Source organism: Podarcis filfolensis, assembly GCF_964270895.1.
Source record: "Podarcis filfolensis genome assembly, chromosome: 8".
Lineage (NCBI taxonomy): Eukaryota > Metazoa > Chordata > Lepidosauria > Squamata > Lacertidae > Podarcis > Podarcis filfolensis.
The window spans coordinates 52,405,651-52,686,260 of NC_139611.1; the positions used below are offsets into that span (position 1 = coordinate 52,405,651).

At 46.3% G+C, this 280,610-nt stretch overlaps 5 protein-coding genes and 2 long non-coding RNA genes across 14 annotated transcripts in view; 3 read left to right on the forward strand and 4 right to left on the reverse strand.

The window, feature by feature from the left end:
* Nucleotides 1-12,175, reverse strand: part of MTSS2 (MTSS I-BAR domain containing 2) — a 58,674-nt gene extending 46,499 nt beyond the window's left edge. For all 6 annotated transcript variants that reach the window (XM_083624888.1, XM_083624886.1, XM_083624884.1 and 3 more), the window contains exon 1: nt 11,698-12,175. In XM_083624888.1, coding sequence (XP_083481014.1) covers nt 11,698-11,766 — 69 coding nt within the window. In that variant the 5' untranslated portion in view covers nt 11,767-12,175. The remainder of the gene's footprint in view (nt 1-11,697) is intronic.
* Nucleotides 12,176-13,858: 1,683 nt separating this feature from the next.
* Nucleotides 13,859-84,787, reverse strand: VAC14 (VAC14 component of PIKFYVE complex). The gene is made up of 19 exons (XM_083624877.1): nt 84,278-84,787; nt 83,426-83,576; nt 82,261-82,428; nt 81,673-81,735; nt 79,448-79,555; nt 77,753-77,862; nt 77,157-77,263; nt 76,764-76,898; nt 75,605-75,763; nt 74,823-74,883; nt 71,164-71,308; nt 69,446-69,511; nt 59,420-59,576; nt 47,742-47,874; nt 28,805-28,979; nt 28,106-28,224; nt 26,252-26,331; nt 23,237-23,387; nt 13,859-14,754 (listed from the first exon to the last, which is right to left on the reverse strand). Exons 1-19 carry the CDS (start codon nt 84,379-84,381, stop codon nt 14,586-14,588), a joined length of 2,361 nt encoding a protein of 786 aa, XP_083481003.1. The 5' UTR covers nt 84,382-84,787; the 3' UTR covers nt 13,859-14,585.
* A 1,539-nt stretch (nt 84,788-86,326) lies between these two features.
* HYDIN (HYDIN axonemal central pair apparatus protein) lies at nt 86,327-227,072 on the reverse strand. Of its 3 annotated transcripts, XM_083624817.1 has the most exons (87): nt 226,953-227,072; nt 225,120-225,239; nt 216,720-216,862; nt 214,747-214,872; nt 213,480-213,599; nt 208,066-208,200; nt 206,694-206,893; nt 205,350-205,474; nt 203,182-203,383; nt 197,975-198,158; nt 193,124-193,223; nt 189,879-189,997; nt 189,030-189,253; nt 188,494-188,561; nt 185,058-185,293; nt 182,517-182,617; nt 180,481-180,616; nt 179,952-180,116; nt 178,098-178,250; nt 174,501-174,739; nt 172,197-172,437; nt 170,531-170,674; nt 168,331-168,474; nt 167,799-168,112; nt 158,166-158,276; nt 157,254-157,362; nt 156,731-156,850; nt 155,694-155,903; nt 153,881-154,018; nt 152,619-152,796; nt 152,401-152,528; nt 151,740-151,873; nt 150,677-150,813; nt 149,719-149,846; nt 148,209-148,400; nt 147,349-147,498; nt 145,719-145,958; nt 145,329-145,479; nt 144,266-144,460; nt 142,957-143,127; nt 142,076-142,249; nt 140,966-141,189; nt 139,229-139,366; nt 137,969-138,152; nt 135,407-135,548; nt 134,245-134,419; nt 132,871-133,512; nt 132,107-132,322; nt 130,500-130,693; nt 130,082-130,264; nt 128,981-129,100; nt 128,381-128,540; nt 128,119-128,291; nt 127,466-127,664; nt 125,737-125,836; nt 124,440-124,539; nt 123,227-123,395; nt 121,952-122,190; nt 121,264-121,384; nt 120,072-120,276; nt 119,591-119,826; nt 118,283-118,434; nt 117,995-118,184; nt 116,824-116,935; nt 116,309-116,560; nt 113,497-113,639; nt 112,871-113,089; nt 111,900-112,060; nt 111,494-111,618; nt 110,291-110,516; nt 109,305-109,517; nt 107,474-107,609; nt 106,277-106,442; nt 105,494-105,641; nt 104,892-105,099; nt 101,337-101,558; nt 100,949-101,118; nt 99,197-99,395; nt 98,030-98,188; nt 95,910-96,190; nt 94,995-95,214; nt 93,618-93,830; nt 92,684-92,847; nt 91,763-91,913; nt 90,704-90,934; nt 88,956-89,180; nt 86,327-87,318 (listed from the first exon to the last, which is right to left on the reverse strand). In XM_083624817.1, the coding sequence occupies exons 3-87, from the start codon at nt 216,837-216,839 to the stop codon at nt 86,830-86,832; spliced, it is 15,357 nt and encodes a 5,118-aa protein (XP_083480943.1). In that variant the 5' UTR covers nt 216,840-216,862; nt 225,120-225,239; nt 226,953-227,072; the 3' UTR covers nt 86,327-86,829. The 3 variants fall into 3 exon arrangements, with proteins under 3 accessions (XP_083480943.1, XP_083480944.1, XP_083480942.1); XM_083624818.1 differs by lacking the exon at nt 225,120-225,239 and having other exon boundaries at nt 216,720-216,850; XM_083624816.1 differs by lacking the exon at nt 225,120-225,239.
* LOC310767730 lies at nt 203,544-207,600 on the forward strand. Its single transcript, XR_014551036.1, has 4 exons — nt 203,544-203,642; nt 204,897-205,009; nt 205,719-205,876; nt 206,866-207,600. It is a non-coding gene; the product is annotated as an uncharacterized lncRNA (long non-coding RNA).
* An 8,017-nt stretch (nt 227,073-235,089) lies between the features above and the next one.
* Nucleotides 235,090-261,991, forward strand: CALB2 (calbindin 2). The gene is made up of 11 exons (XM_083624996.1): nt 235,090-235,285; nt 250,965-251,041; nt 251,885-251,974; nt 253,113-253,193; nt 254,267-254,323; nt 256,019-256,096; nt 257,736-257,791; nt 259,112-259,151; nt 259,567-259,620; nt 260,077-260,148; nt 261,449-261,991. The coding sequence occupies exons 1-11, from the start codon at nt 235,195-235,197 to the stop codon at nt 261,563-261,565; spliced, it is 813 nt and encodes a 270-aa protein (XP_083481122.1). The 5' UTR covers nt 235,090-235,194; the 3' UTR covers nt 261,566-261,991.
* Nucleotides 261,992-266,475: 4,484 nt separating this feature from the next.
* On the reverse strand, nt 266,476-272,537 carry LOC310767734. Its single transcript, XR_014551040.1, has 2 exons — nt 270,361-272,537; nt 266,476-270,133 (listed from the first exon to the last, which is right to left on the reverse strand). It is a non-coding gene; the product is annotated as an uncharacterized lncRNA (long non-coding RNA).
* Nucleotides 266,872-279,610, forward strand: GOT2 (glutamic-oxaloacetic transaminase 2). The gene is made up of 10 exons (XM_083624958.1): nt 266,872-267,131; nt 270,753-270,909; nt 271,709-271,837; nt 272,993-273,052; nt 273,189-273,350; nt 274,194-274,298; nt 274,619-274,769; nt 275,676-275,841; nt 276,316-276,466; nt 277,089-279,610. The coding sequence occupies exons 1-10, from the start codon at nt 267,046-267,048 to the stop codon at nt 277,209-277,211; spliced, it is 1,290 nt and encodes a 429-aa protein (XP_083481084.1). The 5' UTR covers nt 266,872-267,045; the 3' UTR covers nt 277,212-279,610.
* Nucleotides 279,611-280,610: the final 1,000 nt, after the last annotated feature.

The window sequence follows — 280,610 nt, forward strand, 5'->3', positions numbered from 1 at the left end:
TATATTGCCAAGGCACTCTAGGGAAGTACCATTTAAATGAAAAAGCACAGCCAGAAAAGCATTAGTACTAAATAAAATACAAAAGGGTGTTAAAAATGGTGCCCATCACAAAAGTTATAGTGAACATGTGCTGAGATTCAAGCCCACTGGGGTGCATGGAACATAGTTGAATGACCACATAGAAAAAATGCAGCAGTTATCAGGAGTCAATCCATGGCAATTCTGCTTGCAGATTACAGTTGAAGTATAGTGACTATGAACACTAGAAGCCCCCCGACTCCATCAGAAAACAGCCCAAGGCAATGCACAACATTTTGCTGAAAATCATCAACCTATTGCCGAAAAACGTGCCACGAAAACCATAAGCAGTACTGTCCTTTGACAATTTTGGAATGCAACTGCTGACTGGAGTCTGGCATCCTATGGCAACAGCAGAGCCAATGCAGACCCAAGCAGGTCAGCCAATGAATGTGGAAGAGAAGAGAAGAGAAGCAGGGCAGGTGTCAAGTGTATGTTAACTCTCAGGGTTGGATTGATAGCAAGGCATGTTGCCTAGCAGCCAGAGGAGAAGGAAGACACTCAGTGCAGCCATGTGGGTTTTCAAAAAAAAATTAAAGTGGAAAAATTTCAGATGCAAATTAAGGTAATTTGCATTGAAAAAAATTCAGTTTGCATCGGAAAATTATCTTCTACCCAGGAGTGATCTCATTTCGGATGTTTACTGTATTACTCAGCAGATATTCTCCCAGCTGCTTGCAGTGCGGTTTGCAGGGCATCATCTCTCCCTCCCTGGCAAAACTGACTCGCAGTGGAAACCCCTGGAGTGCCTGTGGTTATACAAAGCCCTAGTCACCGGGCTGGGTCAGTGGCCTGCGTGGCGTCCAGAGGAACCTGGGCCTTCAGAGGCACAGTTGTCCTAGCCACAGAGGCCTCTGTCTCTCTGCCAGGGAAAAGCTCAAGCAGTCAACTGCAGCGCTTTTCATTTCTCACCCAGCTCATCTTCCTCTGCCTGCCCTGTGCCAGACGGATGGGTTGCCATGTCTGCAGCTAAGCCTCTCGGGGAAGTCTTTTTTTGTAAAAAAAATAAAATTGTGTGTTGCCTACCCAAGGGAGAGAAAATGAAGATGTCGGCTCAGTGTGCAGCAGCTGTGAAAGAGGCAAATTCCATGCTAGGGATCATTAGGAAAGGAATTTAAAATAAAACTGCCAATACCATAATGCTGTTAAACAAATCTATGCTGCAACTGCTCTTGGGATATTGTGTACAGTCCAGGTCCCCTCACCCCAAAAAGGATATTGTAGACCTGGAAAAGGTTTAGAAAAAGGCAGCCAAAAGGATCAAGGTGAAGAAAGGTTGCAGCATTTGAGGCTTTTTAGTTTAGAGAAAAAGGATGTACGAAGCAACAAGACAGAAGTTTATAATAGCTATGCTCTACCTTCACTATCAGAGGCAGTATGCGTCTGAATACCAGTTGCTGGAGGGGAGAGTGCTGCTGAGCTCAGGTCCAGCTTGAAGGCTCCCCATAAGGTCATTTGACTGGCCACTACTGGATGCTGAACTAGATGTGCCGTTGGCAAGTGGCACAGTCACAGCATGTGCCAAGTGGCACAGTCACAGCATGCCAAAATGATGGCAACAGCATGAAGCCACCATGTGCAATGGGAAGCTTCTCTCTTTTGCAGTATTTCTTGTTGCACTTCCTCATTCAACACTGATATTCCTGTCAGGCCCAATGCCTAAAGGGATCCTGGCACTCAAGCCCAGCAAGCCCAAAGGCTGACACTTAACCCTTGAATGACAAGACATTCTCAGGAAGGCTCAGTGTCATGCCACCAGGCAGTTCCTGGGTTGAAATGGACCTGAACCATCTTGTTTGGCCACATGGAACCTCCAGCTGCAGAAGCAGCGTGCACCCCTCAAACTCCAGTGGCTATGGGGCCTCCAACTCCACTTGTAGGCCTCTCAGAGGCATCTCTGACTGACCACTGCAGGGAGTAGAGGGGCCTGTGGGTGGTGTGACAAGGTAAGGTGCTTAACAACAGTGGGGCCCTTGTTCTGTTTAACTCAAATGCCTCTTTCCTCTATGCTGCAGGGTCAAGCTGTGAAAATGCTAGGTCTCTGCAAGTCCACAGCAGAAGGGCTGCTTGTGAACGGTGCTGACTGATGGCATCAACTGTGATGCTAAGAAACTGCTTCCCTTCCCAGCTCCAGAAGAGTATTTTAAAAAAGCAACAGAGGAATGTTTCAAATATATATATATCTAAAAGCAGGTAGCCCAACGTAGCGATTAAGGCAGGGCAAGTCCAATGGCAACCCAGCCAGATGGGCAGGGTATAAATAATAAAATTATTATGAATATTATGTGTGACAATTCCTCCCCCACCCCCATTTCCTCTCCACTTCTTCTGTTGTTTCCTGTGTACCATATTCCACACTGCAAGCTCCAGAGCCAAGGCATCCTCTCACTCTTCCTAAAGCACCATTTTCATGGATAGTCCTAGATCAGTAATAAAGGGGTAGTTGTCATTCAAGCTGAGAAGTCAGGAGGGAAGTAGGATTTCCGTTTGTCATTGAGGGGCCCACCAAGAGTTATTTTCTGTATTATATCCACCTTCACCCCATATTCCACCTCCTCTCTGACACTTTAGGCAGGAGAGCTACAGGACGAGGCCCAAGCATCTCCTCTCAGGGGTTGCCACCACCTGGCCCTCGCAGCCAAACAATCCGCTGCTCCTCTGAAGCCAGACAAAACTCTGCAGCTGCTCATCTTCTGCTCAAAGCGCAAAGCCAACTGTCACTTTGCTGCTTCTGGCACACCTGTCACGGATGGTCCCCACTGCAGGCAGGCAGCCACTGCAGACCCCAGAGCTATTTTCAGAATGCTTTGGAGAGATGGTTTTGGAAGTGTTGCCAGTCTCCACACCACATATACTCCCTATCACACACACGCTATTTTAATCCTTAAGTTGTACTTTTGCAGGGTAGCCTAAATATCAATCATCATTGCAGACAACAGATTCAGAGATGGATGTTTACAGAGAAAGGGTTAATATTAAGATGGCAGTGAGCTGGACAGAAGAAAAATAAAGTTTTGTACGAATGTTGTGCACATGAAGGGGGAGGATTAAGCACTGCCTACCACAGAGAACTAATGAATCAGCAGCATGTCATCGGCAATAAAACACCACCCGCATATTATCCACCATATTGCCTATACTTCTCCACCAAGTAGCATGGGATGCCAATATGAAATTAATGTAAAATTAAGCTGTTGTGCATATGGTGCCCATTACATGGAATGACCAAGTCCACATCTGCTAATCTGGGAGAGAGACAATGAGTTCCCCACAGCACCTGCTCAGATATGCCATCAAGAGAGGAAGGGAGGGTTGCCTCCTGTACCTGTATTTGGGACTCACTTCCTCACTTGGCCCAGCCAACATGGTCCAGAGAGAGGCTTGTGGGCCAATATCATTATCCTCCTTTAAGTCTGACTCCTCCAGGACAATCACACCTGCTGGCTGGGATAAATTGGCTGTAATATACAAGTAATATACAAGAGGACCAAAATATGAAAAGAACTTTGATCTGCAGTCACCCTTCATCACATTGTACAAAAGAAAAGACTAAGAATTCTGCTGCAATGGAGTCCTCCAAGAAGTTCATGGCAACAAACAGAATTGACCAGGGAGCTGCAGAGAAGAGAGATAATAACAGCCCTATGGTTTCATTGTGAGTAATGCTAACAATGTGTGATCCCTATCCCACCTTTTCGTATATAAGCTAAAACCTGAAGTGAAGAATAGAGAAGCCCAACAGCAGGACTGAAAAATAACAAGGGGTTCTAGGGGTTTCTGTAAATCATAAGCTAAACGCAGGTCAACTCTGATGTGGTGGCGAAATAGACAAATGCAATTCTAGGCTACATTAGCAGAAAAAAGGCATCTAGAAGATGTTATTGTAACAGCATCACCCATCTCTGCTTAGGTTGCACTACAGCTGGACTGCCATGCCCACTTCTGCGTGCCACAGTTTAAGAAGGATATTGGTAGACTGGAAAACATCCAGAAAGGGCAGGAGGCCAAGTCCTAAGAGGAGGAGAGGCCTACAGTGCTTTGAATGTGTAGCCTGGGTAAGAGGATTAAGAGGTGAGACGATAGCCATCTTCAAAGAACTGAAAGGCTGTCACAAAGATGATGGACCAAACTTCCTTTGTCTAATTAGCTCAGAAAGGACTACTCTGGCAGAAGCAGCCCCTCTGAGGGTCTCTGTCAGAGAGAAAAGTCTTTCTCAGCCTGCTCCTGAGGAGTCTTTAACCAAAGTAGCTGGAGATTGAACCTGGAACCTTCTGCATGCAAAGCATCCGTTCTGCTAGGAAGAACATCGGAAGAGCCCTTCAGCAGCTGGATCAGACCAAAGGGGGCTCATCTAGTCATGCATCCTGTTCGCACAGCAGCCAACTAGATGCCCAGTGGGAAACCCACAAGCTGGACCTGAGCACAAGAGGGTCCTCCCCTCCTATGGTTTCCAGCAACTGGGATTCAGAATGGATAGTCAGACCTGCTAGGAAAGACTGATGCAGCTGTACAGGTCCAGGATGGAGAGGGAACAGTTTTAGAGGTGAAATGATAGCCGTCTGCAAATACCTGGTGTAGATGACAAGGCAAATTTATTTTGTGTTCTTCCAGGATGCAGGATCAATAAGTTCAAATTACAAGAAGTGAGAATTTTGAGCAAACATTAGGAAAAATGTCCAGCGTACGTGCTGCTTTGACAGTGGGACAAACTGCCTCATAAGGTGGCCACCTCTCCTTTGTTAGAGGCACCTCAGCAAGGGCTGGATGGAAGCTGTGACAGGTTTCCTGCAAGGGGGGGGGGACGCGTTTCAACTAGATGTCCTTTGAGATCCCTTTCCCACATGTCAAACTCCAATGTTACAGGTCAGACTCCAGTCAGCTCCTCACCTGATCTTGTTTGAGAGTTGGGCAGCAGCTGGAGCTATGCATTCTGTGTGACCTTATCCTGCCCCTTCCTTGGCCTGCACACCAAGCAGTGGACCCCGCTCAGTCCACATAGACAAAAAATAAAAATCACTCATTAACAGAGAAGTGAAACCCTTACTGCTTCTGCCCAAGGACAGGAGGCCCAACTGTTCTCATAACCACAAGCCCTTGAAGAACGAACTGAAACACCTTGCAGGTCAAGGGTCTGTGGAGCAGGCACAGCCCCCTGGATCCAATGCTGAGGATCCGCTTGAGAGGCCCTGTGGGTTGATCCCTGGTGAAGAACCCCTACAAGTGTCAGATGAGGCTCCTCACTTGACATTCCCTGTACAGTCCTCAAGAATGCCGGCACCCAAAGCTTGGGATCCAGACCAAAAACGACCTAGTATGTGCCTATGGATACAGTCACAGGTCTACCCATGCGTATGCAATCTCTGATACTACTCCATTTTCACTGCCAGCAGCTGTGGTTTCAGAGACCAGAGGGTATAAGGCCTCCCAGTTAAGCCCCCCAGTAGCTGTAAATAAAAATGGGTTTCTGTCTCCTTGTTGAACTCCCTATGAGCCAAACTATGTTTCCAGATTACATTTTGGATCTAGAGTGGTTGTCTCTGCTTGACTTCAACTTGTTGAGACTATGCTACACCTTGAACCCTGTGTTTTGGTAAAAGGGTTTGTCCTTATTGGGATGAGAGCCTAGCCTGGTCCCTAAGGGCACCCACTGAAGCACAGCATAGCCCAGGCTACAGACTAGAGCTACAAACAGCTGCACACAGGGTGTTCCTGGTGGTCCCTGCACTTTAGGGTTCTCATTTGGGGATGCAATGTGTCTTCAGCCACCAGCAATGTGGATGCTGGCTGCTTTGTGAATTCAGCAGGAAAGAAATGAATGACTCAAACAAGCAAGAAGGAAATGAATGAAGCAAACAGCTGGAAAATCCAGGGCAGGCAAGTTGCCTCTTCTTCCCCCTAAAATGGCGATAAATGCTTTCACCAACTTGGTGTCCTCCAGATTATTTAAACAGAAGGTGATAAATCATGCTGACTGTGGTTGATAGATGGTTGTGGTCCAAAACATATGAAAAGCACCAAGCTGGTGAAGGCTGGCATTGGCCAGGGCCTCCTGGCTCTCCCCTAGGTCCAGCTGCATTGGCACTATCTGTCCAGGCCCTCCATGGGGCACCCCTTGTTCTGAGAGTGGGAGGCTTCCTTCTCCCTGCCCCCACAAGGATCCAAGCCTCAAGAACTCACTGCAACCTTTTTTGTCCTCTCCCTGGCTCTGAAGGGCTCTAGAGCAGAAAATGGCTTCCCCACCCGCCTCTTGCCCCTGGGGCAAAGCTCCTGGAAACAGGGCGGCATCAAAGCTGGAGGTTAGCCCATACCTGGGCTTCCTGAGAGTTGCAGCTTCAATGTGAGAAAATTTTGTAAATGGTATACAAGCAGGTCTAGGATGAGGCATCCAGTTTTTTGAGTTCCACTGAACCACCCAGGGCATCTCTCCCTTTTCATTCCTCAGAAGAAGATATGGGAAGGGAATCAACAGACTTGAGAAAGTCTTAAACCCCTCACTTGCATGCTTCCTTTTGTCTGAAAAATCAGAAGCCCCTGCTAACTTTATCCACATGTAAACATAAAGGCCTCCAGCCCCTGCATCTAGTTTTGGCTTTACTAACTTTTCATTGCTAACCTGGCCTGCACCTGTGTACAATTAACATCTGGAAGGGGAGATGGAAGCCTGCAGTATCCACACACTTAAAGTGTTTTGTGCAATGAGCCTGAGTGTCATCAGTGGCAGAAAATGATGCTCAATCCACACCAGGGGAATTTAAAATTATGGAACATGGTGGTCTGTCAGTGCTTTGGAGATGGTCAAAGTTTATCCCAATATTTAAGAGCACCTAGAAAGGCCCATCCCCCATGAAAGGCTTGTTCAATAAAACGAGACCGAGTGCCTGGCTACATTCTCCTTGCATTCCTGAAGCTCAACCTGCGACCTCATCATCCTCCCATTCATTCAAGGCTTAACCTTTGAGCTGTGCTTTCCCCTACTTCCACTTCATTTGTAAATTCTAAATGAAATGGTAACAATTATTTTAGCTCTGTTAGATTAATTAACAGCCACATCCTATCCTCCAGTGATGTCGACTGGGCAGTCCAGGACTACCTCTCAGTCACTTAGTGCTGGCATCACATGATGAGACCTCGTGACTCATCCTATGTATGTCCACCATCCACTCTGTGGAGAAAGGGGCACAGCGGAAGAAGTGGAGACATGGCCCCTTGCAACACACACACACACACACACACACACACTCACACAGGCATCTTAACTCCTCTAAGAACCATCTGCTGTTCTACAGATGCTAAACCATGCTTCTCTGGATGGCAGGAGGCTGATAAACTCAGCAGCCAACTGGAAGATTAGTAGCCATGGCAAGGAAATCAACTCACCTGCAGCAGTGCAACTCTGCCTGAAGCCATGGTAGAAGAAGCATGGAGGCGGTGTGTGACTGAGAACTTGGTCCAGCTCACAAGCCTCCAGCAGCCAAGGGCAACAGAAATGCGGAAGCCGGTGCAAGCTGTCTTAATGCTTGCAGCCTCAGAAACTGGGCATTAAGACCAACCACAAAGCCACAGGGGAAACAGCCAGCCAGGCCAAAGCAGTCCTCACCGACACACAGAACAGCGGGCTAGGAAGAATAGAAAGGCCACTGGCCAGGCACCCACACCTCATGAAACACTCTCAGAACAGAGGGAGGAGTGCAGGTCAGAGTCTCCTGCAAAACCGACACTTCAGCATGACTTGTATGTAAGTGGAGACTCACGTGGGCAACAAACCCCACCAAGGCCAGGAAAGCTCCAACAATACACTGAGGAAGGAAATGGGGAGTCCAGGCAGTCAGGGAACACTGGCAGAACTGCAAGCCAAACACTTGGTTCTGTGGAGCCTTTCTTGCAGGAATCCAAACAGATAACAGGGGCCATGGAAGCAAGCCCTACTGAGGAGGCCTACGTGATGCCTAACATCACCATCACCTCTCTCGGCAGGTGAGCCTGTTGGCAAAGGCATTAAGAGGACCAGGTGAGCGCACCTTAGTGACATAGTGGTAGGTGTGTTTGAACTGTGTCTTCCATCTGCCCCAGCTAGCATGGCCAATGGGACTTGTAGTCCTACAACATCTGGAGGAAACCATGCTGGCTACCCCTGTGTACATGAAGGGCGGCAGAGAGAATGCCCCCCATGGGCCTCAAGAGATGGCAGCAGTGCACCCAGCACGAAGCCCAGGAGCACCTGACTGGATACAGAAGGCTCTATTGCCAGGCATCTCCTTGGGATGAGGGTCTACTTGGCTGAGAGAAGATCCAGCTGCAAACAATGACTCAGCAGATGATAAGGAAGAAGAGGAGCAGCAGGCAGGAAGGGCTTAAGGGCCTTCCTCTCAGGCCCTTGCTGGCTTAACAGTTTTCTAGCTCTCACACCAGGTGCTCATCATGAACAAAACTGCCCTTGCTGCTGTCCCAGGGCGTGTTTCTGGCTGTTAAGAAACCAAAGCATACAAAAAAGCAGGGACAGAAAAGTAGAACTGAGGGAGGGGAGAAATGAGGAAAAAATTTAAACTGCAGGTTATAGTGGTATAAAACTAGTTTGAGGTCTGAAGGGGTTAAATGGTTGTTTTTAATGATGCAACCTGCCCTGGGACCTTTGGGTGAAGGACAGGTAATTAATCAAACAATGACACGGTTTTCCTAAAATGTTGGGAGGGGTTTCTGAATGAATGGGAATGACTCCCCCACTGCTTGGAAGAGAATGCTTCTGAAGAACTCTGCTGCCTTATCTCAGAGCAAAGCTGCTGGCTTTAGCCCAGGCTGGGGGTGACTCCATCATCCTTCATCATTGGCCATGATGGCTGGGGCTGATGGGACATGATGAAGGGCACAGGCTCCCCAGTCCACAGAATTATTTGGGAAACTTCAATGAAAAACCACCATGCAGGTGCTTGGGGCGGCTTCTGATGCAGCTGGTCAGAGTAAAGGAAAGGGAAAGTAGAGGCCCTGGAGAAGGCAGGTGGGGGGAACCCTTCTCACTTGCAATTGGAGGGCCATCCTGGGCCCAGGAATAGACTCAGGGGGCTCTTCAAACATCCATGGGCTTCTAAGGATTGTATGCCAGTTTTAAGAGGAAGCTTGGTGCTTTAGGAACACCCTTGGGTGTTCAGTGGTCATAAGAGGACAGGGGAAGAGAAAGGGAGGCAACTCATCAAACTGGGCATTGAATGCAGGATCCCAGCAGCCACAGGAGCTTCCATCACCTTCATGAATTATTTACTATTATTTAAAAGATGCAAGATCCGAGCCAGTTCATTTGAAGGGAGTTTACGCTCCCAGGTTTTTTCTGGTGCTTTATTCTGGTAATTACTATGATTATAATTTTAAGTCTGTCTTAGATTATTTGTTGCATTCTATTCTGCATTACGATTTTAATTGTTCCAATGATTACTTTTCAAATGGTCGTCTACTGCCGTGGGAAGTGGCTCCTCCAGGATCTAGCTACCCACAGTTCCTGAAGCACTAACAGTATCTAACAACACGCCCCCCCCTCAACAATCTCTGCGAGGAAAACCCACACATGTGTGAGCACACGCCGCTCCCTCCTCACTTGGTATAGCCAGAAATGGAGGGGGGGTTTAAGTGCATATTAAGCAAGTGAGTGACATCTGCAGCACGCTGCATTTTAATGCAAAACTAATTTTGCTGAAGCAGGGCCAGCCTTTGGATGGGTTGCCTTCCTCCCTTCTACTTTGTTGCACCAGTTACAACTCAGGTTAAGTGGGACACACAGCTCTCAGAATTGAGGCCATCTTGAGTCCCCCTTGAGAGAAGAGAAACTGGAAATCAAACTTAGCAGTAGGGGGGAAACTGGCGAGTGGGTGGGATCTGTCCAGCTCCATGATTTGATGCAGCAAGGAGAAACATGGCACTTTGTGCCTGTGCCCAACTTTGACAATGAAATGTGGCTCGGAACAAGGTATCCAGGAAACTGCTTCATGCCTCAGGAGCCAGTGCCAGAACTGGAACCAGAAATAGAACCAGGGGTCTGGCTGGAACAGCTGGTGGGAGTTGTAGTCCAAAACACCTGGAGGGAGCCAGGCTGAGGAAGACTGATCTAGGAGAACCAACCCAAAGCTTCACTCTACGGTGTCTAGCAATCTCCTCCCCAAGGCTTCACCCGCTGGATTTTAACAGCCTCCCCATTCGTGGCCAATTTCTGCAGTGGGAATTCAGGTGCATGAGGTTGTCCACAAGGTAATCTGATGCTCAATAAACTCAGCCGCCATCAATTTCAGCTGGCCAGATTTTCCACCTTGTCTGGGATGTGGCTCAAGATGAAGTTCAAGACAAGAGAGACTCTTTCTGTCTTGATAATTCCCCAGATCCTTAGCATGGGGCAGATGCCAGAGCCGCCAGGGCTCACTGGTGAAAAACTGGTTGTTTGAATCCTCAAAGGTTGTTGAGCCTGCTAATTTGATCCTTCCAGGTTAAATTGCCATTCTAATGTTCATTCTCCAAGAGGGTTGGCCACTTTCTCTTGTAAAGCCAGTTAGGTTGCTGATCCTCACAACTCCTGGTTGCAGTCACCCTCCTAGGGCACACATTTTTCTAGGGTGTGTGGATTTCTTCCATGTGGCATTTTCACTTTCCTTACAAGCCATGTAAGAGAAGTAATCTTGACAGGATTGCATAAGGGGTGGTGGTGGAGGTGGCAGAAGAGGCTCCTGCAGGCCAGGCCAAGGGGCAACTACCGCCATGCTGAATCTGGCAAGGCAGTGAGCGTCACTCGCCTCTGCTTTTTGCTCTCCAGGCCCGGCACCAACAACTTCCCCGCCCCCTTCCTCCATCTGCCACTGATCCACTCATTTCTCTCTAAGTCCCCCTCCCGCCCCTTCCTTGGTATTTAGATAAATTATCACTATGCAGAGCTTTACGGCGCTTCTACTACGTAGGAACTAGACTAGACTAGATATAGATAGTAAATGGCGGCGAAAGGGCCCTCTGCCCATGCTCGGAGGTATCGTCTCCGCGACCGTCCAGGCTAGAACTGCTACTACGCTCAGCTCTTTCCGAAACAGCGCCTGGCCATTTTGAAGAAGGAAAACTGTCTGATGGAGGAAGCCGAGCAGCCGGGATGGAGGAAAGCACAAGGCAGACGCCGCCGAGCTTGAGGGAGCCTCGGCTACCCGATTTACAGCTTCGGCGCCGAATGAGTTAAGGCGGCAGCAGCTCCGCTCCCCCCCCCCGCCATCCCAATGGTTTTGTTCCCCCTCCCCCGAAATCGCTCCTCCTGCAATGACAGCATTGTCTGGGCTGGGGGGCGGCGGCAGGCCAGCCTCGAGACACCCCCCCCTCTGCCCGCCGTCGCGCGTGCCCATCCTCCGCGCGCTGCCTCGGGAGTCCGGCGGGCCAGGGAGCCAAGGGCGCGACGGGCTCCCCGGGAAGGGAGGCAGAGGCAAGCCCCCTTGCCTTGCGCGCCCCTCCCCGCCAGGCTTGTTTACGGGTTTCGGCCTCCCGCAGTAGTAGCAGCAGCAACTCCAGCCTCCGCCCCCCCCCCCGTCCTCGCATCCTCCCCATTCTGTGCAGACGGGGCGCGGCGGCGGCGGCGCCGGCCGGTGCCTTCCTTCTTCCGAAGCGGCTCACCTTCATGTCGTTGACGATGGCTTGGAAGAGGCCGCCCAGCGCCCCGCACTCCTTCTCCGCCGTCTCCATGGCCGAGCGGCGGCAGCCCGTCGAGGGGGGCCAGTCCCGACACAGCCCCGCGAAGGCGAAGGCGGCGTCTCCTCCTCCTCCTCCCTCTGCCTCGCCGCAGCCTCTCTCTCTCTGTCTCTCGCGCTCGCTCGCTCGGCTCCTCGGCGCGCCTCCCTCGGTCACTTCCCGCCACGGGCGGCCCTCCGCGCTGCCGCAGCCGGGAGCGAAGGCGATGAAGAGGCGCTCCGAGCAGTGGCCATCCTCTGGCCCGGAGCAGCAGCAGCAGCGACGACGAGAAGGGCGGCGAGCGCCCCGCCGGCCGGGGAGGGGGAGGAAAAGAGCGTCGCCGCGCGCAAAAGGGGAGCCGGGCGGACGCCTCAGAGGGACGGGGCGCAGGAGAAGGCAGCCGGAATCCGAGGGGAAGGAGCGGGGCGGGGGGGGGGGGGAGAGAGAGAGAGGGATCCAGTCACGTGGGCGATGCGGGGAGGGGGCGGGCCGGGAGGAGGGGGAGGGGCCGCCCAAGCTAGGGGCTTTGCAGGGAGAGCGGTGGAGCTGACGCCGACGCCACTCGTGGAGAGCCCGCGGGTGACCCGCAACTCCGCGCTCCGCCTGGGCAGCTTCGATGCAGCGGCTTCTTGCTCTCGCCCACCGAAGCCTGGAGCTGCCGAGGGGGCCATCGAAGACCCTCCCCTCGCCGCTAACAGGAGGCGGCTGGCCCCTTGGGGACAGGAGACACCCCTCCTGTCGGACCCGAGGGGAGTGGGCGGGAGGGAGACTTGGTGGGTCTCGGCTACACATGGGGGGCGGGGTGCAGAGCAGTTGCGTTTTCTGGCTTTTGCCTCGAAGCTCCACGCTGCGTGGACGGGCTGGACTTTCCCCAGCCCCCGTCTGCAAAATGGGAGCAACCCTGCCCAACCTCTCCAGGGGAAGCAGGGTGGCACCATCACCCAAGCTTGCCTCCGCTGCTTGGCAGCCGCTCTCCAGAACCTCAGACCTGGCTCGACTGCTGCCGGGGATCGAACCTGCCCCATTCTGCAGGCCAAACAGCAGCCCTCCCGCTGAGCTACGGCCTTCTTAACTGTAGGGCGCCCTGCTCAAGAAGCAGGGGCCTCTTGGGCCTAAAGCTAGAAACCAGGTCAAGGTCAAAGGCAACCCGGAGCTCAAAGTTCACCTGCAGCGTCTCCACGGAGTTACTGCTTAGGCCTTGCTTCTACCTAGGTAGTAAGAGATTGTGGGTGGGGAGGTGCTGGTATCATTGCATTGCTGCTGCAGCTGCTGCATGATTATCTGCTCTAGAAGAGGCTGCTTGTTGCATCACTCCTTGAGGCCCTGCTGTCCTAAGTAGGAGGCACAGCCAGATATGCAAGAGAATCAGCTTCTCAAAAGGCAGGCAGATTTTCCTGTCACAATTAGTAAACCTTTTCAACCAGAAGGCCACAAAGTGAGGTTCCAGATTTAATGCAGGTACACAGAAGGAACTGCAGAAGCCCCTGCAAGTGAGAGTTTGCAAAGAAAAGTGTGGCTAAAAAGGGAGCTTTGCCTGTGGAAATGATACTCATTGATCCAGGAGAAGCCTTTATTTTTTAAAAAAACTTTATTCATACAGGACACCAAAGGTTAAATAAAATGTCAGGGTTCAAATTACTAGGGTAAAGGACTTCCCCACTCTGTAATAGAAGAAAATGCCATGTCTGTTCACAGAAATGAAAGCAACCAGACCTACTTCTGAGTATAACGTGCAGGATGAGGGAGCACTTTATGCAGAGTGGATAGCAGCAGAAAGAAGGTCCAGCACCTGCTGTGGTACCTTCAGACTGGCACACAGGATAGATTCACCTTCCAACCTGCTTTCCTCCAGCTGTCTTCAACTAGAATTCCCATCAGACCCAAAATCATACCGTCTTGTTGGCTGGGGCTGATAGAGGATCCTTTCCAGCTCTACAGTTCTATGAACTGTAGTCCAAAACAGCTGGAGGAAAAGGCTGGGTAAGTCTTGGGCAGCAAACTGAGGTTTCAGCAGGCCCCCTTGGCCCAAACAGCAGTGCAAACTGGGCAACCCCTTTGATCTCTCTCATGGCAGGGAGGATGTAGCCAAAGGAAGTGAAGTCCATTCTGCCATCAATCATTTTATTTGCCATACCTTTTATTGCAAGGAGTGTTTTACAATAGTACAAAGAAATCCAAGCTAGAAATACAGTTGGTCTATAGAGATCTATATATACACATACACACAGGTTAGCTGTAAGCTAAGACTGTGCAGTCCAAACACATGGTTTTTTTGGGGCTGGGTGGGAAGCTGGCAAGGGAGGTGATCCTGCTGGGAGTTCATAGCAGTTGACCAATCCACACATGGGGACCAGTGTGCAAGCCCACAGGGCTGCTGAGAGGGGTCAAGGCGCTGTGGATTTGGCAACTGCATCCCCAAATCAGTGGGGAGGAAGGGCTGCACCAGGGTTTCCCACACACCCTCCCCCCTCTCAGGCTGGAAGTAGGAAGTCCTCCCATTTCTTTTCCCCCCTCTGGCAGTCACAAAAGCACGGCTATGACCATCAGATGACCATCACAAGGGAAGGGGAGGGCTCTTGCACCACTGCCAGAGAGGAAAAGCACATCCCAAACTAGACAGCAGCTTCTTGTTCCACCTCACAAGCAAATCTTGCCTGGGAAGATCAGAAAAGGCCCCCCAGAACATGCTGGCTCGTCTCCACAGCAAGGTGACATCTCTTCAATGTGTAGCTAGCAGCAATATCCAGCCAAGGTCTCTTCCCAACTCCAAGCCATGGAGTTTAGCTACTCCGGCTGCTTGGCTGCTTCCTCTTGTGTCCCTTGGGTTCCGGCCTTCAGAAGACAGTTCTCCGATCCAGGTTCTCGCCCCGGTTGGCTCGCTGGTGCCGGACCTGGAGGTGTTTGCTCTGGACCTTCTCAAAGTGTTGCAGCAACTCTGCGTAGTCTATGGCAGGGGTGGTGACAGAGGTCTTCTTGGAGGTGAGGCTGGCCTTTGGGCCATCCCTGGGGAGAGGGAAGAGAGAGCATCAGGGGCTGGGGACTGTTGCCAACAGACATGTGGCCAGAAAGAGGGGCTGGGGACTGGAAGACACATGCACTCTTGAGATAGTCACCACTCAGGTGCCCATGGATGCAACAGTAAAAAAGAAGGGCAATGCTGTAACCACCTCTACTCCGTCTCCCTGCAATCATATGCATGTACAGCAGGACCCTTTTGTGCTCAACCAATCCCTTTGAGGAAGGGGAAATGTTCTTGAAGTTGCACAAGACCTCCTGGTATTCTTGCTCACTACAGACTATCTCTGAATAGAATCATAGTATCACAGAATTGGAAGGGACCTCAAGTATCATCTAGCCCAATCCTCTGCAATGCAGGGATCTCAGCTAAAGCATCCATAACATATGGCAATCCATACGTTTACAAATAACAGAATTGTTGCTTCAGAGAAAATACATCTGATACTGTTTTAATATTCAGGATTTCTCTTCCCAATCTCATAGAAGGGTAAGCTAAAACGCAAATATTAAAACCACAGAAATCCAGCCCAGGTGTAACGAATCTGAGTCAGCCACAAGAGCTTTGCTCCACCTGAAGTTCAACACAGCTGGCCTTCAGAATTGGCAGGCAAGTGGCTGCCCAAGGCGATGCCCCCCACCTCTGACCCCCATTTCCTGAATATGCAGCCTGAGACTGATCTTGATTCTCATGCAGAGACCTCAAGGGCAGTGAGGAATAATGCCTGCCAAGCTCTTCAGTGTTCTTGAGCCATCCCCATTTATCTCAAAGTGGTGTCTGCCTGCAACTTCCTTCATTCAAAGCCAATCACGTTCTTGAAAAAGATTGGTTTTCTGAATCAGAAATGTACAAGGGCTGTTTTCAACATGGAGGTCTCCAAGATCCTCCCAACTGACTTGTATTTTGCTTTGTTTTCGTTCACGACATTTGTGGACTGCCCTTCATAATATTTATCTTCATAATATTTATCCCAGGGCAGCATGCTGAGGAACCTCTCCTTGTGCTCTGTAGATTGTTCTGGGGCATGCAATCAGTTCACGTGGCATGAACTAGTTTATTGCAAACCATATACACCCAAAAACTCCCCTGTGGTTGCAGATTGCAGGGGAAGATGGAAGCAGACATGTGAGCAGTGTCCTGTCCGCCTTCACTTATCTTCTCACTGAGGAAGCCCTTAAAAGCTACCATTACAACCTAGATAGTTTGAAAAAAGGACCTTGGCTGGATCACCCATCACAGCCTCAAGCAGAGAAATTTGCAGCCAACCAACCCTCCCTCCCTATCAAGAGGGAGGGGAGCAAAGAGGTTTCCCTCCATGGCTCCCCACAAATGCCAGGAATGACATGTACGTGCAAGGATGCTGTGTTTCCTCATAGGACAATTGTGTAGGTCTCACAGCCAAGACAAAATGCCAACCCTGTATCTGACCTGGGCAGTTTGAATCTCGTCCTCTCTGCTTCCTACAAGCTCCCAACATTCATAATGGGGCAAGAAGGGCTCTTTATCCTAGCCTGCCCTTTTGGTGTGACTAATCCAGGGTGTATTTGGAGACAAAGCCCAGTGCCTGAGCTCTGCTCAAACTGCAAAGAATTTCCTGTTTGCACCCCTCTCCCTTTGGTAAGCGGACAGCCCAGTGGTTGGTGCTCTGTGGCTCAGCACCCTGGAACTGCAAGTGGGATGGGAAGGCAGGCAAGACGGGGGGTGGGTGGGGGGTAGATGCAGGAACAACAGCTGGAATAAGAGGCAGCAGCAACAGGGCTGCTTGAGCTGCCAACCAGATTCCAGGAATTACAGGCCTTCATCAGGGAGCAGTATCACAAGAAGATCTCCCTCCATTTGCCAGCTCAAAGGCAGCTGTCTCTAGGAAGGCTTACAGCAGATACAAGCTAGCACACTCATGTCCACAGCTCTGCTCCCATAGTAGGTTGGCTTAATAGTGGTGAATCGTTCTAAGTAAGCATGCTTAGGATTGCACTGTAAAGCAAATGGCTGAATCTGTGTTTGGTGACAAACACCGAACCGAGCGCAGAATTGAGCGCACTCTGAGCGCACACCCTCCTGCTTTCTCCAAAATTGAGGGGAATATGAAACACAGGAGTGATGTAAACCAAAACTGGCGTAGATGCGAACAGGTTTATAGGCTAAAAACCGGCTGTTAGTAGACACTTGTCTACAATCACTGGCTGATTAGCTGTAATGTCACAGAATGTTCATAAACATTACCAGTTGCTAAGAGGAAAGTAGGAGGACAGTTTGACAAAAGCAAACCTCATTTAGGGCCTAAAGGCAAATGGGATGGGATGGAGGAAGGGGGTCCATCTGCGCAGGGGGTTGCATAATACCTTAAAATAGGCAGATACACCTTGCAATGATAGCTCATGTACTTAATTATGCAAAGGACACTGGACTAAATAAGAGTCCTTGCAATGTTATAATACTTTGCAACTCCTTGCATATAATATTGTTACAAAATCTTACAAGTTTGTCTTTTTTGTAAACCACTCTGAGGTGTTTTGTGGTTTACAATCAAGCAGCACATAAATTTCATGGAATAAATAAATATTTGTGATTAGGCAACTGAACTAAATTATTGGAAATATTAGTGTTTCTATCTAATATTTGGTAAATGATATAACTGGAAACCTGGTGTGCTCTGGTCCATGGGGTCACGAAGAGTCGGACACGACTAAACGACTAAACAACAACATAACTGGAAAGGGGTAGTCTCATTTTATGCATGTTTGGAAGTGCAGCTGAATTCTATGGCCTGGATGTGCCCAGGACCACAGCCTTAGTTTCAGAGAGAGTTAAAGAGAGATTTCTATAGCAAAATGCAATTGGGAAACGAATTGGGGTTTTTCATCAGCTCTCGCCCCCTTCACCGGAGGCAGCCAGCACCTTCCTTGTTCTGGAGCACTGACCCTGGTCAGTAGGACCACAATGGGCTCCAGATGGGGCCTACTTGTCCCTAGAATTGCTGGGCAAGAGCAGAACCTGGCAAAAATGTGGCATCTCTTGTCTCCAGTCCTTGCTCTACAAGCCTGTTGGGGATACTGTGCTGTAATCTCAAAAGTTGCAAGAGAGTTTAAGAGAAGTGTTGTTGGTCAGTGGCTACCTTCCTGCTCCTCCTGCACAACAGTTCAAAGCACTTTGCCCTCTTCCCCGGCTAATCTGTCACTGATCAGCCCTTCCTTTACATGAGCCCTTGCCCACTGCCCCCAAAGAAAGCACATGCTTTGAAACACTGGAAGCAGAGCAAGCAAACTGGTCAGATTTGCCTAACCTGCTATGATTGCAGGGTGAGGATGCTTTTGATTCAGATCTGGCTTTCTCTCTCTCTCTCTCTCTCTCTCTGTGTGTGTGTGTGTGTGCTGTGCACACCCATAGCGTATACAGGGCCAGCTCCAAACAAAACAAAACCTGCTGTTAACAGTTATCAACTTCGCAAATCCCCACCAGACACTCTCTTTCAGCAAGTCAAAAGAGACCTCCAAACTGCTGCTGACCTAAGCTGGTCCAAGAAAGAGAGCACTTCTCCAGTTCTATCCGCCTTTTCCCCTGGATTCAATGCAGCAGCAGCAGCAACAACTGCCTTGGAAATTCATTTTCCACAAGGAAAGAAGTGAAATGTCATGATGGAAGAGTTTAGTCCTTGGCAACCAGCAGAAGGATGTTGCAAGAAGTGGGAGGTAGAGAGGATGGGGTTCCAAAGGGATGGAAAGACTTGGAGGATGCCAGGCATTGCAACCCCTATGGTTGTCGCCAATTGAAACAATTACAATTAAAAGAATAAACATGGATAGGTGGTGGGTGACCTATAGAGATTTGTTGGACTTTTCGAGGAACAAACCCGGACTGAAACCACTGGAAGAAGTAAGGAGCCAAGTTACTGATTGGCTTCTGTATCACCAATTACATGATATGTTTAAATTAGATAAGAAAAATTGTGGGTTTTTTAAAAAGCTCTCTGTTCGAAAAAAGAGTTATTGACGAACAAGGAAAAATTATTGTCCAAAATGTATACACTATTATTGGAATGGGAAACAAAAGATGAGCTGATTAAAGAATCAATGACTCACTGGGCAATGGATATAGGATATAATATAGACGTAAACCTCTGGGAGAAACTTTGGGAAAAGCTATCTGAAATTTACTGCATGCTACACACTGAAAAGAGAATTATATGAAAATGATCCATAGATGGTATTTAACTCCGAGTAGATTGGCTAAGATGTATAAGGTGGAATCGGACTTGTGTTGGAAATGCAAAGAAGTAGAAGAAACTCTTTTCCATATGTGGTGGATATGCAAAAAAGTTAAAGTATACTGGGAAATGATATATAATGAGATGAAAAAGATGTTTAAAACAACTTTCAAAAAAAAAAAAAGGTAGCGTCATTTCTGTTAGAAATTATTCAGAAAGAGGTTTCCAGGAGTCAGAAGAACTTATTCATGTACGCAACAACAGCGGCTCGGATCTTGTTAGCCCAAAAATGGAAAGTGAGAGAAGTCCCTAGTAAGGAAGACTGGCAACTTAAGATGATAGAATATGCAGAATTAGCAGGCCTAATAAGTAGAATATGAGAACAAGAAGAACAGGTATTTAAAGAGGAGTGGAATTTTTTTGTCAAGTATATTGAAAATAATTGTGCACAGTTAAAAATGCTGGCAGTATTAAAGTAATTCAACAATATAACATATTTTGAACTGATATAAGATAGGAAAATTAAATTAGTTGGATATATTAAAATATGCAGGAATGGTGGATAAGTTAAATGAACCTTGGAAAGGGAGGGAGGGAAGTAAATGAATGTATGGTATAATAAAACAAGTTTAATTTGAAATGTAAAATTTGAAAATTTAATAAAAAATATTAATAATTAAAAAGAGAGTCCCCAACCTCCCAAGGGAGTCTGTTCCACCATTGAACAGTGCTTACTGTCAGAAAATTCTTCCTTATGTTTAGCTGGAATCTCCTTTCTTGTAACTCGAATCCATTGGTTTGAGTCCTAGCCTCTGGAGCAGGAGAAAACAAGCTTGCTCCATCTTCCATGTGACGGCCCTTTAGATATTTGATGATGGCTATCATATCTCCCCTCTTTTCCAGGCCAAACAAAATAATTCAAATACTGCTTTAGAAGGGAGAGGGGGGTGAAATCACAAAATAGCTGCATTCTGTACTAGCTACAGCAGCTGACCCATCTTCAAGGGCAGCCCCACATGTAGGGCACAGCACTAGTCTAAACAGAAGATTACAGGAGCATAAATATCTCTGGCTAGACTCTTTGTCAGGAGAGGCTGGCACACAAAGCTGGCGAAAGACAAGATGTGCCACTGAGGTCCCTTGTGCTTCTATAGTGGCAGCAGCTAGATCAATAAGCTCCAACAATCTGCACACACGATTCCTCAAGAGGCGTGTGAACCCACCTAGAAGATCTGGAACACCATCTCCTCAAACAGCCTCTGTCTTGGTGATTCAATTAGGGCTTCTAATGACATCAAGCGATTGACTGGTGGGTGGTCACCTTTGCCAACTGGCAAAGTTGGGCCCTGGGGGTGTGGGGAGATAATGAACTTGCCCTCTGGGTCAAAAAGGTCCCCCTTCCCTCCCCTCTCCCGGTCAGTGCAGAACTCTTCTTTCTGCAAAAGGAGCAATTTGGGAAGAGATTTGCTACCTGATCCCTGCAATGAAATGGAAAAAGCACCAGGGAAGGGTTGGGGGGCAGTAGGAAGGCAAGTTAATGCTGCCCATCTCCAGCTAATTCGGGGAGGGGATGCTTTTCAGCTGCATTTGTTATGAAAGTCACTGCCAATGTTTAATGGAATGTAGGTCACAGTTAATCAGATGTTCAGTCTGTCTGACAGCTCCGAATATTCAGCAGTCATGGGAGAAAAACGGCATAGAAAATACACAGAAGAGAACAGCTCACACGCAAAGTGACCCTCCAGGACCCCCAAGCCTGGGGGTGGAATGGGGCTGTGTCACAGTGACACCAATCTGGGGCAGGAACTGACATTAAAGAAATGGGGGAGAGGCAGACATCTCCCCACCCCCACCCCCTACCCTGGTAAAATCCACACAGCCACTCTCACTTTTCCTGTTACTTAAATGGCTTGCTATTTTCCTACAGGTCTCCCCTACACACAACTGACAAGGAAGGCCCTCGTGGTCATTTACAGGCTAAAGAAGACTGACCACCCCTCACTCTCATCTTTGCCCCAGGGCCAGAGCGCCTTCCTTCCACCCCACCCTTTCTTGGCCAGCTCAGGAGACTCTGACACAAGGGCCTTCCAGGAAGCAAGAGCCCTTCCTGCTGCAGCCTTCATAGAGCCAGGGTGGGGGGTGGGGGAAGGGCCCCAGCAGTTGTCACTACTCTTGGCCCAAAGCCCACACGAAGAGGGTCAGCGACCTGCATTCACAGCAGCCGCACAGCAGCAACTTGCCCATGAAACAGAGCAGATTTTGAAGATATGAAGAGGGGAGTAGACGTGCAGCCTCTCCTGGAGCCATTTCCAGAATGAACCATTTCTAGGTGGTATTGCTGGACTCCCAACTCCCATCATTCCTGGCTATGTGATGCCATACTGGCTGTTGGGGCTGATGGGATTTGGAGTCCAACACCAACACCTGGCTCCCTGGTTTAGGCATTTTTTTTTTTAATGGATCTTTGGACATGGACTCGATGCACTGGGCTTCTTTGAAAAACAGCAGCACAAAAAGCTGCTGCCCTTCTATGCAAGAATCCTAAGAGTCCGGCAAAGAGAAAGCTCTCCTGAAAGGGAAGGAGCCTTCCAAATGCAGCTGCTGTACCCGAAGGGAAGAGGAGAAAAGGGGAGGGGACAGCTGGTGGCTCACCCTGCCTTGCCCTGCCAGACAACAGCCTCAAGAGCAGGCACTCTGCGCCTGGAGAAGGAGGAGGAAAGAGCTGGCTTCTTGCTGCCTGCGGTTCATGCAGGATCCCCAAGGAGACCTAAACAAGCTCCCCTGGCACGCTGATGGGAACGGGCTCCTTCCCATCTCCTCCATGGCTCTGCTTGTTTCCATGGCAATACCACAAGGGAAAGTTTCCATCCCAGATGCCAAATGCCTGTGGATGAGGCACAGCCCTCCGAGGCTGACCAAATATAGACAAAACTCAAAAAGTGCTTCACTGTGCAGGGTAAGGAGGATGGACCTGAAGTCCTCTCACAAAACAGCTCCAGGAACGGCTCTTGGCACACCCTTGGGGATTTTGCCTGCTGAGAGTTGCAGCCCCCCACCCAACTCAAAGACTACAGCCCCTGGAGCAGAAGAGCCACAGAAGAAAACTGGACGGTTCAGATCGCTGCTCCCTTATAGCCTCTCTGCCAAGGGGGAAAGAGAGGCAAGAGGCCAGTCACCACCACCACCACCACACAGAGGGACTCTGCAAGAAGTCTGAATGGCAATAGACGTGGGCCTCAGCTGGGCCTGAAGGTGACAAGCTCAAGGGGCAGGAAAGGCCAGCAGGGAAGCTTCAACTTAAGGCAGAGCCCAGGCTAGAAATCCCATGCAAATTATGTTTGCCTGGGGGTGGGGGGAGGCATGGCTGGCTGGCAGGAGGTGGGCCATGCACAGGGATCCTTCTACTTCCCGCAGCACCATGTGCTGAAGTCAGAGCTGGGCACTGTCGGCACACACAGGAATACCCAGTAGTGGTGCCAGGCCAGGCGGACGCTCCATCATTGCTGTTGAAAATGAACTACTGTTCCTTCTCTTACTCCAGCCAGCCTACATGAGTCACGGGGCCAACAGACACTCCTTCTCCTAACAAACAGAAACTGTCATGGGAAGTGCTGTCCATTAAAAACACAGGCCCTGACGGAGTGCATCCATACAAGTCCACAAGCAGATCTGCACCTAAGGATCAGCTGACCCCACCATCAACGAGCACCATCAACCAACCAGAACTCCAGTCTTCCACAACCAGCACTTGCCAGATGCAGAGAGCTCTGAAGGTCCTGCCAAAGCCACCATAAGGTGTGCTAGAAGGAAAGGAAGGCCAATGTGATGGCGGAGAACCAGCAAGTGGGGCCAGCTCCTGACCCAACATAAAGCTCTGGGCTTAATGCAGCAGCTGCACAGGAGAGAGGGTGAGGGGCATAGACAGACATGGCTTCTCTCCTCATGGTACCACAACAAGGCAGCCTGCTGGATAAGTCCACACCTTCCTGCCTCATGTACTGGACAGAAAAATCATAGCATTATTATTATTGTTGCCTTAGTGTTATTATCTTGAAAATGTGCACCCTGCCCTGCTAACAACAAATAGCATTTTATACGTGCTCTCCTGTGCCCAGGGAGTCCTCCCCACCCCTTTGTTGCTGGACAGTCCTGCAGCAAGACAGCCTCTGCAGAAGCCCTGCCTCTTTGTAAGGCAGGCGGCAAAGGAAGTAGGGCAAGTCACAGGTTGCTCTGAAGGATGCCCCAGAGAGGCGTTGGCAACTTACGCTGTTTGCAGGAGTTCTGGGTTGGGCACGCACTGTAGGCGGTGGGAGAGGAGCTGGAAGGCATTGCTCTGGGGCAGGAGCATCAGAAGCCCGTACAGAGCCTTGATGAGGTAAGGGTTGTTCTTCACGTCCAGCAGCTGCAAGCGGAGATCTGCAAGCAAAGAAGGGAAGGGTAAGCAGGGCTGTGAAAGCTGCTGACCTTTGTCCAAAGAGGGGGAAGGAGGGAGGGAGGGAGGGAGAGGCAGGGTGCACAGAACCTCTGAGTCCTTCTCTTCCATCCATCTTCTTGCCTTTTGCATGCATGCTTGCAGCCACATGCCATCACACCATTTGTGTCTCCCTGGTGGAAAATGGGGAGTTTTCTGCCATGGAAAGCACAGAGATGCTGCCATCCCATCCACTCAGACCCAGAAATAGGAGAGGGACACTGGACAGTGAAATGGTAATGAATCTTGGAGGGTCGGGGTGGGGGGTGGGGAGAGTCACAGTGGGACTGCCTTTGTGCAAGAAGGAGTGTTGTGTGCATGCATGTCTCTTTGGTAGCATAGGCAAAGGGATTTGACGAGTTTAACACCTGCTCTATGGGGTATCATAGGAACAGGAAAGCCAGCTGATGGAGAAAGGTTTGCCATTGAAGCAAAAGGTTCAGGAGACAGTGTGAGGTCCAGGCAGGATGTGAGCCCAAGGGCTGACTCAGAAGGTCACACGACAGCCTGATCAATGGCTCAATAGTCTGCATGGGAACAAGCTTCTTGGCTTCCTTTTCCCACATCAACTGGCACTGTTACCTTGGGACTACCAAGCTGAGTTCTGGTCAACAGGAAAAACAACCAAATGCTATCTTGCCAGAAAGGGGGAAAGGGGACATTAAAGTTCTGAGTAGTAGAGCTCATGAAGGAGGTTGACAAGGGAAGAGGAGATCAGAGGAGAGGCTTGAAAGCTGGAGAAGGCAACACAGTCAAGGACAGGCTGGACATAAGTTTAGGTTGAGCCACCTGAAAGGCTCACCTCACAGTAGCCAAGTGTATCCATAGCAAAAAAGTCACAGGGTGTGAAGGGTTTAAAGGACATGGAGTGGTTGTTCTAGCAGGACAATGCAAGGGCGTTTTGAGCTGCCAAGGGAAGCTGTGGTGTCACCTTCCTTGAAGGCAGCTGGAGGGTGGAAGCGGACAGGGAGATCTTTTTCTTCCTCTCCCATAATACTAGAACTGATCCAATGAGGCTGATCCAATGAGGGAGATTCAGGAGAGGCAAAGAAAAGTTCTTCTTCACCAAGTGTACAGTTAAACTATGGAATCTGCTCCACATGATGTTGTGAAGGCCACCAACTTGGATGGCTTTAAAAGATTAGACAAATTCACAGAGGAGGATAGGGCTATCAATGGCCCCGAGCCACAATGGCTGCTTACTAGCTCCAGAATCAGAAGCAGCCTGCTTCTGAATACCAGTTGCTGGGAATCACATGGAAAGAGTGCAGCTGTGGACTTTCCACTGAAGCAACTTGATGGCTGCTGTGAGAACAGAATGCTGGACTAGATGGGCCTCCTTTGGCCTGATCCAGCTGCAGAGCTCTTCTTATGAGGGGCAGCAGGCAGGAGAGGCTTTATTTGGAAAAGGGGACCTTGGTGTAGGCCAGGGTGGTGCTCCAGATTGCCTTGCAGGTCCCCTCCAGAGTGAGATAGTTGCCTTGCAACAGCCCAGTTGGGCAGGCATGGGTGGGAGACAGCAGTGCCCCACCCCCAGTGAAGATCCCAGCAATTCAAAAGAACGAGGTGGGGCTTCTGCATGGAACAGAAGCTCCTTGCAACCATCACTGCAAGTGGCTCCTGTGTTGACATCCACTACACTGGTGGCTACTGCAGCTGCATGGAAAGGAAAACTCTGGAGGGCATGGTACAAGGTCACACGGTTCAGCAGGAGTGGGAGAAATTGTTGTTTCTGCTGCTGAAGCTCTCTTTTCTGTAGCAACAGATAGCTCAGAAGCACATTCCTAAGTGGAACTTGTCACCTGGGTTTCCACACCCACCCTCCAACGCAAAGGTTGGACTCAAAAAGGGTCTTTTTTTGTGGGGGACTATAGGCTACCTAGTAGTCCAACCCCTTGCCTGCTCAATGCAGGAGACTGAGAGCTGGAGCCTCCATCCCCAGCAGATCAAAGAGGGATTTGTCCAGCCTCTGAGAACATAAGAAGAGCCTGTTGGATCAGGGAAACAATCTGTCTAGTTCAGCATCCTGTTCTCACCATGGCCACCCAGATGCCTATAGGAAAACTGCAAGCAGGACCTGAGCACAAGAGCACTCTCATCTCTTGTGGTTCCCAGCAAACCAATATTCAGAAGCATGACTGCCTCCAGCTGTGGAAGGCAGAGCGTGGCCACTGTGGCTAGTAGCCTTTGCTTGAAGGAAGACAGCTAAGGAGGGCCTCCACCCCACCCTGCAATCGCCTTGTCCAACAGCTCTTCCCAGCAAGCCTCTTAATGTTCAGCTAATAGCTACCCACCTATTACTTAAGCCCATGTGAACAAGTCTCTGTCCTCTCTGGGGCAGCAGCAGCAGCAGCAGCAGCGAAGAAGGCTCTCCACTTCTCTTATGCAGGGGGCCTTCAGGGACTTGAAGTATGTTATCCTTTTCTTCTCCAGAGCAGACCCACTCAGTTCCTCCCACCTTCCCCCCTGGGGCTGGTTTTTCATCCCCCGTTTCCCTTGGTCTCCCCTGAGCAAATGCAGTTTGTGTCCCTAACCTACATTCTGCTCCCTATCCACTGCAATGCTGCTGCTGCTTTTGGATGGCCCTAATGGGCACATGAGCCAGAAGGTCTCACAGCAAAGAGGCTCATAACTTCTGCTCTATTTATTTGGGCCACATCGCCAGTTGCAATGAGGGAGTGGGGGAGGAGAGGGGCCTCGGGTACGTGTGTCAATGCTAATGCACCACAAAGTGCAAAGCCCCCCAAACCCTCCTGCGAATGCGAGCGCACACACATACACACTTCAGCGAGAGTGAAAGGGAGCTTACATGTAAAAATCGGACACTCGATCAACTGGACCAGCTTGTCAACCTCAATCAGGAAATCCACTGTGACCTCCAGGTCACCACTGAGCACGGCTGTTAAGGAGCCTAATCTGCCCATGCTGGCAGGGGCTGATGGGATTTGTAGTCTAAAACATCTGGAAGGCACTAGGCAGGGGGGTGGGCAGAAGCCACACAGCCTAACACCACGCTGCCCTACAAAGCCAAAGACCAGAGAGAGGATGAACAAGCTTCTTCTCTTAAGCTCCTGGCTTTGAAGATGGCATGATGAAGGCGCTTGCAAAACACCACTGCCTTTTGATGGGGCTCGTACAGAGACACAGAGAGGCCTTCCTGGAAGAAACTCCCTCCACCCTTGCCTACCCGCAGGCCACTTTTCCAATGCTAAGCACAAAATGTGGATTATTCTGCCAGATCTGACTGTTCCCGCCTTCTCAACATGGAAACATGAGCTAAAAACAGAGAAGCTGTTTAATCCTCATTGTTGGGAAAAAAATCCTGGGAACGGACAGTTTCTGCTAAGGCAGGCCCATGTTCAAAATTTTTGTGGCAGAAGCAGGTCAGTGGTAACAGCAAAAATCTAAATGTACACAGTCTAGTGTAGCCTTCGCCAACCTGGTGCTGTCTGGGGAGCTGATGGGAGTTGCAGTCCAAAATGTCTGGAGTGTCCTAGGTAGGCGAAGGCTGCTCTAGCGGATTAAAAGTTAATGGTGGTGATAAACTTAGTAAGATTAAAATTATTGCAATTTTAATAGACTCCAAGTGCTCTTAAAAGAGAATCTGAACTTGTGTGTACCTAAGAGATTGGTCATGCACATACAGCCTGTAGTACTCTGTTTATGCCCAATAATATAATTTTTAGAAGTCTGAAGATGAGTTTGCCATGAATTTTAAAACATGGTTCAAAGCACATAGGAGAGACTTCAGACAAAAAGCAGCCCCATGTAACGGGGCCTGGCGGTTTGCACCCCCAGCACCCCCCAGCAGCATTAGGTGTGAAACTGGCCTTAGCTGAGAACTGTGCGAATGCTACAAATAGGCTCTTCTCAAACCTCCCCTTTTCCTGGAAGTCCTAACCAGCAAGTTGTGCCACGTGCTCAGTGGTCAATGCTCTGCATGGCTGGGAGCTTTAGGTTTCTCTCTGTGTTACTGCAATCTATTGTAAGCTGCTTTGAGGATCAATCCAAGGCAGGATATAAATCTCCAAAATAATATCCTACTGCAGCTAAGCCAAAGGATGTGTAATTGAAACGATGCTCTGCTGTCTCTTCTGCCCCCATTCGCCCTCTGCTTTCCTCTGTTTCTGCACTATGCCAATTTTAAGATGACCAAACCCGCAGTGTTTCTCAGACTTGGGTCCCCAGCTGTTGTTGGACTACAACTCCCATCACCCCCAGCTAGCAGGACCAGTGGTCAGGGATGATGGGAGTTGCAGTCCAACAACAGCTGAGGACCCCAGTTTGAGAAACATTGCACTGAATTATGTGAGATCCGTCTGGTGAGGGAGAGAGGCAGGGAGCACATCCAGTCCTGTACATCATCCATCATCTCCCAACATCCTTACGACTTTTGAGCTCTTTTATCTGAGACACTTTTCCAGCCATAGGAGCTGTTCTGGTCTCTGCTGCTATCATGATGTGCAATGGTGAATCTCAGAAAATGAAGATCCCTTCCGCAATGTAAAGGACCTTGGGGCTGACCACTTCTAATTGGCAGCCCGAGTTCACTGCCGTATTTTATGGGCCAAGAGGCAGCAGCTTCCGAGGCCTGCTTAGACGCCACAGTGCAGACAGCCGCCGTCTCATGTACCTTCCCTCCCTCCCCATGCTAGAAGGATACAACTTCTGGATGAGGTCATAGGCATGCTTGTAGTTCTGAGTGAGGAAGCAGAGGGAGACGGTGGTCACAGGGTTGTGGCACCAGGAACGGTACAGGCAGCAGAACAGGTTGCGGCTCTCCTGGGGAGACAAAAAAGTAAGAGGAGTTGACTGGCACCTCCACACACCACTCCCAAGTCCGCTCTTGGGAACCAAAGGCAACTCCAGCAAAACAGAGGCCCCAAAACTAGGTAGCAGGGTGGGAAAAGGGGTCACCTCCTGCAACAATGCAGAGCCAGATGTCCTGGTGGCAGGGGTTCAGCACTGCCAAGCACAGCAGGACCACCATGTGTGCCACTTATGGTAGAGTGGCACATGATCCGGCATTCACAGCCTGCCCCCGCCCCGGGGGGCTTTGTTAAATTTATGTTTTCTGTCCTGCTGGTAGCAGAAAACAGCTGAAAATTGCATATGGCCAGCTGATGCCAGGAAGGCAAGGAAGGGGAAAAGTGGATGTTCTTCTCATGTTCTGATTTCACTCCTGTGAGAGGCAGTGGCGACAACCAACCTGGACAGCTTTAAAAAACAGGGTGGGTGGGTGGGTGTGTTGATGCCCGCCTGAGCTCCAGCATGCAGTGCCCAAGTCACTTCAAGGGTGGGTGGAGAAAGAGGCTGCACAGCCCAGCAAAGTCACAGACACATCTTCTCAGGTGCAACATACCGCCGTCTTCAGATCCTTAAGTTGGTTCCTCAGCTGGAAGAGCTCAGAAGAAGTCAGGAGGATGGTGTTGAGGGTGTGGACCATTGTCGAGGCAAACTTGAGGTCTTCCTCCCGCAGCAGGATGTCAGCCATTGAGTGAAAGATGTTCTCAGCATTCAGGAGAAGACAGAGTTGCCTGCATGGGACCAAAAAATGGAGATTAGGAGTTGACCAACAAAGAGGGTTGCTGTGAATTTGGAGGGTGGGTGGGTGGGCGGGTGGGATACCACCACCACAATCCCCAAATATCAAAGACAATCATCTTGGGTGAGAATCTAGGATGCAACAAGTGCCTGGCCCCATCCTCTGCAGCAAGCCTTTACAAAGGTGTTCTCCTTCCTATCAGCATTGTCACCCAGTAGGCCAAGACTGAACTTGCCCCTTAGGGAAGAAGCCCCATCGCTCCTTCTAACAGCGAACTCAGCTGGTGAGTGCCAATGGGGTTTTAGCAAACAGGGTCACTGAGGAACAAAGGAGAAATTAAAATGCTCTGGGGAATACCCCTAGGTCTTGCAAAGGTATAACACATATTATGAAGGAAAAAACACTTAGGGGAGAAGAGAAAGAATGACCCCCAACAGCCCAATGATGTAAGCTCACTCAGAGGCCATGGAATACTAGGTTGCCTGTTGGAAAGGGGAAACCAGAATGGAAGACAGAGAAAAATGAGTATCCTAAGAGAGCAGTGCTCCATATTGCAGCTTTTTTATTACAGGCCCCATTCACACACACATAGCAGCAGCAGCAACAGCTGCCTCACCTAGTTTCTCTTCCTTCCAACTCGCTCTCTGGGACACATCAGGCAGCGCCCCCACCCTCACCCCAGACCAATCTGTTCTGGATTAACACAAGCAATTTCAAGCTTTCCAGACAGAGTGGAGGGCTGAGGTCAAACCCTTGTTCTTTCACAAATGACCTTGAGTTCAAAGCAAGTGTAAGGTAGGAAAATGCAAACAAACAAACAAACAAACCTTGCATGTGGCATTATCTTCATCCTTCGTTTCCCTTCTATCAGTTTTTTTTTAAAATTTGAATAAATATTTATTCCCCACGATTCCAGTAAAGGCTCCCTGTGGTGGCAGTAATGATATATCTGGAAGGTGTGCTAGGTGATTGCAAAGTTATTTGTGCAGGGAGGGAAATGCCCCGCTTTCAAAGCAGAAAGCCAGCAGAGGTTCACCTGTGTTGCACCCTGTCTCCAATTCCCAAGGATGTGCTGCAAATCTGGTGGTTCTGATTTACCAATATATCTGCTCAGAGCCCACCCAGCCCCAGCCTTGCTGACCTTTTCTGGAGCTTTTTCACAGGGACTCAGCAAGTCACAGCAGGAATGCTCTGCTTAACCTCTCCAGGAACCCCCAAGGTCTTCTGCACTGGAAACCGAGCGCCAGATTTCCCTCCGTGTTTGTTTTGATTCTATGGGCTCCCTCTTTCTCCCTGCCAAGCCTGCGGTGGTGGCACTGTAGGGTTTGCCTGAGGACGCCTGACACAAAGCCCAGTGCTAATGCCGCTACCGCTGCTGCCTCCTTTAACAAGCTTGGCTTCACAGCTCTGTGCATTCAAAGGACATGGGAAACGGCAACCCGAGTTACCCCAGGCGAGGGAGACTTGATCAATTTTCTCTTTCAGCCCTTCTAAAGGCTCTAAAGCTCTGGTTTTGATCTATTTCCAGCACAGAATAATAATTCATTTCAAGGCCTCTGCTCAAGTCCAAGAATAGTCATTCAATCAGTCCCAAACAGAAACTCTGGAGAAATCACCCCCACCCCGCTCCCCTAGTGCATTGACACTCATTAAGATTTTCTTGTCAAAGACCATTTAAATTGCAGAGACATGCTTTGAAAAAGTAGGCCTCCAACTTTGGGATACAGCTCCAGAGAGTTGGGAAGGGAGCCAACTCAAGGGGGCTTTGCCTCTCCAAGCTCATCGCTAAGCAAGGCTTCGCCCCCTCCCAGGCCCCCAACGCCATCAGAGGGTTCCACTCCACTAGCAGCAGCTTGCAAGAGTCTTGTTGTCAGCTGCTTCCTTGGGAGGCAGGGGCGGGATTCTCAGAATCAGCACCCAATGGGCTCTTACTGCAGGAACAGCTTCAAGTCTGAAAGAGGGTGATTCAGCAAGAGATTGTAGAGCACAAGCACCAAGGTTTGCATATGCAGCTCCCTTTAATCTCTCTCAGAGAGACTTGGGAGAGAAATGGTGTTAATGGGGCTCCGAGTCCTATCGAGACCAACACCCCACAAACATGATTAGGGCATGCTCTTGAGATTGGGGAAACTATTCCCTAGGAAACGAAGATACAGTATTTGCTCAGATGTTTAAGTCACCCGAAGCTGCAGCATTCTGCTTGTGCCGCAGTGGCAAGTGTGCACAGGCCACAGTTCAGTGGAACAATCCAAAACAAGATACATGGCTCAATTATGTGTCTCCTCCCTCCCATCAAAGGGATGGGATGCATAGGCTGGCCCCAGTCAGAGCTGGACTCTAAGCATGAAGCACAAAAACTTTACCCAGTATTATAAGGGATGACCTTGAGTTCTGGAATGGAAAGGCAATTCTTACCTGAACTCCATTTTATTATATATTTCTCAGCTCATTTTTCAGATAAAGATGGGTCTCTGAAAACACAGACCCTGCTCTCAGGCTCACAGACTAAAAACACAGGGCACCTGAGTGTGGGTGGAGGGAAAAGCATGAGAAAGATCAGACTGATACTGGCCAGAACTAAGTGGTGAGTTGTAAGCCAGGCCAGGCTGACCTTCCTTGCTGGTGGTGCCCTCCTCATCCTGTGCCCACCCGCTCATGGCTGCTATTCCTCTGGCCAGTTCAGAGGCCAGCCTCCTTTCTTCTCATGTTCGCTAGGCAATTCCATTAGCGACTGTGAGGTCAAAAACAGCATTGCTGCAAATCAGTCCAGAATTTGCTGACGTTGTGTTGAGAAGGTACACCGTTCTGTTTCTCCTTTTCATTGGCTTCCCTGAGAAGTTGTCATGGGCCGAAACAGGGCAAACCAACTCCACCCAGAAGAGAAGCTGTAGGAAGGGGGGCACTCTACTAAACATGGGGGTTAGGGGCAAAGAGGAGGGCTGCCTGGGGTCCAGATGAACAGTTGGGATAAATGCTCTTTGATTTAGCTGTGTCTCTAGGCAGCCTTGGTGGCTGGTTGTGGCTTTGCAAATGTGCTCTTTCCTATTTTTCTCAGTTTTATACATCCTCTGGCAACTTCTTCTTTGGACTCTAATGCGTTGTGTGCAGGGCTGTCTTTGTAGAATATTTGGAAACTTCAGCTCTCAACGGATGCCAATTGGAAGAAACCCATCACCCTGACACTGATGGACTTGCTCTAACTATTAAAGCCCTAAAGGTTCCAACTCCAGGTTTCTTCAGGGATCAGATCCTCCCATACGTTAACAGCTCACCAGACAAAAGTCCTGCTCTCTGAGCACCCACAAAGGCCTTCTGGATCAAGAAGCGCCCACTCAGCATGCTTCCCTATTCTGTGGAATTCACTACCTAGAACGTGCTTTTTGTATGGCAAGCTGATTTGCATTTTTGATCTGCGCTTCTGATATGCTACTGGCTGGAACTGGAGCACCTGTGGACTTTAACCTTGTTTTTATTTCATTTTTTGTGTGCATAACTTGAGGGCCCCATTAGGATTAGTCTGGCAACATATAAATCTGAACAATAAAGGTGCTCCTTGTGAACACCACTTTAGAACAGGAGTGCAAATTCCTGACACTTCTTTGCTCCCTACTCCACACAGAGACAGATGTGAGGATCTCCCCTTTCCTCTGCAGAGAGGACTGAAGGGCCTCTGCAGGCCCATCACAAGCTGTCCTTCGCTCCTGCACCGACAAAACACTTTGCCATCAAATAATCAGAAGTGGCATCTGTAAATACTGCCTGAGGGCATCCGACACTCTCCTGAAGGAAAATACAGCCGCCCCATCTTCCCCGCTAACAGGAAGGGGGCTCAAAATAGCAGTGCTGTCAACCTGCTGGTGAGACCAGGCACATGTTTAATGGCAATCAAATCAGGGAGCAGATCTATCTCCAACAGAGCAGAAGGAAGGGGGTAGCAGCTTTCTGATGGCCTTGCCTGCTTTGTCGGCATGCTGATTGTTAACAACCTATGCTGAAGATTCTTGATCTCAGCAGGAGATGCCACCTGATTAATTTTTAAGAGGCCCAGCGGAGGACAGGGGCACAAACTTCATCCACAGTCTCCACCTGGGCAATCCTAACATGTTGCATCTATTGACCAAACTGGGCAAGGGGTGGCAATAAAGCCAGAAATTCTGTGAGCAAGATGTGCCACTCCAAAATGCAGCCCCAACTTGCCATCTGCAAAGTGCAAGACTCGCCCACTTTGAAAATGACAGCCAGACCCAGTAATTTTAAGGAGATTCTACACATTTTTCCTATCACAAGACAATCCATTAGGAAGATCTTCACAGACCTTTCCCGTACTTCTGAGGAGACATTCCAAGTCTCTGCAAGAAGGCTAAGGGGTCAGGAGGTAGATATGTCCATGGCTTAAAACCATCATGCCAGTGACTGGAGTCTCTGAACAAAATAAACAGTATGTGGATTCTGGTGCTGGACTTGGATTCAAGAAAATCTTGTTGGTGTGGAGGAATATTTACTTTATAGTAAATCCTGCTGCTCTAGGAGCCTGGAGGACAGTCTTTGTATCTGATACAGCATCACGTTCTGGTTGGGTGTGGTCTTCCAACCTGACCAAGAGAAGGCAAGCTCCCTCCTCTCCCAGAATGAAAGGGAGGGAAACTCTGACCTGGCTTGTGTGACTTTTATCAACAGGGTTCCTTAAAAAACTGCTCTGTGTTTAGCAGATCAGGAGTGAAGATCAATACTATAAAAAGCAGACGCAGTCTGGAAAGTTTTCTAGGAAAAGAAGCAGCAGCAGCCAGGAAGAAAGAGATGTATCAAGGAAGAGAGTGAGGGAAGAGCCCACCAGTGACTGCCTGCCCCCAAACACACACACTTTACAGCAGCAAGCAGGAAGGGGGGAGAGAGAGAGAGAGAGAGAGAGAGAGAGAGAGAGAGAGAGAGAGAGAGAGAAAGACACACGTCTGGCTCCCTTGACCAAAAAGGAGGAAGGAGGAGCCATTTTCCAGAAATAGAAGCCCTGACATCTCACTGGCTCATGCCTGACTCCTCTCATGCAGGAGTCCAAAAGGAAACGGCTGGCTACTAGCAGGCCTGCTTTCGATTAGCCTGGCAAGGTAGCTTGGGTTTTCTTTTCATTTTGTTTCTTTGTGGCCTGGGGAAATCTGAAAAAGAGCTTGCATGAAAGGAATGTCACACAGACGGCACACCAGCGGCTGCTGCAGCCATATCGATGCTGCCCTTTTCGGCTACTTCCTGGGCTGCATTTCAGATTCTGGTTCTCAATTAGGTGGGTGAAGACAACAAGAACAAAGCCAGGCCCACCCAGATGCCCCTTCTCGCCAAGGCCACTGCTCAAAGCACAACACTACGGAAGGGCGACAACTCAAGGCCCCCTCATCCAGGTGAAAAGAAAGGAGGAAAAGGGAGAGGAAGAGGAGGAGGGAAAGGCCTCTTCCATTCCCCACCCCCTCCTCACCAAGTAGTTTTTTGACATGTCAGTTCTGGAGAAGAGGTTGAAAAGGCCCTGATGGAGACAGCAAACTGCGCTCCCTGGCGAGCGAACGATATAAGATTGAATGCAAAGATTCTACATACTGAGACACAACAGGCAATTCTTTCCATGCCGCACACCCACACCTGTCACATATGCTTCACGGTGACGACACTCAGCGTTTTGAGGCTCTTTAGTTACTACCTTGAAGCAACAGCCATGCTGCTTCTGGGGTTGGGGCAGTGAGAGGGGGGAAGGCTACTAAGAAGACTTATTCTGTGTTCTTGTTTCAAACCAAGAACTTCTTTTCTGCCCTGCTGCACCTCTGGGAAGTTTATAGAGGCTCTCCACAGAAGGTGGAGGGCAGAGGGGTGGTGAGAGAGAATAGGAGCAGCAGGAACCAACAGGGGCGATGCTGCAGCTGGCGTCCTCTGTGATCCCAACCGACAGCTGAAGCATTCCACATGGAAACTCCCTTATGTCATCTCAGTAACGTGGGAAATGTGGAGCACATACATTTCTGACGGGTGAATTCCATCTCATTAAAAGCCAGCCTCTATCCCCTCCTCCCTCCCTTCCGGCATCCTTGGCACAAGCGGCTTGAGGGGGATTATGGCACATGGGCAATGGGAAGGCTGCAGAGAGGCACCCTAGCAAACCGCAGCAGGTGGCACTATCTGCTGCGCAAGCCCCAAGCGTGCAAGGTTAGTGGCGGCATCATCACCATCATGCAGGACATGCCAACAAGGGTTCACAGCAGGCAGGGCTAGGCGATATCAGGCTTTCAACATTGTGACATATCACCAGGTGTACATTGCAATTTAGTGATATATCATGATGTTGAAAAGGAAGGAGCACCGGCCCTGCAAGGCACTGGGGTGAAGCCGTCCCTGCCCCTGCCAGTGCCCAGCACAGGGAGGAAGGAGGCAGCCTGCCCATTTGGCCAGAGAAGGGAGTTAAGGTGCCAGCCCCACCCACAATATACAGCCCGGTCAAAACGCCATCACAATCTGGACCTCAAACCGGTTCGAGATGATGTACCAATACATCATTCAGGCCTAATGGCAGGAATACCCCCAAGGACACATTACATACTACAACTGATCTAGGCATAGCAAAAGTCAGCTGGGTGCCCCTCTCTGCCTAAGTGGGTCAAAAAAGCCAAAAAGGCCTTGCAGTTTCTGGCCCTGATGAGGAGATCATTTTCCAAGGTGCTGTCTCAAGGATTCTGGCTCCATGTTCAGGCTCCAACCTGCTTCAAGAGAGGCCACCGGGGGGTGGGGGTGGGCAGGTGGGTACAGTAATCTAAAAGAGAGAGCCTCTCTGCTGCTGCCTCTCACACTACGCAACCTCTCTATCAGCAGGAGCGGGCAAAACACAGACATTTGCACAGATTTCCATTCAGCTATTTATTATTTGCATTCCCTGGCTACAGGCCAGCCCCCTCATTCAGCCTGCCATGGATTTGCTTGCTTTGAAATGGGAAACTGTGTTGCGATGACGAGCGCAGGCATTTGTCTCACACCTCTGCAGTCTCTGTGCCCACAGTCTGAAATGTGCCTTTGCAGGCTGCAATAGTGCTTTGCCAGCTCAAACAGCTTGTTCTAAGGGGCTGAGAGCACACAAGACTTTTCCCTGCAGGTCACACAGGAAACTGCCCAACACCAAGTCGGGCTGCTGGTCCATTGAGCTCAGCATGGTCTATACCCAGGGGATCAGGACCTGTGGCCCTCCAGATGTTGTTGAACTACTACTACCATCATTGCTGGCCATGTTGGCTGAGGCTGATGGGAAATGGAGTCCAACAACATCTGAAGAGCCGCAAGTTCCCTTCCCCTGGTTGACACTGACTGACAGCGACTCTTCAGACTGCCAGTATTTTGAAGGAGGGATTCAATAACACACTGGAAATTTGGGTTTGTGCAATTAAAGTGGATTGAAGTGATCTGACACAACAAATTCATTTTTTTAAATAAAAAAAATACTTTTTAAACTAAAAAATTGTGGGGCAAATGGTTGATGGGAAGATGTATAACCTCCACACAAGCAGATCAAGAGGGATGCTCATACTCGTATAATCTCCACCAAAAGAAATCAGAGTGAACGGTCAATTTAGAGGAGACACTGTGTAACCTCTTCATACAGGAGCATTTCCAAGCCCTAGTTGTAGGTGCCAGAGGCTGAACCTGATACCTTCTGCGTGCAAAGTGTGTGCTCTACTCACTGACCTAGTAACCGGCAAGGCCGCAACCCACACTCAGATCTAGATGGAGCCCCTTTTGCACCATCTGTGATTTCCAGGGAAGCAGGAATAGGGTGACAAATATCCCTTGGAGTCCAGACACACCCGGAGGTACCTTTGGCTTTCATAAGCAACATTTGCTAGATAGGACTGAAAATGCTCTAACAGAAAGAGGAAGGTTGCCCAAACCTCATAGGGTAGTTTCAAGGTCTGAATCTGGTTTTCCACATCTGCGGGTAGCTGTTCTACCTCTGAGTTTGGCATTTGCACATTTCTCCTTGTGTCCATGCAGCCAGGGCAAAACTTGCTACGTAGAGGTGCAAGGGGAAGTTGCTGCTTCCAGGTTACTAAACTCCAAAGCTTGCTGTGAAGCATCTGGAGACTCCAGGGAAGAGATTGCCACGGCTGAAAGACGGGCTTGATGGCCAAGCAGAATCACACCCCTGGCACCCCTCAGCCATTCAGGCGCAGCGAGGCACACAGAGCCCTCTATGAGGAGCAGGAGCAGGAGCAAGGCAAAGGCCATTAACCATTCACACTTGAAAGTCAATAACACTCCAAGGACCACAGGCAGGAAAGAGCAGAGGAAGGTTTGGCCTGCTGTGGAATTATACAAGCCGGAGAAGAACATAGAGAGGGCACACTGTTCGAAGTGTTAATAAAATCCGGAAGATTTAACCAAGCGTGGAGGATCCATTAAATCCAGCCAGACCTGTTGAAAAATGGCAGTTTACTTAAAATGCCCCTCTTTTATCAATTTTGTGTTGATTGTAGCCATTTTTTGCACAGGTACAGCATACAGCAGGAGGCTTTCATACCCTTTTAATTGCAGCCAGGCGTTCAAAGGAACAGCAGAGGGTCTGCCCTTCCTATTCTGAAAAAAACCTGTTGTGTTATACATTTTCAAGTCTCTTTGTAAATCAATGGAATATCATTAATGGAAGAGCACAAATGACTTGTCTGGGCAGAGATTCTTCCCTAAACCAAGATGGCTGCTACAGGAATGAGATGGTTGGAGGAGCTGGTGTTTGTGAGTGACTGGAGGACAGAAGGAAAAACAAGCTAGGAGTGTGTGTCTATGCAGGTTATCCATGTGTTGTGGCTGAAAGAGAGGAAAGCCTAACATGACCAGACACAGGACGTAAAGCCTGAGCTTCTGCAACAGGCATGTAAAGAGCCAAACTGTGAAAAGATGGGGGGGGGGAGAAACTGCAGTCCTGACTCCATCATGGACAGGACACAGCCTTTTCCTGAAATCTGGTTGCTGTGCAATTCCCAAGATCCTGTAGAGATCACAGCCATTATTTTTGGCTTGTTGAAATATGGCCTGTGGTACTGCCCCTTGCTCAAGCAGAGCCTATGGGAGCAGAAACAATTCGACATGGACAACCATGTTGCATTTTTAGAATGCCCTGATACCAACAAAGCAGAAGGAAGGAGAGATACCCCAAGTTCTTGCTTTCCTCTAGTAAACCTTCTCACTCTGGAGGGGCCAAAGCAATGGCAGAAGTTGAACCTAACACTGCCTTTCCCCCTGCTGAAACCACAGGATGGAGCTATCACTCCTGCCAGCCCTGCCTTTATTAAAGCTCCAGAGCAGGGAACTAAGGAAAGGAATCATGGAGGATGAGAAAAGATAGTGGAGCCAGAGGGAAAGGGAGCGTGAGTGAGCAAGCATCTCCCAAGCCATTGTGTTCAAGGCTACCATAAGCCACACAGGAAAATATGAACAGGAAGGAAACACTCTGGAGGGAGGCTCTGTCCTGCAATTGCCCAGATTTCACCCACCCTGCTGGGCTCTCTGCAGAGTTACAGCATCACACCCCAAAGAACTACTCTGACTCCTGACTCCAGGCCTCTACAGAAAAGCATGTTGGCCGAGCCTATAACAAGAGGAGAATTGCTGAAAAACTGAGCAGCTGCCACATGGCCGCTCCAGCTCCACTGCCCCCATCCGCTACACATGAAGATCTGTGTCCAGGCCGCAGCAATGCAGCAGCAGCAGCAGCTGGTGCTGAGCGGCGAGGGAACCCTTTTGGAAAGTGCAAACACAAGAGGATCAAAGCAGCACCCTCATGGCGGAGTTTGGTGACGTGAGGCTCTGCCGAGCCTGGTAAGAAGCCCCAACTTCTCCTGGCTAAAAGGGACACCCCCTGGCACAACACTTCTGACTGCCCAGAATTAAGACAGCCAACTTCCCAACAGACCATGCAGAATGACAAAAAATAAAAGGTGGAAAATTCCGCAACCCATATTTTGAAGCAGCCTTCCTCTGCCAGTATGACAGAGCAAGCATCAAAGAGGCACTTGCAGCAAACGCCATCCCAAAACTCCTGCTTATCTCTGCTCTCAGAGAGATCAAGAGACACCATGGAGCATGACTGAGCTCTTATGGCCAAGGACTCCCACAGAGCCCAACGGTGAGCACTGGGGGTGTGTGCGTGTGTGTGAAATGGGCTTGCACACCATTCCCCAAAGGCTCTGGATTGACAGATATAGCAGAGAATCAGCAGGCAAGGACTGTATCGCAAGAACGCCACTACTTAAACAGCTTCCAAGGGGTCTACAGGGAACACCTTTAATGTACTATGTAGATGGCATCTGACCCTGTGCAAACAAATATAAACATGAGCTTGAGGCATTGACTATTTGAAAATTAAATTCACATGGAAGAACGAGTTCGAACTTGTTTTCTGTTGCTTCAGGGAGCAGCTTCGGAATCAACGGGTTCAAAGAACAAGAAAAAGGACCTCCAGTAAACTTAAGCCGACGGCACAAGCTTTTTCTGCAGTGGAACAGACCTACCTTGGAAGGTGGTTGCAGCCTCTCCTTCACTACAGACCTCTTGGCAAAAGGCTGGACGGGCACCTATTAGGGAAGCTATGGCGACAGATTTTCTGTACCAGCAAGGGGGTCAGATTCGCTGACCTTTGAGTGGAACAACACAAAGACAGTGACACTTAAGTCACTTTGTAATAAACACACTTTGCCCCAAGTGTTTATTAAACACTACAGAGGTTTTAGACTGCAATTCCCATCAGCCCCAGCCAGCAAGGCCATGCTAAGGGAAGACTACACAGCAGGGCTGTCTGGGGCTGATGGGAGTTGTAGCCCAAAGCCTCTGGAGGAGGGCACCAGGTTAGGGAAGGCTGAGCTGGACCAGAGCTCCGAAGACCCACAGCAAAAGAAAGATCTCTGCCCTCACTCTGTGAAGGAGGTGTCATGCTCCATTCCCTGCCTCTCTCTGGCTGCTTTCCCCAGCTTGCTTCAAGGCACCAGGAGTTTTGTTTTTGTTTTTTCAACTCGGTTTAAAAGGGGGTTAATCAGCAGCGTATTCTGCCAGCATCTTCCTCAGAGATGCATGTTTTGCTTTCAGGCTGACAGCTGTGGCCTAATTTCCGAGGCAGCTCAAGCTCCTTATTTCTAACCATTCAATTTCTTCATTAGAAACGCAATAGATGAAGACGCTTCAGGAGGGCTAACAAGAGCAAATGCTCACAGGCTTATCCAATTTTGAGGAATATGCAGTGATAAGGCTGCACCTTCCTTTTACACAGCATGAGAAAGGTGAATAAATGTTATTAAGGATTTCCACAGAGGGAGGAGGAGTGTTGAAGGCAGATGGCACCTTCAGATACCTTCACTGCATTCAGAAATGCATAGGGAATCGGGTGAATAGTTTACACACAAATGATTGCTGACTTAATGGCAGCCAATTAGCATCTTCTGCTACAGAGAACCATGGCTTACTTCAGATGTAACAGGAGACCATGGTTTCCTGATACTACATTAGCTAGACATTGCAAGTCTTAGGCTTCTGTATTCCTACTTCTCAATTGTGCCTGCAAGGAGGCCGGAAGCTTTTGCTTTCAATTTTAGAACAGCTACACTTCTCGAGGACATTGAAACTCAAGGAAGTGTGGTTTGTTTAAATGTATAGTTACTGAGAATACTCTTCTATTAATCCCCTTGCTGAAATGGTGGGTGTCCTTTGTCTAGTTGGACCTGGACATCATGGGGGCAAAACAAACTGATAACTAAGCTACCCAAGTGAATAACCTAAGCAGGGTTTTCAAAAACAGAGTGTCCAACCCCTTCTTCCCAGGTGTGGGACTAACAGACTAGATGAAAGAGCGAGGAGTGCTAAGATCACAGCCGGCTGTAATGAACTGAATGCATCCTCCAGTCACAAGACTCCACTTGGCAGGAAGAAGGCAAACCCACAAGAAGCCCAGGGGAAGGCAAACACAGTGGTTCCCAAATGCCACCCTCTTCCCAGAGAGGCACCTGCACTCTGAAGTGGCTCCCTTCTGCACACCACTGACTGTGCAGCCTCCCACGCCAAGGGCATTCATTCCCCTACTGGCCAAATGCCCACTGGGCGCAGAAGCTCTGTCTTCATATTTAAGGCTGCTGATGGCACCGGAACAGCAAGGACAAAGAGGAGAAGCGTTTTGCTTTGCTTTGGGTCTTCTTTCTCAGGGACACGTGGGCTACCCTGAAAGCAGGACGTGTCCCTCTTCCTAGGGTTCTCCAGCAGGGTCTGGTTTAAACTAATCAGCTGCTGCTATGAGGGAAGGGAAGGGGCCGTGGCTCTGCGGGGAAAGGAAGGAGGTTGGGAAATTATTCTCCTTTCCTCCATTTTTCTGCCCTGGAAAAATTCTGAACATTTTCAATCCAGGCCAAGGAGAGCCTGCCTATCTCTAGCAGGAAGCTACCAAATCGAAAAACAGACTGGCTTCGGTTTTACAAGTTGCTCCAATGCCCAAGAAACCCCTCGGAAAAGCTACTCACCCCCCCCCCCCATGCAAAGGTTTTTAAAACAGCAAAAATCACTCCCTGTCATTCTGGTTCTTCTGAAAGCAGAGTTGCCACCTAGTGTAGATGTAGGGGGGGGGCTTCCACATCACAAGCACTGGCATGCTCAATTTGACCACCTACCTAACTAGGCAGCCCACCTCCCACTCTCAGAATCTGAAGCCATTAGGCTGCAGATGTGAAGCTTAATGTCAATCAATTACTAAAAATGAGCACTGAGACCAAGCACGGATGATCCCTGCGTATTTCAAAAGCATCCTCTTATTTATCGGGGATGCTAATAGCGCCAAAGGAGCCATTACCATCTCTGAAATGAATGGTCTTTGGCCAATATGCCTTCTCCCCACAGAATGGACCAGCTGTTTCCCAAGTAGTTATGCTTAGCCACATGTCAGCAATGAGGGGACCTATCCAGCGCAGACAGACCAATTAAGATTTAATTGCAGCAATGGCTACTTAGAGATTGCTTAACTAGTCAATTGTTACCTTGAGATAATCTCAACACCGCCAAGAATGCTTTCTACCTTACAAACATCATGCACGCTTTGGGGGAAGGAAAGAGGGAGAGGAAGTCGCTTTGTGCACAGGGCCACCTCCACCACTTTGCAAAGCTCTTGGAAAGTACATTGCCTTGCGATGAATGGAAAAGGAGATGCATGAATTAATACATAAATGAGTAAAATAAATTGGACATTTGCCCAACCAAAGGGTCTCCCACACAGACGCAAGATGCCTCAACATATTGATGGAGTGTGGTATCATACATTAGCTTAATTTTGTAAATAATCCTATTGCTGTATTGAATGAATCTATTGAACAAATCAATCTATTAACTTAAAAAAAAAGCCTGGGCTTGCAGTTTTAGGCAGTTTGCTCAGATGCATTGAGAGCTGGAGGGAGCCTTGTGGAGTTCCTGGAAGCCCAGTCCACACACACACACGCACACGCACACACACACACACACACACACACACGCCAATCCCCAGTACAGCTTGATGCAGGAAAGCCAGAGATCTGGAGCACCCCGGGTAGACAGATGGCTGTCCAGCCCCTGCTTGCTTAAAGGCATCCAGCACAGGAGAACCCACCACTCCCCTTCAGCTAAATCAGCTCCACTGTCAAACTGCTCTCGTCATCAAATATTTTGCTTCATGTTCAACAGAAACCTACCCTTCAAAACGAGAAGGGGAAAGATTAGGGCACCACAGGCATACAGATAAATGTGGCATCGTACACAGGAAGCTGCCTGATACTGAATCAGGCCCTCAGTCCATCTAGCTCAGTACTGTATGCTCTGACTGGCAGAACCTCTCCAGGGTTTCAGGCAAGGAGCCTTTCCTAGCCCTATTTGGAGATGCCGTTAGGGATTGAATCAGGGACCTTCTGCAGGCAAAGCAGATGCCCTCCCACTGAGCTACAACCCTGCCCCATTAGCAGCACTGAGAGGCACCCATGTTGTGCTCTGGCTCCCCTTGCCCTGTGGCCTTCTCTGATCATGCAAGAGGGACTTTAATACCGTGGCTTCCATTCCACTGGTTTATAACCCAACAAGCCACCTTCTCCTCTCCCATCCTCTGAGAAACCCACTGCCAAAGTGCATTGAGCAAAACAGAAAAATCCAGTCCTCCTATATCTAAAAACAATGCAAGACCCAAAGACTTCCAGCTTCTAAGAACAGGGGGAGCCCAGGATGAGCATTCCCTGGCCATGCGAACGGGGAAGAGAATGTCAACAGGCTGCTGCTGCTGCTGCTGGGATTCTGAAAGCCATGGATAGCGGCTGTTTGAGGCTGACACATACTGCTTTGCAAAATGTTAGTAGCTTTCTAAGACTCAGTGGTATTTAAAAAAAAATTGGAATCTCAAGAAATCTGAAAAAAACCTGACTGGGGTGAATTGTAAGGGCAGAGGTGGGTTGTCTTGAAAGCACCTGGCATAGGATTCGGTGCAAGTTATCAGCTTTATTGTTATTTTTAAGTCAAATAAAAGGTATCCAACTGCTGTGCAGGGGCCAAAATTCAGCTATATCTCAGAAGCCAATAGAGGGGAAAACATTTTTTTTTGGGGGGGGGGACATGTGGCCCTCCTGCAGTTCCCTGGTCCTCTGCACTGACTATGCTGAGTTGGTGCCTTCCTCTCCACCTGTCTATCATGCTCTCAACTCCTCCCTCTTTCTTAGTCTTTGTAGAAGCAGGCACATTTGTGGCACCTGTTCAACTCAATGAAAAACATTTGTTTGCAGAGAGAATCTTAACTCTGATTTCCAAAACTTCCAACAACCTTGACATACCCACAGAGCACAGCTACCGATAACACAAGAGGCCCATTTCCAACTGGGCAAGTGAAGCCAACTCCACCCTCTTCCACATTCAGCTGTGGACTGCAGTAAACTACTACTTCAAGTGCAGAATGAACACTGTGGCACCAGCTGGTCTTTTCCAAAAAGTGCAGCCTGTACCCCAGAATTCAGTGACAAGCTTAGAATGGCAAAGTAATCAAATGACAAAAGGGCTGGAGAACAACCTGCTTCTTGCTGCCCCCTCAGATTCTCACCAGGACTATGCCCACAAGAGCCTCACGCAAGACGCACTCAAGTCTCCTGAACAGCAAAACAGAATGATGCAACCAGAGGTGCTTCTTTCCTTATCCAGCAAAACAGCAAGAGGAAGCACAAGTGATTGTTACAAAGCTTCACACTGGCAGCTAGGTAGAACATGTTATGAAGAAGGCCCACTAAATACCCTTAGGATCTAAGCAGAGATCGCTGCCACTTCCACTGGATGGTTGGTGTCTTATCTTCTAGAGCAGTGGTTCCCAAATTTCTTGTTTCATTTATTTTTGTTTATTATATTCATATACTGCTCTTCACCCAAAGATCTCAGGGCATTTCACAGGATAAAAATACACTGACCCCTTGGTTCCATAAACTCATCCCCAGTGCCCCCTTCCCTATGCTATGAAAAGCACTATTCAGAACAGTGGGTTGCATGACCCACTAAGGAGAATAATAACATAATAAAATTCAAACAGGTAACAATTAATTTCATGTTTATTCAAAATCCAATTAAAACTGTTCAATTTAATTAATTCAACAAAGCTGGTGAACTTGATCCAGTGATACCAGCTTTTCAAAGTCTGATAATCATTTGCACCTCCAGCACTCTCCTATCACCACGCCTCCTTGCCTCTTAAAGGTTCCCTTAGTAAGCTCAGTACTGCCCACTTTGGGAACCACTGACGTAGAGCATTATTCCTGCATCGGGGTATCACTGTAGAGTGAGTTGTGGCGATTGATTTCATCATTTTGACACACCCGAGTCTTCCTCTCTGAAGAAACTCAAGGGAAGGGACGTCAAGGCAAGCCCCAGCGGCACAGCCAGAATAGCGAGAGGGAGGCATTGTGAAGCCAACAAAAATATTGGCCAATGGCTCCCAATCTTAACAATTTGGACGTGTCGAAGGCAACAACAGCAGCGAACAAGAACAGCCATTCATGTTCAGGACATGCCAACCAAAAAACAAGGGCAACCTTCACAAAAGGGCGGGTTCTTTGTGCCTCTCGCCACAGAGCAATTAAAAATGAATCGAAGTTCTAGCTACAGCAAAGTAACGCTCTGATTGCCACCAACCTTGCAAGCCAAATGGTCAACGGCCACAGAGTGGGCTGCCGTGCATCCTAATGACTCTTACGTAAGTGGAGTTATGAGAGTTTGTGTCCTACTCAAAACCAAAATGTGGAAGGAAGGAGGGAGGGGAGGACGGCTTGAAAGGTTTGCTGGCCTGACCTAGAAATGAACCTGGACTCGCTGATCAGATGCTTCATGGGCTACTGATGCATTTGGGGTATGCATTTGGCGGCCAAACACCAGAATTTGTCCTGAGGGCCTTTAGGAAAGAAGCCTGTCAGGAAGATCCTGTGGCTCTTAATATTTTGGAAAAGTTGCCCTTTCACCCACGTCCTTCACTCAGCCCTGCATCTGCCAAACCATTTGAGAGACAGAGGAAAACAGAAGCACTCCCTCCTTCTCTTCACCCATCTGCTTTTCTTCCCTCCCTCCCTCCCAATAGCCAAAATGTGGTTTATAAGCTCCCAAGAGCAATCGCTTCTCTTTTGGGCATGACTTGGAAAAGAGCTGCAGACATGGATAAAAACAGACATAAATAATAAAATATAATTTGTTCTCAAGGTGATCCACTCTTGCAGTATGAGAGTGTCACAGTTTAGGAATTATATTGACAAGCTTGAACACACGCAGAGGAGGGCGACCAAGATTATCAAGGGTCTGGGAAACCAAGTCTTATGAGGAACAGTTGAGGGAGCTGAGTATATTTAGCCTGGAGAAGAGAATACTGAGAGGTGACACAATAGCCATCTTCTAATATGTGAAGGGATGCCACATGGAAGATGGAGCAAGCTTGTTTTCTGCTGCTCCAGAGGGAGAGGACATGAACTGATGGATTCAAATTACAAGAAAGGAGATTCCAACTAAACATTGGGAAGAACTTTCTGACAGTAAAGAGCTGTTCGACAGTAGAATGGACTCTCCTTCATTGGAGGTTTTTAAACATGTGGCTGGGTGGCCATCTGTCAGGGATTCTTTAGCTCTGATTCCTGCATTGCAGGGGATTGGACTGGATGGGATCCCTTCCAACTCTACTATTCTGATTCTATGAGTGGGTTTGTGGACACACTGCTCCCCCTTTGCCATCATCTGGCTTCCCACAAGCCCACGGCAAGAGTGAGGCCTGCCGGCACAGCTGCCCTTGCATCCTCTGACCCACAATTGGAGAGATTTAAGAAGTGTTCTCTCTGCTTGACACACACAGAGGCACATCCTAATGGTGCCAAAGTCTGTAGGCTCTCGGTCTGAACAGAATCCTTTCGTTTCTCATTCAGGAATGCATCCTCAAAATCTAGGGTAGCCAAAAGCAGGCCTGGCTCTGTGACACACAGGAAACCCAAGGCTTGAAACCTGTGGCTGCTGCCTCCCCTCACATGGGCTGCTGCATGCAGTTCACTTGGACTAAAAGGCATTCATGAACAACAGTTGGCCTCTCATGAGCTGCTCCTTTCCATAAAGCAAATGAGCTGGCGGCAGCCGAGTGCGGGGGGGGGGCACTCTGATGAAAGAGGGCGACTGGCCAGCCTAGTTTTGCCCCAGCTGAGCAGAGCATTGTCCCAGGCAAGCCTGCAGCCCACCACAGAAGTACAGCTCACAGCTGCTTGGCCTCCATTGTATCTCCGTTTATCAAAGAGCCAGAGGCTCTGCTCTCCCCTCCCCTGACTTTGGTGAGGAAAAGCTGAGCAAACATGGAGAAAGTGGAGAGAGAAAAGTTTCTCTCCTGCTCTTCTAGACACTAGAACTCATGGACGTCCAATTTAGCTGAACGTTGAAGGATTCAGGACAGACAAAAGAAAGTGCTTCTTCATGCACAACATAATTAAACTATGGAACTCGTTCCCACAGGAGGAAGTGGTGGCCACCAACTTGAATGGCTTTAAAAGAGAATTAGACAAATTCTTGGAGGAGAGGGCTATCAATGGCTAGTAGCCATGATGGCTCTGCTCTGCTCTGCCTCTGCAGTTGCGAGGCAGCAATGCTTCTGAATACCAGTTGCTGGACTTTGAAGGGGAGCTTGATCCTGAGCTTGGATCCTTCTTGCAGGTTTCCCACAGGCATCTGGATGACCACTGTGAGATCAGGATGCTGGATTAGATGGGCCATTGGCTTGATCCAGTGGGCTATTTTTATGTTCACATGTTAAGTTCAAAGGAATAATAATAATATAATGATTTATTATTTATATGCCACCCATCTGACTGGGTTGCCCCAGTCACTTTGGGCAGTTTCCAACAAATTAAAACATCCAACACAGTAAAACAGCAAACATTAAAAGCTTCCCTATACAGGGCTGCCTTCAGATATCTTCTAAAAGTCAGGTAGTTGTTTATTTCCTTGACATTTGACGGGACGGCGTTCCACAGGGCAGGTGCCACTACCGACAGCCCATAGACAGCCTGTCTCCTGACCTCACACCAACAGAAGGGTCATGAGGGAGCTGAGAGGAAGGTACCACTGGCTGCAGGAAGAAAACTAAGTCCCCCCCCACCCCAGCACTTGAGGCAGGCTCCAGACCTGTACACAGGAACACACAGATACCAGAAAGGCATTTGGAAGCACAGAGAGGGCAACTCAAGGCAGGATGTGGCCTCACCTGATGATGAAAGCTCCCCGTAACTCCAGGAGCTTCCGCTCACTGCTGAATCTCTTGAGCAAGTTGATCATGAACTTATAGAAGTAGGAGTTCATGGTGGGTGTCGAGGGAGAGCACTCCATGCCTTTGGTACCTGGAAGAAGGAGGAGAGAGGAAGTTAACTCTGTTTAAGGAAGAAGCGCCTGTAGAAGTACAGGTGGGTTTCTAAGCTCTGCTTGTCACCCGTGATCACAGCAGGCTATCCTAGCTCTGATTTGAAGCGGCAGCTCCAGCTACATGAAGTTGCCTTATACCAAGCAGCTCCTGTTGTCCACAATGACTGGCAGCAGTTCTCCAGACTTTCAAGCAAGGATCTCCCAACCCTACATGGAGATGCCATGGGGGATTGAACCTGGGGCCTCCAGCATGCAAGGTAGATGCTCTGCCACTGAGCTACTATAGCCCTTCCCCTGCAATACATAGTGAAGGCACACTACCATTTGCTTTAGCCTGTCCTTTGTTTTACCGTCATAAAAGAGATCAGGAACTCTGGTCCTCCTCTGAGTCACAGGGAGAGGAAAGGTGTGGAGATGCCTCTGAACTGAAAAGGCATAAAAATGCATTTCCTATATGCAGACATTGGCACAAACCTGGCACAGCAATAGAAAACCAAAGCTAGAAGCTGACAGATAAAGGTGAAAACTTGATTATTAGGCAGTCATTTTCCAAAAAGCAGTTAAAGTAACCCAGCTAAGCACAGCTATAGAGCAGGCTAGGTTATGGGAAAATGGAAATCGAAACATCGAATGGAAATGAAGCATCTCAGGAGAGATGCTCTATGAACCCACAAGACTACCTTGCACAACAGGGCTCTCAATATGTCCAAGAAACAGCCTTTGCCAACTTGATGCCCTCCAGATGTTTCAGACTACAACTTCCTTCAGCCCCAGCCAGCATAGATAAACTGTGATTCAAGTCGGTCTCTAGGCCACGGAGAACAGAGGCAAAAGACAACCCCAAAGCTAAACTTCTTTTGAAGGGGAAAGGTGTGTCCTCTTGCTAGAAAGGGTGGTGGTCACAGTAGGCACTGGCAATAAAGATCAACCTTAATACTTGTTTAAACCTTCAATCAAACAGCATAATGTTAAAAAGGTGCAGAATGGGCAGGCAAATATCATTCTCAAAGCCTCTCCTCAAACTTAGGGTATAACTCTTTGGATGTAGGAAACAAAACATGCACTCCTTCCTTCCTTCCTTCCTTCCTTCCTTCCTTCCTTCCTTCCTTCCTTCCTTCCTTCCTCTCTCTCTCCACCTCCCCCCAGCCCTTCTTCACAAGCACCCACAGTTCCTTTGTTTTTGTAAGGTTTTGGAGAGTCTGGAGGCACTTAAGTGCCCAAGCCACTTGTTTCTTGACTCTTACAAAGGCTTACTATACTGTCCAAATATATGGAAAACAACAGAAAGACAAGGGGTGGGTGGGAACTGATACTCAAGGCTGAACAGGGCCTTCTTCAAAGGAAGTTCTCTGCAAGGGTCAGACCTGATGGAATTGGGCAGAATGTCCAGGTCAAAGGAAAAGCTTCAAGGATTGCGCCCTAACATAGGTCTCTTTTTCCCCTTATACAAATCAGATGCTGATCATGCCTTTTCAAGAGGAAAAAAAGTTGCAGGTCAGACAGTTCCACGGATCGACTGTCGATGGGGAAGTCAATGCATGGCTCTTCAGTCAGCACTCCTGGGCTCCACACTCATGAACGACAAGTAAAGATGTGCACCACTGCAGAACGGACCAGAAAAGCCACTCTGGCAGTCTCTCTCCCTGCCCGCCAGGCAGCTTGTAAAATCACAGACGTCTCATTTGGGGTCAGGAGTTGGCAAATATTGCTGCACAATGCACAACACAAGCGGGAAACAGGCTGCAGCTTCACTATTTCAATCTGCTGCTGCTTCAGCAGCAAAATTTGTTAAATTTGGATACACTGAAGAAGTGGCGGTCAGTGTGAGGCATGCAGAGAGGAGACCCACTTCCTGCTATGAAGGTACATCCATAGAAAGACCTCAGCTTTGTATTCCTGCGCCCACCACCTCACAGCTCCTAATCTCTGCCCAGCCAGTTTTCAATTAATCTGCACGGTTACAACATAGAAACAGTCAGGCAGCAGAGAGGCTTCCAAGAGTCCCACCCACGCCTCCCAGATCCCTTTAACTTCCCCTGTTCCAGCTTCTGCCACCGATGGGTGGCTCGCCCACGATGGCATAGCAAGTAGATACAATTAAACCCGCCTTACTATTTATAGGAGCAGAAATACTAGAAAGGCAGGAGGAGGTGTTAGGAAAACACAGTTGAACCGATTCATTCATGCTGATACTCACAAATCAGAGGCTTCACAGATACACAACACACCAGACTGGCTGTTAGTACACATACAGAGAAGCCTAAGCCCACAAGTGTTGTGTTGGGACACTTCAGCTGCCCACAGTGAGCACAAGGGTGAGTTGCAACTGAGTAGGGCTGTCTCAGGGGAATTGCTCAGGGAGAAGCTGCAGAGGTTTCCTGGAAAGCAACTATGATGGTGTTAACTCTCACTGCCAAGGTGAGCATCACATGCCTTCGCCATTCATCATCATGTTCCCATGGCCTGCCATAGCAGACTGCACTCTAGCAGGAAGCTCAGAAAGAAGACAGCTTGAATTTCTCCTCAACTCCACCACCTGGTCAGCCATACAGCTTGATCAAGCGGGAAAATGCTACATGTGCCTAAATTCAACTTCTCTATCACACACATCCTCACCTGGTATTAAACAAGTGCCTGAGCTCCCCCTTCCCCTTCAGGTTTCTCTTCTCTCCCTCTACTTCCTCAGAGGTGAAGATAATGGCAAGTTTTGCCCAGCAGCCCAGCAGTCTGCAGGCTCAGCCTGTGTTCATTACTTCTGCAGAAACTGTCCTGAAGCAAGTTTTACCTCTCTGGCATCTGCAAACGCTGGGTGTACGGGAGGATTCTGCAAAGATTCCCTAAAAGGATAAGCAGTTCAAGGAAACTGTGTGATACGCATGGGCCTACTCAGGTAGCTCACCATCAGTCAGAAACACCAGTTGTTTTGGACTAGGACTGGTAGGAGCAGTATTCCAAAACAAGCTGGTTGGGGAAGTCTCCTGCAGGCAATTTTCTTTCTTTAGACCAGCTCTACACCGTTTAACTATATGATATGCTTTCGCCCACGAAAATTCCCTACAAGCCCAGCTTTATTCCTTGCGTAAAGGCAACAGGAGGACTAGACATTCTTAACTTGCTCTCCTCTCCCGCAGTTCCATACAGATGGTCAACACCACAGAAGACTGCAATTTGGCACTGCCCTGCAGAGTCATCCCTCTTGTGGCAGGACAATTGTCTCTCAGCACTGCATTATGGTAGCTTTTTGTAAAACAGAAGCAGCCCTAGCTCAACACTGTGCCCTCCACTGTCAACAGAGAAAGGTTCTGAGGAGGCCAAAAGTTCTAAATGCTAATGAGGGGCCCAGGAGATTCAGCAAGACTCCTGCCTGCTACCTTTTTTCCTCTTCCGTCACCACAACAGGAGTCTGCCAGCCCAACCATGGCAGCTTCAGTCCCCAAACTAGGTGTCATAACTGTCTGTAAAGGCCAACAGAGCATTTTGGATGTACATCAGCCCCAAATTTGCTTGCTTGCCCTTTGCTATTCAAGCTCTTTTCCAAGTTCCCCCCGAAACGTTTCAGACTATTCCCCACCCCCCAACAGAAAACTGCTCTGAGAGCCTCTACAAACCCCTTCCTCTAGTCTAAAGCATTTTGCTCAGTATCTCTTGCTTGTGACTCTGGGGCAGAGCAAGATGGAAGAAATTCTGTGTCATTCACAGAGCAACTATTTTTCTGTCTCTTGGCTCTTCTGCAGGAACGGAGGGGGGTTGGAGGGGGGGCCACTGGAAAGTTCCTGGAGTGCCTTGAGACCAATGATCTTCCAGCCCTCATCCCCCTCCCCCATCTGTCCGCCAGGCAGATGGGGCTGTGAAAGGGCTTCAGAGAGCTGCAGCTCCACCAATCCTATGCTTCTAAAAGTAGGAACCACTCAGGAGGCAGAAGCTGCCTTTTGACCATCAAGCTCCTATGCGCGGGTGCAAGAGCAGATCCCCACACCCCCTTCTCCATCCCCAAATATGCACTAGGAGGATTGCTGCTGCTGCTGCTGCTGCTGCCGCCGCCGCCGCCACCAGGGAAGGCAAGCAGATTATCTTAAGTGAAACCTGATGTGCAGGAGAGACTTTCCAGCCGGTTAATACTACTACAGGATGTTTTGTATTTCAACTTGGTAAATATGATGTAAAGGAACATCACATGGGAAGATAAAAATAGAGCAGCTCAAAGAACAAAAACAGAACCGCCCCAAGACATTTGCCTCTCAATTCATCACTGAAACAGATGTTGTTAAGATGTAGGCTCCCCCTTCCCAAGGCTCACGGAGACACAAGCCAGTCTTCATTCCTTCCCTCCCCAACTACAAGGCACCTGGGTGTGTGCCTGTCCCTCCTCCCTGTCGCCACACACCCTTGACTGCCCTGCCCATTTCCAGAGGCACATGGCAGCAGAAAGACCCCTCTCCGGAGTAAGCTCTTGTTTGACTGAAACAAGGCAGAAGGGGAAAGTGTGGAGGTCACGGGGAGGGCAGTCGTGGTGGTGAAGAGGTGGAGAATTCCTGTAATCCAGAAAGCCAATTTGGACCCAAAGAGATGGCTGCCCTGCCTAAGGCAGTCAGTTCTGCATATTGGGCACAAGACCTGGGATCTTCACAGGGATGCTTCATACCTCTGCAGGGTTTTATAGCAAGAGAGGTGCACAGTGAAAAAGTGGGTGGGTGGAATGTACACACATTTCGAAACATCTCAGGTTTATTATGTGAATCCACTGACAGAGCTGCTCTCCCAAGCCAGAACACAAGGCAAAACAGTTGCCTACAAAATGTCAACACCTGATGGGGCAAACCAGCTTTTCCCCAGCCTGCTGCCCTCCAGATGTTTTGGACTATAGCGCCCATCAGCCCCAGACCAGGGAAGGCTGATGTACACATTTCTCTGCATAGGAAAAGTTGCCGCTTAAGAGGGTTTGAAGGTCAACACATGCGGTACGCGAGACTTCACCACAGCCGGACGCTAGGAACTTCCCTCCAGAAATGAAATCTGAATGCCAGGCTGGAAATGGGTGATGCCCAAGCAAGACTCCAGGAAGGCCATGTCTGGCTCTAAGCCCAGCATCCTCCTGTCCCTTTGCTCTGTGGGTCCCTGACTCAGGCCCTGCTCTGAGTGCCTAATCCCCAAAGCCTATTTCACAAGCCAGCTCAGATTAGCACAAGTGGCTGGCTTTGTGACATCTGCTGCCTCCCTGACCTCTCTTCCCAGAGAACACTGCTGACTTCTTTCATGGGCTGGGATACACTGGGAGGAGCATAAGTCAAGGCATTTGACACTGTAAAGATCAAAATCCTTTACTTCATCTGCCCCCCCCAAGCCCATCACAAGGGGAGAGGAAAGCAACTTGCTTCTCGATCAAGCAGTTTGAGGTGAAGAAACGCTGGCCGGGGTGGAGGTGGTTTTGATTCCAGCACACTACTAGGATCTCAGAGGTCCAGCCCACTTTAACATGTTCCATGAAGTGCTAGCCAAGCAATTCGAAGACAGAGGGGGCAACCCACCTCTGTGGGTGGTTTTGTGTCTGACAGAGCTACAGATTCAGAGCCAGCATTTTGGCAAGGGGATTAGCTAGCACACCAGAGCAAGTCATTTACTCACAGCAGAGCTTTCTGTTTCCCCTCTGGCTGGGCCCTCACATGACAAGGCAGCTGATCTGCTGGTTCTGAGAGCCTGCCCAAGTATTTCAAGATCACAAGCCAGGCCTTCTCCTCATTAAAACAGAAGTCACGAGTCCGGAGAAGCTAATAGTTATTATCCTGGCTCCCGGCCCCCTTTAAAATTGTTGTTTCTGTCTGGGGCAGTGGGGCACAATCCACTTACTCTTACAAATTTATCCCTCACTTGAGGTTTAGATGTTCAGCCTGTTTCTGACAAGGCTGAACTCCCCCAGAAGAACCCACTGGGCGGTGGAAAGGTGGGGTACAAGCAAATATTTGAGGATCCACATGTTCTTATTGGGCTATGAACAGGATACTTCCAGACCAAGAAAGCACTTATCATCTTTGCGAAGCCCTGTGAAAGCGAGGGCATGTACCAATGCAGTCACAGAAATATTGCCAAATAAAAGGAAGGGCAGCTTGAAAAAAGTACGAAGACTTTCCTCAAGCATGAAGACAACTCAGCACACCTCGCTGCAGCTTTCTCAAAGGAGAAATAAGGGGGAAGCAAAGCAGGGAGCAGATCTGCTCAGCAAGCAGAGCAAATACACCCCGCCAGGAAAAGCAAACAGCAGCATTTGCATAAGCAGATTCTGAGGAAAGTGTGAGGATGAAATGGCACTGGCCCTCTCTTCCACCCTGGGGAGCCAATCTGGTGGTTTGCCATTTGAGCAGGCAAACATATAATGGAAACCAGCAGGGAGGGCGAGATGGGGGCTTGCAAAGGTGCCATTTAGCACAGCATGCCTAGGAGTCTACTTGGAAGAACAGTCCAGCTTCTGATCCTCCTATCTTTGCCATCCTCCCCCAGCTCTGTCTTTGCCCAGAAAGAGTCCGGGCAGCTTGCCACATCATCTTCTTGGCCCTGAAGCCCACTGTGCAACTGGAGAAACGCCTTGTTGAATGTACAGAATTTGCTGGCGGCCTCAGACTGGAATAATCCTCCCCCCAAAGGGAAAAAACTCTGGCACAAGCATGTTTGTCAAAAGCTGCTGGACTTTCCCCCACATCACCAAATTCTTCTCTTCTCTCAGAAGAAAGAACTTAAGAAGTGCCGCGCAGGATCAGTCCCGCAAACCTGGCCATCTGCCTTAACGGTTATGATGGAGCTGCACCTACTTGTTTCTGGCCATGAGATGCTGGGGGGTTCGCATCTCATAAAATTCGGCAAAACCTCTTTGTGCTCCTAGTCTCTAGCCAGTAGACACTTGGCAATCAGCTGCAGATATTATGGTCCTGGGCACAAAAACCAGAGCCATGTCCTTAAAAGGGCTGCACAGATATGGATGTTTTAAGTAGTAAGAAAGCTGGGAGACACAGCTTCTTGGACATCTTCTTTCCAAATTATTATGTGACATAAAAGGCTTGGACTGGAATGGAGTTAAAGGGGCCACGGCAGCCTTTAGGATGGATGCCACAACTGCAAGGCTATTTTTAGATAATCTACAGGGGAGGGAAGAGAAAGCCATCCACTTGATCTAAAGCACAGCTCTGCAGCCGCCTAGCCAGCTCCTCCCCCCACCCGTCTCCCGCACAGACAGAGGATCAATAGCACACTCGAGGCCCTGCGCATTTGCTCCCAGCTGTGCTCAGCGCAAGCCAACAGTGGGACAAGCAGCATGAGCTCATCGTGCTTCCTAGCCAGGGCATTACAGGCTGGACCAAAAGCTTCCAAGAAGCGGGCCTCCGAGATAGCAGCACCAGGGCACTGTGCAAAGGTAGAATCAGCCACAACTTCAGGTAACCTGGAACCCTCTCATGAAGAAGTAGGGAGCCTCTGGTCAGATGGTGAACTATAAGCAAACAACCAGGCAGGCTACGGTTGGCGTTTACCCTATTATCCCTTTCCACTGCCTGTCATGATCTGTCCCTTTGCCCTTCCTGCTCATCATCCATGCACCAGATGGGAAATCAGTGCAGGGTGGTGGGCTGAGCATTAGACAGGGAAGAGAGACCAGGATAAGCCCCTGCTCAGGGATGAAGCTTGCTGTGTGACTCACTTCTCTTACACAGTTGCTTTGGGAGAAATGCACATGTGAGTGAGCTCCCGGGGGAGGGGGGAAATACATAGGCTATGTCCACTACATACATTTAAAGCACACTACCCCCCACCCGAAACCTGGGAATTGTAGTCTACCCCTCACAAAGCTGCAGTTCCCAGCACCCTTAACAAACTTGTCCCTGGCACTCTTAGGGGGAAGCAATGTGCTTTAAATATATGGCATGTACATAGGCACGACGTGATAAGCCTAAGAAAACCTTCCTTTCCCTCATGCCCTAACCTTGCCAAACACATTTTAAGCATTCTGGAACGTGAGTCAATCAAGGCAAGTAAAGGGCTGTCTGCATAGATGCTTCCTGCATGCAAAATTCACATTTCCATGGTGCTGATGAAATCTGTAATCTTCCCTGTGATTTTTTAATCTTCCCTTCTCAGTGGGGCCTTGATTAGTAGGTGAGAGGGTCTCTTCGGCAGCAGGCAAGGGTTGGTTCAGTGGCCCCCTCTGCCCAACAGAGGCTAAGAGGATTAGGGATGACTTGGGAGGGCATGCAATTCTCCCATAGATGTCATAAACCCAGTCCTGAGGACCTTGGCCATCTCCAAGATGTTGCACTCTGAGCATCCTTCAGCAACCTGCCATACCTGTGCGATCTGGGTGGGTGATGAACTTTTATGGACTCTTACCTGCTCTGAACCTAAAGGAAGCACCCTGTGGGTGCGTCTACTAGAGATCTGGACTGGACTGCTACCTGGGATCCTTTGGCAGACTGGAAGATTTGAAGTCACAAAAGAATGAGGTTGCTTGGACTTCCACTCTTTGTCTTTTGAACGGACAAGTTCTTAAGAGTTCGCAAAGAACTCAAATGTGAAAGTGCTGATCTTCTAACAAAAGTACGCAACTCACCCTGAAGATCAGCCTCCATATCTGAGGACTGGAAAGGGGCCAATATAATACCAGTTTTTAAAAGGGCATCTTGAAAGGATTTGAGACATTACAGGCTCATTAGCTTAACATCTGTTCCAGGAAAGCTGGTGGAAAGCATAGTTAAAGATAGAATTGCCAAACATATAGAAGAACAAGTTCTGCTGAAGCAGAACTAGCATGGCATTTGCTCCCACAAGAGCCAGTGATGGCCACAGACTTGGACAGCTTTAGAAAAATTCATGGAGGAGAGGGCTACTAGCCATTATGGCTATGTTGTCCCTCCACTATTGGAGGCAGTATGTCTGGGAATGGCAGTTGCTGGGAGTCACAGGTGGGGAGAGTGTTGCTGCTGCACTCTGGTCCCGCATGCCGGGTTTGTTAAGGAATGCAGTTAATGGGTTAATAATTCTTCATGAGTCAGCAGAGACAACTCATTCACCAGGTGCATCTTGTTACTCTCTTATCTGTGTTACTGGGCAGATTTGGCACCAGCAACAGGTTCCCATTATGAGAACTGTTTGGCCAGTGTAGAACAAGATGCAAGACTAGATGCAAGATGCAAGACCTTTGGCCTGATCCAGTTGCAACTTCAGGCTTCATCTGATGTTCTCACACTGCCTTTAGTCTCCACCAAGATGGTATTTGAAGAACTTGGAACCTTGGAAAGAAACACTGGCAAGGCAGGAGCGGGAACCACCCAAATGAACTCCCAATTGGGCAACCACTTCTTTCTGTGGGCCACATTTGTTGCTACAGAATTGGCCACAGATTGAAGAGAGATAAGAAGAGTCAACTAGGTATTCTACCAATAAGGAAATCCTAAGCGAGTTATCCTTTCTTCAAAGAAACCAGCCTCCACCGGTGCCATGTGACCTACCCACATACACATTTTGATACGTTCTTGTGTCTTTGATCTTTAAATTTATTTCCCACCTTTCCACCAAATGGTGCTCTAGGTTGCTAAATGCAACAACACAAGTACAACAAGATATAATGAAACAGCAATAAAATATAGAGTGAGGAAGAACAGAAAAATAAGGCAGATAAATCAATAAAATCAAAACCACCAGAAAAAAACAGTTTCAACATATTCTAAAGTCAGCTTATCTGTCTAAATAAAAATGTTTTTGCCAACTAGTGTGTGGTCAAAAATCGGGCAAGCTCGTCCCCCTTGGAAATGAGTCCCAGAGACTGGGAGCAGCCACCAAGAAGCCCCTGCTTGGGGTTTCTGCCAAATGTGCATCAGATGTGAGCGTATTGAAACTGCTCCTCTAAGGAGAACCATTGAAAAGGGGTGCAAAGCTCTCCAGAACGGCAGCCCATGGCCAATGATAATGGAAGCCCCTGAAAAATCAGCAGAACCAACAGGTACCCAATCCCCTGTCCAAGTTCCTTGTGTTCAAAGGCAACCAAACAAGTCACCAAGCCTTTGCTATGTCTCACATTACCATAAGAAACATTACAAATAAATTCAACATTATTACAATCCAAAAAAGACTAAAGTAATTACTGTAAGAAACAGCAGTTTAGCACGACAGTAAAAAGGTGTTTTTTTTTTGGGGTGGCGTGGGAAACAATGCAAAGGATAAGCAGATTAATACAGCACTCTCACACACATAGAGCCCAAATTAATTGACCTGGACGAAGAAAACTACTTGAAGATTGTTAACTATTCTTGTAAGGGGCACAGCAAAGAGGAAGACAGTGCAGTCTGGCACATGGAAAGAGGAGGCACTGACCCTTAAGCTCCATGGGGGGGAGGGGGTGGACCTGGAGGGCCTCCCCTGATGACTTGGAAGAGTGGGCAGCCAGTCCCTGATAATGAAAAAGCCCTTCCAGCCCTTTGAGCTGGGCCTGGAAACCCAGGGGGAGGTGGCGCTGTTTCAGTGCTTTTGACCTGTGTTCCAAATGCCACAGTTCCCCAGCACCAGTGGTTGGCTGTTCACTTGTGTGCGCTCTCTCTCTCTCAATCCTCATTCGTCTTTCCCCTCCCCTCTATTACCTTCACTCCTCTGTATAGCAGCTTTGTTGCTATGTATGTTGATTAATGCTAACATTCATCAAGTTTCACCCATCTGGGCTAAAAAGGGTGCCTGTGCTCTGAGATGTCCCCATTCATAAAACCTCATCAGAAGCAGTTCTGGGCAGAGGCAAGGACTCCCATTATTCACAAATGGCAGAAATTAGGCACACTGCACAACTATAATGTACATCCCTTAAAAGCTTTGGGATTGATTTGCGTGGAAATATAGATTCCCTGTTAAAACTTTAGCCATTGTTTCCTTTCCTGTTGACACAAACTCTATTGAAGACCAGCCTGATGAATTGCTATGGCTTGCTCCAGAGGGGCTGCCCTGCAGTCTGTCCCAACGACACAGCATTTCAGAAGCAGAGGAATGGGATGAGATGGGATGAAGGAGACTGGCCAGCAATAGGGAAGAGCAGGAAATGGAGTCTAGGTCTCACCCTCAAACTTCTTCTAAGCTCTCACCTGGCTCAGTTCTACTCTGCAGGCATGAGGACTCAAGGCAGCAAAACATTTTTGATTCCCAAACTGCCTCCTTGTTGGTGTCACAACTGTTGCTTCTCTTCTCACCTCCCACCCTCCTTCTGCATCAGTCTGGAGGTGTATAATTATCAACACAAATGCTTCCGTTCGCTCTCCCCACCCACCAGCCGTTACTACAAGCAGAAGCTGCACAGAAGTCTTCAGGCTCCAGCTGTAGCTGGAACCACACGCTGTGGCCCTCCTCTGTGGCAAACACATTTCCCTCAAATATTGGTACCGATTCTGCCAGGGAATCACTTGCCTTCGCCTGTCTAAAGCTGCCCCGTGCCACTTTGCACCAGGAGAAAAAAATATCCAGAGGCTGCTCAAAGTGTGTGAGATCTTTGCCAGAGACAGGGGCACTTACCAGAGGAGCCAACCTGGGAAGGTTTAGTTGGAGCAGGAATGTGCAGTTCCAGTTGCCCAGGTCGTAAACTGGGGCCATCAGGTGCCCCTTGTCCTTCTGTCTGACCTGCTGGAGAGGATGCAATCTCGGCCAAGACTTCAAGGTCCTTGAGGATAACCTGGAATCAAGGAATAAAAAGAGATCAAGGGGTGGCTGACAAGGCAGGCAGAGAAGACAGGGACTCCCTGTGGTCTTTTCCTGCACTTTCCCCAGCTCTACAATATCCATTTTTGAGATACGGTAACCAGAACTGAAACCAGTATTCCAAATGCAGAGGCTCTAAAGGTTTGTACAAGGTCACTTTAATATTGGCAGTTTTATTTTCAGTTCCTTTCTTAACAATCCTGAATATGGAATACTCCATTGCAAACAAATGTTTTAATGGTCATAGCCATAATGTGCGCTCTTGAAATGCATGGATTTAAAATAATGGGAAAGTGGTTAAATCATATGAATGGAGATTAAGCCAAATACAGGATTTGAGGTGGGAGTGTGGAAGCCAAGCGATACCCAGCTGTTATTAACCTGCAATGGGTACACCCCAAACACAATGACGGCTTCTAGTAAAACTAGCCCCTGGCAACCACAAAGGTTAAGCTGGCAAGCAGGCAGGCATAGTGTCTTTTGAACAGGTTCTGCCTTGCCCTTATGATCTGACATTCAATCCCTGATTGATCTTCTGATTTCTATGAGACTCTTATGAACTCACTTCCATCCCTGCACATGGACAAGCTTGATGGTGCAGCTCCCACATCTCCTGCCCTGCATCCCATAATTTCTAGCTATCCAAACTGTGCAGTATAATACCTCCAAGCTGCATGTCTATCCACACACACAAATGTCCCTTACCGGCCACCATTTATGATGGTGGGGAAACTTGTGAAGCAACGATGGAATGTCTCACTTTCCTCTTATGTGCCTTGGGCAAGGGAAGGTGGTGTAGGGATGTCAGAGCATAAGCAGGACATCCCAGCAAATCTAGTTTTGAACTAAGAGCAAATTCAAACATCCAAAGGGAAATTTCTTCACTGGCTTCATGATGAGGACTCAGTGCAGAGGGTCCTCTGCATAGGCATTTTAGAGGTTGTCGTGGGCATGGCAAGTCACTGTTGCCATTGTCAGCAGGAATTGAGGCTTTCGGGAGGATAAGGACCTGTTTTCATGCATCTCACCAGGGATGCTTTTCCAAGAAATGATTACCTGTCAAGCCAACACCCCCAGTCAATGGGATCAGGTAAGGTGAGCATGCAAAAATGAAGAAAGAAAAAGAAAAGATATTTAATATCCCACCAATTTCCCTCCAAAGAGCTCAAGGTAGCCTCCATAGTTCTCACCACTAATTTTATCTTTACAATCACCCTGAGCAGTAGGCTGGCCCGAGAGCTATAGTGACTGACCCCAAGGCCAGTTTCATGGCTGACTGAGAATTTGAATCTGGATCTTCTCAGTCCTAATCCCCCACTCTAACCCAGCCTCTGCCAACTTGGGTGTCCTCCAGGTGTTTTGGACTACAACTCCTATTAGCCCCATGGCTGTGCTGGCTGGGGCTGATGGGAGTTGTAGAAGAAACATCTGGAGGGCCCATGGCTGGGAAGACTGCCCTTGCCCCTACTATGATGCCACCTGATACATGAAGCATTAAGCCCACAGGGTTGTCTGCTCTCACTGGCAACAGGATTTTCACGGTCTTGGTCAAAGATGCCCCCAAGTGCCAGAGGCTGGGCCTGGGGTCTTTCACCAGCTTCAGCCCCTGCCCAAGGTCCACTAAAAGAAAAAAACAAAACACCAAACCAGGCATGTGTACAGCACCAAGCTTGGCATCTGTCCTGTATTGTGCCATGTTGCATGTTTAACGTGTCGCTCAACCACTTGTCAAGCTGCCACAAGTATCACAAACTTGATTCACGGCCGTGGCATCACCACCACTGCACAGGTGGCACAATCTGCCCACAGGAGCCCAGGAAGGCATTGTGCTCCACTGCCAAAACAGAGGCGGCACACAAGGTTTTAATCTGGTGACTCAGTATAGGCCTCTCACTTTTGCAATGTGTCCACTCTAACTCACCTTCCCTAATCACACCACGCATTTGAAGCACTTTAATACCACTCTGAACAGTCATTACTTCCCCCAAAGAACTCTGGGAGTTATAGTTTGTTAAAGGGGCTGAGAGCTGTTAGGGGAGCATCGTTAGAGCTATAAAATCCTCCAAGTGGTTTAAAAGTCAATCCCTCTTCAAGGGAACTTGGGACATGGTAGCTCTGTGAGAGGAACAACTCTCCGCACCCATAGCCAAGGGCAGTTCCCAGAATTACTTGGGGGAAGTCACTGACTATTTGCAGTGCTTTAAATGTATGGTGTGAAGGTGACCTCAGTGGGTGAGCTCTGCTTCTTGCCCAGGTTCTCCTCACCTGATCCTTCCCCTGGGTTGGGACAAGTGAGGCTCAGTTATTCCATCGCACAGCCTGGCCTTGGAAGGGGAAGAGCGTTTGGTATATAGTAGCCTCGATCATGAACTTTGAGCACTCTCTGCAAGCAAGGAAGGAAGGCTCCACAGGAGCAGCATGAAGTTATCTGCTCTGGCCAAGGCCCAGCACCTACATGAAGGCAAGAGGCCTCCCGCGGCTACCTCTCCTCAGCAATGGCCGGTGTCCCATTACACCCTACTGCTGAACCTATATAGACAATGTGGAACCACCTGGGAATGGCATTGAGCAGCAAGCAGCTGCGGCACCAGGAGGCTGTCAGGGGAAAGCACCACATCTTGGCCACCGCTGCCCTGGAAGAGGAACGAGCAAACGAGTTTGCACATATCCATTTTTGATGTGCACTGCCTTGCCTTGTCAAGTTAGCTGGACCCCCCTGGACCCTATTCAGCCTGGCGGTTTCCACATGCAAGGCTGCCTTTGAATGAACTGAAATGGTGCATCCTACCAAGCTCAACCAGGATGGCGAGGAGGGGAAGGGAGAGTGTTTTGCATGCGCGATGCATCTTTCCACTAAGCAAGCCTCCAGCAGGCAGCTTCTCTCTCTCTCTCTCTCTCTCTCTCTCTCTCTCTCTCTCTCTCTTTTGTGCGAGCGAAAGAATGAAACTGGAAGGGTGTAAGAAAAGCAATATCCTGCAGGAACACAAATGCCTAACGTTGCCACGGCAACAGGCCAGGTGCCAGAAAGGCGCATCAGCTGGGTCCCATCATCTGAGAGCAGCAGAAGCAGAAGCAGCCGAGGCAGCAGCTCTTTAAGCTCCCATTATTGGACATGAAAGGGCTGAGGCCACAGAGGCCCTTCCCCTCCCCCACGGACAAGGCAGAGCGTGCAGGGGGGGGGCTTCCTGGTGGGGGAAGGGGTGCAGCCCAGAAGCACAGCCACCACCACCCCTAGCATTAAGAGCCACCAGATCAGCTGGCAGAGATTATTTTTTAAAATGGGAAGGTGAGATTACTTTTTTAGGATTTAGGCTCAAAGAAAGAAAAGCCCTAGATAAAACCGGCAGCGAGAGATGCTCCTATTCTCCGAAGGTGGGGAAAAATAATAGCATGCAAATATTAATCTGGTTTGCACAGGTCGCTGCAGCTTTTGCCCAAGTTCTATGTAATCTGGAAATCTGTTTTTATTTCTTCTCAGATGCTGGATCTGGTCAGATGTGCCTTATGGAAAAGATGAGAGCAGAGACACACCAAAGGGGGAGGGTGGAAGGAGGAACAGCCTTATTGGGAATGACAGTGAATGCATGTGTATCACAGCATAAAGCTGAGCTTTTTTGACATGTTTTCATGTATCTGTCCATAACCACAACGATTAGGAAACAGCACTGCAAGGAGGTTTTGGGATTTTGCATCTAATATGTTTACTACCACTGCGGAATGGCTGAGAGTGACGGAAAGTGGAAAAAACACAGCTCAGCCTTCCACATGACACTAGCTTTGCTGAGTGGAGAGCAAAAGCATTTCAAGGAGGCGTTTTCTAGTAATGAAAATCCTGCTGCTGCTGCTGCTGCTGCTGCTGCTACTGCCTTCCCCCAATGCATGTCTATGAGACTTCCTCTGCTAACCAGATCTAGGTCAAGTTAATGTGCCTCATGTTCCAGTTGAACCAATCTGATGTTCGCTCCACTGGCTCATGTGCAAGCTGCCCCAGTCTTGCTGAAGAGGCAGTGCATGAAAGCACACAACACACACTCCTCCTCCTCCCCCCAAGACTCGAATACTCAAGAGTGCCAGGCCTCAGCACCTTGGGAGTGAATCCTGCTGCCTCTTTAAGGATGGGAACACAAAATGCCACCATGGCTGGAAAGTGGTCTGTGGGGAATGACATATCTGTCCCAGGATCACCAGTGCAGGAACTGGTGCTGCGTGTTGGATTCGACTCCCTGAAAACCTCTCATACCCACTGCTGCAAAAGGGGGCAATGTTGGGTCTGGGCTTTGAGGCAGAATTCCTGTAGCCTCCAGGGCTTCAGTACCCTGTGCCTGCCCTGATCCTTCCGCACCCCTAGCATCAGAGCTACACGATACAGGTGCATTACGAGCACTGCGTAAATGGGTCACCTCTTTCCATAAAACGAAGGCAGCTTTGCAGTACGTGCACATAGCTTATGCAGGGGCAGTGGGAATGCCATTATTCAGGAAATAACTTTGCCACAACATCAAAAAGAGAACCTCAGGGCTTGATATTGGTCTTCTGAGATCCCAGGAACACCATTTCACACAGAATCTACACACAGCAATTATTTAGCACTATTCATTGGTGCTCTTGCATCCTCTTGCAACCTACTTTTGTGCAAAGCTATCCTCTGCTGCTCACTAACAAAGGGCTCTTTCTCTCTCTCACACACACATACAAGTCCAAAAGTCAGCATCCTGAGCAGAAACATCTGCCTGACACTGCTGTCACATCCCATCCACTCGTCCCACCGCCACCACTGGTGGGCAGGTTTCTGGTTACCAAAGGAGTCACCCTGAGCTCTCTGCCTTGCTTCCCTTGCCTCTCTGCTCCCTTCTGAAGAGGAGCGCGGTCAAGGGAGCAGAGCTGGCAAAGATAACTGGAGCTAAAGGAAATGAAGCTGGCCTCTGGCAGACCTCCAGCGCTCAGGCAGACGTGACACATTCGACAGCAACTGAGAAGCATCTTCCCTTCACGAAAAAGGAGCTGCTGCTGCTGCTTCCCCCTCACTTCCTACCATCCACAGAGAGCAGTATCTCAAAGGATAGAGGCCTCCTTATACTTGGGATAGGCGGGGTGATGATGCAACTTGTGAGTTAGCCCCAACCACAGAAAAGCCGGGGGGGGGGGAGCTCCAAATCCTCCTTCAGAAAGAACAGGAATAGGTGCTGCTGTTGCCCCAGTCCGCTGCCACATGGCTCAGTTCCCCAACTATTAGCATGTCTATTTATTTAAGTATTTATAGGCACACAAAAACATGGCAATAAAATCAACAGAAGCATCAGCAGAATCAATAAATACTGGCTAGCAGAAAAAAAGAATTCAAGTTTCAAAAGCCTGTCTAAATAACAGTTTTCAGAAGATGACTACAAGAGGGCAGGGATTGTTTTTGCTGAGCCCTCTCTTGGCAGTGAGTTCCACAAGCCAGCCAAGCCAGCCAGTAACACTCCATTACAGGATCTCAGTGGTGGAGGTGGAGAGCAATAGACCAGGCAAGTCCTTGAGTTACTTTTGGTCCAGGTTGTTTGCAGCTAACACAAGAACCCTGAATCGGCAACCAGTGCAGCTCTCTCAGCGCCGAGTAACATGTTGCCAGTAAATCTGCTCCTGTGAGCAGCTTTGCCGCCTCATTCTGGGCTACCCAGCCGGATGGGCGAGTAGAAATAATAAAATTATTATTATTATTCTGCACTAGTTGCAGCTTCCAGACCAGCTACAAGGCAGCCCCACACAATGTGTGTTACAGTGATCAAGTCCCGAGGTTAGCAATGCATGGGCCATTGTGGCGAGGCCATCCTGGCCACAGAAGTCACCTGGGCATCTAGGTGACAAACACGGACTGAGGAATGTCCTCCAGCTTAATGTTCAGATCAACTGCCCCTGGGCTGATGGATGAATCAGTGGAACACAACCTGCCAAGTGCAAATAGGACCGTGCTGCTAGAAACTCTTCCGCACAGGTTTCTGAATAGCAGAGGACCAGGCAACAGAAAATGCAGAGGCTGCTGCAGACTCTGAGGCCCCCTAGTGGCCAGTGCCTGACAGAACACTTGATGCTCCCAGCTGTAGGGCAATCAAGGAGCCCAAGCTGCTCAGCCCCACTGGGAGGTGGGAGGGCTGAAGGGGCCCCATCCATCTCATAGGAAGGCGGCCTGGGCCCTGAACGCAACTCCCCTTCTGCAAGGGCAGGCAGCAAGCTCTCTCTCTCTGTTGCCTCAAAGGGCTCCTCTACTTAATTTTCTTTTTGTACAACCATAAGAGAAAGAAGATACCCGGTCAAGAACAAGATCTCCCCTATTTGGCAGACCCCCACCCAAAAAAAGAGTGCAATGTGAAGACTAAGCTTGATCCCTCTTCCCCATTTCCAAGAGAAACCAATCAATCTTCCAGTGACAACTTAACTAGCCCCCTTTTCAGTGGGGGAAAGGGATGGTGAACTTTGCCCCTTGGTCTCTGAACCAGAAAATTTCACAGTCCCCATCCTGCTTCTGTTCACTCTGGAGCTGACATTGCCAGAAAGCAGGAAAGCAGGAAAGTCCCCCCCCCTTCTCCCCACACTTTATTTAAGCTATTGTGGCTTAACACAAATGCCAGCAAGGCCCCAAAGCAGCAGCAGCAGCCACCATTAGCAGCCACAATCTACTGGGCAATTTATCCCACTGAAACAAAATGGGATACGCCCAGAAGCGCCAACACCATTCTCAATGAGCCATTCACCACAACCCCAAGATCTTCCCGATTAGTCCCCTCTAGTTCAGACCACATAGGAGAAGTTAGGAATTTTGATGACCCAACGTGCACCTTTTATTAATTCAATATTTTCTAAAGTCCAATTCATAACCTCTGACTACCCAAATGTTTTCCCTGAGTCTAGAGTGTACACAAACTTAAAGGAGGGGTGTCAGAGGAGCTTGCCTCTCCCATGGCACCAGCTCACACATCTGAATAAGTTGCCTGCCTCACCCCAGGGCTGCCCTGTCCCTAAAAGTGCTCTCCCACACCCACATTGTCCCTGGAGGCTGCCACATTTGCCTGCAAATCCGCTGGCCTGCAAATGAAACGGTGACTCCAGGACTACAGCGAGAACAAGGGGAAGGAAGCACATCCGAGGTCACATCAAGCTCACCCTCCTTGTTCTTTGTAACACACCAAAGTCCCAAATTTCAGCCTTGGCAAGCTGGGAGCTGGGAAACCGGGGGAACTGCGGGCCGAAATCCAACCAAGCACAAATAAAAGCATAAACGGATAAAGGCAGCCATTCACTTTGGCACAAGCTTTTGTTAAGCTTCATTGTACTTGGGATCTGCATCACATGGAGAAAAGCCCCATGGGACTCAGTGTGAAAAAGCCCATTCTGCAGGAAAGGCTGGGGCAAGAGGGCTTGCAGCTCTGGGCGATAACGGAGCGAGGAAGGGGAGTGCAGGAAAGCCCCTCCCTCAGGAAAGCCCTGCGGCAGAGGGGGACACAGGAAAGTGGGTGAGAGCGTGAAGGTCTTCAGAAGCATTTGCAATTTGTCTCCCCACCACCCGAAATAGTTTCAGGACAACCACATGGATGTCTCAGTACTCTGAGCAAATGCCAGACTCTTCCCTGCCAAATGTCTCAGTGAGCGCCCCCCCCCCCAAGCACCTCTCCTTCCTTCCTTCCTTCCTTCCTTCCTTCCTTCCTTCCTTCCTTCCACTCACCCAGTGGCACCAGGGCTATGGGCTGGCTGTTCCCATGGGATCCCACATTGTGGGGAAGGAGCTCAGCCGCACAGTGGTCTCAAGAATGCTCCCAGGCATCTTGACTCTGAAATCTCTGGCTTGCTGGGCAAGTAAGACACAGTGTGCCCTTGCATCAATCAATCAATCAATCAATCAATCAATCGACAGGTGGGACTCTTGCCAGTCAAGCATCGTAGTGCAGTCCCTGGGAAATGGTAAAGGCCTTTTTTTCTGCCCAACCTCTAATCTGATCAATCTACCCAAGGTACATCTTGATCTGGCTTACTCAGAGCCCTATTGGAGAACACCTCATGCCCAAGACACTGCAACCCCCTGACAAACACATCCTAGGTACCCGAACACCCATTAGCATCCATCAAAGTTAGGATCCTCCGTGCATGTACCTCCATACCTCCAGTATGCAGCTGGAACCCCTTCTTGCGCATCATGCATTTTGGCTCTCAATATGCCCAGTGGGAAAGCTCAGATCCAACTAGTACTCCAGCTCCCCTTTGTTGCAGGGGGAAACCCTTCCTGGAGTAGCCAGGGGGGGGAAAACACCTGCTTCTAAATATTAGTGGTCTATTCAAGCCCATTCAATTCAATTCAAGCCCATTTCATCTTTGTCTGATCAAGGCTGGCTTTTGGGCAACCTCAGTTGTTCCAATCCTTGTTAGCATGGTCCCCCTTTCTACTTGCCTTTCCTCCCTCCTGTCTTTTTAAATCTGCTTAGGGAGGGCTCTAGGAGAGGCACAAAACACACAGACACCTTTCACAGTGATACAGATGCAATACAGAGCTCAAGAAAACCTTCAGGGGCTCAGCCTACCACCACTCTCCCAAACTACCTTTTCTCTGGTTGTTTGCTGGCAGCAATACATATTATCAATGAAGAGGCAGAGGTTCAGGCAGCTTAAGTAACTCCAGGGGTCCAAGTGCCAAGACAAACTCCTGATTAACTGCAATCCACCCACCCAGCCGAAGAAGAATCACTCCCCATCTGGGAATAGGTTATATCTGAGCTTTTCTCTAACACAGGTACTGATGCTGCTTTGCAGAGATGTGTGTTTGCATCCTTCTTTCCCCTCCAATGCAATTCAACTCCACACCTGTCTACCTGGCTCCAGCAAATCTTTACTGTCTATATTTGCTATTAGATCCCTCACATCTGTACTGTGTCCTAGATTTAACTTCCAGGCTGCCAGTCCAAACCAAATACTATGTAAATAACCATGGCCTCTATTTGTAATAAACAGTGTATTTCCAAACTTTGATCTGCTATCTAGTTGCTCATTCCTTTCAGTGTAATTTGCATCATGGTATGTGACTCCAAGATGCATGTACTTCCCAAATTGTGGACAAGGACACATGGCACTAACTTCTAACAAAGGATGCCCTGGACCACAATGATCGCTTACTAAGGACCTGTGTGCAGGGCCTCTGCTGCGAAGTGTATCCAGCTTCATATATCTTCAGTATCCCAACAATATCTCAGCCTCTTTGCAACAAAGAAAGTAGCAGGTAGGTCAAAGCTAGATGATAGAAAGGGCCTCATCCTGGCGCAAGATCCACCAAGTGGGAATACTTCAGCAGGCAGCTCCCTTCTTGTGAAAGTGAAGCTGAACTTGCCATGGATTTTTATTCTAGGAGATCGCAGAAAACATTCCTAAGAACCATCCCCTCCGAGTCATGAGGCAGAATCAAATTAGAAGCTTCACCAGAGACAGCAGCCTCTCAGCTTCCAGGCAAATGCGACTAGTACAATTGCTTCCATTATTCAACAGCTCAAACTGCCATGGCCTTCAAGGGAAGCACCATCTGAAGTTCCACGCTGAGAATCTGTGGCTGAGGAAGGGAAACTCTGAAAGCCACTTCTTTCAATCCCCTCTTAACATGTGGGTGGTTTGACAGTGCTTCACTCTGTTTACAATCTAACCCACTAAATAGAGCTGCCCAAGAGCATCAGTGCTGAGGAGACAATGAATTTGATGAACTTTTCACCTGTGGTCTGAGTAGCCTACTAGCCACTTTTACTCTCTCAGTACACAGGTTGTTTTTATATATATAAAAACACAAATAAAAGAAATGGAGCTAAATGTTTCCAGTGCAGGATTTATGCTCACCTCATCAGACTCATCAGATAAGGTCTTTAACAAGATGGGAAACAGGCTGTCTGTATGCCGGAACATCTGAAAGGCAAAAGAAGTCCATAACAGTCACAGAAGTCACTGTGTCTGGTGCTCTGGCAGAGGCTGCCACCACAACAGCAAAGGCTGCCTCCAGGTTTAAGAGCATCCCAGTCCTTGTGCTGGAAAGATGCCCTCCTTTCCTGCAAGCTTACCAAACAAACTCTGCAGCTGAGGCCAGAGTCACCAACTAGAGGAAGGGCTTCTTCCTTTGAAAAGTCTTCTATTGCTTTTTGATATATTGAACTAGTTTGCACGTAACACTCAGCCAAACTGTGTTTTAACATGAACACGCAGAGAGGAGACAAACCATGCAGCCAAGGCTTTTCTTGATTTACAGCTCATGGTTTGTCTGCAGTGAGACAAACTACAGGCCCCAGGTTCAGAGCTCTTTCCATGCCAGACCACAGCTTAGGTCAGGGCAGCGCAGCAGCACTGGAGGGAGAGAAAATCAGCTGTGATCTCCTCTCCGGGAGCCTGTGTGTTCATACTGAAGCATGGCTTGGCTTCTCATAACCTTAGCACTTTCAGCAGACTCTATGTAAAGCAAGAAACAATTTGGGCTTCCATCCATTACAAGCAGCTTTATTACCAAGCCAATCAACCCCAAAGTGTGTGGGAGGGGGGAGCAGAAAAGCTGGAGGAGAAAAGGAAGAAAACTTCTGCCATTGAATGTTCCAAAAAGAGCTCCCAAATTTCTCTGACTCAACAACTGTGGCTCACTTAATAAAAAAAATTAGTTCCTTCTGGGCTGAAAAAGCACATGTATCAGGAGTGCAATGCTATACAGTGGTACCTCGGTTTTCAAACAGCTTAGTTCCCAAACAACTTGGAACTTGAACACTGCAAACGCAGAAGTCAGTGTTCTGGTTTGCAAACTTTGCTTCAGAAGCTGAACGTGGTCCTGAGCTTCCATTTTCACTGTTGCACTGCTAATTTGCAGGGGCCCCCCATTGTAATCAAAGCCTTTTCCCTCCCGTTTTCACTGTTGCGCTGCTAATTTGTGCCCCCCATTGTAATCAAAGCCTTCCATTTCTGACTGCAGTGTTCTGTGGTGATATTTGGAGCTTGCATTTGGTGCTTTTGTTTTTGCTATTTTTTGCATTTTTGTTTGTGTGGCTTTTTCATTTTTGTGACTGTGGCTTGTTCTTTGTTTTATGATTGACTGATTGATTGTGTGACTGCAGAAATGGATAAAAGCCCCCCATCTAAACAATGACTATCATCAGTGCAGGTAAGGGAAAAAATTAGTTTTAATTTTTATCATCTACAATACTGTCTTATTTATTTTATAGTACTGTACAGTACATTTATTGCTTTCATTTTATGGCTCAATGGTCTCATTGGATAATAAAATTCATGTTAAATTACTGTTTTAGGGGTTGTTTTTTAAAGTCTGGAACAGATTAATCTGTTTTTCATTACTTTCTATGGGAAAGCACGTCTTGGTTTTGGAACGCTTTGGTTTTAGAACAGACTTCTGGAACAGATTAAGTTTGAGAACCAAGGTACCAATGTATTCTTAAGAGGCAAGCTTCCTTTCCAAAGCTTTAAAAATAGCATCTGCTCTTCAAGGAAGAGTCAGGAGGAAAACAAACTCTAATGTGGGCCAATGGCCATGCTGCAGGGCTGATCTGATCAATGAGCAGACTTGCCTTGCGAGGCGTCTTGATATACAAGTGGTACAGCCACTTCAGGACTGCTATCCGTGTCATCATCCCAATGGTTGAATCGTGAAGGTGACAGTCCAATACTTGGACAATTCCATCGAGGTTCAGGGTCACCTGGATTCTCTCAGTGCTGAAGGTAAAAGGAGACAGAAGTAAGATCAGGCAGGAGCATGGTTTCATTCATTCACTCAATGAATTCCTATACCACCCTTCAACATAAATAACCTCAGGGCAACTTGTACCATTTGGTTTCCCTATTGTCAATGGCATTTGCTGAATGACTTCTTCTCAATACTGCCTACATTGAGTCCATATAAAAGCAGCACACAGAAAATCACAATGCAACAGGCTCCTTGGTCCATCATTTCACCTCAATAAACACTTCCCATATACACAGCTTTCACCTTGCAAAGAGGCAAAGTTTCTATCCCATAAATCACTAAATTATTGCTCCTTTGCTTGCTTTCCTTAGCTGCCAACTGAATGAAAGCAAAGTCATTCTCCATTCCAGCAATGCTGGCAGCTATTTGCCAGCAACTGCTCCCATCCTTTGTCTGTATATTGAATACTTTTTCCATTTTGCTTCCACCATTCCATTTTGTATGCTTAAGAACAAACCCTTAAAAATCTGCGGCAACTAAAGCAACTGCCGTTGACTGAATACCAGCTCATGGATCTGTGTGGCTGCATGTTGCTGAAAAAAATTATTCTCTTTGGCTTTCGGAAGAAGGGAAGCAACATATTGACATTCCATCCCATTATGAAAGATACACACATAACCAAGAGGATGTAATTTATTTCCTCCCTGCTCCTGGTGTTGCCCTGCATGCTGCAAACCCCCTTCTGTGATTTGTTTTGTTACTAATAATAGCTTGTGCTTATTGATTTGGTCCCGAGGGCACGTGATGTTGCAAAAGCCACACAGGTTTGCGTCTTGTCAGTGCACGGATGTGCAGACCACTTGGAAGCGCCATGTGCATAGTCTTGAGCTCCACAACGGAAGAACAGTGGGATGTCAATATATTACTCCAATTCCAAGGAAGTACAAAGGCTCCTGCTACTCCCAAGGGCAGATCACGTCTCCCTTCCAAGCAGATCTGGAAGGAAGGGAAGAAAATTGGTAGCCTCACAGTTAGCAACCAATTCAGTTCCATACAGAGAATGGCTGGAAGGAATGCATGCTGCCCCTTTTAGGAGGTATTAGGAGGCATGCGTGGAACAGAGAAAAAAGCAGGTTTATATTACATCTATAAAACATTTTTTTTATATTTTTAAAAAGTCACAGGGGAGATTATGCAATCTCATTTCAATATTCCAGAAGACACAGGGAGCAAGCCCACCAGGTACTGCTGACTCTGCATCTTAATTTTACTGGGGGTTGCATGGGACCCACTGCCCTGCAAAAGCACCGCAGAAAAGCAGCCCTTGAGCTTGCCTCCTTTCCTGGTCACAAAGCCTCCAGGATGAGAGGTGGAAGATGATTCCAAGTGCCAGTCACTGGGCAACAAAAGGGACAGGAGGGAGATGTGCCCTCCCATGTCCTGCTTGTGGGAAACACTTGCCTGCGAGTGTTCCAATTGGAGAACAGCCGTTACCAAAGGTGTCATGGGCTTTGAAGACACTCGAACTCAGGATGAAAGGGAGAAACGTGCTAAGAGGAAGGCACACTTGGCAAACCATCACCATGATCAACTCCTGCCCAGAAACCTATATCCCCACTGTGGAAGGATGTGTGGATCCAGAATCCGCCTCCACAGTCACTTACGGACTCACTGTTAAAACCGTGCTTATGGAAAACAATCTTACTTGGCTATGAGTGATCGCCAAGGAAGAAAAAGAAGAAGAAGAAGAAGAAGAAGAAGAAGAAGAAGAAGAAGAAGAAGAAGCTGCTGCTGCTGCTGCTGCTTGTGGGGTCCTCACTGAGGTGTCTGATGGGCCACTGTGGGAAAGAGGTGGCCTGGGTGGTTAGATCCAGCATCAGGCCTCCAGTGCTCTAAGGCACTTCTCTTTCTCCAGCTCTTATGCAGCCCCTTATCTGTGAGTCCACAGCTAACTATGTTGACTGCTTGCCTCCAAATCACCACATCCACTTTTGACTCCTCGTTTTCATTGCTCCTTCTCCAAGAATTTTTCCTTCCTCCTGACCATTCTCAGCATATTGATCAACTATCGTTTGTAACTATTGTAGTTAAAAGTTGTGATGCTGTTATTGTTAAAAGTCAAATCTATAATTACTTCATATAAACCTGTATGTGGAATACAATGCACGAACAGAACGTTATGTATGGATCACTTTCCCCACAAAAGCCTACTTGTGCCCCAAGGTTACCCTCAGGGAGGAACTTTGAGTGCCCCCATTTCCCCAAAGCAGCAAGTAACCACCAGGAGAAAGGTCCGTCACAGTGCCAATGCCTTGCCCTAGTGCCTATGCTCAATATCCTGTCAGCACTGAGCAAAGAAAAGTTTTAATCTCCAAGGCATTCCAGCCATGAGTTCCATTCCCAAGGCTTGGCCTTTGTGCTGCTCTGCCATCTCCTGGTCTAGACTGTTTTATTGTAACATAACATTTCTTAAAAAATGAATACATACAGTTCTGGTTGTTGCCTCATCTAAAAAAGGGCACCTGAGAGCTGGAAAAGGAGTATGTGGTGGGGGGAGGTTGGGTTGAGAACTTTCCCTGCAAGGCAAACTGCAAAACTGAGATGACTGGGGGGGGGGGAGAAGGGAGACTTGAGGAGCTGCAGAATTATGCATGCTGCAGCACAGCCTTTGCCAACCTGGTGCCCTCCATGTGTTTTGGACTACAACTCCCATCAGCCCCAGCAACCTTACAGATATGCTAGCTTCCAGGTATACAAGAAACCCAAGGCTGCTGAGAGGGCCACACTCAGGTTCCATGCTTCCTTTATATACACAAACAGACTGCCATGGCCTGTTCATTTTATGGGGTGAAGGCAAGCTAACTGTCTGGGGCAAATGCCACTCAATTATCACCTCCTCTGCTTCACCAAAGTTTTTATCCCACAGGATTCAGCTGCTTTGCTCTTTCTGCCCAGTGGACAATGCCCATCCCAAATGCCCAGAAGGGATCCTGCAAAACTGCTGAGTGCCCAAAGGCAGAACACCTGCCACTCACCAGCTTCTGCTGCCATTTGAAATCAGATGTTTTGCACAAACTCAAATGCTGCCCCTAGAGACAGCCAAAAGCAAGTTTCATAGCTATTCACAGAATTCAAGTCTAAACAGCATTTGGGTTTGTAAGCTACAGTTTGTGGGTTAGAAGAAGGAGGTTTACTATCCCAAGCACAGCTCTGCTTTGACCCACATCAGCTCACTGTGGGGGGAGTGCATGTAGAAACATGCTCGCTTCATCTGAATAAACCCCCTCAGTTTCTAGCAGGAAAGAACCTCACATCATTGAGAGGTGCTTCATAGTTCACCAGCTGCTCTGAATTCCTTCTAAGCAGCATCCTCTGCCACCAAAGCCCATGCAGTACTCTGCAAACCATGGTTTGCAGCAACTCAATGGCACTATCCAGTCCAGCGCAAGATCCAAGCATAGGAATGCACAGCAGAATCTCCCCCTCTGTAAAATGCTACAGAGGATCCCCCAGTTTCATTAACAAGAGGCAGTTGTTTTTTACCTGGCTGGTATAAAGACACTGGTGTTGCTGAAATTGGAATCGCCGGAGGCATCCAGGCAGCCTGCAGGGAGACAGGTGTCAGTTAGCTTGAACATGGAACAACACTGTCAGAGGAACACAAAGGGCTGGCACTTGCAAGGACTGCTCCCCAAACAAAATAGTGATGTGGCCCCAGGTAAGAATGTTCTGAAAACATCAAGACAGTGAGGTAGTCAGGTCTGTAGATAACATTCAGGATGATGAAAAACAAGCAGCCTCGTTGCTGAGGTCCATGGTGTAGCTGACACTCTGAGCAACTGCCTAAACGTCTCTGTGAAAGACCTGGCTTCATTTCCAACTGACCCTGCCCTCACCGGGAACCTGATCAACAGTTGGTGTTTGCTTCTCTCTCGAGGACAGCATCCTCCACCCTTTTTTTACACACAGAACTACTTGAGAACACCGCCTTTTAAAACTCAGCCAATATAAGGCAGGCTAAGTGACTGGAGATACAATTTTCCCACTATGGAGTGATTGGGTGGCCTTGGAACACAATGTCTTGATTGGCTCACGTTTTCCCAGTCATTCCGTGGTGAGAAACTTGTACTGTCCTATCTCCACTTGTTTAGCACATTATCCTGCCGCTCCCCATGCCTCGTATTTTTCTCAGGTAACCCCTTCTCTCCAGCCTGACAGAAAACACATTGCAATACTCCAAAGTCCAGCTCACGAGAGCAGGGATAAGTATCTGCACAAAAAGCCAGACAGAAAGACAGTTTGCTTTGGGGGGGGGGAGGACTTACCGCCCGAGGTCACCTCCTGCTTGGAGAGAGATTCATCCTGATCACCCTCCATTATCTGGGGGGCCGTTGTGGGCTGCTTGGTCTCATCAACCTCATCATCTTCTGGAATAACCAGCTTCATGAGGCTCTGGTTGCACACATTGGCCACCTCTTTGATGCCTGCACCCCATGGATGTAAGAAACATTCATTCCCAAGTCATGTTCCCAATCACCATTGTAATAGGCTCATACAGAACAGGCCCTATGGCAAGAGTCTAGCCTCAAGATCTTTCACAGGGGCCCATAGGCACTAGAACCACAGACAGGAGAGAGGGAGGGGGAGGGGGTGCTGGGCCAAGCCAGAAGGGGCCCATCAAGTCCAGCATCTTGTTCTGACCATGGCCAACAAGATGCCTCACTGGGAACCCCACAAGCAGGACCTGAGCACAAGAGCATCTTTCCCTACTTGAGATTCCTAGCAGCTTGTATTCAGAGGCACACTGCCCCTGACGGTGAAGGAAGAACATTGCCATCGTGGCTGGTAGGCACTGATAGCTTACTCCATGAATTTGTCTGGTCTTCTTTTAAAGCCATCCAAGTTGGTGGCTATCACTATTTCTTTTAGGAGTGAGTTCCATAGCCTTTTAAGTGCTAGAAAACTGGTTTCAGGCTGATATTTTTAGGCTGGCAAAGGTTGCATCAGATATCAGATTTGGCACATGTTTAGAGAACATTACAGCACAAACCCTCTATAAGAAAAAAATAGGGAAGATTCTCAGCTCATGGGCCAAAAGGAATACTGAAGTATGTTTGATTCCTTCTCATGGCCCAGCCTGAGCGATGCTACATCTTTCAGTAAAGATACCCACAAAAGGGGTGTCCACATGAAAATGGCTGTTCTACTGAAGCCAGTCCTTTGCTTAAGCATCCCAGGGAAAGCAATTGTGGGGCTGCTCTGATGTCAAGGAAAGCACAGAAAGCGGAGCTGCTTACGGGGCTGCCCCCCCCAGTCCTTTTCATGATCCACAGGCTCACAAGGAAGCTGCAGCAGCAAAATCCTCCAACGGCATAAACCAGGGCTGTTGACTAAGCCCGACCCTCCTCCCTCCTTTCTGCCAGATGCTGATGGACATTTCTGAAGGAAGGGATGGGAGGAGGAGAGCCTCTGCTGCAAGGATACTCTTCTTCCGGTCATCATAGGACAGGCACGGCAGGACAGCTGTCAGGATCCCCGAGGAATATGGCAGCATCACCCGGCCAGCCAGCTGGATGAATTCGCGCATCCAGCACATGGCAGTCAACTGGATTAGGTCATCTGCAGTCAAAGTGATCAGGAAACAAAAGGTGGTTTAGCAGGATGCTTGGAAAGGGGTGGGTGAGGTGCCTCTCTTTCCCCAGGAAGCCTTCCCTCCTCTTCCCTCCATCACTGCTGAACAGTGCTGCTTCTGTCCTGCTCCTGTGCTTTGTTTGTCTTGTGGTTTAATTTTAATAATATTTGTTTCAGTTGTGATGGTTCTGGAACACACACAAGGATCATACGGTGAAGGGTGGGCTGGAAATACAAATAACTTACCAGAAGCCTGGCAGTGAATCACCAAGATGTTGGCCATCTCAGCAAACTTGACACTGGAAGGGTTTTTCTTTATCTCTTTCAAAAATTCACCAAGGGCCACTTCACACCTGTTTGCAAGGGGGGAAAGGCAGGGGATTTAGAAATAGGTCTTCTGCTATAGGGGAAACAACATGAAAAGGTGTAAAGGGAAGCAGATGCCCCTTTCTGTTCACTCTTTCTCCTCACACAGACACAAGGACAGGAGTCTGCTTGCTGGGCATCCAGCACAGGTTCCAGCCTAGAAACTTTGCTTTCTACCAAGACACTTGAACATAGAGCCCTGAAGCTGGATCACACCGAGATGGGCCCATCTCACCCAGCATCCTATTCTTCAAGTGGCCGAGCAGACTTCCCTGTGGGAAGCCCTTGAGCAGGACACACAAGGCAACAGCCCCCTCCTCTCACCCAAAGCTGCTGCTTCCTGTTTAAGAGTGTCAACTGGGTTGAAGCCGAAGGAAATGGTGATGCAACTTATGGAGCACTGCCCTGGAAACAAGGAGGCAAAGCCTGCGTATCAACAGCCAAGCAGTTATCCCCAGATCCAGCTCTGCACTCACATTTTACGTATCTCCTTGCTGTTGTCACCCAGGATCTGGAAGAGGCCATCTAGAATCTCTGGCAGGTAATCCAGAAGGTTGATATCTGGAACTGACTCCAGAACCAAGATCTAACTCAAGGGGAGAAGACAAACAAAAGGAAGATGATACAGAAGCGCAGTGGCAAGTAGTAGCATATGTCTCTTTAGACCTAAACTGGATTTGCCAAAAGATGTCAAGTGGTGCTTTTCGGGTCCTAGAAGCAGCTTGCATAATGGGAGAGGAGGAAGGGGACAGAGAGTGGGGGTAACACCATTTCAGGGGCAACCTTCAGCCAGCCCAATCTGGCCTTTAGCAAGTGAGTTTCTAAAGGAGATGGGTTGTGTTCTGGAAAATTAGATTATGTGCCAGTGGCGGACCTACACTTTGGGGGCCCTGAAGATTGAACTGTCATGGGAGCAACCAGAAACAAGATCTAGGTAGCCACTGTTATCTTCTTCAATGGGGTTGTTCCCATGACAGATCCCCACACATTCACATCTGTGCTACTGACTCTCGGGATTGTTGAAATATATACAATAAAGCTCAACTCAAATTGGGTCTACTAGGAGCTAGGGATGTGGGTGGTGCTGTGGTCGGTGGTTTGAATCAGCGCAACAGGGTGAGCTCCTGTTGCTTTGTCCCAGCTTCTGCCAACCTAGCAGTTTGAAGCACATCAGTGCAAGTAGATAAATAGGTAGGACGGTAAATGGCATTTCTATGAGCTCTGGCTTTCATCACAGTATTCTGTTGTGCCAGAAGCGGTTTAGTCATGCTGGCCACATGACCCAGTAAGCTGTCTGTGGACAAATGCTGGCTCCCTTGGCCTGAAAAGTGAGATGAGTGCTGCATCCCATAGTCGCCTTTGACTGGACTGAACTGTCCAGTGGCCCTTTACCTTACCTTACTGCTAGAACTAAAAATTTTAAGCAGTGTGGACTAAATTCACTTTTGTGGCCCCTCCAGGATTAAGGGCACTGCAGCTTAAGCTTCATTTGTTTAATAGCAGATCTCCCCGTTATGTACATTCACTCAAAAGAAACAAGACCCAAAAAGTCTTTGAGATACATGGAAGATTTGCCTCACTAATCATTTAAATTTTTAGCCAGCTCAAGGTTAAAATATGCTCCCCAAAGTATTTGAGACTGACAAGGTGGAAATCAGCCTTTGCCACTCTGAAAGGTCATTTTAGGCCACTAAGAGGCACCTCACATAGAAGAGAGCTGGTGCCTTCAGCACCAGCAAGTCTTCACTGGTAAGGAATTCCACACCTGTAGAAAGTCTCTCAAAGGCCCTTTTCATGCAGCCAGGGCACACAGGTGGTCAGAGCAAGGGACTCCCTTCTGCTAAACCTGCAACAGGGCTTGGGAAGAAGGTATCAGGAAGTCAGCAGCTACTGGTGACAAACTGCAAACAATGCCAAGGAGAAACACAAGGAGTTCCACAAAGGAACTATGCATCACCTGTTACCAGCAGTTTCTAAAAGAACCATCAAGAGCAACAATATACACAGCAGCTCCAGCTGCTTCCCAAGCAGGTAATAAGCACCCCCATGCTGCTGTTTATACCACCATCCATTCCAAAGTATCAGAAAACACTGAGCTGACAGTTATAAAACACACTGCTCACTTGAAATGCCAGAGAAACAAATCCCAGCATCAGACCAAAAACACTTACCCAGGAAATGATAAACTGTCGAGCATACTGGTTGTTGGAATAGATTCTCTCACGCAGCAGTGGAATGAAGCTCACCAGATCAAAGTTGTTGCTCTCGGTCACAATGTCCTAGAAAGTCAGAGCCAATGAGCATGAGAATGAGCCTTGACTCCCTTCCCATCACTGCTTGAACCCTACATAAAGTCCAGGACCTCTACCACTCTAGAAAGGAAAGAGAGCCTTCCAGCCATGCATAAGCTCAGCCTTCACCAGCCAGGAGTCTTCCAGATGTTCCGGACAACTCCCATTGGTCACAGCCAGCACAGCTGTTGGGAGCTAGAGTCCAAAATATCTGGAAGATGTCAGGTGTGCCAAAGGCTGCGTTAGCTCCAGACCAACTGCCTGAATCCAAGACATTGTGGTGCTTGAAGGTCCAGCCTTTTCCTAACAGAGATGTGAGATCTGGCTGATGCTGTCCTACAATCTGCTTCATATGCTTGCTGAACACACCATGATTGCCAACACTTCCCTTTATATTCCAGTGTGAATGCATGACTTCTCAGCATTTGTAAGAGGATGATCCCTGAACATCCCCCATTTCCAAGCATTCTGCAGAGATTTAATGTCCTTAATTTTCCTTTTGAACTTATTCCTTATTGAAAAAAAATCCGATTTTGAAACCAAATGCAACTACAGTTAACTTAGTTGGCAAATCTCTAGTCACCTTCATATGTATACAAAAGTAAAACATCGCCAACTAAATTAAACATAGTCCTATCCGGTTTCAAAAGAGGAATCCATATGCACACAAACACACTTGGTAACGTTGTGTTCTCGATCAGTCAACAACATTTGTATCAGGGGCACAGGTCCTGGGGTTAATTATTAAAACCAGCATTAAGTTCCTGGTTGCTGCACTCTCGGAGGCTCCATGACCAGAACCCTTCTAAGGCACAGCGGCTTAGTAAACCTAGAACTTCAGGGAATTTACTGTGTTCCAAACATGTTTTTACTCTGTTGATGTGAACATGGTTGAAATCATGCTCATTACAACACTTTTCCCACACTTCTTCCTCCACTTCCAGTTGATCCTCAGAGTTCTGGCCATGAGGGCAATGCCCTCCGTGCTAAATTAGTTTTCATGTTTGGTATTATGACCAACAGGGATTCTGTGGAAGAGCTGGTTCCTCTTTCATTTTCTAGTTTTTTGGACTCCATGCCTTCTTTCTCATACAGAGAACAATCATGCCCTGTCTGTTTTCTATAGAGGTTGTGAAGAACCAAATCTTCTCAATCTTTTATTTTTTAAAACCCTGTTTGTTTCCCTTGTCCTATATAACCAAAGCCTCACACCATTTTAAATATCTGCTCTTTTTTCTCTGGGGTGCTTGAGAAGTCCTCTGGTGGCTCAGCCAGATGCCCAGGCAAAGGCCAAAGCTGCTTCAGAGGTTTTACTGTATAGCTTTTTCTTCCCCTTTCCTAGGGAACTCAGATACTCTGTTTCTTCTGGAAGAGGAAGCTCGCTTTCATGCAATTCTGCTTGCTCTTCAGGGAACAACCAATCTCAGAGGACAGTGGGAACAAGGAAGGTGACCTTTGATCTCTAAAGAAGAAGGCTGGTCAGCAACATCCGCCTTGCCTCTAGAACAAGATGGCTTGTTTCTTAGCAATCTAGGATGCAATGCCAGTAGCTAGAGCATCCAGCCAGAGGTGCATTATGCATGCTCAGTTTGCTTTATGAACCTGGTTTCAGTTTCCCATCTTTCAAACTCCCATAAATTTCTGATTCCCTTAGAAAAATTAACAGAAGTGTCTGTCTGTGGGAGTTGGGTCCACATTCCAGTGCTACTTAGCTCCAACACAGTCTCCAGCCTTCTCAGTTGCCTCATATAAAGCATGAATGGCAGAGCTGCTGAGAACATGGTCTCTCTCCTGGCCTGGGACCCTGGCAGACACCCAAACTCACCACTTTCTGCAAAATTACCTTTCATATTACTCATCACTTGTATCACACCCAGAAGAACATTCTCACTTTTTTAGCACCTTTCTATATTTAAAACCTGAAAACCAGGATAGTGGATTCTACATGAGATCACAAATACCACAATTTGATACCTGAAATCAAGCAAATTCCTAGGTTCTTTGCCTTATTCAACACCCCAAGACTAATGCAGGAAATATGCATCCCTCCATCTGTAACCTATCCCCAGCACATCATGAGCTGCTGTCAGTAGGAAGAACTGTACCTTCAGAAGCCGGTCCAGGAGTTCAGATCCACTTTTGACATTTGGGTCTGGATCTGCAGCAAGCTAGGAAAAACAGAGAGAGTATGTGGTGTGGCTGAGCCGTGTGCGTAAGACACTAGTAGTGACTTGACCAAGAGACAACGATTTTCTGTTGGCTATTGACTCCCAGCAAGGGAGCAGGGACACCACCTCCTGTCTGACAATAAACTGAGCTCCAGAAATGCCCAGAAAGTGTGCAAAGCCAGAGGCAAGCCCCAACCCACAGGTGCACACCACCATCCGAGCTATGGTTGCCGTGAGCGATCTGGAAAGCACATTCATGGACCCCTGGACCAGACTCTCCGCCAGGTTCCCAGAGCTCTTCTGTAGCCATGTTAGTATTAGGGGGATGAACTGGAGTGAAGGCATCAATGTAGGAGGAACATTTTCCTCTAGGGGATGCTTATGGAAATCTTCAGTGCCATATCTCAGCCCCAGTTGTCCAGAATCAGCACCCACCCCTCCAAAGAGCCCCAGAGCAGGAATATACAGGACATCAGAGACCTTACATGTGTGAGACATTCTTGGCCTGTCAAGAAAACCCATTACCTTGCTCAAGCCATCAAACAGCACTTTGAAGTGGGGGAGTACAGAGCCTCTGGCCACCTTCACAATGTTGTACAGGGCCTCACAGGCGTAGTACCGCAAGCGGCTGTCAGCATCATTGAAGCATGTCAGCACAGGCTCAATGAGCTCCTTCAAGTACAGCCCAGAGTCCTGCAAATCAAAACACAAGGATAAGGGGGGGGGGGGCGGGAGCCATGCACTTAAGCAGTGGCTACACCAGAGTGGAGCCCCTGCTTTCTTGCAAGTGCACCGGGGTGGGGGTGGGGGCTTGGAATAGGGCCAGCAAACCTGGCTAAGAACAGAATGCCCAGGCACTGACTTTAGCTGGAGTCACCAACATCATGCTTGTGGGCAACACAGATTCCTCAGGCACACAGGTGCTAAAGTCTCCATCAATTGTCCATTTTTTAAAAATGAGATGGGAGAGAGTTGTTGTGGAGAGTTGTGTTCTGTGAAATGAACATTTGTTGGTCCCACAACAGTTTCTTAAGTTTCCAAATGTGTCCTCAAATCCAGAAAATATGGGCACCCCAAACCTAGAGCAAAAGCTCCTTACTATGCAGCAAAGGCAAGAAAGTCCATTTTAAACAGTGAGAGGAGATGGGCCAGAATTCAGCCTCTTTTCAGGAATGTAGGAAGAGCCGTCACTCTGCTAACAAGAAGTCCCATCTCCCTTGCCTTTTCTGGCCACTGATGGGAGGGAAGGGAACCTGTTCCCTTCTGACAATGCCAAAACATCCAAAGGTGGCTCAAAACTTGGAGTTCCTTATTAGCCAAGTAATGTGTGAATAAGCCTAAATTTTGCCAGGGAAAATGGAAGGAAATTGGTCAAAGGCAGCTGGAAGCAGCACACAGCTTGACTAAATGCTTCCCTACATATGAACATGTTACTTGGAGATATTTCTTAACATTGCACCAAATCAGCATTAGAGCTTAATTATTCATAAAACTTTTTTTTGGAGATTGTGATAAATAATTTTGTAACTAATTTGGAATCCATTTTTTAGATTTCCAAAGTCATCCATCACAGAATGTCTTCCTCCTCTGGAACAAATGTGAGGTTAGAACAGACAGCCTCTCTCCCTTCTAACAGAGGACAAGGGCTCATGTCCTCCTATGGGGTCAAAGAAACAGCAACACCACCTACCTTCCCAAGAGCAATGGAGCAGGCTGCCAGGCCAATAAGCCCCCCTTTTCGACTATGTGGGTGCTGGGAAAGTGCAAACTCCTGAGAAAGAATCTGAATCACATGCTTGATCTGAGCTGTGCTGTTCTGAGCCACAAATTCACGCACCAGCCTAAAAACAGGAGAATAAGAAGGCTGTATCATGTCTCACCAGGTCCATGTCTGGCTCCAGTTTAACATGAGGAATATATTTCTTTTAATTTAGCTGGCCATTAGCAACCTTGTATGCCCACAAATGAATCATCTATGAACAAATGGAATGGAGCCAGAAAACTGGTCTACCCTGCCCAGTTTTGCCCACTCAAGCTGACAAGTAGTTTTGCAAGGTGCATGCAGGGAGAAAGGCTTGGTCTTCTCTGTGGCTGGATAAGGCCCTTCAACCATACGAACAGCAGCCTGTCTCTGTGTCAAGCCCTATTTCAGGGCTTGATCTTTATGCCTGGTATGTGGTGAGAGCGGAGAAATTCAGGATTGAGAGAAGAGGTGCAACTTCCTCAGAGCTGCTGTTTGTAGATCCCGCTCTAAACCAGCACTCCCGCCCCCGCTCAGGCCTGCTCCAAGAGAAAGAAGAGGCCCTTCGGTGACAGGATGAGCAGAAGCAGCCAACGGGCCAGCCCTTCAGCAAGGGGAGGCGGGCGCTGAGGAAAGGGCTTTGGCTCAGCGGCTGAAGCCCCGCCAATGGCACCTCAAAGCAGGGCGGGGAAAGACCCTGCCGGGCGCTATTAATGCGCTGCTGCTGCCAGTGCGGTGCGAGAAGGGGCCCCTCAGCGGCCCAAGAGCGTGAATGGAAGGCAGCCCGCCCCCCTCGCTCACTTCTCGATTTCCAGCGCCGCCACCTTCCGCTTCTCGTAGAGTTTGTCGTTCAGGGCCCGCACGATGCTCGGCGTCAGCGGAGAGAAGTCCTTCTCCGGGTTCATCGTGCCGGTCGTCCCGCCTTGCCCCGGCCTCAAGGAAGGAAGGAAGGAAGGAGTGGAGAAAGGGACGAGCGGCTCCCGAGCGCAGGAGCAGGTGGGCGGGAAGGAGGCACTGGCGCTGCTGTAGCGGAGGAGGCGCTTCCCCCCTCTCTCTCCCGCTACCAGGCGGCGGCCATCTTGGTTCAGTCACGTGAGATATCAGGTGCTTCCTGCTCCCCCCCCCCTTCCCGGCGGTCTCACGTGACAAATTCCCCCGAGCCGCTTTTCTTCGTTCACGCGGTCCTCGAACCGGCTCCCGCGCGTCGCCCGCGATCAAGGCGCAGTCAGGGCGGCGCAGTCCACCTTGAAGCTCGGGGAGGCTTGGTGAGGCTTCTCGCCCAGCGCCTTCGAGCGACGCCTCATCCGGATCAGCAGACGCCCCTCTGGGGCGGTGGAGCGGGATCGCCCAGCTCCAAGGGCCAGCAGCTCTCGCTTTTCCTGCCTTTCTGGGCTGCCTCCAACTCAATGCTGCTCATAGACCCACTGATACGGATGCCTTAAGTTAGTCGCCTTCCTTCATGTCAGCGGGTCTCGTAGACCCAGCATTGGCTACAGCACCGTTTCCCTCACTCTACTGTATAAAGTGATTGCCTTCAACAGTTTGACACTCGAATCCCACCTTTCGTCCAAACAGACATTTGGGGAACCCTTTAATTTTATTTTTTTACCATCTGGCAAATAATGCCATTGCCCCAACCCTCTGTTGCTGAGCATTGCTGTAAAGGAGGGGTGGCGAACCTGCAGCCATCCAGCTGAGGAGACTTGAGTCCCAACAACTTCTGGAAAGTGCCCACATTAGCCACCCCTGCTTAAAGCATTTCAGTCTGAAGGAACTTAAATGATGGCATGTTGAATGAGAAACAGTCAAAATCATACTTATCCCACATGTCCCTAAGTTTCACTTGAAAGACTGGCAGCACAACCCCCTCTACCTGTTTATTTAAAAGAAAGCCTGACACTAGCACAATTGTGAGCAGTGGCAGAGATTGCGCTGCTTAATTAGGAATCAGCCACTTGTGGAAATGGCTCACTTTTCTCTATTTGGCCCTAGTATGTTGTCAGAGCAGTCCTGCTCTGTCGGGGAGGGCAGTCCTGAAGAGAGGCATGCTGGCAAATAGCACCTTGTTGGAAAGCATCTGGGTCATAAGCAAGGAGGCCCTGGTCTCCATCACTATCACCAAGAGAAGTCCTGTTATCCCCTCTGGAGTCAAATATTTCACTGGATATTTTGCCCATGCCCTTATATGTTTCTCTGCAGCCAGAAGTTCCAGAAACAGATTCTCAGGATGCCAGCTGTTCCTCTCAGCCTAACCTGCGCATTTGCACAGCTGAGTCTACAGACAGGTATGTGACATTATGCACAACCCTGATGTCACAGGTCATGGTTGTTCTGCCTCTCCTACTTTCTACCATGGAGGGAACTGACAGCTGATTATTGCCATCCACAGCATCTAACTGTTTCCAGGCAACCTGAGCAGACATAATAATAATAATGATAATAATTTATTATTTGTACCCCGCCCATCTGGCTGGGTTTCCCCAGCCACTCTGGGCGGCTTCCATAGAAACAAAAAATACGCTAAAATATCACACATTAAAAACAGGGCTGCCTTAAGATGTCTTCTGAATGTCAGGTAGTTGTTTATCGCTTTGACATCTGACGGGAGGGCGTTCCACAGGGCAGGGGCCACTACCGAGAAGGCCCTCTGCCTGGTTCCCTGTAGCTTTGCTTCTCGCAATGAGGGAACCGCCAGAAGGCCCTCGGCGCTGGACCTCAGCGTCCGGGCAGAACGATGGGGGTGGAGACGCTCCTTCAGGTATACAGGGCCGAGGCTGTTTAGGGCTTTAAACGTCAACACCAGCACTTTGAATTGTGCTCGGAAACGTGTCCTGACAAACTTTCAAGCACTTTCTTGTTTTGTTTAATAACCTTTATTCCAAAATAAAATCTTATGTAACAAGACATTCTTATCATGAATATAAGGCAGAATCTCATTTTGCACATTTCCAGGTGATGTTTTATGCTGCTGCATTAACTTATTCAGCAGATTGAACACTGGAGGAATGTTAAGGGCAGAAGGACATTCCTGGTATGGTGTGTGCTGCCCTCCTTACACAAGGAGACACTTGGTTTGTTCTGACAGAAATCTTGCATGTGGAAGCCCTGTATAACACACCCTGCTGTCCTCCGTGCCTGCCGCAAGGACAATCACAGAGGGCTTTCCTCCCCTCTCCTTCCAAAAGGTACAGAGGCATTGCCAACTTTTCCTTCTCCTAAGAAAAGCAAGGAAGATGCTTGACACAGGGGCTCAAATACCAAAAAGCAAGACAATGCGCTGACCGTCTAGCTCTCTCTCCCTCCTTATGGCAATGCTTAAATGAAGCAAGACAACACAGTGGCTCTCCACAGTTTCATTTCTCAGGTGTGATACCCTTTAGATAATAAACCCAGGAAACTCCTGAGCCCAGCCCAGCTGCACGAGGACAAGAAACAACCAGCTTGCTGGTGACAGCGGCTTTGGTGCCACTTGGGTTCCCTTCAAAGGAAACTAGGATGGTAGCTGATTTCTTAGCCTTAATAGTCTCAGTGGCCTTCACAGTGAAGGCAGAATTCTCCACAATGTAGGAGAAAGCCATGGGATGCAGGAAGACATTCTTAAAGGGAATGGATGTGCTGGTGCCAGCCCTGATCTGAATAGGCCCCTGTGGTTTAGGAGGGATTGATGTGCCACTGAGAGGGATGACGTAGTCGCCTCCTATGGCTGAGGAAAGGACAAGTGTTCCCTTGCATTCACCCAACTGGCATGGCTCAAAGATTACTTCCACGCTGACCTCAGTGCCTCCTAGAGATCCTGCAGGTGCATTGATGACTTTATCCACGTGGAAGTCAGGGCAGTCAAGCTGGAAAGAGAGAAATCACAGTCTGGTTGGTCTGGTGGCTGCAGTTGTACCACAGAGCAGACAAATGTAACATTTCTTATTGACTCAAGTCTTGTCCAGAGGGTCAGAACAAACTCCAGTAAAACAGAACAAACAAACTGGGTTGCATTATTGTTGTGCTCGCGCTCAGTTACTGCTTCCTCTCCCTGGCAAAACTCCTCCTGCAATGCCTTTGTCCTTTGGAGCAATGAAGCAATCAGCCACTAACCCCAGACAGAAGAGCACAACCCATTGTACTGGTGTGTTCTGAAAACAAGGAGTCTCCCTGGAGAGGGGAGGGAGGGATAGAGGCGGGGGTAGGTCCCATGCACCTAGAGGCATTTCACCCTGGCAGCCTCTGAAAACTAACACAGGCATCATAAGGCAGATCTCCTTTTACCCAGAATCCTTCCTTGTGAGAAGAATCCCAACTTGGGCACAGAAGGAAACAATCTGGAGCCTGGCAGCAGCTATTTTTATTTATAATATCCTGGAGGATGAGATATTTGTCAGAACCCAAAAGGTGAGTAGGTTCTCCACAGTAGTTTGGCCTAAATGACACAGCCTGAAGTGTAGGATGGACTCTCAAAAGTGATGAGGCTTCATGTGCAACAGCAGGAAAGGCAGTAATGTACCACAGCAGGTGGGCAGCCAGGCTTTCCGCCATTTTTTCTTTCAAGGCCAGAGGCCTCTTGCTTTCTCAGTTACAAATTTGCACTGCACTGCATTGTCACATCCACCCTTGCCTTCGTGCTGCCTCAAACTTTTTCCACTTCCTCTGCAATTTTCATTTGCCTGGCAGCAAGGGGGAGACTGATAGAACTCCTTGCATCTTCTGCAAAGAAAAGTCAAAGTTTCCTCGTGGAGAATTCCTCACCTCATCCCAGTCACACACATAAACAACCATTTGACTGCTCAAGTCAGCCTGGGTTAAACCTATTGAGCAGGGAGAGGGACCCACAACCAGCTAGCACAGATTTCAGCTGTGTCAGAGCCAAAGTCCAGATAAATTTAACAGCCCTTCCCCACCCTTGCCATTGTCTGCTGGGAGTGGGTGGCACACGCAACAGGAGGGTCACAGCTCAGGACAGCAGAGCAAATGCTTTGCAAAGAGTCAAAGAGACTTGGGAATCTCACTTCAAACCCCGACTCAGCTAGTGTCGCTACCTCTCACAAGTAGGATTGTTGGGATGGGATGGGAAAGAACTGTGTATGCTACCTTGAGGTGTTTGGAGAAAGGCAGGGTATAAACATCATAAAGTAAGATATGCACATGGTCCCTGCTTCCGTTGCAGGGAAATACCTTTCTCTGCCTGCAAAAGCAGATGTTAACAGGTCTGACTCAGCAGAAAGCAGCTCCAGAGGGATGTTCACATGCTTTCCAGCTAGTTGGGAAGAGAAGCTTGTTGGCACTGTGGCCAAGATGGGGTGGGAGGAAGCATTTTGCTTCTGCAGGGCCTGTAGCAAGAGCTACAATGCCACAAAGGTGTGGCAGTATCATAAGCTAGTGGAGCAGGATGATGGGAAAGTTGATTTGCCTACAAGCAAAGGCTACTGTGGGTGAAAGCTCTGTGTCTGTCAGCTTGGACCAGAAGTGGCATCACAGCAACTGGAATCACCTTGGTGGTGTACTCGGTCTTCTGACGGGTGTAGTTGACAAACTTGGCGAAGACGATCTGGCTGCTGCCCAGCATGGCACAGAAGGAGAGGGCTTTCTCTGGCCGGGCTGGGGTGGCTTTCAGGATCAAGTCGTACTGGAAGGAGCCCAGCTCATTGCTGTAGAGGGACAGGCGCCCAGTAACTTCTCCAGGCCTCATTGGTTGGAACTCAAACACAAGCACCCCCTGAGAAAAGAAGGGAGGGGGCAGAACAAGCAACCGGTCAAGAAGTGGAGGGGAACTTGACAGTCACTGACTGACTGGCTCCATCCAACTCCCTTTCTCTGCAAGAATGAATGTTCAAGCATCCATGGCCAACACTGGGCAGCAGCAGAAAAGGGAGAGCATGTGGAAGAGCAGAAGGGGCAAATTCTGGCAGGTTCAAGAGCAGGGTTGGGACAGAGGTGCCACAGCCAGTGGGTCAACCTAGAGACAGTTGAGCAGCAGGCAAGCTGATGAGGGTGGCAGGCTGGGAGGGCAGCATGGAAGACAGGCAAGGAACAGGCAAGAGAATAGGCAGGCACAGAGAGCTAGAGTCATGAGAGTCAGTATGGCGTAGTGGTTAAAAGCGTCAAACTAGGACCTGGGAGAGAGCAGGTCTCCCCACTTGGCCATGAAACTCACTGAGTGGCCTTGGGCCACTCACAGTCTCTCAGTCTAACCTACCTCAAAATAGTTATTGTGGGGATTAAATGAGGGGGAGAACCATGTATACCACCCTAGGCTCCTTGGAGGGTAAGGTGATAATGAGAAATCACATCTCAAGAGGCCAAAATATTGCCATTTTCAGTTGGGCTGGGTCACTTTCTGTTCTACAGAACAGTACGGACTGTTGAACAATGCTAGTCAATCTCTTTTGACAATCTAGCCAGTGACAGCCAGACCAATGCCAAGGGTCCTGGCTGCCTGATGACTCTGGGAGGGGCAGGGGACAGGAGGGCATTCCACACCTTGGAGGTGTTGGAAGCAGCAGCAGTGACATTTCCCTTCCTGTGAGGAGCTTGTTTTTGTCTGACAGTAATTGCCTCCCCTTCCTTATCATGCTGCTTTCAAAATGTGAAAAGAAAGTCAACCAGTCCTTCCTGCAGGCAGAATGCACACATGGGGAAGGAGGGAGCATCTCCACAGGAGAACGCCGGAGGGAAGGTGAAAGGGTTTTTTAGAGGCCTGCCATAAGGAGACAGTGGGAGGAAAAAGAGGGTGTGTGAGGGAGCAGAAGAGAAATGGAAAAAGAGAAAGAAATCCTGGATTCCTCAGTGAAGAAGGACGTATGAGGGTCAGAGATTTGTGCCAGCTTCCTTCAGCAACTTAAGGGTAGGACTAAAGTCAGACATGAGTCTGACCAAACTGCGGGAGGCAGTGGTAGACAGAAGTGCCTGGCGTGCTCTGGTCCATGGGGTCACGAAGAGTCGGACACGACTAAACGACTAAACAACAACAACAAAGTTATCCCAGGGATTGTGTCAGGTCTGAGCCAGGCTCCAGGCCAGACTGCAGCAGGTGGGAAATCCATATTTACTATTATAATTATAATATATTATTATATTTATATTTACATACAAAGTGGAACCAAAACATTTTAGGGAAAGGAAACAATCACCCAGATGTAGTTCTGCTGACTGTTGAATGACAGCAGAGCGGTCTTGGCCATTGCTGGCTGAGGCAGTTGCAAGACCAGGCTCTTGGCCACTTCAAAGGCAAATTCATACCTCCGACTGAGCCGGGACAATGAACTGGGGGGGAATGTTGATGTCTGGCACTTTGCAGTCAGTGTTGAAGGTCACTGGGACATGGAGAGGGTTTTCAACCTTCACAGAAGATGAGGTGCTTTGCCGCACAGGGGTCATCAGCTCAATGGTGCCAAGTGGGCCACATGGGATGACCTTAAAAGTCACCAAATAGAACAGGAACTCCTGAGTCGTTTCATTGCGGAAGGTCACCTGCAGAGATAAGAAAGTGTCAGGGTCAGGAGCTGCTATGGTGGTGACTCCATTGCAGGATGGAAATCTATTCAGGTCAGCTTTATCCCACCCACCTTTTGCCAAAACACTGCGCAAAACTGAGCACCCTTGCTTTTTCCAGAAGCACTGAGCATTCAGACTGCCTAGTGCAGGGCAACTGAACAAGTGTTGGAGCTCAGCATCACTGAAACTATGATGAATTGCAGTTCTTGCCAGCAGTGGCTGGGCTGCTCTCAGAAAAGGAGAAATGCAAAATGGTCAGGTGACTGGAAAGGATGGCAATGAATTCTCAGCCCACACAAGACAGCAGATGTAGAGCCTGAGGGGAAATGATTCCAAAGCATTTGATATCGGAAACTTTTTCCTTTTCAGCTGTGCACCAGGGATAACCAATGTGGTACCATCTAGATGTTTTGGACCACAACACTCATCAGCCCTAGACAGCAAAGCCAGCAGTCAGATATACTGGAAGCTACAGCTGTTTGGCACTCTTTGGAAGGAAGGGCAGGGTATAAATGTAATAAATAAAACAATAAATGGTCCACAACACCTGGGGGAACCATGGGAGCTGCCCTTCACGCATTTGATACAAAATGCCTAAAAAAAACCTGCAGAACAGCCTCTTGTATGGAAATCCCTGCAGCCCAGAAAGGGGCTGACGGTGGATTAGGTGCATTCCCAAATGCTCTGCTGAGCAGGCTGTCCTTAAACCTCCACTGATGTGGTCCCTATGAATGGGAGGGATCCTTCTACTTCAGGCACCCTCGGAAGGGCAAAGGGGATGGTGTGTTCAGGCTGGGTATTTACCTTGGCACTGTACATGCCTTCCCTGTAAGAGAAGAAGGTGAGCTTGTGGTCCTTCTTGGCAGCAGTAGGCACATCCACATAGTCCAGGGTCTTCAGTGTGGTGGTCAATTCCAGCCTTTCGGGCTTCAGCATATCCACTGTCACACGGAATCTGTCAGAGGAAGGAGAGTCACCACATTCACCCTCTAAATGCTCCACAGGGATTAGATGTAGAATGTTGGCTGTGGTTGTTCAGACAAAGGGAGGCAACTTTCTCCCCAAATTTATCTACTGAAGAAAAACATCCACAACCAAATGACTGTCTTCTGTATAATTCACAGCTTTACAACTTTTATTCAAGCAAGTTAAAAAATAAATAGCTTAGCCTCATCAACTGGGTATGCAGAAATTTATCAGGAAATCGTATTTATTCCAACGATGTGAAAAGTTTCACTTCCTTGTTTCTACAGATTAAGCTAGTGTTAAAGGCACAGGGCAGCCATTATTATTACTACTACTACTACTATTGAAATTTGTATTCCGCCCTATACCCAAGATTCTTGTAGATCCTTCCTTCCTTCCTTCCTTCCTTCCTTCCTTCCTTCCTTCCCACTTCCTGCTGTGGGAATAAGTCATAGCCTGCATGGAGCTCACCACTGGTCACTGCAGAAGTCTCAAGGCTTTCTTTGGACTGCAACCAAAGCTCACCCAACAGAGTGCAACTCTCAGCCACTGGAACTGCAGAGAGAGCCTGGGGAAAACTCAGCCTGGGAGGGCTGAGAAAGGCAAGAAGTCTGAAGAATTCAGGGACCATGACCTGTAACAGGTTACTGACAATGGATGCCAAGGCACACCTTGAACTGTAGAATCCTGCTTGGCACTGGATGGAACAGACGCTGCCAGTCCCAACCCTATGACACACACACACCCCGTCCCATTTACCTTTGTGGCTTGTTTAGCCAATTGGAGATGGGGAGAAGTTCTGTGTAGTATGTTTTGCATGGAACTTCTCTTATGATGTTCCCAGCAGACTTTGGAGGCTCTGCGGTGCCTTGCAGGAGGTACAGCAGCCCCGTCCCATCCGGGAGGGGGAAGAAGATGGACCCCTAACAGGCAAGAGGAGAAATGAGAACCTCAAGATACAGACATGACATGACCAGATTTCCCCTGTGAAATGTGGCTGCTTTGAAAGATACTAGGAAAAGAAGATGGTCCTCAGGTCACCTGGCACTTGCAACAGAAAAACAAAACAGCTGCCTTCTCCTGGAAATGCCACTCTCTGGGTAAGCCCACCATGCTCAATGCAACATAGCAGAGCATCATAGCTGCAGAGGTGCTTCTACAGCTAAAATACTTTTAGCTCACCTAAAGTAATGAACCGAAGTTAGTCAGATCCATTAACTTCAATGGGTTTATTGAGTATGACTAGCATTGGATCCAACTCTTAGTTTTTGTGTTCCTTTAGTTTAATGTTATTTTATCTTTATTTTTTTTTATTTTTTAATGTAATCCTTGGCCATGAAACTCACTGGGTGACCTTAGGCCAGTCACTGCCTCTCAGCCTGACCCACTTCAAACGACTGTTGCGCGGATTAAATGAGGAAGGAGAACCAAGTATGCTACCTTGAGCTCCTTGGAGAAGTAATGTGTGATATAAATGCAATAAATAAAATATTTCTTTTTAATAATTACTTTAAAATAATTATTTTAAAACAATTGGCTGATAAAGATACATGGAAACTTTGGGCTGCCAATAGCAAGTCTCCATAGAGAGAAGCCCGCAAATCTAGTCCAATTCCCTAGCAATTCTGATCTGAGACCCAAAATATCCTCTCTGCACCCCCCCCCGGCATCTTTGCCCTTTGTTGTGAAATACCTGGTCCTTCTTGTTGTCTGAATTCATGGCAAGGGGTTTATAAGTGACTTCATACGGCTTGTTTTGCTGGTGGGCTTCTACCCTAATGAACTCTGGACCCTTCCATTGCTCCCCTTCGATGATTGGCCGCAGGGTCCATGCCTGGTTGGTCTTGTTGGATAACATAATGGTCTGTGTGTGCTTTGCCCGCACCTGACATGTGAAATTCACCACCTGAAGAGTGAAAGGAGGGGACGGAGAGTGTCATAGTTTTTCCCTATATGGTCAACACACTTGAATTCTGAACATGTTCTAGGTGGTTTTCGCACATTCAAAACCAGGCTGTCCAAGCCTCCTTTTCTTCAGAGCTGTTTCAGTACTGGTTTTCTGAATTTCACCTTGCTAAATAATTTCCCTTCACAAAGAGGAAAAAGCTCTCCAGGGCAGTTGACTGAAGATGGGAATTACACTGGGGAAGCAAGAGTTCCAGTGCACCATCTCAAAGAAAAAATAAATGGGTGGGACTGGAGGTGGTGGGGTTGTTGCCAGTCCTTCATAGTCTGGAGTCACTTAACCTTGGGCCCTCAGATGTTCCTGGACTCTACCTCCAATCAGCTGTAGTCAGTAGAGCCAGAAGTCGAAAGATGATGTGAGTTGTAGTCCAACAGCATCTAGAGGGCACCCAGTTGGGGACGGCTGACTTAGAGCTCAAGAGCCCACAAAGCACATCTTCCCCCAAGCACAAAAACATTTGCAACTGGTATTTTATCACTGGGGGACATTTTGAAGACATTTGAGTTGCTACATCTGTATTACTCCTTATTTGGTAATTCAGGGATAGCAACAACATGGTGTCCTCCAAATACTGCTACAATTTCCATTACCCCTGGCCATCTGCTATGCCCTCCAGATGTTTTGGGACTACAACTCCCATCACCCCTAGCTAACAGGACCAGTGGTCAGATATGATGGGAATTGTATTCCCAAAACATCTGGAGGGCCGAGTTTGCCTATGCCTGAGCTGTACCTACTGAAAGGCCTTTGTAGGTTGTATACAAACAGTTTCCCCAAATAAAAAGTGTATGTTGCAGGTTATTGTGGCAGGGGTGGAGATACCCACATCTGACCTTTATTTTTTAATAAACAGAAAAGAACAACTAAAAGGAGAGTGCTGGGACATGGCCAAATGGGAGGAGGGGGATGGAAGGATAACTGTATTTCAGCTTTGCATGGTAGTTCAGGGAGTGCAAATCTCAGAGGTTTCACATCCAAGCCTGATCCAAACACATTAATCCTCTGCCCAAATATGCAAATACAGCTGCAGAGAGTGTTCCACAGGCTAGTCACATGTGAGACCTGCCATCCCACGAAAACAGTCCTGTTGAGGAGGTTTTGTACCTCTTTGACCTGGGGGACTCCCACACAGCATCCGGTGAGCATGAGCTTGAGTGGTTCTCTGCCTTGGATGTGACACTGGAGGTTCTCATAGCAGATGTCCTGGCTCTGCTCACAGGGGTGGAAAGTCACTTCAAAGAAGACGTCTGTTCCTGGGGAAATGTAGCCTTCCACTGGCCTAATGGAGAAGTCTGGCTTGAAGCGCTTGGCGTCCCATTTAAATCTTTTCACGAAAAGAAAAAGAAGCATTTCAGCAGGAGGGTGGAGGACAACCCAGAAAGCCCCTTTGCTCTCGTTTCCTCCATGCTTCCTTTCTTAAGCCATTTCAAGAGGCACATTTGGAAGAGAAAGACAGGAGGCTGACCTGGGAAACCTGGGAAGACCAAACCCACTGGCTGCAGATTGCTGATCTCTAGTGCTGAGAGTTGCTGCCATGCAGGGAATTGGAGGTATTGTAATAGACACAATCTATTAGAGATACCTCCATTGGGGTTGGAAAAACACACATTTTGGATTAGCCCTTCTGAAGATGGTTGGTGCTCCACGGAAGGGCTACAGAGAGGAATTACTGAAAAGGAGTTGATGCAGCCACAACCCCCTAGTGACAAAGACAGTGGGAGGTGATGGGGGAAGGATAACAGGATTGGAAGGAGACTCAGGTGAGTGGCATTGCCCTAACAGAATCCTGGGTTACTCAAAAACGTATAAGTTTTTACCACCTGAAGCTGGCCCAGTGGACATGGATTTACTGTCCTGTTTCTTCTCTGTTTTGTTTTGCCTTTGACACCTCTGGAACAAGTGAATGGGCACTTAAGCCAGGACTTGAAGGGAGGAAGACCAGCCTTGTGGAGCATAAAGGATGGTGGAGTGGGGTGGGGAGGGGAGGGAAACTCAGCCAGAAGGACTTTCTCTGTTTACCCCACACCGATGTCTCCTGTGTTCTGCATCATGATGCGGCGGGAAGCCTGGCTCCGTAGCACCACTGCTCCAAAAGGGACATGATCCTGGTCCAGACTGACTTCGATGCCCTGGCTGCAGCCTTGCACCACAAAGAGGGAGCGCAGGATCCCATGGCACTCAAGCAGGACCTCCTCTTTGAACGGCAGGATGCGGCTCTTCGGGGCAAAAGTCAACTCCACGTGGCATGTGCCTTCTTTGGGCTTCAGGGTTATTTCATTGCATGGAGTCATGGAAAGAACCTGTCAAAGAGAGATGGGACTGAACACTCCCTGGACCAGACATTGCCCCAGATAACTCCAAGGGGCTGCTTTTCTCCAGCAAGTCTGGTAGGTTTGGTGGCTAAGGTTGCCACTTTTTTCTCTGGCAGAACAGCTGCATAACAGGCAAATGAATACGTAACTATGCACTATGAATACGTAATTAGTGAAGGGCAAGCTCTTCCTGGATTGATTTAGAATAGACCTACCTCAAACAAATTAAACTTGAGTCCCATTCTGAGGTAACACCCTCTCATGTTCCTGATAAACAGGCCTGGAACCCCCACCTCAATGCTTCACTTTTTTTCAAACTCACTTGCAAAATGTTGCAATTAGGAGGACTTAACCTTATTCCCAGTGCAAAGATTCATGAGAGATGTAGTTCCATGGCTCTTGGTGCCCTAGTAGACCCATCAGGATCCATGGATACTACATACTTCACAGAACACTAGGATGTCTTTTCAACAACTGTTAATTGTCTGTGCTTTTCTGTAATTCATTTCCCTCTAACCTCCCTGCACTTCCTCCACATGTCAAACATATACTGTACCTGTAACTCAGGATAACACTTCACGCATGTGATGAAGTAGACTGTAGTTCACCTCAGCTTAAGCCATAATAAATGTGTCAGTCTTGAAGATTACACAATACTCTTTGTTCTTTTCACTGCAACAATCTAGCATGGCTACCCCTCTGGAACTGGGAAAAGTAGCTCCCATGGATCCTGATGATGCTAATAGGACATCTTTGGGAACTAAAGCTCCCAGGGGCCCTTATGTCTAGGATACTGCTATAGCTATATCCAAAGTCTAAAGGACCAATGAAATATTCCTGATGCAAACATAGCCATTTGGTGATCTTGGATTGGAGGCGGTTGTGTCAAGGAGGGTCAACACTGGGCTGAACTTCAGAGGGGAGATGGATTCTATCTAAAATGGGTATGAATTTTCAGAACTGTGAAATGTGATATCCAAACAAACATCTCAATCATAAACTTTGACACCCTTACTAGGTAGGACAGACAGTGCTTCGTATTTCTCCTTATGCAGTTGTTAAAGGTCCTGCCAGATAAATGGGAAGCAATTCAATTGCCCCAGTAGAGACCAGGCTACCTGGTCTGCTAGCCAACCATTTTTTAGAAATAACCAAACCACTCATATTTCTCATTTTCCTTGCATTCCACCAACATATGGTACTGCTTGAACATGGAGGTTCCATTTCGATCACAAGGCTAATAGAACCAGTGCAGCTGAAGAAAAAAATAAGTTATAACATTAGTCTGCATAAAATATACCTGAAGTTGTTCAAACCCAGTTCAAAGTGCCCAAACTGGAGCAGAATCCAAGTTTTGCCAGAGTTCTCCCCTCCTAAGGTGACCAACTACAAAAGCCCTCCAGGCTTCCCATGTGTTGTCAAAAGGAGAGGAAAGCCAGAAAATACATTATGTTTGGGAGGGCCCTCTTTGGTGAGAGTTTGCCTGGTTTAGCTTTGGCAGTGTTCCAGAAGCCAAATTTGACTGGTAAGACATTTTTGGTTAATGATTCTGCTATGCAATAGCATTTCTTTCTTCACTCAAAACAGAGTCAGGTGAACAATATCCAAGTCTTAACTTTTCTGAGCTAATAATGGATTGTAGCCTTACTTATTAATCTGAATTCTTTCTCAGCGATTTCGCATATGCAATCCTACAAGGGGGGGGGGGAGTTATGTTTAAGCCACTGAAATTAGAAATGCATCACAGTATTAAGAACACAATCCCTTATGTTAGAATGACCAGTGGTGCAAGGGGTCCCATGGCAGGAAAGGGGGGGCGACCCTTACCTTCTGTTCCTGCAACTCTGATGCAGAGTACATGAAATTTAGGTTGAAGGTGACAAAAGTGACACTGCGGTTCACTATCGTCACCATCTTCTTCACACTGTGCCCTGGAGGGACAGCTCCAAATTTCAGCACTTTGTTGTGAGGTTCTGTAACCTCTATCTGTGGGCAAAGAAAACACACAGTGGGGACAACTGAAATGGAGCAGGAAAAAGAGGTAAGAAAATGGCACAGGCTAGTGTGAAGAAGGGTCCATATAACAATGAGATGTGAGGACAAAATGACACCAGGAGAGTGCATGAAAGGCTCAAGGATGAGAAAACAACATTGTCTTTTAGGAAAAAACAGCAAGTGAGCGATTATGCTGAAAGCAGAAAAAACTCAAAATTTTTGTGCCTTCATGATGTCTGGATTGCCCTGAAGAAGCTGCTGGTGCTCCTTTCGGATGCCTCAGTCCCCCTGTCTCCTTCCAAGATCTCCAGATTTCCTTCAGTGGTGGAAAGTCAAACTCCTCACCATTTCCCTCTGGCCTAGCGTGTCACCAAGCAGAGGTGGAGAACGTACTGGGCAACAGCTCCCGCAGTCCTTGAGCACTGGTCCTGCTGGCTGCTGGGAGCTGGGGCACAGATGATCCCCATCCCTGTTGTGAACATCTATCCTCCTTCCATTGTGAGCTTTGGATATCCCTGACTGCGATGCAATGTTGTTTCAGAAATGCCTAATTCAACAATCTCATATTCAGCCGAGGGAGGAGACTTTCAAGAGTTCTAACTGTGTTGCTTTGCTCCTACCCTGTCTGCAACCACTTTCATGTCACTGTATATTTGCAAGAACTTAGTAGGTTCTGCCCCACTCTGCACACCTCAGTTAATGACCATGTCAGTGCTAACTCTTCTACCTCAATGTAAAAATTGAGAAGCAGCCTCTGCTCGTTTGGAGGATCTTTTCCTTGCCTTCAACTTAGATTTGACTGCAGAAACTCAACAAATGCAAGGCTGAAGGAAGCCAATTCAATAAAGATAAATAAGATACAGCTCCTAGAAAAACATCCCACTTGCCTAAAGAATAACATATTTGAGCTGCATCTTATAAGAGGCACAAAAGCTGAAGTCTTAATTTGGCCTCTCTGGCTGTGGAGCCCAGAGGTCCAGGACACTCACTCAGTCTCACCTTCATCTCAATGCCCTTCCCGAAGACCTCAATATTACGCTGCAAGACTCCATTGATTTCAAAGGTGATGACCTCATGGTAGGAAATGGCCTCTCGGGGATAGAAGGTGATTGGAATCTCTGCCTTTCCTCCAGCACCCAGCACTTCAGCATGGAAACCAACCTCGAGGTAAGCTGTGTTGGTGAACAAGCATTCCAGGCTATGAAGAGGCAGAAGAGACTATCATCAACCTTACAGAGTGGTCATTCTCTCCAGCCACAAAGCCTGCCTGAGCCCCTACTAGGTTCTAGACTTAGGTGGCACTGATACCACATTTTGAAACAGAAAGGTTCTTTCTCCAAAAAGGTGCCTCTGACTCTGAAAGATGAGCAGCTTTCCAACAGTTTGACTTGTGGACCTCAAATATGACTGAAAAGAAGGATTTTTTGGAATAAATATCAAGGAGTGCCAGGTTATAACTCTTTTCCTGTTTTGTAAGAGTTCTATATGTTGCTCAGAAGAAATTTATATTTAAGGTTTAGGTTAATCTTTATGTATACAATGTGACAATTTATACTTTTTACAGCACATTTTAATTGATTTACATGTGACTGATATGTTCTATGCTGATCTGCCTACCCAGATAACTTTTTACTTAATCGTTTACTTAATTATTTATTAACCTGCCTCATCATTTTATTTAATTATTTAACTTGGGGTTATAATGATTTGTATACTGTATTATTTGCTTTCTGGTTATAATATCTGTATCACTGACAACTAAAAGTAGCAGGGTTGCCAATATAGATGGTAAAACTAATTAATTCTGTATCAACTGCCCTGTGTCATGCTGCTTATTTAATCCATGCCACTTATTTGGGATTATTAAGCTACATTTTCAAAAAGCAAATGAGTGTGACAGGGGTTGAACTTCACTGCTCTCCTTTTTACCCTCTCACAGCCTCCACAATCTCCCTCTCCCCCCCCTCTCTCTCTCCATACAGTGATCAGCTCTAATGTCTGTTCCAACTCTCTGTGCTTTTGCTATGTGCATTTTTTCTTGGGCTAATAGCTGCTCTCAGTGGAGAGATGCACAGTGCTTTGGGCTTTGACAAACCAACGCTGTCGACTCTATTGACAATGAACACAAGGGGCCCCTCCCAGGGCAGAGTTGGAGCAGGCAAAGAGAGAGAAGACAAGATCCAAAGTGTTGTGTCACACATTCATCCCTTTCTGACTGCTAATGTGCCTGTGCAAACAAATGGGGCATCACACATTTGTCAACTATCACATCAGGGGTGAGGTTTATACTTTCCAAAATTGCCTTCTGCCTTCAACAAGTGAGGCAGAAAATGGAGGTTGGGACCACTAATGATACCAGCTAGCTTATCCGAAAAAGCCCATCTAAGCAGCTGGAGATCTTCTAATTGCAACCCCAACAGATGCTGCAGATTGAAAGGTTGACAGGGCTGTGATGCCTCTTAAGGATAGTCCGCTGATCTAGGTAGCGTATTGATTTGCCCTTTGCTGATGGGGCAATATAAATTCCCAAGGCAGGCATGGGAACCATTGCCTGAGCAATGGTTAATTTGACCTTCCCTGCCTGTGATTCTTGGTTCTGATTCTCTCACCTTTTGCCCCCCACCCTGCTAGCTCTTTGCCCTGCCTGTAGCCCAACATCACACCACTGCTGGTGCTGTGAACCTGAATTTACCTCCTGCACATCTGGCATGGTGCTCTGTGTCCGCGAGGCACATCATTGGTCCAGCTTACCTTGCATCCTTGGCATCCTTATTCGTGACAGTCAGGATTCGTTTGGAAACGGTCATTCCACCTTGGTAAATGAAGCAGCTTCCAAACTCCACTTTGGTGAGGGAGAAATGGATGCTGGGATTCACAGCTGAGCCTTCTAGCAAACAAGTAAATGTTGGTCCATGACTGATCTGTGAGCACAGAGAGAGGCTGCCTCAGAACTGGTCAGATTAGTTGTCAGACTAATATATACTTGGCTAATTTTATTTTTAAGACAATATCTGATTGTGCTGGGAGTTCTAAGCTTTATTTTTTTATATCCTTGGTGTAAATATTAAGTGGGTGATTTGAAACCTACTTGTCAGACAACAGAAGAAACCCACCACCACCGACCCTAGGTCTTCCTTACCTGCAGCTTCAGCTCCACATCTTTCAAGGTGCATGGCTTCAGCGGGTGGAAGGACAGCAGGACCTCTGTCCGATCCCCTGCTTCTACTACTTCGTTATTTGGAGAGATGGCAAAATATTGCTGCACTGCTTTGGCAAGGTCAAGTTCCCATGAGAAGTTGAAGTTAAATTTGCCAGTATTCAGAATATAGAAATGGCACTGAGCATAATCACTGACTTGCATCTGTCCAGAGCAAAGAAAAGATGCAGCATTAATACTGTTGCAGAGCCACTGCTTGTTATAGGCTTGTCTTACTTTGAGCTAGTGGTGCCACCCAGTGGCGTAGCGTGGGGGGTGCAGGGGGGGCCGGCCGCACCGGGCGCAACATCTGGGGGGGCGTGCTCGCCGCCTCCGGAGTTGCCGAAGAGCCTCGGGCGCAGGCTGTAGCAGAGCCCCATGTCTCGCGGAACCGATGAGCTGTGCGCGCGTCCGGGCTGAAGGCGTCTGGCAGGCAGCGGCTCTCAGCGCTTGCCGCGGTCCCTGCGCGTCAGGGCCGCGGAGGGCGCGCCAGGCAGCCCCTCCTCACAGCCCTGCCGCCGCTGCTGCTGCTGCAGCTGCAGCTGCTGGGCCATGTTGCATTTTCCTCGCCTCTCTGCCCTCCTCCTCCTCCTCCGGGCAAGTGGCGTCGTTTGGGCGGCAGCGCCAGCGGCAACTTGCCTCAGATCACCTGACATGGACCCGCCGCCGCCGCCGTGGCTACCTTACCGTAAATACCCCAGCCCAGGCAGCAGCAAGAAGAAGCTGGCAGCGGCGGCAGGTTAGGGGTTAGGGGGCGCAAATTACTTGCCTTGCCCCAGGTTAGGGGGCGCAAATTACTTGCCTTGCCCCGGGTTAGGGGGCGCAAATTACTTGCCTTGCCCCGGGTGCTGACAACCCACGCTACACCGCTGGTGCCACCCACAAAGTGGTGCCACCCACCCCTAGTTTGGATAGTCACTCCAGAAGGATACCATGGTCGATGGTATCAAAAGCTGCTGAGAGGTCAAGAATAATTAACAGGGACATGTTTCCCTTGTGTCTCTCTGGATAGAGGTCATCATACAGGGCATCCAAAGAAGTTTCTGTGCCAAAATCGGGCCTAAACCCCGATTGAAATGGATCCAGAAAATCAGTTTTTTTCCAAAAGTGCCTGAATCTGGTCTGCAACCACTCGCTCCAGAACCTTGTTCAGGAAAGGGAGATTAGCAACTGGCCGGTAGTTAGGTTTTCCGAATCCAGGGAAGGTTTCTTAAGGAATGGTTTTACCATTGCCTCCTTCAAACAGGCAGGGACCACCCCCTCTCATAAAGAGGCATTGATCACCTCCCTGGTCCAGCCAACAGTTCTCTCCCTGTTGGTTTTTATCAGCCAAGAGGAGCAAGGATCTAGAGTGCAAGTGGTTGCCCTGACCGATCCGAGCACCTTGTCCACATCCTCAAACCTTACCAACTGAAACTCATCCAACACAACAGGACTAGACAGTGTTCTGGAAATCCCATGAGATTCATCTGTTATAACAGCAGAGTCAAGGTCTTGGTAGATGCAAGTGATTTTATCCTCAAAATGCTTTGCAAACAAGTCACAGCGAGCTACCGTTGGTTCTCCAACCTCCTTTGGGCCAGCCTGTAAAAGGCCCTGTACAACCTGGAAAAGCTCTGCAGGAGGACATAATGAGGGTGCAATGGAGGCAGCAAAGTATGCTTTCTTTGCTGCCTTCACAACTACTAGGTAGGCTTGATAATGAGCCGTTACCAGTGTTCAGTTGCATTCATTCAGATCTTTCCTCCACTTGCGTTCAAGATGTCTCCCAGCCTGTTTCCTTGCCCTAAGCTCTGTAGTATACCAGGGGGCCAAACAGGCTCCATGAAGTGGGAGAGGGCAGTCACGGGTGATCGTGTCAGTAACCCAAGCCATTCAGGTGTTAAGAGTCCAATGGCACCCGTGCCCCACCTCTGCACTAGGGTCTAAGCTCCACTGAGCTCAGTTTGATTTTTTTCTCAAGTTGCATGCATAATACGAGCCTTCTGAAGTGGAAGAGAGAAGAGAATTTGTCACCACCTGGAGCATTGCCAAAGAGCATCAGAGTACATTTCTGCAAGGACCTCTCACAGTTTGTGACCCTACCTTTCCTACAAATGAATCCACAATGCTGATGCTTAGGGATCGGCCTAGCCGATTTGCTTGGGGATGTTTCCATCAACACAGCTTGCTGTTAAAGACACTGTTTCTCCCGAAATATTGGGAAATATTGGAACAAGAAGGAGAGAAATTGAAATTGCAGAGTTTTGAGAAATTAAAAGATAAAGTGTGAGACTGGCTTCATTATTATCAAATAAGAGAGGCCTATAATTTGGACAAAAAAATTGGCTTCCAGGTGGAAAAATCAAAATTGGAAACAGAACTGTTAGATCCCAAAACTAAGATACTTTCAAGAATGTATAACTTGCTGTTAAAATGGAATACGCAGGATGAAACGGTTAAATCTGCTATGATTAAATGGGCACAAGATATTGGTCATAACATTATGTTTGCTGACTGGGAACAGTTGTGGACCACCGGTATGAAATTTACGGCATGTAATGCCTTAAGAGAGAATATTATGAAAATGATATGTAGGTGGTACGTGACACCAGTCAAGCTTGCAAAAATATATCATTTGCCTGATAACAAATGTTGGAAATGTAAAGAAAATGAAGGTACATTCTTTCACCTTTGGTGGACGTGCCCAAAGATTAAGGCTTTCTGGGAGATGATCTATAATGAAATATACCTTCCTGAAGAAACCAGAGGCCTTTCTTCTGGGCATAGTCGGCCAATTGGTGCCAAAGAAGGACAGAACTTTCTTTATGTACGCAACAACAGCAGCAAGAATACTGATTGCAAAGTATGGGAAGACACAAGATTTACCCACCCTGGAAGAGTGGCAGATGAAGGTGATGGACTATATGGAACTGGCGGAAATGACTGGCAGAATCCGAGACCAGGGAGAAGAGTTGGTGGAAGAAGATTGGAAGAAATTTAAAGACTATCTACAGAAATATTGTAAAATTAATGAATGTTAAAATGATGATTGGATTGAATAGGGGGTATTAGCAACAAAGTTAATAAGAATATGCAAAAATGAATTGATAATGGATGAAAATATAGAGTTATAATATGTTAAGATATAGAGTTAAGATAAATGAAAGAGGGTAAGGATTTGCTGATTTGATTATCTAAATGGGAATACAAAAATGGGAGGTGTGAGGAGGTCAAGGAAACAAGTTAATGAGCATAAAGTTATAAAAATGGATTTGTTTTTAATTCTCTTTTATTTGTATTTCTTTTTTATGTATTTTTTTAGGTTTTCTTTTTTTTGTTCTTTTCATATGTTCTTTTTTGTAGTTTGTAAACTGATGTTTTTGTAAAATTCCAATAAATATTATATATATATATAAAAATAAAGACACTGTTTCTCAAGCCATCACTATGGAAAATTCTGCAAATTGTTGATGCTTGTTGGAGTCAAGTAGCGATAAGATAATCCTGGGCTCTCACCTCTTGAAAGCTGATCCGGTGTGGCTGGTCAGGGTCCAGCTCAGTAAGCAAACCGCTACTTTCCTGACACTTCACGGACACATTCATGGTGTGGCCAGTGGCTTTGATGTTCAAACAGAGGGGCTGGCTCTTTCTTTTGACATCACAGATCAAGTTGAAGTTTACCTCCCCCTCCAGGTTAGGCATGAATAAGATGCTAATAGGAAGCCTGGTGAGAAAACACCACACATTTGGTTGGGGTTGGTTGCACTGAGAAAACTAGTCACAAGGATAACTGCATCCTGTAGGATGCTGAGCCCTTTCAGCACTGAGGGCTTTTCAAGACCAGTTAACCCCCCATAAAACTGCGGAAATTTGCATGTATATCAATGCATGCTTTGTGCTAAGCCTGTAGCCAAAATCCTTCCCTGTAATGCAGAATGTGAAGTTGCAGGGGAGAAAGGGGCCAAAGAACAAGTGCTTTACAGATAATGCCATGGGACCAGAAACACAAGAATCTTATGAAGGGAATGTCTGGCTCGCTCCCAATCAACAGGGACACCCTGAGTACCAAGAATGTGCCATTCAAGGCACTTGTCATCTAGCTCCACATCCTCCTTTACCTGGAACGAGGTGGGATTGAGCCTTCCATGGGCTGCAGTTTTAGACAGCTGATTCGCCCCTCTGAAAAACGAGAGCCTTCTCTGAAGGAAAAATTGTAGGTCTCATTCTCATTGTTGATAATGTCGATGCTCTCACGAGCCTCGTGTCCTTAGGGAGAGAAGAATAGCAGTGGAATGCTAGGGTTTGAGTCAGTTTGCTAGAGAGAACTCACCTCCTTCCCAATTATATTTACTCAGAATCTTTACTGTCTAAGAGTAAAATGTATTTTTCCCCAATAAAAACGCAAAATGAAACACATTTATCCTTTAAAATTCACATGTCTCTGAATTTTGCAGTGCCAATGCAGTTTTTCAACTATATGTTTAGGGAAGCTTTTAATGTTTAATAGGTTATTGTATTTTAGTGTTTTGTTGGAAGCCACCCAGAGTGGCTGGGGAAACCCAGCCAGATGGGTGGGGTATAAATATATTATTATTATTATTATTATTATTATTATTATTATTATTAATATTAATATTAATATTTATAAACAAAAATGGATATATTAAAGGGAAAGACCATTTGGTTCTTACCTTGCAAATTTGATTTCTTTGTGCACCAAAATACTAAAGAATTTTTATGAATATTTGTTTTAAGATCAAATTGCAGAATGATTAGATTGCACCATACGTTTATACAAATTGTGTGAAATATGGCAAATAGATATTCAGACTGGGAAAATAAGAAACTGAAATGGACAGATCTCTCTCCCCACCCCCGCTGCCTCTCATGTCTGTCCTTACCAATAAGGAGTGAGCGGAAGTTCAGGTGGGATCTTTCCAGAGACACAGCAGGGTCCGTGGTGTGACCAACCAAGAGGAATGGGACAGAAAGGTTGTGTTCAGGGATTAAGAAAGTCCAAAAGGATTCTGTGGTGTCCAGATGTTGAGGGATGAATTCAAATATGACCTACAGGTAAAAAGGCAACTGGAAACATCTGGCACAATCCTGCTCTTGCTAGTGGCAGTTTTATACCTCCTTCCCCCCTGCCTTTACTACAGTGCTTTCAAAAGTATTTCAACACACACACACACACACACACACACACACACACAGCATCACTAAGGACTTCCCCAGTTTTGCAGCCTCTTCCTTCTCTACTAGGAGGCATTGACTAAAAATATTATTAAAACCCCAGGTTTTCCAATAGTCAATAGCTATCATAGCTCCATTGAGGAACTCTCTTTCTCAGCACTCTCAAGGAACAGCACAGGCCTGCTTCATTTTATAAGCAGTTGCTTTGCCCCCGTTTCCATAGTTATGTAGGTCAATAAAGGTTCTTGCTGTTATCGCTGTGTCTTGCCTCATGGAAACCCACCTACACCAGATATATTCTTCCCTTTCCATTTCTTGCTCTTAGTGTGGGTCATGCTGGCAAAATTGTCACACCCATGTTTCCATAGGCTTTCTAAAACAGGGACTCTTTCACTCTTTGGGTCAAGGGCAGTGTGCTCTGTAGTAGTTGCTGCCTGTTTAACTTGTAATTTTGCTGTCTGAAGCAACATTTATATATTCTGTCACTTGTATTTCCTACAATAAACCAAGCTTTCTTTATTCCTTGGGGTGAGAAATTATTGTGGGCATGAGGTTAAGGGTTAACACATAACAAGCACATGTCATAACTCCAGCAAAATATCCTAAACCTATCTTTAGTGTGTGTGTGAATACACACGAGTGCTAGACATGCATGTGGGTTCAAAACACATACTGTTACCAGAATAGATGTGCTTCTGTGTCGGCTTGCTGGAATAAGAACTACCAGAAGTGGCACATGGAACAGGTACATGTATATGACACATCCATATATGTCTCGCCCTTTGTTTGTCTGAATTCCACACTTGCAAGAGGAACAGGCTACCAGGAGCGGCCACACCCTTGCCAAGGAAGACTCAGAGGCAAGAGATGGTGGCCATAACTTGGCATTCCCTCTGCCAACTCACCTCCACTTTTTTCTCTGGCCGGAGCTGGCCTCGCTCCGTAAAGCAGATGAAGGCAGCATAATCTTTGTTCTCCTGCTGCTCACAGACCCACTGGAAAGAGTAGGTGGCATTGGTGGGGTTCATGATGGCAAAGCTCCTACCCAAGACATGGAAGAAGTGACATCAGAGACATGTTAGGCTGTCAGCTAATTGGGGGGGGGGAGTCTAGTTGATTGATCATCTGTCTTTTAAGAAACCAGTTCAGTAACAAATTGCATTTAAAACAAAACAAAAAAATTTCTTCCAGTAGCACCTTAAAGACCAACTAAGTTAGTTCTTGGTATGAGCTTTCGTGTGCATGCACACTTCTTCAGATACACTGAAACAGAAGTTGCCAGATCCTTCTATATAGTGAGAAGGTGGGGAGGGGTATTACTCAGAAGGGTGGTGGGAATGGGTGATTGGCAGATAGCTGTGATGAGCCTGTTGATGACTCTTAACGACTGCAATAGGTCTTACAGGAAAAAGCAAGGGGTGAGAAGGTGAAAAATGGCTTTGTCATGTATAATGAGATAAGAATCCAATGTCTTTGTTCAGACCAGGTCTCTCCATGGTTTTAAGTTTGGTAATGAGTTGCAATTCAGCAGCTTCTCTTTCCAGTCTATTTCTGAAATTCCTTTGTAGTAATACAGCTACTTTGAGATCTTGTATAGAATGTCCTGGGAGATTGAAGTGTTCTCCTACTGGTTTCTCTGTCTTGTGATTCTTGATGTCCGATTTATGTCCGTTTATGGCAGACCAACACGGCTACCTATCTGAAATTGCATTTATGTACTTTTGCATAGCACCAAAGGCCTAGTGCAAGGATATGTGCTTGGTTGTGTTTTTTTTTTGTGGTGAAGTACAACACAATTTATTTCTTAAAGCTATCACTCATTTTAGAGAGAAATACTATTTTTAACATTTGATTTTCTTTCCCTTTACAGTAACAAGCCTATCAGACAGCCACATAAAAAATAAGCAAGTGTGCCTTCATTTTCAGAATGCTACTGATTAAAAGTCTGCCCCCACAAGTGAATCAAATAAACTTGAATTGATTATTCTACTTATCACATCAATATAAGCTTGAAGTCTGGATGCAAATAAAAGTGTCTGATTCACTAATTCAGGATGGGGGTCACTGTCAGCCAGAACTCAAGATATTGGGTGAAGTTATGAAATTCACAAGCTTGAATCCCTGACTCCTGACTTTTATCAGATAAGTGACATGCTTTATATGAAGAAAAACAATGGTAAAGGTTCCCAGAAGCCAAAGCATAAACAATAACAAGACCAATTTATTACATCAATAAAGATACAGCAAAACAACCCAAATAATATTAATCAGAAGAGGGAACACCAGTTGAATAATCCATTTTGACAAATCTTTTTCAATAGTATCTATTTCCTCAACGGTCCTTGGAGGCAGTGATAACATCCAACTACTGAGGATATATCCTTATTTGTCTTGTGCTTTTATGCTGATAAACATTCTTTTTTCTCTGTAGGTGCTTTTCCACTGATGCAAAATTTTCAGATGTTAGCAAATGCTTCCAAGGTAGCCGCTTCAGACCCTCTCCAGAGTCACGACTGGCACTGGTGTGCCACGCAGGAAGGAGAAATAGCAAAAACACAACCATGGAATAAACTGCTGCACCAGCAGCCCCACCATCCTGGGCATGCAACACTGCCAAAGGGAAAGCAGCTCTCTCGGCTAAAAGCCCAAGCCCAAGGGATGTTCCCAGTCACTGCTTAGAACACCTATGACTGTTTGAATGAAGCAGTCAATGCAAAGAACTGACTGGATACTCACCGGGTGTTCCTGACGTACACTCCTATAGAGGTAAATTCAATCACTTTGGTGTTGGCATCCAGGCTCATCCCACCAGGCCCTCGCAAGTCTTGGTTGCGTCTGTGCGCAGTGATGTAATTGGAATCTTCCAGCTCAAAATGACAGTAGGGCAGGAGGCTCTTCGCCTTCACAGCCACAACTGGGCCTTCCTCATCAGGCTTCAGGTTAGAAATACTGAAAGGAAAAAAGACCCAGGTTGACAGGGAATATGAAAATTAATTTCTGGGACTCCCTACCCCACACATGGCATGTGATCCATCTTTTCCCCACAAGGAAACTCTCTTGCTATTTTTCTGCCTCTTTGGCAGTGATCACCACCCTTTCTGGACTAACAAATCCCCATTTTACTCAGTTTCTCACCAAGCATTATGCGGTGAATGCACATTTGCATCTGCTGGCATTCCAAGGCATGAGCAAAAGTTTCACCCGCATTTTGTCCCACTGAGCAGATATATACATACTATTCAGATAAGTTCAGCATTTGACTGGTGTAGGCCTCCACTGCATAAGGCTCAACTACTTGTGGCACTGTCGGGGAGAGTCAAAACTCTGTTGTTGGAGGCCTTCCCCCCCCCCTATTTATGGGAACACTTGAGCCGCCACCATCCCAAGTCCATCAAAAGAGGGCAATGAAGTAAGAGGAAACCTGTGTTGCTGCCTCTGCACTGCTCCTCCTCCCCTGGATTCAGAGAGACAGTGTTGATGCCAGAAAGATAGTGACTATAATTTCTGTGCAGTCATACAGAACAAAGTTCAGAGCCTTCTAAACCTAGGTAATAGCAATTTTGTTAGAAAGTCACAGACCATGCTGCCTGCCTCCCACCGAACACCACAGCAGCTGTGTAAGGAAGCACTCAAGGTGAGAGCAAGATGTAACAACATCTGCAGTGTCGGGAAGATTTGCTCTCTCAGGACTTGTGGATGGCATTTGTGGGAAGTCTCCTTACCTGCAGAGTAGGCGGCCCTCAAACTCTCCCACTTCCTGAGGACAGAATTTCACCTGGAGGGTCTGGGAGCTCTTAGGAAGGATGGTACCACAGTTGGGCTCCATGAAGAAGGGGGCTCCAGTGGCTGCTGGGGACACGTAGGAAGAAAGGCTGTCCACCATACTCTCAAAATGACTGAACCGTCGGCTGGACCCGGTCTTGATGGAAGCAACAGATGGAACTTCCGCTGAGTTGAAGGAAGAATTTGCTGAGACAACTGCTTCTCCTCAATGCATTATTCAAAGCAGCATTTTGTGACCTTCCATTTATTTTCCACATCTGGACGTTATGGCTTGTTATGAACTCATCTACCAGGGCAAACATCTCTGGGACTTGGTGTGCAAGTTTGCCCTGGCCAGTGTCCTTCATGCTCCAGAGAATGTTATGGGGAAGAGGTGATGGCAACAGCAAGCACTTGAGACATAGAGCAAAAATGCCACGTTTAGGGTTGGCCTGGAAGCTGCAGCTTGGACAGAAGCAGTGAAATGGCATAACTGAGTGGAGTTGTCGACTGTGAGCAAGAAGCACCACTTTTAAAAGAACTGTGCTGCCTGTGTGTTTGCTTCTGGGCCAAGTCCTTAGCAAGCTTGGCCTAGGTTATGTGGAGGAAAGCCTTCTTGCAGATAGACCTGTCTCTCTGCTTAGATAGTCAAATGAAGTTGTATTGCAGCTGCTGAGATCTATATTGTGATAACTGGGGAGGGGTGGTGTGCTGCTTTTCTGTTGTGATGCTGTTGTAAAAATTGTCCTGCTTAATGTGGATGCATTTATTGCATTTTAATGTTGTAGTGAAGTTAGGAAAGACTTTACTACAAATGTGCTGGGGTTTTTTAATAGAAAATGTATTTATATGCTTGTGAACTGCCAAAGAAATGTTTTAAATAAGCATACAGACAAGCTAAAAGTTCCCCATTAACTCTCTAGAAAGCATCCCCTGGCAAGTAACTCCCTTCTGGCTGATGCAGCTACTGTTGTACCTGTTGCAACCTGCCCTGAATGTCCCAGGCAAATATATGAACAGTCTTGAAAGATCCAAAAAGATGAGAGGAAAGGGCCAACAGGCAGGGGTGTGTGATGTTCCACAAGCTAGAAGGGAAGGATCTGAGGATGTTCTCAAGGCACCTGAGAAGTGGTGGAGAACCTGAGAAGCCCACTAAGGCTTACCTGTTGCACCTTCTGGGCTGGGGGCCAAAGCCTCAGTAGCAAAGTTGACTGCCCTCCCAGTCTCCTCCATGACCACATTCCAGGTGTATTCTAGCTTCACGTTCCCTGTATTAGACAGCTCCACACTGGTAGAACAAGAGGGCAGAGAGAAAGGGAGGAAATTGGGAAGTGTGGCTCAGAACAAAGGAAATAGAGGAGTCACTGTGCTCTGGTCACATATACTTAATCCTCTTCATCACTACGTAAGTTTGGTGAAAACAAGGTGGCCTGAAGCATGAATCAGCCATGGGAATGCAGGTATATGTGCCCAGCACACTGTAACGTAGGGGAAGCTGGACTCCACTAAAAGGGGGTCACAAAAATAGAAGGCAGCCTCTGAACAAGATTCTGCATATTTGTTACTCACTCGTACACCCTCGTCTGGAACAGCAAAGTGTCCTTGAAGTTCACTGTCTCCACTTCCATTTTGTATTGTGCGTAGTCCACAGTGGCACTCACCCAGAGCTCCAGTTCTCGGCCACTGTCTTCCACAGTCGTGTGAGCAGGTTCCGGATCTGTCTCAATCACCTACACCAATAGCAGAACAATAGGAAGCAGCCACAATAGGAAGCAACCACAAGGTGGCTTGTTTCCAACCTTAAGAACGTAAGAACAGCTCTTCAGGATCAGGTCAGTTGCTCATCTAACCCAGCATCCTGATCTCACAGTGGTCAATAGGAAGCCTGCAAGCAGGAACCAAGTGCCACAGCACTGTCTTCCTCCTGTGGTTTCCATTAACTGGTATTTAGGGGCATTACTACCACCGGCAAGTGGATGGAGGCACAAGGAGAGGCCACTTTGCCAGTGAGATTCAGCAAAGGAAACAACTCATGTCCCAGTTCAGCAAGCAGCTTCAAGATGTCAAGCTTTTGTCTAATCTTAGCTACAGCAGCTCAGTAAACAAATTAGGACAATGTCACAGGTCAGGTGATAAGGAAGTAACTCATTCCAAGCAATATGTAAATCCCAAAAGGACAGGCTTCATTTTCATCACCCATTAGATCTGGGAAGAAAATAGCATTTGTTTCCTTTGACATCTCCAGATGAGAGTGTAGCTCGTGAACCCAGAGCCCAACAAGTGCCAGGTGAGGTTCACATCTGGCAAGGCAGCAAGCAGAAGAATAAAACTGCAGAGAAACCTCCTGAACAGCAAAAGGCTACAACAGGTCATGTGACAAATCCTGAGCTGTACAACATGCGCAACATAAAGAAACTCCCCTGTTTCAATTTGTCTTTGACCTAGAATCCTCTTTCCCTTGATGCAGCCTTGTTCAATTCAGCTCCATCAGTGCCTGCATGAGACCTCTCTGAGCACCTCTTCGCTCCCTTTTTTCTTACCTTCTTCTTAGTTGGGCGTGTTGTCGTGATACTTTTTGAGATGTCCACCCATTTGACAGTGTGGAGGCGATCGTCCCAATCAGGCACTTGGTCAGCTTGCAACTGAAAGGCAATCTTGGTCACCTTGCACTTGATGGCCTGTTCTTTCAGTGTGACGGGGAGGCTAGATTTCAAGGTCACTGTGATGTTTTTGGTGCACCCGCTGTGGAGGTGGCCAACCTAGGGGAGCGGTGTGGAGCACCAGAGAATCAGATGTTGGCAAGATAACCAAGGAGAAATAGCAGGGTCATAAAAGACCTGCATTGATCACTGGACAGCCCTGAAAGTAAACTGAGTGCATGTTGATGGTGACCTGCACTTTTCTCCTAAGGGATTAATTCAGCACTGGTGAAAAGCACAATGGCAGCTTCAGGCTGCAACCTCCCCTGTATGATCTTCAACATGCTGAAACATATTTTCATTCCAGTTAGGATTACATGTGGCAATTCCACACTAAACAATTGTGGAAGCCTGCCCCCACCTTTGGTAACAATGGAGCCTGCAAGAGATAAGTGGGGTGCAAAGCCTTGGGCCTCTGGGAGCTTTGGCAGCAAAGGAGAATTGAGGACAGGGGTGCCTCCACCTACCTGTGGGGAGAAGTGAAGTGGACCCGAAGTCGGCCATTCAAATCTCATCACATCTGACTTGCTGTGGTTGGTTATGGTACATGATGCCTGATAGGACCTGCCAATGTGACAGTCCCCAAACTGGACGCAATCTATTCGGGGAGCTGTGGGGAAAGAGGCCAGGTGTTCTGAACAAGGGCAGCTTTTGTTGCCTCCCAGTGATAAAGACATTGTCACAAGGCGTAGCTTCTTACTTCCCACTTGCCTTCTTGATCCTTGAAGCCCCTTTGCCCATTAGCTCAATTCAAACGCCACACTCAACCATGGTATGCACTGAACGTTAAGAACCCACATCATGGTTTGAACATCCATATGCATAGCTGGCAAACTACGGTTTGGAGCTGCTTGCCTGCTTTTGTTTTCCATCTGCTTAGAACTCAGGTTTCTAAGTTCACAAGTTTAATAATAATAATAATAATAATAATAATAATAATAATAATAATAATTTATTATTTGTACCCCGCCCATCTGGCTGGGTTTCCCCAGCCACTCTGGGCGGCTTCCAACAAAGATGAAAAATACACTAAAATGTCACATGTTAAAAACTTCCCTGAACAGGGCTGCCTTCAGATGTCTTCTGAATGTTTTCGATGCAATGGCCTGTTGGCTATGCAAATAAAGTCTATTCTATTCTTCTGAATGTCAGGTAGTTGTTTATCGCTTTGACATCTGATGGGAGGGCGTTCCACAGGGCGGGCGCCACTACCGAGAAGGCCCTCTGCCTGGTTCCCTGTAACTTGGGCTCTTGTAGTGAGGGAACTGCCAGACGGCCCTCGGAGCTGGACCTCAGTGTCTGGGCTGAACGATGGGGGAGGAGACGCTCCTTCAGATATACTGGACTGAGGCCGTTTAGGGCTTTAAAGGTCAGCACCAACACTTTGAATTGTGCTCGGAAACGTACTGGGAGCCAATGTAGGTCTTTCAAGACCAGTGTTATATGGTCTCGGCGGCCGCTCCCAGTCACCAGTCTAGCTGCCGCATTCTGGATTAGTTGTAGTTTCCGGGTCACCTTCAAAGGTAGCCCCACGTAGAGCGCATTGCAGTAGTCCAAGCAGGAGATAACCAGAGCATGTACCACTCTGGCGAGACAGTCTGCAGGCAGATAGGGTCTCAGCCTACGTACCAGATAGAGCTGGTAAACAGCTGCCCTGGATACAGATTTGACCTGTGCCTCCATGGACAGCTGTGAGTCCAAAATGACTCCCAAGCTGCGCACCTGGTCCTTCAGGGGCACAGTTATCCCATTCAGGACCAGGGAATCCTCCACACCTGCCCGCCTCCTGTCCCCCAAAAACAGTACTTCTGTCTTGTCAGGATTCAACCTCAATCTGTTAGCCGCCATCCATCCTCCAACCGCCTCCAGACACTCACACAGGACCTTCACCGCCTTCACTGGTTCTGATTTAAAAGAGAGGTAGAGCTGGGTATCATCCGCATACTGATGAACACCCAGCCCAAACCTCCTGATGATCTCTCCCAGTGGCTGCATGTAAATGTTGAAAAGCATGGGGGAGAGGACAGAACCCTGAGGCACCCCACAAGTGAGAGTCCAGGGGTCTGAACACTCATCCCCCACCACCTCTTTCTGAACACGGCCCAGGAGGAAGGAGCGGAACCACTGTGTGACAGTGCTCCCAGCCCCTCAAGACTGGGCTTTAAAGGTCCAGAAGGATGTTATGGTCGATGGTATCAAACGCCGCTGAGAGATCCAGCAGAACTAGGAAACAGCTCTCACCTTTGTCCCTAGCCCGCCGGAGATCATCAACCAGTGCGACCAAGGCAGTTTCAGTCCCATGATGAGGCCTGAATCCCGACTGGAAGGGATCCAAATGGTCCGCTTCTTCCAGGCGTGCCTGGAGTTTGCTTCCACTACGGCTAAGAGACTGATATTGATCCACTGGAACCCAGTGGCAGAGCTTCATGCTCTGGCACCGGGGGGCGGAGAGCAGGCAGGGGCATGGCATGCTGCCTGTGGGGATGTGGCGCCCAGCATGGGCTGGGGGGCAGCCGCGATGGCAACCCATCAGGATCGTGCTGCCTGGGGTGGTGCGCTCCCCCCGCACTCCTCTTCCTCCACCACTGCTGGAACCATAAATCTATGGCCCCCTTTAATCAATGGGTAGAATATATGACAACTGTTGCAACATACAAACAAATAGCTCATAGACATAGGCTGTTTATGGATCACTATTATGACATTTGGAAGCCATTTATAAAAAATATAGTAGATTATAAAAAACTGTGTATGTATTAGAATATTAATTTCATTTATATGCCTTTGTATTAGATAAGTATGTATGTCATTAAAGTGGGTTCCCCCCCCCTTTTATGCACCATTTGTTTCATTTTTTTGTTTTCCACTTTATTTTGTTTAATTTAAATATTTTCAATAAAAAATGAATAATATGATAGCCTTCACATCACGAATGTTTACCACATTAGTTGGGTCTACTTATGCATCAGATGTGAATACAGTTACTAGTTTTTATTCTGTAATAGAATTATATTCTTGAGACATAAAAAAAATAAAGTTGGCCTCGAGAGCTGTCCATACAAGAAGAACTATTGTTTGTCTTATTATCCCAGCATAGAATCTTCAAGTTCTGGGTAAGATTTTGCTCTGAGGAAATCCATTGCCTCAATTAACTGTTAATCTGTGATCAGCTAGGTATGGCCAGCACATTTTGGGAGGATCTCTAAACAAGGCAACATTTGTCACCCATTGCTAGCGGTCCCACCCCCAGTTCACTGAAGCACCTCCCCTTTCTCTCACCCTCGGCTGTGTTCTCTTCCAGATGTCTTTCAGAATCAGTCTCCGTAATCAAGCTGTGGATGTTGTCCAGCACAACATCATCCTGGTAGCCCTCGCCCACCATTTGGATGCTGGTCTCCTCGTACTGATTATCCACAATAGAGAGGTGGATCAGTCCTTCAATGCGCTGGGCCAAGGTGGGTTGGAAAACCACATCAAACTCAGCGGACTCCCCATTGTGCAGGATAAGAGAGGCCGTGTGAGGTTTCCTGACTATGAAAGGACAAAGGAAATAGGAGACCAAAATATCAGAATTCCTCCTCCACAAGGCCCAGAGATCTCGGGGAGAAAGAAAAGGCCCTTCCTTTGCTTTTTGCTTACGAGACCTTCAGCTGTACCTCTGCAGATATTTTGTTCAGGCAGCCGTCTCAGTGTTCTGGACAAGGGGCTAAAAGGAAGCCAGTGCCACAGGGAGCCCCACCCACCTTTCCACAGCTACTGTGCCCTTGCCATGGTAGCAGGTATGTGTAATTTACCTCCCTCGCTGGGTTCATTCTCCTCATTCTGAGAAGTCATATAAATGCACTTGGTAGTGGGTCTGTGTTTCAAAGTGAAAGCACAATTTTCATCTGAGATGTTGAGAAACAGCTGGGGAAAGGGACAAAACAAGAAAAGCAACACAGCCATGAGTCCTGGGAGACCATTTAGATCCCGACAGCACCTTGGAATACTATCAAACAGGCAGAACTTTGCCTGACAGCCTTTTCTGTAAATTCTTAACATCCAGATGTTTAAGGTAACCAATTCAGCCTACGCTGCTATGAAACCCTTTAATTCATTAATCTAGGGATAGGAAACTGCTGACCTCCAGGCCAGATCTTGTTCCCAGGATATTTAAGTCAATCCTGCACCGCCCTCTCCCCCTTGGCTCTGGCATGGTCTGCTGTCCCGGCAGATACTCATGAAAGCTTCCTGGAGGCAGCTTTTGAGCCCTTTGAAGAATGAACCCTGGGTAGCTTGAAAAACACATGGAAGAAGAATGCAGCTGGGAAAAAATGGAGAGCTACTTGGACAACAGTGGAGGGGAGGCAGCCTGGGGAGTGACACCATCCACCATCCACCCATTTTCCTGGGCAGCCTCACTCAGCGGCACACCCCAGTGGCAGCAATGGTGGCCAAGAGTTGCTTCCTCAAGGGCTAGCCCTCAGATGGGATGTGTGGCAGAGTGGAAAAAAGAACAAGAAATAAGAACAGGAGGGTTGGGTGATGGCAGCGGAACTACTCTCTCTCTTTCTTTCTCTCGCTCTCTCTCACTCTCTCTCATATATCCCAAAGATCTCAGAAGCACCAAATCAGAGCAGGGCATTTAGAGTAGCTGTCCCTGTGACCGGGGTGGTGGGAAGAAAGTGAAAAGCTCTCCCCGCATGTATAAAAAAATGACTTCCCCTTCCATGCTGACTTTTAAATGCCTGTTGAAAACCTTCCTATTTCCCCAGGTGTATGCAGGCAATACATTCTTCCACAATGGTTAACTGATGCCTCTTTTTCACTTTTCATATGGTTTTTCATTTTTGTTTCGTTTTATTGCTGTAAACCACTTAAATATATTTTAACAAGATATGTATTACTTATTTATTTAGAAAAATATTTATAAGGGCACTTTATGGACCACATAAGAGCAACGTTGCCATGCCCAAAGCTGCCTACCTGGACTAGGATGCTGCCACAGTTCTTAAAGACCAGAGGAAGGATTTCTGTATGGCCCAACAGGAGCCTCCTGAAGAGTAGGAGTGGGTTCCCTTTCTTATTGCGGAGCACAGGGCGCATGATGGTGACCTGAGGGAGGTTGCCATCCCCAGTGACCTCAAAGGATAAATTCCTTGACTTTGCAACCACACTGAAAGTAAGAGACAAGGGAACACATTGCCCTTGGGTGCATGTCTAGAAGATGGCCCAAAGGAGCCACCACCTTTCCATCAGCCATGACTGGGATACCTGGGTGGTGCATCAACAGCAGCCTCAAAAATGCACTGGTAGTTTTGCATGCTCTGCGGTGAGAAGGTCAGGCTTGTGAAGGCATGTGAACGGCTGGCAATGCACATCCGCACTGGTTGGAGCTCAAAGATGTCACTGATCCGGAAACTGGACTGTAGAAACATCATACAGCTGGTAAAGCTTCAAAAACCACTCACAGAAAGCCCCCTCCCTGAATAAGAGGATGTGGAGACTGACAGGACACTTCCTGGACTAAAAATAATAATAATTTTATTATTTATACCCCGTCCATCTGGCTGGGTTTTCCCAGCCACTCTGAGCGGCTTACAGCACATACAAAATTGTAAAACATTAGACATTAAAAATTTCCCAAATGTCTTCTAAGAGTCAGATAGTTGTTTATTTCCTTGATATCTGATGGGAGGGCATTCTACAGGGCAGGCACCACTACCAAGAAGGCCCTCTGCCTGGTTCCTTGTAACCTCACTGCCAGATGTCCCTCGGAGCTGGACCTCAGTGTATGGGCTGAATGATGGAGGTGAAGACACTCTTTCAGGTACACTGGGCTAAGACCATTTACGGCTTTAAAGGTCAGCACAAACACTTTGAATTGTGCTCAGAAACATACCAGGAGTCAACGTAGGTCTTTCAGGACCAGTGTTAGCCTGATTCCTTCCAAGCTGCCGCCAGCTCAGCCAATGCAGCAAATGCTGCCATGACTGATTTATCAATGGACCCAGTTTGCTATGATAGGGGCAAACATATAAGCCTTCCCTGTATTTCTATAACAAGCTTCCACATGAAATTCCTAGACCATTAATTTTATTCTGTTTCAGCTATGTACATGGTGATTTCTTGGGTTAAATAGAGATGGGCAAACTTTTTGCTTACCCCTGAGGACTATATGCAGCCACATATGGTGGAGCGCATGATGGTGGGCATGGCCACTCATTCCTATGTACACTCTTGCAGGGAGAATATAGATGGGGAAAGCGAATCCTCCCCATGCTCCAGTCTTCCCATCGCAGTCATGTAACTTACATGCCCTAGCCAACCCTTGCAGGGAACTGGCTACAGGAAGCACAAGGAAGGGAATCTGTTTTGTGGTAGGCAGTCAGGCAGGGGGAAATAAAAACATCGTATCAAAGCTAGCAGTGGAGGAATATTAGGAAGATTGCAAGAGAGACCCATGATGGCCACCTGGAGCCATGTTAAATAAATACAATCTTAACTCCCAATCTAAGGGGTGGTGGCAGCAGCAGTAGCAGCTACCACACAAAACCACCACAGCACAGCAGATGCTCTCACCTTGGAAGAGATGGACTTTACGCTAAAAACCACATCACAGGGGATTCGGCCAGTGTTGCAGATCTTGAACCGGGCAACTGCCTGGTGCCCAACCAAAACGTTATTGAAGATGAACTTGTTTTCATCAGTCACAAACACACACTCGCATCCTATGGTCTTCAGAACCTGGCTGAGGTTGCTGCTGTTGCAGATTCGATGCTCCTCAAAAATGCTCCCCATGTCATCCATCACAAAACCTTGGGGAAATACAGTGAGGACAACTTAATTACAGATTGAAGTTGAGATAGGACAGAGCAACTCTTCCAAAAGTAATTATTTATCATTCCTTTCACAGGGCTTCAGGGGAAGGAGGGCTACTCCCTAGAATAATATCACAGGACAAATCCCTCCCTCCCTGCAGATGGCAGGCAAAATGAAAGAGACTCAAGAGATTAGTTCTCCTTCCAGCTGTGATGGTTCCAGAGCTGCTACCATCACCTACCTGGGACACATGATTCTGCAAGCAGACTGTACTGAATGCCACCAGGGTTGTCGTCGGGGTCTCGGTCAGTGATCTCTATGTTCATGTACTCCTCAAATTTCCCTACTGCATCTGCAATGCAGTCCACAGTGATGGTCTGATGGCCTCCCGGAGGAATGGTTCCAAATCCAGGGGAGACGGTGAATATGCCAAGGGAGAAGCGAGCCTATGGAGAGAGCCCAAGCAGGAGGCAGCCTTCACTACAGCTGCCACTGAACCAATGCAGGTAGTGCTGCACCAGCTATTTTGGGTCTGCTTCCTATAGAAGCAGGTGAAAGAGACAGTTGGCAACGTAAGGAAGCTGCACTTGGCAAACCTTACACAGGTGCAGCAGTGTGCCCAATGCTGAGGATGCTGAAAGCTGAGGACCAAATCAGAGCATCCAGCCCTACTTGCTCTTCCTACCTGGAGTCCATTAATGTGGAACACCTGGGGAGGGAGAGGTTGTTCCCAAGGAATGCTGTTCTCTGCCTCCTCTCCCTGGTTTCCTTCCCTGAGCACAGCACCTGCCAAGGTGGCGCATGTGTGCTTGTTTAGATACTACATTTAATTCATTCATTGGTCTCTAACAAAGCATCTCAAAGCAACTAACAACAGTAATGTCACAACATTGAAAACCAGCAAGGTATTGGAAGACTCTAGATAACTCTGGGACTTAATATTACTGGACAAACTGGCAACCCACATCCAAGAGAGTCGAACAGACAAAAAAAAATACTTTCAATCAACCCGGCATAGTTTTATTACATGGGCAACATCAACAGAACATGGATATAGGCCTCCAAGAACACACGGCAACTTATAGAATGATACCTTTTCCTAAAAACTGAAGTGACTTAAACGTTAAATGTAACTAAGTAGACATTTGGTGTTTGGGGGTGGGGTGGGCAATTGCTGAATATTGATTGCTGCTGCTTGTATAAATAAGTGAAAACAATAACATATTTGGCAATACCATTCCCACCCAACCTCCCAAAAGCAGAAAGATGTCTCACATTTGCTCAACAGGAAACACTATCCCTGCATGGCTAGAAGGTCTGAAGGACAAAGAATGAGGAAAGAATAGCTCTCAAGGAGCCTAGAAAGAGCACAAGAGACCCAGGCGCCAGACCCAGAGCTCATGGGGATGAAGGGGAAGCAGGCCCCTGCCTACCTGCATCACCATGGTCACATCCTTTTGCATGGATTCTGTGCGCTTGCTTTGCCTTCCCAGCTGAGCCGTCTGCCGGCCAAGGTAGACATCACTAGAGCGGGAGGTCTTCTCATGAGAGGGTCTGCAAGAGAAAGTGGAAACAAAATACTTCTGGATGTGGGTGTAGACTCCAGCCACCACTCCAGAGCCTGACTTTGTTACAGTTGGGAAGAACTGAAATATGCATCTTATTGGGGATAAACTCATGAACAAACACATGTCAGAGGCTCCCAAAGTCTGAGTCACCAGCAGACAGGCACCTCCAAAAGGGCCACAAGTCCGTGGCTGGCTGGCATGGGGCCAGTGATCTCAGGCTGATGAGGAAGTGGTGAAAGCAGAGGGGCAAATGACTTCATGTTGCAGCTAGACGGTGTGTGTCAGGTGATGAATGGAGGGTGAAAAGGAGAGCATGGAGTCTTCTAGGCTGGGAGGCGGGGGAACTGCAGCAAACCTTCAGGGTAGTTTCATTACATTGGAAACATGCTGCCTTATTGCAGTGGCTGGATTTTATGACACTTCTTTGGAACCTAATTAGGTTTTGAACGGAAAACACACTGGCCTTTCCTGAGAACACACTCCAAATTGCAGTCAAGTTGAGAGCCCAAATCCATCCTCTCTTTCAAGAAAACATCCCCCGTTGCCTGCTCACCCTTTTCTCAGTGGGATCACCACATCTCGGATTTGCCTGCAGATGCCATACTTGAAGTCGAGGATCCCTTTGTTCTCAATGGTGAAGCTGTTGGTCTTCCGGGAATTGAGTACCACAGGCCCAAAGTTTATGAGTGATGGAGGGGTGATGCTGTATTTGGTAAACATGCAATGCACTGACACCTTGATGGGAATGGTGGCAATGATCTCTCCTCCTTCGCAGAGGTTGGGCTCAACAACCTAGACAGAGGACAAGAGATTAGGCTGGCAGAAGGATGAGCTCCAGCTTGTGGCGATAAAGCACCACAATCCAAATCCTTGCCCTGGTGACCCTCTTGTTCTTCTCTTCCCACCTGGAAGCTGCAGAGGGAGAGGTGGGAAACGCCCCCCCCCCCCCGCCCAGCACAGACTCTGCTGAGAGATTGGTTTTCTTTGGCTCCTCCTATCACAGAACTGTTCCAATGCATGTAGGTCATCATAAGGAATGGCAGTCAGAGACCAGCGCTCCAAGAATAAGCCACCTGGGCACAAGAGCAGACTCCATGCCAGGAGGCACTCTTTATTCAAAGAAACTAAAACAGTGCAGGCCTAGTGATCACAGCAGTAGATCTTGCCCCAATGAGGCAATTGCAAGGACCAAAGGTCCCCACCTTCCCACCTCTCTCTCTTGCTCCTCTCCCAGTTCCTTCCCCAGCGGTCTACGCCTCCTCCATCTTGTCTCTCTTTGCTCTGCTCTGCTTTCTTCATTTATCTACGTGTTCTGGGAGACAAGTGGCAGGGAAGCTGGTCACAGCAGGAAGGGGAGATTCCCTAGTTTCTTCAGCAGCCTGCCTTCACTCTGCCTTTTGACACACACACACACACACACCCCACTTCTGCCTCTGAGTCTGGATTGCTCTCTGCCATAGCCTCTCTCTGCTCATTAAACCCTGTCACCTCTTCAGCTTCTAACACCACCTCCTCCCAGTCTGCTCCCTCTTCTCCCTTTGACCATTCATCATCCTACCACCACCAGTCCCCTGGCTCTGAGCCTTCTTTCCCTGTTTTGTCTCTTTGGTAGGTAGAAAGGCTGACTGCTAAGGCTTCTCCGCTCATATGGTGATTTCTGGAGTGACCACCTAAGCAAAGAAGGATCTTGTAACAGCAGCAGCTATGCATTGAAGGCACTGCTTAGCCACCAAGTCCATGTGCCATGTACAAACACACACATACTCAAGTATACACAGTGAAGGCATTTCAAGGCCTCTTTACTGCCAGCTCTTGCCAGCTCTCTTACGTGGCACTGCAGAATAGGCTTCTCCTCAATTTTCACTTCCCTCCCAGAGCGAAAAAGTATCAGGACTGAAGTGGGACGGTCATTGGGACCCAAATTCCCTTTCTGGGGTGTGATGGTGAAGAGTGGAGTCACATTGGGCATCCCATGATCTGTGGATTCCACAACAAAGCTAGAGAGCAAGGACAAAACAAAGACTCCTCAGCACTGGTCCAGAATCATGACAGACACTAAAGCTAGAGGCAGTAAGAAAATGAAGAGATACTGAAACAACTTCCCAAAAGGTTGTGGCCAGCTGTGTCCATTTTAAACTAATATAATGACCCCCAAAAACGTGAGGTGTGCACACAATGAGCCTGTGGGTTGAAGAGCCCATTTTTCCATGTATGCTTTTGTGCACTTTCATCTACACATGATCAATTTCAACAGAACTCTATCTCAATGTTTCCCATCCACATTAGTGGTTGGTGCTTGATGGGATGTTGTGTTGTCTACTCCCCTCAACTGGAGCTTCTCCATCCTCCCTGGGTACTGGAAACCTGAGATTCATTGTAGGCCATGCACTCAGGTATTGGTTTGCCTGTGCACAGCCATTTTTAAATTTATTTTTCAGTTACACATTTTCCAGTATATCAAACTTGCACAAAACAGCATAAAAGAGAGAGAGAGTGTCATGTCTGACTCCATCAGCAGCTCACCAGGGATCAGCTTGCCAATGGAAGTGGAGGGGTGGTAGACAACACTCAGCAAAATGTCACCACTCACTCACACACAAAAACCCTGCCCACACAACATACTTCAGTACATCCACAGTTGAGTAACAGAGGATTTTATGTAGGAGTTTTTCCTTGCTGCAGATCAGGAAAACCCAAATTAAAGTGTGGGTGGGAAGTGTGGGCTGCCACTTGGATGAAGGAAGAATGCCACTGACTCTGCTCCTGCTTCCAAAATACCTAGACCATAAGGAAAGTCCTTGGCCAAGATATTGGAAACACAAATAATTTACTTAAACCGAAGCCCTGAATGTAGAATGACCTGAATCTGGGTTACAATTAGGGTAAAGCTAAGCTCAATAACTAATCTCAGAAGGACTGAGGAGGAAGAGGGTGGTGTTTGATGGCAGTAGTGTTTGTGTGCCATCTTCAGTCCATGCTAATAAAGCCAACAGGAGACAAAGAGCATAACAGAAGGTGCCTTCAGAGTAAATGGAGCTCACCTGTACCCAATCTCATATTTTCCCTTGTTCTTCAAGGACAGCACTTGTTTAGCTTCATCCATTACTTTAATATTCCCAAGCTCCACACCACCATTTGAACCTGCAGCAGCCAAAAGTCATTGTCATGAGTGTTCTGGATTTCACTGCTATTTTCCCACCCTTAGGAGTAGAAGTCACAGGCAGGATCAGGTAGATTACAACCCTTATACTGGCGGCAGTGGGGGTGGCAGAGGGAAGCAGCAGCAATTGCTGTAGAGTACTAAGGAAGGAGTGATGCAGGATGCCAAGGCACATCTCACAGAGGGCAGTTTTTGCCATGAAGTTCTTTATATCTTTCTCCCAGAAGCTTTGTTATCCATGATGCAGCCAGAAAAGCAAGGCTCTTTTTTATCTGCCTTTTAAAACCAATTAAACTCCTCCTTTGAGAGCAAAGGGGAGGTGCATATGTCTGGATGAAGCAGCTTAAGCATAGAGAAAGGCAGAAAGAAAGATGGGGAAAAGGGATGTCCAAGCCTTCCCCCATCTGGTGCCCTCAGGTTGCTTTGGATTACAACTCCCATCATCCCTGATCACTGATGATGCTGGCTGGGGCTGTTGAAAGTTGGGGGTCCAACAACACTTGGAGTGCACTTGCAGGTAGTGGAAGGCTGCACTCCAGGCAATCATATGATAACAAGGTCCCAGGTGAGACAGGATGAATTTAGGAAAGGGTTCAAAAGCACCATTATTATGCGCACACGCGCACACACACACACCCAAAGTGACTTATCTACATTGTGTAGGAGCTCCTACACCTGTCAGGATCTGCTTCTCTGAAAGGGGAGGGCCACAAGAAGCAATAACATATGACCATGTTGAAAGAACTATCTACTGAGAAATGCCCCTGCAGTAGTGGCTGCTCTCATGGTGGCTATATGTTACTCCTCCAGCATGCCTCTGAACACCCCCAGCTGCTGGAAGAGCAGGGGCTAGTGTGCTTTGCTGTGTTCATGGGCTTCTCAGTGACCTTTCGTTGGCTGCTGTGGGAACAGAATGCTGAACCAGATGGGCTTTTGGTCTGATCCTGCTGCAAGGCTCTTCTTACGGGTTGCATAGTTTAATTAAAGGAAAGGGACATAGGGAAGTCCTGTCTTGGGAGGCCAGGAATTAAGTTTCTTGTCCTTTTTTTATTATTAGTTTTCCAGTATTGGTTCATTGTCCTTTTGGTCCTTTACTCTTGACTGCCCACCCTTACTTAGCATTCTTTCCAGTAAGCAATCAGTTCAGAATGGTTTTGGCTGGGAAGCGCTGAACCCACCTTTGGGAAAGCTGATGTCCAGGGCAACATCATAGGCCTCAGCAATAATTTGGATGTTTTCAATCTGGACAATCCCCAGAATATTTTCCACATCTGAAACCTGAAATGACAGCAAGCAACAGTCCCACTGAGCTCCCTTAGGATCACTCTTTGCTGGGTGAAATTTGTAGCCAATACAGCCATATTTTCTGGACCAGAATTCAGTGAGAATGATGCTAGACCTTGTGGTTGATATAAGAGCCTAGGAGATGTTTTAAAAAGCACAGTAAATAAATCCCTCAGCCATGTCATATTCTGTCATGTTTGGTAAGCCACTGCTACCCCCACGCCCAACAATGGGAACAATTCCCTGCCCCCTTTTCAGAGGGAACAAATAGTTTTGTGAAAATGGAGCAGGAGGGAAGCCACGCCTTATCCCAGCAGTAGAACATATGTGTGGTAAAGATGGGAGAGGCAGCAGTGCTCCCCACCCATAGCAGCTGGCTGTAATTAAGCTCAGGTGGCCTATAGGAGGAGAGGTGATGGGAAGCAGAGCTGCAGAACAAGCAGGAGTGGCCAGTTCTGCTTTATAAGCAGCAGAGAATCCCGAGGAAGAGAGAGAAGAGGAGGGCTAATGATAGGACAGAGGGAGATTTTGATGGAAGAAATCCTGCAGAAGCAAGACTAGAGAAGGCTCTAGTGATAGTTAAGATACCCCACAGATATCTCATAGAATCATAGATTTAGAAGGGAGTCTGAGGATCATCTAGTCCAGGCATGGCCAAACTTGGCCCGCCAGATGTTTTGGGACTACAACTCCCATCATCCCTAGCTAACAGGACCAGTGGTCAGGGATGATGGGAATTGTAGTCCCAAAACATCTGGAGGGCCGAGTTTGGCCATGCCTGACTAGTCCAACCATCTGCAATGCAGGAATATGCACTGTCGGCACCATGCTCTAACCCAATGAGCTATCCAAATTTAACTCGTCTGCACAGAAGAATATGAGAGGGGGCTGAGAACCCTCTTAGGGCTTGTGGCTTGGTGAAGAGTTCCACAACTGGCTTTGCCCAGAACAAACACACACATTCTTATCTGCACACACATTCTTGTTGCCATAACTTGCAATTATCTGGTCTCAAATAAAAGTATGACTGATACTTGCAGCGCTCAGAAGCAATCAGAAAAAAACCACCATTATTTCCATCAATGTTTTACTACAGTTTAGGATGAAAATTTATATTCTGCAAGTGAGTAGGGTGTAACTTTTAAACTGATTTTGGTCTTAGTTCAAGCCCTAGACACCAAATGATACAGAGAGCTAAAGAAGTGCCCAGAGTCTGGCCAATATTTTATGCTGCTTCAGGCAAAGGACAAAATGGGGTCCTCACCTTTCCACATGTAGAGGCTGACCAGAGTATCCCCTGGAATGAACCTCAACGTAGGTGACTGATGGGACAGTATGCCAAGTGAGGGGGTGCAGGGAAGACAATGTAGCACACACAGCTCTGTCCTCCAGCACCTCACTGCTGCCCCACAGGATTTGCCAACTGAGGCAGGTGCCCCATCCTGCCAAATGATAGGGTTGTTTCTGTAAGCACCACCCTGATATTTTTACAGCCCCAAGAACCAGAGACACTCCCAAGCTTTTGCAAAAAAAACAAAAAAAAAACCAAAACAACCCACACCAGGAAAAGTGGCAGCATGCAAGACCCAACCAACTGGACTGTAGCTGCCAAGGAATGCTCACCTCTAGGCGAATGGCCTTCTTAATGTTGAGTGTCTTTGTGGCCCTAAAGTTCACTAGCAGGCAGTACTCCGAGTAGGGTTCAATCACACCCATATCAACGGCAAGAGAGAAATCATCACCAATGTTCTCCATGCCGCTGACCCTCCATGCAACAGGCAGAGGAGTGAAGTTCTTGAGGTAGAGTGGCTTTGTCTCCTTTCTGCAGAAACAAGAGAAGCCAAAGCAGCATCGTTTTCTGGGGGCTACAAGAGTTTTGCCATGCCTCTTTATGCTGGGCAGGTGAGATCATGTTCACCGAACTGGGAAAGTGGCCATGACTCATATGGCAAAAGGAAGGGAACATCTCTTAGAGAATGACACCCAGTTGAGTTCCATGCTGTAGCTCACATAATGGCTGAGCAGAGGATTCATTTGCACACAGCCTCAACTGAATAAACAAGGCCAGCAACTTCAGTTTTACATGCTCACAGTTTACATGCCCTTCAAACCTCACTCAATGCAGAGAAATACACTGTATGCTACCCTGGAAAGCTCAGAGGTCAATGGTGAAAGTTCATGTCTCAAACTCCTGCTGCATCCAAAGCACCCAAAAACGTTCAAGGAACTTAAAGCAGAGGAAGCAACTGGAGATTGGTCAAAGCAGCAGGATCTACCTGTGCAATAGGAGCTTTTCAAAATGCACCAGCCGACGATCTAGCTCCAGCTCTGGGCGAACTCCTTGGCAGCTGACCCGGAAGATTACAGGCTCTGGATTCTCTTTAATGCAGCAGACAATGTTGTCCTCAAATATACCACTGGCTGTTGGATAAGCCCAAATTGTCAGCTCCTGGGGAGTCAGAATGACACACATTCAGCTGGAAAGCCTTGACTTGCGTGAAATGCACACTACAGACAATGGTCACCTCATGTCATTACCTGCTTCTCGTTGGGCTTGAGTGTCATGGTAGGGGGGTCAAAGAGGTATGTGACTGCCTTGGAGTCATACTGGAAGAAGAAATGAACTTCCGCATCCAAAGGAGATATGTTGAGGATGGTGAGCTTTTCATAATGATTGGGGTATCGCAGGGCCTTGTACCTGTAGGCATGAATAGCTTACATTGGGAGTTGCAGGAGAGAGCAGGGCTACACTTGCCTCTCATGACAAGGCACTGCCTAACACTGAAGCACTTCCCATGTTCCCTGGCTCAGATATGTTTGCCTGGAGCAGGCAACATCCTGTGCGGACTGAGCAATTTGCACTCAAGGGAGACCTGCATCATGGAATCACGCCTTCTTTTACAGCCAGGATAAAGAACACAAAAGTGGAGGATTGTTTTGCAGAATTTGAAGAATCATTTCATGACCCCAGAAAGCTTGTTTTTGCACTGAAAATGTTCTCCACTGATCATGGGGCTTGGACCCAGCATTCAGGTTTCTAGCTCATGTGGGGGCACTTCAACAATTCTGGTATATTGTCAACCAGTGAGTTCTGGGCTAACTGCTTGTCCTTTTATGCTGAACACAACTGGCACTTACTTCTCCCTTGACTTCCCACACAGCAAGGGGCCAAAGTGAAAGACCCCCAAATTCATGATGTACTTTTTGGATATTATGTCATCGGCTTTGACGCTCTTTACACGGTGCGGGAAGACAATCCTGGAGGAAAGAAGCAGAAATGCATCAGGAGGTGTGCAATGGGGGAAAGATCAACAAGACTGCAACAGTGGAACTTTAGGTGGTCCCTTGGGGAAGGGGCGAATATCCCTTTTGGAAGGAGATCCATACTATGGCCATACTGGAGGTTTCTCCACCTTGGACGAAAGCAAGAAATGGATTGGGTGAGGAGGACAGGAAGTAGTAATAGTCTCAAGTTTGAACATTTCCTGCCTTGGACACCAGGTGGCAACATCAACCCATCTGATGGCATAGCATCCATGGGGGGGGGGGCAATACAAACATGCCCCTCAAATAAATAGCCTGTGAACCACTGAGTCATTTCCCTTGGCCTCGGTGCCAAGATGAGACAAATCTTACACTGTCAACTAATGTTGATGATATTCAAGAGAAATCCAGTTCTAAATTTCTTTGACTATGAGGAAAATAGGTATAATCTTTACCCCCATGGTAGTGTAATCTCTATGTGTCTTTTAGTTGGAAAATTCACCTGCTCAGGACAAGCCTGGATGTAGAGGTGCTTCAGCAAAAAATCTGTCTGCACAGTGTCTTGGCAGGTATAATACAAGAGGGGCAAGGAATGAGGTTCACTCTCATTTTAACTGCTTTATACAGATGTTTGATTTCCATATCATCCTTTGGCAGCATTTTTCCTTACTGTCTTCAGAAAGAAAACAGAATTCACCGCAGAGGGAAGCAAGAGTCCCATAGATTAACGGGGCAGTCAAGGGCACAGCCCTCAGCCAGTGTCTGCAACCACATCAGCTGGAGACATGTTATCTGCTTGGAGCATCCTCTCTCTTCTGTGTTGTGCCAGGACCTCATATTTGCAGAATACCTTTCTGCTGGGTACTAGATGCAGCTTTATTTTATAGAAGTGAAGGTACACATCTCTCAGGCCAACTCTGGATCCTAGCCCAGAAGGCTTATATAACTAGGCAGTGCCCTTTTCCTAGCACTTACGTAGGATCTTGGCAAATGGATGGATATATGCAGACACCCCTGCAGAAAACTTGATACTGTCGCTGGGTCCCCAGGATCTCAAAGTTTAGGACCTGATCAAAGTACCCTGTCGTGGTGGAAGAGAAATGGAGGCGCATTGTAACCTCTCCATTAGCAGGGACCGTCCAACGAAAGCAGGTTAACCTGTGGAATGAAAACACAAAGAGTCTACCTCAAACAACTGGGGTGGGGTATGCAAGGATCATAGGAGCAGAGTTCTGCCCACCCTCACCCCCACCAGATCAGCATGCAAGGCTCACTTTCTGTTTCTGCTCAGCCAATGTTTCAAGGAGCACCCCAGCCCTGGCTAGTCAGAGGCACACAAGTGCTTTCTGTCTGCTGTGAGACATGCCCCAGGCCCTATTTCTTGCTCCCTTACCGGCTGAGCTTCTCAGTAGATGGTTCATCTGTGAGGCCACCCTGATCTAGCTCTGACAGAGTTGTTACTGCACCAGGGGCAGGATGAATACCCTTCCTGCCACGAGAGCTGCCTTTCTTATCCTTTGAAGAATCACGGGTTATGTCGGTTTTCTCCTTCTTGCCCTTGCCTCGGGTTGGGGTTGTCTGTTCCTCCTAAGACCCAGAAGAAACACAGGAGGAAAGAGAGAAGCAGGCAGCTTATTATAGATATACTGCTGCTGCTTCTTGCAGGTTTTCATGGCACACACACACACAGTTGTCCTCATCAAAATGCTGTCCCCCCATTTCTCCTTCCCACCCCCCATTTAATCCAGATTTACTCTTACTACTAGAAATCTTTAGGCTTTCTAACACCATGGACATAAATACCTATTTTACATATCTAATCTATATGTGTGATTCCTCCAGGAGTTCCATTTCCCCTTATGGATCTTGTGGATGGTTCTGGAGCCATAGAAAAAGGTAGCAAATGGTGACAAAGGGGCATCCCTGCCTAGTATTCTTCACAAGCAAATATTTTTTTCTGAAAGGGAGTCAATCCAGATCATTGCATGATATTTATTTTATTTATAAGTTAAACATCCCAAGCAGCTTTAACAAAAATGGCTACTCCATTATCAAAAAGAAAGAAAGAAAGGAAGAAAGAAAGAAAGAAATTTAGTAGAACCTTATTTAACATTAGGTTACTCAATCTTAACAATTATTGATCATGGATCATAAAAGATCAGTAATTATTAGACCACAAAACCTATTACGTAAACCAACTGCTACATTTTTACCAGTTATAAATCTTGTTTAGTCTGCAGAGATTCAGTTCCCACTACACTATTTACAGTACAATCCTGAATATATCTACTCTGAAGTAAGCCCACTGAGTTCCGTATTATTTACTTTCAGGTAAGCGAGTATGCGATTGCAACTTAAGTCTAGTAGTTAGAACTGTTGTCTAGTTTAAAATCTTAGTATTTTTTATGAGTGAAAAGATTTTTGCTTTCTTAAGTCTCATTCCGGATCAACATCATCTTTGTCTTCCCCAAATGCTGGCATCTCTCCCTTGGTCAACGACAGTTGGGGGTGCTCCTTTCCATTCAATGTGATGTGTTTCACACGCCTGGCAATTAAGGCAGCCTTACCTCTGATTTAGTCAGCATGCTGACCTGGTCAGTGTATGTAACAGAGGGCTCACGCATACTTCTGTTTGCCCCACCGCTTTCCCCCAGGAAAACCCATGATTTAGTGCTCAGTTGGAACAAACAGCAATCAGGTTTTCCGTGGATTGACATTTGCTCTGATTCAGCACTGAAGAGCAGGTTTTCTGGGGAAAAGCGGTGGGGTAAAGGCTAGAAAGCATGGGTCAAGTAGAAAACAAGCATACGTATAGATGAACCCAAAGACCTGACTGGATAGAGAAGGAGTTCATTTTTTTAGTTTTGCCTCTCAGGCAACAAACCCAGCTTCCCTGATCACGATGGCGTTTGTCAATCCTCCTTATTGTGCAACTTTATTGGCAGACTTTCCCCTTCTCAGGTTCTGTTTTTCCCATGAAGGAGCAAAGAGGCCCTCTACCTTTACTGTAGGAAGATTCACTGGAATCTCCAAGTTATTCTCAGTCTCCTTCTTGTCCTCCTCCAGACTCGGATCTTCGGGTAAGAGGAAGGTGAAATGCTTGAGAGCTTCTCCAGGAACTGGTGCTGCCCGCTTCTCCGGATATGGGATCACAGAGAAACAGGCAGTGGGAGGAATGGGTGGCCCAGAAGGACCCAGTCCCAAGCCATTCAAGATCTACAGCAAGAGAGAAGGCTATATTAAGGCCACATTGCAATGCTGCTATTGTAAAATGCAAATGAAATGACCTGCCTCTTTCTTTATACCAGTGGGCATATTGTTCTTCCTAGTAATGGCCACGGGGGACTAGAGGCATCTAGGTGGAACTGCATCCTTCCCACACATAGAATGGGGATTTAAAAGACCAGCTGCCCACAGCACCATAACTGTTGAAGGATGGCATGAAAGGATGTCTGGATCTGTTGGCCATTCATTTCTCGAGACTATGAGCCATTTGCCTGTCTCAAACTGCCATTGCCTGCCTGAAGACCTGCCTGTGCTGTGCATAAACAATTAAACCAATATTCCATGAGAGCTAGAATCATGCTTATTCTCTAAATGAAAACTGATGTCTTCAGGATTCCATCACATCTGTAAGGCTCCCTCAAGCTAAATTTCTACATTCTTGCTAATATTGGAGAGGTTCCTTTCCACTAGAATAATCCCCATTTCTCGGGTGTGTGGAGGCTAGCCCACATTCTGTGAAAATCACTGAGGGTCCCCACCTGGACGATATCTGGCAGCTTGCCACTCTCCAGGATCCTCTTGCCACTGGAGTCCTCAGAACTGAGCACCTGGAACTCCAAGCATGGGATTCCCACATCTGGTTCTCCCCCTTCTCCCTCCTGCCCTCCAGCCCTGTTATCCTCCATCGCTTTGAGCCTCTCTAGGCGCTCTCTCTCCACTCTCTCTTTCTCCAGGCGCTCCTTCTCTGCTCTCTCCTTCTCCAGTCTCTCCTGGCGCTCTCTCTCCCTGTCCTTCCTGCCCTTGCGGCCCGATGGTGCTTGCCGCTGGTCTTCTGCTTCCTCCTGCTTCTCTTCAGAGCCTGGTGGCAGCAGCTGCACCAACTGAACTCTGTCCCAGAAGGTCAGGATCTGGACTATGTCTTTCTGGTTGGCATCGTAGAGCTTGAACCTCAGAGCCAAGTTCTTCTCACTCTCGCTCATCATTTCCTTCTCGGCTTCCTCATCTTCCTGGGCTACAGGTGGGGCAGCTCCTGGCTGACCATTCTGTGGGCCCGCCTTACTTTTCCTCTTCTTCTCATCTTTGTCATTGACATTAAACTCTGGGCGCTCCTTGGCGGATGTTTTCCGCTCGATCCCTTCATTCAGCCTCCCATCAGATTTCAAAGCAGGCACTGGGGCGTTCTGGAAGAGCAGAACCAAGGAAAAAAGGAGAGCCTGTCAAGTACGTAGCTTCAGCCTTGCAGCAAGGAGCCCATATAGCCACCCTTTCAAGCATTCTAAAGGATCCAAGTGTCCCAACAGCACGATGATGATGATGTTGAGAGCCACCTGGGACTTGGCTTATTCCTAAAAAATGCAGGCCACTTCCCCACAACCTGGTCACTAGTACAAAAGCTTCAGGAAACAAAGCCACTCAAACTGCCCGATACTGCCAAGTGGAGATAAGTGCCCTGGCATGAGCTGATGCATCACTTAGCCATAGGAATCTTATCTCTTTTCTCCATCAGCCACATGCCCCTAGATTAGTGCTTCCCAAACTTTTTGGGGCTCCTACCTCCTTGGTTCCGTAAACTCATTCCCAGTGCCCCCTACCCTACCCTACCCTATAAAAAGCATTATTCAGAATAGCAGTTTGCATGACACACTAAGGAACGAAAAAACACAATACAATTCAGAATAGTAACAATATACTGCACATTTTTTCAAAATTAAATGACATTTGGTTTAACTACTTCAACAAAACTGATTAACTTGGTCCAGTGAGACCAGGTTTTCAAAATCTGATAGTCGTTTATACCTCCAGTACTGCCCTGCCACCCCCTTGCCTCTAGGTAATCCCACTGTCCCCTGGGGGGAGGGGCAAGCACCACGCATTGGGGGAACCACTGGGTTCAAGGGCTGCTTGGGACTTACTTGCTTGCCTCCTTGCTGGGCCTTCTTTGCTGCAGCCTCCTCTTTCTCCTTGGCCACTGCTGCCTCCCTCTTGTAGCGCTTGCTCTTCCTCTTCATCTCCTCCTCCTCCCGCAGGCGCTCCAGTTCCTGCTGGTGCTTCTTCTCCTCCAGCTCCCGAGCCAGCTTCTCCTGCTCCCTTCAATGCATGGCACACAGTAAAATCAGGAACTTAATTCATTTCCCAGGTGCCTGAAAAACTTCCCCAAATCAAGCTTTTCTCCCCCCCCCCGATCAAGTATGAATCAGCTCAGCCTCTTCAGCCACCGAACCCCATCTCAGAGTACTCAAAAGGGCCCAGAGGCTTTCTCACCCCTGCTTCTGGCTAAAAAGGCAGCAGGTGGCTGCAGTTGGGAGGCTCCGATGCCAGGCAAATGCAACCCAGGTAACTAGGCATGGGGAGAAGTATGGCTTCCAGGATGACCAGCAGTTTAGGATGCCCCAACCACGAGCAAGAATGTCCATGTGAAACCTCTTGCCCTCTTCTCCCACTCCCTCCTCAGCTATCAGTAAGAAGTACAAAGCGTGTGTGTGTGTGTGTGTGTGAGAGAGAGAGAGAGAGAGAGAGAGAGAGGTCCTTCTTCAGCTAGGAAGACTACTATATAGGGAGGCTGTATGAGCAGTTCATTATGTCATCAGGCGCACCATGGGCCAGCCAACCTTTGGCAGGTCAGAGTCATTTTGGCCCTTTGAAGCCTATTTTGGAGCCTGGAGTCAACAGGGCTCTGATATGGAGGATGAGGTGGAATCTGAACTCTTAGTTCCAGAAACTGGAACTACAGGGATTTGGTGCCATCACCACATTCTGGTTGCAGTGTGTTGGGCTGTCTGAATGTTGGCTCAGCATTTAGGGTCTCCTTCTTGAACCTTTCAAAGTATGCTTATTTGCCCTCATCTCCCCCAGTTTACATGCTTAAACACCCTTTGGGGCATGTGCTTCTCACAGTTCAGGGATCAAGCCTGGGGAAAGAAGCCACAATGAGAGGATGAATAGCAGCAAATATTATAATGGAAATCACCAGCGAACTACATCCATTCCTAAGGATAACTCTACAATCACTGCCCACAGTGACAATGTCCTCCCCGCTCTTTGAGGGACAGAGTATATTCCCAGGCCTGCTCTGACCTCTTTTTTCTCTCACGCAGGGCCAGCAACAGTTCATGATCAAACTGGACTTTTTGTTCTTCGGTGAGGGCATCATACTCCTCTTCATCCATCTCCTGAAGGCGAACCTTCTCTCTTGCAATGGCCTCCTGCTGCTCCCGTTCTTCCAAGCAGACAAAGGAGAAAGAAAGACACCAGAAACTTACCAGGAGAGCCACATCCAAGGCAAGTGGCAATACCTCATGCCACCCATGCCCCCAACCCATTAAATTTATTGCAGAGCAAATATCAGGGGGTGGGGACAGCAAAACAGGGGAGTTGCAAATCAAACTGAGTAGTAGCATTAAGCTAAAATCCTGGGAGAGAATGATTGGGTTCTATATACAGTAGGGAGGGGTGAATCTCTCCATTTCCATTTCTCATCTTTCCACTCTTCAGTTTGTTTTCCACATTTCCAAAAGACTTTGCATTTTTAAAAAATAAAAATTAAAAACAAATCCTCACGAAAATTCATCAACATTTGACTGTTAATTTTTCCTAATATACGTAAGTTTGTATGCAGTTTTGCCTAAAACACATTTCTGCAAAGCAACGTTCCCTTATATTTGCATTTTTATGCACACTTGAGGTTGCCATATTCCACAAAGTTAATTTCCTAGCATCCACATAGTTGTTGAGCAAGACCCCAAGATTTTTGAGTTTTTAAAGGAAACCACCTTTTTGTGGGAACAAACCCAAATTGTTGAAAACTGGGGCAAGTGAAGATTTTTCCTAATATATGGAAAGCCTGTAAACCAAATATACAAAAGTGAATTTCTCCCCCCATCCCTGATTCTCAGCAACTGGAAGCAAAGCAAAGAGGAACAGCTGAGCTAAGCAAAAGGCCACCACCTTCCCAACTCCTCCTCCTCCCTTTTTTTTTTTTATAAATTTTTTATTGGTTTTTCAACACATATTAAAAGACAAAACAACACAATACATAAACAAACAAACATATAAACACGTATAATTTCTTGATCTTTCTTTCCTTAAACCTTCTTTCAGCGACTTCCCCATACCTCCCCTTTTTGCATCCCTGTTTTAAATCACTCCAGCAACCCCTAATTTCAATTTCTTATAGCACTTTCTTTAAATCTTTTTTCTCATATCCAATTGTTTGTCACTGCAATTCTATTTTGCATTACCCAAGACATTTTAACATTCATTAATTTTACAACAATTCTTAAGATAAACTTTAAATTTCTTCCAATCTTCTTCCACCGTCTCTTTCCCTTGGTCACGGATTCTGCCAGTCATCTCCGCCAGTCCCATGTAGTCGATCACCTTGGTCTGCCATTCTTCCAGTGTGGGTAGTTCTTGTGTCTTCCAATACTTAGCTAAGAGTACTCTTGCTGCTGTTGTAGCATACATAAAAAACGTCCTATCTTTCCTTGACACCAATTGACCTACCATGCCCAGGAGGAAAGCTTCTGGTTTCTTCACGAAAGTGCATTTAAGCACCTTTTTCATTTCATTATAAATCATTTCCCAGAAGACCTTAATCCTAGGGCACGTCCACCAAAGGTGGTAAAAGGTACCTTCAGTTTCCTTACATTTCCAACATTTGTTATTGGGCGTATGGTAGATTTTTGCCAGCTTGACTGGGGTCATGTACCACCTATATATCATTTTCATAATGTTCTCTCTTAAGGCATTACATGCCGTGAACTTTATACCGGTGGTCCATAACTGTTCCCAGTCAGCAAACATAATGTTATGACCAATGTCTTGTGCCCATTTAATCATAGCTGATTTAACCGTCTCATCCTGTGTATTCCATTTCAACAGCAAGTTATACATTCTTGACAGATTCTTAGTATTGGGTTCCAATAGCTCTGTTTCTAATTTTGACCTCTCCACCTGGAAGCCAATTTTCCTGTCCAATTTGAAAACTTCATTTATCTGATAGTAATGAAGCCAATCTCTTACTTTTGACTTCAATTTCTCATAGCTCTGCAATTTCACTTTTCCCTCCTCATGTTCTATAATTTCCCAATATTTTGGCCATTTGGGTTCCATATTAAGTTTTTTCACTTCCTTAGCTTCCATTGGTGACAACCACCTGGGGGTTTTGTTTTCCAACAAATCTTTGTACCTAATCCAAACATTGTATAATGCTTTCCTAACAATATGGTTTTTGAAACCTTGATGAATTTTAACCTTGTCATACCATATATATGCGTGCCAGCCAAATCTGTTATTGAACCCTTCCAAATCCAAAATGTCTGTGTTTTCAAGGAGCAGCCAACTTTTCAGCCAGCAGAAAGCCGCTGATTCATAATACAACTTTAAGTCCGGCAGGGCAAACCCCCCTCTTTCTTTTGCATCAGTTAGTATCTTAAATTTTATTCTGGGCTTTTTGCCCTGCCAGACAAATCTAGATATATCTTTTTGCCACCTCTTGAAACAATCCATTTTGTCCAAAATCTGCAATGTTTGAAACAAAAACAACATTCTCGGCAAGACATTCATCTTAATAACAGCGATTTGGCCTAACAAGGAAAGTCTCAAATTTGACCATGCCCAACTCCTCCTCCTCCTTACCTTCCTGCTCTTGCTTGGCCTTCTCTCTGGCTTTCATAGCAACAAAGTCCTGGAACAGGTTCACAAAATAGATGTGGCGCCTGTTGTTGATAGCTTTGAGTAGACAGGTAAGTGCCGATGCCATGCTGCGGGCAAACAAGGTATCCAGCCCATCAAACACCATGCCACGATAGCAGTCGCTCAGCTGTTGGAAAATGAAAGCACATCCCCGTTAGGCTCAGGCAAGGCTTTGGCCACTGCCAGGCACAGATCCTGTTGCAGCAGGAGTCACCTGGCAGCAGTCACTCTGCTGATAGGCTGCCTGCATGAGAGAGATGGGAAGCAGGAGGCTCATCCCATCAGCTTTGCCAAAAAAACCCAGCTCCATAAGGCACCTCTGGCCCCTGAACTGTTCATATGACAGCTGGTCATGCTGAGAACTAATATTTAAGAAGTGATGCCTGAGTTTGCTTTTCCCCTCTTCTCACGCTATCCATTTTTCCTTGTGTGTTGTGTTTCTTAGATTGTAAGCCTGTGTGGGCAGGGTCTGTTTCACAACCATCTTTGCAAATGACATTTTAATGGGAATCCTCCTAGTCCACTGGATCTAGATTATAGCTACCGCTCCACATTTTTGGAGCTCATTCAAAGTAGAAGTGATCCATAGTCCTTAGCACTGTAGGAAACCCTAATTCTTGTTTGCCAGCTACAAGAGAGCCTAAGTGCAGGTAACTTTACCTGCTAACACTCATCTCTTCAATTCTTTGCTCTCCCCATTCTCTTGGCAGTCTTCACAACTGCCAACATCTGATCTATAAACTCCTTGTGACAAAAACCTGACTTTTTTAGTTTACAATATTTCATAAAGCACTACATAGAATGATGGAACAAGAATTGATAACACGATAGTAGTGATAAAATTGTCTGCAATAAATGTGTCATTAGTACTCTCATTTTAGAGACTGGGAAACTGAGATTGACAGGTGCTCATGGTCCCTCCGTTTCTTTATTGTGATTGGCCAGGAATTGTGATTTGGCAATGGGTATTTGATAGCCAAGTGCACAGGACTCTGGGCCACACTGGCTCTCCACTGGAATCACACCAGAAAAAGGGACCCTAGAAAGCCATCTGCAACTCTGCCATGGTCCTTTATGCAGGAAGGGACAGGATACTCCTGACCTGGCAGGCAGACATTTTGCAGACCCAGGCCCAGGATTCCAGATGGAACCACTGTGAGACCCCCAGGCTGCATGGCTAGTGTCTCCCTTTGCTGCTGTTACCTGCATCCTCTCTGAAAGAATCTCCACCAATAGCTCCTCTGGAAGCACACAGCTCAACAGGCCATAATCTCCTGCCACACTGCCACAGAGGCTAAGGCGCCGCTGGATCGGAGCACTGGGAATAGGGCTGGACGGAATCTGTAAATTGGGGATAAGGCAGAAAGTTCCTACGAGAAACTTGTTGAGCTAGAAGGCACCTGCTTCTCCCTTCAACTCAGCCACCCCTGGGTCACCACTTTCCCTCCCAGCTTAGGGAGATGAAATAAAGCATGGTCAATTGCCAAGAAGACAAGGGAGGGGAGTCTGAGGCAGGGGAGAGGCAGAAAGAGAAACACATATGCAAACTAACAAATACACAACGCTTTGAAAATTGACCTCTCCACAAAATATGGCTCTCTGGGCCAGTTTCTCAAAGCTGAGGTCTTTTTGTGCCTCCCATTAAGATGTGTCTCTTGCCCTTGGCTATCTGGGCTGCCCTCTGTGAGAGCAGGAACAGAGTGGGGTCAGATGCCAAATTCTGACTAAGGGAAGCTTTAAATGCAAATGGCACCTTTTAACTTTAAAACCAGCAGGATGTCTTTCCAAGGAAGGTGCTTCAGAGATCTGATGTGTGCATTGCTCTCTCCAAGCTTCAGCACCTGGTTATCAAAGGGCAGAGGGGCAGCTCCAACCAAGTGTCAAGACAAGTGGACCAGCCACAAGTGGCTCCTCTTCCCAAGGGCAGCTGCATCAGCACCCATTTTTTCCCAGTGGCTCCATGGCAAGGCCAGCAAGAGAGCCTGGTAAGAACTGCCCTCAAGGCATGAAAACAGGAATGTTTAACCAAAGGCCTCTCTAGACAGGTAGTGTATTGCTTTGGGTATATTCTGCAAGACATTCCTGACACAGTAATAGCGTATCAGCAGTGGGTTTATTCTGCTTTATTAGTTGTTCTGCAATGCTACCATGTAATTGCTGGCTGGAGGAGTTGCAGTGCAATAAAACCAGGACAAATATAAGCCAGAACATTAGTGCTAGAATTTTGGGGTGAATTTCAGCAGGAAGGTACGGGATGTGCACTGACTGGAAATGAAGCAGTGTAACTGCCCCAGAACTTTTGAAGGCACAAGCAGTATTGCAAGTGGGATCATGTGTGACCAACTCGACAGCATCACGAGCACAAATCATTGTGAATCTGCACTAAAAAGTATGTCTGCAGGGGCCCAAGCACCTCAACAGTATAAGAAAAGGAATCCACAGAATGGTTTGAGAGGACCTGATGTTGCTGAAGCATTCTTGAAGCAAAGCAAATACAAACTAATCAATTCCTGGATGGGTGACCATTGGGAAACCCACTTGAGAGAAAGGTGGGTGTATCAGAAGTATTTACAGAATGGCATTACAAGGGGCACTAGGCCTCAGCATTGGGACACCATACTATTTCCCTCAGGAAGGGGCAAGAGGGTGGCAGGAGTTTTTGGCAAATCTTAAGAAGCTGCCTTACAGTGAGTTGGACCATTGGTCTATCTTGTTCAGTATGGTTTACACCAACCTGGTGGGTTGATGGGAGTTGTAGTCCAACACCTGGAGGGCACCAGGTTGGTGGAGGCCTGTCTACACTGACTGACAGAGGCTCTCCAGGGTTTTAAACAAAGTTTCCCATTCCATCCTAGGAATGTCAAGGATTGAACCTTTGACCTTCTGCATGCCAAGCATATGCTCTACCACTGGGTCATTGCTCTTCCTCAGTTCTCTCACCTGGGATCCAGGTTGATCAGATTGTTGATGCTGCTGCTGCTTTTGTGATGTGTGACCTTCAGACTTGCCCTTTGCTGTCGCCGTGCTTCCCCTATAGCCCCTAGAGACAGCTGAGAGGGGTCCTGTTTTGGACTCTGAACTATGGCTGCCTTCTGAGGTGTGCTTACCCAAAGCCTCTGTACTGAGCCTGTTATTCAGAGGCAGGGTTAGCTGCCCTTCAGTTCCTTGGGAAGGGAAAGACAGACAGACAGAAATAGTTCCTTGATGTTTTACAAGTAAGAGAAGTGAACATTACTTCAGCATCCAAACTTGGCAAGGCATAGTGATGCGATCTCAGTGGGTGAATTGGGAAAGGTTGGCCCCAGCCAACTATGTCTGCCTCGCTACCCATTGCAGTGTCAGCATAAGCAAGGGGAGGGAGCGCTGTGCTCTCTTCCACTAGGCCTCTTTACCCAGGGCCAGGTTTTGAGGGCCTGTATCTAGTTTTGGGCCAAAAGGTCAGACTGGGCATGTAGTTAGTGCAGCTCACAACAGCCTCCCTGACTGAGCTGCTAGAGGGCCTCTCAGATGTGGGGCTGCAGAACATTCACACTGAGGTCACTGTTGGGTCAGCTCAGGCCTCCACAGCCTTCATGATAACATTAGGAAAACCTTAATGTTATTTGTCGCTAGGCAAGACATACCTTCAAGTAGTTTCCCTATGGGAGAGTATTTGCTATTTAATTGTTACATTTCTATCCCATCTTTTCCTCCAAAGAATTCAAGATGGCATACGTGGTTCTTCCCCATCTCATTTAATTACCACAACAACCCTGTGAGGTAGGTTAGGCTGAGAGACCATGACTGGCCCAAGGTCATCACTCAGTGAGCTGAGGCTAAGTGGGGATTTAAGTGGCCGAGTGTGGATTTGAACCCTTGTTTCCCAAGTCCTATTCCAATGCTCTAACTACTACCCCACCACTGGATATACCGTACTGGAGTGAGAGTTAAGCTGGTCCTGAGAAGAGAGTAAATGTTCACTGAGGATGGACTATGGGGAGGACAGGCAAAGGCCAAATGGGTACTTGCCATGATGTTGAAGACTCCCACAACCCCCCCATCCCCACTTACCCCCCTCTTCATTTTCCCGTTGTGCCAGTTCAATGGCGGCTCGGATGCAGAGTTCACGAGCACGAAGCCCTGCTGAAGTGTTCCCATCAGAGATGGCTTCCAAGACCACAGAATCAATGGATAAGCAAGCAGCACTGTAGTGTTTGGCAAGGGTGATGGCCGCACTAGACTTTCCTAGAGGAATCAGAGACAAAGGTATTGCTAAACACACACACACTTTCACCATCCATCATTTATTGACATCCCTTTATATCTGGGATGGAGGGGCTTTTTCAGTCTAAGGGCCACATGCTCTTCTGGACAACTTTCTGAGGGCCACATGGCAGTGGGGGGTAGGGCCGGAAGCAAAAGTGGGTGGAACAATGAATGTGAACAGTAAGCCAGTTTCTACATACTCTCTCACTTACCCCTCTCTTCCAGAGAAGCAATAATTCAAGGACATAGTCCAGTAAGACAAAAACATGGGGGGGGGGAGTGAATCAGAAGGGCCAGCAGTGATGGATGGGTGGGGTCTGGGGAGAGTTCTAAGGGGAATTCTCAACAGACTCTCGTAAAACAGGAACATGGTTGCCTTCCCAGGGCAAATCCCCTCTCCGTGGCACCTGCCATTCATCAAGGAAGAACAAGGCAGGTCACTCTGCCTGCTCTGCATTAAGCACACCTCTAGCTTAGCCCACAGTTAGCATCAGCCTTGACAAGAAAATGCCTTGAGTCCTTCAGCCCCCAAAAAAGTTGTTCACAAACTAAAAAATATTCAGAAGAGAGCTGCAAAAAACAGAGGATGTCAGTGAGATCTCAGAGCACACGGTGGTACTCAGATGCCATCTGAGAGTATACAGTCACCACAGATGTAGCCCTGCTCTCCGAGGTGGTCTCTGTACCTGTAAGGGGAGCACCATGGATGATGATGGCGATGCCCCTGCGGTTCCTGGCAGCCCGTCCTTCTGGAGATATATCAATGCCAAGGTGACGTGCAATGGCTTTTGAGACAGGGTTGTTGTCTAGCTCTCCAACAGCTTCCTTATTCTTGATCACACTTTGCTGACTCCCTCCTGAAAAGGAATCAGGGCTATAGACAGCTTGCTCAAAGGCCATATCCTTCAAAGGGCTTCAGAAAGGAAAGATGTCAGGTACAAATAGTACATCTTCAGAAATTGCACAGACCCTTTTATTTTCAAGGAGGAACAGAGGGTTGGCCAAATGGGAGAAGTCCTTAAGCCCAGTAAGGAATGCCACTCTCTCATCTTTGCTGCTGCAGATGGCAGGGGTGTCCGTGGCTTTTTTAATCCTTTACTGCAACAGACAGTATATATCTATACATTTGCTCTGGGATTAAAAATAAATAAATCTAACTCCAGAACCTGTAATCTGTTTGAATGAGCTTATTTTGAACAATTTATACTGATCCTGTCAGGCAGGGCAAGAAATGATTTTGTTTTAATTTATCACATTATTAATGTACTTGTACCTCTCTTCTTTCTATTGCTCGCTCTGTCCCTCCAGCCTCAACACCCGTTATGTGACTTCTTACCAATGCTGTCATGCGCATTGATCAAACACTGTGCATTGGAATTTCACCACAGACCCCTGAACATAATATGCAAAAAAGATCAGCAATATCAGGGGAGACAAGCCAAGAGTGAAGCCTCATTCCTCTGTCAACATAGTGAGGGCCTGTGCACAAGCAATGGGTGGACAGGGCTTAAGCCTTTGTCCAATGGGAAAAGTCAAGATAATGTATTTCCACTACAACTTCTGCAGTTGGTTCATGCTGGAGAACAAAGTTTGCAGGAGATGGCATGCAACACAATTATGGGTCAAAAGGATTTTGTCAAGCCAGGTATTTTTGAGATTTGGAAAACATGCACTGGTCCACAATTCCAACACATGTGGAACCTAAACTCTCCTGATCTAGATTCAGGTAGGTAGTCGTGTTGGTCTGACGCAGTCGAAATATATATAAAAAAAATTTAAATGTCCAGTAGCACCTTAGAGACCAACTAAGTTTGTTCTTGGTGTAAGCTTTCTCCTGATCTAGTTCCTTATAGATTTTCACCATGAGGTGGCAGCAAAATGTCACTATGTGGATGTCTAAATCTTTCCCCATTACATCACATACATTTTCTTTTTTCAGTGGTGATGATGACATGCTCTTTTCACTGTCCCAGCAGACCAGAAGCTCTCACTCACCTTGTCCTCTGTCTGTCCCCTCCTCTTCCTCTTCTTCCTCCTGATCAAATTTCGATTCCACCCTGAAAGTTCTGGTATCCTCATTAAGGGAAAGAGAAGGATGAGCAGAGGCCGCCGTGGATGTTGTTTGCCCAGCACTGGAAGGGAGGAGCTTCATCCCATGATCAGAAAGTAAAGCATTTTCTTCATCTTCCACTAAAGAGGAAAGGAGAGCAGATGTCACAGTGCATGCAAGAGACATCAAGTAATGTACTGGCGGCACTTTCAGAAGTTCCCCAAACTCGGTCTTAACCAAAGCAAACCAGTGAAGGACATGCCATTCTCTATAGACCAACCTTTGCCAACTTGGCACCTTCCAGATGTTTTTGCCACTAGCACCAATCAGCTCTTGGAAATAGGCTCAAAAACACAGAAGACTAGCTTCTAGCCTTCAGATTGTGTTGCCTGGACAAATAACTGCATTTATGTATGGCTCACCTTAACCAATTGTAAAATAAAATGGACAGAGGCTGCTTTTGAAAGACACCATGGCTTTGGAATGAAGGGATAATGATTTATACCACCCACCCAGTTCATGCTCTATGTAGTCCATCCTGTGAAGGTGTGGTGATGTAGGGATTAGCACTGGGTGGGGGTGTTGGTAAAAGGAGAGGGATAGTTTGAGTAATACTTGCAGAACTCTTTTGTCACATTAAATAATGAAAGTTGCAGGCACATGGTTGTATCCAACTAATTCCTACTCAGAGTACACATTGGCCAAAAGATTCCTGCGTTGCAGGAGGTTACACTAGGTGACTCTCATGGTCCCTTCCAACTCTACGATTCTTCACCCACTGAAATTAATGAACCTAAATTAGTCATGTCCATTAACCTCAATGGGTCTACCGTGAGAATGACTAGCAAGGCATTATCCCACCTTTTCATTCCAGGAGTAGAGACAAAATCTAGAAATGAGCACAGCAGGTAGCTGGAATTAGTCAGTCTCCTTACACCCTCTCTGATGTCCAAAAATAGCCACCCCATGCAGCTGGACTCTCCAAAAAGCCCAGTCTCCTCAGCTCACCATTTTCCTGATTAACTGTCTCCTGGTCACCTTGAAACTTCTTCTGCTCCTCATAATATTCCAGGACTTCAAAAGGCAGCTTCTCCCCAGGGATGCGAGGAGGCAACAGAAGCATGTTATGGGTGTCATAGCCCTTCAACATCCGCAGAATCTAAAACCAAGCAGATATATAAGGATACAAAGAACTGTCTCATGTGGAGTCTGGCCAGTATGAATGACCCTGAATTGCTGCAGTGTTCGACTTGTAGAAGTCAGTTTGCCCATAACCTGTTAGACTTGAGCCCACCATCTGTTGTTGACACTGTACCACACTTTGAACAGTGTGATTAGCAGAGTATGCACAGCTAGAGTTTGCAGCCTCAGATGGGAGGAAGTGTGCTTGGTTCTTACCCGCTCTTCCAACAGATACTGCTGGTCAAATTCCAAGGAGTAGAATTCAATGGGGAAGCTGCAAGGGTTCTTCACCACCACTTCAGCCTCATCCCCAACGGCGTAAGGCAAGAGGGGCCCAAGTTCCAGAATGGAAGGAGTGAACTCTAGACGCGGCTCCAGACCTTGCCCAGAGACATTCAGCTGCAGCTGCTGGGTGCTCTGGGAAATGCTCAGAATCAGGTAGTGGCGGTAGGATTTCTAAGATAACAAAAGTTGGAGAGATTATTTCACAGAACTGTAGAGATGGAAGGGACACCAAGATTCATCTCGTCCAGGGATAGGCAACCTAAGGCCTGTGGGCTGGATGCGGCCCAATCGCCTTCTCAATCCGGCCCACTGATGGTCCGGGAATCAGCGTGTTTTTACATGAGTAGAATGTGTCCTTTTATTTAAAATGCATCTCTGGGTTATTTGTGGGGCATAGGAATTCGTTTAGTTTTTTCCTTCAAAATATAGTCTGGCCCACCACATGGTCTGAGGGACGGTGGATCAGCCCATGGCTGAAAAAGGTTGCTGACCCCTGCTTGTCCAACTCTCTGCAATGCAGGATTCACAGCTAAAGAACCCTGACAGATGACCATCCAACCTCTTTTTATATAAGAAAGAAAGAAAGAATATAGAAAGGCCCAAGTTTATCTCTTGCCTAGCAGTCGTAAGAAAACTATGCCCATGGATTCATACTTGTTGCATTGTCTTGCTCTACATTTGTGCTCAGCATAGTAATGTCAACTACCCATCTATTATAATGCTGGGAGTTCTGGCCTCACTCTGTTATAACATTCTCTTCCACCACCCATGCTGATATAAATACACCTGCCAGCAGAAGGCAGCACTTGATGTTTGATAACGCAGGCTCTCTCTAGCCCATGAAACCTCCTGCCATGAAATATATATTAGCCTGGAAGGTGCCACAAGATTCTTGGTTGTTTTGCTGGGCCAGACCAAGATTCCTCTCATCCATCATGGCCTGTCATCAGCACTTTTCTTTCACCCTCTAAACTGGAAAAGCCCTCTTGGCTATGAAGGCTAAAGCTGTTGATACCTTATTTATTTGTTATTTGTCATTTGTAAAATTTCTTACCCATCTTTCACAACAATACAACATGTTGTTATTAAAAAAACAGATAAAACCATTCCTATTATAAAAACAAGTTAAAGCGCTCCAAATGGAACAGAATAGTCACTTTCTCCCCAACTTGTTCTGGACCTAGCCTATTCTCGACAGCTTTTATTAACCTCATGTGCTCTATGTTCAATGAGGCCAAGCTCCTTCCCATGTTCTGATCCTTAAGGACTCTGGGTGAACACACTGCTGACCTAGCCTTCCATTCCAAAACATCATCGCTTTCAATGTTATCAATAGCAGGGCTATCAATGCTGTGGTTCAACTCTAAGAGACTCGTTGACCTGTCTGCCAACATTTAAAAAGCTAAAATAATTCACACTAACTGTCACCAAATGAATCATTTAAATCATCACTCCCCCCCTCCAAATACTGACTAGAGGACTCTCATGTGCTACCATTGAACCCTCTTTGCAACGAGAGTTGCAACTGTTCAATAGCATGAACAGCATCCTGACCTCCTACCTCTTCTCTGGGTGCAAACTTGACTTGCACATTGAGCCTCTCCCCCGGAGCCAGAATCCCATAGGGAGGGATCATCTCAAAGACATTGGGCTTGTGTTTTAACTCACGGCGCATCTTCCGACGTAAGGCCATTGGCATGTGCTTGTCCACCTAAACATACAACAAACAATGACATCACTGGGCAATGGATCTCTGTGCTATTGTGAACAGACCTGTTCCCACCCTAACTGCATCTGAAATTCAGGTGCCTGCTGTCTTGTTACATGCAACAACCTGCTAGCCAGGTAGATGGACCAATGTTTCTTGGCAATTCAGTGCACCCTGGGTGGTGGTGCCCTCCATCCATAGGCACAAGAATAAAAGGTTTCCCCAGTTTAGGGTGACGGGGAAGGAAAAAGATGCTTTCCTCATTGCAGCAGCAATGCTCTCTGAGGAGAGTGTTTTACCTCACTGTTTTATTTTCTTTTGCATTCTTCAGTGGCTCAACTGAGTCTGAAGCTGAATTGCCTGTTGTGGGCTTAACCAGCTACAGGGCCTGCCTCTGAGTACTTGCCTTTCTGAACCTCTGGAGACCTTGCCTCAGTGCTTTATGGATCAAAAGGACTCAGCCTCAAGAGTAGAAAAAGGAGGGCAGATTCTGTCAGCTTTTCAGCTATCATCTGTAGCTACACCTTTAAGTACAACTTAATCTCTATCCAGTGCAAAGCTTCACTGGTCAGTTTCTGGAGATTGAGCTGCTGTTCAAGGCGCAGGAGAGGCTGACTCGTTTCTAACGAGGTGGCAACCCTCGTGGAAAGAGCAGGGTGGAACCTGATGGTCAGAAAAGGGGAAAGAGAAGCCTGCGGCCAGGTCTACTTTACCTTTTTTATTTGCTCGCTGCTGGTGGCAAACCACTCACAGGTGACCTGGAGCTGGTTGTGAAGCTGGATTGTCTCGACTTGGCACTGACCGCACTGAGTGGCAGCAAACTCCAAATTGTCATTGGACATGCAGAGAGATGGCATAATCACCATGGCACGTAGAGAGATGTTGAATGTGGGTCCGGTCAGGACCTGGAGAAGAACAACAAACAGGACCTAAGCACCATGTGCAGGAAATGGGAACCTCTAACACACATACAGTGGTACCTCAGTTTAAGAACAGTCCTGTTTACGAACTATTTGGTTTACGAACTCCGCAAAACCAGAAGTAGTATCCCGGTTTGCAAACTTTACCTCAGTCTAAAAACGGAATCCAAACGGTGAGGAGGCGTCATTAGGAAAAGCACACCTCAGTTTAAGAACAGTTTCGGTTTAAGAATAGACTTCTGGAATGGATTAAGTTTGTAAACCGAGGTACCACTGTATGCTTAATGGCACTTGGGGCACCATGCAGGTATCAAATGGTGGAGAAATCATATATATGTGCTGCAGATCGAGCCTGGAGCTACAGGATCGGTCTCTCCCCCACCACACACAGGCCAGGTTTGACAAGTGGGCAGAGCCACAGTGGCAGATATGGGGCTCTCAAATTTCAGCACTGCCCTGTGCAATGCTAAAATTTGGCATGGCCCCACCTCTCACACTCCATTCTACAGCATTGTTGTGTCCCAAAGGAGTGTTATACTCCAGGCCAGAGCACTTTTAAGGAGCCTGGTCTGACCAAAGAGAGCTGGGCTCAGTTCAGACAGAAGGAATTGCTCTAGTTATAAGGGCTCAGTTTGCCTATGGCACTTCTTGGAGCACACTGTCTGCCTTGGAGTCAGATGTGGCCTTCCTAAGCCGCTCTTAGGAACACAGAAAGCTGCCTTATACTGAGTCAGACTATGGGTCCATATAGGCCAGTACAGTCAACACTGACAGGGATCGACTCTCCAGGGTTTCAGATAGGAAATGTTATCCCAGCCTTATGTGGAGATGCTGCTGGAGATTGAGCTTGGGACAGTTTGCATGCCAGGCAAGTGCTCTACCACACAGCTATGTCCCTTCTCCTCTACTATGGCCTATCCAGCTGCCCTCCATAAATTCCCATGCAGTTGTCCAGTTGCTGGTCTCCCCTGCCCACCCATGTGGCTCCATAATTCATGGCAGGCTTTGTCTTAACTCCAAGGACTTCAAAGTGGATCATGGGAGGGCAGCTGTAGCTACAACTGAAGTGGGTGTTCATGGCTCTGCTGATGACTGCATTTCTTTCTGAAAGTCACATCCTAGCTGTGATGCATCATAAACTTTGCCTGCCTTGTAGGACATGTCAATGAGGAGGGCTGAACCCACTAGTTTCAGTTCCTTGCAGTGTCCCATTTTTCCAATTTCCCAAATTCCTTCCCCATCCCCAGCCTCAGCCAAGGGCCCCAAGGCAGTGCAGCATGGCGGGCTGTGAAATGAAAGGCACCTTGACTGGCAGGATCACTTCCACCTCTCCCAGGGGCTGGTTGGCACTCTGGGGATCAAAGCGCACTCCAAATGTCTCCGTCTCGCAGTAGGGCAGGTTCTTCACCCTGTCCAGCTCTGTGTCGAAACCTGGCTCAAAAGAGCAACAATGTCATTCCTTGCCAATTCAGGTGTGCAGGGAGGAGTCAGCCATTGGTTTGTTTGTTTTCAATTACACTGACATGACACCCTTCCACCAAGGAGCTTAGAATGGCTGCACAAGGTTCTCTCTCCACCCTTTTTATCCCCCATACCCAGGGAGTAGGTTAGGCTGAGGAAGCACCTGGGGTTGGAAAACTGGAGGCAGCCATGTCAGGCTTGCCTGCTTGGTACAATTCCCTCTGAGAGAAACTGAATGTGGGAAATTAGCAGCCCAACCTAACAAATGCATATTCTTGCTAATTAGCTTGAGAAGGGGCTACGTCCACATAGCTGTATTGCTGATAGGCAAACCTCAGACCATAGAAATACAATTGTAGGGAGGGTTCTGTGTAGTGTTATTTCAAGAATTTGGGGCTAAGGGAACCACTGACCACCTTCACAGCAGTCAGATGAGCAGCCATTCCAACATAATTATCTTCCCAGCACAGGGCAAACTGAGCAGGACCAGATGTGAATCCTGACAGGGCCATCAGTCTGCAGATGACACACATGTCCTTCTCTCTTTGGTCTTTGTGCTTACCCATACTCTGCCCATAGTGGGCAACTGGATGCGGAAGAAAACCTTATTTGGAAAAAAGTGTTCAGTGTCTGAGAGTAAAACAACTGGGGTGGGAGGGGAGGGACTTGTACTGGTGGCAAATTCATTGGGTTTTTAATATATTTACCGGTGTATATGCTTTTCCCATTCAATTACTGATCAATCAAGTTTTCAGGATAGGCTGAGCTAGAAATGAAAAGGAACCAGATCTCCTTATTACCTGAGTCCCGCAAGTTCCGCCTATCGGCATAGAAGGACACAGGAAACTGGCCAGTGTTGGTGATTTTGATAATGTGGGTCCGGACGGTGCCCAGGATGATATAGCCAAAGTCTAAGATGTACTCAGGGAGTTGTGCTCTGAAAAAGTAGCAACGGCTGGTTGTAAATAGATGTTTGATGCTCAGCTGGATAGTGAGGGCTGCATTTTCAACAGGACTTTGAGGATTTAAGCATTTCACTTAAGTGCCAGAGCATACTTATGGCAGAGGGAAGCAGAGCGGAAAGTAACATTGTGCCAATCACAGAAATGGCACTGCAGCCCTTTGGGAGGGGATTACTTTTATTATCCAATGAAGTTGAATGTTGGAAGATACAGGAAAGGTAAAAGAAAATGCTTCTTCACGTAGCACTATTAAAATATGGAACTTGCTCCCATAGGAGACAGTGATGGACATGAACCTGGATGGTTTTCAAAGAGGACTGGACAACTTCATGAAGAAGAAAGGTTATCAGTTGCTACTAACCATGAAGGCTATGCTCTGCCTCCACAGCTGGAGGCAGAAATACTCCTGAATGCCAGTTACTAGAGACCACAGGAAGGGAGAGTGATTTGGTGCTCAGATTCTGCTTCAAGGTTTCCCATAGGCATCTGCTGTGAAAATAGGATGATGGACTAGATGGGCTGTTGGCTGATCCAGTAGGCTCCCCTTATATTATTATTATTATAGTTCAAATGTAGGTAGATTCAAAACAGCATTCAGCTAAGAAGACCTGGACAAGCCATGGGTTGACTCCCCATGCATCTCTGACAGGATTCTATGCATCAGAGTCTGGTGGCTTGCTACAGATTGCAGACTGTCCAAATAGAGATTGCCAGCGAAGCCAAGAAACTTCACATGGTGGAAGCTTCCCCACTTCCCAGAGGCAGAGGAAACTGGGTGGATTGGGAGGACCAGGCAGTTTCCTGAGATTCTCCACTTATTTCCAAGTACTCAGGTGCTGGGAGTCCCCCTCATAACCCTGCAGTCTGGGGAAATGGCCATAGGGAGGAGATCTGCACCCACTTGACAAATCTGCGGCGAATTCGCTGGCTGATGGCAGGGTCCTCCTTTGGGTCACGGGAAAGCTGCATCTGCTGCTCCAAGGCATGTTCTCGAACAAGGAGCCTCTCCACCTCCAACTGCACTTGCATGGCAAGCTGTCAAGACCAAGGAGACAGTCAGCCAACCTGACCCCAATCCTGCACAGTCCTTCCTGCTTCCCCTACAGCATCAGCACCAGAAAGCTCCCTTTTCTATCAGTTGCTTTTGATCTACTGGCCTCCTACACCTCCATGGTTGCCAGTGCCCACTTTTGCCCTTCTGAAGAAGCCATCTGCCATTTTGTGCTCCTGCTCAGCCCTTCCTTCTGCATGTCAGACCTGTGTGGCTTGCATGGCTCTTCCAGTTTTGGGAAGCTTTTAATGTTTAATAGACTATTGTATTTTAATATTTGATTGGAAGCTGGCCAGAGTGGCTGGGGAAACCCAGCCAGATGGGCAGGGTAATAAATAAATAAATAAATAAATAAATAAATAAATAAATAACAACAACAACAACAACAACAACAATAATAATAATAATTCCAGTTCCCCCTGCCAATATGTCCCACGTCAACTCCAGCCCTCACACAGCCCAGCCCAGCCCAGCCTAGCTCACAAGCAAGCAAAGGAGCTTTTAATCTTACTACAGAGTTGGATTCCTCCATGGTTGGGTCTGTGCCCACTGCCTCCGAGTTACTGATGGAATCTTTGTGTGAATCCTGCTCCATGCGTTCCTTGACTTCTCTTAGGAGGATGCTGTACCGGTCATTTCCTACAGCAAGCACAAAGGGGTGAGAGTTTGGACCAGGGATGGAGCTGCACTTTCCAAGGAAGGTGGAAACTCAAGGATACTAACCCCTACCTTTAACATTTATGGGTAGATCCACGCAAATTCTGGGGAAGATTCCTTCTCCTTTCAGGGTGATGAGTTCTGGATCCATGTGGGCCACCTGGATCTGGAAGGTTCTTTGGAAGACCTCTGGAATGCCAGGCAAATAATATACCTTCAACACCTGCTCCTTCCCAGATTCAATATAACTCTAGGAGATACAAGTGGGAGAATCCTGAATAGGTAACGCTGCTCCTTGCCAAATAGAGGGTTGAGCAATCTTGCCTTCATAGAATGGTTTAAGTGAACAGTCTGGCATCTTCTTTGTCTTCGGCACAGACTGGATCAGTGAGAAATATTATGTTAGCCTGTTACACAGATGGTTGTGTAAACTCTTGCATTGTTTTTTAAATTTAGATTTCCCACCAAATAAAAGCCAGGTTTAGTTACCAGAGACATCATGCAAATTAAGCACATTTGCTTTTGTCATTTAAATATACAGAAGGATTTGAGCTTTCAAAGAAATTCCTAAGTAAGGATTAAAGGAATGGAAAGAGATGATGGCATGGATAGTGTGGCATCTTCACAGACCCAGTCCCAGATTGATGGACTGTGCCAGTGTCTCCAGTGTCTCTAGTCTAGGGGCAGGGTTGCCATCTCCCCACCTTTTTGAATTTTATTGTTGCTGGAAATTTTACTTCTTCCCACCCAAGATGAGCAGGGACAGGATTTGGTGGGCATCTCACAGGCCTGCGCTAAGAAAAGTACAGGCTTTCTTGGTGAGGCACCAAATAACTAAACACTTAAGGGGCATTTCCCTCCAGTTAGGAAAATGGTCAGTGCTCCCCTCTCTTGTTGTGAAAGAGCAACTGGCTCAATGCTGACCCACCTACAGGAAAGGAACCTAGAGCAAGTAGCAAAAGAGGAAGGCTCTCCACACCAAAAACCTCCCTTCTGACATCTATAGGATGGACTTCACCTCGCACAGAGGGGCGAGGGGGGGCCCCTGCTCAGCCTGAGTCTTTGTGAGATGAATGAGTTATCTTAAAGGAAAGCTCTTTCCAGAGAACAGACAGACAGAGAGGCCAAGGAAGGAAGGGAGGAAGGAAGGAAGGAAGGAAGCCTTAACTTAAAAAGGGTTCATGCTTGAAGGCAGATTCCACCTGAATTCTAATGACACATTTACAAGAGCCTGCCTTGCTTTGCACAATCTGCACAATAATTCAAAAGTCAAAATGCATAAAGAAGTGACCCTTAAACACAACAGCATCTATCTGGCTTCTGCTCTTACTCACAGAAACAGGCAGAGTCAGTGGCACACCAGGTGCAGGGCTGTTGGCTGAAGCTGCAATGGTGTTAGTCACAAAGTACTCAAATCCAACTTTTCCTGTATTTTTCAGCGTAATCTCAGTCACACATATCTGATCAAAAGGCTTAGGGAGAGAAAAGAGAGTGATGCCAATATGAACATGCAAACCTTTTGCTGCAATGCTGAAAGCATCTTGCCCTGAGTCCTTCTTTCCATCCCTCCTCTGACTCAACACCAACCAGCTGTTTGGGAGGAGATCATGTAATATTTCCAGCACCACATCATACATGATGCTCTGCACATTTGTAAAGTTGTCCAACCAGCACTAGTCTGCTGTATTTTGATGATCTTGTCAGCAACAAAATATCTCCAGATGTTTCATTTGAGCAGGACCCTCCTAAGTCACCAGAAATCTTATTTTAAGAAAGATTTGGTAGCGTCGCTGTGTATCCTCAGATCATGTGAATGCACTATCTATGTCGCCTTGCATCCCTGAACCTGAACCCCCATCCCCCTAATCCTAACACCCTAACCTTAACCCGGTGGGGAATCTTTTTGGTCTGGCAAGCCAGATCTTTTAATCCTACCATGGGGGCCAACTTTGGCAGGGGAGAAGAATCACCTGCCTCTCGGTCATTTGATGCCAGGTGATGAACAGATGAGTTGTTTCAGTCACCTGCCAAAGTTGGCTGTGGGGTGGGGATAATGACCGAGCAGGATTGAACTCCCTGCACATCAGCTGATGTGTGGAGAGTTCAATCCTGCTTTCCGCAGGGGTCAGCTGCACAAGGTGTAGGGCAGGTGGAGGGAGTGGCCTTGTGGATCAAAACATGCTGTAAAATTGGCTTTGCCCAACCCTGAGAGAAGGTCAGCGGCTGGGATGACTTCTTCTTGGAGGGGTGCATGTATTAGAGGTATAAGGACCTGACAGAGGCCACCTGAGAATGGTTGGTTAATCAGAGACCAGATATCTAGGGAAAGAATCTTCCCTACCGCCACCCCGGTTCTTGGGCTCAGCAAGCCTCTCAGGGGTATAAAGGCAGTGGAGGTGCACTGCAGGTTTTGCTGTGGTGAGGAGGAGGAAGTGGAGAGCCAAGGAGAACCCAAATTCTCTCCCTGAATATCACTTTAGGCAAGGTTAATGCAGGCTTAGTAGGTGTTGTTGAACTCTTTCAATAGGGCCCAATGAAGAGGGAAAAACAGTCCTTTTCAGCAGGGTCCTTGTGGGGAGGGGGACAGACAGCATGGTTCTTACATAGAATGTGCAATTCAAGAAAGAAGCATGTAGAGTGGAAGTTTGAAGGGTATAAGCAGAAGCAACACCTGGAGCCTGAGAGCCCATTTTCTGAGGTATAAGAAATCCAGTGGACTTGACAGACACTCTTCCAGCTGACGGGTATTGTGGGGTGGGATGTCATGTGGAGGGGAAGCATATATAAAGGCAAAGAAGTTGGGCTCCCTTTTGGGAAGTGGGTGTGAACTAGGTGTAAACAAGAAATGGGTGGGAGGTGAGGAAGAGGAAGCTTCCAGTGGGCTACTGTGATCAGAAGCATTTTTGTGTTCTCTTGCATATAATAAATACTTCAGAGGCAATTAGGAACCCCATTCTACAAGTTCAGGCTTGAAAAAGTCCCCATAAGACTCAACCCACCATAAACTTCGGCAAAACATTTTCATCATAGGATGGTGGGTTGGAGGAAAGCACAGGGGGAGATTTCAGCAAGGCATGTTTATTGGGAAAATAACTGAAGTGACCTGCCGGAGGCCTGCAGAGTCAAGTGTGTACAGCTTTCACTTACCTGGAGTCCATAGTCAATCTCCTTCCTGTCAAATGCATAACTCACAAGGGAGGCCTCACCCCTCAGTAGGATCTCATAGGTGGGGCCCCCTTCCACCTCACAGATGGCTTTGACACGAGCAACGATGTCAGCATGGCCATAGAATGTGAACGTAATCCGCTGGATCTCACTCGGCTCCAGCATCCCATACAGCGGCATGATGTCAAATACCTGATTGGGAAGAGAGAGGGGCAGAGGCTGCATGCCAGCAATTGCCAAGATCCAGTTGAGGATGAGGGCAGCCAATGCAGCTGTAGGGAAAGCATGGTGGCTGCAGGATTGGCACTGAAAAGATGGATCTCCATACATTCTGACCTTTACTCAGGCTCTTCCTGTGTAAACCCCCATGTACTGCACATTTCCATAGGATGATTACAGTCTTGATCCTCTTCCCAGTGTCTTAGCCAATCCAAGTGTGATAACCAAGGTCTGAAACTGTTGTGCCTCCCTGCATGGAAAGGGTCTGGCTGCTGCTGCTGATCCGGCTTGTCTCCTGCCTTAGGCTTAGGAGGAAGACCTAGCTTCTTTGGGAGCAGAGGTCATCATCAAACACAAACATCGAGGCACACACTGGAGAGAGGGACTTTGGTGGGCTTCAGCCAGCATGAAGTGGCATAGCCACACACGGCTCCAGCTCTTTAGTCCAGCTTGGCCCAGCCTTGAATGATCAGCAGACGGAGTCTGGGTAAAGGTTTGGAGAACTGGACCATCAGCAGGAGTAGCGCATTTAGTTATGATGATACTATGGCATCCCCTCCCCTTGTATATTAAGCAAGTGGCTATTTTATTTTACAGGCACTTGAATGCTCTTGTTTGCCCTGAAGTGTGACCACCTTTGGCTTATCAGATTGATCGCTGGACTGTTTTCAGTGTTGTGGTTTCTTAACATATTGTCTTATATTATTTTATTTTCACAGCTTAGAGAAAATTATTTCTGATATACACATATATTACATGAATAAATATAATAATAAAGATAAAAACAAATTCCTGCTCACTTCTTCCACGCCTGTCAGATGATGATCATCTGCTTCTGCACACCACAGGACTTCCTTGGTCTCCACCTCGCTCTTCTTAGGAATTTCCTCTTCCCCATGATCAGCAGCTGGCAATGGGGACTAGAAAAAAGAGCATCGGGAATGGGTGCAAGAGGCAGTGGAGGTAGGTTGGCTTGAAGGTTTTCAATATAGAAACCCAGACCTTGTCAATAAAAATATCAGTCAGGCCAAGGCACTGGAATGTTTTGCACAGCTCGGAGAAAATGTCAAGGATAAAACTAAGGGAAAACCTTCTAACATCCAGATGTTCTCCTCCTAGTAAGAACAGCCCCATGTCCTCTTGCCACATGAAACTTTTTGCAGATACTCACTGACTGCTCTAGCAGCCTCAAGACAGTCATAGAGAGCAACCCACTGAGCCCGTTCATATCAGTGGTACTTGTGCAAAATCACCCACAGGTGCTACGTGTGTCCTAACCAAGCCATGTCTCCAAGCCAAAGGTAAGGTGAGATGAACAATTACCCTGGAGGCTGCCTTGGCTTCTGGGCTACTTTCTGCAGTGTCTGGAAGTTCCTTAGGGACAGTCTCTTCTCCATTGACATAGTTGATGTTTTCTTCTGTAGCTGCTTCTCTGGAGTCATAATATCGGGACAGAAATTTTACTTAATGGTTCTCAGGAAATCTGGGTATGGGTAACATTAATAGGGACACAAACGTGGTTTTGTATAAATATGAGTGAGAGGGTAATCTTTGGGGGCAGGCAAATGTGAATAATTGTGGGGAACATTCTTACCTTTAAAGTTTTGTGGACTGAGGGGTTTTGTGTTGATTTTTAACACACGCACCCTCTCCCCACAAGAAAAGGCTCATTGCTGCTTCTGTGGCCCTTATTGAATATTTGTTTGGAACAATGCTGGGGGGGGGTAGGGGTGTGCTCCTGCATGTTCTGTTTCCTTGCCTTGAACACAAAGGTTGTGTGCACATACCATACATTCAAATCAAGAATCCTGGGAACTGCAGTTTGCACTGGGTGCTGGGAATAGTAGGTCTGTGAGAGGTAACCTTCTGTTCCCAGGATTCTGTGGGGAGAATACTTTGAATGTATGTAAGCAGTGTAAGAAGCCACAGTTGCACTGCAGAGAGGTATGGTTGCAGATGAAGCTGCTGCACTTGGGTCAGAAAAAACCAGAGCATGACTCTGGAGTGGAGTGGCAAGAGGAGCTTTGCTGTATTTCACTTACAGCCGCAGCCGATACATTAAGGAATTAACTGCTCAAGCTAAATCCCTGGGATGGCAGAGAGCAAGAGCCCCCTAATCTGTCGTCTGCTCTCATTCTCAAAGTGTGGCATAGCAGGCAGAGTGATGGGCATGGACCACCTAGTTGTGCAGGGCCAAGACACAGACTATGCATTTCTGAGGGCTAGTGTACAAACCTCTCAAAGTCTTTGGTGTCATTGTGACTCGTAGTTTCTTGTGGCTGTGGGACCTCCTGCTCAGTGGCTGCTTCCTGTTTAGGAAGGGCTGTAGCATCTCTGGGGCTGAATCTGAAAAACACAATGCCATTTTGATTTGATTTGCTTGTATTTACTAGTTGTATTCCACTTTCCCAACAACCACACTGAGCTCAAAGCAGTTCACAACAACAGCATGAAAACCTTAACATTATGATCACTATAATATATATTAAAAAACCAACAGCAGATAAAGTAAGGTAGAAAACAAAAAAAAATCATCAGATTACTAATATGATTCCCTACCAACTCACAGTGATTCAAAATAGTTTCTGAGTACCAACCCTGTGCCAGTTGATAGACTCTCTCTAGGAAGGGGCTTCTTCATTCTGTGCAGCAGCAACACTGTCCTGACCCCTACTTGATGCAGAACTCAAACTCAGGTTGCAGTTTGTACCCAAATCTTTAATGCTCAGCTTGGTGCAATACATAGGCAAAACACTGTTCAAAGGCACAGTAGTTGCTACACATGACTAAACAAGCAAAGATGTTGACTCAAAAACAACACCCCCTTACCCCGCAACCATGTTGTAAGAAAAAGGGGTGGAGACAACATATCATGGCAAGTAGATTTGGTCCTTAGTCTGGGCAAGCAACCTAGCACTTCCCCAAGAAAGCTGGACCAGCCTGTCTGCTTATGCCTGGGTTGGCATCTCCATGGCCTAGGCAAGATATTACTGCCTCCTCAGAGGTGGATGTGATAGCTGGGACTGGACATGATTTCTGGCAACTCCAGAGGCACAGCAGCCAGAGTGATAGGCAAGGTGAAGAAGCCAGAATCAGCTTCTGGCCAGGAGCCTCTTCCTCTGGCTCTCCCAATCCGGGTAGAGACCTTTCCAGCCCACTGGATCCCACCCTGGAGTCATGTCAGCCACTTCTCTTCTCTGTCCTGGCCCAGCCAGCCCCTTCCCACAGGGCTCATGGCAAGCACATTCCCAAAACAGCTAACAGCACAACCTCAAAAATCCACATCAACACTTCATTCCAATTAGCAGTATAATAGCAACCAATTTCAGATAACAATCTATTCTGACAGTACTATAGTAACATTGCAACATTTTTAATGCATTATATAATAGGCAACATCCATCAATAAAACACAGTATGAGCTGTTATTATTAATGGTAAAATATTAAACCAGAGTCCGATATGATTTATATGCCTCTAAATAACATGAGCAAGAGAGGACTGAGCTCCTCATGTCCTACTTGTGGGATCCCCACAAATATTTGGTTGGCTGGACTAGACAGATCTTTGGTCTAATTGAGCTGAGGTCTTATGTTATCAAGAAGCAGGGAAGCACCCGGTGAGAGTCAGGTTCCACAACACCTGGAACATTTTCCTAGGACAGCACACATCCTGCCTCTTCCTTGCCACCCTATCCTGCAGTTCAATCTCATCTGATGTCACTTGAACACCCCTGCTTTCTTTACCCCCCTAGCAACTCTTAAAGGGGCTAGAAGGAAGAAGAGGTTTCTGGCAGATTGGTCAAGAGGTCCTGCTCAGGGCTCTTCGGCTTAGCCTTAAACTAGCCTTCCAATTCTTTGGCTTGCTCTCCCTGTATCCTCAATTTAATGCAATGTGACCTCATGCAACATGACTGAGCCAAACATCAAAGCCTCACTGCAGGCATGAGGAGGCCCCAAATGCATCTACAAAACTGCTCATCCTATTTCCACTACAGGGCTGCAATGCACAGAGCAGAAGGATGGAGATGCGAGGGAGCTGGGACGGGTCCAGAAAAATACAGATAACTTCACTGTAACTGTTTCACAGGATGTCAAACAGAAATAAAGAAATGCTGAGTATAATCACAGAAATCCCATCAGACAGAAACAAGAGCAGACACAGAGTTGGCAATGATTTCTATATTGATGGGGCTGGCTTAGCCAGCCAGGGCACACATGCCTCAAACATCTGAAATCAAAGGCTCATCAACAGCCAATAACATCAGAATATGCCCTCCTATCCTGCTAGTTCCCAGGCCAATTATGTAAACAGCATGGAATCAGTTTTGTTTTGTGCATAAGGTCAGGAATATCAGAAAATTCTGCCTTAAGTCAAGTCAAGATCTCCATCCACCTAGCCAGCTCTGCACAATCTTGAGCAGGGAAGTGTGTTTCTCATTACTTGTTATGGGATTCTATTAACTGGAGATGTCAGGAGAGGATCCAGAGATCTTTTGCATGCAAAGCACATGTTCTGCCAGGGATCTGTGCCTTTTATGCCTGCAGACTGGATGGGACATCAAGCTGAGGAAAGAGTATAATTGTCAGAAGCTCAACATCAGGGGTAGAAAACCATTTTTGGCCCCATGCGCCTGTTGCTGAGATCCAGTTCCCAACCCATGGAGTAAGGCAAGGATGGGGAACTTGCAGCCCTCCAAATGCTGTTGGACTCCAAACCCTACCAGCCCCTGCCAGACAGCACGGCAAGTGGTTAGAGATTATGGAAGTTATACATGGAGCAATTTAGCTGTGTGGCCCTGGAGCCTGTTTCTTATGAGGCAGAAACCCTTCACCACCCAACAGTATCCTCTCAAGACCCCTGATTCTCCTGTAAATCCAAACCTTGTTTTCTGCAATTGACATTTATGCTATTTGGCCTGGGATGTCAGAAGCAAGCCCCAGGGGAGCTGGCTATACAAAGCTCTATCCCCTATCAAAGAAGCTATCAGCCTTCAGCTCATCAAACTGTTCTCCAGTGATGGGAGAAACAAAGAGGAAAGTGTTGTGGTATCTACTTGGCTGCTCTTCCTCTTGTTACTTCCATTACATTTGGAAGGGTCAAGGTCTCCATGAGACTTTTGGACAATGAACATCCTTGCCTCAAGGAGCACACAACCCAATGGCTAACACAGACAGTAACACTGATTGACATGAGGGTCTGGGATGGGAACAAATTGGTGCTAAAGAACTCTGAGGCCAGCAGGGGTGTTAGAGCAGAGGCTTGGTCTCAGACTCCTGCACAGCCTCGGATAATATTTCTTTCACTGTCAGCAATTTAAGAGTTCTAGAGAGCTGGAGGATGCATGGGGATTTGGGAATGGGGAGCTATTTATTTTAAAATGCAAAGACTCCAGATATTCCAAGGTAACTAGCCAACTTTAATAAAACATGTATAATCCCCTCACCCCAACACACACACACGGACACACACAATCACAAGATTTGCCCTGGGTCCCTTTGCTATGCCACAGAAGATGTGGTCTGCCTGCAATCCCATTAAATCCCTGCATTCTCTTACCACATTGCAAGAGAGTACAATGCAGCCACCTGGAACAGAAAAATGTATTGACTGGGCTGTGGGAGGGAAGAATAATTTTCAGAATCCTACAGGCATGTGGAGCGGAGGCGTAGGGGACAGAACACATGTATATTGAGGTCTACAGTCCAAACCGTGCCCCATGTAAGCAGCCTTAATAACTAATCTTGTCTGGAATCTCTCTTTGAGAAGTTATTGGTTCTGCTCTTGAACTCCTGTTAAGTATGACTGCTTTGAACTGAGTCAGGCAATCAGTCCGAGAAAGATGGTGATGTCTAATACGAATAAAAGTAGCTTTCCAAGTCAGAAGCAAGGCTCCCCCCCACCCCGGTTATGCAGATATCCTTATTGTAATGTGAAAGCACTAATAAGACATCAACTTCTTTTTAAAAATGGAGATGCCAGGCAGCGATTAACCTGGAAGCTTCCATCTGCACAGCATGTCCCCTGCCATTTGGTGAAGGCCATCCCAGGTCTAACTGCAACATCCCTTTAAGATGTTTTGTGGGAAAGAGGATCAGCTTGTTTCTCCATAGGACAGACCTTCTAGGCTCTTCAGTATTTATATTTGTCTGTTACCTATGTGGGGATATCATCCCCTGGCCTTTGCTATGTAAACCTTGATTGACTAGGATCCCAAAGGAGGAGCAAGAGGAGGCGGGGGAACAAAGGACAGTAAAAATGGGGTATGTTAGTATTTCTGAGTCCCTGAAAATGCTTATTTATCTAATTTATTTGGATCCTTATAAAATGGGGAACAGTAATCCATCAGAACCCAGAAGTGCTGGGCTTACTGAGCATGCTTCACATATGGTGTATGTGTATATACAGACAGACAGACAGACAGACAGACATCATTTTAGAGATTTACACAAATTGTAATATTTCCCAGATTCATATATCAATAATTTACAAAGTATGGCCACCTCTGAACTAACTTTGTTTTATAGACCAAACTGGTCCGCTATTTCTGCTAATTCAAAGCACTTCAGAAGCCATTCCCATATAGATTTGTAGATTTGTACTACTCTGGTTGCAATTACCAAGACTTTTGCTCAATACATCTGTTCCACAGACACATCACCCTAAATCCAATTAAATATTACCAACACTGTAGAAAGTTTCAAAAGTGCTCCTATCATCAATGTCACCTATTGCATAGTTTGTCTCCCAAAATCATAGGCATGCTGATGTTCCCACCACATATGACAAGTGATCATTTGCTACACATGTGGTGTTTTGTTAATGCTGCATGCCATGCAGAATGGCATTTGCCCCTTTTTGCAGCATGACTCTCCCACTCTGCATGTTAGCATGAGGAGAGTGTGGGGAATAATTCCAGCGTACTGTAATGCAGAAAAACGGAGTGCTTTCATGTGAACTCTCCTAAGGCGGGTAGGGGGAAATGAAAGGTTAAGACTGAATAATTAGATGAAAACCATAAAAGTCACTGCCCTAATTATAAGGTCCAGAAATAAAACTAAATAAGTCACATTCTTCACCCCTAGCTGAAAAACAGATGTTAATCTGAATGACAATTAGTTACTGTGATGAAAGGCACAGAGTGGATAGAATAGCAGTGACCTGTTTTTTAGCTACCAAACTGTCAGGCTGCATTAGCTGGATGTAATTATACACATGGTAGCAAAAGAGAAACAATATCTGACAAGCTGTGCTTTCTTCCTGGCCACTTCATGGCCAAGTGAAGGTGCTAACAGCTTGGAGGCTCCCTTCAGGCCCAGCTGTCCTCTGGATAGTCAGGTGGTGCCAACACAAGGACCCCGTGAAACAGCCGGGAAGCCTAATTAATACACAAAGAGAGAGATGAAAAGAAAGGGGTCAACCAGCATCACATCCAGAAGGTTAATGAGGAGCCTTGCAGAATGAATGGTCTAATCCTGTGAGATGCTGGTGATGCCCCTGAGCACCGCATGTGGCAATTTCACCTTCGCACAGTCTTCTGAAATGCCAACATGCCATAGCATGGCTAGAGAGTCTGAAGGTGTGTATAATAGTAAATAATGGAGGATTGGCTGGGGAAGCCAGAAAGGAGACCAAAAGCCTGGTTCCATGATGGTGGGTTGCAGTGATATAAAATATTTAAGCAACTTCACAGGAGGTGGAGATGTGTGGTGATATGTGGGGTGTATGCACCATGTGTCCTGGCTCCTATCCCCAAACACAGAAAGAGATACCCTTACTTGTAAGTAAGATCTCTCACTTACCATTATTCAAGTATTGGTACAGGCCCAGCAGAAGACAAAAGGCTCAGGAGCCATAGTTCAAGAGCAGGGCAAGAAGTTCAGAACCAGACAAAAGCAACAAAGATGTCCCAACAAGTTTCCATGACCTGTCACACCCAGGTGTGGTGCACTCATTCACAAGAATCTGCTGTCTTCAGAGAATGTCAGAATTGCAAAAATGTGCTTCTAAAGGGTGGGTGGGCCTGCTCCCATCTACGAAGGCAGAGCCTGGTTTGAAGCAACAAGACTGCACCCTCCTGTTGAGGCTCCTGTTAAGTAATTTCCACTTCCAATAGTTCCTCCCACCTTGGCAGCTCCGAGCCCTCCTGAATTCTTGGCAATACCTGATATCCCTGCTCTTTCCCCCCAAGCAATAGAACCTGGGGTAGAAAAGGGAGGTCCTCCCTCATCTTACTCAGGTACTACTCATTCAGCACCCCCTACTTCTTCCTCCGCCACATATGTCAGAGCTTGCCAACCCAAGTCCAATATCGATAGAGCTGTGGGGCTTACAACACCCAGCTCCATGTGCCTCCCCTGTGTCCTTCAAGCCGAAGGGAACCTCCATGGCCTCTCTGACCTATCCCAAGGGTGCAGATACTACTAAATATTAGGCCTATGGGATTACCTAGATAAGAAGCAGTTCTACCTAATGCTGGGGGCACTGATCATCTTTTGAGACTCAGGATTTCACCACACCTAGGAAGGAGGTGGGCTACAGCCTCATATCTATCATGGCTGACAAGAGCAGATTGCAAATGGGAGCAAGGGAGGGGGCTGTGGAGTGCTAGAAATGGCCCAGCTTTTCTACAATCCAGTAAGAGCAAAGCCAGAGGTTGCGCTATAAGAAAGTAACAGAAAAAGAAGGAGATGGACAAGCAAGACTCCTACCTGCCTTCTAAGGCTTTCACTTCACAACCGTTCTGATTTTACATTGCAGCCAAAGCACTACCAAATCAAGCTAATAATATTGGGAATGCTGTGTCTAGTTCTTTATATATGCTTATGTGGAATCCCAGAGTACAGGTCAGGTGTAGGGAACCTTTGACCCTGCACATGTTGCTGAACTATAGCTCCCATTATCACTGGACATTAGCCATGCTTGCTGGGGCTGATAGGACTTGCAGTTCAGCAACAGCTGACGGGCCAAAGGTTCCCTATACTCAATAAAGATACAACACTGGCAAAGACTCCCTAGTGCACCTAGGAAGCTAGCAAGTGAGAATCATACACAGGTTTGAGGAGAGCAGACAAGCCCAGTGTGTGCTGGGAAAACAAAATATTCCTGCTTTCCCTGAAGGAAAGTCCTCCGGTTCCCCTGAAACAAATTTGTAAAAAATGTGCATTTACTATGTAGGAAACTAGCAAGATGGCTTATGTGGAAAAGTCCTTGGGATCCTGTAGATCACCTGATGTTTCAAGGACCACCTGGAGCCACCACAGAACAATGTCATGGTTCATCCTCTTCCCTTCCCATAGCTGACTTAAGGGATGCTGTCAACCGCAAGTAAAATAGAAGTTTGCTGAAATGGAAACTGGAGCATGGCTCTAACAGCATGCCCTCATCTTGCCTGTCTGCCTTGCCAAACTTCCTCCCCACATCTTTTCTGCCTGGGGTACTTGGCTTGCTCCTTTATCCCACAGAGTCTTTGGCCAAGCCTTGGAGTTAAATGCAGCTTCTAAGCCCCACTGCCCTCCAACCATCCTCCTCCTGCCACTAGGGTCCCACACCTGCATTTGTTTGCTTGCTGAAACACTGAAGATGAGGAAGGAAAGTCTCTATGAGCAGCCACAGTAAAAATGTGGCCTGGGACTCTCTAGTGACAAAACCACCAGCCTCAGACCCAGAAATGCTTTGGGTTGGGGTTGCATTTACAGTACGTTAAATCTATCTATCTATCTATCTATCTATCTATCTATCTATCTATCTATCTATCTTGCTTTCTCATCCTTCAGACTCTACTGTTTCCCAAACAGCTACAAACTGCATTGAAGGGACGACAGCACTCAGTGTCTGACAGAAAACACTTGGCACAGACCAGGATCAGACTCCTTAATGAGCTCACGAGGAGGAGTGCCTCTCAGTGGCTCCCCCCACCCACCCTCCGCCAGCCAAAAAGGCCTTTCCACTGGGTTGGCTTATGTTTTCCTCGGGAAATTGTTTATTGATGTTATTCAGAATGGCAGACCATCAATGCAGTTGTTATGTTTACTGGACTTCCTGGGGCACTGTGGAAAATCCGTTTGCTGCTGTAATTAAAATAACTGCACGAAGGCCAAGTTTGAGAAAGCAGCAGCACTGCTGGTTCATATTTGCAAGGAAGAAGGTTTGCAAGCAGCTTGACAAAAGCTATTCCTGTTTGCAATCATTTCTACCATTTGCACTCTCTCTCCTACTTTCAGAAGAAGAATTAAACCACTGGCCAGATCCTTTTCTCCCCCAATCTCTGCAGACCAACTTTGACACCCAGTTGTCATTCAACTGCCATAATAATGATGCTTGATGATTGACAAGTGGATTATCCACAGGGGTAAGGAGAGATAACAAAAACAACCAGGCTTCAGCTCCCCACCCATCAGTTAGTGGGAAGTGAATTGAAGCCTGCCTTTTGTAGGGATCTACTGCACAAATGCGTTTCCCATGGGGAACTCACTCATGCAATTGAACCAAGCAGAACTGAACTGCCCACTGATCAGCTGACATCACCCAATTCATAGGTGTATGTGATTTTGGGGAAAAAGGCCATGAGAACCAAATTGGAACCTCTAGCAGGCCGAGACTGAAGGAAAAGCCACATCCTCAGGATGAGGCTGTGTGGAAGGGGGAGCCGAGGGCTTCCTCTCAAATTGGGTGATTTCCGGCTTTGAAGATGGCGGAGTAGCACGCTCCCTGTGTGAGAACATTTTATTGAACTATATACCTGCAGTATGGAAATTATCAACGGGATAACAGAAATAGATTTTCCATGCCCTAATGGTGGCCAAGAGATTGATATTGAGGAATTGGAAAAATAAGGAAATGATACCGTTTAATCAATGGACTGACAATATGACATCACTGGCAATTTATGAACGGATTGCTTACAGGCAGACACAGACTCTATGGATATGATATGATTAACATTTGGAATGAGTTTATACAAAATGCAGTAGGCTATTAACATTTACATAAGAACTAGGACAATAACACTATACCAATTTATACAAGAATGTATGGGAATATTGTATATTTTTTGCGGGTTTTTTTTCATATTTTCGCTTTTATGTGTATCTTTGTTGTTGTTTTTCTCCCTCTCACTTTTCCTTCTTTTTTTCTGTATCACTTTATTTCTTTTAACTGAAATCACCTTAATAAAATATAAATATCAGGGGGGAAAGTTGGGTGGCTGGCGCATCATCCAAATCAGAGTCATCCACAGGCTGACATTGGGAACCATATGTTGGTTTCAAGAGATTATAAACAATGTAAATAGCATATAATTAATACATTTTGATCCAGCCTTTACTTCATCATTGTCAGGGAACTGGGGGCTGAGAAGGGGGAAATGCTGGGAAAATACAGAGATAAGCCTCCGATGATTAGTAGTGGTACCTCATCAGGGGAGGACAACGACGAAGGGTTGTCAGGAAGCAATGAAGCAGAGAGGGGGGAGCAATTTCCGGGGCTTAGCTCTTCACGTAACAGAGGAAGGAAAAGGGGAGGGCTCTGGAAGTGGTTATGCTGGGGAAAACAAAAGCAGCAACCAGTTGCTGCATCTGATTCCAATGAGCCGGATGTGCTCTGAGAGCTCTGAGTGTAAATAGAAGAATGAACCAAATAAAACCTATAAAACTGGCTGGAGGCCCGGACTCTTATCTCTTCTAGCACCCACCAATCATTCCTGACAATCATGGGTCTCAGGGTAGTATCCATTAAGTTCCCAAGTATCTCCCATTGAGACCCAGACCTGCTTAACCCCTTAGTAGGGTGACTGTGTCATGTACCCATAGACAATGTCTTGGGAACATCAGACAAAATCCCAAAGGGAAGACTTATGATTGCTCTTACCTGATCAGGGTCTCATGATCCTCTGTCATGAAGGACCAGCGGTATTTTACAAGAAGGGGGCTGCAGTTGGTCATATTGATCTCACGGACAACTTCTGTGTCATTCAAGATGCAGCCAAAATTCAAATCCATCGTCTCAAAGTGTAGGTTAGGGAAACGCACTTCTCCCCGTAGGTTGATGTGGTCTACATGGGGATGCTCCAGGTAACGGAAAGTCAAGACTTCTTCTGCCACTCGGTTGTACAAGTCATCTCTGTAGAGAGGGTCAAACCTGATACAGAGGTCATGCATCTCTCCAACGTTCATAGTTAAGGCCTAAATAAGGAAAGAAATAAGTTTATTTTAAATAAATAAATAACTGATTGGTATCTGCCTACCACTGTAGTTCTTTGAAAATGACTTCTGCATTTTCAGTCACTGGAGACTGTTTGCAGTGCTGTCTAGGACTGGACAGGTCACAACCAGCAGCCTGAACTGTACCCTGCAAAGGGCCTCTTACTTAGAGGCCTGAGGTGAAAAGAGACTCCCCATACCTGACAAGGTACTGGCAGCATTTCATGAGCAGTATCACAGAGGGAAAAAGGTTCTTGCAAAGAGAGGAGAACATTGATTGGCAAAGACGAAACGTTTTTCAAAGTCAGAGGTTCATACTGGGGATTCAGGCTATCATTGGGGTCCTGGCAGGGGAAAACAAAAACATTTGAGATGTATTAAAGAACAGAAAAAATATATATCCTGATGTACATCACAGCACCAAGTGATCAACCAGAGGATCACCTTCCATCCCATCCTATCAAGCTCTTCCATATTCCATGATGAGAAATGACCTCCTCACAGGGATAGGATTATGCTTTTAATAGCCAGCTACTTGGTACTAGAGGACACCAATTGTTCCCATTCATTGGGGGGTAGAAACTGATGTGATTCCATTCCCTTTTATTTATTTATTTATTTATTTATTTATTTATTTATTTATTTATTTATGTATTCATTCATTCCATGAAATTTATACACTGCTTGATTGCAAAAAAACAAAACCCTCCAGGCGATTTACAAATAGATATATCAATAAAATTATCAATAAGAAAAGTTAAAATAACAATAGATTAAAACATATTAAAACTCACATCAGTTTTCTAAACATCTGGGTAGGCTTGTCTAAACAAAAATGTTTTTAGCAGGTGCTGGAAAGAGTACAATGAAGATGCCTGCCTGATATCGATAGGCAAGAATTTCCAAAGTTTAGGTAATAACAATTATTTTTATTATTTTATTATTTATACCCCGCCCAGCTGACTGGGTTGTCCCAGCCACTCGGGGCAGCTTCCAACATATATAAAATATTTTTAAAAAAATTACACATTAAAAAGCTTCCCTATACAGGGCTGCCTTCAGATGTCTTCTGAAGGTTACATAGTTACTCATGTCCTTGACATCTGATGCGAGGGCGTTCCACAGGCTAGGTGCCACTACTGAGAAGGTACCATCACACTAAAAGATTGAGTTCTTACAAATGCAAAATGGGCACCTGTAACTATGCCAGTTCCATTGATCAAAGCAGTCAAGAGAACCATGTGTTAATTTTCAAAAGTTGTATCTTCCACATTTCTAAAGCACCGTCAAAAACTCCTATTTTTTTCATATAATAATGTCTCTCGGAGGATCTGAATCACACAAGACAGGTATTAGCAATTTAAATCACTGGACTATCAAGTCCATAATATTGTCATATTCTGCCCCTTCCACAAAACTCCTCAGATGAAAATTGACCCTTTAAGTTTGTATTGAAAATCTTACAGCTTTGATTTTATATTCATATTCACTTGAAGAATTTTTAAAGGGTTTTTTAATGATGTAAGCTTAAATCTATTGCTGCTGATGCAGTTTCCACAATTCCTTCTAATTCCTTTGACATTGCATTTGCCTTATTTCTGAGATGAACCATCAGTTCCTTCCGCGTTTCTGTAATAATTTCTTTAATTTAATGAGGATACCTTGAGCTGCAAATTCCTCTCAGCACTGCATTTGTATCTTTTTCTACCATGGCTTCGGTAGTCTTAATTGGGCCAAGCGCCATGCTGTCTCACTGTTGGCTCATTGCCCTGGCTTCTCTGCAATGTTCTTGTGGCTTGAGAAAGTTTGTTAAACTGCCTTGTTTCGATTTCAGCATATTTATTGACATTCCCCCTTCTGAGCGGGGGTAAAAGCTTTCCAATTTTCTGAATTGATCAGCTGCTTTGAAGAGAAATTATACACCCAAGGGCAGGAGCTCCAGGTTACTCAGACATCTTGATTGCTGGCTGATCATGGCCCTTTCTGTTCCTTCTTAGTAAATAATTTCTGTTATGAAGCCACATTTCAGCCCTGAGTTGGAGGAAGCTAAACAAGTTGCAAAATGACCTTTTGGCAAGCATTTTTTTGCAGGAGTGAAGGAAGGGCCTCTTTGAGCCTAGGAGTTGGGCTGATCTCTTTGGCAATCATGGTTTTGATGTGTTACGAGGTTGCCCATCTCTGCCTGCACAAACCTTCTGTCAAAATGGAGGTGGCTGTCATTTTAGATCCTGATGATGCCCAGAACATCTGAGCCTCTTTTGAACTGAAATGTGATTGAGTGTGTGTTTGCAGTTTCTGATCACAGCCCCACCCCCCTTTCCACGACCCACTCCATCCTCCATTCATTCCACTAGCCCTTTGTAACATGCCAGTAAGCAGCCTGATGGCCAAAGCACTAACCTTCTCCACTTGGAATGTGATCTCTTTAGGGAAAATGTGTAGAATGGGTGCAATGAATTCACATATGACATCAACCTTCATGATAAGCTCCTTCCCAGATTGCTTCCCTATGATGGCATGACAGAGCAGCCTTTCCTTTACGACCTGTATGTGGAAAGAAGAGCACAGTTTTTTGCCAGAATAAAAGTGGTTGGGCCACTATGCCTGTGGTGCTTTCAGTGGACCCCTGGCCATGGGGCTCCCCGAAAACTATGCCTTGGCTACCATTTGGTTCCAGGCAAAAGAAGCATGAATTGGCAAATATGTAATTCTCTTTTGTAGAAGTTTGATTCCTGACAATTCCATATATCCTGAATTCTGCACCAGTTGGTGCCTAAGATGCCTGACCTTTAAAAGCAAATCATGGAAAGGTGATGATCATACCATCCTTCCACAAAAAGGTCGTATTGGTATCCAGTTGCAACATAACATTTCCCACAGAATATTTTTTTTAAAAAAAAACCTTCTATATAGTAATAAATTAAATGGCTGAGAGAATCAAGGACATAATCAGCCATTTGTGTAAATGGTAGAGATGTACAAGCATGTCTCAATCTGTTCCAACATTCATCCATAATTTCATCTGATATTTTCTGTTCCACTGTGATTGGTTTATTGTGCACAACTCTCACTACTGTTTCAATGTAACTTTTTACATATATTGCACAATAGATATGCATATCTCAGCCATCAACAGATATTTACAATTCAGCTGTGTTCCCTTTGAAAATTAATCAATTTCCAGAGGTGTAACTGTCAAACTTTTGCTTCAGAAAACCCAATAAAGAGTCTTGTGGCACTGTAAAGACAAAGCTAATGGCCAATCATTCTTCTTCTTTCTTCTTTGGCGATCACTCGTAGCCAAGTAAGATTGTCTCCCAAAAAAACGGTTTTAACAATGAGTCCGTAAGTGACTGTGGAGGCCAATTCTGGATCCACTGCAAACCTAGCCATGTCTACTCAAAAGTAAGTCTCATTGAATTCAGTGTGGCTTACTTCCATGTAAATGGATTAGGATTGCAGCCTTGCTGTGTTGATTTTAAAATTCAGTACTGTATAACCTTAATCCTGTCTCATTTTTCTCCTGCAGGCATTAGGGAAGGCATCAATACCCTGTTGATATTTTGCTCTTTGTGCCCTGGATTATATTAATTCCTGTGGGCATATCAGACATTTCACTCTAATGCCACTTATATTAGTCCTTTTTGTAATGTAACATTTTATTTCATTAATATGTATTTTATACAGAAAATGGTCTCTTGCTGTGATTTTACTCTCTCACACACACACATAGGATGTAGGTTGAACATGGGTCAAGGTGGCCCTCAGCCTGAAAAAGGTTCGTCTCTCCTGGATTAAGCACTCTTGACAAAATAATTGAATATTGAGCTTTGATCAGGCCTTGTAGAACTCTTCTTACATCAGTTATAAAAACCCATATATGCTTTTTTGAGATTGACTATATGGTAGCTACAGTAACCCTTGGCAACAAGTAGTTGAAATGCAGCTGATGCTACTATGGCAACTTGTGACATGGAAGCAATCCTTGAAAGAAGTTGGTTCATTTCCAGAAATAAGTAACTGAGAGCCCAAAATGCCCCCAACAAAGAGGTGAAAGTCTCTCTACCTTGGGAACGTCAGAACAGCCTTCCAGCATCATGTCCATGCTTTTTCCTGGGGTCAGCTCCATCCTCAATGGTTGAAGCTTAAAGAGCGGAAGTTCAGAGGACTTCTTCTTTGTGTTAGCACTGATGGGAGGGAGGGTGTTGCGCTGGCGGAATGGGGGGAAGCCTTCTGTCATCCAGTAGAGCTGATGCGTGCGGCGCCCGCGGTTAGTGATCTTGAAGCGATAGCAGCAGGAATCCAAGCTAGGAAAGGAGGGGCAGAGAGGGGCTAAATCTCAGGGCAGCAAATAAGAATGGTCTTTACTATATTTTGTTGAATATTTATTTAAGGGATTTAGATGCAACCCTTCAATATCAATATTTCCAGGGCAGCTGACAAGTTGAAGCAAACCATTTAAAACACCACACAAAACAAGATTAAAAACTAGAGGTGTACACTGCTCCCAAGATTTGATGCTCCCAAGCATCCCAGTTTGTTTGAGAGTTGCTCTATGTTTTTCCAAGGACCAAACTAGTAAGATCTGTTGAAAAGAAAGTTTCTCTATAATGGGGAATCTAAAAACAGCTCGAAATTATTTTTCTTTTCATTGAAGTGAAATTAAATTTGTTGGCATAGGGGTCCCTCCAGAGTAGATTACACCTATTACAGGTTGTATACTGATACATCCAGAAAGTTTTTGTTTTCAAAAGAGAAACTATTGTTTTCTGCCAGAACTGGAAACCATTTGCAGCTAAGGGGAAGAAGCATGCCAAATGTCAGAATAATAGGTGACATGTTTTCCTGTCAGAGAAGACTTTACCATTTTTTGAGTGGCTATGATAGCAATCATAGTGGGGCAAAGGGTGAGGGTCCCAGAAAAGACAGGGGTATGTGAAATGTCCCCTCCCAAGGAAGGACTGTTACCCCAAGGATCACTGGTGAGGATAGGTTTGTGATTTCCAGCAGGATTTTTTGGGGATACAACCTCATCTCTCCGGGAGAGAATTTTCTCTCCATTGACTACCATGGGGGGAGGGGTGATTGTGGAAACAACAGTATAGATGCATGTGAAAAATAACACCTTAAAATATTTACTTCAACATCCCTCTCACAGATCAGTGCTTAATCCCAGGCATCAGAAAATAAGAGGCTGGGATTAGAACATAGACCCGTCTGTCAAAATGAAAAAATCCCCCATCCCTCCACCACTGCTTCCCACTTCAATGGAGGGCATTTCCCTAATTAGCTTGATTTTGCTTTTTATAAAATGAAGCCATCACTCTAAGGGCACCCATGTCCATAAAGCAACTTGTGATAGTAGGAGGTCCCTAACCCAGCTCAATCCTGCTCATGTGAAAACCTCACCCAAATCACTCCTATTTGCCTCATAAAATAATTGAGAAAGCAACCCTCATAGAAACAAGAGGGAGAGAACAGATAAAGCAGCATAATAATAAGACAGAGATGGCCTCAAGGATGAAAAGGCAGCAAGGTTTCCAGACACACCTCCTTGAGAAGAGCATCCTACAGTGGTTTACCACCAGTGATAAAGCCTTTTCTCCGTCACCACCCATCTTACTTGACAGGGTAAAGGAACCTGCAGAATTACATCTAAAGTTTATCTCAGGGTATAGTGAGGTTCATGTTGCAGGAGGCAGTGCTCCACATAGCAAGCCATGAAGGACTTCAAAGGTAAGCATCAGTATTTTGAATTGTGCATGGAAATGGGTCCAAGAGTTGTTAAGTACTAGTGAATATTTTCCCACCACCTGGTCCAAGTTGAAAGCCTAGCAGTAATACTTGGAACTACTTGCAGTTTCCAAATAGTCTCCAAAAGCATCCCAACACACAGTGCACTGCAGTGACATAATATAGTGCTGAGTACAAAGCCCAAGGGAGCAGGTCATGCCAACTCCTAAGATTGTAAGTGCTTCTAGATCAACCTGGTCATCATGCCATGTTTACCTCAATGGCAGCTACAAAATGTGAGATTAGTCATTATTTCAAGTATATCTACAGATGTGAAGAGTTGTGCATACATTTTAGAGATGTTACCACCCATGCACTTTCCACAGTCAGTCATTTACAATGCATGCAGTGTAAGTGGGCACAGGACTGCCCAAGAATGAGTTATTTTTGCTTTCACAAAATGGAATTTGCTCTATGGTACTGAAGTATACATTGCCTTTACTTGTAGGTTGCCAAGGCATCATGACAAGAGCTCAAGGTTTCCATTTGCTTGTACTGCCCTATGAGAATTAAATGACTCATATCCTTTCATCCAAAAACAGAATACTATTTCCCACAAGCCACAAAGCCAGCCTACCTGAAGTGGGGTCCCAGGTCAATGGCTGGAGCAAAGGGTTTGTCTGTGACAATGGTGGTACCAATGCCAGTGGCCTGGATTGGGATGATGTAAGAATTGCTGTTCTCTATGCTCAGGTTAACTTTGTCCTGGAACAGCACGGTGTCATCCAGGTTAGCTATTAGCATTAGAGATATCTCATTCTCTGGAGGGACAATTCCTTTATTAGGCTCAATTCTCCACAGAGAATTACTTCGGGCCTGAAACACAGTCCAAAAGCCAGTCTTAGCCTCTATGTCTCACATGGCAAGGCATAAACTTATTTTTAAAAAGAAAGAAAGAAAGAAAGAAAGAAAGAAAGAAAGAAAGAAAGAAAGAGCCATCAGATATACAGTAGTACTTAAAGCAGGAAACATTTTTCAAAAAATTGCACATATGTAAACCCAGCTCAGAAGCCACCCAAAAGCATGTGCCCATGGCTGCAAACTAGTGAGCTCACTTAGTAGAATTTGTGTTCTGTAGAACAACGCATAGACTGTGAAACCAAACAAATATTAAGCTATCTATTAAAATAATTAAATGAGGATCACAACAGCACAAGCTTGGCACACATTTTAGAGACCTGGGGTGCTTTCCAAAAACTAGGAGGCTGTTAGAAGAGCTGAATTGTTATTGCATCAAGTAGAATTAATTCTCTTGATTCTCAGAACTTCAGACCATCAGAGCAAAGCCTCCCATTCTGTAGGACAGGCAGGAAGGTAGAAAAATGTTACAACAGGAAACAGAAAAATCACACAGCAAACAGATTATTCAGACTTTTTAAATCAGTGTTTCTATTTATTGGTCACTTTCCTGCAAAACATAAATCACAATCAATAAAATAAAAGTCAACTATAAAAATCATCCTACATCTCATAAACAGCAGCAAAATTCTAGATGCAAAATCTCTGTATCTGCCCATCAACAGCATGGAAGGAAGGCTTTCCAATAAAGGGAAACCTTCACCTGACACCAAGAGGAAGCCCACCAGAGCCCAGGAATTATTGTAGGTGGACACCACAATGAAGGTGGCCTTGCTCTTTCCTCACCCAGGCATGCAAAATGGGCCTTTTCTCTCCTTGTGAGCAGATCTCAAGGGATGGGGAAGAAATATGCAGGAAAGTGTTTCAGCAAGAACAGCAGAGCCAAGCCATTTACAGGGCTTGAAAGGCAAATGCTAGAACTTTTAGTTCAGAAACCATGTAGCTGAACTACAGTAGTGGACACATTCTCTACATCTTGCTCTCACCAGCTGGGCAGGAACATTCTGCACTAGCTGCAGTTTCCATCTGCAGACGCAGCGCCACAGAGAGCCCCACATGCTCATTGCTGCAGAAGCCCCACATGCCATTCAGGAAGACTGAAGCATGGAGTGACTCCCCCAACCTTGAGGCAGCTCAGGTGGGGAACTGCTTACAGAGACCTTGGAGGCAGCAGTGAGGCCCTGGCACTCAGTCAGGCCCTGAGCCACATGCAGAAGCTATAATAATAATAATAATAATAATAATAATAATAATAATAATAATAATAATTTATTATTTATACCCTGCCCACCCGGCTGGGTTTCCTCAGCCACTCTGGGCGGCTTCCAACAAAATATTAAAATACAATATTCTATTAAACATTAAAAGCTTATTTTTGTTTAATGTTTAATAGTCTAATGTTTAATAGATTATTGTATTAAAATACAATAGACTATTAAACATTAAAAGCTACAAATCTCTACAGTGCTCACCAGATTCCCTCCTATTCACAAAATCTGTGGTGGACCCCTTTCATTATGAGCAGAAAGTTGCCATGGGCAGAACAAAACAATGGTGTGTGGATCTCAAACCTCCTCCTTGGAAGGCCTGGAAGCAGACTCCTTCCAAATTCTGTGCCATGTTTAATTATTTTTATTATTATTATTCATTAAATTTGCATGCCACCCTTCGTCCAAAGATCACAGGGCAGTTCACAACATAAAAATACAAAACAGGAACACAAAATACATAATAAAAAACAAAAACCAATAATCCCCCCTCCCACAAACACATTTAAAAGGACATTGAATGTGAATCAGCCGAAGAGAAACATTTTCACCTGGTGCCTTAAAGTATGTAATGAAGGTGCCAGGTGAGCCTCCAAGGGAAGAGCATTCCATAGAGAGCTACTATAGAAAAGTCCCATTCTCGTGTTACCACTTTGCTCCAGTTGCTTCCCACCAGGGAAGGGCAGCCTGCCTCTGCCCACTGATGCACTATACCATTCTTACTCTTGGGTTGATGGGTTCACTGGGTTTTGAAGCAGCATCCCAACCTGCTCTCTGTAGTTAGGTCAAACAAGTCTGTGACCATATTCTTCAGATAACTGCAGGACCATCCCAACTCTGCCAGATACAGTTTACATTTCCCGACCAATTCATATACACGGTTCTAGACCTTTACAGTTCACACTGGCAGTATCAGATAATAAAACACCTGGCTATCAAGTCCACCATCTTTGTGAAAATATAAAACCATTCCAAAAGTGGGCTGGTCTTCTGTGACCGCTTCACTGGCTGCACAACTGCTCTTCTGGTTAAATGTTGACAGTAATTAATAGAGAGGGAATGATCACTTCTGAAATTGCTCAGCAGTGCACTTGGCAGAGGAGGCACAGAGGCTGCCACACAGCTGTTAAGAGCACAGCTGGAGATGCCTCTCTCACTCCAAACAACACCCTCCCCTGACACCAATTCTTATGCTTGTGAAATTTGACAGGATTCAAGTGACTCTCTGCCCAGATGGCTAACAGCCTCAGTGACAGATCTTAGGAAGAAGGGCAGAGGATTAGGGAAGAGGGTGGTTTTTATTTCAGCCTTCTCAACAACATCCTTGGCTAAAGAAACATTTTTTGGAAGAGTGATAAAATTGTACTTCACACACATGACCTCTGTAATACTTACAACCACCTGGTTAAGGCAACTGTAATTATTATCCCCAAATTACAGATAGGAGACTGATGGCATTGTCTTGTTTAAGGGCACCTTGTAAGGTGAGGCTAAGAATTGCACCAAAAACTTCCAACTCATAGCTTATCCATTTAGTACAGTATGTATCTGTCAGGTGCAAAATTCTCTGTACAAAACACTCTGTAGTTGGTTCCTTCCTTCTTCACCACTTACTTTAACTCATTTTTTTCCTTAAGAAAAGTGAGAACGGACCTATCCAGGCTTCCCAGCTTTACATCCAACATCCTTATCCCCTGGGCCACTTGCAGATTCTCAGCAGAGAGGCTTGTAGAGAATGCCTTGCCTCTGCTTACCAAGAGATGTAAATCACAACAGCACAGCTCAGTGACCATCACTACTATAAGGAAGAAAGGGGAAATGGCAAGAAGGTACGGTTGGGAGACAATAGGAGCATCAAGTTATGTCAGTGAAGGTCTTATGCATTTGGAGGCCACCCAGAAACACATGAGTGCAACCACATCCAATGACCTTTCAGCTCAAGATAGTTTAATGAGACGCCTTCACATAAAACCAGACCACAGGCTATTATAGATACAATTCCTTTCCGTTCACAGTTTTCATTAGAAACTATGCCACACTCTGCTTACCATCTGTGCCTCAAATGGTGCAGGAATAACAGATTGATTGGAAAGATAGAGCACCCGAGAAACATCCTTTAAAACCTGGATGGAGCCGAAGTCTAGCTTAGCAGGATGCACATAAACGACAGGGCCTTCTCCAAAGGACACAAGCTGGATCGTCTGTCACAGAGAATAACAGGAAACAGGAAACAAAGATGAAAAGTCAGCATCAGACTCAGGCTGTTGAAAGGGAGATGGGACTGTACTAAGGCCTTGGGTAGCCAATGCGGTGCCCTTCAGAAGTGGTTGGGCTCAATCCCCCATCACCCCTGGCCATGGGTCATGCTAGCTGGGGATGATGGACTCCCAACAACATCTGGAAGGCATCTCATTGTCTGCCTCTATTCAAAGAGATCTTCAGGCTGACAAGATTTGGCTCAGTTGGAGGTCCCCACCTAAGCCGAGTACAGACCTGGGCCCTGCATTTTCAACCCTGAGGCCTCAGTTCAAAATAAATACTGCTGCTGGACTCCACTTGGGAGTCTGACTGCTCTTGCTCTTCACATGCTCACCAATACAATATAGGCAGACAGTCCTTTTGCACATTAAAAGCCCACCTGACATGAATAAAAAGGATTGATTTTGCAGACTCCAAAATGCATTTGCACAGGACTTTCTTTGCCAGCTGCTTGATAAGAAGAAGGAAGTTTGCTATCAGTCTCAATGATCTTGTTAACTGGTCCACAGTGACAATAAAAGGCCAATTCTGCCAGAGGCAAGCCCTACTTGGGACTGGTTTATCCTCTAATCTTGACCTATCCCAGTGCCAAGCAGCCTGCCCCAAAGTGTGATCTGTTAGTGTTTTAATGTATTTTTAGTATTTTGTTTGAAGCCACCCAGAGTGGCTGGGGAAACCCAGCCAGATGGGCCGATGATGATGATGATTAAATAAATAATAATAATAATATCAACTATTATTACTAGCAGTGAAATGACAAAGCCCAGAGCATGAACAGAACATGCAACAAAGAAGGCAGTTTATGAAAAGCAGGAGGAAGATTTTGCATGCACTATCTAGATGTGATACAGAAGGATACTGCAGCTCAATAATCTCTATTTAAAAGGCACTCATAAAAATGAAACAAATTAGTAAGCTGAAAAGACTCCATAATGGGAGCAAGAACTGTATACCCTACTTTGTCATAAATTTGTCTCTGCTTATTATGTGTTTCCATTATATCATAATGCTGAACTCTGTCCTGCTCCAGCACCAACAAACTTTTCTTTTGTGCTTAACTCACATTTCAGGTCTGGAGGAAAAATACTTTCCCATTCATGTTTCCATTTAGAATAGGAGAACGCAGGGGTGGGGGCATGCAGTCACTTCTTTTTACTTAAAGAGCCAGACTTTCAGTCTCTTCCTCATTCCTGATGGGAATGGACATTTGCTGCCAAGGGCTATAGGCACATGACTGCCCCTCAAAGGCCTTCCTTTCTGAATCTGGTAAGGTGTGGATGTCCTAGACCTAGAGAATTTGGCATCTCTCTCAAATATATTGTTTAGATTTCTGGCTAGGAAGAGCATAAATAAATGGCTTGGCTGGCCTTGATGAACTGTGGCTTTTAACAGTGCAAAATCACCTGGGGCAACTGTTGCTTTTCAATTTCATGTTCAAAAATAGCGTAAGAATTGTGGATTGTGGCCAGAAATCCTCATTTCTGCAATATACAAATATCCCAGAGACATACTAGTTCTGAGCATGCACACATTACAAAGAGGTGGACTTGTTACCATATACAACCCATTTCCCTGAGCATTTTTAGAGTGCAAAGGGGTGGGAGTGGGCAGGGGAGAAGACCTCCTTCATTTAGTTCACTCACCAGTGGAAAGACTTCATTCCCAAAGACAGCAATGAAGGCTACTGCCTCCTGCTGCCCTTTCTCCTGGACTTCCAAGGCCAAGGGGATCTCAACAGTGGAATGAGGCTGAATGATACCACAAGGCAGAGGACTGGAATGCAAGACGGTGAGGGACTTCTCATATTCCTGGATGGAAATAAAAGCATCACACCAAAACTTCAGTGAGAGCTGTTTCATACTTTTCACTTGCTAAGCTGTCAACGTCTTCTCAGTGAAGAAACCTATTTATTTCATCTGTTTGGACATCTTTTTTGTTTTTTAAAGATCTTGATGACAAAACACTCAGTTTCAGACCACTGGTGTCACGTCAGGGCTCTTCATGATTTTGGGTAGCTTAAGAGCTCCAACAAAGAAGATTCAAATATTCTAAAATCAAATAAAATCATCTGGGAACTGTGGTAATTGGACTTAAACATTTCCTCTCTGCTCCCAGCTTTATCTGTAGGCTTCCTCAGGGCCTTTAAAACACCATAGAAACAACTGAACTAACCTGGGGAAGAACACCATAGCACCCTGGAAGATCACTTTCATTAACAAGTTTCACCATCTGCTGGTATGGGAACTTCAAGAAACAACGTCCAAAATTCAGGATGGGATTAGCCACATGCAGTGGAGGTGTGCTGCATCTAGTCAGTTACATGAGCAAATAAACAGAGAGGAAAGCTTGTTTAGATCTGACCCATAATGAGGAGGCAGAGAATAATAACAACTCATCTATCATTATAAAGAAGAGGTTCATCATCAGCCATGTGGTCACTAGAATTCAGAAAGGCCAAGTTCCTAGTACACCATCTCAAAGTAGATCCGAAGTGAAGACGATAGACACAGACCCTCACTTGGCAATAAGAGGCATGGAGAGGGATCTTGCCCTGCACAATTTGTTAACAGCCTGGCTTTCCTGGCCTTTTGAGTGTTAAGAGTCCTGCTGCACAGAATGTCAGATATAGCATAGCACTGTAGAGTTGGAAGGGACCCTGAGGATCATCTAGTCCAACCCCCTGCAATGCAGGAATATGCAGCTGGTCCATACAGGGATCGAACCTGCAACCTTGGCGTTATCAGCACCATGGTCTAACCAACTGAGTTATCCAGGCTCATGGCCTGGAAAATGTGGGATAACCAGCCTCATATTACCAACATAAAGGTAAAGGTAAAGGGACCCCTGACCACTAGGTCCAGTCGTGACTGACTCTGGGGTTGCGGCGCTCATCTCACTTTATTGGCTAAGGGAGCTGGCGTACAGCTTCTGGGTCATGTGGCCAGCATGACTAAGCCTCTTCTGGCGAACCAGAGCAGCACACGGAAACGCTGTTTACCTTCCCGCCGGAACGGTGCCTATTTATCTACTTGCACTTTGACATGCTTTCGAACTGCTAGGTTGGCAGGAGCAGAGACCGAACAACGGGAGCTCACCCCGTCACGGGGATTTGAACCGCCGACCTTCTGATCGGCAAGTCCTAGGCTCTGCGGTTTAAGCCACAGTGCCACCCGCATCCCTATTACCAACATACTTATGTCTAATTAATGCATGAAGGATTTAATACCACAGAGTAAGCTGTCCTCCCATGCTTAGCTATATCCACTCCCCTCACCTTGGAAGGGACTAGGTAATTAAGACTTTGTTTGCCTTCCAGTCTATCTGAGAAGCTCAGCATGTAAAGAGATCTGAGCTAGTTGCTCCAAGCTCAGACCACATGGCTCCAGCAGGCCATTGTTCTGTTCCTATACTAATAATTTAGGAACTTTCACTACTGTAACTAAGTCAGGTTTTACTGCCTGTGCAACTTTTTCTGAATGCTGTATAGAAAAGCATATGAACCTGGCCTTTGGAGAGTTTGTATGCTAACCATTTTTAACTCACGAAAAGTATGGTCTTTTTCTATGCTGGGGGAAGAGGGGACTATTTTGGAACTCATAAGGGCATATTTTAAAGGTCTAATTGTCTATATGTCCACACTTTACTTTGCTGCAGTCTGAAGATGCATTTGGTTGGTAGCTTATCCTAATATATGAACAACTTTGTTTTAAACACTTGGAAGGGGACAGGAGACTCAGATGCGGAGTCCTGGTGACATCATGCAGTACTGCTGACTTGTTCAAGATATTGGCCTCGGAGGAGCTGCTCTAGCAGGGATCTTTTTGCCTTTCACTTTTCTGCTGAAAGAAAGCCAGGTTGTTTTCCTCAAGATCCTGTTGGAATTTTTAGCACTGTCCATTTCTGTACATCCAGGGCTGACTTACCAGAGGCAGTGTGGAAGTGCTTTTTGAAACCAGGACTTAAAGTGCACAGAGGGAAGAGAAAGCAAAGAAATAAAGCAAGACAGAGGTGACAGGTCTTGCAATTTTCAGGTTGCTCTTACTGAAGCAGTCACAAACTCCTTCTTATGTTGCATCTTGCTGTACCCAGATACTCAAACAATGGCAATTATGCTGTTGCAATACCCATCTCATTCAGAATTGGCACAAAGGATGGGGTCAGCACAACACACACGATTCCAGCAAAGACAGCAATCAAAGTAGCAATACCTCGCTGTGATTGGGAGAGCCAGTACATCTTCTCCACTCCCCTTCACATCCACTACTAGTGCTGTTTCATACGTCTTCACAGTGTTGGAACATAAGGTCACCTGCCATGGGAAAAGGAAGAAAGAATTCAGGTTACAGGAACAAGGTTCATAACCTTGTGATTGACCAGCCCAAATCCCAACCCCTCAAAGGCAGGCATGTAAAAAAAAATATAAGAAGAGTAGCCCTGGGATGTTGGGGCACAGAGAGATATAAAATAAAACAGAAAAAAGGGGTAAGGATTGCGACAAAATGTTTCTGATGGCGACATGCCCTAACAAAGCACTGTGGGCCAGTTCTCACCCAGCACAACCCATGTCTCACTGGCATTGTTTCTTTGATGCCTTCAGCAGCCAAAGATGAACGATCATCAGAGTGGGAGCCAGCAGTGAACAGAAGAAACTGAGCATTACCTATTGATCATACTGGTGAGCATATAAAATGTATTTGGGTGAATTTTGGTTAGGGGAAGAGGGCTCTGAAAGGCTGGTAGTAAATAGAATTAAGTGGTCATGCCCAATTTTCTGTCCTGGCCACATCCATTTTACCATGTGGTCTTCAGAGGCTTGGTAATCTCCCCCTCATATTTTTAGGGGCTGATTTTGCTCAACATATTTTGGGGCCTGTGGGCTCATTTGCAAAACAAAGAAACAGGCAGGGGTACCATCATCATCACCCACAAACAAGCACACAAGACAACCTATTTTATTGACTACAATGAAATGCTTCTTTCAAGTTTAATTTCAGTGGGGGGAGTGTATCCTGTGGGCACCAGGGAAAGTCTCAGCAGCTGCATGTGTGTCTATGGGTGCCACACTGGTAACCCCTGATTTGGGGAGAGAGGTGCACAGCAGAAATAAGCTGTATCTTTAAAAGTTTGGTCACCTTAATGTCATCTTTGATACCTACCAGTTTGGTTTTTTAAACAACCCTAACCTCCATGTGAGGGCACATACTTCCCTTGAATGAATGGGGATTAGTCACCCTGTGAGATGTGTGCTCTTAGCTGATGCACTACTTAGAAAGATAAAGGTATAGCTTCCTAGCCCACTATCTGCATGGAGTGTGAATGGGTAAGAGAACTGTGTCCTCTGATGATCCCATTATATGATGGCTATCCTCTGTGAACTGTCATCTCTGATTGATTGACTCAGGTTGATCCCATCTTCTCCCAACTATATTGTTCTATTAAAAGGGGGCTGTGAGTTCTCAGTGCTGTATAGGTAATAGATATGGAAATGTGAACATCAGTAAGAGAGACACAACTTCTACCTTTGAGACCTAGAGTGCACTCAATCAACAGACTTATTATTATTCTCCTTCTCCTATCCAGCCCCCTCTGTACTCACAGAGGCAACATGAGCTCACAGAGGCAACATGAACTATTTTTCTGCCAAAACAAAAAAAAAAAATTTCTTTCCAGTAGCACCTTAAAGACCAACTAAGTTAGTTCTTGGTATGAGCTTTCGTGTGCATGCACACTTCGTCAGATACGAAGTGTATCTGACGAAGTGTGCATGCACACGAAAGCTCATACCAAGAACTAACTTAGTTGGTCTTTAAGGTGCTACTGGAAAGAAAAATTTTTTTTTTTGTTTTGACTATGGCAGACCAACACGGCTACCTATCTGTATTTTTCTGCCCTCTTCCTGACCATCATTGGGGACCCAGGAAGCAAGATGTTTACACTGTCATTCTTTGTTCTTATCTTTGTTCATGTTTCTCTCTAAATGTCTGTAAACTCTGATTTCCTCAATAAAACTATTTTACTTCATAATTATAATTCTGTGCCAGGGGTAAATTCATACTCAACCCTACTCACATTGCTACTGGGTCCCATGCTGTTAAGGGTCTTGCACCTCCCCCAATTAAAGGGAGTTCTTTTGAAAGGAGTGTTGGACAGACACATCTTAAATATTGGCGACTTGTAAGAAGAGCAAGACAGTGGCAGCTTTATGAGGAAAGATTTTTGTGCTCCTTAAAATGGTTGGCGGTCCCAAGTAACCCCAGCTTTTGCCCCCAAGCCATGAGGGGTGATGCAACCTTAATACAGTGATGGGAGAGGAAAAGGAGTTTAACACAAATGGGGGCAAAGATGGCAGGAGAGACATCCTGCAAGGAGCATCATTATGTGGCCTCAAACAGCACGGAGCACAGTTTGAATGTGCATTATTTTCACAGGAGGAAAAGGCCAAGTCCTGAAGATACTACAAATGAAGTAGGAGTTGGCAGCCCTTTGGATATAGGAGGGGAATTCTCTCTCTTTTCATTTGAGGTCACTGGCCAGTTTCTCCAAGCTTTTCCACTGTGAACAGTATGAACATTACTGTAACTTAAATTGACTTTCAAGTGAGTGGTTCTGCAACTCAATAATTGCCTCATAGCTTAGTGAGCCTTTATAATACAATCTATCCTCAGCACAAGTCCTATAATCAATTTTCTGTACTTCAGGAGCCACCTGCTCCTCACTGAGGACAAACAGCAGCATAAGTGGCACTGTACCTGGATGTCCATGAGTCCTTGTGAGCGGATGGTGCCTCGGTTGGGAGTGATGGTAAATTCTTTGGGCTTTGCCCCTCCACTGCGTGCCTTCCTCCACGTTGGCCTTGAGATGTCAGAGGCTTGATGCTCACTCATGACACTTGGCTCCCCAGTGCCATCTCCTGGGACACGAAGGTCAAAGGTCATGGGCACCAAAGAGGTGTTGATGAGGCAGCAGGACAGGGTGTGAGGGAAACCTGCAAGATAATGTTTTCACCCAACAGGAATTGAGAAGGAGCTCCATGAAGGCACTAAAAGTGACCCAAAAGGACACTCATTTGGACTCCTCCACACAGTCAATTTTTTCTTTTAGGAAAAGAAAACGGCCCACACAGCAAACGCACAGGCCCATGTCATATAGCAACAGTCCCTCCTCAATGTGTAGAAACAACTCTTCACCTAGAGGTATAGGTGTTCTGAAGGAATAACCATACATGGTTTGCAAGGAGAGTGGGGTTCCTAAATGACACTCCAAGCCATATGCTAGAAAGGAAGGCAATCCTCCATCCACTTCTCAAGGCTAATTTCCAATCTACACAGTTGTCAATCTAAAAGTAACTCCCAAGCCCATATATGGTAGTGAGTCAAGATCTGCTCAGGAGAAGTTCAATGAAATCCTTAGCAAGGCGTTCTAGAACCTAGAAGCAGCCAGTGATAAGGTCCTCTCTTGAGTTCCTGCCAAATGTGCTTCAGAGGTTGGTGGGACAGAGCAAAAGGCTCCTGAGGGTCTTAAAAGCTGGGCAAGCTCAAGTGGGAGAAAAGGAGATCATCTGGTCCCAAGTCGTGTGTGTGGAACACTTTGAATTGTTCGTGGAAATTGATTATTAGCAAACAAAGTTGGTATAGCCTAGGAGCCACATGCTCTGAATTACTCCTCCTGGTCAATATTTTATATATTTGAAATATTTCTAGACCACTCTTAATCCAAGACAACTCCACGATAAGCATAAATAGGCACAAAAGGTAGATCAACACAAATAGGTACAATAGGCAAAAGTACAAAATTATTCATACTAACAGATTAACATAAGAGATTAACAAATGTCACGGTGAAACATAGAAATAGAACTATAAAAACTACCATGCAAACCATGTCACGCATCACAAAAAAGATTGTCCTGTTGGTGCCACTTGGAGTATGTTGTCCACAGGCATACCTCATTTTACTGCATTTCACTTTATTGTGCTTTGCAGATATTTCTCCTTATGAGGATGTGGGTACAGCTGCAGGCAGCCCGGCCACTTCCAGAGGAAGGAAGCCCACCCCCCACCTGCCACTACCCCTCTTCTGGTCATGGCAGTGGAGCTGGCAAGGGCTATATCCGGGTTTCCTCCCTCCAGCCTCTACAGCTAGGTGGGCCTGGATTAGTATACAGTATGGTGTAAACATAATTTTTATATGCACTGGGAAACAAAATAAATTGTGTGACTCATTTTATTGCGATATTCGCTTTAGTGTGGTGTTCTGGAAAAGAACCTGCAGTATCTCCAAGATATGTCTGCATTTGCAAATGAGAGCACCCCGCTCGACTTTGGAATGCCCTCCCCACTCAGGACTTTTTCTTTAAAAATACATCACATACTTCCACTACTGAAGGCACTCAGAGCAGGGCCTTGATCAAAGATCTTAAGGCATGGGAAGAGGAACTCCGCCATGTATTTAGGTCTCAAGCTTTCTAAGGTTTTAAAAGGGCCAGCACTCGGAATTGGGCTCGGAAGCAAAGAAGCAGCCAATGAAGTTCTTTCAAAATTGACTCAATGAACCTACCTGGCTGTACCAGTCAAAATTCTGGGATTTGAGTTCTGCACTAACAGAAGCTTCCAAGTCATCTTTAAGGGAAGCCTCATACATAAAGCCATTACAAATGATCCAGACATGAGGTTATCAATGTATTGATCACCATGACCAAGGTATTCCTGTCTGGCTACAACATTCTGAACCAGCTGGAATTTCCAAACACCCTTCAAGGCAGCTCTCTAGGTAGGCCAGCCAGCAGCCAAGGCATCAAAAAGGACTCAATTGGATTTTTCTTTTTAATTTATTCATCAAAAACAAAGAGGGGAGGGCTAAAATGAAATGGTGTTGAGTGCTGGAAAATGTGCAGAAAAAGTAATGAGTTCTCTTGAATAACAGGAATATGGGGCAGGATGGGGCAGGTTATGGTGGATATCAAGCACCAATTACGCCTTCAGCCACACCACTATTGATTTCACATTTAAACGTCAGATTGTCTTTAATGAGGCTGGGACAGAGGAGCCAGGATCAACACTGGAATGGAAATTATCTGAAATAACGAGTTAAGAATATATTGGGGAAGATGAGTTTGCAGCAGGAAGAAGGAAAAAAATACAGGCCTACAAGGAGAACAGGGGGATTGAATAGCTACATCAGCAATAGGAACATAACAAGAGGATCAGACCAACAGTCCACCTAGTCCAGCCACAGTGGTCAGGCAGATGCCTCTGGAAGTCCATAAGATGGAAAGACAGCTGTCCTTTCCTAATTAATTTGATGGTTTTTAGAGCTGGAACCCCTAAGGTTCAGAGGCAGTCCATTTAGCTATCATATTAATCGGTTTTGAAAGACATTAATTGGTCTTTTTTATTATTCAAAGCCAGTGACCATCATTTGTTCTCGCAATAATGAATTCCATAAGGAAATTATGCATTGCATGAAGTGGTACTTTATTTGGTCTTTCCTGAAACTAATCTCAGTCAACCCTAATCCTTCCTAAAGATTATCTGATTGATTGATTGATTGATTGATTTGTATTTCCCTAGCTCTTGGTTCTTCACCCCTCCCCCCCATCTCACTGACTTTTGTTAGGCTCTCTTAGAACAGCTTCCACCTCTTTCTTCAAAACCCACCTTAAAACTCACTTCACAATCACCATTTCCTGGAGAAGAGTTAATGCCTCACCTTGAGCACACTCTCAGCTGCCCTTACCTAGCCCTCCCCATCCTATTATTTCTACTCCTGCCATATGCATGCTCTAAGGCTGGTACTCCCTACAGTAGGTGGCCATGCTGGCTAGGGCTGATGGGAGTACTGGTCCAAAACAGCTGGAAGGCCACAAAGGTTGGTGAAGGCTACTCTAAGTCATCTGGGTATGAAGGGACAAACCCATCACGATTTCTATGCACTGCTCTTTGTGAGCACCTGGGTGGTGGCCCTTAGTAGGAAACAGAACACTAGAGTATTAGATGGATGTTGGTCTGATTGAGCAACACATTTATTATGGCCTTAAAGCCAGTCTAGCCTACAAGTAGGATTCACAACTGGCCTTGTTTTTAAAGAAATCTAACTAATAATTATAATTTATTATTATACAACTACTACTACTACTACTACTACTACTACTACTACTACAAAAATCCACAAATAGTGCAAACTTACCAAAGGAGACATCCCCAAAATCGAGGGACGGGACATTGAAATGAAATGTCGGTCCAATGACGCAGCCCCTGAAAGGGAAAACAGAGACTCCTTTGTAACAGGACTCAGAGAAAAGCCACATTTAGTTGAAATAGTTAGCAGAACTTTTAGGGCCAAAGGCTCCCACCCTGCCTTTGCAACACACACAAGTGTGGTTGTCAGGGGACCAAGGGAGAGAGTTATGCTTCAATTGTTGTGGAATACAGAATCTAACGCCAGATGCATTTGGATATACATGCACATGTGCACATATGTGCGCACACACTCATCTGTGTCCCAGACTACAGCTCAAGACAGCAGTAGAGAGCTGGGACCTCCACTGTCTGCATAACCTCCTTCTTGAGTTATGAATGTGATGGACATCAGGAAGTGGGTTGTCAGTACAGCTTTGTGTGTCTGTATCTCTACAAAAATGTTTTCTTTTTAAACATCAGTTTTACCTTGAAACTTTCCTAAGGATATGCTTGAAACTCTTTGCCATAGTTTCTCCAGCTTACCTAATCACTAAGATCACAGGCTGGGGAGATCCATTCACACTAAATTTGAACTCTTCAAAGAACTGTCCCAGGATAGTACAGCTGAACGTGACCTGAATGGCCTGGTGGCCTCCTGGCTCAATTATTCCTTCACTGGGCTGAAATGTGAAACAGGCACCCAGGGCCGTGGATGGCCATATCAGGCTGAAGAGGGCATCAATAGCTCCTTTGTTAGAAAGGATGGCCTGCAGCAAGGGAGAGGAGAAGATGAAAACAATCTTAATTCTCAAAGAAGCAACTCATTTACATTTCTGTTAAAACTGGTGCTGCTGGTGAGAGCCAGTGTGGTGTAGTGGTTAAGAGCGGTAGTCTCGTAATCTGGGGAACCGGGTTCGCGTCTCCGTTCCTCCACATACAGCTGCTGGGTGACCTTGGGCCAGTCACACTTCTTTGAAGTCTCTCAGCCCCACTCACCTCACAGAGTGTTTGTTGTGGGGGAGGAAGGAAAAGGAGAATGTTAGCCGCTTTGAGACTCCTTAAAGGGAGTGAAAGGCAGGATATCAAATCCAAACTCCTCTTCTTCTTCTTCAACTTCCATTCTATTCTTACCGTCATCACAGATGTCTAGATTACATAATCCTTGGCTAGGAATGTGGGAGGTTGGCTTCTATGAAACAAAGGTAGATAAGAGTGTTGGACTTTAGACAGGGAGACCTGAGTTCAAAACCTCACTCAGCTATGACTCTGACTGGATGGCCTTGGATACCCTGTTTCTCTTAGCCTAAGTGACCTCAAAGGATACAACAATGTGAATGCCCTAAGCTCATGGAAGGAAGGCAGAGCACAGCTCTGATGAATAACAGGACTCACCTCATAACTGTGGGCTGAGCCAACAAAAATTTTCCCAACATCCAGCTGGTCAAAGTTGAAAAGCAGCTTGGGGGCCATGGCCTCTCCTTTGATGCGCAGAGGGAGCCGGGTCTCTCGCCCTGAGAAGATGAGACTCTACCTTTAGGATAGGAACTCAAAAGATACTGAGTGGAAGGAAGCACTAAAGCAAAAAAGTGAAACTGGACTGAGAGAAATAGTTGAAATAACAGCTAGGGTCTTGTCTGACCATCAGGACTGTTTTGCGCAAGTTGTCATTTCAAAGTTACATCAATTTCTGAAAAAGCATGAAAATGTAATGTTGGGATATTCTAATCAATGCATCAAACTCAAGAGAAAAGGTGCAGAGAGGGCGAAAACTCAGAACCAGGTCCATACTTTGAACACCCAAGTAGACAGATATATAGCCAGGAAGCCAACTCAAGCAAGGCAAGTTCTGACTTACTTGGAGTCCTGGATCCATCATGTTGCCTGAACCTTCAGTGTTACTACATGTTACTACTTTGGCTTGAGCCCAAAATACTAGGAGGAAAAGCTCTGCTCAAAAGGCAAAGCTCCTGGTTAATAATAACTGAGTCTTTCTGGTGGGCTTTCCAGGGAAGTATCACTCCCTCTGGGCTTTAGATGAGAGTATATATACTTTATACAAGAAGAAAAAACCCACTGTGTAAGTGAATGCTTTAATTTGTAGTCTGTGTGGCACATCCATTTGTTGAATCCTCTGCTTTAGCCCTTAAAAAGTTCCTGTTCTCTCTCTCTCATCACTGCATGGGGTTTGCTTGGCAACAACCACACATGGTAATTAGCACAAATGTGTACTAACACACTGCATTTGTGTCTGGCAGCTAAAACGGCTGTCCCTGTTTTGCTTCCAGCCAAGGGAGTTGTTTTAACTCTTTCCTCCTTATAATTCCATATCGTGGGACTGTCACAGCTTTACAGGGTTAGGCCTGCAAATGATCCATGGGAAGGGACAGCAGTGATGGCATAGTTATGTCAGGGAGAAGCCAAAGTCCAGAGCAGCAAATAAAAATAAGAGCAGCCAGGGCAAGAACACAGTCATGGTCATATGGGGTGGTCAAGTTCCGAAAGGCAGCAGTCTAGAAGTGTGAGGTGCAGCATGGGAATTTCTAGAGCAGTTACTCCCTCAGGAGGGACAGTTATATAAGCCTGGCAGTCAAGTTCCTATTGGCTCCCAAGATCACTTGGTCCAGCTAGGCAGATCAATAGTTCCTTCTGCCTGACAGCTGTCCTGGCAGCACAGAAGGGCAGGTGCCAGGGCCCTGTGTTGCCACATCCCCTGCAAGACAGAAACAAAGTACAAGGCAAGGAACCCTTATTCCTTACATTAGGTCCCTTCATTTCTGCATATCCTTCTGTTCTGATTTTTTTGTTATCCTCTTTCTAGTGACTTCCTGCATTCCAACTCTCCCCCTATTCTGTATCTTTGTACATTTTCTCTCATCGCTTCTTATTTATGGAATATATTACTAGCCCACATTAATTCATTCAATTGTATCTTTTTCTTTTTAAATAATAGGACATTGAAGTTCCTTTATTTCAGCTGGCCTATTTCTAATTACAGTTGGCTTTCATGCACTCAAGTTCTTAGTTTTGTTTCTAATATTTTGTTGTCAAAATAAGGTTGTCAACCTCTATTTTGATGCATGTTCTTATAGCACCTAAAGTTAGCTTAAGCACTTCATAAATTATTTTTACTACTGTTGTTATTAAAGCTGAAGAAAATTGTGTACTTTTCTGCTGTACTTGTATTTGAAGTGCTATCCATCCTTCCAGATGTTTTTACCACCGAATCTAAGCAGGCTAGCTCTGATCAGTAGCTGGATAGGACACTGCCTGAAAACCAGTCTGCTCCCACTCCCATGTATGTCACCTTGGGTTCCAGGATGCAAGAAAGGCAGAATATAAACCATACTAAAAAGAAAAGGACCCAGTTAAGGCTGGTCCATTAACTGTCCCACCAACCTTGGTCTGCCATCAGCCAGTCCCCACCTGTCTGCTTTCGTACATCTGTTCCAGGGGCTGCTGGCACTGGCTGTCAGCTTTTTCCTCCTCAATCTTTGTGTTGTCATTAAGTAGAGAGGAGGATGGGGGCAAAACTAGAATTAGTTGGCTCTACCTGTCTTTGGCTCTAGCTCCACTTCCTACTGGCCTCTCTGCCTTCCACCAGCCACCACTGATTAGACCTTCCCAGCCCTATACTGGGGATCAGCAGTCAAGTTCTTCAAGGAATAGCTAGCAAGTTGTCAACAAATATAAATTTCTTTTCCCCTCTCCATGGAATCCTGGTGGATCAATCTGGCTTATTGTGAGTGGCTGATCATAATACTATTTCTATGTGCTCTTGCAAAGCCTACAAGGATATGGTTGTTTTCTTGAAAGATTACAAAGTACCACAGAAGTGGACTTAAGTCTTTTCCCTATCTGCTGTTTCTCTACTCCAAATATATCCTCCTCCCAGCAATATGTTCCCCTCCAGTTGCATTTGATACTCAAGTTCAGTGTTCCAAATGTTTGTGGTGGGAACATTTGAAACAACGTGGAGAGAAATTAAGTTTGGGTGAGATGATATGGAGTAAAAAAGTGGCTGTGGAGAAAGGGTTACACACTCCTTCCCTCCCCCAACCACTCTTCCATTCAAGATTTACACACACACACAGAGGGGAATGTGTCAGCAGCTGCTATTGTTGCAAAGACTGCTGTGCTGGAGACAAGCACCTCCTGCTGCTGCTGCTTGGGTCCGGGAAGTGGCAGAAGTAATGCTACCCTGGTCTCAGCCTCTGGCCAGGTTGGGGGTGGCCAAACATGGAAGGAGAGAAAGAGAGGAATGGAGGAAAGATTCACATGGCCCTTCTGCCCCACACTAGCAGCACGATTTCCATGCCCCCTTGGGCCTGCACCCTTGGTAGAGGCCAACCTCACCAACAGCTAGGTATGCTCCTGTCCAGAGCCTGCAACAACACACTGCATCTCTGCAAAGGGCAAACAAACATGTTCAGGGCTGGTTTCTTTCCTCTTGTCAAGCAGAGGAGACTAAAACATGTGCTTCAGACTGTGCTAGGCACCTCCCAATCAAGGTGGTAGGCATCTGATGTAACTGGAAGGCCTACTGATCTCAGACTCACCAGAGTGCGTGATCAGACTTCAGGAATTCTGAAAGCACCTACTGTATCCCATAATGACAGTGTGATGTGGGAATATCATACCTGAGATATCACAGTATACAGTTCGGTGATAAACCCCAGCTTCTTGTGGCCTGAAGATCACACTGATTTCGGTTGTGGAATTGGGCCAAACTTCTCCCTCCTAAAGATGGAAGGGAAGTGATATGTGAGGTCTTTCAAAAACAGTTTAAGCATCGCGCTTCCAGCTCTGCCTTCTCAACATGAAGCAGGTCTAAATAATCCTTTCATCCTGGGGAGCAGGAAGTGCAGCATTTGCTGGACTGTCTTCTATGGCCAAAGATTCCAACAACACCCAGCAAGGCAATTTCCCAACCCAAAATTAGGGGCACCTGGGGCCTCTAAAACGTCCCCTTCCCCTTGCTAAGCTCTCCCATACCATCTTTACTCAGTTTTACACATTCAAGTCTCATCCTCCCTACTTCTGTCTGTGCATGGAGCTCCACTAGCTTAATAGGACCTCCATCTTCAAAAACAGTGTCCCTCCAAGTGGCAGGTGCCAGCAGCAAACATGTGTTTGTGGCTATTTGCTTTATGCTCTGCTTGTAAGCTTTCCAGAGGCATTTGACAGGCCTCCATTGGAAACAGAATTCTGGAGTAAGTGACACAAAGGCAGAAGCCCCTAATGCTAAAGGACCCAATGGAGCACCTCACTTTTTCCTCCAAGACATCTGAAGCACCCCTAAGAGCCCAACCCTTCCTTCAAGGAAGAAGATACCACCTTCTTACCCAAGTAGGTTCTTTAATTGCTCTGATGACTAACCAACCAGTGCTCAATGGAGCAGCACTATCCTTTCCCAAGACTTGGGCATTATGGTCTTGACAGTGACCTTTTGAGCCACTGAAACAACACACCTGACTCATGCTCAGTGTGTCATCCAGCAACTCTCTCTGCTAAACCTTTTGCAGTAATCTTTGGCTGCCTTCCTTCCATTTTATACTTGTACCTTTCTTTTTTTTAACTGTATGTATGTAACACTTTACATTGAAAATTAGGAAGCTATCATACACATAGTCAGCCCTCTGGTCCATCTAGCTCAGTATTGTCTACTATTATAATAATTAAATTAAATTAAATTAAATTAAATTAAATTAAATTAAATTAAATTAAATTACATTTGTATACTCCCCTACATCTGTAGATCCCAGGGCAGTTCACAACATAAAATTACAATATAAAACACACACAATACATAATGAAAATAAGAACAAAAACAGAACAAAAATCCCCCTCCCAGTCTACACTGACTGGCAGCAGCTCTACACGGTTTCAGTCAGGGGGCATATTGTATTGTTGACAAATCTGAAGATCATAGTTGCTACTCCCACGTCAAATATTTGACTAAGGCACCAGAACAGGAACACTGAACTCTGTGTATCACAGGATATGGCTTTCCAATCTAATGTTGGTCTGATTATTACTTTACCTTGCTTTCTTTCAAACCTCATACAATAAAGTCACACAGGCCTCTGACAGAAGCCTAGCAGAGGTCAAGGTATATTGGTTGGATCAAGTGCTTAGAACTTTATCCACAAAATCCATTAAGTTATCAGAAAAGACCTGGTATGGCTTGTTTTTTATAAAAACATATTGATTATCAGAACTAATGCTATTTTCCTCTTACTGCTTACAACCAAACACATGAGCTAGTTTGTCCGCACATGGGCTGGGAAGCAGAGGTGTATAGCTATGTGTGCTGGATGGTCAGTGCACACAAATGAGTGGGCATTTCATTTCAGGGGTCTTGCAGCTCTTACCAAGAGCCCACAAAATAACAGCCCACATTGAAGGGTCAGTGAGCAGGACAGATTCAGATAGATTGGCTGCATAGCCATCATTTCATGCCACAATCAGCAAGACCAAGGATGCCCTTACAGATGGAGATAGCTTACCAGGCTCCTTCCTACCTGGCCTCTCAGAGTTTCGGATGCAGCCCAATAAGGTTGTAAGAATTGCATCACTGGAATTGCTGTTTGTTCCCAGCATCCTGTTCTCGATGCATTTTACTCTATGACTTCCCCAGGGAACCAGAAAGCCAGACACACCCAGGTAAAACTACCCTGTTAAGAATGGAGCCATCAGAAGCTCATTGCCTTAGTGTTGCCTCCTTGGCACACATTCCCAGACAGTCCTTCCCCTATTAGCTGGAGTCATCACCAGAATATCTAAGCTTGCAGGCCTACCTCAAAATATTATGGGCTTATTCATGACAAATGCAATACATCACCAGCTAATTAAAAGGAGCTCACTCTGGTAAATATGCATTTGCCAAGTGGCTTTCTAGGCGGTTGAGTTTAGCTGTGTTTCAGCTTTTATTTGCTGCTACAACAATCTGATAAGAGGGTATAAAAAGTTAAATTTCCTGACAGAGCAGCATATTTAAAGGGGAGGGCAGTGATGTCCTGTCAAGGGCAGTGCAATAGCAGCACACACCTTACCTCCCTTTGCTTCTGGTTTCCATTTCCAAGGAGTCAGCTTGCACATGTTCACAATGTGACTTGCAGCTAATAGATGTTGCAAATGGAATCAAAGCTATTCAGCAGTTAGACGAGCAAAAGCCACCTGGGCTTCCCCCAGAGCTCTTTTGCTGACAGATCATGCTTCTTTGCAAAACCAAATCAAGCTAAATTTGAGATGTACTCTGAAAGTCAGAGTTGCATAACCATTTATTTCCCATGGGCTTGGAAAGATGCTCAGATCGTTTGGCTTTTTACTTTCCACAAACATATTCTTTTTTTTTAAGTTGGGTTCCTTTATTTTTCCATAACCCTTTAGTTTCAGAATCTGTCCTCAAGTTGCTTTGTTCAAGCAACAAGATTAGACCAGACCACAAAGAGCTTAGATCTGCAGCCCAGAAACAACTCTTTACTAACACCACTTACTGACTAGGTGGCTCTGACTCACCAGTGGGTCTATGGAGTGATGCCTGCAGACTAGTAAAAACAACAAATCATCTTGGATATAGCCTCGTTGGCTTTTGTCATTTACTGGTTCCCTGCTGGAGATCTTGCTCTTCACATACAGTTTGCACAGTGAGAGATCTTCAGTTCCAGATTTTCTGCCTTAAGTAGCAGGTTGGACTAGGTAACCTACAAGGACCTCAGTCCCACAGGAGTCAGTAATGACCACCAACCTAGGTGGCTTTAAAAGAGGGTTCACCAAATTCATGGAAAGGGCTTCTGAATACCATTTGCTGGAAATCACAGGAAGGGAGAATGCTCTTGTGCTCCGCTCCTGCTTGTGAGTTTGCCACAGGCATCTGGTTGGCCACTGTGAGAACAGGATGCTGGACCAGATGGGCCACTGGCCTGATCCAGCAGGCTCTTCATGATCTTATGGCTCCCTTTCCAGGTCTAAGTTTCTATGACAACATCATCCAAGGTATATGGTTTTGGGAAAAACACAGATAACAATAATTACAAGCTTTCCTGCTTGCAAGCAAGGTTTTAATTGGTGCCAGCAGAACAGAAAGCTGAATCTCCCAACATCCAGCTTCATTGAACGACCCCCAGTGAGGTCTAGTTTCAAGAGAGAGGGAGAAATTTACCTGTCTACTTTCTCCGCACTACAAATAATTTTATACAACTCTCATGTCACCCCCCCTACTCAAGAGCACAGCAACAAAGTTTGTGAGAACGGTTGAAGGAGCTGAATGTGCTTAGCCTGGAGAAGAGCAGATTAACAGGAGGCATGATAGGGGTCTTCAAATATCTAAAGGGCTGTCAGTCATGCAGAAGATGGAAAAGGCTTGTTTCCTGTTGCTCCAGACTACAGGAAAGGGCAAGGAAGCAGGTGGCAAGAGTTGTTCAACTGTGGAACAGGCTCCCTTAGCTAGTAGGATGCTTTCTTCCTCTGGAGGTATTTAAGCAGAGACTGGATGTCCAATTGCCAGGGATGCTGTAGCTGCACCTCCCTCATCCCTTTCAGTGCTATGATTTAATGGGAGGGAATGTCCTAGTGCTGGGTCCGAGGATGGTGTACAGCTCCACTATTGATGGAGGTGCCCTCAGGATTTTAAGAAGTGTTAAATATGGCTTTTGCCCAGTGCTACCCCCATCCTATCAATGACTCTGCACTTTTTAAACCATGCTCTGCTGGCATATATTTAGTGGCAGAACAGCTGCAATGGCAGAGCATTCTGCTGGCATACCTGTGGTGTTCCATTGGCCTTGTCTGTCATGGTGGTAGTCATGGGTGCAATCAGGATTTTGGGGGGCAGGGTTTTTTGGTGGGTGCCGAACCTCAAATTTGTATTGATTTGTATTTAGGGGGGCAGATGTCTGCCACCCTGCCAGGGCTACACCGATGGTGGCAGTGCATCTTGCATTCTGCCAAATCCAAGAGCCCCTTAGCCAGCATAGCTCAAACACAGGATTGCTTGGTCAGCCTTCCATCTCCAGCGTGAGGAGAATAACAGGTACAGTGGTATCTTGGTTCTCGAACGTAATCCATCCCGGAAGTCCATTCGACTTCTGAAATGTTTGAAAACCAAGGTCCTGTTTCTGATTGGCGCTGGCGCCCCAGAAACAATAGCTGACAACCGCATCGGACGTTTGGCTTCCGAAAAATGTTCGAAAACTGGAACACTTACTTCTGGGTTTTTGGTGTTCGGGAGCCGAAATGTTCGAATACCAAGGCATTCGAGAACCAAGGTTCCACTGTATATGCAATTTGACACTGTTCTATTTTAATAGGAAGGAAGGAAGGAAGGAAGGAAGGAAGGAAGGAAGGAAGGAAGGAAGGAAGGAAGGAAATTTCTCTTACAAAGTTTGGGTGAGGATTACTGAGAATACCCAAAAGCTTCTTTAGAACACAGCATACAAATACCATAGGCACTCCTATGCTTGTCATAATTTCTAGGCACAGTTTCTTACCAGAGGCTCAACAGTAAAAACGTGATTGTTGAAGAGCATGGAGTCTTCCTGCACCCTGGCCTGGCGGTTCTGAAAGGTACGGGTGACAATGGAGAGATGCTCACGAAGATCAGGATGCATATTACACTCAGCCAAGAGCTGATCCAGCACACCCTCTTCCTCGGCCTGCAGTGTATGGCATATCCTGGAGCCGCAGGGGGGGGAAAGGAGGAAATGGATCATGTAATAGGCAACTTGGAGCCAAGAAGAGAGCAAGTGAAGATGGCTGGAACTCTCAGGCTACAACTGGCATTTGCTTGCAGGATAAACAGCAGGTTTTCAAGATTTGGGGGAATTTTGAGACCCATCCCTCCAGCTCTGACAGCCAACACATCAAGCAGCAGTCTTGGGATCCTACACAACTTTTGAATTTAGCAAGGCCTTAGGGCAGGCTAGGGGAGTCTGCCCTAGCCTGCCCTAACCTCCCCTCCAGATATTTTAGACTTCAACTCCCATCAGTCTGAGCCATCATGGCCAAGGGTTAGACATGATAGGAGCTATAGTCCAAAACATCTGGAGGGCACCAGCTTGAGGAAAGTTGCTCTAGGCTATGCCCCTCTAAGACCTTCTCTCTTCCCTTAGCTGCTCTCTCATTCTGACTAGGCTGAGAGGGCAAGAGAATGAAACATATGTGTGTGTGTGTGTGTGTGTGTGTGTGTGTGTCTGAGAGAGAGAGAGAGAGAGAGAGAGAGAGAGAGAGAGAGAGAGAGAGAGCACACACACACACACACACACCAGCAACAACTCAGTGCAGGCATGTTTAGTACTCCACATTCTAAAAGGGTATGAGGTACCCATCTTGCAAGTTAAGAAATGCCAAACCAATGAAGGTGGCCTAGTAAAATCAGCCTCAGCTCAAATACGCAGGCCTCTTTCCCCCCTTCAGCAACCAAGACCATCTTACTCAAGTAAAGCCTGGTTTAGCATTCTAATAGGAAAGTGTGGGGGATGAGGCTGAGTCCTCCTCAACAATGGATAATTTTTTCATCTATGCAGCAGCCATGGCTAACTTCTTTCTAATATAGTTTTATTGATTTCCAATATATAACAATTACAAAAAAAGAAAGAAAAGAATACAAAAACAAAATCCCAACTCACCCCTCTTTCCCCTCCAGGACAGATCAATCTAGTTAAGTTTGCCAAAGTCCAATCTGTGGTTTCAGTAGTTGCCATTCTTCAGGTTGCTCAGTAAAGTATTTTATAAAAGCCATGGCTAACTTTAATTAGTTGAAAATATGGAGTAAGATGGTGCTTATTCTGAAAATTCTCACTGGCAAAGCAGTCAAGCAAAAAATAGAGTATGACCATGACAAACAGATGGCCTTATGCCATTTAGCATCGTGAGCAAAACATCCCTCTCATAACCACTCCTTGTCAGGAATTCTTCCTTCATTAGCCAGTTACACACCTCCAAAGTGTTATCACAGAAGCTGTGTAAATTTAATAGCCTCACTGCAATGCCTTTTAAAAAATCCCTCTGAATTATTATCCTCCTTGGTGCTCCCAGAATGAAGAATGACTCCCTGATGTCTTCATGGGATGTCAAGAGCAGAAGGGGGCCTGCTGCACCCTTTGTCAGGTAGACCAGACTTTTGTCACACTTCAGGTCTGGCTGTTCTCCAGCCATTATTAATTCTCATGACAAGGTAAAAGTGTCCAGAAATGAAGAGTCTGCTCTGCATTCAGCCCTGAAATTCACCTTCCCATGAAGAGCTTAGGTCAGACCAGCATAATGTGGAATCCACCCACATTGAATATGGCCCACCAGATGTACTTTGGAGCCTGTCAAGGGTTCAACAACTCCCCCCCCCATTATTGCAGTCCCAAGCAAGCTACCAAAAAACCCCAGGAAGTTGTTGGACCTTCTGGTGGGCACTTGCCTTTGGCTTGGTGGGATGCAAGTTGTGCATATATGGCCTAGAACCCTTACTAAAGATGCCCCAACAGCACCACAAAAGGTCCTAAGTGGTGGCCTAGATGTTTCAGTGCTTAACAGGTAGGGCCAGCCCAAGGCATTTCATTGCCTGAGGCAAAGGACAAGACACCAACTCTCTCTCCCAATTCCAAGTACAAGAGCCAACCAACTGGCAGCTGGATCTTATTTTAACACTAGTGATGGGACAGCATCCTCTTCCACTGCACCTGGGGGCAGGGTTTACAGGGATGCTGCATGACTCACACACATCTGTCTGCTCCCTACCCTTCAGTAGCTGCCACCAGAGATGACTCTTTCACTCTGCCTAACAGTAGGGCCAGCCTGTTTAAATTTCAAAATCCAGGCAACTAATCCTGCATGTGGATCCTGTGGTGAGGGACCTCTCCTTGCAGCCCCAAATCCCATTACTTGCTCAGATCTGGGTTCCCATAGGAACAAAAATCACCCCCTCACTTCTTCCCAATTGTGCAGTTTTGGAGGGGCTGTGTCAGCCACAGGGATCCAGAGGGGTGGAAGCAGGGAAAGGAAGGGACTGAACTCATCCTTATTTCAGCCCCACTGGGGACGGCGGGCAAGCATCAGGCAAGTATCAGGCAACAGCACTGAGACTTAGCAGCAGGGGCTAGAGTCTGAGAAGGGTGTCAGAATCTGGGTGCAGCTGCCTCCCCTCGCTCTCAGCACCCTGCACCCTGCACCTATCCTTGAGGACCCCCCTTTTATTGAGGGAGAAGGGAAGGAACCCTGAAGCTCCTGGCTTGTAACTCTGAGCCCCTTGCCCCAAGTTGTTCCTCTTTCTCCTTGGGGCATATAGCCCATGCACTCACTGGCCTCAAGTCTCACTCTGACCAAGGAGGAAGGTTACAGCTAGTGTCGCCTGCAGCCTGGTCCTTTAGGGAAGCCACAGGTGCCTTCAAGTCCACAGCAAGTAGAAGGCAAGGACTAGCCCACCAACTCAGCCCTAGCCATCCTGCCACAGAACTCTTCCATTCTCATAGCAACACCTGCCACACACACACCCCATTTCCCCACCTGTTCTGTGCCTCTCAGACAGCGCTAGACTCTGGTGGCAGCAGAGTCTGCTGCTAGAGATGAATGAGTCTGGCAGTTTCGGTTTCTTTCCATTTTTCATTTTCCCAATATTCAGGTCAAAACATTTCCACATCTACTAGCATTAGTTGTTGTTTTTAACTCATCATAAAATTTATCAGTACTTTAGTGCATGTATCTCCTAATGGCCACATTTTTGCAAGCAATTTTCCTTAATGGGATGCATTTTTAGATGTTGTTTTCACCAACACAGGGCTTTTAATGCATACTTTTCCTTAACATAAACATTTCCCACAAATTTTGGGTTGGAGAACAGGAACTGCAAAATGCAGAAAATTGCAAAGCTGGAAGGGTCCAACAGATTGCCCATTTTTCACCTCTCCTGCTGCTAGAATTCCTTCTCTGTTACCCAGTTACTCCACACACACTCTGCTGCCACGGCCCAGTAGCTGAACTTTGCCCCCGTGCAGAAGCAGCATTAGCATCAAGGAATCTACTGTCCATGCTAAAGTTGGTGCAAGTTGGAAACCAAAGTCTGGGAGACTGGACATGTGAGGTAAAACAGCAGGCACATGCATGTTGTGCTGAGGGGATCATGCAAAGTTGTGCACTGATAGGTAGCCACAAGAAACCAGCTCATTGATTAGTGCCTGTTAAGTTCCAGCTTTGGTCCACACTGAGAGCACTGTTAGAGCCACAGGAACCAGCAGAATCAACAGAGCAATAGAGTTACACAAATGTGGCTGGTGTAGAAATGTTATAAGATGTTCTGGACTTTAATATTGTTGTGAGATTTTTGGTGCGGGGGGGGAGAGATTAGGCTGACTGCCTGAGACACTTCTAATTCCTGGATCCAAAAAGGATTCAAGTGTTGAACTAGCCAGTAAGAGCCATAATGGCCTATGTATGGGTGGTTAAAATGGGTGGTGGGCCCTCCCTCAACTAGCAGTTAGTTAGAAGGACAAAAGCCACAGTGGTGGTATGTGTGAGAGAAAGCTAAAAGCTAGAGGCAGGCTGGGCAGCTGAGTGAAAGACCCATGCCTGATTTCTGCTGGAATCCAAGGTGTGGCTGTTGGAAGAAGACCTTCTTACAGGTTTAATGCTGTAAGTCCCTCCATCGTAGGCTCAGGTTTTATATATGTATAAATAAACCATGTATCATAGAGACACCATAGTCTCGGCCGTCCCTTATTCTGAGGAAACCAAACCCAGTGTAAGTGCCTGGAACCCCTGCAATCTTGCACCACTCAGAGACTGAGAAGGCATGCAATAATATAATGGGCATTGACCAAGATCAGGGTGGCCCAAGATGTGGCTTGATGGCCACATGAGACCCTCAATACATCCTCTGGCAGCCCTCAACAACATTACACACACACACAGACACACACACACACACACACACACACACACACACACACAGAGAGAGAGAGAGAGAGAGAGAGAGAGAGAGAGAGCCCTCATGCTGCCTTCCCAAAGTCAAGTAAGTGAGGTGCTGGGCTTTGGGAAGGAGGTATGAGGGCTCTGACAGGGACCTAGAGTCCTCCTGTCTCCTTCCCAAAGCCAAATTAGCATTTCCCCAGCTTTGGGAAGGAGAAAGGAGGACTCTAGGACCCTGCCAGAGCCTCACGTTTCCTTCTTAAAGCCCAGCACTTCACTTAGCCAGCTTTGGGAAGGCAGCGTGAAGGCATCAAATTTTGGCCTCATTTGTCTCACCCCACCCCACTCCCTCTGCACCACAAGGCAGTGTATGGCCTGCAAGTTCCATGTCAAAGTACCCTTGCAGCCCACTTGGTTGGACTGCCCTGACCTAGATAAACACACATTTTGGTTTCACACAAGGAGAGTTCAGAAAATACTTACCATAAAGTACCCAAATGATGGACTGTTTTTCAAATTAGGTGACACCTTAAACTTCTTAAAAAACCATGCATACTTTCTCTGTAACGTGAAGATAAAACACTACAAGCTAACAGGGATTTCTTTTTAAATATATAGTTTATTTGGGAACAGTTGGCCACTTTATTTGTATTTATATGTTATATTAGACACATTGTATAATTATATGAAACTATGGTGTAATAAACTTTGAAAGTGAGTAAGGATTGTGAATATGTTTCACTATAATACTGAATTAAAAAAATTGGGGTGGGGAACCCAAGAAATCCAGAGCCCTCGAGTTTACCTTTGTTTTTTTTGCTCTTCCTCTTCTTGTGTTGCAAAGATCTTCCACTGGAAACGCGCAATGATATCACTCCGATTGTGAATAACCACAGACCTCTGGCTCACTAAAGTGATATATGTTTTCTCAACTATCAAGGAGTTCTTGTCCAGTCTCACATTGACGTCTGTAGCTGCTCCATATAAGCATACATGAATATCTTCCCCTAAAAGAGACAGCAAATGAGAAATGGAGAAGGACTGACAGAACTGAGAAGGCCTGCATTTTTTGAGAAGTGCTTTCTTTCAACAAGCTCCACAAGACACAGATGCTTGTGTGTGCCCAACAAGGAATCTTCCTCTTTAGAAGATTTCCTAGGCCAGACATGGAATGGAACTGTCTAGGCCTCAGCCAGTGTTGCCATTGTCTCAGCAGTAATACTTGGAGCTTGTGAAAATAGTGGAAGAGCAGTGCAATCTCCACAGGTAATAGGCTTAGCATTTGTCTCTCATCCTTTCAAAAGGTGTGATGTTGACATGTGCAATAATAAAGCTTTCTGGCAAGCATTTACCATGCATTTACTTTGGCGTACCATCCCTATTACCTTTCTCCAGTGGAGCCCTTTTATCAGGATGCTTATTTTTCAAAGCAGAGTTTATAATTTGTGTAAAATATGCAATAGCACTTAAACAAGCAACTGTTTTAGGGCAAATTCAATATTGGATTGTTGTTTTAGCATGCTACCATTTCTAGTCTTTCCAGCTGGCAACCATTTTATCATCATGCTTTTCCACCCAACCTTCTAATTCACCCTAAAACAACTTTAAAGATATTTTCAAAGTTATGCATAATAGAGCTTAAATTTAAAAAGTGCTTTAGCACAAATTAAACATTGATTTAAAAATTGATTGTTCAAAGTGGTTTTTAAAAATTGTGAGTTTGAGTGCATTGTCCTTTTCCTGCACACAGGTTATATCACACCCACAAGTGTGGATGGGATATAACAGGTTGGATACACACCAACAGTGCCATATTCCCTTCCCTACCACAACCCCTCCCCCCCAAAAAACCCTGTGTAAGTGCCTAGAACCCCTGCAATCTTGTTCTGGACCTACTGTGGTTCTCAACTATGTGTCTGTGTGTGCCTTCTCAGCATAACTGATGCAGACAACTGACTGAGCGTATAACAGTATTGATTTGTTGTTTTGTCAGCACAGAAGTCTGAAAAACCTGAATCAGGCACCTATTTATCTTTTTGGGTAACATGCTTCAGAAAGGGTAAGACATGCCATCATCAATCATGTTGGTATCCTGCTGTGCAGGCCAGGTAGTTTGCAGTCTGGATTGAAGGGGACTCAGTGGCACAAAGCCTTCTGTGAAGAGAAGCCAGGCTGTTAATGCACAGGTGCCATGCGCTGCACACAGGGGTTGGTTCTAGTGAAAAGGCAAAGGTATTTCTCTCTCTGAGTAAGTCAGGATCATCTTAACATTGGAATCATGGCTGTGCAGTGATAGCAGAGTGGGATTTTCCACATTATGATGGAACCTTTCAAATATAGGCTCCGGAGCATAAACAGCATCTTTGGCAGGACAACTGCAAACTGCTGGTACTATTGCTGCAGCAGATGCTTGGGTGAAGGTCTTCTCTTGAGCTGGAGCCAAGGTCTGAGGGCCAAATCAGATGTAACCTTCAATTTAGGTACCTCTTGACATGACTGAAGGCACTCATTCACTTACAGCATTGTTCTAGCAATTCTGAAAACTTCATCCAACAGAAGAGATTTCTGCCATTTAGTGCCTGTGGAAGTATCACACCCATATGCTGCTTTGACATACTTACAGCAGCTGGCAGGTAACAAAACAAAAAAAGGTTACTGAGCACTGTTGCTTCAGAAACTGTTGCCCGGGTGGAATCAGCGAGTAAGCAAAGAAGGGTTAGGTGCAGCATGTTGTAGAAAAGTCTGAAAACAATGCTGTTAGGCAGCTGCAGTTCATTTCAGCAGGGCTCTTTGACAACTCTCATGCCAAACACCTGGAAGTGACTTCAATTCAGACAGCAGAGCAGCCCCATGGAAGTAGCAAGGCATCTGTAGTAGAGGTTCCTAGATAACATTGGATTGATTCTATGTACCCTTTTATTCCACAACAAGAAAGCTAAAAGAAAATGATACATCCTTTTATTTTGCACTCACCTGTGTCATAATGCACTACAAGGTCCTCACAGTGGTTGCCACTCTTTTGAGGATAGAAATCAATGGTGAATTGTGTGGTTTCCTGGATTCCAAGGGTCCCAATGGAGGGCTCGATAGAGAATGGTCTGAAATGCAAAGGAGAAATCTGGAATCAATGGGACAAATTAATCTGAAGCCCATGGATTTCAATGGGAACTAATTGCAATTACCTTGGTCAGGATCAAGCTCATTTTTTTTTTTACTAGGGCCGCCTATTCAAGCCTGGTTAACATGGTTTAGTGATCTTGTAAAACTTTTCAACTGGGCTTTTGTACTCCCAGCCAGAGGGCTAAAGAGATCTAAAAGGTGTATTTATCCCTCTCTTTCAAGGCATGTCAATGAGCAGCACTGACCATTCTCAACTATCTTCATATCAGAGACAGCCTCTGGATTCAAGTGGACCAACTGCTGCAGTTGCCCTCAGGTCCTGCTTGAGGGCTTCTCAGATGCATGTTTTTGGCCACTGTGAGAACAAGATGCCTGAAGAGGTGAGTCTTTGATCTTAACTAGCAGCCAGAGTCATCTTCTTATGTCCTTAGGCTGCAAGTACAAAAACGAGACTGGATATTCCAGACCCACTCACGTGGAATACAAGGGCATAAGCAGGGAGCTCTTTTCAATGCAGAGCTCACCTAGATAAGACAAAATGAAAGCTAGGGAGCAGTTAAAGCCATCGGTACCCAATGATATCTTAAGTCTAAGCCACACCCACAGCACCAGCACTCCAGCCTTCTTAGCTCTCACTTACGCAGAGCTGTGTTAGACCCAAACCATGTCAGTGGTCTATTTCTAAGGTGTGGCTGGCCCAAATTCCCCTAGGTTAAAGCACAAGAAATATTTCCTGTAGCCTATGGCAACCTGCTCAGTAACTTTAAACATGTTTGACTGAAGTCATTGTCTCCTTTATTATACAGAAAAATGAAAATACAGTGGTACGTCGGGTTAAGAACTTAATTCGTTCTGGAGGTCCGTTCTTAACCTGAAACTGTTCTTAACCTGAAGCACCACTTTAGCTAGTGGGGCCTCCCGCTGCTGCCATGCCACTGCTGCACGATTTCTGTTCTCATCCTGAAGCAAAGTTCTTAACCCGAGGTACTATTTCTGGGTTAGCGGAGTCTGTAACCTGAAGCATCTGTAACCTGAAGCGTCTGTAACCTGAGGTACCACTGTACATACAATAAAGATATATTTAAATCGGGGGGGGGGGGGCGGAGGGAAGTCATTGTCTCATGCTCTGGCTATTACTGATGTCACATTCCATAATCTGAAACCTTCTAACCCAGACAGAAAATCTCAAGGTTTTACCTCTGTGTAGTGATTTGATAGCGGGCCTCTCGGTTGCCAATGTTACGAACAAGCAGTGTTTTCTGTGTGTTGTACTTGACCGGGCAGGTGGAGAAATTCAGCTTGTCTGGGAAATCCAAAATGCCTCTGGCACCAATGGCTCGAATAGGGACAATAAACTTTTCCCTTTCAGTAATGCAGGTTAATTCATGGAAATAATCCTGGAGAGAAAGAATAATATGCAAGTGAGAAGCCTTACTTCTGGGGACTCAGCATCCCTCCACCACAGCGGATGCCAGAAGAGATCTTCAAGGTGAACAGCATAGTATTGCAGGATCTACTGACACACCCAATTGCCCCAGAAAAATGACACCTGGACTCACTTTAACCTCTGATTAGGGTCTCACTGCAAACACCTGCAATGACTCTCCGGGAGCCATTTTACAAAAGGAGCTGATTTGTCTCTCTGGACAAACCAGGAGCTGCAAACAAGTATTGTTATTGGCTTACAGTTTTGATTTCTCTGGAGGAGACAAGCCATGAACCTGAGTTCAGACAACAGACTAAGCCAAACCATGTCTTCATGCACAGCAGGAGAAATAGTGGAGCAAAGCAGTTGCAATCTGCTCTCTAGGAGCCTATGAATTGTGCTAAGCCATAGTTTGGCTTCCTGTTACATGTGAACGGATCCATGTGAATATGTGAAGAAACTACCCACTGTACAAACGTAAAATTTATATTCATTGCCCTACCCACGCTTGCCTCAGGCCCCACCCACCACTGGCACATGGTCCCGGAATAGTTACCCAGATGTATCCCTCAGGCTGAGACAGGTTCCTGATCCTTGTGCAAGATGATAAAAGGCAAAGGATCAAGGCAGCCTTGTCCATATCCTTGGGCCTCAATAAATGAATTTTTTATTCATCTCTTTAATGTTTCCATTTGTTCAAGTTAGACAAGATTCATGGGTATCTGAGGCCAGCCACCTGTGTCCTTGATCCTTGCCCATACTAGCTCATTAAGAGAGCCAGAGATAGAATGAGCAAATGAATGGCAGAGTGCAGCATTAGCATATCAGCTCCTATACATTGTGTTCCTCTTCAAACATCCCGAGTGCACATGCCCAACTACCAACTTCTCTTTCTCTGATTTATTCCTTTTGTTTGAGAAGTCCTTCTGCCAATTGTGTGTTCAAGGAGGGTGACGCTGACAATAGGAGGAAATGAGAAATGCCATACATTCCACAAAGGGTGAGCCTGAACTGCAGGGCTATGTGAAAAGGCCTGCTAGTCTCAGGCTTAGGCTCTTTGGCTCCCAGTCTCCTCCATCTTTCTTTGCCATGCAGCCTTAAACAGAAACACAGATTTCCCAGCAGGAGAGGCGATGGTCTTACCTTGTTCTCTTCAGGAGTGAAGAGGATGCGGAATGTCGAATGCATGCCAGGTGCAACTTTGTTACACACATCATTGGGGCTTATGACTCTGAAGTAAGGTGAACTCTCCAGAACAACTTTCACCAGCCGAGGGATCTATAAGAAATGCAGAAAAAATATTTTGCCATGATTCAAATAGATGAATAAAATTAACCAGCCTTACCATGAGAGACAAATTCTGTATTCTAGCAGCAAACAACCTAGGCGGGCTGGTCCAGCTACATCAGTATAGTGCTGGTAAAGTAATCCTATGCACTTACAGCAGTAAGCACAAGTGAGGTAGCACAAGAATTACTGGAGAAATAAGTGCTAAGCTGCAGCCTTGAGAACATCCCTGGTAACTCTGCTGCTCCTCACCAAACATGATGCTGTGCACCAAGACAGCCCACCTTTATCCATGCATATGTCAAGGAGCTGTCAATGATCCAGGTCAACCACAGCACAGGCACACACATGGAAGGCACAGAAGGCAATTAACTTTTTCTTAACAGAAAATAACAACGCAGCGGAGTCCTCTGGTTTGCCTTAATCCAGCTAAGACGTTGCTGAAACTGACCACTACCTCCGCCATTCCCCCTCTAGCCTTTCATTCTAGATTCCTCCCAAGCAGGCAAAGGCTGCAACAAGGGGGCAAGCTCCTCCTCTGGGCCTGTCTGGCCTGTTGCTTAGCAACTTGCACGACTCTCCTCGAGCGGGGTGTCAGAGCAGGAGGCAAGCAAGCAGGACTGAGACTGTCCTGCTGCTGTGTAGCAGGGCCCACCTCTGACTCCTCTTGGTCTGAATCTGTGCTCACACTGTGACTCTCAGCCTCTAACCCTGTCCTGGAAGGCCCTCCTTCTCCTGACCCCTCTTGATCACTCAACCCCCTTGCTTCTAGAACCTCCCAGCTTGTCCCTTCTGTAGACTGCTCTTCAGTGTCCCACCACCAGGATCCAGTATCTAAGTTGTCATTTTCTGTGCCCTCCGGGGGGGGGGCGCTATTGGACAGGTGACTCCCACCACTTATCCAGTCCTTATCCAGCCAGTCTCTGACAGCATACATGGTACCAACAAATGTGCAGCAATGGCAGGAAAACCACAATGACATCAGTAAGGGAAGTATTAGTACTGCTCTAGTCTGCCTTGGAGTGCTGTGTCCACTTGTGGGCACCACAGTTTTAGAAAGATATTGATAAACTGGAACGTGTGCAGAGGAGGGTGACCAAGATGATAAAGAGTCTTGAAACCAAGCCTTATGAGGAACAATTAAGAGAGTTTGGTATGTTTAGTGTGGAGAACACTGAGAGGTGATATAATAGCCATCTTCATATACCTAAATGGCTGCCACATGGAACATGGAGCAAGCTTGTTTTCTCCTGCTCAGGAGGGTAGGACTTGAACCAATGGATTTGAGTTACAAGAAAGGACATTCTGACGAAACAGCTGGAAGAACTTTCTGACAGTAAGAGCAGAGGTTGGATAGCCATCTGTCAGGGATTCTTTCCCGTGATTCCTGCACTACAGGAGTTGGGCCAGATGACCCTTTGGGTCCCTTCCAACTCTAAGATTCTATGATTCCACGATTCCTAGTCCACATCCCCTTCACACACAGTTCACAACCATGCAATCAAGAGGAGCTCACAGCACCACCCTTGTCAAAGGCCTGCTGCAATAGAGCAGTAAGGAGGGCAATGACTAGTATATGCACAAACATCACAGTAAAAGGCTCAGATATCTCTAATCCTAACCCAAATACCACCACCAGCAGTCTCCAAAAAGCTAGGAAAAACACCAGAGCCAGATGGGAACATAGCTGTCAAGTGTCCCTTATTTGAAGGGACATTCCCTTATTCCAGCGCCATGTCCCGCTGCTGTCCCTTATTGATGGATGTCCCTTAAATGATGTCCCTTAAATTTCAAAGGAAGCAGCTCCTTTCCCTCCCTCCCTGCCGGCCAGGGAGGAGGGAGGCTCCAACTGTGTTGCTTGGCTGTGTTGCTCACCGAATAAGAAGTCTAAGAACGACTGGGGGGGGGGGGAGCTTGCATGCCTTGTGTGTGGCTAGTTAATGCAAGCTGAGGGGGGTTTTGAATGCTGGATGCCATTTTGTTGCACGTGCTGCTGCAAACTTTGCAGTGCAAAGCCAGGCCGGGGAGCCATCTTAAGTTGAGGCTGCATAGGCCTTGTGGTGCATGTGATTCAGATTCTATTCAGTTGAACCTCTGGTTGCAAAGTTGGTTGGACAGTGTTCTCGAAGCTACCAGCATGAGTTTGACCAGACTGCAGGAGGACAGGAAGCCTGGAACAGGTGAGGCTGCAGGTCCCTTATTTTGGCTGCTGGTCCCTTATTTTCAAATCTGTAAGTTGACAGCTATGGATGGGAAAGGAAGGACCACCATTTGTATTCAACCTTATATGTAGCGGCGGGGAGTATGTGTATTTATTTTTAACACTTGTCTGTTTGCAAGCATTAATAAGATTTAATTACACTGCAGCCTGATTCACCACAACTCGGCTTTAGAATGATTTCATCCTACTGAAACCAATAGGGCTAAATAAATTCACACCCAAATATATCACCTGAACTGAGGTGTGGATGAAAGAAACTTGCAAAATTATCCCCCCTAGGCTCTTTGGTATTGTGAAAAAACATCATCTCTCTTAGTCTTATTTCCAATATTCTTCTATTACTAACATTCAGTGTTGTGCCCTCTGGACATAGACACTGTGCTCTTCAGTTGAGGCTGCAGATAAAAACCTTGTCATAATAAAATTACACAAGATGTATTAGCAAAACCACATTGCATCCACTTTGGGCTTCTGCATCAGTGATCTCCCTATTAGCTATTCTCCCAGTAAAGTATTCATTTGTCTCCAAATCGTATTTCCTTATATTTGGTGCTGCACATGTTTGCATTGCTTCTATGCTGCTGCATTTCTAAACTTTTCACCATCTTCCTGCAGTATTTAATCACAAAACTGTAGGGCTTTGATTACTTTTCACACTTCCTTGTTTGTTCATGCTGCCCTTCTGTTCATTCCTAGCACATTTATTGCAAAGTATCAAGGAAAACATTCAGACCTTCAATATTCTCCTTTAGTATGTTTTCTGCTTCATCTTCATCAATATAACTTTCCTGATGACAATTCCCACTGGATTCCTCTTTTAGCAAGTGTTCCCCCCCACCCCCCAGACTCTTCCAGTTCCCTGTGAACTATTTTTGTGGGCCAAGAGAGATGCAGCAAAGAAAGTCAGGGTCAGGTGGGGTGGAGCTGGTAAACTGTCAAAGCCAATCATGGACAAGCACTACACTGCCCCACACGGAATTCCACAAGTTGCCAAATTTAGAAGTTTGGAGGTAGAGAGACAGGCAGTCCAAGAAGGCAGACAGTGTGGATATGCGTTATCTGTGCAGTGTAATGCTCCTCTAAGCAGCATTTGTTTAATTAAAACTGGCTCCATTCTCAGCCCAAAGAAAATGGGGAATTCATTGGGTCCTGCCCATGATATGGACCACTGGCAGGAGGAGGCTCTCAGCGTGGTGGTGTCCCACATTCTCCATGGAGGATTGGAAGAAAGAAAAGCATAATTATGGTGACACTAAGGGGGAAAGACAGTCAGCAGCCACTGACAAGACAACAACTGATACAGCCCCATATCCTAAATGACATGTAAATGTTTTTGGCCTATCAGGTTTTTCCTCCTTTCATTGACACAGCACGGCTTGAAAACCTTACTTCAAGAAGCAGCTTCCAGGAAAGCAAAGACTGAAACTGAAGTGCCCTCCCAGGACTAGGTGAAATGCCCCACCAGCTCACATTTGGGAACAATTTCAGAACAGAGGCAAAACGTTTATTTCAAATTGGGTGGATGTGTTTTTCAACCAGTCCATAAACATGCTACATGACATTATAATTAAATGCCAAATTATTCAACACATTATTCCTTTCCTTAGCAAAGATAGAAATGACAGCAAATTTAACACTGATTGAACACTAGAACAAATATGTAAGTCATACTTTTGCTAATTTGGGGCAAACTCTGCACAAACAACCACTAAAGGGCCAGCTGTTCCTTTCAACAGCAGCTTAAAGCCAAGTGCTGGAAGGAAACTAGCTAAATGGATGCTGGCAGCTGAGGGGCAGGGAAGCCATTTCTGACAGTTGGAGGCAATCTATTACTTGATGGACAAAGCATAAGGGATGCAGTGTGCATGTAATCTGATCATGATTGCTCAGTTAAGCAAAGAGTACACATGCTGCAGGCAGCAGCACAGGACTTTTGGTGAAAACACAGTCCTGAAGGAGCCATGAAGGAGCCTTTGAGCCATGAAGGGAAAAAATGGCCACTTGAGAAGCTGTGGGCTACTCTACTTTCAGTGTTCAACAAGCTCCATTTATTTATCGCCTCTATATCCTTCCTTCTGTGGTGGAACTCACAGCAGCATTCATAGGAATCCCAGGCACTGAGCAGACTTCAGTTTCATGACTATGCCATCTCAGAATGGTCATAAGCAATAAGAAAGATCAAGCAAGCCTTGTACAGTATATATTTGTGAGAATGAGATCTGAAAAGATTATGACATTCAGAGGGAGCACAAAAAAACAAATCTTCACTAAGGAATCTGGTTGCCCTTTTGGAAAGGACTTACATCATTTAACTTCACAACATTTAATAAAACATGCAATCAAAAATACAGTGGTACCTCGGGTTACATACACTTCGGGTTACATACGCTTCAGGTTACAGACTCCGCTAACCCAGAAATAGTGCTTCAGGTTAAGAACTTTGCTTCAGGCTGAGAACAGAAATCGTGCTCCGGCGGCACGACAGCAGTGGGAGGCCCCATTAGCTAAAGTGGTGCTTCAGGTTAAGAACAGTTTCAGGTTAAGTACAGACCTCCGGAACGAATTAAGTACTTAACCTGAGGTACCACTGTACAGGTGCATCCTGCCTTTAAATCCTTTGCATTTAAAGAAAAAGCAGCTCTGTAGATACATATATCATTTCCATTGATAGTTTGTTTACTTTGGTTCTTGTTAAGATCCATAGATCACAGATATGTGAATTGTGAGCCCAGTTGCAGTAAGCCTGGAGTCACCATGGTAGGGGCATAGGAAACAATAAATGACATAGCAACCTTTTTTGGTATCAAAATGGACACCGCTTTTATCGAAACCTCAGCAAAGCCTCACCAGGCCATCCTCTCAGTCCTTAGATCAACTAGATAGCAAACAACAAGGGCTAAAGAGGAAGTTAAAATGGGACATAGGCACTGAAAAGTTTGCCAGGAGAGTTATTTCACTGGGAAGAAGAGAAAGAATACTCCAGCCATCGTGCTTTCTCTCCCTGCATCCCACCTCAAAACTACTTTACAGTTTCACTGACATGTCATACCTTGTCATTGTTCCTCAGAATTAGTGGCACTTCATACATCTCACAAGGGGCATAATTCTGGAAAATCACTTCTGACGGGAATGGTTGAAACAGAGACTGGTCCAGATCAACAGAAGAGAACTGAAGAAGACACAAAGGGATACATGTAAATGCTGCCTGGCAGTCGCAGGACTGGGAAGCAGGACAGGCCAGCGCCACTCAGAGTGGAGCCATTCTGCCCCAAAGGAAAGGTACAACTTCAGGCATTCAGGGAAGTGTAGCAGACCTATTACATGGGTTAGTTAGTCCTGTTTTCTCTGGTTATGCCTCAGTGCCATTGTGTACCACCATCTCCTGCTTAGCCTTCATAAGTTCGTCTCTTCCAGGCTGTTTAACCAGGCAACATATCATCAGTCTGCTGCTGCTGGCAAATTACCAACTTCAGAACCAAAGCCCACAAATGTTCACTCAGCAGCAAGTCACCCTGTGTTCAATACTATAATAATAATAATAATAATAATAATAATAATAATAATAATAATAACAATAATAATAATAATATTTATACCCTGCCCAGCTGGCTGGGTTTCCCCAGCAGCTCCGGGCAGCTCCCAACAGAACACTAAAAGCAAAATAAAACTTCAAACGTTAAAAACTTCCCTAAACAGGGCTGCCTTCAGAGGAAAGTATGCATAGGATTGCACACTTTCATGATTCAGCTCTAGGACTTATGGGAGTAAATGATAATAATTACCTTAAATAAACAGTAATTGGAGTTATACACTGGACAGTAATTTAAGAAACTAGCCCATAATATTTATCCTAGGCCGCAACAAGCATGGTTTGTTGTGGCTGCCTCTCTTAATGAAAGCACACTTTCATTCTACGGGTCTCTTTCAGCATCATGTCAGAGACATGAGAAAAAAGAACTACCAGTCTTGTTGATGGTAGTGAATAGGAAGGTTGTGGCAATTATTTGGAAGGAGCAAGCACAACTGATATTAAATCAAACGTACAAGAATGTGTGGACTACCAGTTTTTAACATATAGCGTTAAAAATAGATAACAAAGGCACTGGACATCCATAGCAAACTTTGGTCAGACATTTTTGGATGATGGCACTAGAACCCTCTTAGGACTGCAAATCTACAGGCTGAACAACTAGATCAGCATTCCTCAACTTGGTGCCCCCAGATGTTTGAGCCTGCAACTCCCATCAGCCAGCAAGTATATAATTATGTTAATGTGCTATGTCATAAATAAATAGGGGTGAATGTGGAAGAGATACCTTCTGGTGTGAGGTTTCGCTCATGTCCAGAAGCTGCACAATTCGAGGCCGGCGCACCTCATGGGTGTTTGCCAGCATCTGCTCCGTCGTTAGAGTCATTGCTTTCAGGAAGGCAGATGGAGTCAACTGCAATTGAAAACAAAGACCACATAAATGCCTGAGTTAAGAAAGGCTTTCCTTGTTAAGCACTTCTGATTAATATGTGTTCACTGCTGAATCCTAGACCTCCATTAATTTTCCTGCTGAAACATTTAAAATTCAGGATGCAGGACTTCCATTCTACCTATCTTAAACGAACTCTTACTGGAAATGGCACCTGCTTGCAAGATTTTCAGATGTCCGCATGATTTCTCTCTTGTGCTGAACAAAGTCAGCAGTTAAGGCACAAAGTAATTAAATCCCATTGCTATTTTAGAGAGAGATTGTGGGATTTTGGTAGGGCTAATTTCTCTAGATGCTTAAAGGGCGAGGGACACAATAAAATACTTTGGCTCATGTACAGAATGACAAATAAACTGGCTGAGAGTTGCAGCCGGGGACAGGGTGGGAATGTTTGAAAAGCATAAGCTCGTTTTCCACTTTGTGTCTCACAAACTAATAAGGAAAGTGGGACAGCAATTATATAATAATCAGTGGCGTAGCATGGGTTGTCAGCACCCGGGGCAAGGCAAGTAATTTGCACCCCTAACCCGTGGATTTGCGCCCCCTAACCCGTGAATTTGCGCCCCCTAACCCCCAGATGTTGCGCCCGGTGCGGCCGGCCCCCCCCGCACCCCCCACGCTACGCCACTGATAATAATAATTTATCAAACTGTGTGCATCTTTGTCTGTGATTACCCCAAAACTGCGGAACTCCCTTCCTATTGACTTCTGCCATGCCTCATTAGTACAAGTGGTTTTGACGTGTGTTGATAACCTTGTCTTCTTGCTCCTATGTAGGGAGCAAAAGAACAAGCAAAGGGAACGAGCGGAAGCTCTCTTCCTCAAACTTTGGAGGGGAAAACTTATAGACTTAACAACACACACACAATCCATCATATACTGGTGAATCATTGTCTCTCTCCGCCTCAATGAGTCTCCTTCTGGTCTTCAGTACACACTAAGGGGTACTTTAATCAGTGACAGGTTTTTCTGTTTTTAGAACATAAAGCCTAAACATCACCAAAAACAGGAGGGGACAGATGTCCAGATTGCAGGATCTGCTGTTCTTATTCTACTAGAACCCTGAGATCTACCAGCCTGGTGCAAACGTCATAGTCTTAGAAAGAAACAATTTTGAGCCCAGGAATTAATTTTGAACACTAGAAGTAAACTGAGCCCACAGTTGTTATGCACAGAAATGCACTCCTGGTCACCACAGGCTTTATTTCTGCAATCAGTCTAATTTGGGGGGCAGGGGGTGGGAAGATACATTTTTTTCTCTCCTAGCACTAAACAGCTGGAAGTTAGAAGTCCTCCTTGCCAATCTACGGCAAACTCACCCAGAAGATGCTCATCTACTTTCTGTCCATCCTGATCTAAAATGGACATTGTATTTAAAATGCACTGTCTTTTGCTTACTGTCTCACATTAAGGATTTATTCAGATTTACTTTTTGTCCTACTCTTTCCCAGCATGGTGTGCACTTTAAAGCTCCATGTTCAAGGACCTCCCCACCCCCGAGCTTTTTGTGCAAAAGCCCAGTCTTAAAAGCCGAAGCACAACAAATGGCAATGTGGATTTTCCACGGATTGCCATTTGCTCCAATTCAGCTTTAAAGAGCAGTTTTTTGAGGGGAAAGCTCCAGAGAGAAAAAGGGGGTGCCAGAACATGGTGCTTTAAAGTGTTCACCATGCCTGGAAAGCATGGAGGAAAGGTAAATGTGGATAAGCTCTAAGGCATGTCAAACTAAAAGGTGTTCAGGAGTCATTATCACAAAGGCAGATTCAATGACTTGGCCAGGTATTAGATCAGCTGAGCGCAAGCAAACATACTGGGGCATGCTTCTTTTCTTCTTTGACCAGTTTTGGGATGTGAGGTACCACCACCTTGCTTTGAAATTCTTCTGAGAACTTGTGGGGACCCAAGGATTTCTGGACTCGGTCTGTTAGCATCTTTGATTAATCTGTCAGAACCTCTGGAATAAGAACAACAACAAACTTGGTTTAAACAGTGAGAAAAAAGTCTCCTGGAATTCACAATTCTGCTTGAGTTTCAATCCTGACCATCACTGAACTGAGAATGGCTGCCAATTATTTCCCTTCAAAAATATATCAATATGGGACTTCCGGAGGCGGCGCCAACGGCAATGGCGGTCTCCTTCTGAGTAGGAGGGAGAAGCTCCGCAGAAAGTGGGTCTGTCCGCTACGGCGAAGCGGAGACCCGGCTGAAAATCGCAGGCAGAAGGAGCCTGCGAGCGTGGGACTCGGCGGGCACCATTAGCGCCCCCCGATTCAGCGAGGGAGCCCCGCAAGGGGTTCCGGAGCGTAACGGGAGCGGCGCGGTGCTATGAGTCGACTGCTGCTTCTGCGGGGTGAAGCCGCGTAGCTGTTGCTGGAGAGCGCTGACCTTTTTCCTGTGAAAATTTGGCTGCTAAACGACTATCCGTGAGTAGGTGATTTTAAAAGAACTGGATTTGAAGAGAAAAATTTGAGAATTTGGCACTGAAGCGGGAAGGTGTAAACAGGAAGTCCGCCTTTCCGCTTTGTGAAAGATCAAAGCAAAGACGTTCCTACACTAGTACTTCAAAGTGGTGACTTAAGAACTTTAAATTCAAGCATTAGAACGAAAGAATTCCCCCCCCCCCAGATCAGGAGAGGGGGGAAAGAAAGGAAAGTGACTTTATTTCTTCTGGGAAACTTAATAATAAAGCTGTCTTTTGAAATCCCTGGGAACGGACTGCCAGGTGTATGAGGACTGTTACATTTGGACTTGCACTACCTATGAACATTGCTACATTTAAGATTTAACTCTGCAAGGTGATACATTTGAGAGTCTTCTTTGGATTGGAAACTGTTGCTTGTTTATATTGGAGGGGACATGGAAACTTAGGAAAGTACTTTGTTACTGTGAACTTTATGGCTGCTACAGTGTCCCCCTAGAGGACTATTGAAGAGTGCATCTAGCTGGGGAAATTTTCCATTGCTGACATTGGGGAATTTCCACAGTAAAGCCAGACCGTGGGACTGACCTTGACTGAAAGATAAAAAGGGGATGACTGAACAAAGAGCAACAAGATCCAAGGGCAGAGTGCAACAGTCTAGTACAGTCTCCCAGCAACGTAGAGCATCTGTACCCGGCCTCCCTGTGACTCAGGAGGAAGATTCGGGGCAAACCGAGATAAAAGGAATGGCCTCAGAAGGGGAATTTACATCTGTACTGAATAAAATTTATGAGAAATTGGAAGGCCTAAGTAAACAGGTCTCAGACCAATCAACTAAAATTGAAGGGAACACAGCCAGTATTAATTCAAATACAAAAGCTATTGAAAAATTGCTGGAGGAATCTGCGTCTACTAGAAAAATAGCTGAGGAAGCAAAAGAAAAAGTTGTGGCTGTAGAGGAAGAAATTAAACCTATGCGTAAACAGATTGGGGATCACCAGGCTTTATTGTCTATGATCGAATTGAAAGAAAAACAGACAAACCTGAGGATCAGAGCCGTGCCGGAACTTGAAAAGGACAATTTGAGTGATTATCTTACACAGGAATTTGTGAAATTTTGGAATTTGGAGCTGGAAAAAGATTTTAAGATAGTGAGCGCTTTTAGACTTGGAAGAGGGGGGAGGAAAAACAGGGTGAGAGACTGTTTGGTGACCCTCCGTTCGAAGGAAGAGAGGGATAAAATATTGAGTGCACACTTTCAGAAGACCTTAGAGATCAACGATTCCAGAGTTGAGATTTTTAAGGATATACCGAAATATCTCTTGGACTTGAGAACCAATTACGGAGACTTGGTGGCCCTACTGAGAAGAAACTGCATAGCCTTTAGATGGGAATTCCCCCAGGGACTGTCTTTTACCTTTAAAGGGAAAAAGTTTAGAATCAGATCAGTGGAAGACAAGGAAAGATTTTTGAGAGATTTCGAAGAAGACTTACAAAAAGAAGCGACAGAAGTGCCAAGAGACCAGAGACCAGGAGTTTTAGACATAGCACCACCACCCTTGGGACCTGACAAATCAAAAAGAAAGATACCACCGCAAGAACTGGACGAGCTTTTGGGAGCAGTTGGAGGAAACTAAAATAAACACATCATGTCTCTGCAATTACTAAGTTGGAATATTCACGGTTTTAACTCTCCGGAGAAGAGGAGGAAAGTATTTCATATATTGAAAAAGGAACAATTGGACTTAATTTGTTTACAGGAAACCCATGTGGTAAGGCTTCATAGAAAAGTCCTTATTAATAAAAGATTGGGCCAAGAATTTATTTCATCGGACAAAGTCAAAAAGAGAGGAGTTGTTATTTATGCTAAAGAAAGCCTATCACCGAAATTGGTTTTTAAAGATGAACAAGGAAGGTTTGTTGCAATCGAGATTCAATCACAAGGTGAAAAATATTTGATCGTAGGAGTGTATGCACCAAACGAGGGGAAGTCTGAATTTTTTAAGAAATTGCATGAGACATTGTTGGACTATCTGGACTATAACATCATTATGATGGGAGACATGAACGGGGTGGTATCTACAAACATGGACAAGTCGCAGAGACAGGTGGTAACTAAAGATGGCAGATTACCAAAAACCTTTTTTGAATTGGCTGACAATATGGACTTGATTGACATTTGGAGAACTAAGAACCCCCTGGGAAGAGAGGGAACATTCTTCTCTGAAGCCAATATGACCTGGACAAGAATTGACCAAATATGGATAACTAGAGGACTGGCACCTAAGACACGAAAAGTGGAAATTTGCCCAAAAACTTGCTCCGACCATAATGCAGTGAAGATGGAGATGAAACTAACGCCAATCGGTTCCTACAGATGGAGGATGAATGACACCCTATTTAGAGACCAGGAGGTGATTAAGAAGGCCCAAAAAACTTTGAGAGATTACTTTGAGATAAATCTGAACACTACGGTTGAAAAAAGGACAATCTGGGACGCAGGCAAAGCGGTTATGAGAGGGTTTTTGATCCAACAGAATGTAATAAAGAAGAGAACCCAAAATGAGAAAAAAGAAAAATTTTTGGAAAAAATAAAAGAAGGAGAGAAGAAATTAAGAGCAAAACCAAAATCGCAAGAGATTCTGAGAGAAATTAAGTTATATCAAGTACAGTATATGAAAATGATAAATCAGGAGGTGGAATGGAAAATTAAGCAGATGAGACAAAAGTCATTTGAATCGGCCAACAAATGTGGGAAACTGCTAGCATGGCAGATGAAGAAAAGACAGAAATTAAATACTATTACAAATTTGGAGGTAAATGGAAAGATCATACAGAATCCATTGGAAATTAAAAACTGCTTCCAGAGATATTTTAAACAACTATATACACAAGGGCCACAGAAAGAGGCTGAGCTAGACCAATTCCTGAGGAAAAATGGACTACAAAAAATCTCTCAAGAAAAAAAGACAATGTTGAGTGATAAAATTACAGAACAGGAAGTGGAGGGTGCCATTCAGAATATGCAGTTGGGTAAATCTCCAGGACCAGATGGTTTAACCTCCAAATATTATAGGGTTTTGAAAGATTGGTTAATTCAGCCACTAAAGGAGGTCTGCAATGAGATCTTAGAGGGGAAAAAGGCACCGGAGTCGTGGCAGGAAGCCTATATTACACTTATACCGAAAACTGAGTCTGAAAAGACGCAACTTAAGAACTACCGCCCCATATCCCTGCTTAATGTGGATTACAAAATATTTGCTGACATTTTGGCTAATAGGTTAAAAAAAGTACTATTGGAAGAGATCCATAAGGACCAAGCTGGCTTTCTCCCGGGTAGACACTTGTCGGACAATACGAGGAATATAATTAACATTTTGGAGAAGCTGCAAGTGAACATAAATACCAAAGCAGTTTTAATTTTCATAGATGCGGAGAAAGCCTTTGATAATATTTCTTGGTGCTTTACGAAGAAAAATCTTCAGGGGATGGGGGTGGGCCAAGGGTTTGAGAATGGTATAAGTGCAATTTACTCAGAACAAAAGGCTAAACTAATTGTTAACAATGTGGTGACAGAGGAATTTAAGATAGAGAAAGGTACACGACAAGGCTGCCCAATTTCCCCATTGCTCTTTATTTCAGTCCTGGAGGTATTATTGAACATGATTAGAAGGGACCGTTTGATTAAAGGTATTCAGGTCGGAGCCAAGCAATACAAATTGAAAGCATTTGCAGATGACCTAGTTTTAACATTACAGGAGCCAGAATCTAGTTCGAAAAGGGTTTTGGAATTGATTCAAGAATTTGGTCAGGTGGCTGGTTTTAAATTGAACAAGTCAAAAACCAAAGTTCTTGAGAAAAACTTAACACCGATTGAGAAAGAAAGGTTTCAGAAGGAGACAGGCTTAACAATAGTAAAGAAAGTTAAATATTTGGGGGTTAACATGACTGCTAAGAACTTAAACTTATTTAAAGACAACTATGAGAAATGTTGGTTAGAAGTGAAGAAAGATTTAGAGATATGGTCAAACCTGAAGCTTTCCCTGTTGGGTAGAATTGCGGCTATTAAGATGAATGTATTGCCAAAGATGTTATTTTTGTTTCAATCTTTGCAAATTTTGGACAAGATGGACTGTTTCAAGAAGTGGCAGAGAGATATATCTAGATTTGTCTGGCAGGGCAAGAAGCCTAGAATAAAATTTAAAATACTAACTGATGCTAAAGAAAGAGGCGGATTTGCCCTGCCAGACCTGAAACTTTATTATGAATCGGCCGCATTTTGTTGGCTGAAAGAATGGCTGCTTCTTGAGAACACAGACATTTTGGACTTAGAAGGTTTCAATAACGTTTTTGGGTGGCATGCATATTTGTGGTACGACAAGGTCAAAGCTCATAAAGCATTCAAAAACCATATTGTCAGGAAAGCATTGTTTAATGTTTGGCTAAGATATAAAGACTTACTGGAGAATAAAACCCCAAGGTGGTTGTCACCAATGGAAGCAAAGGCACTGAAAAAGTCCAATATGGAGGCCAAATGGCCGAAATATTGGGAAATATTGGAACAAGAAGGAGATAAATTGAAATTGCAGAGTTTTGAGAAATTAAAAGATAAGGTGCGAGATTGGCTGCATTATTTTCAAATAAGAGAGGCCTATAATTTGGATAAAAAAATAGGCTTCCAGGTGGAAAAATCAAAACTGGAAACTGAATTGTTAGAACCCAAAACTAAAACACTTTCAAGAATGTATAACTTGCTGCTAAAATGGAACACGCAGGATGAAACAGTTAAATCTGCTATGATTAAATGGGCACAAGATGTTGGTCATAACATCATGTTTGCTGACTGGGAACAGTTGTGGACCACAGGTATGAAGTTTACGGCATGTAATGCCCTAAGAGAGAATATTATGAAAATGATATACAGGTGGTACATGACACCAGTCAAGCTTGCAAAAATCTATCATTTGCCCGATAATAAATGTTGGAAGTGTAAAGAAAATGAAGGAACATTTTTTCACCTTTGGTGGACGTGCCCAAAGATTAAGGCTTTCTGGGAGATGATCTATAACGAAATGAAAAAAATATTTAAATATACATTCCTTAAGAAGCCAGAGGCCTTTCTCTTGGGCATGGTCGGCCAAATGGTGCCAAAGAAGGACAGAACTTTCTTTATGTATGCAACAACAGCAGCAAGAATTCTCATCGCAAAGTATTGGAAGACACAAGAGCTACCCACCCTGGAAGAGTGGCAGATGAAGCTGATGGACTATATGGAATTGGCGGAAATGACTGGCAGAATCCGAGACCTGGGAGAAGAGTTGGTGGAAGAAGACTGGAAGAAATTTAAAGACTATCTTCGGAAATACTGTAAAATTAATGAATGTTAAAATTATGCTTGGATTGGTAATAAGTGGTAACTAGTGACAAAAGTTAATAAGATTATGTAAAAAATGTATTGATGAATGGTTGAAAATATTGAGGTATAATATGTGATGACACAAAGTTAAGATATTTGAAAAAGGGTAAGAATTTGCTGAATTAAGTATGAAAATGGGAACTCAAAAGGGGGGAGGTGTGAGGAGGTCAAGGATACAAGCATATGACTTTGAGGATATTGAGAAAAATGGATTTGTTTTATCTTTTTAATTTCTTTTTTTTTCTTATTTAGCTGTTTTTTGTGTATTTTGTGCGTTTTCTTTTTTGTATTGTCTATTTTTATCTGTGGTTTTTCTTTTTTTTTATTCTGTAAATTTTTATTTTTTTTCTCTTGTAAAACTCTAATAAAAATTTATTTAAAAAAAAAAACAAAAATATATCAATATGAAACTCAAAGTGGAAATTACTGGAGAAGCAGTCTCAAGATCTGATATTCTCATTTACATGGATATTTGTTTCTCTGTATTCCAGCAACAACAGAATTGTCAGCCTCCCATTACCCAGTTATCACTCCCTTTTGTGTGTGATGTGTAACGGGTGCCTTGAGCCCCCCTTTCCAATTAGCAGATGACATGGTGTGGCTGCATCTCTCACTCCAGCTGAGTCGCTGCTGCATACTGAGAGGGAAGACCACAAGGTTGGTGCTGTGCAAATGTGCTAGTAGGAGTGTCAGAACAGTTCTTCCAACACAGTAGCATCACACTGACCTTGTCGTCACTGCTTCCATCTCCCTCTTCATCCTGGTATGCAATGGCGACTTTATTGGAGGGAGGTCAGATGACCCGCCCAGTCCCACCATGCTATCTGCTAATGGCCAGGACTGTTTAATTGGATCAGAACAGAACCTGGTTGTTTGAAGATGCAGCAGGCAATGCACCACCCTTGCAAGTTTCTATCTGCACGTAGGAACATCTTACTTGAAAGGGCTCATGGGCTCTTAACTGAGCTCTTATTCAGCTAAGTCATGCGTGGCTTTCAGCTGGATTGTGTATAATGGTTTCTGTGATTTTAGGTATTGTTTGTTTTTTCATGAACCCTATGACAGAGATGCAATAGAAGCTAATAAACTAAAACAAGAAGACCAGAACGTAGGGGAAATCAATTTACTTAATACAGTTTCAAAGGGAAGTGGTCAGGGAGCTGTAGCTTAAAATGGAAGATCTGTAAAACAGAAATCACTGGTTGAACATTGGTATCTGCAGCCTCAAAGAACAGAAGGAAAGTGAGAAAACTGTAACATTTCTAACTTAATGGCTTAATGTAGCCTTTGCCAACATGGTTCAAGATCTTCGCCCAGAGACACTGTGCAGGTAAAAAGCCAGTCACCTCTGTTCAAGTTCAAACAGATGTTTGGGCCCTGGTGAGTAAAATGTTGGGCCCAGGTGGAGTGAAATATGGAGCTTGTAATGAGGTCACTGCTACTACTAGAAAACCACCTTTGCGTGCTAGTGTCATCCCTCCCCCCCGAAACTTATCCTTGTGAAGGGATGGAGGAACAAATGGCAAGGAAGGCTTACTGGAAAGGTCTTGTGGACCTCTCCTTAGCTGGACTGTAATTTCCTGCCACGATTCATAGGAGTTACAGTTTTCTAGGCCTCCCAATTCAATGAATAAACCAAAAAGCCTAGGAAACAAGTTCACTGCACCCAAGCAGGAACTAAGTACATCCTCAAGGTTGTTCAGAAAGATGCTTGTTGGAACAGGGAGCGGGCAGGATTGAAACATTGGAGTGATCTCTGTTTTTTTTAAGCTTTCTCCTAGAAAGCAGGGGGTGGGGGGCGCAATCCAAGGCAAGCTGGGGAAGCTCACTCATCATCACTACTATTGATGCACTGAATCAATATGCCAAACTCCTGACATATAGTCTGTCTGGAAGTATCTGTACAGTAATCTGCTATGAAAAACTGGCTTCCATAAATTATTCGCTGCCCTTGTACAGATAATGTAACTAATTTCATCTCAGTGGCCAATATACAAAAATCTACTGTTCTGCTGTCTTCATATTCCCCCCCCCCCCCCATACAAGTTATCAAACACAGACTGGAAATACTTTACACTAGTTAAAAAAGAATTGCTTATTATTCACTGCATAATCTTAAATATTATATTTCTGGAAGCACAGATTCCAAAGCACACTTGCAAGTTACAGTGTGGGGAGGCCCCTTTAAAGACAACTAAATGGAGCCCTGGAATTATATGCTGTATACACCAGAAACAGGAGAAGAATCCAGTTGAAGCTGGCATGGATGCGAGTGAATTCAGAGAAGGACTGGGAAGTCCTGTGTTCACATCCCCCTTAAGCTATGAAGCTCACTAAGTGACCTTGGGCCAATCATCATCTCTCAGCCTAACCAACCTGATAGGGTTGTTGTAAGGACAGGGAGGAGGGAGTAGAGAACTGTGTAGGCCGCTCTAAGCTCATTTCAGGAAGGATGGGATATAACTACATAATAAAAAATACATAGGAAAAGAAATGCTATTTTTAGTGAGTAGGCTCATTTGGGAGGAAGGCATATGGTTATCTATGGCAGCTGACAATTTAAAAGGCAAACAGCAAGGTTCTTACCTGCCTGCTTTTGACACTTTCTCTTTCCTGTCAGTAAGAACTGAAACACTGTGATCTATCTGAGGGCTCTATAAGAACTTGAAAGCATAGCAGATGGCATTTCAAAAAGGCATTGGTAGCAATATTCCACTGTAGCACCTTTGCCTCCTGCTATATGCAATAATACAGATGTTCAACTGCGTGTGACCCTGAAATGTGCATCCCAGCTCCAACAGATCTCTCCTTTCATGTTCTGCTTCCATTTCAAATCTTTCAACATGAAGGTATCAGTGCTTACATCTCCTCTGTCCCCTGCCTCTTTATATGGTAGAAGGCTCAGAAATGAAACACAGGGAGGTAGGGTGGAGATAAATGAACTCCAGTCTAGAGGCACTTAAGAAGCTATAAGAAGACCTGCCTCCTTCATGGCCTGAGCAAGATCCAGCTACACAGCCCTGCTCCCTTGCGTGCCTCAGGGCTGTTGCACAATAGATAAGGAGCAAAAGTGCAGCAGAGAGGGGGAGGCAGGCAGAACACTTAGCACCAGAGGGACACCATATAATTTTTGCTCCTGATATTAAACCTGAATATGATTTATTCTGGGAAACTTCTGTAAGCTGCTTTGAAAGTCTCTTGTAACATATACATAAGAACTGGATGAGCTAATGGTCCATCCAGTCCAGCATTCTGTTCTCACAGTTGCCTGTGAAGCTTGCAAGTAGGACCTGAGCACAAGAGTCCTTTCCCCATCTGTGGTTTCCAGCAACTGGTCTTCAGAAGCATTAATGCCTCTGACCATGGAGGCAGAGCATAACCATCATGGCTAGTAGCCATTCATAGCCCCGTGTTGAGTCCCATGTTGGGCAAGTTTCCGGCATTGCAGGGGGTTGAACTAGATGACCCTTGAGCCCCTTCCAACTCTAAAGTCTACGATTCTATGATTCTTAAGCCATCCAAGTTGGTGGCCATCACTGCCTCCTGTGGAAGGGAGTTCCATAGTTCAGCTATGCACTGTGTGAGGCTAAAGAGCAGACTATTAGTATTCTTAATAAATAATAGCTTATACTTATAGCCTTGTGCTTTCAAATCCCTATAACAACCTGTCTGGATTCAAAAGTGTGCTAGCACCTTAGTGAACAATTGGTTTTTCCTAGGAACATAGGAAGCTGCCTTATACTGAGTCAAACCGTTGGGTCTATCTAGCTCTGCAATCTCTACTTACTGGCAGCCATGGCTCTGCAGGGTTTCAGGCAGGGGCCATTGCTAGCCCTACCTGCAGATGCTGTGGGGAAGTGGGATCTACTGCATGCAAAGCACACGCTCTCGTGATGCTACCCCATCTTTCTGAGGCAGCTGCCTCCTCCATCGCTACTTCCTAGAGCCCAGTAGGCCACCCCTCACTGTGGCCCTTCCTGCTAACACTGAGGCTTTTCGTCCCTGCTCCATGCATGCGTTCAAAGGCCGGGCCTAATCAACCCTCTCCCCACACCACAAGTTCCTTGAGTGCAAATGCCAGGTACCAGTCCAAGCAAGGACATGAGCAAGGAGGTCTCCAAGGACGTTGAGCAGGTGCCCCAGGGCCCAGCAGCCCATCCTCAGCCATTCCAGACCAAGAGAGCAGACAAAGCCTGGCTGAGCATTTACTTGCCTGGTTCTCCTGCTGCTGCTACGGCTGCTGCTGCTGCCTCCAGAGCAGCTCCACAACTTCTAGGCCTTCTTTCTCCCTGCCAGCCTGTGGCTGTTACTCTGGTTCCCATAGCAACAGGGCCTTCCCTCTGGCAGGGCGCATACACAGAAGGCTGCAGGCCTTCCAGCGCCATGGCAACTGCTGGCTGGCAGACAAGCCTTAGCCATTAGCCCCAGGGAGTGAGCGGAGGAAGACTAGAAGCGCCTTAAAGCAACACTGGACTGGCTGGGGTTTCTAATTTCTTTTTGAACTATTATTTGTTGTTCTTGCTCCAACAAGGACACCAGTATTGATTGGGGAAGTTGGGCCACAGCAAGCCTGCAAAGACACTGTGATTTCCCTGCTCTCCGCACCAATCCAGCATAGTGTGCTACAAGGGTGACCTCACCAGTTTTGGCAGTGGCTAAAAGAAAAGAACAAAACAAAAAATAAAATAAAAATATATTTTACTGGTGAGGATGCGAACTAATTCCCGCTCCCACAACCCACCTCAATGCTGCCCCTGGTGTACTGCAGCACCAGCAGGTATCTGTAGGTGAAACAACACCACAAACTGGCTTATAAGTTTAAAACCAAATTTACTAGAATAATAGCTCACAACAACCCTGTCAGAGTGCATGCATGCAGTGGCGTAGCGTGGGTTGTCAGCACCCGGGGCAAGGCAAGTAATTTGCGCCCCCTAACCCGTGGATTTGCGCCCCCTAACCCGTGGATTTGCGCCCCCTAACCCATGGATTTGCCCTAACCCCAGATTTTGCGCCCGGTGCGGCCCGCCCCCCCTGCACCCCCCACGCTACGCCACTGCATGCATGCCTAGACAATCTTGGCAGAAGGAACGAATAACTTCTCAACACTACCACACTTCATTTGTGGTTTTGGTTCAGTAGCAGACAAGCAAGTTGACCTCTTCCTTATCTGACTGGAGTAGCATTAGCAGCATACTATTAATTCCATGGTAAAAATCTCACACTGAGCACAGTGATTTAAAAAACGGTGTTCAAATGAAAAAGTAAAGAGATTAAGGTGAGAAGATTTTAGTCTAGCAACATCAAGGATAACATTTTCAACTTTTGGGAAAACATAGGAGCCAACAATGTTTTCTGTGTCTCAGGAGAGAGAAAGAAAGAAATGGGGACTTGGGTGTAACTCATCTAGCTCAGTATAGTCTACACTGACTGGCAGCAGCTCACTAGGCTTTCAGACAGGGGTCTCTGTCAGCCCTACATGGAGATACCAGGGATTGAACCTGGGACTTTTTGCAAGCAAAAGATGCTCTACTCTTGCAATGTTCATTGACTGCATTATTAAGATTAGCAGTAGCAGCAGCAACAACAACAGTAGTAACGGGGGGATAAAATGACACTTTTGAGTCCCAGGAATGATTATTCTAACCTAGGTCCTTGTGGCTTAACTTGAATATTTCACCAGGCTTAAGGTTCTTGCTCCAGTGTATTGGCTTTCCATTCCTTCCTATTTGCAAATGTTGTTAAGGTGATGGTTTACAAACACGGTTTCAGGTTCTCCAGTCTGAAGCATTTCTGTGTGGCACAAGGGATATGCAATCTGGTCCCAGGAAACGATATTACATAGTAGGTCACTGACAGAGTTCACAGGAAGCATTTTAGAATTACAAGAGCAAGAACATTGTCTTTGTGCACCCTGTTTAATCAGATCAAGCTTCCTGCATCACAATATGAACTGTGGGCTAAATGCAGGAGTGCCATTACCCCTGCATGTCAGGCTGCTGGTCTTTATGTCACTGGTCAGCTTTGGAAGTAATGTTGCCAAAGTCAAAATGTCTCCTAGGTCAACTGCTCCTACTGAGATCAATGTATGGAAAAGCTTTTGGGTATTGCAGTGGTAATTATACCAGCTTAACTTATGCTGAACAGGTTATATGTGAAAGCATTATCTGATGAATGTTTCAGGATATACTGTCTATCACAGCTAGCCACATATAACTTTGGCCTTGTCTGTATCATTTGTACATTGTGCATTTGACCTGCCATCCTGTTTTGCACTGAAATTTTTGGGAAATTGGTACAAATATGGCACAATACATAACAATGGTTACAGCTGCTCTATGGTCTACCTCTTGAGCCCATAGTTGTTGTGGCCAACCCTGTCACTAAAGAATGTACATGTTCACAGCTTTGAGATTACACCATGCAACAAAATGAAAGCACAAAATATATAATAAAACAAAAAGTTGGATGCCAGAGTGTATTCTCAGACTCAACTCCCACCTAGCATGATAGAAACCATTCTGGAGCTGTCAAGCAACCTTTTAGAGCAAAACTGTGTTTGCCCCAGGCTGTCTAAAATAATCTTTGTTTCGTGAAACCAAACCTTACCAGATAGTGACCCAAATCCACATGCTTTTCTCAAAGAGTGAATGTCTTTGCTAATAAAAGATGAGCAAAAATGCATTTTTAAGTGCTTCCCCACTTATCCGAGCAGTGAGAATTCCAGGGCAGCACTAAAGGCTTAAGAGATGGTATACAATGCTATTTCTACTCAGAGTAGACCAGCTGAAGTTAATAGACATCAGTAGCTTAGGTTCCTTAATTTCAATGGGGCTGCTCTGAATCGACTTAGTTAAACACTCCCATTGTCTTTGTAATATTTATTTTATGGAAAAATATATACAGCGGAGCATAGTGAAGTAAAACGAGTACTACAGCAGACAGTATATTTTTTGGATTATAAGATTATAAGAGGATTTTGGATTATAAGAGGAAATGTGTTTGGGAAAAATTACCGTAACAAAGACCAGTTTAGTTCCCGGATAGCAAATGGACAGTTTATAGCCTTTTTAATTGTTTACTTCTGGATTTTTAATCTTTCCAGGGGAGAAAAAAGAGTGGTCTTTCATTTTTTTTTATTCATTTAAAAAAAAATCTTTTTGTAAAATGCTTTGGGGTTTTTTTACCATAAAGTAAAAAATATTTTACTATCAAGTGTATAAATTTTAGGAATTAAAAAATAAATTAATAACAATAAAATTAATGTGTATAAAGCAGTGTCCCAACTAGCTAAACAGATATTAAGACATTATTATTATTATTATTATTATTATTATTATTATTATTATTATTATTAAACTACATAATCTAAATCATTTTAGTTCCAGGTATGTGATATTGGCTCTGCTTTCCCTCATGGGTGTAGCCTGACACCCTTCTTGAGCCATCTCTCTGCCTGGCAAGCACCAACGGGAACTTGCTCTCCCAGCTCTAGACAAATGAGGGCTGATCAGGGGACTAAGGAGCAGGTGTCCTGGCCTCCGGATGCAATGCAGGCAGGTGGAACTTTCTGCCACCATGATTCAATGGAGCAGCTCCTTCCTGGAGCTTGTTATCCTGGTGTTTTCACTGTAAAACAGACCAGTGAACTGAAGATACCACTTTTGAGAGCCAGTGCAGTACAGTGGTTAGAGTGTCCAACTAGGACCTGGGAGAATAGGGTTCAAATCCCCACTTAACCATGAATGCCTGTGAGTGACCTTGGGCCAGTCACTCTCTCTCAGCCTAACCTACTTCACAGGGTTGTTGTGAGGATAAAATGGAGGAGGAGAGAAGTGTGCACCCCACCTCAAGCTCGTTGGAGAAGAGATGGAATATAAATGTAATACTATAATGATGATGGTAATAATGTTAAAAGGCCTCGCTCCTTCCTTTAGATCATCGCTGCCCTGTCAGAAAGGCACTGAACTGGAAAGAGTGAAATATTTATATCCATGCAGCCATATCATTCCCTTAATAATTAATATAGACATTCAGCTGCTTGCAAAGGCCTCCCTCCTTTTCCCCTCTTCCTAGCTATCATTTGAAGCTCTCAGAGCAAAGAATGCACCTGTCTATCTTTCTGGCTTCAGGCAATACTGTATCTGAGAGCCAAAACAGAGGAGACGCGAAATGCAGGGATGGGTTTCATGTGGCTCTTTCCCCACTTTAAGAATAGTGTCTTGCAGGAGGAGGCGGACTCTAGCTAATGGCAAGCGGTTTAATACTTTCCTCCTGTGCATCTGTCCCACCAAAAATTACCACTGCTCGCCATCCCTTCTATCAGCCTGAGAAGAGAAGCTTGCACTGTCATCTGTAGGAGGGAGTTTCTGAATCCCTTTCCCTCAGGACCCTTTCCTCTACCCCAGCTCTAGGAAAAAATATAAACAAAGAGGAAAGTTTTATGCTCTCAAAACCCCTAACTTTCTTCTGCTTTTTTGGCAGAACCTTGTGAACTAGCATTAGAATACAAACATGTAGCTGAGCCATACTATTTTAGCACACTGGGGAAAGTTTTAGTGACAGCTCTATTCTGAGATGGGTCGTTTGGCCTAATCATGAAATCTGCTCCATCTCTGATACTGAGGGGTTAGTTCCACCTCCCTGATGACCCTGAGCATACATTTCAAAAGGTCTGCCCAGCTGAGACCAGTTGATCCACTGTTTTGAAGAGCTCAGCTGGAAGATATTTATTCAGAGACTGTATAGTAAATAGCTGTCCATTCAAGGTTAACTTCAGGCGTAAGAATCCCAGACACTCTAGGTGGCACCACTAAGCTACATCAGACCTAGTCCCTCCTGTATTCTGCCCCCCCAACAAACAACTCCATCGAAGTGTGCCACACAGAGACACTTAGTGCTACCTGTACAGCCTGAGTGGCTATTCAGTGTTCACCCCAGGAGACAGAGAGCTCTTTCTTTCCACCCCTGAGCACTCTAGAACCATTCAGTGTTCCTTTAATCTTTAATTAACCATTTATGTCTGACAAACATTTTCTTTTGGAACCTGCCTTCTTTTCCCTCTGGTATCCATGGCAATGCACTTTCCCTCCAGATGAGAGCAGTTGTCAGAGCAGGTGATGGAAAAGAAAGAAGGAAGATCTTGCTTAGGGTCTGGATTTTTTGTATATGGCAGGAAATGTCAGAAAGCGGATTTTGCAAACAGCCCAAACGATAATTGGCACTGCAGGAAACCTCTATGGAAACCTCACTCTCTTGTCCTGAAATGGGACCATCTTCTAGGTGGGATTTTAAAAAGAGAAAACAGTTCTGTGAAGCACATTAGCTGGACATTAGCCATACAACAGAAGGATCAAAAACTTGAGGAAGAGGATCTTGCGCCCAGTATTTGTGGGTGAGGTGGTGTGGGTGGGGCACTGTTGCTCTCCCAGATTCCAAACACAAAGGGCCGCTGGCACTTACCAAAAGGGGAAGGGAAGGGGAGAGGTGCAGAGTATGATGCAGTGTGGCGCAAGATGGTGGGAGCGCTGCACCACATGTAGCACTGTGCCGTACTCTCTGCATCTCACTCACTCGCTCGCTCCCCTCTCCCTCTTGCTAAGTGCTAGCGACCTCTTGTGTTGGGAAGCCAGGAGAGCAACAGTGCCCCATGTGTCACCTAACAGGCCGCTACTGCTTATACCATCTGCCAATGGGACTGAAAGGGGACAGCATCTCACACCTGTTCTGAGAGAGCTGCATTGGTGCTGCTCACCTGTGCTCTGGTGATGCATGTATTCTGGATTGTTTCATTAACGTAATATTACTGTTGATTTTATGTTGTTCCTACACAACAGTATTAAAGTAGGCAGTATAGAAAACTTTGCCTATCATCATCATCAAATACAGAGTGATTGCAACTGACATGAGGGTTATGCTCCTCTTGGTTGCGTATAAAGGCAAAATTGTGCAAAATCAGAATGACCTTCTCCCAACCATCCCCTCTGTTCTCTTGAGATCTTGCAAGGTCAAGGCTGTCCAAGATCTCATGGGAGCCTCTCAGAGACCTTGCACAACCATCCCAGAACCCTGGGACATGGTTGACTGTAAATCATTCTTTATCCTTTTTAGTCTAGAAAATGATCTTTCGCCAGTACATTAAACTCAGGAACAATCTGAAAATTGTTTCCACATTTGCGAAAGCTGTTTGAATTTTCTCCTGGGATGTTATTTGATACATATCTTGGTGGCTGAAATTTTCTTTTTCATCATGAGCTAGTTTGACATACAAGTGGAAGTGCAAAGTTCATTGACTAGACTAAGGTCAACATCCTTTGGATACTCTTGCATCAATAATCTCAATGCCATTGTGAATCTGCTCCTTGGTTGCTTGCAGGTTCACCCAAAATGAAAAATAGCTAGCCATACTCCTGTACACTCCTATACCCCCTTGCTCTTCTGTCTAGGTTGGCTTCAAGAGCACGCATGACAGGGATAAATGAATTTACCCTAAACTTGCCTCTCAGAGAAACTTCATCTAAGGCTAAGGCTTCAGGTGCTGTCCCATCATGGTGTGTGTGTGTGTGTGTGTGTGTGTACTCTCTGCCTTCTTTTGACAGTTTTGTACTCTGCATCTGGCAGAGTAAATTTTGCTTACTCTTCAATTTCATCAAAATTGGCACCCATGACATAATGTAGGGACGGGATGCGGAAGTTAGAAGGTACCGAAAGAGTTCCGCTGTGCCCTCTTCTCTCTCTCTCTCTCTCTCTCTCTCTCTCTCTCTCTCTCTCTGAGAAGGTTGCTTGCACATGCCAGTTTTTGCCTTGGTGCATAAATGCAAAGCTTATGGCCAGAGTTGCCCTATGCCTCTTCCTCTAGCTCTGTTTCCAGAGATTTAGGTGCATCCTACTGCACTAATGGGACACCTTCGGCAAGAGGATGGTGTGATCCCAGCATCCTCCAGTGACCTCTGAGTTAGCGGAAGCAGGGACTCTTCTCTGTGAAAAATGAGCCAGCTGGCAGGGCTGGTGGGGTCAAGTGATGCTTAGTGTGCGTGAGAAAGAGAGGAGGCAGTGCAATTAGAGGGAGGGAGGGAGGAGGAGCAGGGACCTTTCCTGCAATATGCCATTGTCACAAGGACTGGCTGTCTGGCTGAGTGACTAGCCAGCAGAAAATGGATGACCCCAGAAAAGAGGGAGCCTGGGGGGGGGGAGCCAATGGCCTCTGTTGCCACAGTATTGTGAAATGCTGGATAAACTGCAGTTGGGGTGATTGACTGAGCCCATTGACCGAATCCTGGTAATGCAAAGGACTGCATAGGAGCAGCTGACCCTTGGAGGGTAGAAGTGGCTATGGCAATGTCCTCCTCAGTGAGTAGGTGCCAGTTGAGGAGCCCTTTCCCAGGAGAAGTTAAGGTGCCTCTTGCAGTTGCTTTCCCTTTGTAAGTCGTGATGCTGTCTTCACCAATCTGGTGCCCTCCATATGCCCAGGAAATGTTTCCTCAATTTGCTGCCTCACCAGTTTTACTGCAAAGTCTCGCACTGATTAACCTTGTTGCATGCCACCCCCCAATCTACCCCGTGTATATCACTGGATGTCAAGGAAGCAGTAGCCACATTCCCAGTCAGATAAGGTAATGGCAAGAGTCTGAAATACTTGGGATCTGCTCTGTCCAAAATGCAGAATGTGCCAAACTCTGGGGTGAACAATCTTATAGAACTAATTGTAGTTTGGTTCAGATATCCTCTGTTGGTAGTGGAAGGTGTCCAAAGGGGGAAGGCGGGTTCCAGCTGTGGGGCTGCAGGGGAGGAGAGGCAGAGGAGGAATCACTTCTCAGGAGTGGCTGCACCTGCTCCTTTTTTCCCCTCTCCATTTCCGGCAAATGCTACAAATCCCTATGCCAATCCTGCCATCTGCTGCTGCCCCAAGACATGGTTTCTCTTCATCATTTTTGGCGGGTTTTGTTGGGGGCAGACCTTGCATGGTCTGTCTGATAACTATGAAGACTGTCTCAGATGATTAGCTGCCCTGTTCAGAAACCAGGAGTTGCACATGTTTAACCAGTGTAACTCAGATATTTCATGTAGACTTCCCTCCCTGCCATCTGTCATGCACCCCAGTACTTTGCTTTCATTAGGTTGTAGAACTTCCAGATTAGAACACACACTGGCACAGACCTACGTCTCTCTCTCTCTCTCTCTCTCTCTCTCTCTCTCTCTCTCTCTCTCTCTCTCTCTCTCTCTCTCTCTCTCTCACACACACACACACACACACACACACATTTTTCCCTTGCTGCCGCCGCCGCCGCCGCCTCCTCAACAGCCCGTGTGCCCTCTAGTGGACGTTGCCTCCTTCTGCAAGCTTTGAAAGGCTTATAAAGGCAGAGAGGGCAGCGAGGGAGCTGGAGAGGCAGCTGGACAGTTCCTGGTGCTGAACGCAGACAAGAGAGCAACGCGGTTGAGGACCAGATCGCTCATGGCAGGGAAGCAGCAGCCCCCTTATCTGCACCTGGCAGAGCTGACCGCCTCCCAGTTCTTGGACATCTGGAAACATTATGATGCTGATGGTCAGTGAGAATGAAAAGAGGGACACAAACTTCTGTTCATTTAACCTTTAGGGACAACTGATGTTTTATTGCTTGGTGCCAACATGTGGCTGGAGGAGATTGATCAGTGGCTTAAAATGGCCAGTGCTAATCAGTAGGCATGCTAAGTTTCTTTCTACTTTGCCTGAATTTTTATTTAAAAGGCTGCAATAAGGTGGTTTTAAAGACAGAATTCAGAAAAGGTAGTTTCTGTTGCCTGTTCTTTTTGCTGTTGGGTTGCTGTTGGTTTTTAAGTGTCTACGTTTTATAAATTGTTCACTTTTGTTAGCAGTAGTAAATGAGAGCTGAAAAATAGTAAGACAAAGAGTGAGCAGAGAGGAGTGGAAATGTTTCTGATGAGAGTGGGCACAATGGGTGAGTGTAAGTTGAAAAGTGTTTCAGTTGGTAGAATTCAATATGTTTTAGACTAGTATAGTCTCAGTCTTCTGTTTTAGACTTCCTTGTGTTTATTTTCATAAACTTTGGAGGCTCATAAACTTTTTGCCACTATAAGTAAGTCTGGTTAGAGATCCTGTCCCATGTTAGGAAGAGTTGAGGTGGCTTCTCCTGTTGGGTTGTGTGTGCCTGTGCAGCTAAACATGTGCTCCTATAGAGAAGGGCAATGATTGCAGTATGATGGGAGTTTGCCTTACTGTAAAGGGTCCTGTGACCATGTCTTGATAACACCCCCTGCGGGTGTCCATTATTCCTTAAAAACCTTTGATCTGAGCTCTGGAGAATTCTGTGTACAATATGTTTTCCCCACTAGTCACTGTGTCAAGACGGCATAGCAGGATTTTACTCTAGATAGCTGCAAACCTGCCTCTAAGCACCGCTTACAAGTAATTCACATGAGGTAAGCCACTGGGTGCCCGAGGTGGTGGCTGTTAACATCTAACACAACACAGGAAGAGATGGCTGCTATCCAGAACGCTGATCCAAAAAGGTTTTTATTTGTGGGAGAGGGGGATACATGCATATCCTGAAACTCTTTAAGCCCTTTGCTGTGCCTCCTCTTCCAGCCATGATGGGATAGAAAAAGCAGAACTTGGAAGAAGGTGGTCTTTAAGAATTTCAGCTGTAGGGGTGAAACAGTCTCCCTGATACTGTTGCAGAAGGCAAGAGGTTCACATGGTTTGGGGCCATAGGGACAAATCTAACCAGGTCCTTTTCTGACTTTTTTTGTCCTATGAAATGAAAGAGAACCAAAAATTTCATAAATTAAATCCCCCCACCCTGTATATGTGCATGTTTTGACTGCACCAATTGCCACACCGGTGACAGGGAAGAGACTTTCCTCTGAGATGAACTGGCTGAAGGCACACCCCAGTATGCGGTAGGGTGTGCATGATGCTCCCCTGTGGTGTGCTACCGGGTGGGTTTCTTGCTGGAGCCACTTAAGTGGAGCATGTGCTTTCAAAACAATGAGTTTCTGTGGCATATTGTGCATGGCGTGGATGATCAAAGGGCTGGGAAGGTGAAGCATGTGGGTGGATGGGCCAGTTGTCTAACAATGGACCAGTCTCTGTGACTGCTTGACTACTTTATTATTCTCCATGGTTGCAGCAACCTCAGGACAAACAAGGAGCAGGGATCCAGGGGTGGAGTTTTATTGTAATTGTATATCACTTTTCCTTAGAAGAGTGGGGGTCAACCTCCGGCCCCCGGCTTTGTTTCAAGTGGCCCTCCAGGAACTGCAGGCCCACTTTTCCTTGCTCTGTCTGTGTGTAAAAAAGAGAGGGGGGCACTGTGTAATCCTGCAGGGCTGTAAACACCAGCCAATTTTGACCATGGCCTCAGCTGTCAGATTGCAGTTCCGCCCCACCTGATTGCCTCTGAGGTTATGCAGTCCCTGATAGAAAAGAGGTTCCCAGCCCTAACTCAGAAACTCAAAGCAGCTGAAACAAAAAATCCTAGTCTGTATGTCAGAAGGAACTGAGCAACCTTCACCTTGGGCAGATGCTGACGGGAGAGGAGCGAAAAGCGGGGTGGTGTTTTCAGCTCACTCAGAGTCCGTGATCTCCTGCGGGGCGAGGCAAGCTTAAGCCTACAGAAACTGATTGGGGATAAGCTCACATAACTCACTGCTGGATTGTGGCTAAAGTGCACCAAGCAAGTCCTCTTCCAGATGGCTTGTTTATTGATTATTCACCCTGATTTGTTTGCAGGGAAATTAAGCAGTGTTGACTATTTAATGAGCATTTATTCTGACAATGGCGCATCAAGCAAATGCTAGTCTACACTTGCTGGTGCATTTCCCCATCACTTTCCGAACCTCAGAATGTCTGATCTTTTCAGAGATAACGGTTTTGTTTTGTTTTTTTGCATGACATTCTCCCAAGCACAACCTGAATTGGCCAGTATGTGAACCGAATCCCACCCCAAAATAGCAACAGCCTGGAAGCTCTCAAAAAAGGAGGAAGCTGACCTCGTTGCCCCTCCTAAAGAAGGAAGGCATGCTGGCATCTTTTATTTAGTTTATTTATGGCAGCCTAATAACATATGTTCTCTGGGAGGCTTCCACTAAAAATTAAAGCAAATAAATATAAAGCCGGATAATAAAACCATAAAAGCACCACAAAATCTAATAGAGCAGAAAACTACCAGCAAAATACAAAATCAATACGACAGAGCTCACAGCTGCACCAAAATGTCATCAGTCTTAAAACTCCAAGAATATACCAAAGATCTGAATGTCACTAAAATATATTAAGACTGAAAACCCAGGAAACATAAAAAGGGGGCTCTGTAAGCAATGAAAGTCACCACAGAGATCCTCTCCCTATAAACTAGCTGCATTACCTTATTTGTTGGGGAAACCCTGAGAAGGACCTCAGAAGATATTGATGTCCAGGTAAGTATATATGGCAGAGACAGTCCTTCAGGTCACCTTGTCCCAAGCTGTTAAAGGTTAATGGATTAATGGTGGCTCTTTGAACTGGGCCCGGAAATGAACTGGAAGACAGAGCAGAGCAAAAAACACTGGTGTAACATTACCATGCCATGCAGTCCTGGTTAACAAACTTGCCTGCCCTATTTTGGACCAGAGGAAATTTCCAGACTGCTTTCAAAGGCACCCCTTTGGAACCATGATCCCACCCAGACATTAATCAATTGATTCAAATATTTCTAGATCACTCTTCATCAAGAATTGATTCCAGGACTATACACAAAGTGTTCAAGACTTTGTGGCTCTATCTGTCTATTTGGCCTTCTAGGCAGGAAAGGTGACATTTTTAAAATTGCTGCCTTCATGTGTCCTGGGCTTTAATTTGCTAACTGTGAACCACATTTCCCCAAAACATCAGTACTATGACTGCAGACTCTCTCTTGAGTTCCAGCAACCTTTTTAGATAACGCATGACGTCTGCAATATTTTGCACCAGGTACCCAATTTGCATTTGTCAACTGAACTTCACAAGGCCACCTGTTTCTCTTGCAACCTCACATTTGGAAGACCCCTGTACCTTCCCCACTTAACCCCTGGAGGTATGGTTGGTTAGTTGGTTTAAGCTGCTGTGATTGTATTTCCTTGCGTTGTTCAAAAAGCTCAACCTCTTGCTCCTTCCATGAGATTAAGAGCCACTCCATGAAATGCATTTAGTAAAAGAAGGACTTCCCTTGCTCTCCTTCAGGGGGGTCTCTCTCTCTTTGAGGGCACAGGGGATTCTGACCTTCCAGCAGCAACACAATCCCACCCCTGGGATGCGACTGGAGCATGGCAGTAATCCTACAAGGCTCACTCTTGAAAGGCAGCAAGACATAGCCCTGTTCAGGCACCCTAAAGAAGGAGAGGGAGGACCGCTCCCCACCCCATCATCATTACCCCCCATGCATTGGAGGGATAATTTTTGAAGTGGGGAGTCTGCTCTCCTTGGGTAAACACCCTCCTTCCCTGATTTCTGTACCATGCAGAAAGGCTGCATTGACAGAAAAAGGCCGCCTGCTTCAGGCATTATCCTTCAGGTCATGAAGGATGATTGATGGTGGGGGGCAGGCAGGGCAGAGCATACTCATTCTCACTCACTCTGAACAGAATGTCTGAGTATGGCTAGACCTTGTTAGCATTGTGGATTATTTACTTGGTGTCAGAGCGGTGCCATGTGGGGCATTGTCCTAAATGCCTGATTGGTAGAAGAGGCAGCAAAGCAAGATCCCCCTCCTGACTTTCTGTAAGGCAACAAGGGTGTATCCTGCAGCCACTTTGCAGCAGTTTGCCTCCTGTACCACCGGGACTTCAGCCTGTCAGCAAAGCTGGTAAATGAGGCTCAGTGGGCTCAGGGCACCCTAGACTGTCCTTCCAACCTGAACATGGTCAGCTGACCTCACTGGCCAAGGAGGACACACCAAGGAAGAAAAAGCCAGTCTAAGCAGTGCTAGCCTGATCTCATTGAGTCTCCAGGCCTTGCCTCACTTCTGGCGAGCAAGCAGGAGCAAGCTGGAGTCCCTCTCAGTCCCTCCTATTGGTAAGATTTGTAAGGCAGTTTTACTTGTGGCATCAGGATGGTGCCCCCAAGATTTTTCAACCACAGTTCTCATCAGCCCCAACCATCCCACAACCATCTGAGGCTGGGGCTGATGGGAACATGGATGTGCTGGCTGGGGTGGATGGCTGTTGCAGTCCAGAACTCCTGGGCAAGCACCAAGCTGGAGAAGGCAGGTATGAAGAATACAAGAGAAAGGTGGGGGGGAGAGAGAGAAAGAGAAAGACGGAGTGCCCAAAAGAACTGCATTTCAGATTGGCCCCTGTAATTCCTATGTACCCCTCCTCACCCCTCCAACCATGGTTGCCCTCCTTCTAAATTTGAGCAGGATGCATCGCTAAAGGGTGAATGCAACCAAGACACCTTTTGTCAATTCAAGTAAGCTCAGCTTAAAAACAAACACGACACCCCACCCCGCAAACAAACACACATACACAGACATAAATGATATGTTGTTGCAGTGTAATTTGAGGGTGATTCAATGTGTGGAGGGGGGTCTTCCCAGGGGAGCTAAGGAGATCTAACCTGTTATTAATATAATCATTTTGGCAACTTATCATTAAGCACAGCTTTTCAGTTACATCACCTCGCTTGCAATGATCAGAGCAGAAACCAAGGACTTGGCATCAGTATGAAATTATACTGTCCCTGCTTAGTAATCCCATTATTATATCGGAGGACCCCTGCAATTTCTATCTTATCTATCTTTCTGATGAATCAAGCCATGTACAATATACTCAGGGTGCTCAAAGCATCACCAACATTTTCCTTGCATCAACAGCTGATGTCGCAGAGGATGCAAAATCTGGAGATCCTAATAATGGTGGATTCTCACCAAGTTATGTTCTACTTCAACCTTGGTGCTTCCTGAAGCCCCTTGAGGTGGTCAGCTACTTCCTCCTTGTCTTCCCCTTGGTTCAGAGGCATGCAGGATGACCCAGGGGCAAGAATGGCATCAGCAAAGCTTGATGGGGTGGTGCTCACAACCAAACTGCAGGATGGCAAACCACTCACAAGCTAGAAAACTGCACATAACTTTGGGATACAGTGGGGGCAGAGTCCTGCATTTCATTAGTGTACTTCTGAGTAATTTCCCACATGTAGAGGCCAAGCACAGCAGGCCAAACCCTGATACACTAGTTTTCTATCTGCAGCAAGTTCCCCCCTCCCCACCACGTTCATAAGGACACATGCAAAAGTAGCAACTACTTGTGTGTTCTGAACTGGTACTCACTTTGCTTCATGTGTAAGGCTGTCCTCCAGAATCATGGGTACAGTGGTACCTCGGGTTATGAACTTAATTCGTTCTGGAGGTCCGTTCTTAACCTGAAACCATTCTTAACCTGAGGTACCACTTTAGTTAATGGGGCCTCCTGCTGCCGTTGCCGCACCACTGACCGACACACGATTTCTGTTCTCATCCTGAGGTAAAGTTCTTAACCTGAGGTACTACTTCCAGGTTATCAGAGTTTGTAACCCGAAGCGTTTGTAACCAGAGATGTTTGTAACCTGAGGTACCACTGTAATTACTTTACATATAACAAGTGTTGGAGGTGGGGGTACATTAATTTAACCATGTTGACTGTGTGCCACTAAAAGTTGTGTGAATGTGGTTTATTAGTTTCCGACTGCTCTTGTGAACATGCAAGGTCTCTTTCTAGCGCCCTCCATCTTCTCATTGCTCACACTTTCTCCTTTCCAAAGCCATGGCTTAACCTTCCCTGTTTGCAGGCTTGCTCTGTGTCACCCTATCCCACACTCTTTCACTGGCTGCTTACCCCACAGGGATGTGCCAGTAAAACCTCCCCTGATTAAAGGTTCTCCCTTGGGGGCCCATCAGAGATCAATTACACAATGCCACCTGCTTTAAGAAAACACTTGCCTCACCCATCTCAGGCTTTCCAGCAGGACTCATCTTCAGGACTGCTGCGATTCCCAGAGCCCATGATGGCCCTGTGTACAAAGTTGCTTAGGGCCAATGTGAGCATAGACTCAGCAAGCATCTGGTCCCAAACTCACACTGGACAAAATAGAGTGCCAAGGCCAGCCCAAGACATTTTTCTGCCTAAGGCCAAGATGCTGCACCTATTCTACATGCAGAGGCCAACTGGATTGGTGTGTGAATCTTGCTTCCACACTGGCTGGTGGCACAGTGTCTTCCTCAGCACCTGAGGGCTTTTTGGGTGGCTGGGTGGCTGGGTGGACTGCATGGCATAGGCGGTTCTGTCTGATCCATAGCTCTCAGCATCTGCTGCCTGAGGTTTCCTGCCTCACTCTGCCTAATGGTAGAGCTGGTCCTTGATGCTGGCCCCATACTTGTGGAATCCCATCTGAAGGGATATAGGGCTGGCTCTATCGTCACTAGCTTTTGAACCAGCCTTGAAAACCCACTTGCTTCCATCTGCTTTCAGCTGAAATGTTGAGCTGAGTTTTTAGCATCCTATTGTTTAAACAGCATTTGACTTCCTTCCAATTGTTTTAAATTTTACAGGATGTACGTGTGTGCCCGCTGGGGCTGCCTAATGCCTTTAGATGGCTATTTTAGTTTGTTAATATAAGTGGATGGTTTTCGTTTTGATATTTTCAAATATGTATGTGGGCCACATTGGATTGAGAGGCTTTTACCCTGAGGGGGAAATCTAGAAATATTCAAAATAAATTAATACAATGAATATGGCAGGAAAAGGAAGAAGACTCATTCCTTTCCCCTTCAGCTAACCTACAACTGAGTCCACATCTCCCCCCAAAAGCCCCACCCCTCAGCTGGGCTCACTTCCAGCTCTGGAACCCAATGAGGGAGGGGAGACATTTTAAAATAGCCAAGGGGATCTGCCAGGGCTAAGGAAGGAGTAAGTGCCTCCTCATAGCCACCAATCCCTCTCAAAAAACCCCACCCCAGGTACTGCCACGAGGAAAACATTGCACTGGAAACCCATTGTTTCCTTTGCATGCTTATAGTTTGGTAATATATTTAGTTGGGAGCCTTTTACCTTTCATTGTGCAGGTGAAAAAGATTCTGGGGGGGATATTTTGTACTGGAAAACAACAGGAGGGGGAAGGGGGAAGCTGCTGCCTCTCCCTGCCTGCCCTCTTTCTGCTTAGACACAGCCTCTTCCTGCCCTGGCTCCTTGGGTTGAAAAACAAAATGGAGGAGAATAGATCACTAGAGCCTCTGTCTGTGGCAGGGGTAACTGCCCTGTGGCCCTCCACAAGTCATTGGACTCCGATTTCCATTAGCCCCTGCAGCCTGCATTGCCAGTAGGCTGGGATGATGATAGTCAAACCATATCTGGAGTGCCACAGGGTCCCCTCCGCTTTCCACCCCACCCCACTGCCCACTCTATAGTTCACAAGCTGAGAAACAGCAGGCCTCAGTGCTGGTCTATCAAAACACCAAACAGCAGTTGTCTGTTTCTTCCATATTGTCAAGTCTGCCAAAAGCACATTTTGCCTCAGGATATTCTGAAGAATGTGCAGGGACACATCTATCTAAAAAGGGAGTGTGTTACACATTCAGTTTTCTACTGATGGGGGAGCAGACCACTGACAACCCAGTTTATTTAAGTGCTATTACTTGTTAAATCAAAGTAGACATTTGTAAGGCATTTTACATACCGGTATACAGTGGTACCTCGGGTTACATACACTTCAGGTTACAGACTCTGCTAACCCAGAAATAGTACCTCAGGTTAAGAACTTTGCTTCAGGATGAGAACAGAAATTGTGCGGCAGCAGTGCAGCAGCAGTGGGAGGCCCTATTAGCTAAAGTGGTGCTTCAGATTAAGAACAGTTTCAGGTTAAGAACGGACCTCCGGAACGAATTACCGTAAGTATGTAACCAGAACTACAACTGTATTTCTTTAAAAAATAAAAATAAAGCCTGTATCGCCACTATTAGATAGATTGGGCCACAATAAAAAATCCAAAATCCACAGTTCGATGATGCCATTAGTAGGACCAATCAAAATGTCCACAAAAGAGTCTGCAAGGCTTTTGAGTTATCCAAACTTCATAGATAGTTAAAAAAAAATGCAGACAGGCAACAGGAAGGTAAGATGGTTTGTGGTGAAGCTCTCTAAATCTGGTAGGAGTCAAGGTGGAGCAGATGCTGAAATGAAGTTCTGTTTGCTTTGCCTAGGAAGGTTGACTGCTGGGAAGGAGAAGCATATCAGGGCAGATTCCCTACTTCTGGCAATGCAACAACCCATTCTGTGGTGGCAGTTAGAGAATTGGACTCACACTGGGGGAAAACCCTGGTTCAAATTGCTACTTAGCCATGAATCTCTTGCAGCCTAACCTACCTCACAGGATTGTTGTGAGGGAAAGAGAACCACATACACCACTCAGCTCCTTGGAGGAAGAGTTGCAATACTGATATCAACAACAAAAGCCCTGAAAATTGCAAGGCATGATAAGAGTTCTAATGTGTAAAGGAGTTTGATTAAGGGATTTAAAAAGTGCTGTGTATTTCAAGTTTGCATATAAAATCTCTGCTTGGTTTATACTGCAATTCAGAGCCAAGGACAGCATTTTTGAAAAGCTGAGGTTTACGGCTGTGCAGCAGGCCAGAACAAGGCAAAAGAATAATTAACTACCACATTATTTTGATTTATTGCCTTTGTTACAGGCTCCATTTTGAATGGGCTCTCCTCCAAGAGTTCATCTATTACTGGCTGAATGATGGCATTGATGGAGCTTATCAATTTTGGTTTTATAAAATGCTGTGCCTATCTATTATCCTTCTCGCTGCACTCCCAAATAGAATGCTGATATTGGATTTCAGCCCAGGAGTCAGAATGATGACTGGGCTGCCCACTGTGCAGACAGGACAGGCAACAGCCAGCCCTCCTGCCTACCCAGGTGCCCATTGGAGGAGAAATGGGTGGAGCACTGCCAGCTGCTTTGCTTTTCCTGGACCTGGGAAAAGGGGGCCCAGCAGTTGCCCATGCAGGCTGATTTCTTGTGCCACACGCAGCTGGAAAAGGTCAGGGTGGAAGAGGGAGTGCCAGGGGAATTCAGGGCTGGCCAAATTGCATTTTTATTTTGACAATAAATATACCGCTTAATTACAACTGTCTTTAGGTAGTTAATGGGTAACTCAAGACAAAACAAAAAGAAGAACAAGACAATTTACCCAGCATAATCAGGATCGTCTTTTCATTACTTGATCTGTGTTGAATTTATGAGAGGGGACAATAAAGTGTTCACAAGGATATTGGGAGAATTAAAGAAAACCATGCTCCCCACCCATCCCAGCTCCTCTCATACTACCGTGTCCTGCAACATTGCAACATCTCAAGGACCACAGATGCATATTTGGGTGATAGGCAGCTTTTTAACTCCCAGGCAAATCTTGTGAAGGTGCCCTTTCCAAGGACTACATGCCTACAAAGAACTGGAGGGTCACAAAGTGTATACCAGCCTAATGGCAGGGCTGCTAGTAGTGTTCCCATTGGATGCTCAGGAGGCGTCCAGTGAAATCCTCTGGCAACCACTCTTCTGAGTCCTAAAGGAAACAGACATGCTTAAGGATTTTATTAATGAAAGCAAGCCACAGTCTGAAAGCAGAACAAATTAGAACCCTTACACCTCCATCATGAGATAAGCTAGGGATGCCCACATAAAAGCCATGGGAGAGGTTGCCAGGGATTCAGAGTGTAAGGCAGGCATAGGCAAACTCGGCCTTCCAGATGTTTTGGGACTACAACTCCCATCATCCCTAGCTAACAGGACCAGTGGTCAGGGATGATGGGAATTGTAGTTTCAAAAACATCTAGCGGGCTGAGTTTGCCTATGCCTGGTGTAAGGTCACCAGTACAAGGAAAGCATCCAGCTCTCTCTTTCTCTCTCTGCTTTCCATCTTGCTCCTGAAAGCCTCTTGGGGCTCTGAACCAGCTGTGTGGCCTAGGGGGAGTCCAAAGGGCTAATTTTGGCTCTCCAGTCTGAGGCTGTTTCTCCTTTGAAGCTGGTGGCTGAAGTCCAAAGGCTTAGAAAGAGACACATTGAACATTCAGACTCTCCTGTTTATAAATGTTGATAACTGTGCATGTCTGACATTATGAAACTTTAGTGTTGAAGTTTCCCCTAATACCTCATGAAAAGCCATCCTGCACCTGGTAATACATCGAAGGAAGGCTTGGTACCTTCCCCAAATGTTCTCCAATGACACTCTATTGGAAGGAGCCATCACAGTTTGTGTTGATGGTGCAGAAGAGATTATGTGCCCTTCTGCCTTCCTGGCTGACTTGTATGAGACCCTCTTTTGAGAGGCTAATCAGGTCCCCGGATGGCCTGCAGGGCATTAGCGTAGCAGAACTTTTTGCGAGGAATTTAAAAATGCATTGACTGTTTTAGTAAGTCAGGTCTTATAAGAGCCTTGCTTCAGCTGACCTAATTTGGTGAGACTTCTCTAGGAGTATGAATAAATGCATATTAAGCCTCCCTGTGTATTCATGAGAAAAACCATTAAAGATGTTTTTCAGAACACTCATTTCCATCCTGCTTGGGGTCCCCAGAGTTGGAAGGGACACTTGCAGGCCTTCTAGAGCAAGATTCTGGGTTCAAAGTGTAGCTCTGTAGAAGACGGAGCCTCCACAGACACTCCTTCTCACTGCTGGAGGATTCAGCCAAATTCCGCTCTTCAGTGTGCCTATTAAAGATTCACGAGCCCGTCCCACACCCTTGGGCATGAGGGCTATGCTCTGCCTCCATGGTCGGAGGCAGTAATGCTTGGAATATTCAAGTTCTGCTTGCCAGTTTCCTCATAGGCCATTGGCCTGATCCAGCAGGCTCTTCTTATGTTCTATATCGTGAAAGGGAATAATCTAACCAATTCATAATCAATTGCTTCTTGTGATACCTTTGCGGGTTACAGGTGTTTAGCTGTTCTTCTTCTTAAAAGGTAAAGGACCCCTGACTGTTAGGTCCAGTCGCGGACGACTCTGGGGTTGCGGCGCTCATCTCGCTTTACTGGCTGAGGGAGCCGGCGTACAGCTTTCGGGTCATGTGGCCAGCATGACTAAGCCGCTTCTGGCGAACCAGAGCGGTGCACGGAAACGCCGTTTACCTTCCCGCCGGAGCAGTACCTATTTATCTACTTGCACTTTGACGTGCTTTCGAACTGCTAGGTTGGCAGGAGCAGGGACTGAGCAACGGGAGCTCACCCCATCACGGGGATTCGAACCGCCGACCTTCTGATCGGCAACTCCTAGGCTCTGTGGTTTAGACCACAGCGCCACCCACATCTTCTTCTTACCCTGCTTTAAATATCTTCAAATCAGAAAGAGTGTTTTCAGACCTTGTTAATGACTCAAGCTTTTCACACGGACCGGTTGACTTGCAACAACTCCATGCACACAGCTGTGGTGTTGCACGTGCATCTGCCATACCTGGGTTCAAGTAGCCACTGAGCTGCAGATTCTAGGTGGCTTCAAGCAAGCTGTCTCAGTTCCCCTTTCTTAAAATGGGTTCCTTAGCAACTTCCCTCACAGGGTTATTGTTAGAGTGAAGGTTTGTCGCGTATTTTCCCCAGTTAACCAAAAGGTTTAACAATAGAGAGCTTTGTAAAACTGACTGCAACCTGGTAGGTAGCCCCTAAGAGACTTTAACAATCTAGACTAAGCCATTGTTATCTGGAATGTCCTTAGTCTCATTCAAGATAAGAAGTGAAGAGGGCCTCTGTCCTTCAAAAAGAAGCTTGCCAAGCCAGCAGCAGCAACTGTGGAGAAATCAGAGTGAGCTCTGTGCCATTTAATAAGGGCTTTGCTGGGCAGCTTGTTTCTATATGAAAGAGTTTTCTGCTGCTTTGAAAACCCCTCGTCCAAATAATTTTTAAGGGATGCCGTATGAAAACCAGAATTTTTTGGACTCCCTGCAGAATGAGGCCCAGTAGGTATAACCATGCCTTTCCTTTTAATTCTTTGATATTTGAGCCGCTACCATTAAATTATTTTAAACAATATTTGAAAGTATACTCAAAGAAAAGCACAAAAGAGAAATGTTCAAGTCAGAAAGGCGGAAACTTTCATAGAGGAAAGAGGGAATTGGAAAGCCTTTGGCCTGCTGAGCTAGCTTTCTATTGGCAGAGCGTTTGCAACACAGGGAGCAGACAGATATGTCAGCCATTGAGACAGAAATTAGCAGCTAATTGGACAAGCTGCTTGATGGTGACCAAACCAGCTCCTCCCAAATTCATTCATTGTCAGCTAGGAGTGTGGAGGGGGGTACCTCAGTTCCTTACTGGAGAATCTGGCCTCTCACTGGGAGTCAGGTGTAGATTCATAGTTCTGCTGAAACAGATGAAATACTGTGCTACATAAAAGGTGGTGATTTCTGTCTTTAAATGAATTTATATAACTGGGAAGTTAACCTCCCCTCCCTCATTGGGCCGCACTGTCAATTCTTGGTTAGTCTTCCTTGGCTAGATGTTGCCAGCCATTAAGGATCCAGGGTCCAGCAGGCATATGGGAGGCTACGCCCCCCTCCAAGCATCTGGTCCACATCCTCAGGTTGTAATAACTGAAATGTATTCTACAAATTTAAGTGACACAACTGCAGAATTCTTGATACCCAAGTCATGGCAGATCCAAAAGGGTGTGGGCGTGTTTGGCCTCAGTGTCTTACAAATGTGCCACCACTTACTTCCAGGAGCTCTCTTGCATCCTCTTGTGGGCCAAGATGGAGCATAGACCCTGAACCACTCAGAAAAAATAGTGTTGGGTTTGCTTATTTAATTAAACTTATACCCTACTTTTCACTACATCTGGGTCGCAGCATCAGCCAGAAACTTCCCTAGTAGGGCTCTCAGAAATACCTCAGAAATCAACCTCAGAGCAGAGTGGTGTCCTTTAATGCTCAGCACTAAGTCCCAATACTTAAAAACTGCATCCTGCCGGAAGGGAGATGGACATGTAATCCCTGTTAGCTACAGCTACTCCCTCTCTGCAACCCCACAAGCCTACACTGGTGCTGCGCAGAGAACTCAGGAGGCCAAGTCTGAGAAGGATCCACTCTTTCTAGCCCATCCACTTTGGTCTTATTATTGAATGCCAGGCTGGCTCCTACGTTAGTGATTAAATCCTGGCAATTTAAAATGGAGTCGAGGCATCTCATGTATGCATGTTTTCCACATTGTCCACACAAGGTTTTCCTCATTCAAGCAGCAGCTCACACTCCCCCTCCCTCATTTAATTCAAGTTTTCCTGATTAGCAGACAAATTGGTAAGCAAAAAAAAAATCCAACATATAATTGCTTGTTACTCAGCTGCGGACATATGAAAGAGCATTGTGTGGGTGGTTTGTTTTGGGGGTTTTTACATGTGTGTTGACGTTTTGCTGTGTGCCATCAGGGCTACCAACAGTTGGGCAGAAAGGGTCAGATTTGGGTGGACCTCAAGGCCAGCTGAGACCCTGGTTGCTTAGCTTTGATTTTTTTTTTAAGTAACTTCCTCCATTCTCTAGATCAGAAGATATGAGCCAATCCATTAACACCTCCACTCCTGTGTCACAATTTCTGTGAACTGAGCTACTGTGAACCGCCCTGAGACCTCTAGGTATAGGGCGGTATATAAATTCAATAATTATAATACAAATAATAATCTGCTGCTCCTGTGAATCCTGTCACCTGAGGTCTTTTCGGTGGACTCTACTTTGCAGGGTTCTAGCCAATGAATGGCAAGTGACCTTTTTGGACATCACCAGGAGGAACTAGGAAATCTTAGAGCTGCCTGTTCCTGCTTCTGTTTCCTTGCTGCCCAGATACTGCATATGCGTAATGGGGAAGGGGGTGCACACATCATGGGCGTTGAGTGAGTTTTTGGCTTTCAGCAGTGGCACCACATGTTCCTGCCCTCCCACTATTCTCTCTCTGTAATCCAGTAGGAGCTCCAGAAAATCAAAGAACACATATAGGCAGCATCTTGGTAGGCACATACATTTAACAATTTCTGTAGTGATGATAACAAAAATGTACACACAGCTATTTAGTGTGTGTGTGTGTGTGTTTCTTATTTGCAATCATGTTTTTTTGAAGAGAAATATAAAAGTGTAAATGCAGCTTATGATGCCATTAAAATGTGTTGATATTTTCTTCTTCTTCTAAACATAATGAGCTATACAAGTTCAATTTTTCCTGGGCTGCTGAATAGGGCAGTTTATTTGTCTATTTCATAGCCTGTTTTTAATCTGGTCCTGGCATTCTATATTAACTTTTCTGGGAGTAAGGCTGCAATCCTCATCCCGTTTACCTGGGAGTAAACACCATTAGATTCAACAGGATTTACTTTTGAGCAGACATGATTAGGATTCTGCTGTACTTTTGAGTAGATCTAGGATTATGTTGTTAATCTCTCCCTTTCTCCCTCCAATCCTAAATTTTAAAACAATTACACAGGGCTTACTTAGGTGTCACTGATGTCACTTGGCAAGAAACTAATACTAATTTTTAAATAATTATTCTGCAGTGACCAACTGGTTTTGACAGTAAATATGTGGTGCGTGTATTTTTTACATTTCCAGTGTTGGAAAGCTTTTTGTTTTGGTTTTGGCATTTTGCTGTAAAATATAAGGGCTGTGAAATGGTGCCGCTGAAGCGAGGGAAGGGCTGTTTTTCTGGCTTTGTGAAGGTGTGTATTTCTTGACATGAACGGCAGTACATGTTTGTATCTTGATTAGCCTGCTGTTTTGTGCAAATCTGGCATTTCAGAAAACTTGTATCTCAAAAAAATAATAATAATTGTGCCCTCCAAAAAACTAATGCCTCTAGGCAGGCCCTCAATGGACCCCAAGCTTCCAGAACTCGGGGGGGGGGCAGGGGAAGTACTAATTGAGGGGAGGGGGCAACATACCCTATCAAGCACAACCCACTAGTGTGGATAGGAAAAACTGAGGCAGAGTTCAACTGAAAGCTCGCATGCATGAATGAATGTGCACAAAAGTACACATGGAAGACTCTGATCTGTGGCACTCATGTGTGCATGGACAGAGTGTGTGCGTACAGAACCTGACCTGGCATGTCAGTGTGGAAACATCCTTGGTGGGGTGGTGAAGGCATGGCTGGATGAAAGGGTAGCACAGGCCACGTTGATTTATTACTCAAAGCAAGATGAGAGATGCCTTCTGCTATCCTTTTTTCCAGCTTCGGATGCTCCTTATTGCTCCCTTTGTGCTTCTTCTTTCAGGAAACGGCTACATTGAAGGCAAAGAACTGGAAAGCTTCTTCCAAGAGCTAGAGAGCGCCAGGAAGGGAGCAGGAATGGTAATAACCAGTGCATTTTCTTTCTCCCGTCCATTAACTTCTGCTTCTATTCCTGTTTTCAGCTTAAAGAGGCTGTTCTGTGCCCATTTACTTGGGAGTAAGCATCTAGCTTGACCCCTAAAAGAAAGGGCTAAACTGGGTTTTAAAGTTTGCATTGCTGTAATTTTTGCCTTTGAGTTAATCAAAATGTCATATTCTTATTATTCAACACTGTTGCTTTACTGCAAAGGTTGGGGGAATCTGTGGCCCCCAGAGGTGTTTCTGAGTGACAACTTCTGTTCCATCTATGTTTGGGGATTTTAAAAGCAAAGCCTGCCGGGGACGGGGCTGCACTCAATGGGGAGGTGTATGGATCCCATGTGGGATGCGGGTGGCGCTGTGATCTAAACCACTGAGCCTTGGGCTTGACAATCAGAAGGTTGGCGGTTCAAATCCCCGCGATGGAGTGAACTCCTGTTTCTCGGTCCCTGCTCCTGCCAACCTAGCACTTTGAAAGCACGTAAAAGTGCAAGTAGATAACTAGGTACCACTCCGGTGGGAAGGTGAACAGTGTTTCTGTGTGCTGCTCTGGTTCGCCACATGACCTGGAAGTTGTCTGAGGACAAACGCCGGCTTCCTCCGCCTATAGAGCGAGATGAGCGCCGCAACCCCAGAGTCGTCCGTGACTGGACCTAACGGTCAGGGGTACCTTTACCTTTATGGATCCCAAATGCCATTTCTCTTCGAAATGCAGCTCGCCTGCTAGTCTGGGCACAGGACTGAGCCCAGAAGTGGCTTTGTTTCTCCCCACCCACCAAGCTGAGCCTGCATCAGAGGAGTGAGCCGTGCCCCCTCTTTTCTCAGGAATCGAAAAATGTCAATGTTGCAGAGAAGATGCAGGAGTTCATGCGGAAATACGACAAGAACGCTGATGGGAAAATTGAAATGTCTGAGGTGAGCTGTGTGACACCCTCCCCCCTGCAGAAGTCCAGAAGCCCCCTGCCCTGAAGAGGGTGTGAGCCTGTGCATTCGGCAGAACGCTCGCCCCTCTCTGCATGATGACTGCTCTGAGTCTGCCTATATGCAGGCAGGGACAAACTCAGCAAAGGGGAAATGCTGCAGATCTCCTGACGGGAAGAAGATTGCCCCTCTTGCCACTGCCATGCCTCCTTGCTGCTCTTACCCTCTGGGTCCAATCCTCACCATCCCTCAGGAGGGCAAGAGGAGGTGGCTGATCTCCACACTGTGGTGCTGTTTGCCTCAGCCCTGCTAGAGCTGCCTCAGCCCTGCTAGAGCTGCCTTCCCCAAGGTGGTGCCTTCCAGTGGTTCTGAGCTACAACTATCAGTCCTCATCGGCATGGTTATGCTCCCCTAAGTCCCAGGATCCTATGGCTGGGACTGGCAGGAGTTGTAGTCCAAGACATCTGGAGGGCACCAGCTTGGGGAAGGCTGTACTAAAGCCTTGGAGAATGCAGAACAGCAGGCAGCAAGAGCCGGAGGAAGCCCATCTAGCATAATACCAAGCGGCCACCATGGCTTTCCAGGGTGAATCAGAGGGGACATTCCCAGCCCCAACTAGAGATGCCACCGGAATTTGAATACGGGACCTTCTGCAGGCCATGCAGGTGCTGGATCCCAAAGCGTTTCCCTCCAGAGGCTGTTCAAGCTTCCCTGCAGCTGCTACATAAATAACAAAAATGTGTTTGTTAAGTGCATTCGTACAATGGACATCATATGTAGTTTGGCCCTTGGTTGCTCTGAGGAATCCTCCTGAGCATATTTCTCAGCAGCTTCCCTAATCTGGATTATGCTGTTCTAAAACCAGTCATTTTACCCTGTGACCAGGAGTCCTTTGGAGTGCCAACAGTTCACTTCAGTGATCTAAAGTGGGCTTGCTCCAAACTGTCCAGGTTGAACTTCTCCCTATATTCTTTCCTAGAAAAATGGCAAGACAGAAGGTCAGGGGAAAGGAGACCAGGAACATACTTTTAAGCAGTTGTTGTTCATATCGTCTACACTGTTCTCAACCAGTTTCTCTCTCTGAAGTTGACTTGCCTTTCCTGTCTCTTTCTCCTCCCCCTCCCACACCCAGCTGGCACAGATTTTGCCCACAGAGGAGAACTTCCTGCTGTGTTTCCGGCAGCACGTTGGCTCCAGTGCCGAATTCATGGAGGTAAGAAGAACTTGGCTCCTGCTATCTTATTTGGGGCACCTCCAGACTGTGGTGGGTTTTGTTCTTAGCAGGTGAATTTTGCAAGATGCTGCTGACGCTGTAAGAGTGATTGGTAGTGGATTTGTACTGGGCTGTCCACATCAATCTGCTTCGTTAGTTATTCTGTGCTGTTTCCCCAGTGTTATTACATTATTGCCATCTGGAAAGGGCCTCTTGCACTGCAGAGCACCGAGAGCAGGACAAAAAATACACAATAACATTTGTCATATGAAAAGTTACAGGATTTCAGCTCTAAGATAGGCACCAACTGGAAACGGGCCAGCCTGTTCGCCCCAGAACTTTTGCTACAGGGCTACGGCCCACTTAGTGAAGCAGAGGAGGCCAGGCCAGCAGGGCTATCATAAGGTTGGCATTGGGCAACTTCTCCCTGGAAGCAAATAGGTGCTGTCTGCCCTAGAGGCACATAAATAAATAAAAACGCTACTGATATGTCGTCATCTTGAGACATACATCCAACAGCTGTGAAACAGCGATCCATCCAAGCAATTAAAATGAATAATAGGAAATGAATACCGTGTTGGGAAATGAAACTGGAGTCCATCTGTTGTTAGCTAATGGGCAAATTAAGTTGTGTGACAGGCACAGGCAATTAAATATTAAAATTGATCTGCTTATAATAATTTGTGCTTAAAATATTCATTCTTTCAATAATGAAGGTGAACCCTTGACACAGCGTTTTCCACTGTGCTGGCCTTTCTCCAGATGAAAACAATATTGAGAATCTTTTCCCACTGATACTGAAGATTTGGAAAGCGGTTGCTCTGTGACACAGGATGGCTCCAAAGACCATTTCTTAATTGACTGAACTGCTCTCTGATGGATTTTCAGTTACCGGCTCATGATTGCTTTTTCTTAATCTGCTGATTCATTTGTTATTTTCTTCATTATTGGTGCTGCTGCTGTTCTTAGCCACCTTGGGGCATTTTGTGAGAAGGTGGGTTATAAATCCCAAAATGTATAAAAATCAATATAAATGCAATTGTTGTGACAAATCTGTGCTCTTTCCATTGCAGGCTTGGCGGAAGTATGATACCGATCGCAGTGGCTACATCGAAGCCAATGAGCTCAAGGTGGGCTGAGCTGAGGTCAGGGCTAGGAGAAGATAGAACCAGATGCAATATGGCTCACAGGGATAAACATCTTTTAAAAGTTAATGCCAGTTGCATACTTGCATGCACACACACACATTTTCTAATGCACAAATAGCCTCTATGCAATATCAGTGCTCCCTTCTCTTCATAGCAAAGCACTTCTCTTCATAGTTGTCAACTTTTCCCTTTTCTTGTGAGGAATCCTATTAGGAATAAGGGAATTTCCCTTTAAAAAAAGGGAAACGTTGACAGCTATGCTTCTCTTTGGTTTTCAGTACTCTTTGTAATAGCCCTGTAGTGTTGGCTGGTGTTAAGATGGCCACATTATAGTTGGGAGCTGAGGTTGAGAGAGGCTTTCCTGTGCAAGCACAATGATGAAGTGAGATTTGACTCTCCCGGGTATTTTGTGGCTGGCAATTCACTCTTTGAACAACTATTCTATAACAACGACCCCCCCTCCCCTGCTCTTCCCAAAGCATCCATTGATCACGGCTCTGATAGTGCTGTTGTCCTTAGCACTTGAGGTGTGGCGGAGTGGGAGGAAGAGCAGCGGCACTAAGAGGCGGCTTCAACAAGGATCCAAACAGTGGCAACAACATCTTCTGTTTGTGCTGAAAATGGCCTCCCTATCCATCACGTTGCCATGCTCTTATGTGTTTCCCCAGCTGCATCCAAATCTCTGCATGGAGCAGGCAAGAGGTGTAGACTTTGCAGCATCTCATTGATGTGGACTGAAGGAATGGAGGGGAATGGAGCTCCTCCTCATAGGGAACTCCAAGGACAAAAGAAAGGATCAGGCAGCTGGATCAGGCCAAAGTGCCCCCCTCTAGTCTGGCATGGTGCTCCCACCATGGCCAGCCGGATGCCTCAATAGGAAGCCCACCAGCCAGACCTGAGCACAGCAGCAGCTCACTCCCTGCTTGTGATTCCCAGCAACTGACATTCAGATGCATACTGCTTCCAACCGTGGAGGAAGAAAATAGCCTTAGTGGGTAGTAGCCACCGATCTCCTCCTCTTCCGCCTCCTCCTCCTCCTCCTCCTCCTCCTCCTCCTCCTCCTCCTCCTCCTCCATAGGTTTGTCTGACCCTTTTCAAAAGCCACCCCCTGCCTGTGGGGTCCCTTCCAACTCTGCAGTTCTATGATTGTATGTCACACTGAAAGGCACACTTATTTACAGTTTCTAGAGCACTTCTCGTGTGCAAATGCTTCTTGCTCTTTATTGTCGCCACAGCATTTGCCTCTTACCCCCATTTTACAAATCAAGACTCTAAACCAAACAGATGCCATTTTTGGTCAATGGAAGAGTCTCTTGTTAAAAGGCAGCGCTGCAGCTTTTATGCACAGCTCATTCCACTTCTTACTATAATGTCCTGCTAGGAGATGTCTTGGCTTACTGTGGCGGAATTCTCTTTGCCTGCTTCCCCTACAGTCTTATCTGTTACCGGGGGCTGGGGTCAGTGGTGGTGGTGTTTATGCAGGAAGGGGAGTCGTAGCTGCCGTTTTCAGCAACAGTTGAGTCCTCCCCAGGATGCCTCATTTCTTCTGCATTTCTGTGCTTGCTTCCTAGGACATCAAGGCCTGTTGAGCTTACGGTTGAGCTTAGTTCTGAGTGGGCATGTTTACGATGGGGCTGTAAATCAATCTGCGCCTTCTCATGCCTTCTCTTTTTGCAGGGATTTCTTTCGGACTTGCTTGAAAAAGCCAACCGGCCCTACGACGAACCAAAGCTGCAAGAATATACACAGACCATCGTAAGTGCAAGAAGCCCCCTGGGTGTAGGAAGGTCTCCTGTGGGCATGGAGAGGTCTGTTGCTCAACTCCAGAACCGCCTGCAGGCTTCCTCTGTCCCCCGTAGGCTGTATCCCCCAAAACCTCCTGCCACAACTAATTAGTTAGGCTTTAAAAGTGCCCTCTCGGGCTGCAGTCCACATCAGCTTTCTTCAACCTGGTGCCCTCCAGATGTTTTAGACTACAACTCCTAACCTTGGCCATGCTAACTTGGGCTGATGGGAGTTGTAGTCTAAGACATTCAGAGGGCACCAGATTGGGGGAAGGCTGCTATGCGGTCAGGCTGCTGAAATCCCATTGGCCTCAGTGCAATTTAAGCAGCCTAAATGGGTGGGCAATTACAGCCTTTCTGGCTTTGGTGGGGCTATCATGTTTGGCAAACAATCACCGTGATCAACTCCTACTCGGAAACCTATGTCCCCACTGTGGAAGGAGGTGTGGATCCAGAATTGGCCTCCACAGTCACTTACGGACTCACTGTTAAGACCATGTTCATGGAAGACAATCTTATTCAGCTATGAGTGATGGCCAAAGAAGAAGACATACTTACTGTAACTCTCCAATGCCTTCTCAGCCTCTCAGTTGGTTTTGTTTTTCCAAAGACATCAGAAGTGTCTTCCGTTTTCTTTTTTCCAAGGGAATCTGGAGAAGAGGAAGCAAGTAGGCTTCTTCAGGGGGTGCTGTGCTACCTCTGCCGATTTCAGCAGAGGCTGTGTTCACACTCTGGTTGACTGTGCACTCCCAGCAGATCCAGTTCTGGGTTTTTAATCCATGGCCGTTATCCCAAATGCATGTGTATTCTGTCCTTCATTATAAAATGCTACTGTTTGATGCCATTGTTTCTCAAACAGCTTCATACTGACTGGGTTCCTTGAGCCGCAGCCAAGGTGTAAACACCTTTGCATGGGGTAGAGACATCCCTGCCCTGTCAATGCCCATTAGTGTGTACACAAACAGAAACAAATCTGAAACTAATGAAGCTGTGCTGATTTGAACAGCTAAAGGAGAAAGAGCTGTGAAATGCAACTTTACTGCACTTTAAGGTGGTAATATGAATACACTTCACTTCACATAGCATTGCAGAGGGGCAATGAAAAGAGGCCATCTGGTAGGAGCCACCCAGAGTCAGGGGTGGAGGAAGGGGGGTGCAGTGGGTGCAGTCTGCCCTGGGTGTCATCACTGAGGGGGGTGACGAAATGCCGGGCGGCACTCACCGCAGGGCCTGCAGCACGCCCGAGCCATGCATCTTTCCTGGGAGAGATGCAGTGGCTTGTGTGCACGTAGGCTCTGCACTGCCCAAACGGTCCCCAGCTGTAGGGCAGCTGAGTGGGAGGAGGCAGGCAGACTCCGGAGGCCCTGCGGTGCCCCCCGCCCTCGCCCCACTCCTATAGGTGTGCCCCCCGCCCTCGCCCCACTCCTATAGGTATGCCCCAGGCACCCGAGCAGCTTCCTCCACCGCTGCCCAGAATGGCTGGGACAACCCAACCAGATGGGTGGCATATAAATCATAAAATTACTGTTATTATCATTAGGAGTGTCTTGTTGCAGGCCAAACCTTTAACTTAGGAGCCACTCACAGACTGTCGCTTTCTGACCCAACAGCTGCGAATGTTTGACTTGAATGGGGATGGGAAGCTCTGCCTGTCGGAGATGTCACGGTAAGATTCATAGAATCCATAGGATTGGAGGGGATCCCAAGGGTCATCTAGGTCACCCCCTGCAATGCAGGAATCACAGCTGATGGATGGCCGTCCAACCTGTGTTTAAAAATCTCTAGTGAATGGGAGTCCACCACTTTCCAAGGGAGTCCATTGATCCATCACATTGTTATAAACCCCAAAAAAACCAAACAGACCTCCCCACACCCCTCCATATGGCAGAAATAATATAAGTGTAGAATTTCTTTTTCTCTGGGTGCAATCTCCAATGTACCCTTCCAGTTTGAATAGTCGAGTTTCTTCCTGAGTAATCCCCAACCTGGTGCTTTCCCGCTGTTTTGGACTACTACAGCTCTCCTCACCCTCAGCCAGCACAGCCAATGGGGATGCAGTCCAAAAGAATGAGGTGGTAGGCATTTTCCAGGTTGTGCAAGGCTGGATCAGTGTGGAATAGTTGTTAGTGTGTCAGACTAAGATCCAGGAGACCAGAGTTCAAATCCTGACTCACCCACGAAGCACGCTGGGTGACATTGGCCCAGTTAAATTTGGCCCGCAGCTTCACCTACTGTAATGGTTATATGGGGTTGCTCGTGCGTAAGTTGCTGCCACTCCTGGCTAGGTTGCCTGGTTAAACCTTTTTCTGGCTGGACAGCCCTTCACTTCGTGGCTGTTTCAGTCGCTAGCAGAATCCGTCAGTGGGCGTTTCTTGAACTTCTTCCAGCAAAGAAGTTCTTTGATGCCAAGTCTACGCCTACTTTCCCTGCGCGGAAGTCTTCTGCGCAGGGTGGGTGTGGGTAGCGGAGGACCCGTGCTCTCCCCGCTGGTCTCCGGCGAGGAGTCCTGGAGCCCCCTCGCCGATTCCCCCATCTGCCCCCCTTTATCCCTGGTGTTACGCTGATTTCCTTCCCCAGCCGATGAGCTCCCTCTCTCCCTGCTGGGCCCTTCTCCAGCATCGCTTGGGAGCCTTGCCTCCACCTCTGGCTCCGATGTCAGTTCCCTGACACCTATCTCACGGTCACACCCATTTAACCCACATCTTGAGCAGAGGAGTTTCTTGCCACTTGTCCCTGTAACATGTGACCATGTTTCAAAAGGACTTCTGAGGCAAATGTCTCCAATCCTAGTAAGGCACAGTCCAGTTTCCAACTATCATCCCAGCTCCAGAAATCCACATTCCATCTAAAAGTTTGCCCCAAGCAAAATGCATCTGGAACTGACAGACAAAACTCACCTATTCAGATGTGGTGCTGATCCCTTTTCTTCCTGGCAAAAGTCATGCTGTACCTTCTTTTGTCTGACATTATCTCATTGGTGTTGCAGACTATTGCCTGTGCAAGAGAACTTCCTTCTTAAGTTTCAGGTAAAAAAAAGTGGTGGTGGGATGTTGGTGGGGTTACTTTCCTCCTGTTTATCTTAATCCATGGGTAGGCAAACTAAGGCACGGGGGCCAGATCCGGCCTAATCACCTTCTAAATCTGGCCCGCAGACAGTTTCAGAATCAGCGTGTTTTTACATGGGTAGAATGTGTCCTTTTATTTAATATGCATCTCTGGGTTATTTGTGGGGCCTGCCTGGTATTTTTACATGAGTAGAATGTGTGCTTTTATTTAAAATGCATCTCTGGGTTATTTGTGGGGCATAGGAATTGGTTCACCCCCCCCAAAAAAAAAATATAGTCCAGCCCCCCACAAGGTCTGAGGGACAGTGGACCGGCCCCCTGCTGAAAAAGTTTGCTGACCCCTGTCTTAATCCATTTCTCCTTCTCATTTATTCAGGGAATGAAGCTAGATTCTGACGAATTCAATGCTATCTTTGCATTTTATGACAAGGTACAATATCTAGATCTTCACTCACCCCTTCTTCCCTGGCCAGGGAGGAGCCCCATTTTGTGGCTCACCTCAGGTGCCAAAATGTCTTGGGCTGGCCATGCGTGGAACTCTCTTCTGGCCCAAAAGAGCCTCAGCTTGGTCTGTTCTCCTTGGGGGCAATGAGTAGGCGTGTGAAGAAAGCCATCCAGCTGATATTGTTTCTACAGTTTGCCAAGTTGACCACTTTGTTCGAATAAAGTACGGTTTTCCTTTGATGGTGCTTATATTTCCAGGGTTGCAAACAAGAAAGCAGCTACAAAGCAGAAAATTTTCAAACAGCTGGGATGGAGAGTAAGGCAGGTGTGCCTGCAGATTACAAGTGAAGGAAGAGAAGACTTTCAGGGTTGGGGAATAGTGTACCTTGCGTTGAAAGAATAGTCTAATCTCTCTCTATTATCTCCTACCATTAATATCCAGGATGGAAACGGCTTCATTGATGAGAATGAATTAGATGCTCTTCTGAAAGATCTCTATGAGAAAAACAAGAAAGTGAGTACATAAGGTGGTTTGTGTGTGTGTGTGTGTGTGAGAGAGAGAGAAAGAAAGAGAGAGAGAAGAACACACAAGATTGGGGGCGGGCCCTCCTCACTCCAGAGCACACATTATGAGGAATGTCCAAGCACTTACTGTGAAGATTATAGCCCGATGCACAAACATCAAGTGAGAAAATTTCTTTGCAAATCTGTCCCAAAAACGATGTCTGAAAGATTGCAACGTGGCACCCTGTCTTGAGGGATCTAGTACCCTTTCCTTATTGGTGCAAATGCACTGCTAGCAATTGGAGGCTTAATTCAAAATGAAGCCTCTGGTTTTAAAATTCACACACTTAAAAACTGCATGTGAAGAACTTCTCATTCCCCATAGTCAGAACTTGGAATTTTTAAGTGTAAGACTTGATACTTCGGTGTAGCTGGCTTTCAGCTTTTATTAAACATTTACTTTTTGTATCCAGCTTCGTAGGAGTGAAAGAGGGATGATTGTTGAGTTCTGGGCTCGTGATATTAGGTGTGTGTGTTGGTCTCTGTGTGTTTTGAGACAAATCACCTTTCGTCCACAGCAGCCTGGGGCGATATACAACAGGTATGAACTGCATAACACAGACATCAATAAAACAGTAACTAAAATAAAAGTGTTAATGCAAAACTAAGAAGTTATTAAAATATTCATTCACATATTGTTGCTGCGGGTGAAAATCCCATAAATAAACTACAGAAGCCTGGATAAAAGAGTCCTCATTTGCCCTCTGAAGACCAGCAATGAGGGTGACAATCCTACCTCAAGGGGGAGACGATATCAAAGCTGGGGACCTCACCACAGAATTCCCTTTCTGCATATTCCCTTTTCCAAATACTGTTTGGGACCATAAGCAGACCACCCTGGGTTTTTTTTACATTAAAATAGGAGGCTAAGGAGGCTAAGAAGTGCATTATATGATTCCTGCATTGCAGGAGGTTAAACTAGATGGTCCTTTGGGCCCGTTTCAATGCTACAGTTCATAGAATCATATAATTGTAGAGCTGGAAGGGACTCCAAGGGTCATCTAGTCCAACCCCCTGCAATTCAGGATTCTCAGCTAAAGTATCCATGACAGATGGCCATCCAGCCTCTGCTTAAAAACCTCCAAGGAAGGAGTGTCCACAACCTCCCGAGGGAGACCTTTTGCTAGGTATTCCATTCTATGCCATTTGCTAGATTTTCCAGTTCTCTAAAGCCTTGCTCTGAACTTCGCTCCCCTCTCCAGTCATGTGAAATTTCATTGCTCCCTCCCCTGTTCTTTTCCCTTTGCCAGGAAATGGGCATCCAGCAGCTCACCAACTACAGAAAGAGCATCATGAATCTGTCCGATGGGGGGAAACTTTACCGCAAGGAACTGGAGATCGTTCTCTGCAGCGAGCCCCCTCTGTAAAGATGAGCCGCCCCCTCCACGACTCAACCCGCTGCCCCCCGCCCTGCCACAACCAACCACAAAGGCAAAAGAAAAAGGGAAAAAAGACCACGAGGAGCAACGGGAGGCCGACTGTCCAACCTGTACCTGGGCAATCCACTTGACCCCGCAAGGCTTGGCTTGCTGATCTGCTTGCTGACTTTGGGCACACAATTGCTGCCGGATGGTGGCGCCTCCTCTCCCAGAGGGGGCTCTGATCCAAACCATCAGTTTCCTCTTCCTGCTTGTTTCTCTCTGTGTGTTGGTTACCATAGTTTGTGTCCTGTACATCCTCAGATCTGGAGTGTATTTTATTTTTGCTCTTAATTTTTATCTTTTGCTTTCTTTTCACACTAAGTCTTCTTGATTACCAAAGAAGAGTTTACAAATAAAACTGATCTTCTGCTACGGGAATTGTGTAGTTGCATCTTTTCATTCCCTAAATGTTGCAAGGCTCTGCAAGGATGGGCCAGATTTTCAAGAGGGCAGGCTTGGCACCCATTCAAATCCCTCTTTGACTGAAACTGTAAGAATCTAATATGCCCAGATCTTGGCAATGCAAAAGTGCAGCTGGCCTTCCCTTCTCATTGTAGACACTCTTTGGGGTGGGAAGAATCAGTGACTTACTGAAGTTAGCAATTTGTGACTTGGCTCATTATGGCTGTCTACACACAGCAATTTAAAGTGGATTTGATGCATCTGAGGTGTGTGTCATCCGCATGACATTCTCATCCAATTAGCAGCCCACACTCCCCCCCCCCTTTAATCTGGATTTCCTGATCTGCAGATAATGAGGCAAGGGAGGAAGGCTGGGAATTCAACATAACATCACATGTTACCCAATTCTGGACATACTGAAATGTTTTTAAGCAGAGGTTGGATGGCCATCTGCCATGGATGCTTTAGCTGAGATTCCTGCTATTAGGGGGGGTTGGACTAGGTGACCCTTGGATCCCTTCCAGCTCTAAGATTCTGTGAAGCACCTTGTCGGGGCAGGATTGGGCTTTTAAAATGTCCTTAGTGACGTTTTTTCTGAGTGCTACCCCCTACATTCCTGCTTCCATTGATGGGCTCCTGCTGGGAGTGGCACAACACATTAAAATAAAGAAAATTAATGTGCTGTTTTATGCAAGTCTGGTATATCAGAAAACTTGTATTTAATTTATTTTTTTAGATGACCACACACACACATGTAAACCAATGTCTGTAAGCATGCTCACAATGAACCTCAGTCTTCCAGAACTCAGGGTGGGTCAGTGGCGTAGCGTGGGTTGTCAGCACCCGGGGCAAGGCAAGTAATTTGCGCCCCCTAACCCGTGGATTTGCGCCCCCTAACCCGTGGATTTGCGCCCCCTAACCTGTGGATTTGCCCTAACCCCAGATGTTGCGCCCGGTGCGGCCGGCCCCCCCTGCACCCCCCACGCTACGCCACTGGGGTGGGTAGAGGAAGTACTAATAGATGGGAGGGAACAACAGAACTCATCAAGCACCACCCACTAGTGTGGGTAGGAAAGATTGAGGCAGAGTTCAATTGAAAGCTGGCATGTGTGAATGAATGTGCATAAAAGCACACGTGGAAAAATCTAATCTGTGACACCCACATGTGCATGGACACTCTGGGATGACCTGGCATACCAATATGGAACAACCCTTGGTGGGGAAGTGAAGGCATGGCTGGATAAGCACACTGGATCATTTCCTTCCTTCCCCCAAATGTGGGGTTTAGACCCCAATCCATTTCACCCATTCCGCCTGTGTGCATATATTTCTAATTTAGGGACGTGGGTGGCGCTGTGGTCTAAACCACTGAGCCTGTTGGACTTGCCGATCAAAAGGGCGGCGGTTCAAATCCCCGCGACTGGGTGAGCTCCCGTTGCTCAGTCCCAGCTCCTGCCAACCTAGCAGTTCGAAAGCATGCCAGTGCAAGTAGATAAATAGGTATCGCTGCGGCAGGAAGGTAAATGGAGTCACGGTGTTCTGTTACACCAGAAGCGGTTTAGTCATGCTGACCACATGACCCAGAAAGCTATCTGTGGACCAACGCCAGCTCCCTCGGCCTGAGAGTGAGATGAGCGCCGCAACCCCATAGTCACCTTTGACTGGACTTAACCGTCCAGGGGTCCTTTACCTTTTTTACCTTATATGTTTCCAACTGCTAATAAGAACAAGCTGGATTTTTTAGTATTGTGAATTGTTATAACTGGAAACAAGGAATAGGGACAGATGTGAGTGAAGATCAGTAGAGGTGGATGGCTGCGCCCTCCCCACTACGCCCTGAGCCCTCTGTACAGATGGGGCATGGACAGTGAAGGCTTTCATAGAAACTCTCTGTACATATTCAATAGTCTTTCCAAAGCTAGTGGAAGGGGGTGGGGAGGGAAACATGCTTGGTAATGAATGTCATATTTTTAAAGAGCAGCTGACATTTTCATCTTGATAAGATCGAAGTTCAGGGCACTCAGCATTGTTTCCTCTAATTGCCAAGTTAGCCAGCAGATGGCTTCTAGCAAAAAATCTGTGGAACACAAGGAGTCTCTGATGTCCAATGGGAGATAAAACAAGATCAGACAGACAACATCTGCTGGGCTAGTCTTAATTGCAGCAAATTGCAATCTATGCTGAGGCTAAATTAGGACAGGTGTGAACAGGCGCACCAAGACCACCTGACTATTCTACAGTACAGGGTGCATCAAATCCACCCAGAAGCGCCAACAATAGATGTTTTCCCTTGGCGCATCTCTGAATGCAGCTGGAATTTTGTTGTTGTTGTTCTTGAAACTAGAGCATTCGCCCCCATTAGTGCTGGACCTCTTAATTAGTGGGCTCTGGGATTCGCCCCCAGGGCCTGTCTCTTTTGAGAGGCTATTAAACAAATCTTAAAAGGCAGGGAGCCTTTGGTAGCCTCTCATTGGGCTCAGCCTTGATTGACCACAGTGGAAGATTTGTGTTTTGGGGGAAGAATGCGATGCGGTCTTCATTATCCTGTGTGGCAGCCAAAAAGATAGTCTTAAAGCAGCTGAGAGCTACAATAAGGGTTGCTCTAAATAAACTTCAATAAATAGTTCAAACAAAACAGATGCCAACCATTTAGGTCTGCTATACACATTTTTCTTATGTGTATTGGTAATAAATGTTAACCACATTTTTTTTTCTAAAAGGTATGAATATATCTGAGATTTATACACATGACTGGGCCAAGACATTTTACAGCCTGAGGCAAGGACAAGTTTCTCTTCAGTTTCCCCACACCACACACACATCCACAGAGAAACAGGAAGCAGCTTTATACTAAGGTTACCAAACATCCATCCCCGGATTTACAAATCAGTCCCCTGACAAAATCCATTGAAGTTGAAAAGTGTCCCCAGATTCATTGAAAAAAATCTGGTAACCTTACTTTCTACTGAGTCAGACCATTGGACCATCTAGCTCATTATTGTCTTCACTGACTGGCAGTAGCTCTTCATTCTTTCAGCCAGAGAAAAGTCTTGTTCAGCCCTGTGTGGAGATGCCAGTGGGGATTGAACCTGGGAGCTTCTGCATCCAAAGAATATGCTCTGCCACTGAGCTATATGCCCCCCCCCAGAAAAATACAAAGTCAGAAATTAAGCCAGATTATTCAACTGCTGCAGGTAACAGGGCAGGATCCTGAGGGCAGTAGACTTGCTCAGAGGTGCAGGTCTGGTCCCATGACACACACACAGCTCTGCCCTATAACAACTGCCCTCTGAGGCTGCATCTTCACTCTGCCTCACAGTGAATAATTCCTTTGGTGTTTATACTTCTTTTGATTTGTGTAGCAACCTTTTATCAAGAACTAACATTTCCCATAACTGACTGAACCATTCTAGCATAGATGTGCATTTGGTTTCTATATTTATCTGGTTGTTATTAAATATTTAGCTGCCGCTACTAAATGTAAGATGAATTCCTTCCACAACTGGGGAGCAGAGCACCTAAAAGTACAGCTGCTGATCACACACTTAACAATTGTTTCATCATTGCAGTTTGAGGACTGACTTCAGTAGTTGAGGGACTGGGCCAGTGACTCCATATTTACACCAGAGTCAGTGGAGTATGAGACTGAATTTCAGAGTCGTGGGTTTGAGTCCATTGGGCTAAAGATTCCTGCATTGCAGGGGGTGGACTACATGACTCTCGTGCATGGGCATAGCCAGGATTTTTGTTGGAGGGTGCAGGCTTTTGGTAGTGTGGCAGAACCTCAGATTTGCATGATTTAGGGGGTACAGCTACCCCCTCCTTGGCTACGCCCATGCCCTCATGGTTCCTTTCAATTTGACAATTCAGTGATTCTATATCTGATGCAACAAAGCTAGTGTACAATGCCACCTAGCGACAAATTTGAGAGCTACGGTAATTCTTCAACGCTTTCAGAGCAAAAAGGAAATGAACTTAAGATGACTAAATATTGGTAGAAGTTTTGGGATCAATTGTCACTCTTCAATGCATCTCCTTGACCACTTATTAATATACAGGAGGTCCTTTGACCAAATGATGAAAAACCAAATGATTATAGACATATGACGCTTACGCTTTAAAATAAAGAGGTATTCAAAGCAGGTGGGATTGCTGGACACCTGGCAGCTAACATGTGATAGTCATAACCAAACACAACCACCCACAACCTAGGTCACTCCCAACCTCTCTCACCATCAAGGAAATACAGCAAGCAAATAATAACTCATACAAGTTATGTTGACACAAAACCCCACACATACACTAAGTAGAAGAAACATAACCACCCAACCCCACCCTACTCGCCATTCCCCTCTTTCCCCCCTAACCTAATACTACATGCAATGCAAATGTCTCACAACAAATGAAACGGATCTGTAGAAAACGCAATTGGGGAAAAAGAGACAATGCACATATTTTTGAAAACTAAGAAATCTTTAATAAAAATTTATTTTTAAAAATACACCATTGGACTGGTCCATCTGAACTTGTCACTGTATTTTAGAGAGTAGTGTACCCTGTCCCTGGAATAGACTCCCATAGAAATGTCATCATTGATAGAAACTCCCACTTGGATGAGATAGGAGAAATAGTTTGGGAAGGAAAAATATTGTGTGAACATCACGTGCCAGTTGGCATAAGTCTGTGCGATCTGTTTTCCACTCCTGCAGTGCCTGTCTCATGAAACCCACCAACTACATCTGTAAAATAATAAAATATTTTGTTGTCGGCGAGCTGGCTGCCCTTCCCTGCGGCTCCTCTTTCAGCCTCAAGGCGGGGCCAAGCAAAGCGGCCTTCCCTTTCCCTGAGTCTCGAGGCCGAGGCCCGCCCCACAGCCAGCCAGCGCCGCCCTCCTTCCCTCCCTCGATCGGTGCGGCCTGTGGGAAGCGCGGCGTTGACTCCGCCTCCTTCCGGCTTCCTCCAGGCCAAGGCAGCAGCTGCAGCCGCCACCGCCGCCGGTTCCTCTCCATTCCGCCCGCTCCGCCATGACGCTCCTTCACTCCGCCGCCGCCGGCAGCCGCCTCCTGCTCCTCTCGCCGCCCTGCGTGGCCTCCCTCGCCGCCCGAGCCAGGTAACGCGCGCCGCGGGGCGGGAAGGCCTCGACTGGCTACATCCATGCACCTCTCCGACCCGACACGTGTCGCGCTCGCGCCGCCAGAGCGCCTTCGAAGGCAGCTCGAGCCTCCGTCGCGTGCGGACGCTCTCGACTCGTGTCAGGACGGGGACGTGTGTGAATGGGGCCTGAGGGCCGGAAGCCCCGGCGTGTTGGACGAGAGAGGGAGTTGGCGGGTCAGGGCATCGGCCCGGCCAATGTTGGATGCGCGAAAAGGCCGTTCGGTGAGGAGAGCACGCCTCCACCTTTATGTCCTTTGGCAGGGCCCGTCGCTCGCGTTTGGTGCACGCGGCCGGCTGGGGAGATGGTCCGCGGCCTTGATTGGCTGCGATGAAGGGCGGGAACACAGGGGCTTCCTCGGATTGGCTGGAAGACGGTGGCGTTGGCCTTGGACTTGAGTGCCCTTGGAGAGGGTTTGGAGGGCGGTGGGAAGGGACAGAGACTGCAAAAAACCCGCAACTCTCCAGGCCTGTGTGTAGGTAATACACGAGCTACAATTCTGCCCACATTTACCTGGGAGTAAGCCCCGTTGGATTCACTGGGACGTCCCTGCTTAAGAATGTGCTTTGGTTGCCTTAAATGAATCCCATGCGGCCAAAGTTCCAAGTTCATCTGGCCTGGAGAGATTCTGGCAACTGAAACTGCATTAACTCCTCTCTTCCCACCCACCCCTTTGAAGTTTTCAATTGACTCTGCACTTTTGATTTCAACACGTGTTTATTATTATCTTATTTATGGCCATGCAGTTGGAAATATTTCTCCTCTGGTGACCCTTTTACTGGTATAGATAATATTGTTAGTAATGATACCTGCTGGTTCAGGACGGTAAAAAGAAAGGGGGGGGGGTTCTGAGGAGCTCCAGAAGGGTGAATAGGTATTAAAATGGCAGCCTAAGCAAGCTTAAAGTGATGCGCTCAGGGGCAGAAAAGAAAATCCCAGCTTCACTTTGGGAACTTTCACCCTTGACACTTATACCACCATGATAGCAACATAATCTTTGCCTATTTGTCCTTTAACATCCTTAAGAAGATTTGGCCGTAACTCATAGCCAGTGATACCTTTAATTCCTGAAATTATCTTTTAAGATGCTTGCGACTGAGTTACGTCTTCCTTTCTGTTTAATAGAACAGCAGCAGGGGTATGTGTGTGTTCAAGCTGTGGCATGGCTGTCCAGTCAGTAATCTCACCCTTTTAAAAACACACATACCTCTTGCAACAGGCATGTTCCCTCCCACAGCAATAGTTTTATGGTTTCACTCAAAGCAAGAAAATAAAAATATCCCAGCTGAATCACTTATGCATTTACACTTACTGCATGTAGAAGGGCTGCAGCCACACCACTGAGGCTATTTCTAGTGGCCTTCACTTGGACATCACATAAGAATAGCCTGCTGCATCAGGCCAATGGCCCATCTAGTCCAGCAACCTGTTTGTGCAGCGTCAAACCATGGATCTCAAGTAGATTTGTCTTTGCTCTGCCAATTCCCCCCAGAAAATCAGAACAAATGATAGTCCTCTGAAAACCTTATTGCCGTTTGTTCCAGTTTAGCGGTAGATCCTGGGAAAGCAGTGGGGCAAACAGAAGTACAATATGGGTGAGCCCTTAGTTACTGCAGGAAGATCAGGAATATTTGCATGCCAAGAAAGCAATAACAGTGAATGCTTGTGCTGTTTTGTTCTCATGGGTCTAAATGGCAGTCTTCTTAACACTGTGGTGTGACATAGAATCATAGAGTTGCAAGGGACCACAAGGGTCATGTAGTCCAACCCCCTGCAGTACAGGAATCTTGCCCAACATGGGGCTCAACCGGGGGCAATGAAGAAGATGAACGGGTAGGGGGCTGTGGGGAGTGAAAAGGGGTCAGGTAGTAGGCAAGAGAGGCCTGAAGGGGGGCTGCTTGGTTGTCCCCCACAGAAAAGGGCCAGGGGCTGTGAAGGGGAGGGTCAAGGGGTGCCAAATGTGGGCCGTGGGCTACAGGCCGAGAAGCATGGCAGTTGTAAAGGAGTATTAGCACTGAAGAAGCCTCCTGTTCACTAAAGGACACCTACTTAATAATGTGAGACTAAGGCACAGCTACTCAATGCAATGAAAACTGAAGCCCTCTACACTTTTAAAAAATGTGTATCCCTCATGAATTATCAAAATCATTTACATAATACCTTTACAAAGTTATCAAGTTGGCATACAACATGATAACTTAAGATAATCCATTAAAACACATTAAACACCATTATAAAAAACTATAGCTGCCGTATCCAAGAAACAGTAAAATCTGGTATAATTTATCAAAGGCCCTGAAAGGCTTGAGTGAACAGGTATGTTATTCAGTTACTAGCAGTTAGTAGTGAAGTTTGTACCTTATGCTCAGTTAGCATGTGCTTAGACACACCTTTCATACCCTCCTATTACAACATATAATTGCAACTGTTCTCACCAACAAGGACAGCTTTGCCCAGTTCTGCATGCCAGGCTTGCTTTGGGGTTTGATTTTTTTTCTCACAACCAGCTGCCCACTTGCTGAGGGGGGGGGGGCGCTCTCAGGCAGTAGCAGTTGGAATGTACAACGAAATACATCTCTCTGAGCAAGAGCTTCAGGTGAAGAGCAGATACCAGGAGCAGCACAGCTGACAAAAAGAGTCATCCTAATCCTAAACAGCAGCGACGGGGACAAGGAACATCTGGACCAAGGCTCTGAGCGTGCCAGTTGGCAAGAGGTCAGGAGCTCCTGTTCAGAGCAAATCCCAGCAGAGCAGCCTCACATAAATGCCTTAACATGTCTCCATTTTGTGTGAGGCGTCTCCATTTTTCACAATGAAATTCAGACAGAGAGGAACATGTCACAACACATCCTCCCACATCAACCTGTCCTGCACAAGGAGGGCATCTTAGCAACACCCTTCTTCAATCACTAGCAGAGAAAAAAAGCAATTGTTCACCTAGGCTTTTAAAAACATTTTTACTACAGTGGTACCTCGGGTTACATACACTTCAGGTTACATACTCCGCTAACCCAGAAATATTACCTCGGGTTAAGAACTTTGCTTCAGGATGAGAACAGAAATCATGCTCCGGCGGCGCGGCGGCAGTGGGAGGCCCCATTAGCTAAAGTGGTGCTTCAGGTTAAGAACAATTTCAGGTTAAGAACAGACCTCCGGAACGAATTAAGTACTTAACCCAAGGTACCACTGTACCTTAAAAAAAAAAAACTTTTAATGACTTAATTGAGCTTTTATTCACTAGCTGCTCTGAGTATATTTTATTTATTTATTTATTTATTTATTTTTGTAAACTGCCTTGAAATATTTGATAAATGTAATACAGAAATAGGTTAAGCACACTCATACAATGTAAATGAGGCACAAGACCTGAAGTTTGTGAATTTGCTTATATGTAGAGTCATTTTTTACATGGTAAAAAGAACAAGAAATCAGTTCCATGGAAGACATTTGAAACACAGTATGGCTGCAAATGTCTTCTAGTCTGCAGCTAAATGTACGGACGTTGACTGACCATGCCTCATTTCCTTGTAAGGGAATGGAGCTCTGAACAGAAACAAACACTTTGCATTGATGTTGCAGCTCCTGGTGGGCTAATGTGGAGATGGGACCCCCTGATCCTATTCTGGGAGTGACTGAAGCCTTCAAGCGAGACACCAGCAGCAAGAAGATGAACCTGGGAGTCGGGGCTTACCGAGATGACAATGGGAAGCCATACGTTTTGAACTGTGTCCGCAAAGTAAGCAAAAGCGCCAGCTCCCACGCATTAAGAGCATGTGTGGGATTGTGTAGATGTGGCTGTGTGTGGCAGCCAGACGTGCCTATGGGCAGTCATGGGAGCCAGGTTCTAGCCGCTAGGGTTGTGTGAGCGGCTTAGCTGCTTCCTACTCCTTTCAGATGTCTGAACAAAACAAAGAGCCATATCTCTTCTCCATGCAGTGACTGCCTGAGATGCATTTGGAACCATCCCAGTGTGGCCAAGTGTCTTCATGGTGGTGGGGAGACACAAAATTATGGCTTTGTGAAGTGGCTGGAGGGTAGCAATAGGCAAACTGAACTATTTAGGTAGGAATTGAGTCTTGTGTTGTGCAGGCTGAGAGGCCATATAGCAGCCACAAGCATAAAAGGGAAGGGTTGAGACTGAAGCGGGGGTTGGAGAGAATTTGCAGCTGCTTGGCCTTTTCTGCATTGGGAATCTAAGGAGCAAGCAAGCAGTGGCAGCTGGGAGGTGTGAAGGCACCATCTGCAAAGATATTGAAGGAGCAACAAAGGTAGGTCTGAGTAGATGAATGAGGAATGGGTTGGGGGCTCTTGGTGCTAGATGTTGAGTAGCTTTGCTAAAGCTCCTGGGTTCCCACTTAACTCACTTGTCAGTTCTTTCTGCGAAACAAGGATAATCCTGCAAAGGGATGTGCGCTCACGTCCCTTTAGTTGTTTGGGTGTGTAATCTAGGAGTGATAAATGAGGTGAATGGAAGTTGCCTCTCCTCTTAACCTATGGAGGAAACAAAATAAGAAAATGCAATCTGTTCTCTCTAGGCAGAAGCCGAGATAGCTGCAAAGAAGTTGGACAAGGAATACTTGCCAATTGCTGGCCTGGCAGAGTTCAACAAGGCGTCAGCTGAGCTGGCTTTGGGAGAGACACATGAGGTTATTCAGAGTGGCCGGGTAAGGAGCCAAGGTTATCAAGTGCATTCATTAATACTGTATTCAAGTAATGGATTCCTGCACTGGGGGCCTTGACACTTTTCACCCATAGGGAACCTTTTCCAGATTGACATATGCTGAGTACCCACTGAATGCTGTGCAGGATTCCAAGATGGGCAGTTTGTTAAGGTAGAACACTGGCTGGGCCTCACCATCCCCCTTGCAAATGTAGTGTTCTCATGGATCATAGCCCAATTCCATCCTGTTTCACTTCTGACCTTTCTCATTGAGGAATGCCCAGTAACATTCTGGGGAACTGCAGGGTTCCTCAAAATACGGTTTGAAAAGTCAGTGCCAAAGAAACTTGTAGCACATGAGAACAGATGTCCCCTGTGATTAGGTCAGTGGGGGCAGTGGGATTCGTTTTAGAGTTGCTGTAAGGATCTGGAAATGCAAGCAACACCACATTTTATTCTAGAGCCTATGATGGATCCTAGTCCAGAATTTGATTCCTTCCTTTAAAGCAAGATTCTAATCTCATGGTTGTGAACATGTTAGATGTGTGTTGTGTCTTCTGAAACCAAAAAGAGAGCCAGTCTGCCAAAAATTCCTTGCCTAGGATCCATATTTCTGTGGGTCCTCTGTGTTGTTTTGGCCCCAACTTATCTTTTTCTTTGGATATGCCAAAGGAGTCCAAATTCTTAAAGAATTAAAAAAAAAATGCTATTGGAATAAATAATAAAAACTGGGTCACTTTTATATGCTTAGTTATGAACAGAGTTTGAACTTCCTTGCTGCTGGGAAAAACCAGCTAAGAGGAAGGCTCTTTTGAGTATATCATTCAGATGAGCCACTGGAATAAATGTTTTCTCGTTCAAGTGTTGACATGCGCTTCAATCTTAACAGATAGTGTTGCCTTTGCAAGCATTGAGAAAAGCTTTATTCCTCCTTGTTACTCTTTCTCTTTCAGTTCTTGGACAGGTAGAATTGTTGACCAGTATTGCACACAGCTGTCTTTTCCTCTTGCCCTTACAGTCATGTTTCAAGGGCTTCACCTGTAAAATAGGCAGATTATGAGGCACACTGAGCTCCAGCTATCATTGGAGTGTTTACCTGTTGTATTTTGTGGGCGTGTCGTCTGGAGATGTCTCACGTGCCTGTTCATTGTTCTTTCAGTATGTCACTGTGCAGACAATTTCTGGAACAGGATCTTTAAGAGTTGGTGCCAACTTCTTGGTAAGTGCTTCTGTAATCTAACAACATAAACATGAGGAGATGGTGGGATACAGTTTTTCCACATCTCTTGAAGGAGCTGTGGTCTCTGGCGTTGAAACTATATTCAAACACACCCTGTCTCCTCTTCTTCATACAGCAACGGTTCTTCAAGTCCAGCCGCGACGTGTACCTCCCCAAACCATCCTGGGGGAATCACACCCCCATCTTCAGAGATGCTGGGTTGCAACTGCAAAGCTATCGGTACTATGAGCCCAAAACCTGTGGCTTTGACTTCGCTGGAGCTTTGGATGACATCTCTGTAAGTTGACAGTTGAGGGTGAGCTAATGGGGATGTGTAGGTCATGGAGAGTTTGGGCGTGGCTAGTTTAAATGGTGAGCAAGGAAAGATACAGCCAGGAGGGTTTAGATACTAGGCCCCGTATGATGTTTTGGAGTAACAGGTCTTGGGAATCTAAACTTAAGAGAATAACCGTGTTGGTTGCAAAAGTAAGTCTTGCAGTACCTTTAAAACCCAATACCATCATGGAAGGAGCTGTTACAGGAGAGGACCTGTTTAATCAGAATCATGAAAAGAGTGGACATGCAAACATGGGTTGGAGAGAGACACTTGCCCACTTTCTGTCTTGTGAAGTGGAACTGGCAATTCTTGCCATCCATTACAGATGAAGATTCTTCTGGTCACGCTGTATGTGATGGAACACGTCTTCTCATACCAGCCAGCCCAAGCTCTGAGACTGGGCTGGAGACAGGGCTGCTTGTGGTACCACCAATGGATATAGCTCACTGTATAGTGATTGGCCTTCTCTCTAGAGGCATCTCAGCTGTGGAGTTCCCTTCCTCTGGAGCCATGGATGGTCATGACTTTAAGGAGTTCAGCCACTTAGTGAAATCTTGCTGCTTTTCTCTGCCTTTTGGAGGCTCTTGTTAGATGGGTTTTGAGCCTTGAGTCTGTTTATTATTATTCTGTTGGTGTGTGTGTGTGTTGTCTGTGCAATTTTATTATTGATAGTTTATTGTTTTGTGGCATGTGGCTTTTAATGATGGCTCCATTCGCTATGGAAATTGCTTTGAGGTCACTAGGTATATAAATGGACTAAGCAAAGAGTAATGGCTTGTTTTTCTCACACCCTTTTTATTAAAGAAAATCCCAGAAAAGAGTATTGTTCTCTTCCATGCCTGCGCTCACAACCCAACTGGAGTAGACCCTCGGCCAGAGCAGTGGAAGGAGCTGGCAGCAGTAGTGAAGGTGAGGAGGGCTTTGGTACCAAGAGAGCAGGCAGCTGAGGGATGACCTTCCCTGTGTGAAGAAGGAGCGGGTCTGCTTGCCTGTTTGGAAGACACACCCTGGGAGGAGATCTTGGCTGGGCAAGAGATGTGTGTAACTCCTGTGAAAATCAAAAAACTGTCTGAATCGGCACTGTCACCTCCCAATTATTGTTGTTGTTACCTCATTGTTTCTGTATGATGCGATGCTCCTCTGCTGTGTGACCTGTTCCATTTACCATAGCTGCCCTTAGGAAGGAGTGTTGTCATTTTTAAGCTAAGCTGGCCTCTGTTCTTTTGCAGAAAAGGAACCTCTTTACCTTTTTTGACATGGCCTACCAAGGCTTTGCCAGCGGTGACATAAACAAAGATGCCTGGGCTGTCCGCCACTTCATTGAACAAGGCATTAATGTTGTGCTGTCCCAGTCATATGCAAAGAACATGGGCCTGTATGGTAAGCCCCTAAGTCCAGGGTCTGTTGCCATCTCCGTGGGTGGGAAAAGCTGCTCAAGGGATTAAGCACTTTGCCTAGCTGCTTTCACTTTCCAGTATATGGGTGAAAGGTCTACGCAGGACTAGAGGCAAGAGAAAGCCCTGCTGTTCGCTTGAGTTTGCATTTTAGACCACAATCCTGTTTTAGAGATGGTCCCAGGTTAGAAATGGAAAGGCAGTGGCAATAGGGGAATGCTTGTGAGGCTCTTAATAGAGAAAGCAAGCCAAGAACTCTGTTTATGATTGAAGAGAGGTGGCTGTGATGTGGAGTCACAATTCTGTCACAGGAGAACATGAATTTCTGTAATCGTCCAATTTGTATGAAGATGCATTCTTTGTGCAACCACACAGTGTCTTTGGGGACTCCACATGATAGGAGCATCAAGGAGGGCAGTTCTAGGGGCTGGGAAGTGTTTGGGGAGGGCAGATCTGCTCCTTGCCTGGCTAGAAGCCCCTTTAGCCTTGAATCTACCTTCTGAGTGCCTCTGTATTAAGTCACAAGGGGTTAACATTCCCCCTTCATAAAGTAAATCTGGGGGTAAAGAAATCCCCAATCCTTCCAGTGCAGGCATGGTGCTATAAAATCAGATTGCACTGCTGTAGTTTCTTAGTCTGCGTTTGAGCTAGCTGCCATCCAAAGGGCTGATGGTTTCTTCTTTCAGGCAGAGGAGACTGGGCTGGAAGGAAGGACTGAGGCTGATAAAAGAGCAGGCAAGGCTTGGACAAGGAAGGGGATAGAAGGAGAGATCCAGGTGGCATTTGTGTGCTTCTACCAAACAACAGCACAAGTGCACAGCCAGACCAGTGTGGCTGAGCAGAGCCACAGAGGGAGACACAACTGCACTGCATTCTGGTCTTTGTTTTCCAGGGGAGCGTGTGGGGGCCTTCACGGTGGTTTGCCATGACTCCGATGAGGCCAAGAGAGTGGAATCGCAGCTGAAGATTCTGATCCGCCCCATGTACTCCAACCCTCCCCTTAATGGGGCTCGGATAGCCTCCACCATCCTGAATAACCCTGGCCTGCGAAAGGAATGGTAAGGCCTCCTTGAAAGGCTGACTATGTGCAGTCAGCAGATGAACAGAAGAGGGCAGGGGGACAGCCAGCGCTGGATGGCTTTTAATGATAGTAGATTGTGGGGCTGCAACAGCAAACCAGAGGAGTCCTTCAAATTGGAGGGCAACACTTTAAGCAAGCTTAGTCTGCTCAACCTTGTTCTTGGTTGATGCCAAATCTGCACCAAAGGTAGAAGGGCTGTGGCTGTTCCTTTCTGTAGCAGGCAGGTGGCTGGGCTAAAGAAACGAAAAACAAAACCAACCTGGGGTTTCTTAAAGCTGTTTTGGAGGCAGGACTGTGCAAACTTCTTATGCTTTTCCATGGACATAAACCCCATCAGGGCACAAGGCATGGTTTAGCCTCCTAGATTATTCCTTTGGCTGCTCCCCCAACCCCACCACCCTCTGCCTCTCGCCTTGTATTGACTCCACATTTGCCTCCTTCCCTGGCACAGGCTGGTAGAGGTGAAGGGAATGGCTGACCGAATCATTGGCATGCGCACCCAGCTAGTGGCAAACCTGAAGAAAGAAGGCTCCCCTCATAACTGGCAGCACATCACTGACCAGATCGGCATGTTCTGCTTCACAGGACTGAAACCCGAACAGGTGGGTGAAGGAATGAGTCTGAACCAAACTTGCTAACCATTTTGTATTGGCATTTGATTTGCTTGGTTTTCCCCTTACATAGATGAGCTCAAAGCACCTCAAACACCAGAACAGCCATATAGAATTAGTCTTTGATGCACACCAGGAAAAGGCCAGAACATGATTAGTGTGGCTGCATTTTAATTCTCTGAAGAATTTAGAATGTCTTCCATTATTTAATTGGTGGCTGAGGGAAGTGGGGCCGGGCTGGAAGTGGGAGCTGTGTAGGAAGCCGGCAGCTGCTACTACTTTGGGAATGGCAGCATGTGGATCCCTCATTGATGATAAAAAGCACTTTGCTGGGCTGGTGGTGTGGAAAGGGATTGTTAAAAAACACGAAGCACAATGTTAGTTGCATTGATGTGAGATGTGGCAGCAGCCGACTTGAGTAGGTATCAAGCAGCCTGGCTGGGCTGCTGTTTGCTGAAGAGCGTTCACTTGAAGTTCTAGGAAGTTGCTTCGCTGTCCTCCAGGTTGCAAGTTGGCCCTGGTAGGTGGTAGCAAACAGACGTGCCTGGCCTTGGGAAGCTGCCTGAGTCGATCCCTTCCTGAAGTAGAATCTTTCCTGTGCTTTGCTTTCCAGGTGGAGCGGCTCACCAAGGAGTTCTCTGTCTACATGACCAAGGATGGCCGCATCTCTGTCGCCGGAGTCACTTCTGGCAATGTGGCTTACCTGGCCCATGCCATCCACCAAGTCTCCAAGTAAAGCAAAGACAGAAATGGGTGGACTGACCGGCCTTCCCTTCCGTGCTCTCTGGACATTTTGACTCAGCAGAGGGTGGGTGAGAGAGGAGGAGATGGCGGCAGCATCAGCAAGCAAAACGGTTCTTTCCACAACACTTCAACATCATTTGAATGTATCTCTGTAGCGGCAAGGCCTCCTCAGCCCTCCCTACTCACACTGCTTGGCTCTAGGCAGAGCTGTTGACATGTGTTCTGCTCCTCCCTTCAGAAGTAGCCGCTTTACCAAAAATGGATCCTTGAATCCTTCAAGAGTTTGTGGCGGATTTGATGCAAAAGCTTTAGTGAATGTTTGCCTGCCAGCATTTTGTGTGTGGTGGCCTCATCATATGAGTGTCAGGGCAGGGGTGGGGCCTTGCAGACTACAACTCCCACCATCCTTGTCCATTGGCTGTGCTGGCTAGGGCTGATGGGTGTTGAAGGGCTGCCCCTGAGCCAGGGTTCTGGATGACGAGCCTTTCCTTGTCTGCCCTTTTGGACTTGGATCAGGGAGTTCTGCAGAGCCCACCTCTGGCTTCACAAGAGGCTTTCTCCCCAGGGATCCTCTTCTTGCCCAGTTCTTCCAAGGAAAGGCAAGCAGGGGTATTCCGGAGTCAGCATTTCTTTCCATTGGCTCTTTGCTTTCTAGTTCTGCTTTTTCTCAAAAAATAAATAAAAATCACTTGAAATCAGCCTGCTTTAAATGGACCCCTAGTCCCTGGCACACTCTGGGAATTTGTGTAATGAATCTTGAAAGAGAAATTACTTCCTCTTTTTTTTCTTCCTTGCCAAAAAGCTCATTGTTTCCATGCATAGACAGTTTATAAAGCTGACTCATAAGTTTGTTTCACTATCAAATAAAAGGCAGATAATAGAACAATCTTTTAACTCTTCTCTGGCATCTTTGATCAGCATTAAGGGCAACAAATTAAACTCTGTTTCTTTTAATTTTTGGTCATGGGAAGCCCTGCTGGGCCCTTGCTCATTCTCTCCAAAATCCTTTCTCACACAATGCTTTGTAATCCTTTTCAATCCTTTGTAATCCTTAAATGGGACTAAAGCTCAGTTATGAATTTGGAATAGCTTCCCCCACCCCACCCCAACCCAGAAATGTAACTGCTCTTTAAGTATAACTTAACTTTGGCCTCTTTTAGTTTCCTCTCTGTTATTGCCACTCACATGCTCAGGATATCCACCACCTAAGCCAAGAGATCCACTGCAATTGAATGACAGATCACTAGGCATGAAAGTAGGGCAAGATAAACTCTTCGGTGTGTTCAAACAACTTAAGATGGAAAACATTTTTGTCTGTGAAGCATTTTTCTCACGGAACTGCTTCACTCTTCTTCCTCCCCCTGCAAAGTGGAAAGAAGGGGGCAGGTCAAACCCATGGGGAAACTTTCCAGATCTCTTGTCTGTGTGTGTGAGCGACAGAGGTAAGTTCTTCAGCTTTGGCAATTATACAAGAAGCAGATACCATGAACAGTTGAGCCTCCCTCTCTGTGGCCAGAAGTTGATTGTCTGGAGCTACAAAACATGTACCTTGCTGCCTACCCACTGCCTCTGTTGTGAAAAGGCAGTTGAGTATTTAATGCATTGTGTGTGTCTCCTTTATGTTGTGTGAACAACTTAAGGCTTTCGCGCCTGCCCAGAGGCCAGGCCTTAAGCCCCATCTCTGTGTTAGCTGAGTGTTAAAGCATGCATATTGAATGAGGAAGGGCTGAGAGGTCAAGAAGAGCTGTTGCCACAGCATGAAAGCCTCAGGCTGGTGGCTTGCCTTTGCACCCAGTGGCCATAGCTACACATGTGGAGCTGCCTCTAGGGGGCAGAAGTGACCCTGTTTGTCCGTTGCTTTCAGATACTACCACCTGCTGCTGCTTTCCCCCTTGTTTGGGATATGTGCGCTTGTCCTGTCTGCCCTTAACCAGTCTGTTTAGGGTGCTTAGCTGTGAGTTTCATTTGTGTGAATAGCAGAGCTAAAGGCTGTGTTCAGATGATCACCAGAAAGAAAGTTGTTCTTGCAAAGAGCTTGCAGGTTTTGCTGTAATTCTCACATGACAGAAGAGAACAGCATTTTCCTTCTGACAGTAGCCTTTGTGGTCCTCCTATTTCAGCTTGTTTTGGCAGGAAAGTCAAGACAGCCCAACTCCCAAAGCTTCCTTTTGATTCTCCCACACTTCATGCTACTGTTGTACACTGAAAGATTTGATTTAGAGGATAGTCCTCATTTTTCTGTGCTGTGGTTTTAGGCCTCTTCTTCTCTGATTACTGTCTCCAATGATCCATCCTCTCACTAGAGAATATTCTGCTGTTCAGTAATAAATCATGTTGCCCTTTATGCAGCCTGTCACTTCTGTTAAAAAATTAAAGCTGTTGTACACCTGAGCATTACAGATCTGAGGCTTTTATTTATGATGACTTCTGCTCAGACCTGCATCCAACTATAAATCAAGCCTTCTGTAACCTGGTGTGCCCTCCAGCACTTTCAGAGTTCAACTCAGCCCCAACATCCAGCAAAATAACTATTATACCAACTGGATCAGCCCCAAGGTAGCCACACACATTGCAGAAATCTGGCTGTGAGGTTTCCACAGTTAAAGCAACTTTCTGTGTTGCAACATGACAATGAATAACCAAGGCTGCATGGTGGGCCTTGCACTGATACTTTCATCCTGTTCAGAATGATCCTGGTGGAGGCACAATGGAGTCAGCCTGGTGTGGGGAAGAGTGTACCTTACTGCTATTATGGGGAGTGGTGGTGAGGTATGTGAGCACTTCTACCCATAGCAGTAGCATCCTGGTAAATGGGGAGTGAGGAGTAACATGGGGAATGAGGTCTATTCTATTTGGCTTGTTCCTGCTCTGCATAAACCAGACTTCATCTCTTGGCTATGCTAGAGTGTTATGAAGAGATGCTAGGCAGTCTTTACACCAGGCAGATTCTGAAGTAACAAGTCCATACTCTGATGTTAATAGTGGCTATATTTTCCCCTCTTATTCCTACATTGTATAAGATGTTTCTAGATCTGAATACCATATTGGATTAGTTTGACAAGAGTACCTACCTTGTCCTACTTAACAGTGCTGGGTCAGACTCTGCGTTGTCCTTTCTCACAAGCCTACAGGAAAATTAGAGCCACTTTGCCTATTTGTCCAAAGCCGCCTAAGCTTCCTTTTTTTGTATCCCAGCAGAAGTGGGGTGAGTGGAGGACAAGGGCAGCTTTCTGAACTTGGCTCTGTGGAGAAAGCCAGAAGTAGAACTTTCTGAGGAAGGAGGGAGCCATTATTCCTTTGTCCAGCTACGGGTTTAACTTCAGCCTCCCCATCACAAATGGAAGCTACAGCTGGGATCAAAATAATGATAATAACTATTATTATTATCATT

Bases quoted from the DNA above. Each gene is read 5' to 3' on its own strand.
- VAC14 (XM_083624877.1), bottom strand. From the start codon at position 84,381: ATGAACCCGGAGAAGGACTTCTCTCCGCTGACGCCGAGCATCGTGCGG. The intron at 47,875-59,419 runs GTAAGTGCCCCT...TCCTTCTTCCAG, and splicing joins TTCCCAGGTTGGCTCCTCTG to GTACCAAAGGCATGGAGTGC. The intron at 26,332-28,105 runs GTATCCTTCTAG...AGCCGTGCTCAG, and splicing joins TATGACCTCATCCAGAAGTT to TGGTGACCTGGAGGTCACAG.
- HYDIN (XM_083624818.1), bottom strand. From the start codon at position 216,839: ATGCTAACAGACCGAGTCCAGAAATCCTTGGGTCCCCACAAGTTCTCA. The intron at 156,851-157,253 runs GTAATTGTTCAT...TCTTTTTTCTAG, and splicing joins AAGCCAAGGCAGCCTCCAGG to TCCCCATTGCCAGCTGCTGA. The intron at 110,517-111,493 runs GTAAGCCTTAGT...CCTTCAACTCAG, and splicing joins CAGCCCAGAAGGTGCAACAG to CGGAAGTTCCATCTGTTGCT.
- CALB2 (XM_083624996.1), top strand. From the start codon at position 235,195: ATGGCAGGGAAGCAGCAGCCCCCTTATCTGCACCTGGCAGAGCTGACC. The intron at 251,042-251,884 runs GTAATAACCAGT...CTCTTTTCTCAG, and splicing joins CCAGGAAGGGAGCAGGAATG to GAATCGAAAAATGTCAATGT. The intron at 254,324-256,018 runs GTGGGCTGAGCT...CTCTTTTTGCAG, and splicing joins TCGAAGCCAATGAGCTCAAG to GGATTTCTTTCGGACTTGCT.
- GOT2 (XM_083624958.1), top strand. From the start codon at position 267,046: ATGACGCTCCTTCACTCCGCCGCCGCCGGCAGCCGCCTCCTGCTCCTC. The intron at 273,053-273,188 runs GTAAGTGCTTCT...TTCTTCATACAG, and splicing joins GAGTTGGTGCCAACTTCTTG to CAACGGTTCTTCAAGTCCAG. The intron at 275,842-276,315 runs GTAAGGCCTCCT...TCCCTGGCACAG, and splicing joins CCTGGCCTGCGAAAGGAATG to GCTGGTAGAGGTGAAGGGAA.